The sequence below is a fragment of the Erythrolamprus reginae genome, chromosome 2, assembly GCF_031021105.1.
Source record: "Erythrolamprus reginae isolate rEryReg1 chromosome 2, rEryReg1.hap1, whole genome shotgun sequence".
Classification (NCBI taxonomy): Eukaryota; Metazoa; Chordata; class Lepidosauria; order Squamata; family Dipsadidae; genus Erythrolamprus; species Erythrolamprus reginae.
In genome coordinates, this window is record NC_091951.1 from 291,281,596 (window position 1) to 291,569,953 (window position 288,358).

Sequence of the window (288,358 nt, forward strand, 5' to 3'; positions counted from 1 at the left end):
GCAAGTTAAATATCATTCAAATCCAAAATTAATGTATCATTAATGTAAGCATTTAAGAAATCAGTTGAAAATATAGTTTGTAATTTTACTTAGAATTCCAAAACATTTTGTGCAGGTTTTAAGAACTTTAGCAAACTAAAAAATATATAGATTTCCCAATATATAATAATATGTTAAGAAATATACATGAGAAACAACATATTTCCCACAGCAATATAAGATATATAGAGTACAAGCAAAAATCTGGCAGCAATATAAGCTTTAAGCAAGCTCTAAATATCTGTGAACCATGTTGATCCAGAGCTCGCACAAATGAAAGATGTGTGGTTATTTCTTTTACCTTGTGTTATTCACTTAGCTACATGCAGCCTTTTCATAAGAAAGAATAGCTCTCAATCCAGGAAATGATGGTTTTTCAAGACATAATGGGAGTTTCATGTCCAGACCATATTAACTGCAAATTATTTTTAATATAAGCATTGCATATCTGAATTTTCTGCATCAATAATCTTGATTTTATACTAGCAGAAGGATATGAACACTACATAAATCTTTGCTGAAAAAGGAAAAGCCAGATTAGGCTGTTTCCCTACAGTGAACAGTTGCAAGAAAGCAGGGCACTCTGCCCATTCAGCAATTAAGTTGGAAGAGTAAGCACATCTGGCTTATTTCAAATATGCCTCTATATATTTATATGTCTCAAAACTCAAAAATGGCATTTAACTTATGGTACGTAAGCATAATCTTTAATGGCTTCCAATGCATCATGATGAGAACATTGAAGTCACTGCCAATAACTGGAATAATAGTGGATATTTGATTAGTCCAAGCAATGATTGAAGGATTACTATCCTCCTGAGTCCAACTATGTTTTAAGCTCTCCCTTCAAAAGAGTGAGTTACTTAATAATAGGCTCATTTTACAATCTAGTGTTCAAGCGTATCCATAAGAGTTGAAAACCTGTCTTGGAAATGAGTAAAAATAACTGCAGTTGCATTATTATTTGGAGATTTCAGATTATATCTCAATTTTATTGCCAATGGAAGAATAATTTAGCGCTAAAGTTCCATGACTAGACTTCTGGTTGATGTTGTAGTGAGAATGAATGGAAAACAGTGGGCTCGTGTGAGCCTTGCGAAATACACTTGGTAACCGCTGTCTGGGGACTCTACGGGATCATAGCCACCTTGTAGGGGATGTGAAGGAAGGAGATGTGTGCTTTACTGACCATGAAGAACTTGCAATTTCTTAGGTCAAAAGCAAGCTCTCCCAAATGGCAGCAGGGACGATGGCCATTTTTGGCAGTCACAAAGTTGGGACAACATGGACTGTAAGATTGTGCTGGAGCAGATCATGGACAGAGCATTGAAACTGGATGAGATAAGTGCCAACTTTTACTTTAAAGTCCTGATTTAAGTCTAAGAATTTTAAAAGAGAACTTCCAAGCCTAAGAAAGTGGTGATTATATACACAGACGGGGGGGGGGACCCCTGAAAATCAGGAGGTGAAATAAGGTCAAGGGAAGATTTAAAACACAGAAAGCCTGAAAAAAGCTTAAATAATTGGAAAGATGGCTTTCAGGAGAAACTGTCTTGCTTATTTGTGTCTCTAAACCCCTGGCTTTATCGAATAATCAGCTGTGTTTGGCAGATTGTTTAACTGGATTTGGGAACAAGAGCGTCACCACTAGAAGAAGAGAAGTACTACAACACTATAGCTGCAGTATACTCAGTGAAAGTGAACCCAATATACAGTCTAATACACAGAATAGAAGTAACAACATCTGGAAGATTGCCTCACCTTAACTTTATGTTAAAAGATGACTTGGATAATTTGATAATTTTCCCCCTTCTGAAGATTTTTAAAAGGAACTAACTTTCAAATAACCAAATTTTATTAAAATTATCTATTGGATTATGGATCTGAAAGATTGGTGGATTAATTTGGATTTGGATTATTAATGTTATTTAACAGAACATTTTACAAGACAAAAGAAGAAAGGTGATAGAAGAAAAGAAAAAAGGAGGAGGGTTAAATAAGTCTTTAAAATTTGGACAATTGGGAAGATAGATAATTAAAAAACTATAAGGTTGTAAATTACAAAATTTTAAAGATCATAAATTTAGAGGTTTGGGGATTGAAGAAATTATGGGATTGAAGAAATCTTATTAAGCAGTTTTTAGATATTGAGACATTGTATACTGAGTATTTTTATTAAATAGTTATAAAATGTATTTACAGGCGATGATAGAGACATGATGAAATATTCTTGATGTTCAAAAGTGTTCATGAAACTATAAAAACAATGAGGAAAAAGGGGATTGTTTAAAGACATAGAAATGAATGTAGAAGTTATTCAAAAATTGGTGGTGGGGGGGAGAGCAACATGATATTCAGAAAATAGATGAGAAATTAGAAGAAGCAGTGGAAGGGAAAAATTAAAATGAGATGCAAGAAGGTAAAAAATAAAGAAATGAAAGGATTAATAAGTAGGAATCAATTAGATTACTCCTTAAAAGTGCATAAATAGAACAGAGAGATAAAAGAAAAATATCTTCAAAAAAAGAGAAAGATTTAAAGGGCGAAAAAAGGAAGTTGTATGGGTGGATGTTCAAATAAAATAGCAGAAAGAGACAAAGGGCATTTAGAAGGGAATATTCAGTAGGCACAAATATATCAAAAAGAGCTACAAGATTCCAAGAGAGAGATATAAAAGGCTGACTAAAAAGTCAATAAATGATCAAATTTCAAAAAGGTTAACAGATGATGGATAATGAGAAAATATATTAATAAAATGGAAAAATACAAATAGGGAAAATAGTAATATATATATTAACAGATAATACAATTTATTATAACTAAAAATAAATTAAGTTTAATAGATAGAAATTTAAGATTAGGTAATTTAATTGTATTATCAACATTAATAGTGTGTTAAAATATATTATGAATTTTAAAATATTAAGGATTAGAATATGTGGAGGTTTTCATCTTGGGATTGATTAAATATTGTTAATATTTGGCTTTATTAGTAATCCTACACATATAGAATATTGAAATTATGGTGGAATAATGAGTAATCTAAAAAATATTAATAATTTAGTAGATGGCACAAAGAAATGTTATTTATGTTTAAATGAATGAATGGGAAAATGATGAATTATAAAGAGAGAATAGTATTGCTGAAGCTGGAAGATTAGTATACTTATTTGTATTATTGTTGCTAGTGCTGTTTAAAAGATTTGACCCAGTCAATACACTGTCCACAAAATATGAATGGTGTAAAAAAAATCCTGCAAATAAAACATGTTGTAATGAATGAATGAATGAATGAATGAATGAATGAATGAATGAAGTTTCGTGATTGGTTAAACCAGATCAAATCTTAATTATATGAGGAAAGTACCATGAATTGAAGCGGAAATGATTGTGATATAGTAAATTACTTAAATATATGAAATAATAAAGGTTAAAAAAGGATAAAATATACAACATATACAACATTATTATTCCTTAATAGTGTATCTTCATCACCTACCAAGCACCATTTACTCAATAAGTATATTTTATTATTGATTTATTTGTAGTCCTTTATTATTTTTATAAATAAGTCAAGGTGGCAAACATATCCAACACAACTTACTTTTCCTATTTTATCCACAACAATCCAGCAACCGGGCAGATTGCTGGGTAGGCATGGTCCTGGTGGGTGTGTCCTAGCTCTCCTCCTACACCATGGCGAAAGGGTGGTGTTTTTGTCCTCCCCAGGCTCTGGAGGCATCCTTTGCACCTCTGGGAGGGCGAAAACAGCCTCCACAGGTTCCGGAGGCCCTCTGGAAGTTGGAAAGTAGACTTTCCAAATTTCTGGTGGGCCTGTTTTTCACCCTTCCTGAGTCTCCATGCATGCCCTGCCCTTACCAGCAGCTGAAATGGACCACGTGGGGACTCCTGGGAGGGGAGGGGAGGGGAGGAGTGGGCAAACTCCCAGCAACCCATCCCTGTCCACACCAACCCCTTATTCAGTGTATATGATTAAAGTCACAACATAATACAGTTCCTCTGAGTTCCAAATTTGACTTGCTTTAGTTCTGACTGTTCTTAGCATAGGCTAAATCCATCTCTTATCTACACACTCAAAACTCAGATATTTCGTAGACAAACATTTTTCTACTTATCTTATTTGAAGTAGGGTGACTGTTTAGTTTGGGTTCTGATCCCAAAACCTAGTACTGTATATGTAAATGAAATGAAAAGTTCCCATATCAGTCCCATGATGTGGGAATAACATATGATTTCTCCATCTGATACGGTTCTATTTAATCACACGTTATCAGAATATAAACAAAATGTGAATGATTAAATTATGCATTATGTGATTAGTCTATTTTCCACCAGTGCATATTTCTCAGTACCATGTTTTTCAGAAGACCTTTATTGCCCAAAATTAAAATAAATATTTGTGGTTAATAATTATTTCAGTCACTAATAGTGGGAGATTTTCATGCTAGCAGTTCTACAGATCAAATTAAAAATGAATAAAATGTAGCACTTTATCTGGCATAATAGCATTTCTGCAACTCTTTATATTTGTTTCTATTCAATTAACATGGCCCATTTGTAAAAGAAACTTTATCTATTAAACATTGAAAAAAAATCCTACATTCCCTTGTTCCTTTCTGTTTTCAAGTTCAGAATGCAAACGAGAAATGTTCCCTGGGGTTTTGATAGCCTTCAGCAGATGGACTTTGGGTCTTTGTGTACCTTAAGGCATTTGGTTGCCTTCATGTTTCTTTCTTTCAGCAGGTGCATTTACCATTTAAAACTTCTTCTTTTTTTCTATTCTATTGCCAGGGGCAACTTCTACAACTCCTGAGATCTCGTTCTTTGGAAATCAGAATCAATCTATCAGAAAACCTAAAACCAAATGTTTTAAAAAATACTGTATATCCATGAATCCAAACTATTCCTACTTGTGAGAACTGAAGGTTCAAATTAATGGTGGTGGTGGTGAGGAGAGAACACAATGCAGCTTCTATTATTTCAACTACCTTTGTAAGGTATATTTTCATAATAGCATTTGGAATGACAAAAAAAAAGCTTCATCAAGAGTCATCTTTGACGAGATGCTTGGCATACAGGTTTAATGAATGAATGAATGAATACATTTGTATATTAAATTATTACAAATTTAAAGCATGCCTTAAAACTGGTATGCTCTGTGAAACAATTATAGCATAACAAAATATGAATGATCCTTATCCAAACTATAATAAAGATTCTGGGAGAAGAATTCTAGGTCAAGAAGTTACAAGATCAGGACAAATCTATTTAATATGTCACTAGAGTCTGTATTTTTTGCTCCAACTAATTAACATTACTTCATATCAGGACTTGGCATTAGACAGACTGTATCACTACTTCATAAAAAAAGGAAATTTCAATTCATTGCATGCAAAGAAAATAAAAATCATCACTTAACATTTCTGCCTTTGCTATCAATATCTCAAATAAGGAGACAGAGTAAATCTGACTTAATTTTAGACTCATTATTCATACAGCTGAACTGGATTGCATTGGCTTCTACTTTGTTTTTCCATTCATTGCTTTTCAATAAATCTTTACTTTGATGACATAAGCATATAATTCTAGTATATTGTTTTCAAGTGATTGGTATTAATTTAAACAATGAGATAGAATAATGAGGTTGTATCTCATTATTATTCCAAAAATGCTGGACATCTTTAGGAACAGACTCTTATGGGGAATTATGTATGAAATATAATATTGGCGCGCACAGTCAATTTGTGTACAAAAATTACTATTATAAGAAGATGCAGTTTACATTTTTAAGAGAGGAATTAAAGAGGTAACATTTTGAAGATAGTCAAAAAGCTGCACAGATGAGGAAGAGTATAAAGGACATGAAAGGGAATTCCTTAACTCTGGAGTCATCCCTGCAAACGATCAGTTTCTTGAGCTCACCAATTTAATCCACTTTAACATCAAGTGCGTAGTATGGATTTTAGCATATGTGTTTCAAATGGATGAAGATGGTCCATAAGAAAATCTGTCCCAAATCATTTACAGCAGTATAGACAGGCTTTTGATAATCAGAAGTATCCAGGGAAAAATTAGGGCTGGTTCAGATGTATTTGTGCTTTTTTTTAAAGGAAAGAATGTGTGTGTGTGAGAGAGTGTGTGTGTGTGTGTGTGTGTGTGTTTAACATATCTAGAGTCATTTTATTTGCATACCTTATTCACTTTTCTGCCCAAATTAATCATAAATCCTCTTTTTTGTTCTTAAGCAATGTTATCATAATAAGAAATTTGGAGGTCCAGGTTACGCATCCCTATTTTAAAAGGTATTATTTTATATAGCCTTCCAGAAGAGCCTTAAAACCTGGTTTTACCAGTTGGCTTGGGGCCCCAATGGAAATGCTCCAGTCTGGAGATGGTTTTTGTAGTGACAGAAAAGGGACCAGCTCAGTGAAGGGCTACCAAAATTTTTACTACCACCCTGCATTTTCTTTCAACATCTTTCAGTTCAAATTGAGTGCTCTGGGCTGGAGCTCCATTTTCGCTACCCCACTGCGTCCCCCCCCCAATCCGGGCAGTAGCCCAACCCTGGACCAGCTCCCCTCTTCCAGAGCACTTGGTTTTTAGTCCACATTTCAATGTTTTAATTTTAAAATTGTTTTATGCTTGAATTGTTCTTATATTTATAATTTTATTGTCTTGTAAGCCAGTAGCTCTGGAGAGTAAGATGGGTGGCATATATAGTAAATTACGTATGAATCTAATAAATCATAACATTGGCTCTGAAACACAATCTAACCAATCTAACAAGCAAAGACAATACTTTCAATACCTTTTACTCCTTACAGATTTGTCCATATGTCATAGTATTCTGAGTCTTTTTGTCCTTTCAATTCAATTGTTAATCTGTACATCTCGGCATAATCATATATCTTTTTCATTATCGAGGTGACTGGGGCCCGTACTTGTCCATCTGTCTGAGAAGAGTTTGATCTGGTGACACCTGATGAAGTGGACAAGGCCACTGGAGCTGTGAGTTCCGCCACAAAGTTTACTGGATCCGTGTCCCTCCTGGCTGGTTTTGGCCATCAGGGAGGTGACACGGAGCTGGGTCCAGGAGATTGTCAACGCTTCTTTGGGGAGGGAGTCCTTTCTGGCCTTGTCCAGGGAAGGCTTCTTGAGGAGGGGGTGCACAAGTGCCTCCTTGTAGGGATACAAGGAGGCACTTGTGCGCCCCCTCCTCAAGAAGGCTTCCCTGGACCCAGCCATTCTTAATAACTATCATCTAGTCTCCAACCTTACCTTTATGGGGAAGATTGTTGAGAAGGTGGTGGTGCTCCAGCTCCAATGGTCCTTGGAAGAAACCAATTATCTAGGTCCCCAGCAGTCAGGATTCAGGCCCGGCTACAGCACGGAAACTGCTTTGGTTGCATTGATGGATGATCTCTGGCGGGCCCGGGACAGGGGTTTGTCCCCTGTCCTGATGCTTCTCGACATCTCCGCGGCTTTTGATACCATCGACCATGGTATCCTTCTGCGCCGGCTGGAGGGGTTGGGAGTGGGAGGCACTGTTGCAGTGGTTCTCCTCCTACCTCTCCGGTTGGTCGCAGTAGGTGTTAGTGGAGGGTCAGAGGTCGACCTCTAGGCTTCTCCCTTGCAGGGTGCCTCAGGGGTCTGTCATCTCCCCCCTGCTATTTAATATCTACATGAAACCGTTGGGGGAGATCATCCAAGGGCATGGGGTGAGGTATCATCAGTACGCTGATGATACCCAGTTGTACATCTTCACCCAGTGTCCAGTCAACGAAGCAGTTGAAGTGATGTGCTGGTGCCTGGTGGCTGTTGGGGTCTGGATGGGTGTCAACAGACTCAAACTCAACCCTGATAAGATGGAATGGCTGTGTGTTTTGTCTCCCAAGGACAATTCCATCTGTCCATCCATCACCCTGGGGGGGGGAATTGTTGACCCCCTCAGAGAGGGTACGTAACTTGGGCATCCTCCTTGATCCACAGCTTACATTAGAGAACCGTCTTTCAGCTGTGGCGAGGGGGGCATTTGCCCAGGTTCGCGTGGTGCACCAGTTGCGGCCCTACCTGGACCTGGGAGATATAAATTGTTTGTACCATTTTGTACCAATTTGTCACCAAATTTCATTCTTTCTATTAATCCGATCATATAGTATTAATTTATGTTTCAAACTCCTTTTGCTGCCTGCTTTTCTGGATGTACTTCATAATACTCTAATATATCCAGTACTGTTCTTGTGTTGTTTCTGATTTGCTGCATTGGTAGACATCTGCTTTGGTCCACATGTATAATTTTATTTAATATTCTTTTATTTCTTTCTGCCATTATTGTCATGAAAATTCTATAATTGGTGTTCAACAATGAAATTGCCCTATAGTTTTGTATTTGGTTTGTCCTGGCACTTTCTTTTGTGATCATAATGATGTATGTCTCCCTCCATGAATCAGGTATTCTAGCTCTCAGGAGAGCTAGAATATAACAAGTGTTCTATTATGTTTATAAAATTATCCTGGGAAGCCATCTGTTCCTGATGATTTGTTGTTGTTGTGGTTTTTTTGACTGCATTTTGGATTTCCACTAATGTGATTTCTTTGTTCAGTATTACTCTTTATTATCTTTCTGTTCTATTTGTGGCATATTTACATCCATTCATTTTAATCTCACCGTTGTTTGAGTCTAATTTTCAAATGAATGACACTATAATGTTTTTCTTATTTTATTTATTTGATGGCGATGACAAATGTTTACCTTTCTTAAGGACACTGGTTTCTTAAGACATAAACATATCACCAGGAAGTTTGTGAAGTGATTGGCAATTAGAGCTCCAAAAGTTATTCTTTTAAGTCTGTGTATTAGTACCGCAAACAAAACTTGGGCCTTCACATATTGCATCAGCTTGATTTTATGATTTTCCCTTCTCATAACAATCGTGAAACAGACTGGTTTCTCCTACCAAAGACAGATATAAAGCTGTCATTTGGCTGCTAATGTCCAAAGTTAGTAAATCTTGACAAAGAACATCACCTAGTCGGAGAAAGGATTGGATTGTCTTCAAAAGAACAGTGAATCAGAATCCAAGCCAAAGAGGGCAGAGGAGTAATTGACTAGTTTACTTAACAGTTCATCATAACCTTCTTGTCTCAGAAGCACGCAGGACTGGCAATCTTAAGAATGAATTTTTTTTCTCACTTGTCAACTTGATGGAGGAAAAAATCTTAAAGGAAGAACTTGGTAAAAAGCTAATCTGCTAGAAGCCTGCTCATGTAATTGGTGCAGTATAAATGATTAGAATGTTAATGTTTAACAAAGCTTGAATGGTTTGAAACACAGTGCAATATGGACTTTATCAAGCTGATGTTTTAATGAGAAGAAGAATGCCACCAGTTGTCTTGCCAAGCCAATCTTTCTGCTTCTAAGGATATCATTGACATCTTCCTACATAATCAAAGAAACATCTGCATGGCTTTCAGGCTGTGATTGCTGCTGCTAGAAACCAGGGATGTATTCAGACATATGCAGGAATGGATTTGAATAAATCATGCACAGGTAGACATTTAAAACCTGTGTTTGAATACCCAAAGCTATATTTTGAAAGGGGAAAAAAGAATTGTAAGACATCAGAGAAGGATAGTTCTTCTAAGCAGATTTGATATGGCCATTATTCCTTAATGCTATAATAAATGTAAGGCTTTCACAGTAAAATAAAATTCAAGTATTTTTTTCAAGCCTCCAACTTGTTGTAATTCATTAATTGCTAAAGGGAAGAATGTTTCCGGGTTGTTAGAATTTAGTACAATTTATAGACAAGGTTAGCCATTTGTGAACTGCAACAGATAATTTTTACACAAGTCTTTGCAGTGTATTAAATGCATAGCCCAGTAATGGTGAACATTTTAGACGCTGAGTATCCAAATTGCATGCATGTGTATGCCCAAACTGAAAGGTGTGTGTGTAAATGTGTGCATGCGTGGACACAAAAGTGTGTGGACATGCACAAGTGCATGTGAGGACATGCACATGCATATTCATGGACATGCATGCATGGACATGTGTGAACATGCATGTGCATATTCATGGACATGCATGAATGCACAGCAGAGACCTGAAGACCAGCTGGCCAGTGGGAGGTGGGGCATTTATTTATTTATTTATTCAATTTTTATGCTGCCCTTCTCCTTAGACTCAGGACGGCTTACAACATGTTAGCAATAGTACTTTTGTAACAGAGCTAGGCTATTGCCCCCACAATCCGGGTCCTCATTTTACCCACCTCGGAAGGATGGAAGGCTGAGTCAACCTTGAGCCGGTGATGAGATTTGAACCGCTGACCTTCAGATCTACAAGTCAGCTTCAGTGGCCTGCAGTACAGCACTCTACCTGCTGCACCACCCCGGTTCTTTATATCCCAATACTGGCAGCGGGGCAAGAGGTAACATCTTTTTCTTTCATGAGCTTCTGTTTCATCCTTTGCAGGGAAACAGAAGCTCATGGAGATCTGACCAGAGGTGGGTTCCTCCCATTTTGTACCGGTTCTAGAGAACCGGTAGTAACTTGGCTGCCTGGGTCACTAGAACCAGCAGCAACCCAGGCCTGCCACATCCCCGAGCCGGTTCTCACAGTGGCGCCATAGGAACTGCCATCTTGGTTTTAGTTTCTGTGCATACGCAGAAGCTTTTTAAAGGTACTGTGCATGTGTGTGTGCCACGCAACATGCTCTCCCGCTCTCCCTGAGCAAACTGGCAGCAAAGAAAACTGGAACACACCCCTGGATTTGATGACGGGTGATGCCAGCAGAGAGAGCTCTGCGGGCCACCTCTGGCCCATGTGCCATAGGTTTCCAAAACAAGTATAGCCTGTTCAGAAAAAAATGGAATTGTATCAATCTCTCTAACGTTTAAGTTTTCATTTTAATACATATCCTCTGAAAAATTAATCTAGAAAAAAATCTAATATTTCATTATGCCTCAGATGGTTATTACTATATATAATTATTGGAGACATAATGAAATATGAGATTTTTTTCTAGATTAATTTTTCAGAGGATATGTATTATTATTGGAGCTTCAAAACAAACATTTATACTGAGTTGCAAAACACATAATTTTCTAATAATCTTTTCAGAATCACTAACAGAATTATCCCATGGCTCTACATGAATTTCATCTACAATAGAGTAAATATTGGAAAACATGTGATGCAATAAATAAAATTGGGATGGTAAGACAAATCTGAAAAACAGGTCAAACGTATTTTTTAAAGAATAGAACCATCTTTCCAGCTGGTGTTGCTCAAAAATCAAAAAATCCTAATGTGAAGGGGTTAATTTTATTAACAGCTGTTTGACATTATAACTAATCTCCATGTTCAGAGGCATTTGAACCCAAGCTTGCCCTGAATTACTCTGACACTGAGTAATTAGTGCAATTATTTATTTGTTGAATTTACATCCTGGCACGCAATTGAGCTAACAATCAAATTGTTAAAAAACAACTAAAACACAAATAAAAACATATTGAACTTTTAAAATGCATCAATAAAAGTAGCAACAACCGAACAATTGCAATCAATTTCAGCACCCGGCCTTGTTTATATACTTAAAGTCTGTCTAGGTCAGTATTTCTCAACCTTGGCAATTTTAAGATAGGTAGACTAACTCCCAGAATTCCCCAGCCAGCATTGCAGGCCATTCAGTTGAAGTCCAACTATCTTAAGGTTGGGAAATGCTGGTCTCAATAAAATGTTGATGAAGGAGTGTGATAGAGGCAGCTAAACTAAACTCTCTTGGCAGAATCTTTAAGAATCTGAGAACAGCAGCCAAAAGAATTTGTTTATGCTCATAACAAAGATTTTTCTATTGATAGCGGGATAGTGAAAGTCTGAACAGATTCATAGCAGAGAATCATTCTCTTTCACATATCTGATCTGAATAAACTGATAGGCTTATATAAAGCAACAAAAAAATGAAATATGTAAATATAGCATCGTGCAACCCATCCGCTGGCCATATGAAAAGAATCATATGTCCATTGAAGCCAATGTTTTCATCAAGATGAAAGCAGCTCTTTCATTCATGTGTGTGTGCATGTGTGTGTGTGTGTGAAAAATCACAATGCAAATACAAAAAAAGCTTATTTTATTATTTGTCACCCACCCAACCCCACTCTATAGATATCTCTGGGCAGAAGGGCAATTACAGTATATACCATCGCATCAGTAGTCGGTTCCACTTACCTTTGTTACTGGTTAGGGAACAGGAGCATGTATGTGCAATGCTTCTATGTCTGTACAGAGCATTTTTGTTGGAGTGGAGTCTGGGTGGAGTCTCCTGCCACCGCCACCACAGGTTCGCTAAACCTGTAGCAATCCACGACTGCATTTCATGTATATAAGATAGTGTTGGGGCGAACCGAACCCATACAATTCGGGTCTGCACCGAATTTTGTGGTGTTCGGCACGCCGGACCCAAACCCGTTTTTTTTTTTTTAAAAAAATGTGCTTTAGTTCGGCGTTTGTGCCGAACACAGCGAAAGCCACCGCCCGACTGTCATCTGCTGAGAAGAGGAGGAGGAGCCGGGCGCCGGTGGCGGTGGAGGAAGGCGAACACCGGGGATCTGGCGGCCGGTTGGGAGGCACAAAAGGAGCTGGGGAATCCCACGAAGAGATTCCGGGGGCAGAGCTTTGACGTCACATATACCGGCAGGTTGCTAAGGATGCCAAGGTGATCACTTCCTGGATTCCATGGAATCCAGGAAGTGATCACTTTGGCATTCTTAGCAACCTGCCGGTATATGTGACGTCAAAGCTCTGCCCCCAGAATCTCTTCGTGGGAGGGATTCCCCAGCTCCTTCAAAGGGAGGTCTTTTCATGTAAAAAATAAATAATTTTTACAAAAATAACACAGCAGCGGCGCTGGAAGCAAAGGGAGGTCTTTTCATGTAAAAATAAAAGTTTTTATTTTCATGTGAAAGGACCTCCCTTTGCTTGTGGCGCTGCTGCAGCGTCCTTTTTCGTAAAAGTAAAAATAAATAAAAATGAAAAATCCATAAAAATAAAAAACGATGGGATTCCGGGGGTGGAGCTTTGGCGCCACAAACCGTTCGGGTTCGGGTTTGGCCAAATTTTGTGCGAAGTTTGTCCGAACTTGAAGAACCCGAACACTGTTGGGTTCGCCCATCACTAAAGATAAACAGTAGTGAGACCCACTTGCCTTCCATGAAGGAAAGTTGACTTACTCTAAAATTCCATTGTCCTTTACTTAACCCATTATAGCTTTATGAATGCCTGCTGAATAAGGATAAATAAAAGTTTTTTCTAAGAAGATTTACAGCTTAACATTCTGTTGGCAATAGTGGTGGCTGAAAAGAGTTAGAGAAGTTGAACAGAATTACTGTGTCACAGCCATGGTATTTTTATGGGAAGGATATAATATATTACTGGAGTTTGCCGTTGAAATATTTCTTTATCTGTAAGATAAATTGTGGCACACAGACATGTTTAAAGGGTTTAATGGAAATACTGTTTATTTCACACAAAGCAGAACATAGTATCATTATATGGTAAAACATGCCCTTTCTTTGTACTACATTCAATTTAAAAATCTTACAAAATCAATCAGTGTCATCTGTTAAAATAGCAACTGTCAATAAATAATTATGATTTATTTATTTATTTATGTCAAACTGATAAAAATTGCAGCAAAAAAGAGAAAAAAGGTTTAAGAAAAAGATGTCAGGAAAATATCTGCAAAGAATTTTAATGTTTATATTAAACTTTTCAGGGTTTATATGCTAATATTTTATATCAGTCTTGAATAACAACAACTGTGTTAAGTTTACTTGTAACTTTATTGTTTGCCTGCTCTGGCCTGTAAGTAAAGGGTCAACTCCTGTGAATCTATGATAGCTAACAAAAACAAAATCTGGGTTAAAATGATGGGCTGTCAGTGATTTAGAAGTAACCATCTGGTTGACATTGATTTGTTTCAACATTTCCTGTTTCTAAAACATCACTCCAGTCATCCTGGTAATCATCCTTTTGATCATTTAGGTCTTGCAATATTCTATAGTCCAATTTATATGATATAAATTGGGCAAAAATCCCAATCAGAGACATTTATTTCATAATGCTTCAAGTCTCTCTCTAATAAATTCAGGGGGTGAATTTTAACTAGGAAGCCGGAATTGTATTATCAATAAACAGAAAATGATTTTCTAAAAGAAGTTTTCAGTTTTACCTTGCCTTTACTGGATTTAACAGACTAATAATATAAAGAGAGACAGTTTGCTGTAGTAGTTAAAGCATCAGGTTAGAAACCAAGACAGTATGAATCCTGCCTTGGGTGCAAAGACAGCTGGGTGATCTTGACCCAGTCATTTTCTCTCAGCCCTAGAAAGGAGGCAATAACAAACCACTTCTAAAAACCATGCCAAGAAATGGATAAATAGAAGAAATATATAGACACATACACACATGTGTGCACGCAAACACACACAAAGTTTGCAGGAGAAAGCTGTGTGCTAAAAATAAAATGCCAGAATCAATTCCAGAGGTTTGGAATCTGTCCTTGGCATGCTGAGGATCTTTTATGATGAGCTGAGCAAACTAAAGCACTATTCTGAAATAAGATAGGATTGCCTCCCTAGGCTGGATAGGAATAGTACACCCTGTAACATAAGCAGCAGTAGGTTTTACACAAACCTAAACATATTATGTTATATTAAAAATATACTGCTCAAAAAAATAAAGGGAGCACTCAAAGAACACATCCTAGATCTGACTGAATGAAATATTCTCATTGAATACTTTGCTGTGTACAAAGTTGAATGTGCACAACAGCATGTGAAATTGATTGTCAGTGTTGCTTCCTAAGTGGACAGTTTTATTTCACAGAAGTTTGATTTACTTGGAGTTATATTGTGTTGTTTAAGTGTTCCATTTATTTTTTTGAGCAGTGTATTTTAAGTTATAGGAGAAATTCACTACAGTATATTTTTCTTGCATCAACATTCCAGCTGGCTATCAACCTGTACTACTATTTAGGGGAAAACACAATACATAATTGCCTCTAAATAACATCTAATTTGTTTTGGGCAAAAGGGGAAAAAAAGCAATAATGAGACCCATTTATTTTATTTCCAAATCGGGAGGTTAGGACCATCCTAGAAGTTCTCCATCTTTTTGAACGGCCTTCATTTAGAAATCCATGGGTGCTCCATCACTGGAGACCTTTAAGAAGAGACTAGTCCAAGGGTAGGCAAAATTGGCTCTTCTATGTCTTGTGGACTTCAACTCCCAGAATCCCTGAGCCAATCGTGCTACCTCAAGAATTTTGGGAGTTGAAGTCCACATGTCATAAAAGAGCCAACTTTGCCTATTCCTGGCACTGGTCCGAAATAGTAGAGGTTGAGCAGGGGGCTGGACTAGAAGATCTCCAAGGTCCCTTCTAACTCTGTTCTAATTCTAACGCCCACGAGAGCCTTCCTCAAGCGAACGTGGGATTTGAATGGAACGCCGGAGCTCCGCGCGCCCACCCGCAACCGGGAGCCCCTCCAGGCTAGGCGAAGGCGAGCCCCCGCGGACCGAAAACACGCGAACCGGTCCCTTCGTGACTGGAAGCGCCGCCCGCGCTTTTTCCCCTCCGCGCCGCTCCGCCCCTGCCACAGTGTCAGCCGCCAGGGAGAGCCGCGCAGGCGCCGGACCTTCGGCGGAGAAGGACTGGAGGATGGGCCGCCCGGCGCCGCTCTTGCTGTTGTTGCTCCTCTGCCTTTTCTGGGGCGCCTGGGAGCGCCTTCCGGGGGCCGAGGCCGTCCGAAAGCGAGGACCCACCGTGACCGCTAAGGTGACTATCGCCCTGAAGCGAAGAACCAGAGTACAGGAGGGATGAGAGATCCCTCCCCTTCCCTCTTCCCCACCCGCTGCAGAGGCTGAAAAGTTAACTTTTGGGAGCTTAACGCTTTTCCTGCCGTGCGTTGTTGCTACGCCTCGAGGCGGTTTTTCTCGCCTGCCTGGTTTCTTCCTCCCCACCCAGACCCGTTTTTTCCTCATTCATAATCTGTAGAGTTTGATAGCGTCGTCTGCAAACCCCCGCTTGAATTGCAGAAACCTGGACGGAACCAGGCAGTGTCCCCCCCCCCCTCGAATGCAGTATCAAACCTTATGAACTCTCTCAAAGCTTTCTTTCCGCTGTGCATTCAAGATGGACAGGGGTTTATATGGATTTATATGTGTAGGGGTGTAGGTATATATAGGTATGTCTGAATAGAGCATGTCTATGTAGTGTGTTGTGTAGGTGTGAGCGTTTTGAGAGAGGCAACAGAATTTCACTTTTAATGGGTGCCGGGTGCCCACATTAAAGAACGGCGATAAAAGTGATCTTACCTGCACCAATTTTTCCCCTCTGCTCTGCCAGTAATGGGCCCCCACGGGGTGTGTGTGGTACAGTGGAGGTAGTAAGTTTAGAAACAGAAACACAGAAGATTGATGGCAGAAAAAGACCTCATGGTCCATCTAGTCTGCCCTTATGCTATTTCCTGTATGTTATCTTAGGATGGATATATGTTTATCCCAGGCATGTTTATTCAATATTGGCCTGGGCAAAGTACCCCCTTTTGCCTTTCCGCGCCCAGACACTCTGGGAGACAACCTTGCACCAGGTATATGGCAGGCAGCGTGAGGGAGTCACCACAGCGAAGTGGTTTATTCCCTCTCCAAGCGCCCAAAGAAAAATGCTCCGTTTGCTTGGGGCTGCCAAAACCTCCTTAAGCGGCACTGAAAGGCTCGTCTGGCAGCCCAGAAAAGCCCGAAATGGTTGGGATTAAAGGGGGAATGACAGTTGAAGTGTCCTGGGGTCATGTGTTCAGCTTCTGCAAACTTCTGACAAGCAATATCAATGGGGAATCCAGATTCACTCAACAACCAGGTTTAACTTAACAAATGCAAAGATTTACTTAACTGTGGCAAAAATAATCATAAAACAGGGCAAACTCACTTAACAAATGTTTCACTTAGCAACATAAATTTTGGGTTCAGTTGTGGTCATAACTCGAGGACCACCTGTACTCTGTTCTTGTAACAGTCACATAATTTTGTAGTTTGCCAGGTTTTCTTTGTTTTCTCTTACATAAAACAGAATAAGGATTATTTTGAATTTATTATGCTTTCCTCCCTGTCGGAACCAAATTATCTTTTTTTTCTTAACAGTTCCTGCATACCTTTGGTACCTGGGCTATTTCTGCATACTGGAATGACAGTATAGATGTGTCCAAAAATGGTATAGCTGACCAGGCCAGTGGAGCAGAGTGAGAAGGACTGTGCTAAGATAACACCTTCCTGCTTCATTCCAGAGTGTGTTCTCCATCTCACTAACCTATAGGATGGACTGTTTATGTACACAGGTCTACTGATCTTCCTTTTACTAGGGCTAGAATGGGAAATTGGCAAACCTCTTGCTAATTTCACACATACTTCCAAATAATATCTATTGCAAGGGAAGGACAGTTGGCAGGAACAAGCTATGGCAATCAGTACCCAAAGTAACCCACGGAGTACTCAAAATAACTTTACCCCAAAAGTAATAAATGGAGTCATCTGATGCTTGTTGTTAGCAGGAACAGCAAAAAGAACTATAGACACTGATTCGTGTCAGAACCACTAATAGACAGTTGGTGTAACATCTTTTGCCCAGTTTAATTCAATCTTCCATGCAGAAAGAGCTATTTCCAAAACAAAGGTCTACAACTTGGCCAGTAAGAGCTGGAAAGAGTAGAGTCCAAAATTTTGTCATAATCTGTTTTATTAATGATATGTTGTAGAATGTTCATACATAAAGACTTACATCCAGAGAAAACACACCTTTAAACCCAAAATAGCTAAAAATAAATGTTGGCAACATCTGTAGTATTTTGCAGTTAGTAGATATAGAGAATGAGCTTCAGCATATTCTAGAGGCATTGAAGTATTGTTCCACTGAAATTATACTAATGAGGGCAGGCTTTACATTGCTTCAGTAATGGGTGATATAAGACACTTGAAGTCAGTAGTGAGGATCCTGTGTGAATATGTTTGTGGATGAAAGAAGGAAGAATCAGGTTTCTATAGTTAGGGGAAGATGCCATTACTGTTAGATACATATTGATCTGTGAAAGCATCAATCTTCTGAAGGCATGTAGCAGTTGGACTGTGGCCTTACAGTTGAATTTGGGTTAAAGTTTGTAGAGTTTCTTGGGGCAATACAACCTTGAAAACTGACTGGAAGATTTATCCCTTAAATAGACACCTCTTAAAATTTAAACAAGGCAATATAATTATGAATGTATGAAAAGTAGTAGAGAAGAAAAATGGTAAATGTAAGGTCAACAATTTTAAATTTACTTGTCTCCTATTATTCTTTCAGTATTTATGTGTGTATATGAACAGAACCCACACCAAGATTTATCAATATAATTTGTGTGTTAACATTGTTTAGTGAGACCTCATAAGAAGGCGAGAGGAAAAAGATCTTTGTTTTCAAATTATTTCTTAAGCTGTTAAGAACAAGAATCAAGAAAAAATCTTGTGCAGCCCAAAAAATATATATAGATGGGTAAGGATTTTCTCAACCTTACAGATTAAAAAAAAAGGTTTTTCTTAAAATTTGATTGTTATGAAAGAATAGTTTCCCTTCAATTTGTTTTTACTTTATGAAATGTCATGGTATGACATGAAAAGTATCTTTGATCCTGCAAGGATTGTAGAATTATTACCTACTTCTCTAGAAATATATAGTATTTGAAAAAAAAACCCATTTGCAATGAAGCAAGGTAATATTAGCTATTTTTCTCTTAGCTGATCTTGCCTTGCATTTTAGTAGATTGGTTAGAGCACGGGTGTCAAACTTGTGGCATAACATTGCTGTCATGCGATATTTCATGACGTTTTTCCCTTCATGGAGCTGGAATGGGCGTGCCTACACAAGATGCATCTGGCCCACAGGCTGCCAGTTTGACACCTCTGACTAGAGTATGAAAGAAGTACCAAAAAGAATACACAAATACAGTGGTATCTCTACCTAAGAATGCCTCTACTTAAGAACTTTTCTAGAAAAGAACCGGGTGTTCAAGATATTTTGCCTCTTCTTAAGAACCATTTTCTACTTAAGAACCCGAGCCTGGAAAAATTTCCCAGGAAATTTGAAAGTAGCATGAAGGCCTGGCCAGTTTCCTGCCATTCCCCCTTTAATCCCAACCATCTCTGGTTTTTCTGGGCTGCCAGAGCAGCCTTTCAGTGCCGCTTAAGGAGGTTTTGGCAGTCCAGAGCGAAGAAAGCATTTTCCTTTCTCTGAGTGCTTGGAGAGGGACTAAACCACTTCGCTGTGGTGTCTCCCTCATGCTGCCTGCCATACACCTGGTGCAAGGTTGCCTCCCAGAGCGTCTGGGCGCGGAAAGGCAAAAGCGGGTACTTCGCCCAGGCCAAATCAACTTGGCTTCAGCCAAACCAAGGAGTCACCACAGTGAAGGAAAGGTGCCAGCTACAAAGTGAGCGAGAGGAGAACCCTTCAGCATGGGAATAAATAGGAAGCAGATAGCAGCAGCAAGCAGCAGCCTTTTGGTCGCCCGCCTGGGTTTCTCTCTCTGGCGCAGTGTATGGCAGCTTCGCACCAGGTTTATGGGAGGCCCGTGCTCCTCCCTGCCTCCTCAGAGTCCCTCTTTTTTTTTAAGCCTTAAAGTTTTGAATTGTTTTGATTCCCCATCTCATCTTCTTCCTTCAGCAGCCGCCTGCCCTCCTCGTCCTCCTCCCATCCAAATTCTGAGCTTTTATTTCTTTCCTAATGGATTTGCACACATTATTTCCTTTTACATTGATTCCTATGGGAAAAATTGCTTCTACTTACAAACTTTTCTATTTAAGAACCTGGTCTCAGAACGAATTAAGTTCTTAAGTAGAGGTACCACTATATTTGTTCCTGTTTACCTGTAATCACGAAGCCAGTAACAATGTTTTACTGCTTGGTGTGACCATTTTGTGACACAATGCTGTTGAATTAATTATTCAGAAAAATTAAACCAGTGGTTTTCTGAATTAAAAAGGAAATTACACAAACATAATGCAAGCAATCCCGAGTCACTTAATTGAGTTGGGATGCTACAGAAATAGAATAAATATACTTTTGTTGTCATTAACAAATCTTGGTAAAGAGGACTGAAGTAGCACTTTCTTTTTATATCTAAATATTTATATTCTCAAATATTGAGGCACTTAATTAGACCATTGGGAAATGGTTTTATTCCATGTAGAAATATGGGATATCGCTATGCCTTGGTTATTTAGCTGGAGCAAGAAAGAACAAAAGCCAGGTGTGTTCTAACATTTGACAATCTGCAGAACTTGGGGGGATTTGTAATTCCCTTACTATGTAGAGGTAGACACTATAATAAATAGCACTCTTCAATAGATATCAGATCAGGACCAATTGATGAGGAATCCCGATTTTTCTTGAAATAGACATTTAAAAGAAAAGCATAAAAATGATTGATGTATTTATGCATCCTTCTAATATCACTCAATACCTGTTTTGCAGCATATGCAGATAATGTAATCATATAACCATCTGTGCTTCCAAACTCAAGAGCCCCTACCTTTAACCCCAGGTTCTAATTCTGGAATCCTGAAATCTGGATCATTTCTTTGCTTTGCCAGCCCTCCCTCCTATTCTTCTTTCCTAACATATTTATGAAAGAGAGCTTTGGACAGACATTATGAGATCATAGCCCAGTGGAAACTGTGATCTTAAGAAGATTGTCATTCTGGTATCAATTAACAAAGCTCATCCATCATGGCTTAATATTCTTTTGTGTATTGCTTTCGAGCCAATGGACAGTTAGTGAAGCTTGAATCTTAATTTTATACATATTTTAAAACACAGCCAGTCTCATCCTCCAAGTGACTCTGGGCAGTTTGCAAACAGAATCCATAAAACTACAAAAGAGACATACAGTAATTAAAAGCTAAATTAAAACAAAGTGAAGATGAACAGATGAAAAACAGTCAAGTTAAAAAATGGCAAGAGTGCCTTTCAGCCTCCCAGGAGTGAGTCCCCATGACGCCTGCCTCCGATCCTTATCGAATTGGCAGAGCCAAGTCTTCATGCTGTTCCAGAAGATCTAAAGAATGAGTGCCAACCGCACTTCTGGGGGCAAGATATTGCATTAAGGAGGGGCAGTGGCAGAGACCCCACTAGTAAAAATTCTTTAATTCATATGGTCCCTAAATACTCCTGTCTGATGGCATACACTGGGACAAGACAATCCCTTAGGTAACTTCTCAGCTTTCACCAGGACCATGATGTGTAGCAGGGGTAGGTTCTAACTTACCTCGCTGCCGTTTCTCTTTTTCCTGTGCTGCGTGGGCACGCACACGCATGCACAGTGCCGAAAAATAAAATAAAAATAAAAGCCAAAAACAAGATAGTGTTGCAGTTCCGGAAACCCGGCTTCTGCACATGGTCAGAAGAAAAAATAAATTCAAAAAAAGAGTTGGTGATGCCCATGGATCAGCACTGACCGAACCGGTTCTGTAACGTCATCGTGATATCACCAGCAGGTTGCTACTGGTTCTAGCAAACAGGTCTGAACCCATCCCCAATGTGTAGGGAAGGCAGGCAGTTTTGAGAAATTGGGAAGCATATGTATTCACTAGGTAACAGCATGTTTTTTATTGACATTTTAATTTTTTTTTTAAAGAGAAAGCTTATAGTGTTTTTCCTCTCTAAATCATAACAGTTAAGTAGTTGTGTATTAAGTGAAAAATCATTACCATTTAATACAGGTAGTTCTCAACTTACAACAGTTTCTTTCAAAGGTACACCAGCATTGAAAAAAGTGACATGACTATTTTTCACCCTTGGTCATGTGATCAGAATTTGGATGCTTGGCAATTGGTTCACATTTATGAGAATTGCAATGACCTGGTGTCATATGATCAGCTTTTGCAAACTTCTGACAAAGTCAATGGGGAAGCCAGAGTTATTTAACATCAGTTGTTACTAACAGCTGAAATGATTCACTTACCAACTGTAGCAAGAAAGATAGTCAGACTCACTTAACAAATGTCTCACTTAACAGTATAAATTTTGGGTTAAATTGTGATCATTAATAACTGCAATAACTGAATATTGCGTTCTTTAATACCATAGTGAACTCGGATAGTTTGACTATTGATACTATTGAACCAAAATGGAACCACTGAGAACGATTGAAAAATAGCAACTTTTGATACAAATGAAGTTTGAAAAAGTTTGTTCAACTCTGTTGAGTATATAAACCCAATACCCCTTTACTAGTCAAATGCAGCCCAATGAGAGCTGAACATTCCGAATAAACGCATAGTTTTGAATCTTGATTAGAAACTTTAAAAATAATAAAGGGAAGGATTTACAGCTTAGAGTATTGTGAAGCGTGGCTAAATATTGAGGAATATTTATGTTAGGGAGTGAGGAATTGTTACATTTGGCTCTATGGCTTACTTGCAGATATATTTCTTAACTTGTAAACTACCTGATACAGCCCTGAGATTCTAATATAGGAAAGTTATAAAAGTATAAGCCTTGGTTTCCATAGTTAGTGGTGTAAAACAAGTGTAGTTAATATTTCTCTACATTCAAAAATAGGTAGCGTGAGACTGATAAAGTGGGTATTTCCATCTCCGTGCTATAAATATAGTCCAGAAAAGTGGGAGAAAACATTGAGAAATGATTGGTCAAGAGGCTTTTTCCTGCTCAAAGATCTTGTTAGAAAAATTCCTTCTACAACTTGAAAAGCCCATCACAACTGTTTATCTTCTAGTTAGCTAATTAATAGCCTAGCCTAATGATAATATATCATATTGACACTGATTCCTTTTTCCACTTTCAAACATTTCCAGGTTTTCTTCGATATACAGATTGGTGATAGAAATGCTGGCAGAATTGTAATTGGCTTGTTTGGAAAAGTAGTACCCAAGACAACAGAAAACTTCCTTAAACTTGCAACTGGAGAGGTAAGAGCTTTTTAAAAAAGCTTTGTTTTTATATTTAAGATAAAAGAAATACTGCATATGTACTTACTAGTAATAATTTTACCACATGTCCTTATTTACCTAATGTCAATAGTGACTGATTCATTATTTCCTATTATTTTCCATTATTTTGATAAGCAAAAGTTCAAGTTTTCAGTTTCAGTTTAATGTTGATGTCTTGAAGATCTTCCTCCAGCCCTGGCTGGTTTCAGTGGGTGTAGGTATGGCTATCACTGATAGGATTTTCTCACACACACACCCCGCTCATTTAAATTAAATGAACACACACACAATAGTTGTCTTGTTAAATATTTAATTGCATCCATTGTTAATTGTATTAATTTTACTGAACTGCAACTGTGTCATTTTAAATTTTAGAAAGGATTTGGTTATAAAGGAAGCAAATTTCATCGCGTAATCAAGGATTTTATGATCCAAGGTGGTGACTTTACAGCTGGAGATGGTACTGGAGGTAACACTACTTTCTTTAGAGAATATTCATGTTGCAAGGTTTAAATACTAGAAGGTGTGCCTTGGCTCTTTTAGCCCCTGCCGTTGGACCATCCTTCAGTGATTAGACTGGCCTCAACTTTATTGGCCTGTCATGAAGCTTTAAAAACCTTCACTGACAATTATTATGGCACTTCTCTTGGTTGCTGTATATGTTTATTTTTGAGTTTTAATTGTTTTAGCATTGTTTGCTATGAGAGTTACTTGATTGAGATGGAAGATTACAGAAATTAAATATAAATAAATGAATAAACAAGCCACATTAAAGCTATTTATTTATTTATTTATTTATTTATTTATTTATTTATTTGATTTTTATGCCGCCCTTCTCCTTAGACTCAGGGTGGCTTACAACATGTTAGCAATAGCACTTTTTTAACAGGGCTAGGCTATATCATATCACATGTACCATTGTTAAACAATATATATATATATATATATATATATATATATATATATATATATATATATATATATATATATATATAAAAACATTATTCTTTAACACTAAAAAGGTTGAACTGTGCACCATATATGATGTGATGTACAGATTGAAACAAATATCCACACAGATTTCTGTTCATACTTTTTCTTACTTTTAAACGTTTGCATGGCAGCAACTTCCCTTAAACTAGTCTGACTCTATACCCTTGAAGATATTTTGCATAGCTCTACCAGCGAGTGTCCTGTATTGTAAAACTTTCTAAACAATGCTTTTGTAAACTTACTTCTGATGAAAACCATTATTTTGTTATCTAGGAAGAAGCATCTATGGAGATCGGTTTCCTGATGAAAACTTCAAGCTGAAACACTATGGCATTGGTTGGGTCAGCATGGCTAATTCTGGACCAGACACTAATGGCTCCCAGTTCTTCATTGCTGTAACAAAGCCTGGCTGGTTAGATGGAAAACATGTAGTATTTGGAAAAGTCATTGATGGAATGGTAGGTGAAATCTGCAATACTTTTATTTATTAGAAATATTGTTCTGAGTGTACATTTCTTTGGTTCTAAAAGTGTATCAGTTGCATACTTCCAGGGAAAGGTTAATGAGGCTTAGAAAAAGCATTCTCTTATTGATGGAATAAGAGCTGTGCAATTATCTAGCTGATGAGAATTACCTTTTGTTTTATTTTTAGCATCAAGCAAGAATTTTTTTACCCTTGTTCACTTTGCAAAATACAGTGGTACCTCGAGATACGAGTTTAATTCGTTCCGGACCTGGGCTTTTAAGTCGAGCAGCTCTTATCTCGAACGACTTTTCCCCATAGGAATTAATGTAAATAATTTTAATTGGTTCCAGCCCTCAAAAAACTCACAAAGTTAGTCTAAATTATGCAGAAAGACATGTTTTTAATGAAGAAATGTACATGTACATATAAATGAATAATGAAGTTTCTTTCACTTAACTTGTAAACTTTCTTAAACTTTTAAATTTACATATGTTCAACTTCTCTGCCACCCAATCCTGTAGGACAGAGGTCCCCAACCCTTTTTGCACCAGGGACCGGCTTTAAGCGATCAAGAGAGGAATGGGTGAATGAATGGACGGAGAGTGGGAAGGAAGGAAAGAGGGAAGGGACAGGAACAGAGGAAGGAAGCAAGGAAACTTATGAAAGGGGAGAGTAAGAGAGGAATGAGTGAAGGGAGGGAGGGAGGGAAGAAGGTGGGAAGGAGAAAGAAAAGAAGAAATAGAGGAAGGGAAGGTAAAAGAGAAAGAAAAAGAGCAAGAAAGAAAGAAAGAAAGAAAGAAAGGGGGAAGGGACAGGAACAGAGGAAGGAAGCAAGGAAACTTATGAAAGGGGAGAGTAAGAGGAATGAGTGAAAGGAGGGAGGGAGGGAAGAAGGTGGGAAGGAGAAAGAAAAGAAGAAATAGAGGAAGGGAAGGTAAAAGAGAGAAAGAAAAAGAGCAAGAAAGAAAGCTGCAAGGCCCCCCCCCGAGCCCCCCAGGCCGGCTGCAACCTTTTAAAACGCGCGCCGCTTCGCAGCTGTCTCCTGAAGCCGAACGCGGAAGTTAGCGTTTGGCTTCAGGAGACAGCTCCTTGGCGCTTGTATCTCGAATTTGGGCTTGTAAGTAGAACAAAAATATCTCTCCCCTCCCAGCTCTTATCTCGAGTTGCTCTTAAGTAGAGCAGCTCTTATGTCGGGGTTCCACTGTATAAGGAGGGGTTTTAATTTTGTTATTTGTCAATACGGTTGTGGAGAGTTCATATTCTTTTGATGTTTAGCAGTTTTACACAATTACAGCAAAGAAGACAGCTTTCTCTCACATTAAGTTTCTTCTTGAAGGCAAGCCGTACCTTTACATCTGATCATAGCTGTGATGCGAAGTTGATTTTTTGACTGAAAGGCCATTTATGTAAACAACTTTCAAATGAGCACTTCTTGTAAAGGAGTTGTTTTATTTTTCTTTTCTACTCCTTTTCCTTCTATGTACTTTGCTAGAGAAATCACTAGGACAGAGAAATAGATTGCATCCATGGTGATGAGCATGTAAAACCACAAAATTTAGACTACAGCACGTGTCTTATTTGTTGTGTGTTTTGTACCTGTTTTTTTCTTTTCATCAAAAGCCATTCTCTCTTTAGTCCGTAGTACATGATATTGAACTTCAGGCAACAGATGACTATGACCAGCCTCTTCAGGACTGTGTGATCATTAACAGTGGAAAAATAGATGTGAAAGAACCTTTTGTGGTTGAAGTAGATGATTGGAAAAGTTGACAGAAATAGGAGCAACTGAACTGCAATCACGTCTGGTTAACACTATGTGAGGCTTCTATCAGAAAATACATTGCTGAGACTATATAACTTGACCTTGCAGGTAACAGAAAATACCTGGGCATTAAATGAAGAAATGCTATGATATTGCCTTTCTAGGGTAAAACATTTCATAGTGGTGATTTAAAGATTGATACAGAGATATCTTTACAGTATACACTACAAATGTTTATAGCCCCTAGTTCTTTGTTTATTAGTATCTATCATATGAATATTTTTAATGCCTTTACCTAGTAATTTTAATCATTTAAACAAAACCCTCCTTATTCAACTTGCATTTGAACAAAACATTTCGACAAAAGAATATGAACTCTTATTCAACTTGCACTTCTATGGTGCATATTGTGTGTATTTCTTAATTTATGAATCTGAAAAAAGACAAGGAAGAAATTACTATATAATTGAATAAATTACTGGCATAACAATACCTTGCATCATACTTTCAACAATACATACAGTATATATCATTTATTAAAAGACTTCACTTCCAACTTTGAATTTGAATTTTGAATTTGTCAAAATGCAAAATATGTCATTTTTATAGTCTGTTTTCTCCAAAATAAGACATTCACTGATAATAAGCCCAATTGGGCTTTTGAGTGCAAGGTAATAAGGCCAAGTGCTTATTTCAGGTTTCAAAAAATATAAGATAGGTCTTATTTTTGGCAAAAGACAGTAGTTACATATTATTTTTATAATTGTATCATTTAAATCTTGTTTTTTTTACTTTGTGTACAAATATTAAACCACTGGTGAAAACCATCTGTTTTAAAGCAATTCTCTATTTTTCATGCATAGTTTTTATCCAGACCAATTAGTTTTAAAATATGTAAATTTCCTATACCTAACACAATGGTAATAATGTACAGGGAGACAACAGTATCATTTATTGTCATCAGTTATTTATTTTCTATCTTTCTGCCCATATTTGCTACAGCTAACAATAAAAAGAAAAACATGAACACATCACTCACTATTAAACCAATTCAAAGTGAAAACGCTTGACCATAAAAGTCCAGACTTATTTCAAGACAATGGAAAAATGTTGGGGCTGAATGAAACCGGAAATTGAATTTTGTTCAGCATTGGAGAAAGTTCTCTCCTGGGTGACAGGCAAACGGACTTCAAAAATGAAGGTATTTTTAAGAAGTCTCTTCTTGACAGGTTCACAGTATTTGGATCCAAGGCAGGAAAGCTGCTTTGAAGAGGATGTGAATGTACTCTCTGCACCTGCTGTTGCCTCTTTGAGCAATATTATCTACTGCTTGATAAGGTTTGACAGTATAGCTGACAAAGAAGATGGAAAATTCCCAATGGCATTCAGGAAGTCATTTTAACATTGGTTAAAGTTTATACCAGAGGCCAACCTAAAGCTGCCCAGGGAATGATCTGCCAGGACAGATAGGAAAACACCTTTGACTGCAAATGTATTTGAAGAGCATAACTAGAACATGCTCTGCTGTGCCAAGTACCCATTGGCATACAGTTATAATTGTTATGGTAGACATGAATCCCCCATGTTGAGCATATGTATGTTACAGCTCTATCCTCAATATTATCCAGCTATGGCACCTTTACTCAAAACTGACAAAATAATAGATGGACTTATGACCAACAAGTAAGTATTTTTACACACATTCATTATTTCACTGTGGTTAGCTATAATTTTGAATTTCACATGTTGAGAAACAATGTTCATTTGCACAGTTAATAGGATAGACAAACTTTTGGGAATGAGGTCAAAATGGGCAGATTTTTACCAAACATTTGGGTGGAAGCATCATTTTAATTTTTTTCTGGACCTGATAATGGTTTCTTACTTTAAAATTATGTTAATACATACAGTATTTGTATAGTTTTCAGTACATTTTTTAATGTGCTTCCATCCCAAATCTTTGGGTAACTGCTCAATTTTAGCAGATTAAATTAGGGGAAGTTCCAGGAGCTGCAACAGGATAGCCAAGTTGAACTGCCTGTGGACTGGTTAATTATTTTTATTAATCATGTTCATTATTATTTCTATTACAAAAGGTGAAAAATCAACAAAAAAAATTAAAATGACATTCAACATACGCTAATAAAAGCATTGCAGCCCAGTTTATGACATAAATTAAAACAACCAAACTGTTAGCATTATACCAGTGGTAAAATTCAGAGGTTTTCCCTACAGGTTCTGTGGGCATAGCTTGGTGGGGAGTATGTGACTGAGTGGGTGTGGCCAACTTTAAAAAAAACCTTTCAAAGCATTTTTTTAAAAGTTAAAAATGCTTTTAAAACAGTGGTTCCCAACCTTTCTAATGCCATGACACTTTAATACAGGTCCTCATGTTGTAATGACCAATAACCATGCCTAACACCAATTCTCCCAACAGAGCTTTAAGCTGATTGGCAGCAAGGTCAGAGGGACACCCCCACTGTAAATGCATAATTGGTTGGATTGTAAAAAAATGTTCCAAGGTGCTAAAATAGAAGCTTTAGTTTCTAACACCATAGGAAATTTGTATTTTCACAGGCGACCCTGTGAAACGGTCATTTGACCCCCAAAGGGTCCCGACCCCCAGGTTGAGAACCATTGTTTTAAAAGTTTTTTTAAAAGTTATGATGATTATCTGTGACAATCAGCTGTGCCTGCAATCATAAGAACATTTTTTAGAATTTTGTAAAAAGCATTTTTAAACTACCCATTTGCCAGAACTGGTAGTGAAAAATGCTTTTAAAAAGTTTATTTTTAAAAAGGTTCTGAGATTCGCACAGCTCATCTGATTTTCACAGCTGATCATCAACCTTTTTTTGGCTTTTAAAATCATTTTAAACTAACTATTCACTGGAACAAGTAGTAAAAAATGCTTTTTAAAAAAGATTCCAATGATCAGCTGTGACAATCAGCTGTGCCATGCGATAGTTGGAATCTTTTTTTTTAAAGAGAAAAAAAACTTTTTTAAAGCATTTTTTTTCTACCAGTTCGGGCGAACTGGCCCAAACCGGTAGCATTTCACCCCGACATATACCCATCCCTGTTGCTAAAATAATACTTACATGATATAACATCAGAAATACTGATACAGTGAGCTTATTATTGCATCTCCAGTTTTGGTAGTTATTTTTTAACATTTACATTTTTTAGTCATGCATGCTATATTTTATGTATCCGCTGCCAGCAGTGGATTCAATGCTGAGACAAAAGAATTAGAATAATGATTTATCATAGACATAAAAATTATAAATACATGATGAAAGTTAGTGTAATTTTGCATTTTGTCAGCTGTTTTAAAGTTTAAGCATTTAGAGTTTAACATGCAGGTTCAACCTAGTGACGTTTTCCCCCCCATTCATAATCCTGAAAAGCAGCAATTTTTAGTGATACAGTTAAAAAAAATCCCAAAAGTTCCATCTTCGAACAAAAAAGCCTCCAGAAAACCTTGCATCAAGGAACACAACTTGAATGTACTCTGATTATTTTCTGTCGAAATCCATTTTCTACCTGGGTTGTAGGTGAGAATAAAACAATCCATGGAGAATGCCTTCAATAACTACATTTGGAAAGTCATCTGGGGGAAAAAAGAGAGAAGAAAAACTGCTTTCTTACATATGTCAATACAATATAAATGTTTTTGTAGAACCTAACAAGGCAAAGCCTGGTATAATTTAGGATATTGCATCACCACCCTGTTTATCTGTGCTCAGAATTTGTTATTAGTAATGCTGTTTCAGCAGGAACCCACTTTAGTGTAGCACTGGGCATTGCTTGAATGCACTGCCAGATTTGCAGCTTATTGATTTAAAGGGATGTTCTAATACTTAATGCTGCTAGGCTCCAGCTCTTTATCTGAATCTTTTCTCACAAGGAAGATGGATTACACTGGCAATTCAATTTCTAACAAAATCTCAATACACTTGAAGGAATTCCAAGATTTCTACTGGGAATAGTCTGCGGCAGTTTTTCCACTATAGTTTACAGCACAGTTTTGTCCAAGTTGACTGGAAGAGGCTTAATACTGTCTCACAAACATCTCTAGAGCAGAGAAACAACAAAGTTTTTAGGTTTTTTTCCTTTAAAAAAAAAAGGGTTCTTAAGAACTTTTGGAAGAAGTCCTAGAAATAAATTAAGCAAAGTAAATCACTACATCAGATATAGGAATTAAAAAAACTATTAAGGAAAATTTCAGTTAAAAAAAAAAGTGACTGAGATAATATTTTTCAACGCATGTATACATTCTTAATTTTTATGGCTAGAATGAAGAAATGCCCCCTATATTTAATATTAGTCCAACATTCAGTTGTTCATTGTCTTCTGCATTTTAAATCCAATGACATGAATTAAATTTAGTAAGGTCTTGCCTGAAATTAATGCTACCATTCCATTCACTAATACTAAATATTTTTCAAGGTAAAATTTTTTAAATTGTTAAATGGTGGCTTGAAGAGTAATTTCTAATTTCTTCACTTCTGGACTGGAAAGTAAAAGTATAAATATGGCTTTTAGAAAGCAAAGAAAGTTGGCTTTATTGTACCAAAATTTTCATACTGTACTAGTGTTTTGTTTTCTGTTTAGTGTAATCTTAACTTTACAAAAAGCACTCAAAATAGCGTAATTTGATAAGGGCAGTGATTTTAGATGAGCCAAGGAATCAATTATTTCATGCTAATAATTCCAATTTCTATTTCTTTTCCAAAACCCCTTTTCTGTGGGCTTAACTTTCCACAGTTAACAGTAACTGGTAAGATTAATTTAACCAAAGAAACTATTACAAAAGTGAATAATTAAATACCCTTTCCTTTGTACTATATCCCAGCCCATATCAATCACAACAGCAAGTACATTTCATACCTTAAAGAGGAAGGGAGTTTAAGACTTAGTTTGAACATAAGCTGTATTCGAGATATCTGATTTTGCTCACGACACTGTCTAAAATAATAATATTAGTGGATATTGGGAATATTTTTTTTGGGGGGGGGGAGGAAGAACTAGCAAAGGTTATGTGAAACATCATAAGCTAAAATAAAAAGACAACACAGATAAGAACACAAAAAAGATTTTTCATCCAACTATTTGCTGTTATAATCCTTATCAAAATATTAGCAGTACTACAAGATCCCATTCCATTTGAAATTCACTTCCAAGAGCTTTGCTATTGATGTAGGAGAGAGCCAAGATAACAATATCTTTTTAATTTTTATTTTTAGGAGGGTTGTCTGCAATTTTTTTTTTCATTTTTCAGCAATTACTTTAAACAGCATTAAAATAACTCCTGATGTATCGCCAAATTATTCGAATTTGAGCTCCACATACATTTATAACAATGTGGTTTTTGTGGTATGGGGCAGATCAGTAAAGAGCTGTTAATAGATGACAGGTCTGATTACCATTGGCTGTAGGCAAGACATATGGATCCCTTAGGAACAGCAACACAGGCTGGTGGGACAGTTTGCTGTAAAGGTCAAGAACAGGAATATCAGCATCTAGGGACTCTAAACCAAACACATTACAAACTATCTTTGATAAAGTAAGGCAGTAGAACTGGTTAGGGATACAGCTTATATATATAAATCAGTTTTATGGGAAAGGAAAAAAAATCAATCATCAAGGAATAATGCTTACATATAGAAGATGTAGACCTATAATACGAAGAATAGGTATGTATTTACTCAGAACCTAATCCAGCTGAGTCCAGAGAAGTTTAATTTCTCACAAGAGGACCAATGACTGGTACTAAAACTGGTTCGGTTGTTACACAGCTTGCCTGGAAATAATCTCAGGATAAAGCAAGTAGTTCAAGATTGCAGTTGTCAGCAACTTCAATTCCTTTTTTTTCTTAAGGCTTCAATATTAATTTATTTCAGATGCTAGACCTTGTGTGAATTTAAGACACTTAAAGAAAGTATCATAATTTTCCTTCTCAGCTGTTTCATAAAATATGTAAATAAAGAAGAAAAACCTGTAACTGTGGGCAGGAAAATGGTACCAAAACCTCATTTAACTGCATGTAAATTTAATTTCTAGGCATCAAAACAAGAATTGCTATAACAGTAAACAGTGTATAGGGAAGTCTAAGATTTTTCTGGTTCAGAAATACCAACAGAAAAAATATGGAAAAAGGAAATCTAAATGTAATGCAAAACTGTTAAATCACATAAGATAAAGAAACTGCGAGATAAGAGCCAATGAGGTTATAACACATAAATCCTCTTTAAAATACCCTGCTAGGCTCCCTTTCAAAATTAACTGGGAATGAGTACTTTTAACCATGCAATGTTAAATGTCTGATTAACTTCAATATAAGCAGTTTAAGATAATTTTCAATTCAAAAGAACAATACAAAATAGTGCTTCCTAAAATCTTTGTCTGCATACTGCTTCTTGTTAAAATGGGGAAGGAAACGGTATGCGTTCATATCTGTTGCAATGCACAGATGTTTTCTTAATTATCTTTCATTAATTATATAATACAGTGGTACCTCTACTTATGAATTTAATTCGTTCCGTGACAGGGTTCTTAAATAGAAAAGTTTGTAAGAAGAAACTATTTTTCCCATAGGAATCAATGTAAAAGCAAAGAATGCGTGCAATTGGGGAAACCACAAGGAGGATGGAGGCCCTGTTTCCACCCAGGAGATTCCTAGAGAGGTCCCATGGAGGCTTCTCCCTGCCTTTTCCGGCCCTGTTTCCTTCCTGTGAGGGGGGGGGGAAGAGACACTCTGGCCCCTCCTTCCTTTTTTCCTCCAGGAGCAGTTACAGTTTCAGAGGCTTGGGTTTGTAAGTGGAAAATGGTTTGTGTGAAGAGGCAGAAAAATCTTGGACGCCCGGTTTGTATCTAGAAAAGTTCATAAGTATAGGTGTTTGTAGGTAGAAGTACCACTGTACGTATAAAAAGGCTATAATAACCTACATCTTACCTTGATTCTTCAGACTCTGTTTCTTCAAAAGAACTGGAATATAATTCGTTAAAATATTAGAATTTAAAATATATATTCCACAAAAGGAATGGCAAAAACTTTAACTCTTTAAAACAGGTTTTAGCACAGCCTTATACCTTTTTGTAGCCAGCTGTCCAAGGGTGTCCAAAATCCACTTTAAAAGGGGCTCAATTGCATGTTACAACTGCCATCTGAACTTTTATGATCCTTTCCCTACAGACATCTCAGCAGCTATTCAAATTATTTTTAAATTATTCTAATGAACATTTTTTAAAAATAACTTCTAATTTAAAGCGAACTGTTTTCCATTTTTATGATAGTGACTATTTAACCCTGCACACCCAATTTCTTTAGTGTCATTTCAGAGGTCACATATGTTCAAACGTCCCAAAGGAATTTTTAATACGTACAATAAAATTGTATTTTTCCCAAAGAATATAGACATGCATAAGCTCATTTTATTAAATAAATCAGAGCTTTCTAAAGAAGGGACCTGCATTGTCAGCAAAGGTTCTAAACCTGGAGCAATTACTGAATCACGCTAATGCAAAATTATACCAAATACTTAGATATGAAATCAAATTCTTTGTCTCAGCGTGATAATGTCAAAACACATTAAATAAGAATTTCCTTGTTTTATATGCAAAATAGAATCAGTAAAGAATTCCTTGAACATTTTTAAGTGCCGAATTTAAGGAAATAATCTGATATTTTGAGACAAATTGTGAATTAAATTTTAATTAATAAATGGAAATTGGAATTGTATAGGTATTGTATTTTGTTGCATTTTGAACTGTTTGGATAAAATTCTTACCCACAACTTTCTGCTTTTGGGAGAGAAGGAAAATGACGAACGTTGAGAAAATCAAGAAACATCTTGGGAAGTTCTTCATTTTCGAAAACAATACTCTATAATAAAATAATAAAAATAAAAATAATGCAGTTAGTCTAACTTGATCATATCCAGTAGTCATTTTTCTAGTGGAATCTGAAAGACACTCGTCCATCACATCAGCTAGGGAAAATCTTTTGATTATCTGGGAGTTTAGCTGGCTTCATTAATGAAAGATTTAGTGTGTCTTAACAAGGACAGGGAAGTGTTTGATTTGATAGATCACCATACAACACACAGATTCATCTCAAACAACTTGACTTACTGCAAGATCACCGGTCCAAGTGACAATGCAAAGTTCAATGGAGATTAAGTCCATATATTTCAAAAGAAATAATTGATGATATAACGCATAATCATTTTATAAGGAAGCAATTAGTAATATATTTAAACCTGTCTATAATGGTTAAATACTCATTTATCAAACATTTTCTAACAGATTTCTAATTTGGGAATGTTACATTCAAAAGTTATCCTTTCTTACTACGGTATTATTAACAAGGCCACAATGAGAAAAAATACTCTAGAAAAAATACACAATCTGATTGACAGGTTTGAGTTAAGATTCTGATAGGCAAAAAAAAATCAGCTCAACTTAATTCAAGGACTGCAAATAGACAATAGAAAAAAGGCCTGGCATAAAGAAGATATTGAAAAGACAGGGAAAAAAGCCTTTTATTAGGGGGATCAGACCAAGTTTATATGTTTGACTGTTTCCACAAAATATATGTACAGTATTTACTAGATTTATATCCTGCCTTCTCTTCAGAAGTTCAAAATGGCAGTTACAACATTCCTTTCTCCCATCCCTCCCCCCCCCCCCCGCCCAGCAATCTTATAAGAAAGATTGCCCAGTGAAAAACAGTTGGCCCAGTCATTCAGTGACTTTCCATCACTAAGAAGGAACTTCATGCTGGATCTCTGATTATAATCCAGCATTTTAATCACAGCAGCAAGTTTGTCTATAGTAGCTAAATACTCATTTATCAAAATACTCATTTATCATTTATCTGTTTTAAGATCCATGCAAGTTATTTCCCTCCCCAAAAATATTACAATTTTTTAAAATAAAAAAACAAATGATTTTTAAAAATATTTTACAAGTTCACAGAAAGGAAATCATATAATGAAAAATATTTATCCTGAAACATATTATATTGATTTTGGATGGGAAAACAAAGTCAAGAGCAATAGTAGTGAAGTAGTAGAAGGCAGTCTTGATCAATGCAGTTAAATTATACTGCTGCTTATAGGATAAGCGCCTTGTAGGGCTGGCTGAAAAGTTCATTTGCTTACACTGCCTGTAATAGGTTGTAACTCTATTACAAAGATCCATAACACTATTATTTGGTTGGGTGTCACAACAAAAAAAAGTGAAGAAAATATGCCCAGAATAGAAAATATACTTCAATTCAGTATGTTTTGCTTTGTAATGTCTTAACACTTGTGTAGATCTAAATCCAATTTCTTTTTTTAAAAAACAAGACCAGGTAATTGTATCAAAATGATGAATTGGAAAGAAAAGTATTTTTTAGAGTATAAGATCCACCTGAGTATAAGATGAACCTTAGATTTGGGGGAGGAAAATAGGGAAAAGAATCTGCTTACCAGATATTCATCTGGTTAGCATTCTTAATCTGGTCAGATTCAGCAAATTATTTGGTTAGGGCTTTTAAAAAACCTTATTCAGACAGTGTAACAATGAAAGAGCTTGCAAGCCAGTAAGAGCTGAGAACATCATTAGCACCTGGTCGCAAAGAATAACAATATAAAAGCTTGCAAGCCAGGAAGAGTTGGGAATATTGTTAGCACCTGGTTCAGGCTGGGAAAAACATTTGGATCAAAGTTAGAGCAATGGAAAAAAACTGAAAAAGACTTAGGGTTTGAAAAACATTCTTTGCAAAGAGTAACAATGAAAGAACCTGCAAGGTAAGAGTTGGAAAGACCGTTAGCACCTAGTTACGGTTGGGGGGAAAAAGCTTTGAAAAAAGTTACATTCAGAGTATAAGATGCACCTGAAATGTCAGCCTCGTTTAGGGAGGAAAACTTATACTCCGAAAAATACGGTATATATTTTTCCCCAACCTGAAATCTTCCAGATCTATTGGGTATACAGTTCCTTTCCCATTGGCCAATCTGATGCTAATCTGGTAGGTTTGCCAAAGAAAAGTAAAATTTCAAAAGCCAGCATACAATTTTGAAATATTTTTCCATGATTACCATCCGTTCCCAGTCTTGTTCTTAAAATACACACTGAATTGCTCCAGATTGTTGGCTTGATGGCTTCTTCCAAGCCAGCAGGTATTGGTAGGCTGAGTTGCATCTCATATTATATGCTGACCACCCTAGCTTAAACTCTTACTTTCTGGTATTTAGAAAGCCTTTCAGTTCACCTTTACATGAGAATTCTACATTAAATGTCTTTTTAATTTGCATTTTGTAAAATCAGCACTCTACTGCTACAAAATTCATCTTGCTTTGCATTTTAGTTATTCACAGAAGGAGGGGTAATGGGGGATGTAAGTTAAAGGATATGTGAACTGAATAACAATACAGACTGTTAACCCAAGTAAAACAAAGTCCTAATAGTCACTAATCTAGGTATTGAGAGAAAATATTGAAAAAGCTCTGCAGGCAATTAAATACACTTTTAGTACAGTGAGAGAAAAGCTTTTCTTTGTAGGTCATTTAAATCTATTGGAGTGTATCTGGGCTACAAAGTCACTATTAATATCTTTTTATTGGCTGGCTTCAAAGCTAAACCTAAATTGTACTTCAACATTCTATGAATGGACTTGAAGCTTGTGAACTTTCCTTTCTTGTCTTCCAAAGGTGGCTTAAAAGCATCAAGCAGGTGGCACGCAGAGCCATATCTGCTGGCACGTGAGCCGTTGCCTAGCTCAGCTCTAACATGCATGTGTGTGCTGAACAGCTGATTTTTGGCTCGCACAGAGGCTTTGCGAGGGTGTTTTTGGCTTCTAGAAAGCCTTTAAGGGGATGGGGCAGGGCATTTTTACCCTCCCTCAAATCCATGGAAGCCTTTGGAGCCTGGAGAGGGCGAAACACGACTCTACTGGGCCCACCAGAAGTTGGGAAACAGGCCATTTCCAGCCTCCAGAGAGCCTCTTGGGGAAGGGGAGCGGTTTTTGCCCTTCCCAGGCATTGAATTATGGGTATGGACACTCGCGCATCCAGGATAGCTCTTTCGGCACCTGAGGGAAAAAAAGGTTCACCATCACTGGTATAGCCTATAGATCCATGGTTAAAGTTTATGGTAACTCAGGGCAGGGAAAGGGAGATCGTGACATGCCAAGGGTCATACCAAGAAGATTCAGGAATAAATAATTATACAAGACCAGGAGCAAAATTAAATTGATGAAATATAATTGAACTAAATAAATAAAATGAACACGATTGCTACCTATGTATATTAATAATGACTTTTTAATTTTATATTCAAAGATGTGATTTTGCAGCTGCAGTAGGAGGACTAGGGAAGCTATGATGAAACCTTTAAAGAGCTGTAGGATTTGAAAGTTTGGAATACAGTGGTACCTCGTGATGCGAACCCCTCGTCATACGAACTTTCCAAGATACGAACCCGGGGTTCGGAAATTTTTTGCCTCTTCTTCTGAACTTTTTCCATCTTACGAACCCGCCGCCCAAACGCCAAACCCAGAAGTTCAGCAAAAGTTCGGGTTCGGGTGGCCGCCGAAAAGCCCTGCTGCCCAGCTGTCGCCTTTTGAAACAGCCGGGGGGGCTTCTCGGCATCCTCCCGAACCCAAACGCCAAACCCGAACTTTTGCCGAACTTCCGGGTTCGGTGTTCGGGAGGCCTCTGAGAAGCCCCGCCGCCCGGCTGTCGCCTTTTGAAACAGCTGGGGGGCTTCTCGGCGTTCTCCTGAACGCCGAACCCGGAAGTTCGGCAAAAGTTCGGTTCCGGCGTTCATGTTCAGGAGAACACTGAGAAGCCCCACTGCCCGGCTGTCAGCTTTGCAAAAGAGCCGCGGAGCTGTTGTCCGGTCGGGAGGCTCAAATGGAGGTGGCGAATCCCAATAGGGAATTCCATGGGCGGAGCTTTGACGTCACGGAGATGTCCTTCCTGGCCGGCCGAAACGTGGACTCCAGGAAGGACGTCTTGTGGCTGGCCTCCCACCTGTTCTACTACTTGTAACCCCGGGCCTACCACTAATTCATAAACACTATCTGTATCAGAGTCCTCAAGTTCATCATCATCCTCCAACTGACCAGGAGTATGTACAACAATTCCTAATATTGGTTCCTCATCTTATTTTCTTCACAACAATAATGTTATTAGTTGAGTTGGGATGAGAGAGTGACTGGTCCAACATCATCCAATCAGTAATAAAGCACTAACTAGTCTAGATTTTAAAACAAAATGTAATGATACTTAAATAATCCTCAGAAATTGAAAAAATAGTGTTAAAATTATAATACTATGGATAAAATCTGGCAGAAAAGTGGGAATGAATTTGTTATGGTACTAAAGAAAAGCAAATAAGAAAGCCATACTTTCCTAAATACTTCTAAAATTCAAGATATTTCAAATAAAGGTTTGGGTGAGGGGACGAGAATGGGATTGCAAATACTGTACTATCATGGAAACACTCTTTAGAAAATGTCTGGTTTCGGTAAGTCCAGATTCAACTTAAAAGATACATGTAAAAATGAAGTAATTACATAAACCTGAAGATAATACATAAACTAGAAAGACATCAAAATATCATTGTTTATGTGTGCTTTCATTGCTTTCTTTATATTAATTATAATTAATTAACTATACCGAGGAATTTTTTTTAAAAAATTACTAGAAGTGCTACAGCCTTAAGAAAGGATATTATATAACCAAACCACAATATCCCAATTTTTCTATCTTCTTAGGTTCATAAAAAGCATCCTCCCGGAGGATTTGTTGGGCAGCTGAACATGTTTCCTAGTGACATTCTGAATTCTTAATTGTCAGTTATCCTTTCTCCTTCAGTAAGTGAAATATAGTCACAAAATTGCAAAGGGACTTGTTCTGCCTTAACCTTCGCTAGATACCATCATGCACTAGAAAACAGCGCTAAAATATCATAGGATAATGCTCTCCAGGATGGGAGACGTATAAACAGCATAATGATTTCCCATGAGTTTCCTTTAAAAAAAAAAAAATGTCACTAAAGCTAGGATTAAATGATGACACATCTTCACAGAGGACGCCATGAAATCGAACTCTGGCATTCTAGTTAGGTCCAAACCTACTCATCAGCCAATTATAACAGTAACTGAACAGCTTGCTGAGAACTTGGACGAGACCATTGCGCTAACCTGAGAACGCACCAGAGGACTGCATTGTTTTCATTAATTGATTTTCTTCTTAACGCACAAAACAGCTTTAAAAATGCACGCCGCCCTCCCCCAACCTGCCATCCTATTTCCTCCAGATCTACAGCTATCTTTTGGGCAGAACAGTCAGTGTGGGATACATTAAGAAGCTTTGTTTTTGAAGGCATCAATCGTTATTGCAATCTTTTAGTCTGAAATGCCCTATTGTTAGGGTGAAAAAGTTCATGACAGTTTTTCCTGTCTTCACAAGGAAAGAGGCTTCACAATATCTAATTCAGTGGTGCAGCTAAAATGGGGGGGGGGGGAGAGAGAAAAAATCAATACATTCTAGCTACAGTAAGAAAGCAGGAGCATCAGCCTCCACTGGGACTTCAACCTGCAGTCTTTATAGAGCATTTTGTAGTATATATTCCTATTTGCCTTGTCTATGGCAGTCGCTTAAAGGGCTCTAACAATGATAAAAGAAAAAGTTAGCAAAAAGAATATCACCCATTGGAAAATCAAGAAGCAGTCTGGAATGTTTTTCCCCAACCCAAGAATGAACCTTCTGCTTTGTGTGAGGTTTTTTTTTAAAGAAAAAGAAAAAATAGATGTGCCTTCCTAATTCATACCAGTTTTGTTCTTTCTCAGAATCGGACTGTATTTTTTTTTTAAAAACAACTTTATTCTCATTTCTTCAACAGTGTTTTAAGATTCTGTTAGTGGTTAGCTGTATCCTTATTTTCTTCACATTTTAAGAAAACAATCAAAATGCTCATTTAGAAAACATGCTACTGGCCGTGTTTGTACTGATGGAAGGAGGGAGAGAAGGATTAAAATATCCCTTTAAAACTGCCCAATATTTCAGTTTATATTTCTCTTCTTCTCTTCCTGAGTCAGTTCTTTTAGACCACCTCCTGATAAAATAGAAGGTGGAGCCTGTGAAATTGATCTTTTAAGAAAATTCCATCTGCAGGTACCTGGAATCAGTTTTTCACTTCTAGCTACTTTTATTTGTACCAGGATCATCTGGCAAATTAGATTAATTTATTCCCTACTAACATGCTGGAAAGCCATTAAAGCCCTAGCTATTGCAAAGAAGCTGCAAGTGGGAAAGTATAATGACATATTTTGTTTGGTTAACTTGATGTACCATGTTTAATCTTTATACTGAAGAGTTTTGTAAACTACTCTAAATCTCCATGGATTAGAGGAGTGTACAAACCTAAGTAAATAAATAAATTGAAATTTATCTATAGCAGGAATAATTTTTTTAAAAACCGCACAGAATCATTGAATGGGCACAACTTTCTGCCTGAAATCTGATGATCACTGATGTTTTCTATTTTTTATTGTTGTTCATGTTTGCTTTTTGCCTCTTGGTATATATCCCAGCCTATATTTTCTGCGATAAAGGGGGAAATAAACCTTTATGGTCAGAATAATAATCATACAGTTGTCCAAAGATGTATGCAAGCTTTTGTACCATTGGATTTAAAGTGTACATGCAATTAAAATATTATAAATATGTAACACATATAGATTTTTTAAAAATTTAAAACTGGATTCAGGAAGACGATTCTGCATCACCTTTTGATTTTCCCTAAATTACTAGTTTGTTCTGAATGTAATTTAACTTTATAATTATTAGTATATCTGCTATTAAATGGTCTTAGTTTTAATGATGGTTTTAGAAATGAATTATTTCCTTGACTTCTTTGTATTATTGTTGTTAATTGTAATTTTTATACTTTTATCCTTTGGGATTAGGCGGCATAGAAGTCAAATTAAATAAATAAATAAATAAATAAATAAACAAATAAATAAATATTTTTTTGGGGGGGAAATTAAGCAAATGCTAAGAATTAAAAGTCAGTTCATAGTATTATCTTCATGCCAATGGACACTAAGATCTGGAATCATTTTCTTCTGCAAGAACGAACCATAGAAGATTAAATCTACAGAACTTGGTTAATATAGCTTACAAGTATCATGTCTGCAGTTGTGGCTTTTCAGAAGGAGGATTCTAAATCCCATTGGCCTGTCCAATATGGTCAATGGTCATGGATAATAAGAAGTCAACTTCGATGATCAACAATTTCATGATATCTGTTACCTGGGGACAGAAAATCATTGCCAATTCTATTGCTTGCCATTCACAACACTGGAGAAATGAAGTTAGAAGAACCTAAGAAACAGCCACAGATCCCAAACATTTATCAAGAATTTGATGGACTGAAATACATATCTGGAAGCCATGTAAAGTTTGGTTGTTGCATTCCATATGGGAGTATCCTAATTGAGTAGATCTGTCAAATGACACTCCAGAAGAACAAAGGTATATAGCAATATGCTCCCAGCCGCATCAGCACACATATCTTGAGAATTATAGAAAACTAGCAAACCTAGGATTGTAAAGAAATCCATCATATACACAAGACAAGGAAGTATGTGTATGTGTGTGTGTAATAAATTACAAAGGAGTATTTTATTGTCTTTAAGTAATTTATCGTTAAATTTATAGATGTGATCACGTAGCAATTAATGTTTGTATTCCTTGACCAAAAGAATGGACACCTTTCATCTGCTTTATTTTTATATTTAAGCTAATTTTCCTTGCACAGTTAGTGAATTAATTTTCAAGTTAAATTTGTCTCCCCTTTTTAAAACAACGACACCATCTCTGTTTATAAATGGGACAAAAATTGTGGAGGGAACAGCGCACAACAACACACCAAAACCACCTGAAACAAGCATACTTAGTTACGTGCTGTTCTGTAACTATAGGAGCCAATCAATAGCAGCTGAATGCCATCTGCTTTGGGCAGCAGATCAGCACCAAAAGTGTGAGCAATGCATCTTCCCTTATTGAAAGGTTATTTTATGCAAGTAAACAATTCATCGTCTTCTTGCACGCTTGATGCTCATTTACCACTTTTGATCAATAAAATATGCAAAACAACAACAAAAAATTGAATCCTAAGAGTAGTTCTGATGCCAGTGTGATAGCTAATCAATATTCAGGTCTTCACACTTAAGAAGGCAAATGGTGAGAGGACTTCCTTTATACAAATCCATGAATTTAGGATGTGACTACTGCTGTTTTTAAAGCAAGATGGACCCCGCTGTTTATTTACATTCAACAAAAGAAAAAGAATTAGGATCCACCATATTGTTTCCTGTTCTTTGAATGATCAAGCATGTATTTTTTGGGCTGGCTTTCAGGTTCCTGCTAAAACACATATCTGATGGTATTTTTTTTTACATTGCATTAAAAAAAATACTCTACAAATTGCTTTATTATGTAACAAAACTTTTATATATTTTATTCAAATAAAATAATTCTTACCTAATAATGAAAAAGGTATCTTCTATACTGTATATTTTGGAAAAACACATTCCAAAGGTTAAAACTTTCCTAAAATAAAGTTAAACATATCCAGAGAATATAGATATTCAAACAGAATCCAGAGTGACCTTGACTGACTCAAACACTGTGCCCAAACCAATAAAATGAAATTCAACATGGAGAAAAGTAAAATCCTACACCTAGGTAAGAAGAATCAAAAACTGCACTCAACAGCAGCGACTGCGAGAGGGATCTTGGAGTCTTGGAAGATAGCCAACTAAATATGAGCCAGCAGTGTGCAGCAGCAGCAAAAAAGGCCAACACAGTCTTGAGCTGCATGAATAGAGGAATACAATCAATGACCAGAGAGGTACTAGTACCACTCTATAGATCCTTGGTCAGACCACACCTAGAGTACTGCATCCAGTTTTGGTCACCACACTACAAAAAAGACATTGAATTTCTAGAGAAAGTGCAGAAGAAAGAAAGCAGGATGATAAAAGGTCTGGAAAATAAAACATACAAAGAGTGGTTGCAGGAATTGAGATTGGCCAGTCTGGCGAAGAAAGTGACTGGGGTTAACATGATAGCAGTGTTCCAATAATTGGTAGGGGCTGCCACAGAGAGGAGGGGGTCAGGCTGTTTTCCAAGACACTAGAAGGCCAAACAATAATGGATGGAAGCTGACCAAGGAGAGATTCAGCCTGGAAGGGAGGAAAAACTTTCTGACGGTGAGAGCAATCAACCAGTGGAATAGCTTGCCAGCAGAGGTTGTGAGAGCCACAACACTTGCGACCTTGAAGGACAGATTGAGATCTGTCTCAAATGGTATAGGAACTCTTGCTTGAGCGGGGAATTAGATGACCTGCAAGGTCCCTTCCAATTCTAATAAATAAAATCAATAAATATAAAAATTATTTTCAAAGATAGTGTTTTCCAAAATAACAAGTTAAGAAACATGAAGTTCATTTATTGCTTAGAGCAGGGGTCTCCAAATATTTGGACATCAGGGGCCACCAAGATCATAATTTTAAATCCCGTGGACCATCAAATTCATAATTTTAAATCCCAAGGACACTAATTCATAATTTTAAGTCCCGCAGACCGCTAATATGAATTTTTTAAAAGGATAAATACATTTGTAAAATAATGATCAAAGAACTTCCATTTTATTAATATGAAATGCATCTATTTAACATAGCAAAAATATAAATGCTTTTTTAATTATAACAAAATTGTAAATCTTTAAAGGTAACAAAATTATTAAATATGGTGTAATTATTACAAAATAATTGAATCTTACTTGACAGTGGCTTGCGGATGTTGTTGGGAAAGTCAGTCCCATATTCCAGAGCTGTAGCTGTAGTCCCTTCCCTCCCCTTCTTTCGTTTTGTTTCCTTTCCTCTCTTTCCTTTCCTTCTTTCCTTTACTCTTCCTTTTCTTTCCTCTTCTTCTTTTCCTTTCCTTTCTTCTTCCTGGCCTGGATTAATTGCTCTCGGCCATATCTGGCCCAGAGGCCAAGATGACTTGTTGCTTAAAGGACATTAGCATGATTTCAACTATTGTGGAAATCATGCTAATATGATACATAATCACAGTCAATATGTTTTTATCAGGATTGAAATCCAGCAGGTTCTGACAGGTTCTGGAGAATCAGTAGTGGCAATTTCAAGCAGTTTGGAGAACCAGCAAATACCAGCTTGGCTGATCCCAGAATCAGACCGGAATTGGGATTTCACAATATCCTTCTCCTAGAAGTGGGGAGGGAATGGGGATTTTGCAGTATCCTTCCCCTGCCACATCCACAAGCTACGCCCATCAAGCCATGCCCACAGAACCAGATGTAAAAAAAAAATGTATTTCACCAGTGGTTTTTATGTTAAACTGAACTTACTTATGTAAGTCTAGTTGCTTGGAATTCACACTTATTCAGTTTCAACATCCTCGAAGGACATAATGTTTAAAAGCACAATCATAAATTGGAAATAATTGAAAAAGAAAAACAATCCACAGTGATTAGAAGATAAATATTAAATATATTAGACATCCTAGATCTCAAATAGTCTTGGAATTTATAACAAATATTGCACTATTTAAAAATGAATATAGGACACTGTTAACTAGCCATGACTGGTAATAAAATAAAATAAAATTCTACATAAAGAAATGGATGGGAATGTCTAACATCAGCCTTGAATATGTCCAATTCTATAGTTTAATAAACCTGGAGAATATTCAGATGAGTAAAGGATGATATTCCTATCTCGAACCTGATAAACCTCGAACCTGATCCCCTGATTCTTTACATGAATAATATACTAAGAAGCATGAATTAATTTGTTCTAGACAATATATAAAGTCAGTTTGTTTTATAACTTTTATTATTCTATTTCAAAAATTTGAGTAATGCTCTCACACATTATTCAAGTTAGCCTTTCAATTTCCAATTTCCAATTGTATAGTGTAGTGTAGTGTAGTTTAGTAGTATAGTATAGTATAGTATAGTATAGGATAGGATAGGATAGGATAGGATAGTACAGGATAGCATAGCATAGCATAGCACAATACAGTATAGTACAGCATAGCTTAGCATGGCATCAGGGGTAGGCTACTGCCTGGATGGGGGCGGGGGGGGGAGGGAACACAGTGGGGTAGCGAAAATGGAGCTCCAGCCCAGAGCACCCAATTTGCCCTGAAAGATGTTGAAAGAAGCTATGCCCACAGTGTGGTAGTAAAAATTTTGGTAGCCCTTCACTGCATAGCATAATTCAGTGATGTTGAACCTTTTTTGGTTTGCGTTACAAAAAAGGGATGGGGGGGCATTATGTTCATGTGTGCCCACACCAATAATCCCATGCACGCCCCCAGCACATGCAAATGTGACCCTATCCTCCCAGAAAGTGATGGCATGTCTGTTTTTCGCTGTCCCCAGGCTTCAGAGTGTTCCTGGGTGCCTGGAGAGGGCAAAACCTGCATTCTCCACCTTCCTGGAGGCCCTCCAGAGCCAAAAAGGGCCCATTTGCCAATTCCAGTTGAACCAGAAGACCGTTTTTTTGCTCTCCCCAAGCTCCAGAACCTTTCTAGGAGCCTGGGTAGGGCAAAAATGGCCTTGCCCATCTCCCCAGAGGTCCTCCGGAAGCCTAAATGGCCCATTTGTCAAGTTCCGGTTGAAGTGAAAAGGCCGTTTTTTTTAACTCTCCGCAAGCCCCCTAGGAGAGTGGAGTGGGGGGAAACAGCCTTCCCCACCCCTAGCAGTCCTCCGGAGACTGGAAGCATTCCGTTTTCTGACTTCCGGTTGAACAGAAAGTCCATTGTTTTTACTCTCCCCAGGTTTCAGAGCCTTTATGGGACATAGAAAATGTCCTTCCCCAAGCCGTCTGGAGGCTGAAAACAGGCTGTTTCCTGACTCCCACTGGGCCCAGAAGGCCCGAAAATCAGCTGGCTCACATGCCGGACCTAAGCTCGCATGTCCCCAGATATGGCTCCGCATGCAATTTGTGTCACACGTTCCATCGTTTCGCCATCAATGGTATAGTATATATAGTATATATAGTATAGTGTAATACTATAATAGTATAATGTTACAATACAATGCAAAGTTACATACCCCAATATACATAGAAACATAGAAGACTGACGGCAGAAAAAGACCTCATGGTCCATCTAGTCTGCCCTTATACTATTTCCTGTATTTTATCTTAGGATGGATATATGTTTATCCCAGGCATGTTTAAATTCAGTTACTGTGGATTTACCAACCACGTCTGCTGGAAGTTTGTTCCAAGGATCTACTACTCTTTCAGTGAAATAATATTTCCTCACTTTGCTTTTGATCTTTCCCCCAACTAACTTCAGATTGTGTCCCCTTGTTCTTGTGTTCACTTTCCTCCTGAACCTTATTTAACCCTTTAACATATTTAAATGTTTCAATCATGTCCCCCCTTTTCCTTCTGTCCTCCAGACTATACAGATTGAGTTCATTAAGTCTTTCCTGATACGTTTTATGCTTAAGACCTTCCACCATTCTTGTAGCCTGTCTTTGGACCCGTTCAATTTTGTCAATATCTTTTTGTAGGTGAGGTCTCCAGAACTGAACACAGTACCTGTATTCCAAATGTGGTCTCACCAGCGCTCTATATAAGGGGATCACAATCTCCCTCTTCCAGCTTGTTATACCTCTAGCTATGCAGCCAAGCATCCTACTTGCTTTTCCTACTGCCCGACCACATTGCTCACCCATTTTGAGACTGTCAGAAATCACTACCCCTAAATCCTTCTCTTCTGAAGTTTTTGCTAACACAGAACTGCCAATGCAATACTCAGATTGAGGATTCCTTTTCCCCAAGTGCATGCATTTTACACATCAATGCTGATCAAATATATGAAAAGCGTTTCTTTTTAAAACGTGTGTAATATCTACTGCACATGCTGATTTACATCGTTCTCTGTTAATGTTCCTTGTGATTATTTGGGAATTGTTCAAGCTTCAAAAAATTAGGCAGCCGGCTTTTATGTAGCAAAGGACAGCAAACTTGAATAGGATATTTTTAACTACCAATTATTGCTACTTAAATTCCAGAGCTAACTTCAGTGTAACCGTAGCTCTATAAACCACATGATTTTGATCAAATAAATAATATGGAACATGGTTCACGGGAAATGCAGTAGCTTCAAGTCAATGACCCAACTAGCAGAAAGAGTATAATTTAAAGGCAGAAATTTCCAGTGCATGCACCGTTAGGCACAGTGAACCTGTTACTACTCTAAGGGGAATTGTTTGCCTCTTATTAGATTTTCTACAGCACAGCCATAAGTGATAAATGTACTGCTGTACTCACTGTCAAGTTAATCAATGCTGCCAAAGTTTTGTTGACCTAACAGTAATCCATAAAGTGAGCGGCATTTTCTCTATCTATATGACATCTCAGTCCACAGTGGGATAGGAATCTTCCAGCAGCTTTGTAAAAAGAAAATCAGACTGAAATAAGAAATAGGGGGGGGGAAAATAAAGTGGACACTTTCAAAATGTTGCTTTTGTTTTTAAAGAAGCAAGATTTGTTCCCTAATTGATGAAAAAGCAACACCTAAAAAGAGCCCCTCTTTGTGGGTTCAACTTCTCACAAACTGATAACTTCACTGAAGAGGAAGTTCAAAAGTCTTTCTTTCTTTGCCAAAGCTGCAGAAATCTCGGGCATTATAAATAAGCCTGAAATATTTTTAACTAAGCTCAAATACAGGATGATGAACAGCATAAGAAAATCTGACTTCGTTGTTTATGTAATAAGGCAGACTATAAGAATCCTCAACCCCATGACTATTGTAAATAGGAATTATCTATAATAACGAAGTATTTTAATTTTTTTAAATGTGATCTGTTCCACCAACAATTATAGACCCATGATATATGAACTTCAATTGATTTTCTTCTAGGGGTCACCCGGCTTCACATTTTATGTTCTCTAGTCATTTATTTGGGTGACAAACTGATTAATTTTTTACAGAATCAATTGAACAGTGTAATTCTTTCTCAATCAAAAGTATTTCATATTAACTCTTGTTCTACAAAACTTGTGCTTCCTAATTTTATATATGAAGGGTTTCGTGCTAAATACAAGAAAATGAAAGTACGAATTTAAGAGATCCATACAATATGGTATGTTTTTTTTTTTTAAAAAATGTCAAGATGATAGTCTTGATGGTGTGATTGAAGCTATTTGAGTCTTTCTGTAGACTGACAAACCATTGATTACAAAGACAAACAACATTTTCCTCCTGATGCCATGTAAATTCTTTCCTTTTCCCCTTCCTTAGAATAAGACTAGTGAACTATTCCCTAAAACTGGCTGAATAACATACTGTCCCCAACATTGTATTGAGGAAGTACTGGAGTGGATGGGTGGGGGTGGAAGAATGAGAATTTACATGAAATAGCTCCCAGTTTTATATAATATTTTCTTTTTTGCTACTGAATTCATTGTTATTTCCTTAAATTTAATATTGGGAATGATTTAATTACCAAATCAGCAGTCTTACAGAACTATTACCTTTAATAATATTTCTAGAAATGTGTCAGAAATGTCCACACACCATGTTCCTAATTATGAAAAAGCTACCAATCAGAATGTATTGAATTTCATATGTTCTACTACCAAGACTTTCCATAGCTTTTTTCCCCAACTAGATATAAATAGCCTGGAATTCAAGCTAAATGTTCATTCCCAATCAATTTTGGTTAAAAAAACCTTGCTATCTCAAATAGGCCAAGTTTTGAATGAGACTAATGCCTTTACAGACACTTGATTTAAATCTTGAGACAATCAACCTAAAAACCTCCTTCCTAGGAAACAACCTTGTTTTGAAATATTTATATTACATGAAAGGAATTACAGTACTAGGAAAGTAATTGAAAATAAAACTATCAATATTAAAATGGCATTGTAGAAATATGTTGGACTTCTGCATCTGGAATATTGTGCATGGTTCTGATTGGCACCTTTAAAAAATCATACAATAGGCCCTAAGGAAAAAAGCAGAAGATGACAATTACAATCATTCATTCATTCATTCATTCATTCATTCATTCATTCATTCATTCATTCATTCATTCATTCTCTCTCTCTCTCTCTCCGCATGCAATAGTGGGCTGCTACCAGTATGGTTGAGGACAGCGCACTGGTAGCAAAAGTTGCGCTGCACAGCCAGCCTCTGTTCTCCTATGTGTGCGGGCACATGAATCACTGAAATCTCACACACATGCACGCCCCTCTTCCTTGGAACTTGCATCCAGAAAGGGGTCCAGGAGGAGATCCAAGACAGGTACACATAGAGATTAATGAAATATGGGTATCTTAATTAAAGATAAAAGTACTATTCCAGGAAAACCAAAATCCACTGGATTTTTGTAAGATAACATATTTAAAGTTGAATATATGTCTAGGAAAGCACTTCTGTATATGATGCATTGCATCTTTTAGAACAGCCAACTTACACAGAAAGCTGGAAAACCTGGAGACTGTCATTCCAACATAGGTATCTAGTGTCAACAATTTAGGAAATTCACTATTGGGTTACAAGAAATATTTTATGAAATATTCAAAGCTAAGTGTCTCTCAAAAGTATCTATGCCTGCCCATCTGTCTACAGAATATGTGCATGTATCTAATTCTAGGTATACACAATAATACATACAGAGAAATCGTCAATGGTTTTTGTTTTGCCTCCTTGCCTATTATTCATCACCAAAAAACCGCCAGATAAAGTTTTCAAACTATTCCTGTTGCCCCATTGTCAATGAAAGCAACTATAAAGAGTTTGGTGAAAATCAAAGGTACAGAACCTACACTGGAACAGCAGAAAATTGACCTGTGTTTCTCTTGTGTGTTTTGCTGAGTAGGGTAATGAGATGGTAAGGGCTAAAATGTTTCTAATCCAAGAAATAATTTATTTTATGTCACATTTGTAGTCATTGACAGCATTGGTTTTGTCTGACTTTTATACTAAGCCTTGAATTAATTGCTCTCAATTAATCTGTTCCAGTCTTTGATAGCTTATTTATCAGACAGGGAAAGATAGATTTAATGGTACTTGCTCGAAACAGATTCTTTAATTGGAAACACCAGAGTGTTTAGCTCACTTTGTGTTCTAGCAATTAAGGACAATTTGGAGAAGGGGTTCTCCCCCCACTTGCACTATTGTCTCCTTGATTAGATTTCCAAAGAAGTAGACAAAACAAATGACAATACTATCTGGCAATATTGGTTCAAATAAAAGCCCAACAGCCGAATTACTTACTATGAGAAATGTGAGCCATCCCCATCCATTTTCAGCATTGTCTTATATTTATTTCATTTTATCTTTGTCTCCTGAGCAAAGCACCTGGCTACATTTCTTGCAAAATGCATGTCCACCACCTTCTTTCCCACAATTATGCATCACTCCAAATAAGCCAAATCAACAGGAGAAATTATTTTTCTTGATTAAGGGCCCACATTTCTCTGGGGATGAAATGAAACAAACAATTAATCTTTCCTTATTTGTTCTCAGAAAGAGCAACATTCTTTATGTGTACAATAGCCAGGTACCTGTGGCAGCTAGTCGGCAGCAATTAGGCTTGAGCTGAAAATGAATGGACTTAAGTCAGAGAGCCTAATCTGCTGAGAGTTTCTACTAGAGGGCAAGGTTACGCTGGGAAAATTCCCCTGTTGTGGAAATACTGTTAAAAAATTACTTCTTGACTTCGGCATAATTAACCAGGCTTGGGAATTTATATGAACTAGGTAATTGGAAAGAATTAGCAAGAGATATGTACATTAATCTTCACCAGTTACAAGGTGTTTAATGAAATTAAAGTGCCAGATCTACTTCATGCTTGTTTTAGTTTATGCAAACTTTAGGAATTTCACCTGTAGATCAAGTATATGCAAGGAGGCAATGAGAATGGCACACATGCAAGAGAATAAAATAAAAGCATCTTTCTTATTGGCACTCATTCACACTATTCCTTGTTTCTCCTTCCATGTCAACAACAGAATCAAAGGACCTTCTGTGAGTTACAATGAAATTCTAACATGCCTTCAGACTGCCTGCGAAAGTTGAATTTCCGTGAAGTAGAGATGCGGAAGTAAATACACCATTTAAACCCCTAAATTACCATTTCCCATTCCCTTAACAACGATTTACTCATCATTATTACTGGTGCTCACCATTGAATAAGACACTTAGTGATCCTGATATTTATAAAAATAATTATTTATTAACAATAATTTTTTTTGTTATTTATTTGCAAAAATTATTGGTTTGGTGATGACGTATGATGTCATCAGGCAGGAAAAACCATGGTATAGAAAAAAACCCGCGAAGTATTTTTTAATTAATATTTTCTGAAAAACCGTGGTATAGGCTATTCGCAAAGTTCGTTCCCGCGAAAATCGAGGGAACACTGTATTTGCATAATTTAGCATTGATAATAACATTTTTGTATAATTTAGCATTGATATTAACATAAACGACATTTAAGAAAGACAACTATGACTGATTTTTTTCCCCTCAATACATGCAGATTGCGTATCCACCTTTTAAAATAATTGTTCTATATTTTTGGCTAATGTCGTGTGAAGTCTAACAATTGAATTTTGGTTCTGCTTATCTAATTTGTATAACAAGAATAAGACAATACAATACTATTTTGAAATATAAGTTAATCGTATAGATGTACCTAATCATTTTCTGACTCAAAGTGCAACAATGACATCAATCATTTCAATAAAGTAGTTTTCAATTTAGTTTTCAATTTAGCTTTAGAACTTAAACTACTTCAGTCTAACCTCTTCTGAGTGAGACACACAGAAAATACCACTTTATTCCTGTTTTGCAGATCTCAGATCATTTATTTCACTGACAATATTCTAGACAGGATTTATGAAATCAAAGTTATGTACCAAATAGCAATACCACTTACTTATAAACCACTTCATTGTGCTTTATAGCACTTTCTAAGGGGTTTACAAAGTCAGCATATTGCCCCCAACAATCTGGGTCCTCGTTTTACTGATCTTGGAAGGCTGAGTCAATATTGAGCCTGTCAGGATCTAAATTGGGCAGTGAGAAAAGTTAGCCTGCAATACTACATTCTAATCACTGCACCAGCACAGCTCCAAATATTGAAGGCATCGTAGTTTTGAGTGGCAAAGTTCTAGCTTTTCTCAAATATTAATTTTGTTTAAAAATGAAGTATTTTTTCATGAAAAGTATTTTCATTTTTATGCTAATTTCTGATGGGTTTAATACTCATGTTATTTTTACATGTTCAATAAATAAATATTCTATGAATACATTAATTTTAATCTTTTATATGGTAATTACCAATCAGAGCCAGTTGGTGTAGTAGTTAAGGCATTAGAAACCAGGAGACTGGTTCCATCTTGGGGACAATGCAGCTGGGCAACTGTGTCCCCATTGCTATTCATCATCGTTATAATCCCACTGCCACTCATCCTACAAAAAACAAACCTAGGCTACCAAACTGCTAGGAATTCACCAAAAATTTCACACCTGCTTTATATGGATGACCTGAAGTTGTACGGAAAATCAGAAACTGAGATACAGTCACTAACCAACACTGTGCAAATCTTCAGCAAAGACATCAGCATGGAGTTTGGCCTGGATAGCACTGAAAAAGGGGGAAATCACTGAAAGTGAGGGCATGGAAATGCCAAAAGGTCAAACCATCAAGTGCCACCAGCCAGAAGCCTACAGATCTTGCAACTGGATAATATCAAGCATGGCCATGTGAAAACTGTGATCAGCAAAGAGTACATCCAGAGGACCAGAAAAATTTTGAAGAGCAAAACTGAATGGTGGCAACACTATCAAGGCTATAAATACGTGGGTCATACCTATCATTAGATACACAGCTGGCATAGTGAACTGGACTCAAGCAGAGCAGGACAACCTGGATAGGAAAACTAGAAAATTAATGATGATCCATCATGCACTACAACCCCGCAGTGATGTTGACAGACTGTATTTACCAAGGAAAATAGGCGGCAGAGGACTTTTGCAAGTGAAGCAGACAGTGGAAGAAGAGAAGCATGCATTATCTGACTATGTGAAGGAGAGCAAAGAGTCAGCGTTGATGGAGGTCAACAATAGGAAGCTTCTCAAGGTGAAGCAAACTAAGGACCAGTACAGAAAAACTGTAACTCAATGTCGTATGGACAGTTGACGGAACAAAGCATTGCATGGACAGTTCTTGGAGAAGATTGAAGGCAAAGTGGATAAAGAAAAGACCTGGTCATGGCTTACAAGTAGAACACTCAAAAAGGAGACAGAAGGACTAATACTGGTGGCACAAGAACAGGCCATTAAAACAAATGCTGTCAAAGCCAGAATTGAAAAATCAACAGACGATCCAAAGTGCAGACTCTGTAAAGAAACAGATGAAACAATCAATCACATACTCAGCTGCTGCAAAAAAATTGCACAGCCTGACTACAAGCATAGACATGATGTTGTGGCACAGATGATCCACTGGAACTTGTGCCGGAATTACCATTTACCAGTGGCAACGAACTGGTGGGATCATAAGCCCGAAAAAGTGGTCGAAAATGAGCAAGCAAAACTACTGTGGGACTTCCGACTTCAGACTGACCGAATTCTGAAGCATAACACACCAGACATCCTGACTGTGGAGAAAAAGAAAGTATGGATCATCGACATCGCAATCCAGGGGACAGCAGAATTGAGGAGAAGCAGCTAGAGAAATTAGTGAAATACGAAGATCTAAAAATCGAGCTGCAACGAGTCTGGCATAAGCCAGTGAAAGTGATCCCAGTCAATTGCAAAAGGCCGCTTTACTGGGATCGGCAAACATAATTCGCAGCTACATCACGCAGTCCTAGGTGCTTGGGAAGTGCCCGACTGGTGATGAAATACGAAACCCAGCATAGTGATCTCATTTGCTGTGTTGTATTGACATAATAATAATAATAATAATAATAATAATAATAATAATAATTAGTAATAATAATTAATAATAATAATAATAATAATTATTATTATTATTATTATTATTATTTATTAGATTTGTATGCCGCCCTTCTCCAAAGACTCGGGACGGCTCACAACAATGATAAACAATGTATTTATTTATTTATTTCTATTGATTTTATAATATAAAACACACACATAACATATAACAAGTGCACAGTGATTGTGCCCACTACCAGACAATCATTCGTACACCACCACCAATCGGCGGTGTTTCTTGTATAAACCATTTTAACCCAAGAGCAAAATGATAAACAATGTACAAATCCAATATTTTAAAACACAATTTAAAAACCCTTGTAATAAAATAATCACACAACTCAATCAAACCATACATATATTAAGATAGTTAGGGGGAATGTCAATTTCCCCATGCCTGGCGACAAAGGTGAGTTTTCAACAACATGCGAAAGGCAAGGAGGGTGGGGGCAGTTCTGATCTCCAGGGGGAGTTGGTACCAGAGGGCCGGGGCCACCACAGAGAAGGCTCTTCTCCTGGGCCCCGCCAGACGACATTGCTTAGTCGACGGGACCTGGAGAAGGCCAACTCTGTTAAGATTTACATAAGAATAGAAAATTAAAACTCAGCCAATTAAGAAGTGGGAAACATATTCCTACAACTAGTCATTAATTGTTGAATTTCATTCATTTGAATTCGTGGGCAGACAAATGAAAAATGAAAGACCACTCTTTTTTCCACCCATTTGTCTTTTTCGTGCTCCACCTGATTATATTTGAATAAGATTTATAGAGAAAAAAATAAATTATCTCTGACTGAAGAAGTTTTCTTTAAATGATACAAAAGACTGAAGGTGAGTTGCCTGCAAAGAAAATTAAAAAAAAATCGGAGGCAAGAAGAAATTTCAACAAAATGACAAAACATGCATTCCCAGTACAGTTTGCATCCACAATACATTGCAATATTTTCCCTTTTGACCACTTATAGGCAATGGTCCAAATGTGAATGTATTGAGAATTGGTTGCTAATTGAATATTTCATCCAGCTACCGCCAAAGTATAGATTGGGGCCAAAGGACTTATTGGCTTCCAACATATGCCCCAAAATTAGGGAAAACCCCCTTCCAATTATGCTAAGTCTGAAGCAAAAGTAGTTCATTATCTCATTTTCAAATATCCTTCATTTTATAGTCCCTTCAGCCAGTATTCCATGCTTGCTGCAAAGCCCACTATTTAATCTTTAATACCTAGACTTCTTGTGAGCTGTATATTGTTTCAAAGGCTATTTAAAAGAAATTAAAATAATGAAAGATTTGAGCTTGATTTTGCTCAGAGTTAAGTAAAAATTATTGATATTTCTATTATTAGCAGAATTTACAGTTTCTCCTGTTGAAAAAGCATTGTTATATGTAACCAGGTAGCTAAAATAAATACTTAATAAAACTTTGTTGATGTGTTTGGGAGATATCCACACACACACACATAAAAACACACATAAAGAGACAGGCACTCCACAGAATCCGAAAACAGCTCTGACCAACAATGATGGATTTAAGTTATTAACAGATCAAAAAAAGATGGATGGTCTTCTGCTTTTCTTAATCTTCATCATCATCTAGATCTATTTAAAGATATGTGGTACACTAACAAAGTTAGTTAAGGTTTCAATAAAATCAGTAAAATAATCTGCCCTGTAACATTGAGTCTGCATTGATCAATAAAATCACTTGTACTAGGAAAGTACTGTTAACCACTGACAATCCTAGCCATTAATATTATTTAACACACTCCTCACAATCTTTAATGAGTATAAAGAACATTTTGGTTCTTCACACTTATCATACTGCTCTTTCCAGAAAGCTGTATAAACACAACACAAAAGTGATCATTTAAAACTAATCAGGGTTTCACAGGAATAAGGACAAGGACACTGAATAATTTCTGCTAAGTTTTCTGTATGATTAATAGAAGTCCTCAGTGGCATTCTTTTAAAAAAAGAGGTAAAACTGGAGTGAAATATATTTGCATATATTCTAGGTAAATTTCTATAGTTTACATAATCAGAAAATCCATTTCCAGATACTGTATTTATTTCCCAATACAACAAATAAAAACCCTCAAAAGCTTTTACCATAAGTCTACCACATTTGTAAAATATTAGGTTGAGAAAGACTGATATATTGTCAGTTGCAACAGTATTCCTAAATTCTAGCTTTGGTGACATAAAAAAAAATATGACTATAATATCTATTGGAGATAAAAATATATATCACAGTTCATTAAGTTTGAAAATATATGTATTAATAACTGTACAAAATAATTGGGAATCAGAAAAATAAGGTGTCTAACAATGAATTATAACTCTTCCTCTTAAACCGAGGAAGGTAATTTCTGAATAGTTTATTTTATTTAGGTTAATACTAAACAGGATTAAGATAAAATGAAAATAAAGACTTTCTTCAGATCCTTAAAGCACTGACCATGACTGATAAGATTATTCCCCCACTCCAGGAATAAGAAAATTCTGGAATAAATTTTGAACACAAGTGAAAAAATGGAAAGTGTGAATTTTAGTATTTATCCAAAACAGTGCTACACTAGATGAACCTCCTAGTAGCTTTCTAAGATATGAATCTGCAACCTGTGGTCAATATGTGCCACTCTGATGCCAACAGACTACTCTGCATTGCTTTACCAACTGTATTGTTAAAACTGGGAAGACAGTGGAAGACTGAATTTGTCTTTAATTTATTTCCCTTTTCATCCCTTTCCTTGTTCCTATGAAAAGTGTAATGAAATTGAAGTGTGTTCTCCTAAAATATGATGGATTTAAATCTCAATATTCTGGTTTCCATATGTATTTTGAAATCAAATTCTTTCAGTAAGAAACATGATTTCAAAAACGATGTTCTTGTCCACTGGTTCCCAACATGGGGCCCATGCTCCACAAAGGGGCAATTTGATTTTTAATGGGAGCAATTGGAACCTTGTTTAAACCAATTTAATGGCCTTTTAGGCTTTCTCTGAGTGAGTAGGAGTTCATTTTTTGAATAGTAAGAATTATATGTCATGGGGGGGGGGTTGCGTCAGGATTTTAGAAATGCTTAGTTGGGACATGGCCAAAAAAAGAGGTTGGGAACCACTGTTCTAGCCCGTAAACAAATAATAATAATAATAATAATAATAATAATAAATAATAATAATAATAATAATTATTATTATTATTAATAATAATTTATTAGATTTCTATGCTGCCCCTCTCCGAAGACTCAGTTGCAACAGTGATAATCCAATATTTAAAAAGACATCTAAAAACCCATATCGTTAAAATAACCATACAACTCAGTCATACCATACATAAAGCATAATAGCTAGGGGGTATCTCAATTATCCCATGCCAGGCGACATAGGTGGGTTTCAGTAACTTACGAAAGGCAAGGAGGGTGGGGGCAGTTCTAATCTTCAGGGAAAGTTGATTCCAGAGGGCCGGGACCACCACAGAGAAGGCTGTTCCCCTGGGGCCTGCCAGACGACATTGTTTAGTTGACAGGACCCGGAGAAGGCCAACTCTGTGGGACCTTATCGGCCGCTGGGATTCGTGCGGCAGAAGGTGGTCCTGAAGATATTCTGGTCCGATGCCATGTATAGGTCATTACCAACACATTGAATTGTGACCGGAAACTAATCAGCAGCCAATGCAGGCGGCGGAGTGTTGACGAGATGTTGGCGAATCTAGGAAGCCCCACAATTGCTCTCGCACGAACATTCTGCACAATCTGAAGTTTCCGAGCACTCTTCAGAGTTAGTCCCATGTCATAGTTCCCTCTAAGCTGAGCAGTGAGCAATCGCTCACTTAAAAATCATCATCAACTCAGAGTTTTCCAAACCTGCCCAGAAGCCAAGAGGGAAAGAGTGAGAGGGAAGGAGAGAGAGAGAGGAAGAGAGAGAAACAGATAGAAAAAAGAGAGGAAGGAAAAGAGAAAGAAAAAGAATGGGAGTAAGGAAGAGAGAAAGAAAATCAAAATCTAGTTTGAAACTAGCTCAACTATTTAAGTGGCATTTTGATATTGATAGAGTTGCCCTATTATGAGCTCACTGTTATAGACACACAGTATTTATTTATTTATTTATTTATTTATTTATTTATTTATTTATTATTTCTGTGCCGCCCAGTCCCGAAGGGACTGCCACTCAGACACTATACTTTTCCGCCCACCCCCCAAAAAAATTAGAGGGAACACTGTCCCATGTGGAGAGCATTGCAGTAGTTGAACCTCGATGTGATGAGGGCATGAGTGACTGTGAGTAGTGACTCCCTGTCCAAATAGGGTCGCAACTGGTGCACCAGGCGGACCTGTGCAAATGCCCTCTTTGCCACAGCTGAAAGGTGGTGCTCTAATGTTAGCTGTGGATCGAGGAGGACGCCCAAGTTGCAAACCTTCTCTGAGGGGGTCAGTGATTCCCCTCCAAGGGTAGTGGACGGACAGATGGAATTGTCCTTGGGAGGCAAAACCCACAGCCACTCTGTATTGTCAGGGTTGAGTTTGAGCCTGTTGACACCCATCCAGACCCTAACAGCCACCAGGCACAAGCACATGACTTCCACTGCTTCACCGACTGGACACGGGGTGGAGATGTATAACTGGGTATTATCAGCATATTGATGATACCTCACCCTATGCCTTTGGATGATCTCACCCAGCGGTTTCGTGTAGATGTTAAATAGTAAGGGGGAGAGGACCGACCCCTGAGTCTGCGGAAAGAGGCGGCATACAAATCTAAAAAATACAAATACAAATACACCCTGCAAGGGAGAAACCTAGGGGTCAACCTCTGCCCCCCCACTAACACCGACTGCGACTGACCAGAGAGGTAGGAGAACCACTGCAGAACAGTGCCTCCCACTCCCAACCCCTCCAGCCAGCGCAGAAGGATACCATGGTCGATGGTATCGAAAGCTGCTGAGAGGCCAAGCATCAGGACAGAGGATAAATCCCTGTCCTGGACCCGCCAGAGATCATTCATCAGCACGACCAAAGCAGTTTCCGTGCTGTAGCCGGGCCTGAATCCTGACTGCTGAGGGTCTAGATAATTGGTTCTTCCAAGGACTGTTGGAGCTGGAGCGACACCACCTTCCCGACAACCTTCCCCATAAAGAGAAGGTTGGAGACTGGACGATAGTTGTTAAGTATGGTTGGATAAGGGGAAGGCTTCTTGAGGAGAGGGCGCACAATGCCTCCTTATAGGGAGCCGGAAAGGACCCCCTCCTCAAAGAAGCATTGACAATCTCCTGGATCCAGCTCCATGTCACCTCTCTGCTGGCCGAAACCAGCCAAGAAGGATACGGATCCAGTAAACAGGTGGCGGAACTCACAGCTCCAATGGCATTGTCCACTTCATTAGGTGTCACCAGGTCAAACTCCTCCCAGACAGATGAACCTAGGTACGCCCATGATTGCTCAATCATCCGGCTCTGTAGCCTCTCAGCAGCACCGCACAACCTCCACGCAGTCTCCATACAGCCTCGGCACAGCCCACCGGCCTTCTCTCTCTCTCGTCGGCCTCCTCCTCCATGACAATGGCCAGTCCAGCTTCTTCGTACAGGCCTTCCACCTGACTGACCGTCTAACGCCAAGACCATAGGGACACTTAGCAAAGTCATAAGCTCCCAATAGGGTTTTTGTGGCTCCTGTTCTCAAGTAAACATCTGCAGAATATTAACCTTGCCAGACTTTGAATCATCGTGAGCATGCCATAATTAATATTTGTCACAATCTCAATTAAATCTAAATGCACTTATTTTTATACTGTTGACCTGAAACACAGGATTGCTCCTGGAAATACATTTTTCAAAAGCTAATCAAAAACCTTTTTTTATTCAGGGAAATAACTTTTATAACATATATTTTACTAACTGACTATTATTTTGCTAAGGACAGAAAATAATAATTGTGAGATGTTTTTGCTAATTGAATTGGTTAGTATCTATTATGTTGAGAGAATCTAAACACAATTTAATATTTTGTTATATAAACATTTATCTCTCCCAGTATTCAAATTATTGTATGATGTAATTAGAAAAGTCATATCATTTAAATGACTGGCATTCAAACTCCTAATATTGCTTGGAGAAAAGATTATTCTCTGTTCAATTGTTAAAAACAACTTACCTGTAAATAAAATTCTAATCCCTGCCGACGCTGTTCCAAAACTTTGGGCACCCAATTCCTCACATGCTTTGAAGGGATTTCTGGAGTTCTTATGAATTTTTTAAGCTAAAAAATAGGAACAAAGAAATAAACTCTCCGATCAATATAACAGATTCTTTAAAAATAAAAACTTACAAAAAGAGAAATAAACAAATTGGGAAAGAAGACCAAAAATCAATAAACTAAGTGTTGTTATGAAAAACCTCTATGACCGTAAATGGGCTTATTCAATTACAAAAGGTATTGGTACTGCAAATTTGAAATAACACTTGTAACAGCTAACAGACTAGGCAATTTCTTAAGTTGGGAACTAAACATTTTGATTTGTCAGCTAAATACTAATATACAACTCTAATAAATCCAAAAGAATGGAGTTTAACTGTTATTTTAGATGTACTCTTGAGCATTAAGTTTAAAAACAAACCTTAAAAACTGTACAATATGATCAAAATGCAATTTGTTGTTTTTTTCCTTGCTGGACGGGCAATTTAGAAAATAGTGATTAAAGACAAATGAAATATCTATGAAGATACAAATGGTTTGGTTTTGAGAGGATATCTTAGGGCAAGAATTTCAAAATCTGAAAAATGACACAGAACAAAAAAAGTATGAATGAATTAAGTCTCAAAGATGACAGGAAAGGCAGACTGAGTTAAAGCAATGTATATGAGTATATGTATTATTATTTCTCTCCCTTTTTGGCAGTGGAAATTATTCCAAAGAAACAATTGTGATTTTCCTTTCAATCTTCTTAATTTGACAGAATTCAAAAAGTATCTGACAAGAATATGAAAGTTAAAAAAAATCAAGCAAGTTCCTTTATTGTATGGATTATGTTCGCAGATTTCAGATTCAAACGATAGTCAAAACCAATAGCCAATAGGCAGAGTGCGCATTTCCATAAGATTCACACAGATTACAGAGACAAAGCCGGGGTGGCGCAGCAGGTAGAGTACTGTACTGCAGGCCACTGAAGCTGACTTGTAGATATGAAGGTCAGCGGTTCAAATCTCATCACCGGCTCAAGGTTGACTCAGCCTTCCATCCTTCCGAGGTGGGTAAAATGAGGACCCGGATTGTGGGGACAATAGCCTTGCTCTGTTAAAAAGTGCTATTGCTAACACGTTGTAAGCTGCCCTGAGTCTAAGGAGAAGGGTGGCATAAAAATCAAATAGATAGATAGATAGATAGATAGATAGATAGATAGATAGATAGATAGATAAATAATCTCGAAACAAATGTAAGAAACTTTTAAAGAACATGCTACATATTCCTACTTTCCAACTTTTTGGGTAGTATTCAAATTTATATTTTTGTAACAAAGGATAAGCAAAGAATCTGCTTATTCTCCAAGATCTAATAGCACAGGGATGGAAAATCTATGATGTGTGTCAATGGTAACACAATACTACATCTTGGGTGACATGCCAGTGTTCACCAATACGCAATTATTTCTTAAAAGCACATCCCATTCTTGTGTGATTTTCAGAGGCTGTGGATGAGTTGTGATCTTGTGCAACCACTGGGTCTCAAGCAAGAGGACCATGTTCTTGCATGACCTCTGGAGCTTGTGTAAATCCTGCAATAATGGGATGTGCTTCCATGCAGTTTTGGAGGCCGAGGAGGCTGTGAAAAGGCATTCTACAAAGCCATTTCAAAAACAAAGGCCTTGTGTCCTGGAGCAGCCTTACGTAGGTTGCGGGGGGCCTATTAACAAAAAGAGAATACCACTTGGAGATAAGAAGCAAGCAGCAGATCCTGGGGAACAGTGGACTGCAAGATAATCACACACAATTGGGGAATGACACAAGGTGGGCTTTTCGAGTGGCACCAATGGTGCTAGGCTGAAGTTGGCGCCTGAGATGCTGAAGCCATGGAAGAAGTTGAGGTCTCCTCTACTTTAGGCTCAGCCTTGCCATTGCCACATAGTGCCACCGTTCAATTAGATCTTGATGACTGTGGGATGTCTGTGTGTGTGTTTGACTTGTAAACGGAATAAAATTGGGTATTTTCTGAATTTTTAACATGCTAAGCCCAAAAGGTTTGCCATCACTGGGCTAAAACCATCAGATCTGGCCTGCAAAAATCTAGAGGGCTGGAAGACAAAGAAATAAAGAAAATATTAATTCTTTGTTGCCATCTAGTGGGTGTCCATATTTTTATAATACTTATATAGTAGTCCTGTGCATCTCAAAGTGGAGATGTTATGAGTGACTTAAGTATGAAAGAATCTTCTACAACTACAAAATTATGGCTTTGTTTTGGCTGATTTATAGCCAGATTGATGTGAATATGAATCAATTCCTGTCCACAGTTTATGTTTTTAAAATGGGAAAGCGGGATATACATATTGGCAAAATCAATTCCTCTCCAAAAATCTGTAAGAAATCTGGTGATTGTGAAATATCTGGACAGTTGTGGCTTTTACATGTCCTTGGATAAGTTACTTTTCTAACTGTATCTGAGATACCTATACTTCCTTTGTCTCATTAGCAAGAATAATACCTAGCTATATGGATTGCAATAAACTGTATGATTAATTTATCTGACATACAAAATTAAAAATATAACAAATGTAGTAGTTTACCTATAGTTGAAATAAGGAAAAATGGAACCCTCCAGTTCAAAAATTGTGTGAAGGGGTGTAGAGTGAAAGTCAAAAGGACATTCAAACTCAAATTTGACTTTGACATGTAATGCCCACAGGAGTAATTTACATTTCATCTTTCGTCTTGAGGATATGTCATCTGAACTAAAAGCTGTATCAACAAATGTTTCAAGTCATGAGATTTGGATATCAGAGAAAAGAAAGTCTACTATTCAGGAAGGAGTTCACAGATGTCGATTTACAGTTGCTTGTTTAAACCAGACTTCCATAATCTGGTGTTGCTCTACAACTTCTATTTCTTATTAATATCGCCAGTAGTAATTACTATTAGGCATGTAGAAAGGTCCAATATGATCCAGTGTTCTGATAACGTTAAGCAGATTTGAATTTGTAAAAGATCACAATCATAGCATAGTCAACCTATGGCTCTCTTTAAATATGAAAATTGGGTGATTCATATAGGGAAAGCCTAGAATTCCCTGGCATGGGTTTTAGTTCTCCTGGATTTGCGCTTTAAATGGGAGTAAATCATCAATGTATTTCTCAAACTATAATGCTACAAATGCTGACAAATTCAACATCATATACAACAATAATTAAAATGTAAGTTTAAATACGAGTTAAATATAGTTAACCTCACAACTTTATTATGCTTCCCTGCCATCCTGATAGGGAATCACATGGCCTTAAATCTTGCTGCCCTTAAATGCATCTTTGCTGATTTTTCAGAATGGGTCTGTAATGTGCTATTACTCATACTATTTTAATGTACAACTTTCTAAAGGACAAAATTTAAGGGTGCCCATGTTACAGAAGTCAACCAGTTGACCAACTGACATAAAAAAGAAAGAAAAGATGCAAAAATTATAGTTGTGTTCTTCTTGGCAGCCAAGACAGAAATGTGGAACAGATAAAAACAAGATCAAAGGGGGGAATTCCACAGGAAACCTGCAGAAACAACTAGAGGCAAGAGACTGCTGGTATGGAACACCTAATTCAGACATATCAGCATGCCCTTAATTTGATGATTACATAATCTTGACTATGGAATACAGTGATACCTCATCTTACAAATGCCTCGTCATACAAACTTTTCGAGATACAAACCTGGGGTTTAAGATTTTTTTGCCTCTTCTTACAAACTATTTTCACCTTACAAACCCGCCGCCGCTGCTGGGATGCCCCGCCTCCGGACTTCCGTTGCCAGCGAAGCACCCATTTTTGCGCTGCCGGGATTCCCCTGAGGCTCCCCTCCATGGAAAACCCCACCTCTGGACTTCTGTGTTTTTGTGATGCTGCAGGGGAATCCCAGCAGGGGAATCCCAGCGGCGCAAAAACAGGTGCTTCACTGGCAACGGAAGTCCGGAGGTGGGGTTTCCCAGCGAGGGGAGCCTCAGTGAAATCGCAGCATCACAAAAACACAGAGCTCCAGAGGTGGGGTTTTCCATGGAGGGGAGCCTCAGGGAAATCCCAGCAGCGCAAAATCGGGCGCTTTGGCTGGCAAAACGGGTGAATTTTGGGCTTGCACGCATTAATCGCTTTTCCATTGATTCCTATGGGAAACATTGTTTAATTTTACAAACTTTTCACCTTAAGAACCTCATCCCGGAACCAATTAAGTTTGTAAGACAAGGTATCACTGTATTAGGAAAAACACTTCTTCTGGTATGTAAAACTTTAAGCTGTGTCAGCTGCTAAAGAACACTGTAACATAGGGAAAGGCATGTAGACATGTCCTTGGAAATCAGGTAGTGAGCTATCTTTGCATCAAGGCAAGCAGGCAGCGTGGATTTTCCCTCAGGTTAAGATAAAACACGGTTCAAAAAGGAATTAGCAGCAAGCCAAATTAGATAAGCACAATTAAATTCTGATGGGGAGAACTTTCATACAGCCTAGAAAAACTGGTTATGATCAGTCAGCATAAAATAGTGGTTGCTGAAGAAGAAAGAAGGGGACTAAAAGGAAGTAAACCTAAACCACACTATCTCGCTGCACATCCCACTTCATAAAGCAATTCCTGAAAAACTCTGAGGTTGCCTTGTTGGCTAAAAGAAGGAACTTCAAGTGGCTTGCCCAAGATCATTGGCTCTTTCCGATACAGTTTGGAAAAGTGGCACGGCATCTGAGAGTAACTCTTACTCTTAACTAGACTTTCCCTATGGAAAAAAAGGTAAATAATCTTTCTGTCACTTGGATTTTTGTTCAAAAAGAGTGGATAGAAGGAATTACCAACTCCTGCTTACTGAAATTTGTGTTTTTCTTTTCTGGTTGTCTGTTTGCCTCTTTAGTTATCTAGTATAACAAGCAGGAAGAGGGAGATTATTATCCCGTTACATAGAGTGCTGGTGAGACCACATTTGGAATACTGTGTTCAGTTCTGGAGACCTCACCTACAAAAAGATACTGAAAAAATGGAACAGGTCCAAAGACGGGCTACAAGAATGGTGGAAGGTCTTTAGCATAAAACGTATCAGGAAAGACTTAATGAACTCAATCTGTATAGTCTGGAGGACAGAAGGAAAAGGGGGGACATGATCGAAACATTTAAATATGTTAAAGGGTTAAATAAGGTCCAGGAGGGAAGTGTTTTTAATAGTAAAGCGAACACAAAAACAAGGGGACACAATCTGAAGTTAGTTAGGAGAAAGATCAAAAGCAACATGAGAAAATATTATTTTACTGAAGGAGTAGTAGATCCTTGGAACATACTTCCAGCAGACGTGGTAGATAAATCCACAGCAACTGAATTTAAACATATTTGGCATAAACATATATCCATCCTAAGATAAAAGTACAGGAAATAGTATAAGGGCAGACTAGATGGATCATGAGATCTTTTTCTGCTGTCAGTCTTCTATATTTCTAGTAGTAATGAACACAGAGAGAACTAAACTCAAAAAGAAAGATGGTAAAAAAGACAAAGTAAAAAAAAATATTCCTTTGTCTACATCTAACCCATCATCCACCTTTGGCTGAGGACCTGGACTGAATTTTATCTGGATCGGTAGGCCAGTATATTAAAATAGTAGTAGTATTAGTGCTTGATCAGAAGAGAACATAATGCCTTACTTTTTTTTTTGTCTAGAAAGGGTATTTCTATACCCCACCTACCCACCTACCTACTTACCTTTAATTTTTTAAAAGTGGACAGATAAAGTAAAACCTTCCTTATTATATTCAGAAATCAAGTGGTCATTACATGGGAATGAATGGAAATTGGCTACAGACAGTATTACCTGAACAATTTACACAGTATACTTACTTTTTTATGGAGAGCATGAAATTCACTATATCTTTTTTCAACAAAATGCTTTCTTCCATTCATTAGCACTTCGATCTTAAAGACCTGTGAAAATAAAAGATTACTTTTATGTATTTCCTGATATGTTTGTTTTGTGATCGATTCCTTTGCTTTAATTACTGTAGCCAATCTTTTCTACCGCTCAAAACCCCACGACACTCAGGAGATACCAGGATGCAACATTGATTAACGAGCACTCCGATGCCTTTAACCAAGTGTTTCTTTAAATCCATCTAAGGATTAAAATGTCTAGTGCCTAAAAAGTCTATTTTATTGCACTACTCTTATTCCTAGACATTATATGCATTTTGCAACTGAATATTTTATCCCGCAGACAATGTGGTGATGACATTTTATTTGAAAAGCATGCAAAATAAGTGAGAAACATTTGTACTTTTTCTGATCATGTATTATACACAGTACGTTCACAAAGTGCAGTGATAAGTATCCTGCAGGCTACCCTACTTTTTTGTATCTTTATTGCATGAGATATAAATACAAAGACCACATTATAGGTTAATTTCTGCCCTAACCTATATACTCTTGCTTAGTCTCAGCTGGACCCTTTTTGTGTGTTTAAACTACTTTAAAAAATGTGGTGCTGACTTGTTTTCTTAGCATGATGAGTATGACAGCTTTGGATACTGTCTGTACAAGGTTGAAAGGCCAGATGAAGCAGCTCTGTAGATCCACTAATTAGTAGCCACTAACATGACATTTTCTTGATTTCCAGGTCACTAGGTCAAATCTTTAGGGCAGGTGACAAGGAATATCTCACAATGCTCATGAAAACACAACCTAGTGAAACCAAGATCAGAAAATTGCATAATAAGACAATCTATTTACAATGATTGTATAATCTTACCTTCAGGGGAAAAAATAAATTGAGAGAATAATACATATAGGAGATTTCTAAGTCTAAAACTGTGTTAAGCATACTTTTTTTGGTGTGAAAATGAATTTATGGAATAATGTTAGATAGGAAATTTTCCCAAAAGAGAACGATGTAACTTTGTTAAAGTTATCTAGGTATTTTGTGGATAAAAATCACATTTACTTGGAAATAGAAGCCATCTGAAAGATTGACAGCCAATAACCTGGAACGTTCCTTGGAAGCTTGTTGTCTCAAGACTCTCCTTAAGGTTGCCTCCATCATTTGTGGATTTGATCCTTGTTCTGCATGACTAATATTTCTAGCACAATTTCTATGAGGGAGAGAACAATTACAGAAAATATCTACTGTATATTTCAAAGGAATGGTAGGATTCTATTTTTTTACTACCCATAGGCATGGCTTGGTGGCTGTGGTGTGGCTTGTTAGGTGTAGCAGGGCAAGGATACTGTACAATCTCAATTCCCTCCCCATTCCTGAGGAAGGTAACTGCAAAATCCCCCCTCCAGGGGAAGGATACTGTAAAATCTTAATTCCCTTTTTAGACTCTCATTTTTTGGACAAAAAAGATAATGTATGGATATGCATCCTCATTTAAAGTAATAACTTGAGATTTGGGACTATAAAGATTTGGTTCACACAATGCACCAAGTTCTTATAGAATAAACTACATTTGGTTAAGTTCTCAGAACGCCCTAAGCCAAAATTTAAAGAAGCCATTTTATAATGTATATGTATCTTATGTTATTTTCAATCTAAGCAGTATGTTAGGAAGGAGTGAAATATTTTCCCACTGTACCAAAGCTATTTTTTCCCCCTTAAATCTGCTTTTCATAATTTTTCTTCCCAAGGAAAAAAAAATCACAGGTTTTGGCAGAACTTTCATACAGATCATGGCAAAGAAAATCTATTAACAACAAACACATACAACTGTATCTTTCAAGCCACATTCATTTCCTTCTCCATCAATGTGTGTAACTTTAAAGTTGGGGGAAGGGAGATTGACGATGGGTATGCACACATTTAACTCATATAATTTGGCTCTTTTAGCAAGGAATATAAAATTTCAATTACTACATTCTGCCTTTCAAAGGTATAATTCATAAATGCAACAGATAGTACAGATTATATTTATAACTGTTTGGCAGTCAAAATGAATGTTCTTTTTCTTTCACCACAATAAAAGTGCATTCAGTTCTCAACAATTTTCTCCTACATTGAGCCAATAGTTGATAGGGAAAACAATTATCCATTTAACTCATATAAATGAAGAACAGAGAATGTGTGAAGATTTATACACTTTTCTCAGATTAACGTGCCTAAAAGAGGGCATTTTATCTCATAACTATCAAAAGATTGAGAAGAAATACTGAGTCCTATTAAATTAAAGTCCTATTTGAAAAATTATTTCTGAGAAATTATGGTAAAGTTATTTATAGATTTCAATAAATATATTTAACAGATGTCTTCATTTAAAGTGAATATTTAACACAAAATAGTAAATCATTGTCTGATTATCCACTATAATAAATGGATTACAAAATATTATGATAAAGACACTATAAACCATAGCAAATTTGGAAAGCAATCTATCTCCCAATACTCTAGTACAAAGCAACATTCTCAATTGTTAAGGTATTATTTGGAGTTACGGCCAAGGAAAGAAGATGATCATCCTAACTAGGATTTAGTGCTAAATGGATGAACTCCTATAACCTGGGACAAACCATAGGCCAGTGATGGCGAACCTTTTTTTCCTCAGGTGCCAAAAGAGTATGGGCACACACTATCGCACATGCCCAAGTGCCCACACCCATAATTCAATGTCTGGTGAGGGTTAAAATAGTTTTCCCCTGCTTCCCAGAGACCCTCTGGAGGCTGAAAATGGTCTGTTTCCCAACTTCTGGTGGGCCCAGTAGGCTCGTGTTTTGTCCTCCCTAGGCTCCAAAGGCTTGCCTGGAGCTGGAAGGGGGGGGGGGGTAAAATAATAATAATAATTTATTAGATTTGCATGCCGCCCCTCTCAGCAGACTCGAAATGGCTCATAAAAAGAATAGTAACAATATAACAATGTAACAAATCTAATATTTAAAAAACATCTAAAAAACCCATTGTTAAAACTATACAATACAAGCATACCATACATAAACTATATAAGCCTGGGGGAGGTGTCTCAATTCCTCCATTCCTTAAGCAATTTACGAAAGACAAAGAGGGTGATGGCAGTTCTGATCTCTGGGGGGGAGTTGATTCCAGAGGGCTGGAATCGCCAAGAGAAGGCTCTTCCCCTGGGGCTCGCCAGACAACATTGTTTAGTCAACGAGACCCAGAGAAGGCCAGCTCTGTGGGACCTTATCGGCTGCTGTGATTCGCCCTCTCCCATCTTCTTAGAGGCTCTCTGGAAGCCATAAATGCCCTCCAGAGCCTCTGTGCAAGCCAAAAATCAGCTGGCTGGCACACACATGCACGTTGCAGGTGAGCTAGGGCAACAGCTCACATGCCAGCAGATAGGGCTCCATGTGCCACCTGTGGCACCCATGCCATAAGTTCACCATCACTGCCATAGGCTGTTATTAAAAGATGTCTATGTGTGGGGATTCTAGAATGTCAAAATAATGAGGACTGAAGGGAAATACTACTATAAGTGTACATTTTTTGGAAGTATGCTGAAATTCTTCAATATATATTTGTGTTCCATATGCGGTAAAAATATACTGAAAAATTTAAAAACCAAAAAAAATATCTGTATTTCAGATTCAAATAAAAAGAACAAAAAGTTATCAGTAGAGGTGTACCAAGCAATTAGTTCTTTGCAAATGAACTTTACTCAACTTTACTACATCTTGGCTGAATACTAATGAAGTTAATTTGCATTTTTATTGGCCACCTGTATCCATTGCCTAACATCAGAACTAATTTCTTTTAGACCAAAATTTCTCATGGACACTTAAGACAGTATTCTTGGCCAACACATTTTAGGTAATTAAAACTGAAGAAACATAGCACAGTGTAGCTAAGTTATTGGAAGCATGCATACCTGTATTTTTTGGAATATAAGACACACATTTTGTACCATAAAAGGGCATTGGCCTTACCTGAAACACTTTTTCTCTGGGTGATGGAGAAATTGATTAACTCCATATTCTTCTCATTAGACTAGCCTGAAAGTTTAATGACATGCTCCTCTGGTTGTACTCCCTGCTTGCGATGAAGAGATTACTGCAGACTGACATGAAGCCTTGATGTTGTGGTCTCTAAGGTCCCCAGGACCAGACCAAAATCCAGGTGGGGCTATGTCCACTATCCAGAGAAAAGGCATCTCAGGTAAGACCAACACCCTTTCTCCTTGATGTGTTGCTCTTTTGGGACTGGATGGATTGCCTGGATGTCCAGGAGATGACTTATGGCCCAGACAATGAGCAACTGTTTTGCAGATATTTCGATAGCGGGCACCTGGTGAATGACCTTGGGGGAATTGAGATGATTTACAGGGAGAGGCCGAATTTTATGGTCTCACTGACCATAAGATGGAAGTTCACCTTGTCACACAATGGGCTATCAGCTTTCCAGCTGACAAGTCCAGCATTTTAATTGCTGAGCCTTGGTGCCTGCCCCTGTGAAGTGGGTGGCCATATAAATTATTTGAAATAAAGTTTTAAAACTTTTTATTTACAGTTTTCCTATACTTTAATGCTCCAAATTTATACCATTTATTCATATAAGGTACCCATACAACACAACTTCACCATGTGCTAAATACTTTTGGATTCAATGAAATAGGAGACACATGAGAAACATGACAATATTTATACATTTTGTCCAATTGGCCTGATATTCTAATGATCATTCAATCAGCTAGAGATTCATTCTATACTGTTTCTGTTTTTCACATATTTAGTCATTTCAAGTTTAGATGTTGTAAAATGTCCTCCCATTGCAGTTCTCCAATTTAGCTACTGTTTTGGAAGAAAACAAAGAAGTAATGATACATATTGAAGGATTTGCCCTGCTAAAACTAAACAGATATATTTGTCCCCATTTCATGCTAATTCAACCTAAAGAGGGCTTTGGGGGGGGGGTGTTTACTACATGTTTATTTGCAAAACAATATTACTACTCTATTGAATATAATATATATTATGTAATACCAAGTACAGATTTTATAATGTAATTAAGCAATATAGACAAATATTTTTAAAACTACAACATATGAATTGTATGTATTAAGTATTTAATTAATGGTAATTAATTTATATTACTTCATTTTTTTTCTGCAAGTTTTTTAAAATCAATTTCCATAAAAGGGAAAGGAAAAAACATAAATTAAATATTTAAAAGGGTCTTCCAAACAGAATCCATAGTAGCAAAAAGCTTATTCAAATATACAAAGAGATGTTATTTTTCAGATCACCTTAAACTGATGAAGAGAGTCCATCTGTAACTCTATAGCGTTAATCTTTTCTAGCATGTAATATCCATTTTTATTGTCCTCATAATACTTTCCAAACTGTTGGCATATCATGGAAAGCAACACAAGCATCCCCAAATATCAATGGAAGTTCAAGAACAAAATTAATATATGAAACAAAATTAATATGTGAAACAACTTTTATCCAGAAAAGGAATTATTATAGTACAAAATCTGCATTTTGAGGACTACCTCTCCAACTCTTAGGTGGACCAGTGGTGGGTTTCCACTGGTGCGGTAGCTGACTCCGCACCAGTAGCAGTCGCCAGATTGCACAATTTGCATGCGACCCTTCTGGTGTCAGTCCATTGGGCGGCACCATCTTTTTTTCTTGAATATTTTGGGTTTTTTTTCTTTCTGCACATGTGCAGAAGCAAAATCTTGTGAGGGGATGTTCATGCATGTGAGTTTTTGCATGCACGGAAGCAAAAACACACCAAAATGATGAGTACAAGAGCATCCCCTCGTGAGATTTTGGCGTGTTTTTGCTTCCTGCGCATGTGCTAAAACAAAATCATACAAGGGACACATGCGCACACCCGAATGAAGAGGATGCGCGTGCAACACACTGGTTTGCAAGTAAGTGCAACCTGCTGCCGAGGGGACCCATCAATAACTCTAAAAGACCCATGTAATGTCCCATGCATACAAAACAATATTCTTTGAATTGATTAGCAAAATGACACAGATGTTCAAATGGCATTCCATTAATTCATATACAGCATTCTAATTCTTTATCCCATGCCTCTCTCCTTACTTTTGAATATATAATTTTTCATTTCTAATTTAAAGACACCGTCACTTCATTAACACAATTTCTTGTTTCGTGACATTTCAAACAGAAAACCCTGCAATAATTCCCACCTCACAAAGATTTAAATGACTTCATCCAAATTGGAATTGTATCAGCTTTTCAAGGCAGCAATTTACATGAAATCTTGTATAGTTTCTCTGTTGGTATAAAATGTAGATGCCACTGCACATCAGGCCTGTATTTGACTCTTTGCGTGGACAGTCCAAAACAGTTTTCCTGATCTGTTTCAACTTGAAATGTTGTCAATATATGGATTGTCTTGCTTTCTAATTCAGTGAAAAATCTAGTTTTCCATTAGTCTCTGCCTTTCTAATTTTCAATACAGCTTTACTAAATGTAATTATTAAAGGCAGATTCAAGAAAGCAATTACTGAGCTACTGGTTTGTATCTCTGAAGTCTTAATAAGAAGTAAACCACCTAAGTGCCAGGAATGCTTAAAATCAAATTCCTTCCCATCATCATCCTCATAATCAGACCTTTTACAAAATAGTTCTAAGTTCAGAGCTGCTTCTGAAACTTCCATTTCTCTTTTGAGCTACTTTATGGGATAGAATGATTCTTGTTGGTGAAAAAGAAGGTCATAAGCAGGCACAACTATACAATGCTCTGAATGAGGCCTTTAATTTTTGTGTATCTTCAAATAGACAGTCGGGTTATTAGTGGCAATGCATTTATTTACAGTTGTGCTCATAGGTTTACATATCCTGGCAGAATTTATGATTTCCTGGCTATTTTTCAGAGAATATTAATGATAACACAAAAACTTTTCTGTCACTCATAGTTATTGTTAGGGATATGGGATCCCTATGTTGCCTGACACACCAGTCTGAAAGGATCGCCAGGTCACCTCGTAAATACAGATTGTGGCTGGCCGCTTGAATAGTATAGATGACCGCCCCAAGAAAGATTCTCCCCCCCTTAGCAATTTGAGCTCAACCTCCACATGGTGAGTTGGAGTCATTGCAGCTTGGGATGAAAAATGAGCCGCTGGGACAGAACAACCTTCTCTGGGGAAATATAGAAAAGAAAAGAAAATAGAAAAGAATTTTATTGGCCAAGTGTGATTGGACACACAAGGAATTTGTCTTGGTGCATATGCTCTCAGCGTACATAAAATAAAATATACATTTGTCAAGAATCATGTGGTACAACACTTAATGATTGGCATAGGGGTCAAATAAGCAATGAAGAAGCAATATTAATAAAAATCTTAGGATATAAGCAACAAGTTACAGTCATACAGTCAACATGGGAGGAAATGGGTGATAGGAATGATGAGAAAAACTAGTAGAAGTGCAGATTTAGTAGAAAGTCTGACAGTGTTGAGGGAATTATTTGTTTAGTAGAGTGATAGCGTTCGGAAAAAACTGTTCTTGTGTCTAGTTGTCTTGGTGTGCAGTGCTCTGTAGCAACGTTTTGAGGGTAGGACTTGAAACAATTTGTGTCCAGGATGTGAGGGGTCAGTAAATATTTTCCCCGCCCTCTTTTTGACTTGTGCAGTATACAGGTCCTCAATGGAAGGCAGGTTGGCAACAATTGTTTTTTCTGCAGTTCTGATTATCCTCTGAAGTCTGTGTTGGTCCTGTTGGGTTGCAGCACCAAACCAGACAGTTATAGAGTGCAGATGACAGACTCAATGATTCCTCTGTAGAACTGTATCAGCAGCTCCTTGGGCAGTTTGAGCTTCCTGAGCTGGCGCAGAAAGAACATTCTTTGTTGTGCTTTTTTGATTATGTTTTTGATGTTAGGTGACCATTTTAGGTCTTGAGATATGATAGAACCTAGACATTTGAAGGTCTCTACTGTTGATACTGTGTTGTCTAGTATTGTGAGAGGTGGAAGGGTGGAAGGGTTTTTCCTAAAGTCTACCACCATTTCTGCCATGGATGTTCGACCAATAGACCTACGGGATCAGTGAACCATGGCCACTGGGGCCAAAAAGAGCCACCAAAATGATCTCCACCCTCTCTGACAGAATATTCCTGATCACAGCTAGGTTGAGGGGCAGGGGAGGGAATGCGTACAATAGCTCCTTGGGCCATGGTCATTGAAGGGCACCCGCCCCCTCTGCCCATGAACTGCAAATCAGGAAAAGAACTGCAGGAGATGTGAGTTTGTTGGGGAGGCAAACATGCCCAAAGCTTGATGAGAGAACCGGAACAATGATAGTTCCAAGAATAGACTGGGCAACAGACACCATTCTGACCAGTCTATCATGGTCCTGCTCAGCCAGTCTGCCTGGATGTTTGATACCCCCACAATGTGGTCCACTTTCAGGGATATCACGTGGGCCCCTGCCCATTTGCATAGGACCGATGATTCCGCCATAAGTAGGAAGGACTGAGTTTCCCCCTGCCAATTTATGTGGGCCTTTCTGGATACATTGTCTATCATGAGGAAAACATGGTAACTCAAGATGTCTTGCTGGAAGGTCAGGACCTGGAGGCTTTTTGCCAGGAAGAATGGGCAGCTTTACCATCTGAGGGGATAAAGAGCCTCATTCACGCATGCCAAAAAAGATTTCAAGCTGTCATTGATGTTAAAGGGGGAAACACACCGCATTAATACCTGGGATATGTAAACTGTTGATTTGGGTAGTTTCTGTTGTCATTATGATTGAAAAAGAGTAAACACAATGGATTGATAATAAATAGCTTCAGCCAAATGCTAACAATGAGTGACATAAAGGTGTTTGTTTTATCATTCATATTTTTTGAAAAATGGCCAGGAAATGTAAACTTACAAGCACAAATGTACATGGGATTACATGGGATTCCAAGAACTAGACAATTAGTTTATGCATGTGTTAATGTAAAGTAGCTTTTTATATCTACATGGTAATCTACCTTTTAGGTTAATTTGATTTTGAAAGTGGAAGATCTCTGAAAAGTAATGATTTCATGATTTAATGTGAAAATTTGATTCTACAGGAGGAGGAAGATGTAGGCTGTGATTTACATATTCTACAATAACATAAACTTAACACAATTTTCAAAAAACCTTTCTTCAAGACAGACTAGAGAAATCAGATAAATTTTAGTGGACTAAGATGAGACAATAGTATATGTTTTTACAGTTTTAAACTTTCCCCCTTTAAGTAGATTTTGAAGTTATTTAAAAAGTTTTGCAACACTGCACATCAACAGTTATCTTACTCCAGATACAATGTTGGAAAAAATAGCTGTCAAGGATATTTAAAACACACAAAACAGATTGGAGAACTTTAAGAAGATATTGCCTTCTCTGTTTCTACTTTAAAATGCATATTCTTTGCCATAAAGTTAACAAACATTTTCTCCCCCAGCCTGCTGTTTCTACAGACATGTTGAATATGTACTCCTGAGAATATTTGACCTTTTTTTTTGGCAGATCTAAAGTAATTTTCTAGACCACATTTATATCACAAAGTCATTTTGTTATAAATTTCTGCAAATGTATATGATCTCAATATATATAAGTAAAACACTTGGGTTTTTTGCCACACTATTTGCCCTCATTGCAATCTCTGCATACTTTAACATGCTCTTTAAGAGCCACAATCCTATTTGAAATTCTATGAGAGCGGATGCGATGTGTGAAAATTAGCTAAATTAAAATTAGCTAAATTAATACCTAACATATGCAAAATATTGAAAATAACTTGGTTAAGATAACTGCAGTTAAGCATGAATAACAATTGTGTCCAATTAGTGGTAATTAGTGATACTATTACTGTTATTTTCCCCAAAATTGTTCTTTTTGTTTATATAAACATCAAAAATTGATAAGTAATATAAAATCTGGATGACTGTTTGTAAAACTGATATTCTGAACTATTTTCTATAGGCTGGTAGAAACTCAATTCTGTAGCCCAGTGATGGCTAACCTTTTTTCCTATGAGTGCCGAAAGTGGGCGAGTGTGCGCTATCACGAATGCACAAGTGCCCACACCTATAATTCAATGCCTGGGGAGAGTGAAAATGGTCTCCCCCTCCCCCTGGAGGCCAGAAATGGCCCGTTTCCCAACTTCTGATGGGCCTGGTATGCCTGGTTTTTGTTTTGTTTTTAATTTATTGGATTTGTATGCCGGCCCTCTCCGTGGACTCGGGGCGGCTAACAACAATGGTAAAAACAGCATGTAACAATCCAGTACTAAAACAACTAAAAAACCCTTATTATAAAACCAAACATACATACATACAAACATACCATGCATAAATTGTAAAGGCCTAGGGGGAAAGAATATCTCAGTTCCCCCATGCCTGACGGCAGAGGTGGGTTTTAAGGAGCTTACGAAAGGTGAGGAGGGAGGGGGCACTTCTAATCTCTGGGGGGAGTTGGTTCCAGAGGGCGGGGGCCACCACAGGGAAGGCTCTTCCCCTGGGTCCCGCCAAACGACATTGTTTAGTTGATGGGACTTGGAGAAGGCCCACTCTGTGGGACCTAACTGGTCGCTGGGATTCGTGCGGCAGAAGGTGGTCCCCGAGATAATCTGGTCTGGTGCCATGAAGGGCTTTATAGGTCATGACTAACACTTTAAATTTTTACCCTCCCCAGGCTCTAGAAGCTTCCATGGAGAGGGCAAAAATTCCCTCTCCCATTCCCCTGGAAACCCCCTCGAAGCAAACAATGTCCTCCCATAGCCTCCATGTGAGCCAAAAATCAACTGGCCAGCACTCACATACACCTCAGAGCTGAGCTAGGGCAATGGCTTGTGTGCCAGCAGATATGGCTCCGCATGCCACCTGTGGCACCCGTGCCATAGGTTCACCATCACTGCTGTAGCCTGATCTTTTGTTAGCTAAGCAAGAAATCTGTACACAATAAACATTTTTCTCACTTTAGCCCACTAAGTTACCCAGTTCCCTCAGTTTATTAAAATATAATATTTGTGGAAAGGAATTCTAAAAACATGTAGTGGTCTAGTGTGAGTTCAAGATAGAATCCTGGTTTTTAAATTTATCATTGGTCTATAATCCCAAAGAATGATAAAACTGAGATAAATAAAAGGCAAAAATGGAACAAGGTTCCCTACATATTCATCTCAAACTTATCCTTTATATTTTCCCCCTAAAATAATTTTTGCTTTAGCGACTGAAGTTTGAATCTGTCTTTTACCTGAAGTTATTTCTCCAGTGACTTTAACAAAATAAAATGTCTATGGTTCTCCCCCCCCCCCCTGTTTTTTTGGACACTGAACAGATTTTGACAAAAATCCCTTAAAGCCCTTTCTACTTCTTTTTAATAACCAACAATTTAGAAAAGCCCCTCAACCATCCTGGACAAAAACTTTTAGAAAATTTGCATTTTTGAATATTTTTAACAACCTTGTAATTTATTAACAAAAGTTAAGGTACACAGATCTAACAAACTTCCCCAGGCCTATATTGTTTATGTATGGTATGTTGTGTGCATGTTTTTTAAATTATGGGTTTTTAGTTTTAATTATTAGATTTGTATTCTACATTGTTTTTTCTATTACTGTTGTGAGCCACCCCGAGTCTACGGAGAGGGGCAGCATACAAATTTAATAAATAAACAAACAAACAAACAAACAAACAAGCATTATTTTACTGAACAAGCATTCAGTACAAAGAGTAGATAATAGTAATGAAACTACTAGATATGGTAGTAGAGGTAGAGGTTCCCTTTGCACATATATGCTAGTCATTCGTGACTCTAGGGGGCGATGATCATCTCCTTTTCTAAGCCGAAGACCCAGCATTGTCTGATGATGATTCCATTGTCATGTGGCCAGCATAACTAAATGCCAAAGCTGCATGGAACTCTGTTACTTTCCTCATCAAGGTGGTTCCTATTTTTCTATTTGAGTTTTTACATGCTTTTGAATTGCTAGGTTGGCAAAGCTAGAGTAAGTAACTTACACACCTACATGGCACTAGGGATTCAAACCCCGCCAAACCGCTGATCTTTCTGATCGATAAGCTCAGCGTCTTAGCCATTGAATCCCCATAGACATTTCACCTAGATATGGTAGGTATGGATTATAATCCATTTGAATAGGCAAGACTATGCTTCTTTCCATCATGGCTATGATGCCCAGAATGATTTCTACATACTTGTATAACTTTCTGGCCTTAGCTTCTTCTAAACAAAAATACTCCACTCAAGGCAGTATGAACTGCTTTGAAGATTAACTAGAAATCAATGTTTTTGACTCACAATGCAGTCACCAGAATTCTGTGCTATTCATAAATCAGACCAAACCGCTTCAGCTGCCAAGTTGTTTCCAAATTCATTTCACTTTTTAAAAATCTAGAACAGCTGGGTGGGGGGAGGGGAAAATTGCACTGCTTCGTGTAAGTCTGCCTGACAGTTTTTCTCCTCTTTAGACAATCTATTTTGCTGCTGTTGTCTTCAGAAAAAGGGTGAGTGAGAAGCAAATAATAAAATTTGTTCTTCTAGGAAGGAGGAATTCCAGTTTTTCAGTTACTATTACTATGTATGCCATCTTAACTTAAAAAAAAAAAGGAGGAGGAAGAAGAGAAAATCACAGTGGATATCCCATTGCAGTATCCTATCCTATCACTTATATAAATATAAGCCTGCAGTGTGCAGGAACAGCCAAAATAGCCAATACAATCCTTAGTTGTATAAACAGAGAAAAAGAATCAAAATCATGTAAAGTATTAGTACTTCTTTATAAAATCTTAGTAAGATCATATCTGGAATACTGCATCCAGTTTTGTTCATATTACAAAAAAGATGTTGAGGCTTTTGAAAAAGCACAAGGAAGATTATCTGATGAAAGGCCTAGACACTAAGTCATATCAAGAATGGTTGCAGGAATTGGGTGTGACTGGTTCAGAGGAAAGAAGGACTAGGGATGCTCCAGTATTTGAGGAGCTTTCCCCAAAAGAGAAGGTCAACTTATTTTACAAAGCAAGACAATGAACTCCACAATGAGAATGGGATTGCGCATGCATCAAAGGTTTTTCTAGACACCCTACCTTGAGCTCCAATGTGATTTATTATGTAAAGGGAAATTTCTCTCTCAAAATACTATAAATCCTTCTTGAAGAAAAACAGAGGGGTAGAGTATTCACAGACATTCAAAAAGAATCTAAAAATTTATGGTTTTAAACAAAGACGGAGATTCTTTCACTATAACGAGTGAGTACAATAAATTTTAAAATGGCGGAAGGTGGCGAGTTGAGTCTCGGGAAAATCGAATCAAAGTTAGATAAACTGTTAGAAATTGTTTCAAGATTTGAGCAAAGATTTATTAAAGTGGAGTCAGCGCTAGGAAATCTGGCTTCAGATGTAAAATTAGTTAAGAAAGAGGCTGACGTAGCTACCGAAAGAATTCAGAAGGTTGAAAAACAAGCTAAGGATCAGGAAGAGATTATTAAACAAATGAATTACAGAATTGCTAATCTGAAGGATTGTCAAAGGAGAAGAAATTTACGTCTGCGTGGGTTTAGATCAGACTTTGCTTCAGGCTCAAATTTAAATAAAACAATAACTGGTTGGATGAATAAGCAAGGTGCTCAAGTTGGTTCTGATGATATTATACAGGTCCATTGGGCTGCCCCACGTCGAAACAGGGAGAGGCAAAGAGACATTGTTACGGCTTTGGCCAGTGAGAAAAAAGCGGAGATCGTCTACAAGTTTTTGAAAAGTTGTACCAGCCTTAAACAAGATGGGAATGAGATAAGAGTTCTGAGAGATCTCTCTTGGGAAACTTTGAGAGCGAGAGCTGCTGTACGCCCAATTTCAAGCTGTTTATATCAAAGTGGAAAAAGGTTTACTTGGGGGTTTCCAGCTGCTATTTTGGTGTTCCATGAAAATAAGATGTACAGGGCACATTCATTGGAAGAGGGAAAGGCATTATTGGATTAACTGAGGATCGTGTTTGAAGAAAGCGAAGCACAAGGAGCATTGGGTGAGACAAAAGAAGCAGAAGGAGGAGAAGATCTTTTCAGCGGTCGTAGTACTCCAGACGAGGAGGAAAGACAAAGAGAGGAGCAGCTGAATGAGTTAACCAGACAGGTGGAGGCCATCAGAAGGGAGCAGAGGAAAACAAGAGCTCAGCATGAGAAGAAAGCGAAAAAGTGACTTTGTTGCGGGGGGGGGGGCTTTTCGGAGGTGTTTTTGGAATGTAGTGTATCCATTATTCTTGTTGGGGGGAGAAGGGAAAATGGTAAAGGAAGTTAAAAAAAAGTTAAAGAAGTTAAAGAAGGAATTATCTAAATGGATAAGGGAGGGTGGGAGGGTAATATTTCTCTTTAATTACATTTAAAAGTGGTTGAAAGTGGAGCTCAGTAGTGTGGGAACGCAATCAAGAGAATGTGCCTCCTGACTGGACAAGGGTTTTTCTTGTCCTTCCCCCTTTTGGTGGGGGGGAGCATGGGGGGAGGCACGTTTGGAGTGTGACAGGGGTAAGGAAGGGGGAAAAGTTAAACTAAGGGCAAAACAAGAAGGTGAAAGGGTTATTTTGGTATATTATGATTGAGTGTAATATAATGGTTTTAAATTTGAATGGTTTGGGATCAAATCTGAAATGTTTCAGGATATTGAGGATGGCTAAGCATTATGGATGGTGGACATTATGATTTTGACAGAAAAACATAAAAGAAGGGGAGGAAGGGATAAATTGATTAATGATAGATAAACCAAGGCACGCTAGTTTTGAGGCCTAGCCAGGGAGAAATAGCCTGAGGGTCTCACAGCCTACTCCAGGGCCACATGGTAAACTTAATGGCGTCAAGCGGATTGTGCATGGGCGATCTGCAAGTGCCGGAATTACTGGGAACTAAGGGCCTTTGCGCCAAGAAAAACCGCTCCACTGAATTTACAGAAATGGAGGGGCAACTAAAATCCAGGAGACGAACAGGAGTACTTGTTAAAGTGTCCCACACCACTGGAGGAAAAAAAGCCCTTTTTCTTTATTTAACTTTCCAGTAATAACCTCCTAGCTGAGTAGATTTATATAGAAATACAATCTGGCAGCAGCGTGAGCAGGGCGATTTCGAAATTCACAGCTGTAGCCGCGCTGCGTCTTCTCCCCTTGGCGCCGAGCCCAGTAGAGCTGGCGCGAGAAGGCAAGCTTCTAAATAAAGGCAATTGAAATATTTACTTATCTGCAAGTGAAGAAGAATGAAGAGGGAAGGTGTTATTGAGAGGAGCTGAGCCACCACATGTCCTTCCGGTACCAGGACCGAACGAATTCTGGGGAAGGGGCGGATCCAACAATCTTTTTAAAGACAAGGCTCGGTCCTATGCGGATTTGACAGCAAGCAACCCATGTGACTGCTGGACTCGCTCTTTCAGTACGGAGAAACATTATGTTGCATTTTTTTAAAAACAAAGAGATGACTATTCTATTTATGGAACTCTGCACTCTTTGTCCAAATGTTGCAGTTCTTTCTGGGAGGATTTCCACAATGTAACTACAAATCAGGTAATACACTTTTTCAAATAAATATTGCATAATGTTTTGGGGTTTGTTTGTTTTTTGCAGAATGTGATTCATGAATTTGAAGAACTTAAGTGCTAACATCTCAAATCATTGTTAATTTATAACTGAGGTATATCTAGGGAGAATCGCTATAGACTATTTTTTGTTTCATAACAATTGCTAGAATTCCCCAAATATCATATTCCCAAATGTTCTTTATTTTAAAAAAAATGAATCAAGTTTTGCAGTACAATTATCATTTGCTTGGGCTTTTCTCAGATAATAAGGAGTTAGTGGAATGTTCACAGACCATGGGGCTCTTCTGTGTGGCAACAACAAATAATTTATACACAGCAGATGTCAACTGTCATCTCTGTCAATTGCCCTGTTCTTCCTCTCCCTCTTAGTCTGGGTGAGCTGTCAAGTTTCTAGTTTCTGATGTGTATTTACATCATTCAATGATAACTGACAGTAGTGAAAGGCCACAGAAAACTGCTTATTGATCAGAGCAAAACTAGTTGATGGAACAGATGATGTTGTATTACTGAATTGCAGCTACACTCAGGTGATGACATTTGGTTCCCCATATACAAGTGTTTAATAGCATACAACTTCATTATATCATGCCACTAGTGCTTAAAACATTGCCTAGATTTCCTGATTGCATTGTCTACGTAGAGTTGAGGACAATCTCTTTGTGCTGATATCAATGTGCTACTAACTGCATTTGCTCATAAACCTTTGCAAATGGCTGGCTAACTTGCCAAGACGAATATATCAGACATGTACTGACACTGCAATCGTGCCAAAGGCTTATTGAGCTGACCTTTTCCACTCCCCATTTTAAAAAAAATGCTGGTAACTTACTATAGTGAGGCACAATCTTTCAGGAAGATACTTTTAAAAACTTTCCCACTGCTTTGTACATACGTTAGTGTACCATTATCACCAGGCAGTAGCATCACTAGGGATAATTCTATCTTTCATTCCACTCTGTTTTTCCAGTCCTTTCATCTTGTGTTCAAGAATACAAACAAGACTTAGAAACACACAAACACACACACAAACACGCACAAACATACAATATTATATTATATATAAAACTGCATTTTGAATAATTTATGCACAGCAGGCTGTGGAATCTTGGAGCAAAGTCTCATAAGCTTTAGAAGCAACACTATTAGCAGGAGAAAAGAAGGAATAATATACTTTCAGAGCTCAGACAAAATGTAAATAGAATAAGTACTGTTATCTCCTAAGATATTTCCACTTTCAGAATTGCCCTTTGAATAGACTGCAACTGCCAATGATTGTCATATTTACAACAAAAAAGACAACATGACTAAATACGTAGATTTCATTAAAATTAATGACCTAATGAGACAAGGATACATTCAATACGAGCCTTGCCTCCCTGTTTTATTAATCAATCAATCAATCAATCAATCAATTAATTAATTAATTAATTAATTGGATTTGTATGCCACCCCTCTCCGTGGAATTAGGCACAAATAATAGTTTCAATAACTGACAACATAGAAATGCTTATTAACTGTATCCCCTAAAATGCCTTTCTACAGATAGCAAGGAGCGTTATGCATTTTGATTATTTTAAAAAGTTACATACATACAGTGCAGTTTTTGTGTACAACGGTTTTAATTTGCAGTTGTCAGGGTTCAGGTTTTGTCAATTCTTTTTAAGCAGAAAGCAGTTTTTTTGTTTTGGATGAAGTCTTAACAATAATTTATTTTGGACAGATTTTACGGTTTGAAACAGATAAGCAGTTCCACCTCTATTTTGCAGGGATGCCCCCTGGAAAAGTATACAAGAGGAGTTGGATGCTGCAGATGTAAAATGGGCATTTTTTTTCTTCCAGTCCACCTGTCTCTTCATATGTTGCCTTTTTCCAATTGTAAAGAAAATCTCCCATTGACATGTTGCATTTTCTAGGATCCAACTACTGTACTGTATTTTTCAGAGTGTAAGACACACCAGTGTATAAGACACACCTTGTTTTGGGGGAGGAAATTGGGGAAAAAATAATCTCCCTAACAGGTATTCATCTGGCTAGTCCTTAATCCTAGTCAGCTTCATCACATTAGTTTGCTGGTTTTAAGCACAGGTGCTTGCTTTTTATGCCCTGGTTGGGGATAAAAAAACAGTTTCTAAAACACTTTTAATTCTCTCTCTCTTCAGAGAGAGAAACAATAAGAAAAGGAGGCAAAGGGAAGATTGCTTGCTAGCAAAGCATGGAAGATCATCATTTCACTGGCGTTAGGGCTGAAAGAAGGCTTCTAAAGCCCAGAAGCCCAGATGATTGTCAGAGAGAAAACTGTGGAAAAAGCAGGCAAAGGGAAGATGCTTAGTTTGCAAAGCAGCGAAGATCTCTTCACTTGTGAGCACCTATTAAGGGTGAAAAAAAGCTTAGTAAAAGCTACATTTTGGAGTATAAGACATGCCTAAATTTTTGTGCTTCTTTTAGGGTGGGAAATGTCTTATACTCCGAAAAATAGAGTAATTTTAAATTCATTTCCTCCCCTCTAAATAAGCATTAATGAAAGGTAATCCAAATGTCTGTCTTGTATTTAAGACTATTCCTGGTTAATTATTAATCAGCAATAAAAATATAAATATTTATTGCTTTGGCTGAGAAAAATACAATACATTTCAAGATTTACAAGGTAATATCTCAGGTTTCAGAAGAGCAGAAACTGAGTATTTTTGACAGGAATATGTGAACTGGGCAAATAACTGAGACACTGCTCTAAGCATGCCGGTAGCACTACTATTATTTCTTGGGGGAATAAAATCAGTAACTGGAAAAACCAAGTTTTTCTGAGATCCAAATGAGTGAAAATAATACTATCATGCTTACTATTACACCCATCAAACAAAAATGCCCTATTACTAGTTACTTAATAGAAAAGTTAGTTTTGTGGAGTTTCCAAATGAGCGCAAATAATACCATGTTTACTACTACACCCATCCACAAAAATGTAATTATTATAAGTTACTTAATAGAAGAGTTAGTTTTGTGGAGTTTTATATTTGGAAAAGGCCAGTCGATCTCCAAATCTGTATGTCAGAGAAAAATGCCTTAACACATTGGCATGGTACAACATTCCCATCTGTTGCTACTGTAGCAAAAAGCTAATGAGACAGAATATGGAGTTTTTGAGAACTATGGCACAAATGTATTTTGGAAACATTTTCTCATGTGTGTTCATTTTATCCCCAACCAGGGGGAGTCTTCGGAGAGGGGCGGCATACAAATCTAAGTAATAAATAAATAAATAAATAAATAAATAAACCAATGAACAGCTGACAGCAGCACTAAAATATTCTTATCATGTGTAGGTGCCTAGACAATCTATCTCAGGGACCGCCATCTGCTGCACGAATCCCAGCGACCAGTTAGGTCCCACAGAGTGGGTCTTCTCCGGGTCCCGTCAACTACACAATGCTGCTTGGCGGGACCCAGGGGAAGAGCCTTCTCTGTGGCGGCCACGGCCCTCTGGAACCAACTCTCCCCAGAGATTAGAATTGCCCCCACCCTCCTTGCCTTTCGTAAGCTACTTAAAACCCACCTCTGCCGACAGGCATGGGGGAATTGAGATTCCCTTTCCCCCTAGGCCTTTACAATTTTATGCATGGTATGTCTGTATGTATGTTTGGTTTTTTATATTAATGGGTTTTTAATCATATTTTAGTATTGTATTATTATTGTACGCTGTTTTATGATTGCTGTTAGCCGCCCCGAGTCTTCGGAGAGGGGCGGCACATAAATCCAATAAATAATAATAATAATAATAATAATAATAATAATAATAACAACAACAACAACAACAAGTGTTTCTTGACTTCAGTCTATATCAGGGGTCTCCAACCTTGGCAATTTTAAGCCTGGTGGACTTTAACTCCCAGAATTCCAAAGCCAGCTTTGCTGGCTGGGAAATTCTGGGAGTTGAAGTCCACCAGGCTTAACGTTGCCGAAGTTGGAGACTCTTGGTCTATACTGAAAGCCCAGGAAAGGCTAAAAAGTGGAGTATACTTTCCTTTTCTGTCCCAACTCAGTTTTCCTTGTCATACGAGGCAGGTGAAGTGGGAAAAGACACCAGGGAAGAGGGGGCTTTTCATGCATCTTCTTTTGATGCAGAGTTGCTTTGCCTAGCTCTCCTTCCCACTGCAAAATGACTGCTGTGGAGGCTGTACATTGCTCTCCTTACTAGTTCGAGGAGGACAAGTTGTAACTTCAGTAGAAGACTCGGCTCTATATATGCTACATTCCCCCAACATGAGAATTGTTAACTCCCCTCCTCCAAGGTTTGGCGTTACAGCTAGGATGGGGCATTTTAAACACATGCCAAGAGTCTCCCATGTTATCAAGATGATATGTGTCCAGCAGACATTTTGAAAGCCTCCAGGATGCCCTGGTTAAGGTGCTCAACACCTAAGCTACGAGGGAGTGGAGAAATAAGGATGCTGAGAGAGAAAATGCACTGCAACTGCACCACTGCCACAATGCTGGATGAAACAGCGCTCAAAGGACGTGTTTTTCTTCCTCCTCTTCTGCCACAAAGGGAAAAAAAAGACTCTCATCTAGAATTGCTGTGGCTTAGACTCTATTTTGTACCATCTCAGAACAAAATGTTTACAAAAGCTAAGAGAATGGGGAAAATTGCTGAGAATTATTTTGAGTAGGTTCTAAAGTTTTTGCCAATACACCAATTGATGGAAAAAAGAGGTGAGCATCTAATGTTTTGAAAATTAGTTATTTCAGTTTTAGAGCATATAAAATTGATGTGTTTTTTTTAAAAAAAAGAAACTGCACATTTCAAAGGCCATTGTCTAAATGGAAATAAAATCACCATTCTAACTATGCTATAATGGAAAAAACTGCTCACAGTGAGTTATTAAAGTGGAATTGAAGTCTGCTTCCACTTGCCTATACCCGGTAATTAATTCTCTAATTAAATGATAGGCATTATTAACTACAGTTATTTGATTTTGCCCTCCTACCACATTTCAAGCTGGCCCTTAATTTCTTCTTTATTATTTTTTCAAAACATTGCCTCCAGGTTTGTACATTTACCCATTCAATAAACAATCGAAAATTTAACTCTTCTAAAAATGCAGCACTGCTCTAGAGATCTGTCATGTTTTTGATAGCATTGTTGGGTGGAATTATCAATCACTGCTCTGAACTGGGATTGATCTTTTGAAGTTACACATTTATTTATTTTTTTAAGAATTCCAGGAAAGAAGGAACATATTTGAACACAACAGATAGAAAACTTAGAAGGTAATGTATTGCAATTTTCATCTTTCTCCTAAAATAAAACATTTTTTTTCAGCCTTGTTTAATTATATTTATCTGCATAATATATTTATCTGCATAATAACCTTAATCTAAGGAATATTTTCTGAACATTGCAGAAGTACTCCCTGTTAAATTCAGAATACATAATATTTGGGAATTGTTTCTATTGCTCAATGCACTCTGGGTTTTATGAAGAAAAACGTTTGCATATCTTTTCTAGCAATCTTAAGGTACTTTAATGTTTGAAGTAAGCTAATCAGTAAGGCTTGATCATATAGATTAAGGAGAATGAGCGTATTTGTATTTAAACATAAATGTCTTCAAGTGTGAGTTTCACCAAAAGTGACAAAAGATCTACCTTCAATTTCACGAGTGTTAATTTTAGCAAAAGGATGGGGCCAAACTGTGGTTGCCATTATCTTAAATAAGAAGCCATTTATTTGAATGAAAATGTAATAAGTCCAACAATGAACAATACAAAAAAAATTAGCAATGATTTCCAGGGATAGAAACATAGAAACATAGAAAACTGACGGCAGAAAAAGACCTCATGGTCCATCTAGTCTGCCCTTATACTATTTCCTGTATTTTATCTTACAATGGATATATGTTTATCCCAGGCATGTTTAAATTCGGTTACTGTGGATTTACCAACCACGTCTTCTGGAAGTTTGTTCCAAGGATCTACTACTCTTTCAGTAAAATAATATTTTCTCATGTTGCCTTTGATCTTTCCCCCAACTAACTTCAGATTGTGTCCCCTTGTTCTTGTGTTCACTTTCCTATTAAAAACACTTCCCTCCTGAACCCTATTTAACCCTTTAACATATTTAAATGTTTCGATCATGTCCCCCCTTTTCCTTCTGTCTTCCAGACTATACAGATTGAGTTCATTAAGTCTTTCCTGATACGTTTTATGCTTAAGACCTTCCACCATTCTTGTAGCCCGGCTTTGGACCCGTTCAATTTTGTCAATATCTTTTTGTAGGTGAGGTCTCCAGAACTGAACACAGTACTCCAAATGTGGTCTCACCAGCGCTCTATATAAGGGGATCACAATCTCCCTCTTCCTGCTTGTTATACCTCTAGCTATGCAGCCAAGCATCCTACTTGCCTTTCCTACCGCCCGACCACACTGCTCACCCATTTTGAGACTGTCAGAAATCACTACCCCTAAATCCTTCTCTTCTGAAGTTTTTGCTAACACAGAACTGCCAATGCAATACTCAGATTGAGGATTCCTTTTCCCCAAGTGCATTATTTTACATTTGGAAACATTAAACTGAAATGTTCCTGGTTGGGCGTGCCTGCCAGTGGATGGAGAGCTGGTAGCGACGGCAGTGCAAGGCTTCGCCCATGTGCCAGGACACCGCCATTTGGGTTATTTTACCATCTGCGCATATGCAAAGCATTGTGCATACGTGCAGAAGGTAAAAGAATCCAAATGGTGGCATCCAAGTAGGTGGGGGATGCCTTGTGCTGCTGTTGCTACCAGTTCTCCAACCACCAGCAGGCATACCCAAACTGGGAGTATTTCACCCCAATGATTTCCCATCCTTGATGCCATGAGATGTAGTGAAATCCACTAAACATGGATTGCTTTGTAAAGAGACTAAATCAATGAAAAGAAGAAAAAGCTAGCAGGAGTAATTCTTCCCTTTGAATACAAGGATAAAGTAGATGCTTTTAACTCAAGCTCAACTTCCAATATGATTCTCCAACTTCTTGGCAGTGTTACAAAGGAGCTTCTTTTCTCCAAGTACATTTGTAACTCCCCCGTTTAGTCAAGAACTGTGGCATTTCCAGTTGGTCTACCACCTAAGGACTAACCACAACTAATTCTGTTTAAATACTAAGATTGGCCAAGTTCAGCTAAGTGCTGCCCTCTGCTGAGGAATGATTGTATCCTACTTCTTATTTGCAAATTCGGTGTGAAAACAAGAAACAATTAGAAAAACTAGTTTGGCTTGAGAGAATGATTAGGCCTAATGATTTCAGTGGTTAAGAAAACATTTGAATCTGGATCTCTGCTGATTTAACCAGAATTAATTGGCTTTTAGAAGGAACAGAACAGCAGACTGTAGAGCTCTAGACTGATTAGCATGCCTTTTTTTGTTCTAATATATATAAAAAATATATATACATGAATCCATTTTATGCACTATTTGCTTTAATACTACAGTATGTAATTCAGCACGAATCAAAATATGGAGATTTTGGACCTGTTTTCGTTCTTTAGCACACTGTCAGGGAGATTAATGCAACCATGTCAAGAAAAGGGAAGATTTAAATTTTTCAAAAGACTATAACAAAAGAAACTGGAAGGCCCTGAGGGAAAGGGGAGGGGGAAAACTGAGATTCAGCTAGAGTACTGGAGATCTAGAATAAGTGCAGATACCAAGCACAGTGTCAAAAAGATACTGAAAAATATAGTATAAGAAATTTGTAAACTAATGTCAAAAGTTACTTATTAACTAATGTCTACATCACTTGCAAAATGTGAATAATTTGTTACATATAAAAAAGTTACAATTATGTTCTTGTCAAAAATCTAAAGTACTGTACTGTCAAAAAGTTAAACTATTGAATATCTAGAATAAATGCAGATACCAAGCACAGTCAAGAAAATAATCAATAATATAAGGTACAGTGGTACCTCTGTGTAAGAACGCCTCTACTTAAGAACTTTTCTAGATAAGAACCAGGTGTTCAAGATTTTTTTGCCTCTTCTTAAGAACCATTTTCTAATTAAGAACCTGAGCCTGGAAAAATTTCCCAGGAAATTTGAGAGCAGCACGAAGGCCCGGACAGTTTCCTGCCATTCCCCCTTTAATCCTGGCCATCTCAGGCTTTTCTGGGCTGCCAGAGGAGCCTTTCGGTGGCACTTAAGGAGGCTTTGGCAGTCCAGAGCGAATGAAGCATTTTCCTTTCTTTGGGCGCTTGGAGAGGGAATAAATCTCTGCCAGCGCCCAGAGAAAAGAAACGCTCCCTTCACTCTGGGCAGCGACTGTCCTCCTCCTCTTCTTCTTCCTCCTCCTCCCACCCAAATTCCAAACTTGTATTTCTTTCCTAATGTGTTTGCACACATTATTTGCTTTTACATTGATTCCTATGGGAAAAATTGTTTCTACTTACAAACTTTTCTACTTAAGAACCTGGTCAGGAAACGAATTAAGCTCTTAAGTAGAGGTACCACTATATTTGTTAATGTTAAAAGATACTTGTTAACTAATATCTAAATCATTTGCAAAATGAGAATATTTTGTTGGACATATAACAGTTATAATTATATTCCTATCAAAAAATCTTCCACTTATTGGGAAGCTAAGAATGGCATAAATAATAATAATAATAATAATAATAATAATAATAATAATAATAATAATATAAAACAACTAAATTTTCAGAGTGAGAATTACTAACACCAAAACATTACATTAAAATTCAAAATATTTGGCCTTTGATTAAGCCATAGTTAATTTTTTAATCTGTTGTACAACTTTCTTACTTTCCCATTATTTGTGAATGTTGCATCTTCTTTCTAGTAACTTTTTGCATATCCTTCATAGCTAAAATTATCAGTGCCAACTTATTTTTTAAAAAATTTCCTTTTTGGTAAGAAAGTTGTTGTGGATGAGTCAGACAGTTGCGTTGGATATCAACGAGGTCATACAGGAAAAAAACCATTCATTTTGATACAATGTGGGCATCGTTATCTTATTTATTAAAACTAATTTGGGATAATAAGTTTTCTTTGGTTTTTCTTTATTTTTTTTTAAACAAGTCTTCTTCCTGGCCATGCAAGTCTTTAAAGTTAATTTTAAAATGACATCTCATATCAAATGCATAGAGTGACCCCTACTGTTATACACATTGGATATCCAAATAAAAGCAATGACAACCCCACCTGATAATTGATTCACTGTAGTGTAAAACTAATTAACCAGGTCAATCTTAAAGTACATTTATTAAGCTTTTGGGGAGAGGGGGAGAAGGGAATTGATAAGTGGAAATGTGAGCTTTTGCAGTTCATAATGAAGTTGACAGTAATTACCCAGTTCTTTCACTCTTAATTGCATAACTTTGAATTAGGATTCAAAATAATAGTTGGAACATAAATTATACAAAATTGTAGAATTAATTTTTCATTGCATTGCAGGATCACCAGTCAAATAACTGTAACAAAATATAAAATGACTAATAAATCATTCTTTAAAAATAATATTTCCCAAGAAATTAACATGTATAAAAGACATAGGTTCTTGGGGAATTTCAAACAAACACATTACATTTAGATGAAATGTTTTTCTTAAATATATTTGTATATTCATTAGCATTTTTGTTGGCACTGATTTTTATGATTCAGTCTTGATTAACATTTAATAAGAAATTATACATTAACATAAAAGTACCCTCCCAACACACGTAGTTAGGAATATTCTGTCTACCTAATACCAACTGGGATATATCACAAAATGGATATGAAGTTAAGCCACTCCTGAAAGCATAAATTGTATAAGTTTCCACACAGTTGATCTTGTTAATTACTTTCAAAAGAGCAGAGACTTATGGAACCATACAGAGGAATAGACTTACATATTTAGAATAGAAATAATCTTTCTAGGTAATAAATGGCAACATTGTTTTAAAATATATTGTGTTGTCAATTATTGGCTGAGCTCTTAAAACTATATGGGTTTGAATTTCTAAAAGCAAATCAGATGCCGGTATGTGATGCTGAATTAACTGTGCATTTTTAAAAATTCTAATAGAAATCTCATCTTTTAACTGCTACATGACAGCCAAATACAACATGGAGCCTTTTCCAATCCCAAGAATCCTGTAGATACAGGAATATGTTCAGGAATAATGGGGCAAGGTTATTTTGGATGCTGAATTATCCCTTTAATTCTTAAAAATTCAATATATTTCTTGCATTCCCCATGCAAAGTCTTAAAAATTAAAAAAAATCCCTAAATTATGTCTGACTGCAACATTTTCTTGTACTGTATATAGTAAAGTCTATGCTACTCTGAATTTGCCAGGGTACATGTTTGTATTAAAGAAAAGATACTCCAAAGCAAATAGCTCCAAAGTCCAGTAAAAAGAAATTCAGTAATCTTTTTGTGCAAACTCCATAGTGATTAAATATTAAAAGATAGTTTTTTAAAAAATAAAATAAAATAAAACTGCAATTAAAATATTAAAATCCACACCAGTTCAATATTTAATGATTAGTTGCTTCCCCAAAAACTCATTAACACATCCCTAAAATACTTCTTGAGAAATCAACAGTACAGTAATTCAAAATATGATGAGTTTTCTGCTCTGACAGCTTTTATCTATAATTTTGAATGTTTCTTAGATGAAAGAGCAAACATTAACACCTTTATGGTAATCGATTAATGTCAGCAGAATTTTAGAGAGCTATGCTACAGGCTCTAATATCACAGAAGTAATCAATTAAGGGAGTCAGTTAAAAATGATGCAAAGATCAGAGATGTCAATAGTAAAACAATCTCATTTTATGGTGTCAAAAGCAGAGTAAAATATGGCATTTATCTCATAACATAACTGAATTATTTTGCTAAAGTAGCCACACACACTCATTTTTCTAGACAGTAACATCTATTTACCAACTATTAAATTACTTATTACATAAGATGAATATTTGTTTTGAAAGATATTTAAATGACACTGGGATAATATCTGTAATAAGCTATTAAATATGTATTTTGCTCAAAATGTCTGAAAACCTTTTGATCTATTAATAGCAGAATTCTACACATTTTAAGAGACAATTTACATTGAGGTTTATGGAACTTCTTTTATATAACTGTATTTAAGAAAATAATGAAGCTTAAAGATCACAATGTAGACAGTTAATCAGAAAAAAAATGAAATGTAACTAAACTCATGTGATTCTAACAAGCTTTCCTCCTTTTTAATAAGTAGGAACTACTATCTCATGTTCATTATTACATTACAGCAGAAAATGACAAAACTATTTAAAAGAAATGCTGAATTTAGAAATGGGAATAAAGGAAGTCTTGAAATTTCCTCAAGATTCGTCACAGCTGACATTGCATTTGTCAATGCAAGCTTTTAGCAAAAGTACACACACAATGGTTTCATTTCCTTCACAATTATTTAAATAAGTACCACTAAGACGAGGCCTTTGTTACACAACATAGTAAGAGACACAAAGTAAAGCAAGCTATATACATTCTTTACTCCCAGAAGCAAACCATCAGAACCTATTAAAATTACCTCAAACTGATAGTACTAGAGACATGACAAATCACAGGCCAAGAGTCAGATACCAAGGAATGTGTATCAGAGCTTTGGGGCCAGCCCGATTTGCAAGCAAATGATATTGTATAGAGTTGGCATGCTCAGTGCATGACAAACTGATGCAATTTCAGCACTGTCGAAGAAATGGGGTGAGATTTCTGAGATGCTGGCCAGGCTTAGCTTAGTGAATTGTGCAGAGTTCCCAGATTTGAATCACTTGGGGCTTGAAAGGGCGTCCCTTGACAAGCCACAAATAATTACACTGCACTCTTTCCATTGTACCCTATTATTTTGTCCTTCTTATCTCTAGACTTTGAACACTTGTGAACAAGCAAGGTCGCCTCTTATTTTGACCACAGGATAGCAAAACATTGTTCTTTTCTAATATGATAAATAAAACAAAGGCCAAGAGACTAGCCATTTTTATCGGATCTATTTTTTACTTCTATAAGCACAAGTAACTGGTGACCTGGGAAGAAGAGCTGAGACTAGAAATATTCATGGAAGTGGGTTCATGAGCTCTTCACTTAAAAGGGTTATTGAGCTATCTAGTAAACTGGGGGGGAGGGGGGAAGGAAGATTTTAGAAACAGGGCATTGAGTTCACAACCCCCAACAGATAAAGCTATCGGGAGATTGTTTTAGTAGAATTCCCTTTTTAAACCAGCCAGTTTAGACAATTCAGATTACAAGTAATTCAAAAAAGTTGAGAATCTTGCTGTCAGTTTTTCTTAGGAAACCAGTAAATCTATCTACTGAACACTGTGAAACATTTCTAGGAACTAAAGGTGATCTCTAAAGGCAAGATATACCATACTGAAATTATTAACACAGAGTTTAAAGTAATTTTCTGATAATTCCTGCAGTTCAGAGTAACAAAAAGTCAAAGCAAACTCAATAATCTTATTTTTCACGTTTCCAAACAGAAACTCTATTTTCCCGCTATTTTTGCTTTATAATCTATTTCTGATTTACTCCTAGTACGTTATGTTAAGATTACAACTCTCAGAATTATGGGAACTGTAATACCAATGCATACCAATGCTTACCAAAAGATAAGATAATGAAAAGTTGGTTTGTTCTTTTGCTTACAACCAACTGGTAAGCAAATTAACTGTTTTAATCAACTCTAAGATTTGATGATACATTTTATGTAAAATATTTCTCATTCTATTCTACGTTCACTGATAATTTTGGGGGGGTCCAACTAAATAGGCCAACTTTACTTACAATGCATTCAGTCTATAAAAAAAAGATCCTTCTTTTAATATTTTAAAACTAAACCAATATTTTGAAAGATTCAGTATACAGTGATCCCTCGAGTTTCGCGATCTCGATCTTCGCGAAACGCTACATCGCGATTTTTCCACCGATGACGTCACTCTCTTCCTTCCTTTCTCATCTTTCTTTCTCTCTCTCTCTCTTTCTCTATCTTGCTTCTTCCTCTCTCACACTCTCTTCCTCCCTCTCTCATCTCTTTCTTTCCTTCTCTCTCTTTCTCTATCTCTCCCCCTCTTGCTGGCGGGCGGCGGGCGGGCTAGCGGGGGCATCAGCGAGGAGCCGGGGTTTCCCCTTTGCGTGGGCGGCTGGGAAACCCCGATCTTCGTCTGCTCGCTGCTGCTGCGCCGAGCAGATCAGCTGCTGGGCGGCCGAAGGAACCTTCCCTGGGTCTTCCCCCTCTTGCTGGCGGGCGGGCGAGCGGCGGGCATCAGCGAGGAGCCAGGGTTTCCCCTTTGCGTGGGCAGCCGGGAAGACCCAGGGAAGGTTCCTTCGGCTGCCCAGCAGCTGATCTGCTCGGTAGCGCAGCAGCAGCGAGGAGCCGAATCGGGTTTCCCCTTTGCGTGGGCGGCGGGGAACGCAAACTCCACCATCTACACATGCGCGGCCATAGAAAAAAAGGGCGCGCATGCGCAGATGGTGTTTTTACTTCCGCAACCCTACATCGCAAAAAATCGATTATCGCGAGGGGTCTTGGAACGGAACCCTCGCGATAATAGAGGGATCACTGTATTATAAAATATAAGTCTTTATTCCTATAAGGAAAATGTACGTACTGATATGCAAGGGTACACAATATGAGAAGTCTATTGTGTACCCATACCTGGATCCTTTCCCCACTTCTGTAAATAGAACTACTTCACTATTGCCTTATGAGTAATTACCTGAATGAATGTAGAACAATGATGAGTTTATTTTGCTTGTAAGCCAACAATTCCTGACCATTCATACATGACCATTATCTCTGTTGGGTCGGTTTAAAAGATAAGTGTGGTATTTAGATTGCATGATTAATCACACCTTAGTTTTGAAGTCAAATTCCAAAGAATTGAACAAATAGTGTGCCCTGAAATATTTTTTATGTTTTGCAAATAGTTTTGAAAGCAACTGTACATTACTATATCATGGAAAAATAAGCTATATAAATCATTTATACATCGTTTTTATCTGTCTTCAGGACTCAAGTTTCAGTTTCCACTGAAATTTATTTATATACAGAAGCACTAAGATTTGGAATTATTCTGTTTTACAAAATTTTTGTTTCATTTATTAAGTCAGCAGAAAAACACTGTATAAAAATAAAACTTGCACCACCACCCACCCAACCAAGTAACATGAAAAAGTTAATCTACTTCATTTGTTACAGAGACTAGCTAATATAAATCATTATTAACAGAATTAGCACCCTGAAACGAAAACCTATGAAAAACAAATGTGTTCATTTAGCACTACAATTGCCAGTATAAGAGTGTGATCATTTATATACATTAAATATTTCTAAGACCTTCTGGTAGAAAGTACAGATAGTTAAGGATGTTCTAATGAAATTATCTTTAAAGGGGAGGAGTTTCTACAAAAGTTTATGCCACCAATGTGTACAAAATTTTCACCATTTATAATTAGCTTGAATTCAGGCAGAATCTAAATCGAATTGCATGAAATAACGCAGAGCATCTTTTCCAGGAAAACAAATAGTCAGCTCATCTAATGTTTTTGAATTAGCTACCATAAATATGTTAAACACATTAGTGCTTCTAACAGAATGTTTGTATAGCTTCAACATGAATTTTTTATAGATGAAATTCCAGCCTAATGTTTTCAATTAAATATTCTGCTGCTGCTGAATCAAGCTGATGCTTTTCCAGGATTAGAAAAATCTTCTGCTTGTCCTTGTAACTAAAAAAATGAAATCTTCAGGATAATTTTTACTTTCTCTTTAAACACACCAAAAGCAAAAGTTAAAGCTAAAGCAAGTTGCTAAATTATTTGCTTTAATGTTCACTCAATAATACTTTGAATTCACAGTTGTATAGTACTAAAAATAATTTTAGCTTCACTGTAGCAACTGAGGCAGATGGAATGAGATAGGAGCCTGAGGTTCATTAACACTTCTGCAGCTTGCAACTTTTAAAATGTAGAAAGTTTATTTTCCCAATACACAGGCAATCCTCGACTTATGACTATAACTGAGCCTGGAATTACTGTAGTCATAAGGTGTTGCAGTCCTACATCAAAGCATTACATCACCTGGAAAGTGACAAAATGTGTCACAAATCATAGTCCTGTAATTGCAGAATCCTGCAAATGGCCATAAAGATGAGTTGGTTTCCAAGTACCCAAAATGCAATGTGAACTCCGCGATAGTGGAGGATATATGTATGACCACTATAGTGTGAGACTGTTAGTCATAACTTCAAATGGTCATTAAATGACGGACAATAAGTTGAGGACTTGAGTCACTTGAGTTTGAAAATACTTTGGATAGAGAGCTCTTAAGTGATGCTAGTTGAACCAACCAATTATGTCTCTCATTGAGGAACTGCATGAATCAGAAAGAGCCCCTCACATCCTGAACATAAACTGTTTCAGTTTCTACCCTCAAAACAACACTATGGGGCACTGCACACCAGAACAGATACACACAAGGACAATGTCATCACACATGACTATCCATGGCTATCACTAAGTGTTGATTTAATATTTCATTATGTATATCTTTTTACAATAATTATGTTATAATAATGATTCTATCACCCTTGTTGTATGTACACTGAGAGCTTATGCACCAGAGAAAAATTGCCTGGATGTGTAATCATACTTGGCCAATAATGAATTCTAATTCTTTGCTATCTTATATTATCTCAGTGGCACCAAAAGAATCAGTTTAGTCATTATTGGCTCAAATGAAGTCTACCAAATAAACATTTTCTGACCCATTATGAAGATTTTTCACAGCTTTCTAGTTCAGATTTGGACAAAACTTTCATTTCATATAAAAAGAATAAATGGTAATATAAATTATTATTATTATTATTATAATTATTATTATAATTATAATTATAATAATTATTATTATTATTATTATTTATTGGATTTGTATGCCGCCCCTCTCCGCAGACTCGGGGCGGCTAACAACAGCAGTAAAACAGTACAACAAAATCCAATACTAAAAAAACAGTTAAAAACCCATTATATAAAAACCAATCATACATACAAACATACCATGTGAAGGCCTAGGGGGAAAGTGTATCTTAGTTCCCCCATGCCTGGTGGCAGAGGTGGGTTTTAAGCAGCTTACGAAAGGAACGGAGGGTGGGGGAAATTCTAATCTCTGGGGGGAGTTGGTTGCAGAGGGTCGGGGCCGCCACAGAGAAGGCTCTTCCTCTGGGTCCCGCCAAGCGACATTGTTTGGTTGATGGGACCCGGAGAAGACCCACTCTGTGGGACCCAACTGGTCGCTGGGATTCGTGCAGCAGAAGGCGGTCCCTGAGATATTCATAGAAGCTATGTTCTTATGTAGAAACTGATTGACCTTACTAGTCCACCAATTCCTTTAAATACTGTAATTCATATAATGTCTCCACTGTATTGAACATTACTAATTCTGTTGACTTCATTTGTTAGCAATAGACCACATTTCTTGCTAACTCTGTTCATGTTCTTACTCTGACAATATGCAGAATAAAAAAACATTTTTATTCAGAAATAAGTGGTAAAAACAGGAAGCTTACAGAACTATGAGTAATATAAGAAGCATTAATGCCATTGCTATGCATTTTTACAAGGATTGAGCTATCCTGGTCTTTTTCCTGCCCTAAAAGTACTGACTCTGCTTTTGTGTGGTTCACAATTATTATTTAAATGATAAATGCTTGTTTTTCCCTAAAAGATATGGAGGCTTTGGAAAGAGTTCTAGAAGAACAACAAACATGGTCCATAATTGGAGGCTTTTAAGAAGAGACCAGACAGCCATTTTTCAGAAATAGTGTAGGTCTCCTGCGAAAGAAGGGGTTGGACTAGATGGCCTCCAAGGTCCCTTACAATGTCACTGTTATAATTACTGTTACTGTTATGAAGCTTCTAAGTATTAAATCTAAAAACTTATAACTGTTACTATTTGGAAAATTTGCTATAAATGTATTATAAAAAATGTGCTGGAAAAGAAATATCAATCAATTGATCATTGTTTGAAATGTCCATGAATATATTATGATGCAGATGGATAGTAAAACATACTGTATAAATAGATACCAAGAATTACAAGACCTAATAGCATCTAACAGTATTAGAGGATGCTTAGATACTATGTAAAGCACATGTAGGTTACATAACTAAAGCACTAAAATTGATATATTGTGATCCTAAACACCATTAAAAGTATATTCTACTCATCTTAATGGATTTCTCAATCACAGAACCTAACAAAATTCATTGGAATGCAAGAAGGAAGAAAAATCCAAGTCAGCTGGAGTGAAATTTGTTTACATGATATAAAAACAATTTTCCTAATCAATATATACTTACAGCTATCTTATTGATTATTTCACAATATAGCTCCTTACTTTAAGATTATGAATTGAATGATGAGGAGACATTGGATCTTATTTTTTTTGAGTTTGAAGCCCTATTATAGCATTTGAATATTTGTCTGCATGACTTTTAAACTGTGTTTTTAAATAATACTTTGTTTGTTTGTTTGTTTGTTTACTCACTCACTCACTCACTCACTCACTCACTCACTTATTTATTTATTAGATTTGTATGCCGCCCCTCTCCAAAGACTCGGAGTGGCTCACAACAAGAAAACAATACAAATCCAATAGTTAAAAACAATTAAAAACCCCTTAATATAAAAAACAGTCATACATCTCAGACAAACCATACATAAAACAGAAACAGCCCAGGGGAATCAATTTCCCCATGCCTGACGGCAGAGGTGGGTTACCGTAACAGGAACAATTAATGTTTTAATATTGTACATTTTATTTAAAGACAGCTACATATTTTCAAAATATATTGTGATCTATCTTTTTCTACCAATATCAAACCTGTATTTTTATAATCTGTTCTATGCATTGCGTCATTCACAGAAGAACTTAATGAACTAGATCAAGTACAGTATTTCAAAATTAAAAGCGAAAGAAAGTAACTTCTATTATCACTTCTATATTGACAATGCAGAGGAGTGCACCAAAAGAAAAAGGAACATTCTAAATAAAGATATTTTGTTATTAATCTGTACATAATGTTTCATTAAACTGTGAAGAGCTACACTTACTTTATAATTAAATATAATTAATTAACTTAACTTTATGGGACAAAACAAGTGGCAAGACTCAGCCTAAGCATGGGTAAACTTATCTTTCTAAAAAGTGTTTTAAGAAAGCATTGTATGAAGGCAATTAAAAGCTAGCAGGATGGGGAGGGGCGACTTAATTAAGAACACTCTAAGCCTGTCAGTCAAATATGCCCTTTGCACTTTGATCTACTTAAACACATGTCACCTTGACCTATAACATACCAATAAATGTTTCTGATCAATATGAATCAAGCACAAATTAATTTATTCAGGTGGTTTCCTCATACTGGAATCAACATTAGAAATCTAACTAGTATTTGCTCTTCTGTCATTGGCAAAAGAATCATACTTAAATGATAACAAGTGCTCATGGGTGTCATTTTAAAGTTAAATTGTTCCCCAAGGATATGTTCACAAAATGTCTACATTTAAAGGTTATTCACTACCAAATTATGAACAACTGTTGCATTTTTAAGCAGAGAAATCAATAGTTTGGAGATCCACTCATCAATTTAAAGTGTTAGTAAAATGTTTAAATGTTGACTAGCAATGAATTGAAGAAAATGTATCACTGAGCAATCTTTCCACATACAATAGATATTTAATTTCCTTAGAAAGTCTGAATAGAATCCCACTGACAAATGAAAAGGCACCAAAACCATTTCTCTAAATGTTATATTGCTGTAACGATACTGAAAATGCCCAGAATTAGTGAGATTTTTGTTGAATAAAAATGGTAGAAAGTAATGCACTCAAATTATATATTAATCTTGGTTTAAATCTCATTATCAGTCAATGATAGACTGATAAAGAATAGTATGAAATGGATGAAGATTTAAAAGGGCACCAGGCTAGCTAGCAATCAGGGATCTCTATAAGTTCCAGGTCTGCCTTAGACATGCCAGACAGTTGGCTTGGGCCAGTAATTCTGTATCAGCCCAACTCACATCACAGAGTTGTGTCGAAATTACAAGGAGTACTAGAAGTTCTAATCTAGAGCTACTATTGGTAGATATGTTTCCCACCTTGAATTATTTATAAAAACAAAGGTAGGATAAAAAATAAGTCCACTAGTAAAAATAATATGATGACAGAGTTGACACTTAAATTTGGAAAATATGTAACTAATTTTTCTGTGAAGTTAGTTTCTACTCAAGGAAATCAGCCAATAGTTCTCACAAGTCCTCTATTTGGGAATTCAGATCTACCATTCCCAGAAATATTAATGTCATGAAATAAAGAAAAGACTAGTTCGTTTTATTATATTTTAATGAAAATTTGTGCTATCCTTCTATCACAAAAACTAACAACTGAAACTAGTGCAAAATTTAAAATGTGTAGGAAAAAAGTGCAGTAAGATTTTCTTAGGGTATAAAATAGACATTGTTCTGCCGGGCTCTCTGGTAGGAGCCTCCTGAAAATTCAGGGGTACAAATTTCAGACACACACACACACACACACGTCTGAAAATTCAAAACAATGTTCTTTATCCCAAAAGTCAAAATAAACTAAGCACTCTTTTTGTATTGCAAAGAGCACTCATCCCAAAACAACTGGGTAGTCTGTACAATTAACCTTAAGCAGTCATTAAGTACTTAGCTAGCAGCTCTTCCAACAAGTGAGACACACACACACACACACACACACACACATTGCTCTGCTTTGTTTTCAAAGCCGTGAAAAATCAACAAGCAAAGTCCAGAAACCAGCAATCCAGGATTCCTGACGAACTGCGATCAGATACACTTCCACAATGGCCAAACCCACATGCTGCTATTTATAGCAGCAGCCCTAATTACTGGAGCCCCACCCAAACACAGGTGGCCGCTCTTATCTCCTGTAGTATGTCCTTAGTTGGTCTCTTCTACGCATAATTCTGAGCTTGCGTGGATCCAAAACATCTTCATCTGAATCAATGGAAGATAAGGGAGATTGACTGCCTGGGCTGTGTGCCAAGCCCTCCTCTGCCGAGTCACTCCCACCTTCTTCTTCCTCCGAGGAAACTAAACTCTGAACTGACTCGGTCGGCAATAACACAGGCCTGTGACATGTTGAAGTTTCCCCTGCATCCACCTCCACATTCCCTGGGGCAGGAGCTCGGCCAGAGCCAACCACAACAGACATGTACAGAGGAAATTATCAAATGAAATTTACACTTATGTAAGAAACAAACATTTAACTAAATAATATGACTACTAAGTCTATGACCAGAGATGGCAGTCAAAAAGGCTTTTGGCTTTTTTAATGCCACTTATGGTTTTCTAGCCTAAATCTGGTAGTTATATAAATAGGAAGTTTTTAACCAACTGGTGAAACTACTGGAGAAAGAGCTGGTTTGGCTTCCTGAGACTTCCTGAGGCACAGAGATCCAGAGTTTAAATGTAGCCACTGAGTACCTCTTTCTATTGTCTTCATCAGTCATGCCTCTGCCAAGAGAACAGACTGTTCATCAGATTTTAGGTTAGAGAATACTGTACTATAATAAATACATATTTGAGGATCATAATATGAAAAGATCTCAAGCTATCCTAGAACTGAAGCATTCAAGGTAACTAGAAATAGTCCGCAACTTACGGCCACAGTTGAACCTAACATTTCTGTTGCTAAGTGAAACATTTGCTAAGTGAATTTTGCCCCATTTTACGACCTGTCTTGCCATAGATGTTAAGTGAATCAATGTGGTTGTTAAGTTAGTAACATGGTTGTTAAGTGAAGATGGCTTCCCCATTGACTTTGGTTGTCAGAAGGTTGCAAAACTGATCACTTGACCCCGGGATACTATAATCATCAGAAATGTGAGTCAAAATTATCAACTGTTCACCTTTTGATCATGTGACCAAGGGTAATGCTTCAACGTTTTTAAGCATTAAAAAATTGTAATGTTACTTTTTTCAGTGCCATTGTAACTTTGAACTTAAACGAACTGTTGTAAATCAAGGATTATCTGTACTGTAACTTTGAACTGTGTCCCAAGTCAAGCAAAATGAACTAGAGCAGGAGCCATAGTAATCTGTGGAGTTGTATATTATGGTTCCATCACAAACCCATCAGCATTCTTCTAGACCAGTGATGGCGAACCTATGGCATGGATGCCACAGGTGGCATGCAGAGCCATATCTGCTGGCACATGAGCTGTTGCTCTAGCTCAGCTCCAACGTGCATGTATGTGCTGGCCAGCTGATTTTTGACTTGCACAGAAGCTATAGAGAGCCTCTAAGGGGATGGGGGAGTGTGCTTTTACCCTATCCCAGCTCCAGGGAAGCCTTTGGAGCCTGGGGAGGGCGAAACACGACCCTACTGGGCCCACCAGAAGTTGAGAAACAGGCCATCTGGGGGAATGAGGAAGCTGTTTTTGCTCTCCCGAGACATTGAATTATTGGTGTGGGCATTCACGCATGCACAATTGCCCATGCCCACGCTCTTTGGCACCCAAGGAAAAGAAGGTTCACCATCACTGTTCTAGACCAACTATATTTTCCAAATAGTTTTTTCCCCCATAAATGCAGTTTGTATCTGCTTTGGTACCCACTGCCTTTTGTGTTGCATAATATTATCTCTAACATTTCACACATGCTTCAAGATCAATTGTCCCAAGACCAGAAAATGTTGAATCAAGAGTAAAATCTGATCCAAATCTTCCATCCAGCACACTTAGAATATCCTCAGGTCTTCAGGTAGCAATGATATAGATTGGAAGGGGCGTGCATAAGCGCACCATTGTGCCTACCGTCCCTGTCTTACTGTTCTATTGTCTTTTATCATTACTTTTTATCATTACTTTTCTAATGTTTTATTGATACAAATTACCATCCTATAATTGTTTGACAAATATATAAAAATAGATGGATGGATGGACAGATAGACAGATAGATTCTGTAGATCAGGGGTCTCCAAACTTGGGAACTTTAAGACTTGTGGACTTCAACTCCCAGAATTCTCCAGCCAGTATAGCTGAGTTGAAGTCCACAATTTTTAAAGTTCCCAGGTTTGGAGACCTCTGCTCTAGATAGATAGATGGATGGGTTCAAATGGCAAGCCAACCATTCACTAGATTTACACTATAATCAAAACATCTTTATGAATGAAGTCGAATAATGTGTCCCAGGATAATGTTGCAGGACCCAATCTGGGTCGGGTTTTGTCTTCAGAACTGGTGCTGGAGCACCGTCAAAGAACTCCTGTCGGGACGTATGTGTGTGTGTTTGTGTGTGCACTTTGGGCTCTTTGGTATGTGCGGTGTGTGTCGAAACACACAACCGGGCACCAATCTGAATACCACACACAAAATAATCCAGAGCGCACACTCTGCCAAGACGGTGGGCTCCAGCACGAGTCCCAAAAGCAAGAGTTAAACACCGGACCCAGGGACCGACCCCGACTGGATCCTGCAAAATAAATTTAGCCCTTCAAAGCCTTTCGCCTTCTCGTCGCCGACCTGGCTGCCAGCCCGACGCACGAATCCCTTCTATTTAGGAGCCCGCTGCCTGCGCGCGCTTTCTCCGAGAGAAGGCGAGCAAATGCCCGGCCCCCCGAGCTGTACCATCCCATCCTCTACATGGGGGGGGAGTCATTAGCTCCTTCGCCTTGCCCACCACTCACCGTGTAGCCCCTTTCCAATTCGCTCTCCTCATAGCGGAACGAAGGAATGAAAACCTCCATGGTACGGCCGGTGCGCGAGCGCAGCCCCTGGACGGATTCGCCGCGGTGGGCGGGAGGGAGGGGCATTGGGGGAAAGGACAGGCAAGGGAAGGGAAGGGGGGTTCTACGTCCCCCACCTCTCCGGGCAGCGCAAAGCCTGGCGGAAGGAGCCGTGGGGCCAGTGAAAATCACGTGACTGGCAAGGGCAACCCCCCCCCCATCTCTATAGGAACAGCAGTCTCCGCTCTTCCCTCACGTGATTCCTGGTGCAAGATGGACTGGGAAAGGGAGGAGGAGGAGGAGGAGGCGGGAGTACCTTTTCTAGTCCCAGCTCTCCTGGTCTTGGCCGATAGGGAGGGCGTTCTGGACACCAGGGGAAATGTTATCTTTCCTCCTGGCTGGAGGCTGCGATAGTTTCGGCAGCGGTTTGCCGCGGGCATATTCATACTTGTTGTTGTTGTTGTTATTATTATTATTAAAGCGGTCGCAGCAGTGAGGGAGAAGGGCAAGCCCTTTAGGTGCCTCCGCCCCGGCTTTAATTGTCAATTGACGCATTAGGCATTACTGGAGCGAGGGGAACGCCTTTTTTGGAATGCGCAATCTGAAATGTCATCCAATGGTAATGTTAATAGATAGGCTGGCTAGCTAGACCGTAAACGGGAGGAAGAAAGGGAAATTAAAAAAAAATCCAGCGGCCGCGAGTTTGCAAAATAAAACACATTTTTTTCCTACTTAAAGAACAGATTGCAAAAGAGGCGCGCTTGACGTGCTGAAAAAATGCAGACTCACTTCTTTGCGCTCATATTCTTTTCTGCCTTCCGTTTATTTGAAGTCGAATAAACTCCCCCCCCTCTCCTTTCCCCCCATAAATGATTAATTTATATGAGGTTAACTACATATGAAATAGGATTGTTGGTACAATCTGTTGTTCATAAAATCATACATCGCAATGTACTCCCTGTTGGCGACTACTTCACCTTTAACAACAACAACACAAGAGCATGCAATAGATACAAACTAAATGGAAATGGCTCCAAACTAGACTGCAGGAATAGAGTGGTCAATGCCTGGAATTCACTACCGGACTTTGTTGTTTCTTCCCCCAATCCCAAAATCTTCAACCTTATATTATCTACAATAGACCTCTCCCTTTTTCTAAGAGATCTGTAAGGGGCGTGCATAAGTGCACCTTTGTGCCTTCCGTTCCTGTCCTAATGTCTTTTTTATCTTTTCTATCTCTACTTTATCCTTATATTATGTTAAACATACTACAATGCAATACTATATTTGTGTGACAAACAAACAAACAAACAAACAAACAAACAAAATAAATTATGTTTTTGCTGCTCCAGACAGTACGGTGCTATTGTGGGAGAAAATGAAACTCAAAGATTTTAAATTTCATGGCATTACAGTAAATCTTTACAGATTACAGTAGGTCTTTACAGATTAAGATATCCATATCTTAAGACAATTCAAAAATGTATTTAGAAGCTACATTTATAATATTTATAACACACTATCTTTCAAGGAAATTTTGATGGAATTTTAATGCCTTGACTGGATTCAGCCTTTGTGCTGATCAAATCCTAAGCAGAGCAAGACACCCGGACAAACTTGCCTGGCTAAGCAAGATTGAATGGACTACTCCCCAAACTAACCATTGTGTAGGCTGGACTGAGAAGTAGAAATAGTATTTGAGAAGAAGAGGGTGGCAAATCATTCCAGCATTGATGCCAGGGGTATTAGGACTTGAACTTAGTCAGAGATTTTTCTCCCCCTTTGATGTTGATCATGTTAGCGTTAAAAAAAACCCTTTCAGAAAAGATGTTAATGATCAACTTTCAGTGACCAAATGTATCCATTTATATTTTCCTGTCAAATAGGTATTTCGTGTGAAATGAACCATTCTTCTTAAAACTATTCTATTAAAACAAAAGCTGCTAAATACAGCTCTATGAAAATATGTTCCTTTTTAAATTTTCTGAATGTTGCATTATCTTCACTACTGAATATTGTCACTCCTGTATTTTACTTCTGTTGATACAGAAGATTCTCAAGGAGTAAATGCCCGAGTTTAATGCTTATTTTGATAAATAAGGTTTCAAACATTGATTTAATCATAGACAAGATGACTGATCTGGCATCACTGATCTGGTATTACTGAGATCTGGGTCAAGAGGTTGGGGTGGCTCTTTCAAACATGTGCTCAGCTGGGTTTCGGTATTGCTTTAGCGGAGATTTCAGGGCCAGGGGTGTTTTTATGGTCATCTGAGTCTTAAAAATTTCAGGGGAGCTACTCCTCAGGTTGATGAATATGGACCCCTTTCAGTCAAGATTAAAAACTTGTTATGGACTGGAAATGGCATTGGTTGCACTTTTAATTTGTCAGGGCGAAGTCTTCATGTGGAGTTAGAGAGTTCAGCCTGACACAACACAAGGGGGGATGGGAGGGGTAGTGAGTAGTCAGAGGGGAAAGTTACTAGACACAACCAAAGATTCCTTTCTCCAAGCCAAGGCCACTGTTCGTTCTGCTTCAACTGAAGAGAAGAGGAAGTTGATAAGACCCTGCACACAGACTGGCTCTCGTGATGAACTTGTGGGTGTGGGGGATGTAAGATGAACCTTAACCTAGGTGGGATTCTGGGAAGTACTCAGAATCAGAATGACAATGGCGTAGCTAACATGGTTCTGTTAATAAATCAAGCTCTGATTGAGAAAATTGGACTGGGACTTGTTTTATTTCTCAGATGCTATTTAGAACTCTGACATTAATTTAATTTCTTTGACTTCTATGTGCCCCATCCCATGGGACTCAGGGTGGCTTACACAGTGTTACAAAAGTCAATAATACTGCTCAAAAAAATAAATAAAGGGAACACTCAAATAACACATCCTAGATCTGAATGATTGAAATATTCCCATCAAATACTTTGTTCTGTACAAAGTTGAATGTACACAACAGCATGTGAAATTGATTGTCAATCAGTGTTGCTTCTTGATTTCACAGAAGTTTGATTTACTTGGAGTTATATTGTGTTGTTTAGGTGTTCCCTTTATTTTTTTGAGCAGTGTATAAATAATAAAAACAGTAAAAACCTCATTATACTAACAATAAATCCCCAGCGAACTATCCAAACACACATACATTCTAAGTCAATCCCAGTTCATCCATGCCTAGATGTTAACACCCACTGTCCCCAGGCCTGCCGGCAGAGCCAGGTCTTCATGGCCTTTCGGAAGGACAGTAGGGTGGGAGCAGTATGGACATTGGGGGGTAGTTGGTTCCATAGGCAGCCATAGAAAATGCCCTCCCCCGTGGGCCTGCCAACCTGAATTGCTTAGTTGATGGGTTCTCAAGACCAACCTTGTATGATCTAATTGGTTTCAGGGAGGTATGCAGCAGGAGACAGTCCTGTAGATAGTCTGGTCCTAAGCTTTATAGGTAGTAACCAACACTTTGAAGTGTGACCGGAGACTAATTGGCATAGATACACCCATGACAGTTTGTACGGCTGCATTCTGGACTATCTACAGTCTCCAAACACTCTTCAAGGGTAGAGCATGTTGCAATAATCGAGACTGTTTCACTGAATTGGCACAGGGTGGAGATGTATAACTGGGTATCATCAGCTTACTGATGAGATACCTCACCCCGTGTCATCAGATGATCTCACCCAATGGCTTCACATAAATATTAAATAGTAAGAGGGAGAGGACAGACCCCCTACAGAGTAGGGGCCTAGGGATGGATCTCTGCCCCCCACTAACACTGACTGCAAACAACCAGAGAGGTAGGAGAACCACCGTAAAAATGCCTCCCACTCCCAAGCCCTCCAGCCGTCAAAGGATACTACGGTCAATGGTATCAAAGGCCGCTGAGAAGTCAAGAAGCACCAGAATAGAGAAATAATCCCTACCCTGGTCCCGCCAAACATCATCCGTCAGCGTGACCAAAGAAGTTTCTGTGCTGTGACCAGGCCTGAAACTAGATTCAAAAGGGCCATGTTTTGAATGATCTATAGTGGGAGCACGGTGGAGATTATGGATCCATTGTTCTGCTTGACCTCTTAATGCCCTTCAGTATATTGATCATGATATGAAAAGTTCAACTTTTGAATCACCTTTTGTAAAGAGTTAGATCAGTCAAAATCAACCCATTTATTTAATTAAATTCTCACAAATTTGGCTCTAGTTTTTCCTTTAAGTTGATTGAAAGCAGGGTGGGATGGACATTACTTTTACACATGAACATACCACATATTTGATGGCTTTATTTATGAATAAGCTCCAAATTTTATTTTTTTACTTAGATTCCCTTTATACAGTATATTAGTATGACTTTCATGAAACTCTGGTAAATGAGTAATGGAGATATTCAAAAGTCCCTTGCTGCATTGGATTCATTGAGTTCAGAGTCTATTCTCTGAATTGGTCTAACCATTTTTAAACAAGCTAAGCTGCTAGCCAGCCCTGTATTTTGTGGTAGTAAATTCCAAGTTTGATTACATGTAGTGTAACTCTGATTGAATAGGTAGGCTTTTTGGCAACGATTTACATCATTTTACACTTGTTCATATTGAATGACATCTGTTATTTTGATATACAATCGCCTAATGTGTGGCAATCCCTTTTGGAGTTCTTTGTAGTCCCTTATTGTTTTACCATACCAAACAATTTAATGCCACCAACAATCTTGGCTATTCCACTAGTTCATTCAAAAAGGGGAAATTGCTGCAAATTGCAGTAGTAAAATCAAGCAGGTAATTACTGCCTTTGAAAGATAACATTAGGGAAAAAAGCTGTCATGTAACACCAGAATCATTACTTTAATACTTTTTCAAAGAACAAGCATGTAAATTCTCTACCCATTAATAGGAAAATGCAACCAAATTATAGAATATAGAGCTTAGTGGGATGTTTTGTTATCTTCTATGTCGCATGTGGGATTTCCACTTTAGGACTGATTCATAAAATATTCAAGCAATTGTTACATGCAGGTGTGAATCTATCTCATGATAAGCCTTATCAGATAAGGAGTTAAAACATTGCAACTTTAGAAATAATACAACTAAAGTTGCCAAAATACCTGCCAGCTAGAACAGCTAGAACCACTAGAACTAGAGGAAGTAGAAATGGCAAAATTCTTGTTTCAACTGGGACAAATATTCCAACCTTAGAATTTAAATATCTTTCAGGAACATACAAAATTCAAAGAATCATTAAAAAAATGATATGCCATTTTCCAAATTGTATAGTGACTTTAAAAAAATCTAAAATTAGATATCTGGATGTTATCTGATTGAACAATTGGCTCTACAGCATTTCAGCACTGTCTTCTATTTTTCATTGTGTAAATGTGCTAAGGAAACTCCTTAGAATATCATAAGAATTTAAGTAGAAGAATGTTGAATCTTTAGTTTATTCTCTGACAGAAGTATTCATTGACTCAAGGAGCCTTGTTACTAGAACAATATCAATTTGAAACAATCCAAACAAAGTAATTAGTAAATTGTAATTTTCATGATTTAGTATCCAACATGAATCCCAGCAACTGGTTAGGTCCCACAGGGCTGGCCTTCTTCAGGTCCCATAAACTAGACCAGCGTTTCCCAACCGGTGTGCCACGGCACAGTAGTGTGCCGTGAGACATGGCCAGGTGTGCCGCAAGAAGCTCTAGCTGGGCGGGGCGCTGCCGGCACCCCTGCCTGAGTGTCGTCCTGTGGATGGTCTTGGGCTTCACAGTCGCTTCCTAGTTCCCTCTCCTCCCACCGCCTGTGTCTCCCGCCGTCGCCTCCCACCAAGCCGTCGCCCGTTGCCGTGGGTTCCTCGAGTGGGAGCTGCCGCTTCCCTCCGTCCAGCTCAGCCATGCTGCCATAGAAAGCAGAGGTTATTGCCACCACTTCTGCCTCCACTCAGGGAGCCACCGTGGTCACCGTGCCTTTTCCTCTCGCTCAGCTCAACCACGATGGCTGCCTGAGTGGAGACAGAGGCGGCGGCAATAACCTCTTGGCGGAGAGGAAGCGCTGACAGGCTCTCCTCCTTCCCCACCCCCGCGCTTCTCTCCCGCCCTGGCTTTTGCTTCGCCCCATGATTTCCCCGCAATTTCATCCAGGCCACCTCTTGCCTCCTTTTGAACTGCGGGGAAATCTGCGGGCGAAGCAAAAGCCAGGGCGGGAGAGAAGCGCGGGGGTGGGGAAGGAGGAGAGCCCGTCAGCGCTTCCCCTCCGCCAAGCTGCCTGCTTGTCCTCGCGCCTCGTTGCTACCTCCTGCCTTTTTCCAGGGGCCTTTGGAAGGTACCCAGGGAAGGGGGGGATTGGGGGTGGCTGCAGCGGCTTCTCGTCCTTCTCATTGGGCTGCTAACGCCCGCCCGGCCCCTCTTGCATGCAGTCCCTTCACCGAGCGCTTTTTTCTTCTCACAGCTGAGGCAGGATTTGGAATGTCGGGGGTGTGTGCGTGCGTGCTCCACATCCCCCTGCCACCCGGAACATTTAAAATAAGAAAAGCCTTCGCCGGCCTCCGCAGAGAAGAAAGGAAGAGAGAGAAAGAGAGAGAGAGCAAGAGAGACATAGCAAGAGAGGCAGAGAGAGAGAGAGAGAGCAAGAGAGACATAGCAAGAGAGGCAGAGAGAGAGAGAGACAGAGAAAGAGAGAGAAAGAAAGAGAGCTAGCAAGAGAGAGAGAGAGACAGAGAAAAAGAAAGAGAGACAGAGAGAGAGAGAAAGAGATAGCAAGAGAGAGAGAAAGAAAGAGAGAGAATGAAAGAGAGATAGCAAGAGAGAGAGAAAGACATATAGGGAGGGAAGGAGGGAGAGAGAAAGAGAGCAAAAGAGAGAGGAAGAAAGAAAGAGGGATGGAGAAAGAGAAAGAAGGGAAGGAAGAGAGAGAAAGAGTGAGGGAGAAATAGAGCGAAATGGAGGAAGATTTTTTTTTTGTCAAAACTTTTCTTTAGCCACCCCCCCCTCCCCGTTCAGTGTTCCCCAGGATTTTGAAAATGTGAATAATGTGCCGCGGCTCAAAAAAGGTTGGGAAACACTGAACTAGACAATGTCACTTGGCGGGATCTAGGGGAAGAGCCTTTTCCGTGAGAGCCCCGGCCCTCTGGAATTAACTCTCCCCAGGGATTCGTGTTGCCCCCACCTTGCGTAAGAGTCTAAAGACTCATCTATACCGCCAGGCTTGGGGTCACTAGATTCTACCCCCTGGCCAATGAATGTATAGTAGGTTTGTTTGAATGGGATGTGTGCATGTTAATAGGTTTTTTAGTTTCTTTTTAAATGTAATTCTTAATTTTAACTTTAATTATTATCTTGATGTATACTGCTTTTATGTTATAAGCCTCCCCGAGACCTGGAAGATATAATTATATAATTATATATATATATATTTGTTTTCGTAGATATATTTACAGCAGCACGAAGCTTATAACTTCAGCCTGATGATGGTGAATGTGATTTCACCGAAACGTCGCATAGACACTCAAAATATTACACAGGGCAAAACCCGAACTCAGAACAATCTACATACGTACGTACGTACGTACGTATGTATGTATGTATGTATGTATGTACAGTAATACTTCATGATACGAACTTAATTGGTGCAAGGAGGAGGTTCGTATGACGAAAGGTTCGTAAGACGAAACATTGTTTCCCATAGGAAACAATGTAAAGTCAATTAATCCGTGCAACCAAAAAACCCCCGCAAAAAAACGGCTTTCGGCGACTGCTGGGAAGCCGCACGGCTGTTTTAAAAGGTGACAGCCGGCCTGGGGGGCTTCCCAGCATCCCCCAAACCCGGGTTCGGGGGGGTGGTGCTGGGAAGCCCCCCCAGGCCGGCTGCGACCTTTTAAAACAGCCGCGCCACTTCCCAGCTGTCTCCTGAAGCCGAACGCCAAAGCCGAACTTCCGTGTTCGGCTTCGGGAGACAGCTGGGAAGCGGCGCGGCTGTTTTAAAAGGTGACAGCCGGGCTGGGGGGCTTCCCAGCAACCTCCCGAACCGAACCCGGGGTTCAGAAAAATTTTGCCTCTTCTTACGAACTTTGTTCGAGTTACGAACCGGCGTTCGGGAGGCTTCTGGGAAGCCCCGCCGCCCGGCTGTCACCTTTTAAAACAGCCGCACGGCTTCCCAGCAGTCTCCGAACGCCGGTTCGTAACTCGAAAAAAGTTCGTAAGAAGAGGCAAAATTTTGCTGAACCCCGGGTTCGTATCACGAATTGTTCGTAAGACGAGGGGTTTGTATCTTGAGGTACCACTGTATGTATGTATGTATGTACTGTATATATTCGGAGATATATAATAATAATAATAATAATAATAATAATAATAATAATAATAATAATAATAATAATAAAAAACTTTTGTCAAGGCCAAATAAAAGGCATTTAAGTGCAATGGTTTAATTTTTAAAATACTTTTTCATATGCATAAACCTGTAGAACTACTAAATATCAATTATTTCATCAGGGTTTAGAATTTATAATCAATTAATGAAGAACACAATTAACACAGGTGATGATTAATGTTCCACAAGATACATCCCTTTATTACTGTAATCACAAAATCTTGATTATTTACAGGAATGTGTATGTGAACATTAATAAATGCAATTTGTTTCATAAAGATCAAGTAGACAGAACTTATAGTAAAGAACAAAAATAACGTTCTGGCCTTGCATTGCACATTTTAGTGCAAATATTAAGACATAATAGTGTTCAATTCGCAAGTATTGCAGAATGTCATGCCACAGTCCAAAGAGGGTCAGGACATGCAGCTGTTAATAAGATGCTATAGTATATAAAAAGCCACATGTTAAATTCATAAAATATATAGTGGTTTATTTGGATGATTTTAAAGTGATTTCATTGTGGAATTTAATTCAACTGGGACAACATCCAAAGAATCTCCATATTGAAAGGCGTCTTTTCTAGGCAATGGCTTTGGCTTCAGGTAGGAATGCTTCCCAGTATTTTATCAGCTGGGGAGAAAAAAAAGAAATAGTAGTAAACAGCATTTCATGTACACACATACATACATACATACATATATATACATACACACACACATGAACGACTACTCAAAATTCTCTTAATGTAAACGTCTAATGAACTGCATTGAATAAAACTCTAAAATGTATTATGATTATTTGAAAATAATCTTACCTGCTGTTGTGTTTGCACTAATGATTCCAAGTACTTGATTATAACGGTTTTGAAGTCTCTCACACGTTCTTTCTGACAGTAAAAGAGAATTAAGGTATTTACTCACTGAACAACCTTGCCAAGGTTTATTTCATTAAGATCCATTTAATAATATTTTTTTCCACAACAGCCTTTATACATGCCTCGAATCTTCCTACTTCTTTGCGTATTGTTTTGGAGATTTGTTCAAAATCCCTCTCTCCTTGTTGAACTTTTGTTTCCCACTAAAAGTTAAAACATGCATATCATTTAACCACATATAATTAAGCATATAACAATTTTTTAAAAGAGTGTATGTAAGATAATGAATAGGAATGTAATTAAACAAATTAAAACGTTTGTTACTCAATGTAAACTTTCTATTATACATATCACCTTAGGGATTATAATTATGATTGCAATTATTCTTTATTTTTCAGTAGAAAATAATAGTATATATATATCTTCCAACAATATAATATGAAGACTTTCACACATTTTCCCTCACAAAATTGGGTTTTAATTTTTCAGTTCTAATGACTGTTCCAGAATATATTGTTCAATTTCCTGTAAAGTAACAGCTAATAAAAATAGACCTATAACATGGATTACTAACTCCACTATGTGGCCCATTGCCGGCCTACTGAGAACCAGGCCGTGCCAAGTGGCGGGTGAGTGTGCGAGGGTGCACCTTTGCAGGAAGCATGCCTTGCCTTCTTCTGCCATGCTACTGATTCGCAGAGCTGGAAAGGTTGGAAACCACTGACCTATAGCATAATTCTATGTCCAGATATACTTAAAAGCATGAATTACTCTTAGATTTAGGAATGCTTAATATTTAAGGCAGCCATTCATTTATCTGTTATACTTGACATATAGTATGAAATACTCTACAGAAACTACAAGTCTTGGAGTTAGATATCCTAGACCTGTATTTACATTCTATTTTAATAACTTTTATAGGAATCAACATACAGTCACATATTTGGAACAATCCCTAAAAAGGCTCCTTTCACTATATAGAATTTCTATGTAAAATTAAGGATCAATTAAAGAATATAGTGATTGCAATGAATATATCAAATTGTAATTATGGAAAAGTGTTCAAAGGAAACTAGGACAATGTATAGGAAAAAATTGATATTAGAAAACCTGACAAAAACAGTTTAAATCCAAAATCATTAAAAAAAAGAAATTAATCTGTAACGTTTCAATATTATGCTCTGAATAATAGCCTGCAGTTATTTATTAAATTTATAGATTTTGTTAATAAAGAACCGACTCTGAAGAATTAAAATTTTAGGCACCAGAGATACTTAATTCCACAGTAGCTGAATCACTTAAGAAAAGCAACAAATATTTTTACATATGTTGGTTTTTTGTGCCATGCATAAATCTAAAACTACAAACAGCAGCCAATTATATGAAATCACGTGTAAAATGTTTTCAGTAAACTGTTCTGTTCTTATACACCTTTTAACTACAAATCTATATTACTCTAAACAATTAATAGGCAAAGCCCACTATCCATTCTGTCATTTAATCCTTATCATACCATTGGAATACTGTATGCTCTCCTGATTATTGAGCACTTTCATAAAAGTATAAAATCTTCACTGAAGACAATATGCTAATTGTTAAAAAAAAGTAGGTCTAGTATTTAAGAAAAATGTAGAGGTGGATTTCCTTTTTAATGAATATTAACAACTCTTATTCAGTGTAAGAAATAAGAACAGGAAGTATATGTTATCCTACCTCTTCGATTTCCTTGATGAAGCGTAACAAAAAAAAGTATAGAGATTATGATTATAATACCCTCTGGCTCTTTTAACATTCTATTGAGGATAGATTATACTATACAAGTGAAAATATGTATATGCAATTGTAAAGCTGAGAGTCAGAAATTTATATCTTGGAAATGAGTATTTCATATAGCAGAATATAAATTGCCTCAGTCTAAATGTGATAACTTTTTATTCTAAAAAGTGGCATTCAGTTTGTAAAACACAAATATGAATATACATTTAAGAAAATGTATGAGATTACTATTATTATAATAATAATAATAATAATAATAATAATAACAACTGAACTAATGATGATTAAAACCATATTTGAAATGCACTAAAGAGAAAAAGAATATGAAGAAGAAAAGGGTTTTTTTTTAAATTAAAAAGGCACTGCATTATAAAATTTACCTCTCTGATTTCATCTTTAGCTTGCTGTAATTTGTCAGGTTTGTTGGCAAGCTGAAGTTTAGCTTCAGCCTCTCGTTTCTTCTGCAACATGACTTGTGCATCTTGCCATTTCTGCCAACATTTCATTCGATGATCAAATACACCCTATAAACAATGTGGTTTAAAAAAACGAAAGTAAGCTTATTCAAAATCTGACATTTCAAGAAAAAAGTTTTGCATCTTCATTAAAAAGAGTTCTGATCATTATTAAATATTTAGCTTAAATGTCTATAGTTATCCATCTACAAAATAACTTGAATCTAAAGAAGTATTTAACTTGGGAAACTGCTGCCCGTAATGTATAAGATTTGTGCTTGGGCCTGGGAGCCCAGGATGACCCACATGTGTCTCCTTACTCTCTTGTAATCTCTTCCTGTCCAATCACTCCACTCTGTGAGTGGAAGGAAAAAAGGAGGGAGAGGGTGATGGCGAGAAACCTAAATAATCTATGGGGTCAATGTTTCCTGTGCCTTTTTTAAAATGCTTACTCTCCTGTTACTTGTTCATTGATCATTCTGTTTTTGGTGGTTTGTGTTAGGGAGGAAGGATAACAAGACAGTCACAGGACAACATGTACTGACTATAATGTTTGAATGATTCTGTGAAGGTTGTAAATGTGGGCACTGCCCATAAAGTTATTTTTCTTCAGTGCTATTGTAATTTGAATGGTCCTGAAAGAGGAAGTTGGCAAGAAAGGTTTACCTGTATCATTGACTCCATGGGAATTTTCATTTATGCAATTTTCATGGCAACAACACATTTTCTTTGACGTTCTGTTTTTCCAGGATTTTATTTTTTGACAGCTTAGTTTAGTCTTCAGTAAAATTGTCTAATGTTGCCCTACCCAGACCTCATCCTGATTAGTTTTCAAAGCCCAAATTCAGAAAGATTCCAAGAACTTGTATAAGAGTCTCCTTGGTATAATGATTAAGAAACAGGGACATTTTGAGCTCTAGCCCTCCCTTTTGCATGAGATCTACCTTGGTTTCATGAAATACAAGGGATATAAATCAAATATGTCATGGCACTGAATATAAATTCTGCATCACAAGTAGTCCTCATGACCCTAAATGGGATCAGCAATTCCACTGATAAGCAAAGCAGTGATTAACTGAAACATGACATTATACCACCATGCTTAGTAATGGCAGTTCTATTGTAGTTGTTAAGTGAGACATTAAATGACTGCAGTTTGTGACTGCCTGCCAGATTCCTCATCTATCTTGCTTGTTGGAAGTTGGATGTTAAGTTTGCAAATGCTGATCACATGATTGTGGAGACACTGCAATAGTTGTGTGAGGACCAATCAGAAGTCATTTTTTTAGCTACATAATAATTTCAAACAATCGCTAAACAAAGGTCATTAAGTGAGAAGTACCTATATATGAACATTTGTATAGATTTAAATGTGAGCTTACTTTTACAGCACCAATAAGCCGGATGTAATCACTGAGTAGCTCAGAGAATACATAGAAATCAGCAAAAGCTTGTTCTTGATACAACTGGTCTATTTTTTCTTCAACTTCAGCAAGCTGAGACAAGGCTCTTGATAAAGCAGTATGGTCTTCTGAGTTCCCTAACATGGCAGCACTTTTAGCAAAGGCAGCTGTATTGATGGACAGTTCTGAAATAAACAAACAAATTCAAAGTGTTGGTTATGACCTTTATAGGGACTGGACCAGGTTACCTCAGGGACCCCTTCTGCTGCACGAATCCCAGCGACCAGTTAGGTCCCACAGAGTGGGTCTTCTCCGGGTCCCGTCAACTAAACAATGTCGCTTGGCGGGGCCCAGGGTAAGAGCCTTCTCTGTGGCGGCCCCAGCCCTCTGGAACCAACTCCCCCCAGAGATTAGAATTGCCCCCACCCTCCTTGCCTTTCGCAAGCTGCTTAAAACCCACCTCTGCCGCCAGGCATGGGGGAATTGAGATACACTTACCCCCTAGGCCTTTACAATTTTATGCATGGTATGTCTGTATGTATGATTGGTTTTTATAATAATGGGTTTTTAACTGTTTTTAGTATTGGATTATTGTTATATGCTGTTTTGTTAGCCGCCCCGAGTCTGCAGAGAGGGGCGGCATACAAATCCAATAAATAAATAAATAAAATAAAATAAAAAAACTCATACACCAGGGCTGTTAAACTCACGGCCCACGGCTGGCCACACCAACAGCTGGTTTAGTGAAAGGGGGATCATGATATGTCATGTGATGCTGCTGTGACGCCACAAGTTTGATACCCCTGTTCCACATCAATACTCAATTCTATTTTATCTATTATTTCAACCACTTTTAAGATATTACAAAGTAAGCAGATGCTAAAAATCACAAGATCTTTGTATGTTATTCCTAAAATGATGTCTATGATATGTGTGTATGATATGAAAAAATCTTGTGTATCAATAAAACCATTTAAGAGTAAAAACATGTCATATTATTACAATCTCTGCTAAAAACAGATTCTACTAAAGTTTACATAGCAAAGTGTTGGAAAATTGCTACCAATGAAGTAAATGCCAGTAAAATAAATTTAGTTGTGTGTATTGTAATGCAAAACATGTAAAGATTTAGATGCTTGTGTAATTTACTATCTCCTTGTAAAAAGATTATATCCTGCACTATAGATTAGATATGGATCTTCAATATCCAGTTAGGGCATTAAAAAAAACCCTGAACATTGTATTGATTTAATACAAAACGAGGACAAATGTCAAGAAGAACTCTATTCTCTATCTTACACATATCCCATTGATTGCACTGGAAGATTTATGTACCTGATTTAGGGACCTGATTAGCTCCAACCTTGATTCACCCCTTTCTATCCATTTCTATAAAATTAGGAAACACTCTTGCAACTGACAAATTTCCAATTAACTATGGTTAGTTTTCTTTCTTAAATCTCCCATTTTAATGGTGCCATACATTGGGATTTATATAATGGGAAAGGATACTATATCATACTTCAATCACAGATATTAAGATTTTGCTACTTGATACATGGATATCATCTTTTACTCTCTAGCATTGTTCATCCAGTTCCTCTTATAAAAAAATCACTTTCCTTATTAGTAGGTTGCAAAAGAAGATATTCAACTAATCAATTTAATGCAAGATTTATGTATTTATAAACAGAACAGTCTAAGAATCCCAAGTGTTCAGTTACTTTACAAACTGAAATTATTTGGTAAAAAATATCCATTTAAAAAATAGTTTTCCAGTTTCTAAAAATCATCAACATTTTTGCATGAGATGTATTATACACTTAGTTAAGCATTTAGCTCATTTCTTGTCCTGAAAGTTCTAAGATTTCTGATCAGAAGAGATTTTAGAAACAATAATTCATGTTTAACTTTTTAAAAAGTAAAAATCTAATAGCATATCTACCTTTTCTGTGACAGACCAAGGCTTCTACACTACCATGAAGTTTCCGAAGTTGCTGATCGAGATTCTCAAATTGTTGTTGCTTTTCCTCAAACCACTGGCAAAATGAAAAACAAACGAACAAACAAACCTTTACAATTTATGCTATATTGCAAACTACAATTCTCTTCTTAAGGCAAGAAATTAACTCAGTATAAACAGGTGGTCAACTGATGCAATTGAGAATCCAAGCCAATAAGTAAATTAATATCCCATTTTCTACTCCTATGGTTTTAAAATGCAACTGTTGAACCTCATTAATTCATCTCATTATTCAAGTCGAAAAATCAGCTCTTACTGCATCCGATTCATTCATCTTGATCGTCATTTTGTTGACAGCGTCGGCAGCCTTGTTTACCATCCTCAATATTCCTGCTCCACTCAGAGCCTGGGTGTTAACTGCTCTCGGCAGCTGGAATTGAATGACAAATAAGGGCAAACAAACTGGTTAAAAGGCTGGAGGTTTAACTGGGCACCAAAGGGACTGAAAAGGATGTAGTGTTTTCTTCCCCCTCATACATTTCAATATAGTGGAACCTAATTTCTTAAATTTACTACTTTTACATCCTCAGAGGAAAACTTAAAAAAATAGACTTTCAATTTGCTTTTCTTCTGCACCTTTACATTTAGATGGAACACAGAGACCATTTGTCAAAAGTTGTTACACTGCCGCCAAATGCTTTAACTGGCTATTCGTATGCCAACAGCAGTGGGGCTTTTAAGGGCAATACTATACTACTGCTTCCACATAACAAATGCACTGACAACTTTTTTGTTGTTCAAGATATTTCAAGCACTAACAGATAACTAGGATATAATGTATTTTATGTTAACAGAGAGAGACAGGGGCAGAAAGAGAGCTTACAAGTCAGTGTATTTAATTACCATATTTTTTGCACTATTAAGATCCCGCTCCCCCCCCCCCCCAAAAAAAAAAAAGTGGGTGGAAATGTTTGTGCGTCTTATGGAGCAAATATTGCCTATCACTGCAACTTGCTCCCGTTGCCTACTGGCAATTGGATCAGTCTCCTGGAATACCGCTGATCAGCTATTCCAGGTGGTGGGGATTGCTGCTGTTAGCCAACAAATGGCAGCAACAGGCAGCAATGGAGATCCCTGCCATCTGGGACAGCTGATTGGCAGTATTCTGGGAAGCTGATCCAACCGCTGATAAGCGGTGGCAGTTATAGCCGGGGAACAATGAAGAAGGCTCCCGTGTTCCCTGGCGGAGGCAGCAGACACAGAGGAGACAGCAATAGCGCTGTTTCTGGTCGGCTAGCCTGCTAATACGCGGGGTTGTGGGAGGCCGGCATCCAGCTGTAGCTCAGCTGACAGGCACAATGAAACAGAGCTCTGACGAGCCATGTGTGGGACTTTAAACCTTCATTATGCACATGCACCTTTCCACAGAACTATTTTTCCCTGCACTCACAGACACGCACACACAAAAAAAGAGAAAGAAGAGAGATAGTTGTCTACAGCAGTGATTTTCAACCTTTTTTGAGCCACGGCACATTTTTTACATTTATAAAATCCTGGGGCACATTGAGCCGGGGGGGGGGGGGGGCTAAAAAAAGTTTGGACAAAAAAATTATCTCTCTCTTCCTCCCCTTCGCTCTATTTCTTTCTCCCTCCCTCCCTCTTTCTCTCCCTTCCTTCCTCTTTCTTTCTCTCTCTCTCCATCCCTATTTCTTTCTCTTCCTCCCTTCCTCTCTTTTTTTCTCCCTCCCTATGTCCCTCTATGTCTTTCTCTCTCTCTCTTGCTTTCTTTCTATCTTTTTCTCTCTCTCGCTTTCTCTCCCTCTTTCTTTCTCTTGTTCTCTTTCTCTCTCTCTCTCTCTCTTTCTTTCTCTCTCTTTTGCTTTCTTTCTCTCTGAGCTTCGCGGCACACCTGTCCATGTCTCGCGGCACACTAGTGTGCCACGGCACACTGGTTGAAAAACACTGGTCTACAGAACTATTAAAACCTCTCTAGGTAGAAAAAAGTCACAATAGATGATTTCGTTGAACAGCAAGAAAAAAGGTTTGGGAACCTGAATCAATTTTCTACGATTAGCATGAAAGCTAAAGTTCCAGCATTTTCTTTCACCAAACAGCATCTTGTTAGGCTTTACAGTACCATCTTAAAACACACTGAATAATTTGGAAATTTATCACCAGGAAAGTTACACCAGCTGTATACAGGGGTGGGCTACTGCCCAGACTTTGGGGGGGGGGAACGCAGTTGGGTAGCGAAAGTGGAGCTCCGTCCCAGAGCACCCAATTTACACTGAAAGATGTTGAAAGAAAATGCAGGGCATCCTGCATAAGCCACGCCCACAGTATGGGTAGTAAAAATTTTGGTAGCCCTTCACTGGCTGTATAGTAATCCAGCTAGAATTTTTTCTGAAGATAATTTTCCATTTTTAAATGAAATGTCAAATTGGCAGCACTAGTGACTGAAGTTCTCTACCAGGGAATTAACTGATGACAAGCTCTTTTGTTCTTGTAATACAAAGATGTAATCCGATATCAACTATCACATTTTGAAACAGAGACACAATACTATTTGCAGAGTTAATCAGATTACTTATCAAATGCCAGCAAGAAAAGAGGATTTCACTTGCCCCAGGTTTAAATAAATGAAGTTTCTTAACAGCACTGTAGCTGTGCACAAAACCAGCTGTCAACATATAATTGTTTGGCATGTAATATGTAAACCTAAATAAATGGAAAAATAGAATAAATACCTCCGAACATTCCAAGAACTGTCTTAAATCAGGATCTTGTAATAAGGTTGGATGTTTTACTGTTCGCTGTAGGTACCTACAATTTTAAAAGTTAGAGAACAATTAGTGTTCTTGATAATATTAAAAATTGCCATACATAGAATGAACATATGCTAAAACAGCCAAAAAAGGACAGTGTATTTTAAAATTTGCATTAAAATAGGTAATTCCAAAATATATAGGACAGTTTAGTCTCAATAACAGCTTTCAAGCTTTTTTATTTTTACTAAAAAACCAATTAAATGTCAATGTTTATGGAATGGAAACGGTGTAAACTAGCTTGTTGATTTGATAAAAGCTAGAGTTTCCAGTTTACATGAAAAAAATAACCAAAGAGCAGAACTATCCAAATGTGTGAAGCTGTTCCTCCCGGAAAGAGTGTAATAATTATAATTTTCATTAGAAATGGAAAATCAATGGATATAAACTGATCAATAATGTCATACACTATCCTATCACCCATTTCCTCCCATGTTGACTGTATGACTATAACTTGTTGCGTATATCCTAAGATTTTTATTAATATTGCTTCTTTATTGCTTATTTGACCCCTATGACAATCATTAAGTGTTGTACCACATGATTCTTGACAAATGTATATTTTATTTTATGTACGTTGAGAGCATATGCACCAAGACAAATTCCTTGTGTGTCCAATCACACTTGGCCAATAAAATTCTATTCTATTCTATTCTATTATATATCAGTAATCACTCCTACATTATAACTCTTTATGGCAGGAGCAACTATATAATATTCACTATTTACTATTATTCTCCCTTTCTGCTAAACATTAGCTCCAATTCACAAGAATCTGCATGATCCAAGAGTTTAGTGAGAATCATAGATAAGAAAATGCCACGAAGACAAATTACTATACACTTTAGGAAACAAAGCCTACCATACCAGCTCTTTTAGATTTCCAAGTAGAATGCATTTTACTGCCAACATTTATTTATTTAAAAGATTCATATGGCCACCTGTCTTAAGAAACATAACTCTGGATGACAAATGGCAATAGTATAGAATTAAATATAATAAAACAAAAAATAAAACAGAAAAATCCCAGGAACTACAACCATTTTCCAACAATGCAAACTAACACTACCATCTTAAGTCTCCAAACTCACTCTATACCTACACTTGGGAGAAGAGTCAATTGTTTATGGCCTTCTGGGAGGTAGGGGATGCCTAACAATTCTCTAAGGAAAAGCACATTCCACAGGGCTGCTATGGAAAAAGCATACTTCCTAGGTTCCACTAAAAGGTAACATAGAAAGGGTGGGAGTGGGAGGGGGGAACCTGGGGCTTACCTACTCTATCCGATATGGTAGATTAGGCAAATATCCATTTCATGTTCTCTTCCGAAGACACCTGGATACCATCAAGTTTTATGTTTTATTATTGCTTTATCACTTAATTAAAATAATGGCTTCCATTATAGAACAATCCAATAATCAAGAAAATGTTTATAATCAATTTATATATTTATATAAAAATGTATGCAGATTCAGTATGATCTCACAAATTTAGTAAAGATTTTAACTGATAAAGCACTATCTTATTGTATGCTTAGTAGCAAGCAATTTAGTAGAATATAACAAGAATCATCTCTACATTATATAGATATGTAGGCAGACCCACCCATCCACTAAAGCTGGCCTAGCAAATATACAAAATAGAATCCATCTTTGAATAACAGTTCCTAAGTTACTAAGGAATATTTTCATGAAGATATCAACAATCCATTTATTATTCAAAAATCAGTCTTATCCACTCACAAAAACAGCCCCCCCCCTCACCGGTAATGCAATTTTAAGAAGTAAAAACATCTCCTGTTTATTCTTTAGCTTTTATTATTTTTAGGATCATAATCATGGAGAACCTCCATCCTCTTGCCCTAAAAATGAACACCAACACCACTATCATCATATCTACAAAGCTAAACTGTTGGAAAGTTGCTCCACGTCAAAGGAGGAATTGCCAGTTGTTTAGCTATGTCAATTTTGAATAGCTTTATTGTACAACAAGATCAGGGCATATAAAAGTTTGTTTCTAATATAGGAGAGAAAAATCACTCATGTACCAGATGGGCATGAGATAAAGTGGATTTTTCTAGTAATGTTCTAAAAACATTTAATGGTATTACTGTACTGTGAAGTATCTGATGCTATTTGATCTTGGCTGTCTGCCTGCAGACATTTTGTTACCCAACATTTTGTTAACCTTAGTTTGGTAATTATCCTAGGAAGGTAACAAAGCATCTGCCAACAAACAACCAAGCTCAAAGAGCACCAAGAACTCCACAGTTCAATCCGGGCTACATATATTCATTCTATTCTATTGGTGGGAAAAAGTTTTTAAAATGATTTAGTCTGGAATGTGATATTCAGGAGAAGTCAAATGTTACTTTGAGAAGTTACAATGATACTAGATAATTTCTCAAACAAAAGATCAGTCCTAGAATTCTGATATGTTGGTGACAAATCTTGGGGGGAAAAGAAAGCTTCCCTTAAGCAACTGCTACATAGAAACATTTTGACACATTATGATTTTTCATACATAGTAATAAAGAAGGATCGCATACAAAGCCCTGTCTTTCATGAATAAATAACAAATACTTTCATAGTATTGATGTCACCTGCAGAAGCACTCAAGAATGAAATCTGCAGATGTCACCTGCAGAAGCACTCAAGAATGAAATCTAGAAATTGAAATCTAAACTAACTTTTGAAGTCCTTCCAAATACTACATTAAACTCTAAGCAATATTTAAAAGACAATGTTTAAACACAGGATTTCGAATTATATTTGATTCTGAGCAGATGCAACTATCTTTAGCATGCCAAATAACCATTTTGAGAGAAAAAATATTTTCTGTCTCACATATCAATAGACACATACAAATAAACACATATATTTCTACATGATATTGATACTGAAATATGCCATCATTATATAAACAATTTAATATTAACTTCAGATTTTATTCTGAACAGTTTATTTTAAAGTTTAGCCTGTAAAATTAAATACTCTGAGAAGCAAATAAAATTGTATAGTTCACTGCACATTTGTTTAATAATACTACAGATAATCAATTACCTTTCTAACGCTGCTCTTCTTTTTTCTACAAATTCTGTAGATGAGGAATCTTCCTTGCCTACTTTTACCTTCGTCATGCCTTTGAAGAAAACAACATAAATTCATTTTTAACCTGATGAAATTTTGAACTTTATCAAGTTCATACCTAAATGTACGGTATATTAATCCAATAAGATCACATACATGGTAACTGCTGCAAGGTTATTATATGTACAAAGATGGAAAACTATAGAAAAACCAATAATAGAAGAATACTTTGGGAAAAAGACAGAAACAGCTAAACTGACTTGTTGATTATATCCACTTTTTATAGGTTTTTGCTGAAAATGGACAAAAATTAATCAATTTGGGAATTTATTGATTTAAAAGGTTTGCTTATGGAAAAAACTATGATATGTAATACGGAAGGGTGGAGATAATGATCGCTATATTTGTGATTACTTCAAAGATGATTTGATTGCTCTTATGATCTTTTTCTTTCTTTTTTGTTATTCATTTTTTCTTTTATCCTTTTATAAATGTTTTCTTTTTGACTTTTTTCTAAGTTTCTTTAGTTTTTAAAATCTTTACAAAATCTTATTTTAATAAAAATTATTCATAAAATACCTGGTTACAAAAATACATTTGAAATTTGCTATACCGTATATACTCGAGTATAAGCCGAGTTTTTCAGTCCAAAAAATGGGCTGAAAAACACAACCTCGGCTTATACTCGGGTCATTGACAAAGTCACCACAAGAGGGCGCCATTGCTTGAGCCACAGCGAGGAGGCACCAGCTTTCCCCCCCTCTCACTTGCCGTAGGAGCTGTGGGAGGGGCTGGTTCTTCCTCTTCCTGGCTCAAGCAAAGGAGCCAGCCATGTGCTCCAACCGAGAGGGGAAAAAAGCAATGGAAAGCCGGTGAGGTCGTGTGTGTGTGTGTGTGTGTATGCCCCCTCTCCCCCCCACCATGAAAAAAGCCAGCTACCTCTTGCTGAAACCCGGAGGCTTTTTTTTTTTTACTCCCTGTGTGTATTTGTCAACAGGTTTACAGTAACTATTCCTTGCTCTCTCTGCATTGCCCTTAGTTGGATTAAAAAGGCTCCCTGCTGTCAGATTCTCCTCCCCTCCTTTGAAAGGATTTAAACTGTTTAAAAAATGGTATTTTGTGGTAGTTGCTATCCTTGCTTGGATAGGAACTAATAAGGCAAGAGCTAGACAGGAATTCCTAAAGTGTGTTTATGGATCTTTAAAAGTTGCCTTTTATAAAGTGGGTTTGAGAGCAAGTTTGATTCTTAATAGGACCTGCATATTTAGGATACAAAACCACAAGAGCTGTCTGTGTTTTGCAAGTTTTGCTTGTCTCACTAGTCTGTCTGTCTGTCTGTCTCTCTATCTATCATCTATCTATCTATCTATCTATCTATCTATCTATCTATCTATCTATCTATCTATCATCTACCTACCTACCTACCTACCTGGTTTTCTATGCTGATAACCTCACAGCAGCTAATGCTGAAGCTCTGTTTGGATATACAGATTTATTTATTTATTTATTTATTTATTTATTTATTTATTTGTTTAATTAAATAAATGGATCTGTATGCTGCCCCTCTCCAAGGACTCAGGGTGGCTCACAGCATATATAAAAACAGAACAATAATGTAAATCCAATTAATGATGAGATGATGAGAAGGAATCCTGTTTTAAATTTACAGAGCTAGTTTACTGGTTTTCTTTAAAATAAATATTCTAAAACATGTAATCTTCTGATATTTCAATTAATGTAATTTTATTGGTTTCCATTTTTATAAGTTACCAGTAGCCACTGCATTTTCTAACCTCGGGTCAATAAGTTTTCCCAGTTTTTTTGTGGCAAAACTGGTGCCTCGGCTTATACTCGGGTTGGCTTATACTCGAGTATATACGGTAATTTGAACATCATACATTTCTCTTCTATAAATATGAACTTACTTATATGAACTATACTATGGTAATGTGAAGACAGGCCAGTTGTCAAACATCATTGTTCAGATGGAAGTGTGATACAAATATTTTCACTTTAATTTTTAAGACTTATTTTTAAGACTTTAATTTTTAAGACTTAAGTGTCCAGTGCAGAAATTAATGTGCTCAATAACTATATTCCTTGAGATCTAGCAGGTTCCATGCTTCATCTGATTTTATTCTTTTAATTAAAAAAAATAAAAAGTTAACACACTGCAAAACAAAACTTCCTCAAAAATATAAATGGTATTCTTAGGCTTTATTTAGAAATTATTTCATTTGCCCTCCCAAAAGAAAAAAAAAGATAAGCTGAGGTGGGAGGAGCCACACAGAGCCTTCTCTGTTGTGGCTCCGGTCCTCTGGAACCAACTCCCCTCAGAGATTCCTACCGCCCCCACTCTCCTTGCCTTCCATAAGGCTTTGAAAACACACCTATGTTGGGAAGGCCTGGGGCCATTAAGCGATAGTTTTCCAGTAGTTTTTATTCTATGTAATTGGGGTATCTTAATTTTGTAATCATTTTATTGTTGTACGCCACCCTGAGTCCACTGGGAGAAGGATGGCCTACCAATTTGAAAAATAAAAATAAATAAAATAAAGATTGGGAGATTTAAAAGATAACTGACAATTTATTCAAATACTAGGCTTCTGGAAAATGGGTGCATTTTCATTGCCTGATTTACACACTGCAGACATTTGAAGAGAATATCAGTGGTATTCTTCCAAATTTCCAAATGGGCTCACTGATTTAAAAAGAACAGGGTTTTGGTTATTTTTTAAGAAGCCTACAGAAAGGAGGAGGGACTACGGTGAAACAAAACAAGTTATTTTTGTCGTCTTCCATTCATACATAGAACCCGAAGAAAATCATTTCAGAAACATAAACACTAGGATCAAAGAGACCACGCAAAGTAAGTCAACCATCATATTTGCAAATCAGCTGGATAAGTAGTACCAATGAGTTTTTCTGTTATCCAAGACATGCTACCTGACCCTAGCAGTCTTAAGTCTAGATTAATGTCTGCTTATCTAGTATAAACATTATATAAACTTTAACCATGAATAGGCTTTTCCATAGATGAAAGCTTCATTCAGCTATTGCTGGATTAGCACAAACATTTAGATTTACATATAATATAGCATGTTCATCTTTTGTGTATGAAATGGGAAATAGAAGTATTTCAAGAACAGTCCTGAAATCCAAAGGAGAAAAGCAGTCAGCCACAGTCTAGGGCTGTGCATATTGCAAAAACAAATTGGAAAGTGTGCTCTTGACCCTGGTAGAAGTATAGCACTTCTCAAAAATCAATGTGACTCTTAAAATAGCAGCAGCTCTTTCTTCAGACTCAACTTACATTGAAGCTTGAAAATAAAAATCAGACAGCTTAGCGAATAACAGAAAGTGCTGTATTTTTGCAAAGTCAAAAAAACTTCTTTCAAATTATTTTTGAAATATGCAACTATCAGCCTGAAACAATGAAATAACCAAACAATAAAACCAATCAGTCAGAATTCTTCTCAAGTTTTTTTCAAACCAGTATCAGCATTGTTGTCCTCTGTGAGCTGATGAAGGGGAGGGGGAGCAGGGGGGAGACAGGTCGGACACCTTCCTACTTCCTGCCGCTACCGGTGCAATGCACGCACAGTTCTGCATCACCAGTGTGTACATGTGCGTGTCCCAGAAAATTTTTGCTTCTGCACATGCGCAGGGAGCAAAATCTCATGAGAGGACGTACACACGTGTGAGATTTCAGCAATTTTTTTGCTTCCACGCATGCGCGGAAGCAAAAAAATACCAAAATCTCTCTTACATGTGCATCCCCTTGCAAGGTTTTGCTTGCTGGGACGCATGCACATGTACACTGGTGACACAAAGATGTGCACGCAGCTCCATTTTTGCTACCAATGCGCAGTATAGTGTGTACCGGGTAGCAACCTGATTCTGCTTCTGCAGAGCTATGCCAGCCAAAATAGGGCACGGGGGTGCCTTGTTTTTGGCCTCCCTGGCCTCCTGCAGCACTTACACATACACAGAGTGTTGCAGGAAGCTAGGGAGGACAAAACCACACCATGTAGAGGCCTCACAGGACCTCTGTGTGGCCCATTTTTGGTTGGCAGAGTGCTGCAGGAAGTTAGGGAGGTATCATGGGCCAATCCTTTGATATTTCCAGCCTGGCCCTGCAGACCAGATTTAAACACCCCATAGGCCAGAGTCAGCCCACAGGCCTTGAACTAGACATGCCTGGAAAAGAATTAATGTTCTTGGGAAAATAACATTTCTCTTAGGAAAGAACCCATGTTCATTTTTAGAGATATTAATTCCCTTGATTAATTTGAACACCCTATCAAATGTTGAAAGTGCTGTTTCTACAACTTTACATGCCTCATTATCATATACAAAAATGAGTAAGCTTCCTTCAATTAAGAACAGTTGAACAAATTTAACAATGCTGTGAATATACAAAAAATAACTTGAGATATGCACCCACTTTATCTCTAAATGTATAGAGAGCCAGTTTGGTCAAATGGCTGAGGAATCTGTGCATTCTAATCCCATATTATCTATGAAAAGCGGCTGAGTGACCTGGGGCCAATCACTTTCTTTCCCACCAACCCACTTCACAGGGTTGTTGTGTGATGAAAATAAGAAGAAGGTATTTTGGATATCTTTATCGCCTTGAATTTGTAAAAATAACAAAGGAGGATATAAATAAATAATACCAGGTGTGAGTCTGCCACCTCTGTAATAACTCTAAAGTGCTTATAAATAAAAAATTAACATAAAATCTATCTAGAAAAAAACAACTGAATGGAAGACAATAAACAAAGAGTAAACAACAACAAATTGTAAGTGCAAGAAATGCAAACATTCATAACAATGTGATCCAGCAAAATACAGACATAAAATATGCAAATGAGTCTCAAATACCATCTGGAAGAGCTTCAACTGCTTGCATATGGTCGCTAATCTAACTTTTTGATTATGGTTTCTAACTTCTAATCAAGCAGGAACTGTGAGTCTAGGATGATACTCAAAGCATAGACCTACTTATTCAGGGGTATTGATCCCTCCCCCCTCATTGACATACACCACTGGAGCATCTGAACCTCCTGATGACAAACATGAATTGTATCCTGCTAAGATTCAATCTGGATCTGCACAATCTCTGGACACTATTTCCCTCCCCCAAGTTCATAGACCTCTAAAGTAAAAGCAATTTGTCAAATAGATATTAAAATAGATTTATGGGATGCAACATAATTTTTACTGTCAGACTAATAGTTTCACTATGGAAGATAAATGCAATTATTCATTAGTCACACTTACCTACAATACTCTTTTCTGGAGCTGGTGGCACAATGTAACCAACATGAAGATATTTTGATGCTAACTTGCCATACAAACCAAGAAAATCACTGAATCTTCTTTTAACAGAGAATTCATTTTTGTGAAAAATATTTAGGGAAGTCTAAAAAAAACATAAACAGGCATTTGTAATATATACCACATTTATATAGTGTGTAACACTAAACATTTGATTAGTTATCATATAATAGGTACCTTTGTAGTGACTCTGTATGCCATGTAAGCATTCATGCCATCCCCTGTATAGTACATGAATAAATACACACATTTATTAACATTCAGATCTATCTGTTTATATAATTTACTAACATTAGAGTTTTTATACATGTGACTTAAATAGTTATATCAAACTTTAGTTATAAAATTAAGTAATATTTTTTTAAATTAATACAGCAATTTTCAGACTCACCAACTTTTTCTGGATCTGACACATTAATGTCAATATCAAATGCATCTCCATTTGCTTCTTCTTCAATCTAAAAAAACAGCATTAAACAGTAAGTAATTTTTCAAAAAAATCTAAATTTAACGTCTAATCACAAATTCTAAAGATTAAACAACACACTTACATCTCTGTAATTCAAGAAATATCCAAAGCCCAACCATAGGCAATCATCTGGACAATTAAGATTAGACAACATAAAGCACAATCCTTACTAATTCTGAAGAATCTTATGAATACAATTAATGTTGAATAACTATGATTGAAATGTTTTCAGGATTCGGGATTCAGGAAAAGGATTATCATTTATCAGCATTAAGACACTTTTTTTAGCACTGAAAATAAAGGCTACGGTACTTGTATTTTGATTAAAATAATTCCATCAAATTATCCCAATAAAGAAAAATTATTTATGACAAGAATTGCAAAAAAATTCCTATAAATATTTTTCTCATCACCACTAAGGATTAGAATTACTTCCGCAACCCAATCTGATAAAGCAGATTTAGGAATACTAAAGCAGATACATGGTAGGAACAAATGCAAGTCAGAATAAAATCAAATTGATTTCCCCACAAAGCTCTGTGGTCACGTACAGACACGATTCATCCCTTTTTTAAAAAAAAATCTAGGCAAATTAATTAAAATAGAACAAACCCTCAAAAAGGCTGAGAGACAGAATTGCAGAGCTCTTTGATAAGATCTTGTGGTATAGGGGATAAACATTAAAAATGTAAAAGCAACCAGGCCACGGACACTATACTTCTTTCTCCTTAGATCTATAACTCAGTTTACAGCCTTTGTTTTTGAACAATTCTTTTTATTAGGACCATTACTTTTTACCATTTATATTTTCTCCTTTAGAATGCAAATGGGAATGAGAATGCAGCATTCAAGATTTTTTAAAAGCCTGTCAAATGTTTAACATCGAGAGACAAATACCATTTTTCCACTTTTATTAAGGCTTTTCTTTTTCCTCAACTGCCATTACTGTAAACTTTAGCTAGTTTAATGCCCCCACCTTGCTCATATTTTAATAGATTATTAAAATTCCATTCTACTCAGAAAAATCAAGTTGCCTCTGAAGAAAAATCAGTTTTCAAGGCATAGCATTTTAAAACACATGTAGAAGTTTAAAGGCAACTGGAGATTCATAACATCATGTTTGCAAAAGTCAAGTCATTGAATTGAATACAACTATGTATATGTTTACCCTATTAAACAACTCAAACAAACAATAAATAGTACCTAATCAAGAATACTCCAGCAACACTGACAGGACAGCATAGAGAGAGAGAAAACTCCACTCCCTTCTAGCACTGATGAACATCTATAAGAATACAACCAAACTCAAGAGAGCACTAAGGACCTCACAGAATTTCTCCTAAAATAATCTCTTGATATAAATGAAGATGGACAAGATATGGACCAAAGATGTTGCATGCTGCAAAGAACCCCAAATCCTGATTGTGTTTGATCTAGGAAATTTATGATCAAATTAAGCTAGATGTTCCAATCCAATGAGTTCTTAATAGAAAATTTTAGTGGTTTAAATATATTCTGACTTCAGCACGCTTACTTAATGATAAATATAAGGCTAGAGAGAATATACAACATTTGCATGGGTCTAGGCTATTTGAGGAATCTTCTCACCCCAATGGGACTGGTCTGCTCCACCCGTGCCAACAGAGAAAGAATACTGCAGATCCCATCAGTCAAGGAATTTCAGCTGTCCTCTGGAACATTTTATCCCCTCAGGCGAGATTAGTTCCCACTCTCCAGATGTTTCAAAAGAGCCTCAAGATCTGGCTCTTTCAGATGGTTTGGGAACCCAATCAAGGAACTTAATATTGGAGGTGATGGACTAGTTAAAACTCAATGCTACCTCTTGGCTACTTGATTTTATCTGTTAATGTTTTTACTTGCTGAGTTTTTATTTGCTGAGCTTTTAGATTGGATGACTTTCATGTTTTTCAATGTTTTTATGTTGTAAGCCACCCAGGATCATTGGCTACAAGATAGGCAGTAAATAAATTTGATAAATTAATAAATGCTATGTCTCTGCCAACTTAGAAATCAGAGGTATCCAACAGGCTGAGACATAGTATTTATTTATTAAATTTATTTGCTGCCCATCTTGTAGTCAATGACTCTGGGTAGCTTACAACATAAAAATTGAAAACATTAAGATCCTCCCTCATTCTGAGGAATATTGTGAATACGATTAATGGTAACTATGACTGTAATGTTGAGTAACTATCACTGAAAAAATAAAGTCAGGATATTAAGTATATAATTGCAAAATCATTCAAAGCTTTCCAAGTTTTCTTAATTGGCAATAGCCACTGTGTTAAAATATGTATTCCAATATTCATTCAAAAGGGCTCCAACTACTTTTATACAATTAATATAAAATAAGACAGCATTCCCTGCAGAAGTGACCATAATTGTAGGAATTATAAAACCATAAATGCATACATTTAACATAAGAATAAATACCAATTTCTAAAGCAAGTTAACTATTTCATTGCTAAATAATTTTATTATGGACACTGCTAATATATTCCCATTTACTTTGATTATAAACTGTGTACCCATCTTGAAAATTGCCTTATTAACTTCATTAATACCTCTTCTCTGCATCTATCAAAATCCACAGGAGCCACTACTGTTTTTGTTTCCATTCTTGGTGCTATTAGTGTTGTTGGAGTAACAGGAGTTATAGCTGGAGTAGAGTCTGAAGAAAGTATTGGTTCTCTTTCTGGACTATCCAAAGAAACTTCTTCTGTTGCTTCTGGGCAAAAAAGAAAACCATTCATGCTTTAGCATGCATATTTTCATACACGTGTATACAATGAGATTTATCTTCTGAAAGTATGTTTCATTTATTCCTGCACAGATCACTGATCCTCAGTATAATTGTGAAAAGTTTAGCATTCAAAGCAAGCTAATTTAAATTATGTATTGCATGATTTATATTTGTATTATATTCTGTACTGCATAGTTACAGGTAACAGAAATATATCTATTAATGCAAATTAAGATCAATTGCAAAAGTAATTAGTATCATATTAAAAGGAATGGAAACAATACTGAAAACACATTTTAGTATCATCCATCATTTAAATACAAATATGACCCTTGTTCTTAGCCCAAGTACTGCCTGTAAACTTGCTAGGCTTCAAGGTCCAAGCAGATGGCACACAGGCAGTTTAATAACTTGTTCTTTCTTGCTGCCCTCTTAGCAAAGGTTAAACCATAATTTCAGCCATTATGACCTGAGGTGGCGCAGTGGGTAGAGTGCAGTACTGCAGGCCACTAAAGCTGACTGCTAGATCTGCAGGTCAGTGGTTCAAATCTCTTCACTGGCTCAAGGTTTACTAGCCTTCCATCCTTCCGAGGTAGGTAAAATGAGGACCTGGATTGTGCTGGCTCTATTAAAAAGTGCTATTGCTAACATGTTGTAAGCCGCCCTGAGTCTAAGAAGGGTGGCATAAAAAATTGAATAAATTATGAATGTACGGTATTTATCTGTTTTAATATATGCCTCTAAATCAGTGGTAATCAGTAAAAAGGGTAAACCATTAGGTATGTACATGAAATACCAATGAAACAGACCTAATCATAATACCATTGACCCTAAATGGGATTCCCAAAGAGTTGAAAATCCTTCATGGATAATACAGTTCCTCGTGTTATGGTGACCCCCCCAATCACAGGTCTAGCACCAATTCTCCCAACAGAGCTTTAAGCTGATTGGCAGGAAGGTCAGAGGGACACCCCACTGTAAATGCCTGATTGGTCAGATTGTAAAAATATGTTCCAATGTGCCAGAATAGAAGCTTTAGTTCCCAACACCATGGGAAATTTGTCTTTTTCCATTGTCTTAGGTGATCCCTGTGAAATAGTTGTTCGACCCGCAAAGGGGTCCCGACCCCCCAGGTTGAGACCCACTACTCTAAATTATGAAGAGATCAGATAGAGAAATGAAGTAAAACAATATATTTCAAAGTACATTTCTTCACTTAAAATGTATATAACCAAATAATTATAGTTGTCAACTGACTAAATATTTTAACTTACAATTGAACATAACATAGTATTTTAGTGAGAGTGGATATATTCTACATGTCCTTGGATTCAGGGCATTCCAAGTATCTTATGAATAGTGAGCTGCTTGGATGGTGTGCAAGAGAAAAGCTGATGATGCAATATATTTTTATATCACTATGATTGATACAATTCATCACAAAACTGTCTAAATAAATTAGTATTAAGCCACTAATCCAGGAATGTAACATCATAATAATTAGAAGTACAAGCAGTCCTTGTCTAGCGACTACTTTCGTAACTTCTCTGAGTCGCCTTGAGAAGGGTGGCATAGAAATCAAATAAATAAATAAATAAAATTGTTCAGTTATAATGGTGATTAAAGAAGTAACTTTAATGACCAATGCTTGCATTTAGAACTTTCACTAGGCCGAGCAAATAAAAAACTGAAGTAACATTATAAGCACAGAAAGAGTTTTTCTTAGCAATCACTTGACTTTAACAACTGAGATGCAGGTCCTCATTGGGGTTGCTATACCAGTAAGGGTGAAGCAATCTTAGATTCTAACAATGAGTTACTCTTTCTTAAAGACAGGTTTTAATTATTTAGAATTCAGGAAATATAACATTCTTTTGGCTTGCAATGATAATCTCTGCCAAAGTTTCTTTAGATTAGCTTCTGGTAACTTTATTACTCATTGGTAGATAAGAATCAGAAGTGCTTTGCCACTGCCTTTTCCTAGCTTTTTTTAAAAAACCAATCTAGTCCATAGTTCTAGCATTTCTTGTCCATCCCACAAATACAAACAACAACATTAGCTTTTCAAAATCAATCAAGACTATATAGAATTTGATTTTTACTTAGTCACAGATTTTTATTTTTCAATGAAAAACTGATACTTTATGAAAAAGCACTAATGGGGTGTAGCTAGGACAAACATTTTAAACAATCAATGTTTATACAGTATTTTTAAGTAGCTGTTCTCAACTCTCAAGAAATTCTATATTAGTTCTTGAAATACTTGCAGTTATTTACTCTGCTAGAAGTCACAATCCAAGCAAAATAATCAATGTAACCAGAAGTGGGCTGCTAAGGTAGAACAGTGACGTGTGCTCGCCCCCGTGGCTCTGAGTGCTAGCGGAATCCAGCACAATTCTGTTACTGCACCTGGGCAGATAGCAAAACCGCGCATGGACACGCAGGGGAGCACGGACCCGCAGCACTCAGAGCCATGGGGGCGAGCACACATCACCATTCCACCTTAGCAGCCCACCTGTGAATGTAACCTATCCTAGACCAGGGATCGGCAACCTTATAAACTCTAAGAGCCATTTGGACCTGTTTCCCAGAGAAAACAAAACACCCAGAGCCACAAAACATGGGTGGGCACGGTCAACTTGACGTCACTCCCAAATCACATGATCCACCCAGGTACACCTACCCAGATTTTGTGTGATGTGATGGCACTACAGGCCGCGTTTCTCCTATCCTAAGTATCTGTCCATCGCCTTGATGTGTGTTTGCCCCCCTCCCCCCGGATGAGAGGAAAAAGAGGGGGAAAAGAGGATTGCCTGACCAAAGGCAGCCTTCGCTTCTTGTGGCTTCAGGCTGGAGCTTATGACTACCCCCTCCGCTGAAGAGCTGTGGGGGAGTGGACGAGATGGGGCAGGACATGGAAAGGCAATGGCCAGGCCTTAGGTCAGGAGAGAAGGTGTGTCCAACAGCCCTCCTTCAGAGAGCAGCTGCCCAGCCTCTGAGCACAACGTTGCTGCATTTTGGCGCTTGCTCGAGGGTCTCCCCACGCACACATACACTCTTGGCCCTGCCACAGGCAGCCAGAGAGTTGCAAGACGGGGAGCAAGGTTGCCCAAAGAGAAGTCTCAGCCAGGGATGGCTATGTGTCTCAATTAGTGCCAGAGAACCAGCCCTGGCTGCTGCTCCATTCAACCGTCACCTATACCTTCTCAGACCAGGAGGGAGGGGAGGGCAAGGCCAGCAAGTAATGGGACAGGGAGCCAAAAGAACTTCATGCAGCTCTGGAGCCGCAAAACCTCCCATAAAAGTAACTGAATAGAAATAGCAAATAAAAATATTAAAAGCAACTGAGCAGAAATACTCATTTAATTGTATAAGCAGCCACATGGATAAGCTTCTTATACTGTGTATAACCTTGATTATATTCTTCCTTAAAGAACAAAATGTCATAAAGATGGAATATATCAGTTGTTTGATCTTGGAAAGCAATTGCTGCATAATTGTATAGCAAAGGATTCTCAGAAATGTGCTGTCATTGGTTGCATTTTCTTCCAAAGCAATCCAGTACATGATAAAGAAAAAAGGGAAGTCCAAAAGTTGTAACTTCCGTTCTAAGGAGAACTGAAGTAGGACAACTGAATTAATGACATGCAACTGAATCACCCTTTCTTGAACGTCATTTACAAAACCATGCCTGTCAGTACATATGCACAAATGAAGCAAATTTAATTCAACTATCTCCTTCATGCTTCAGTTACCAAAACAGTTTCAATAAAACATGTTCTGTGTTATAGTTTAAGCCAATAGAGTCCGAATATAAGAATTATGGCTTGCCTTGTTAAACTTAGGTCAAAGCATGATTTCCCAAGATGAAACATAATAGGAAGCTGTTAATATGCAAAAAGAGAAAGAGAAGAATGGACTTTTAATCTTTCGATCTCTACTCCGTAAATACAAAGAGAACAGTATGTATTAAGACTGACAAAGGCCTGATCTTTTAATATGTCATACTTTTACATATGAGGTATTTGCTTGTTACCCACTGCAATGCTATAGTTGCAATGTTATAGTTATTCAGACACGTTTTGTTTAAATGTTAAAAGTTGTTCTGATGTACTTAATACTAACTAAATAATGATAAAGGATGCAAAACAAGCCACTAAAATTATACATTAAAAAAACATATATGAAGTTTTTCCAGTAAATAACTTATCTAAAAATGGGAAAGAAATTACCAGCAAAAAGATCTTCCCTGTCATCATCTAATAAGATTTCTGCAGGCTTAGGACCATTTGAATTTGTACTGATGTCTTCTGCTGGAAGACTGGCTGGTTCTGGAGATGAAGGGCTTGACTAGAGAAGGGAATGAAGAATTGAGAAACAGTCAGTATTTACACTATGATTTTGGGGGGGGGTTAACTTTCACAAGCAGAGAATATATTTACTCATGTCAGCACTTTCCATTTCCTCAAAGCTGTAGAATAACACACTAAGAATCCATTAATAATTGTTTAGCAGGATACCTTAGCTAATGTTTTCACTCTGTGATATTCACTGTACTGTTCATTTGTATGCACTCAAATGACAGTCTAAAATTTAATTCGTATTTGTTAATCCAATACAAATGTGGTAAGCAGGTTGATGTAAGTATATCCAAACTTTAAAAGCTTTTAAAATTATAAAATTATGAAATCATAATTGTATTAAATATCACTTAACATCATTGAACTTCTGAATTCATTTATATAGATTTACCAGTAAATGTTTTTTTTAAATATTTGTAAGTTGTATTAGCTTAAAGTCTCAAAACTTTAAAAAAGACAATAGTTTCTAATGCAATAAGTGCAATAAGGCTAATACTGATTACCACAAACAAAATTTAAAACATCAAAATATACATTGCTAAATGAAGCAAATAAATTAAGAAATGGGCTGCCAACAAATGAAATATAATAGGCTACTGATGTAATTTCCTATGGAGCTAGCCTAGGACAACTTTAGAGCAGTCTAGCTATTTTGGTCAACTTTTTAAATACTAATTGGACAATATTCATGGATATAAAAACAGATCAGGCTTATTTATTCAACAAATTTCTAGGAGGATAAGTGACTAGAAGCTGAAGCAACGTAGCAATACTTCTGAACAAATGGTTCTATTTTTAATTATTACATATACAATACAAAAGGAGTAAAATATCCCAGACTCTGGAAGCGTCACTCTTTTGTTCACTCACTCCAACAAGGAGTGTCTAAGTGAAGTTGGAAATTAAATGGGTAGGAGAGTAAAAACTTATCTTCAATATGTTTGTCAGCAAGTCATAATTATTTACTTGTTTAAGGTTAAAAACTTTTCAACTGCAAACTAGAGTTACCAAATTAGAAGCCATTAACATTTTGTGGTTGTGAATTCCATTACTGCCCATTCATTTTAGTATGTGAAGCCATATTCTACCGGTACAGCACTCAGTACTCAGGTTTTGAATATACAATAATGGCACATATAATCAGAAAAAGAAATATAAACCAAACTTTGGGTACCAAACATAAACTATTCAGATAAAAGACATGCCAAAGCAGCAGTCGGGTACGAGCCGGAATGCTAAATTGCACTCACCGCCACAACTCGTAAGTTCTTGCGGGACCAGCGAGATTTTGCTGCTGTGGCGGTAGAAAAATCACACACAGAACCGCAGGTAAAACCTCGCTGAAACACGGGCACAATTTTGCTACTTTCACAGATGCAGCAGCAAAATCTTGCTGGTCCCTCAAGAACTTACGAGTCATGGCGGCAAGCACAATTTAGCGTTCCAGCTCATAACCCACTGCTGTGCCAATGCTACCTATGCTTCTGGAGGTATGCAAGACAAAGCTACCTATCCTTCTGGAGGTGTGCAGGATGTATTGATCACCTATAGCTCAAAACAAGAAATTCTCAAGTCAAAATATTTTCCACACCTGTACTAATTTCCCTGGGTGATAACATATAATAGGTAGATTCCCTGGAGAGATTAGTGTTGATTTAAATTATATGCAAGTCTTTGTATTTAGATTGTGGATTATGCATCTAAGCATTTATGCATTTATCTGACAGAGGAAACAATGCTGAGGCAAGAGAAACTGATAAGATACTTTCAAAGCAACTCTAATGTAGCTCTTTAAGATATTAATACTTTCATAACCCTTATGACTGTTAATACTGCAGATACAGGTATGCTGCCTTAATTGTTAAATGAAGCCAAATCCAGGGGAAATGGTTACTAAAAAAAGTAACAAAAGCTGCTATAATTCTGTACCTATTTGAACACTAAACTTTCAATAACTCAATGAAATAAAATAGGACTTAGTTGTATCAGAATATTGTACAAGATACTCTGATAAACAACAGTGTCCCATAGTTCTAGAGATAAAACTTTTCTGCAAATATCAAATCTTTCAATTATCACTATTAATTTCACATTAATGAGTCAACTCAACATACATTGATTTTATACCTGCACCTACAATTTCTGTTGTTTCAGTCTTTGTTCCTGTAAAAGCTACTCTGGATGCTAGTTTCATCCACAATACATGAATCCTAGGGATCAAACTCCAATGTATGGGAAATATGAATATCTATATAATTAATCTACCGGTAATTAAAACCAACACATTATTTCTAATTGTCTTGTTTATAGTATTATGTATTTAAATTGAGCAGTTTAGAAAGGCAAGAGTACTGTCTTCAATTTTTATGTAAGCATATTTCCTTCACATATTTTGTCCATTTCTTTCACAAGGAGGAAAAATGCTGACTTAGCATAAAAAGTAAGTTTAGGAAACAACAGGCAGCAAAGCTTCACTACTTCCGTCTTGTGAGAGAAGCTCACTAAATGCTTTATCTGTCATATAAGACAAACAAATACTAAATGTGTTTGTTACAAATTAGATTTGTTACAATTTTGATTTGTAACTATTTTGTGTTAGACATATAAAATGACAAGCCACTATCAAGCTTTTTTAATTAAATCTAATAGTTGCATTCAAGTTATACAAACCAGTGCCTATGCTAATTAAATTTTCATCAATGGTGCAGGTCATGAGTACCCAATCAGAAAAAAAAATCCACCCTGTTGAAAAATATACACTGTGTACTACTTCAATTTATCAGTAAGATTATAGCACAATCATCTGCATGCCAACTGAAAAGTTAACCCATTGATTTCACTGGATGAAGCTCCCAGCAAAACTTCAAAAGTATTTGAACATCTTCCAGTAACACTTTATTCCCCAATTAGCAGTTCCCCATTAACAGTTATGACAGTAAGAGCCAATAAATATTTGAAACAGCAACAATAGCTCAGGAATATTCAAACACAGATAGTCCTTGACGCAACACCACAGTTGAGCCCAAATATTGTGAAGTGAGAAATTTGTTAGGTGAGTTTTGTCCCATTTTATAACTTGCCACATTTATTAAGTGAATCTGCTATCCCCATTGATTTTTGCTTATCAGAAGGTTACACAAAAGGTGATCCCATGATCCCAGGACATTGCAAGTGTTATAAATACAAGTTAGTTGTCAATGGTATCTGAATGTCAATCATGTGACTGTGGAGATGCTGCAATGGTTTTTAAGTGTGGAAAAAATGGTCACAAGTCACTTTTTACAGCACAGTTGTAAACTTCAAATGGTCACTGAATGAACTGTTGTTAAGTCGAGGACTAACTGTACATGCTTCATCCACAGAAAGTCATTTTTAACAGCTGTTTTCTTTATGCAGCACAGCAAGGAACATTCTCAATGGTTAGAGTGCAGCACTCTAGAGTGCAGGCTACTTCAGCTAGCTGCTAGGTGCTACTTCAGCTAGCAGCACATTGCAAGTGTTATAAATACAAGTTAGTTGTCAATGGTATCTGAATGTCAATCATGTGACTGTGGAGATGCTGCAATGGTTTTTAAGTGTGGAAAAAATGGTCACAAGTCACTTTTTACAGCACAGTTGTAAACTTCAAATGGTCACTGAATGAACTGTTGTTAAGTCGAGGACTAACTGTACATGCTTCATCCACAGAAAGTCATTTTTAACAGCTGTTTTCTTTATGCAGCACAGCAAGGAACATTCTCAATGGTTAGAGTGCAGCACTCTAGAGTGCAGGCTACTTCAGCTAGCTGCTAGGTGCTACTTCAGCTAGCAGCAGTTCAAATCTCACCACTAACTGAAGGTTGACTCAGACTTCCAATTATTTTTACCATGGGTAAAAATGAGGACCCAGATTGTTGGGGATAATATGCTGATTCTGTAAACCGCTTAGGGATGTAAAAGCACTATGAAGCGGTATGTAAGTCTAAGTGTTAAAATGTCATTGCTTTCTCTCAAAGAGTTGGCACTTTTGGACGTCCTTCTCCAGAAGTAGACCACTAGAACCTACAGGAGGAAATCCACACAGTGGCTCTATATGTCCTTGCCCAAAGTCTGGAAAATTAAATTGCTTGGTGTTTTTGTTTTTAGAAAAGTGTCACCCCTGAGAATAACCCAGAGCTGGCTGCTGCAATTCGGGTTTGCCAGCCCCAGCCCAGAGAATAGCAAGGGAAAGAGGAGAGGCAGGTGCCACTCGCAGGAGTAAACCAAGGTTTGAGGACCCCCTCCCCATTCCCTTAATCCTTCCCCCCCATTAAATCATATTCAGACGAAGGGAGGGACATGATAAACCCACCAGCAACTGCCCTGGGAGAAGAAATAAGGAGTCCCAAGAGGAGAGAAAAGTGGAGAAACCGCGACTCCTTCCTCTTTTACCTCCATGGTAGAAACGGTGCTGATGAAGAGGTCTTCGCCGTCCTCCATCTCCTCGAACTCTGTCGGCTTGCCGTCCCCAAACGGAGGGGGCTCCCTTTCTGTCGCCATCTTTCCCCGCTCAAGCTCCCCCCGCCCACCCCGCTCTTCTCAGAGGCGCGAGATTTCCGGCAGCTGCAGCCAGTCAGATGACGACGATAAACCACGCCCCCTTCACTTTCCCTCCCCTCTCTCTCACGTGACAGCCGCTCTGACCCGATGCGCGAGATCCGCCTTCACTACACGAGGGCCGGGAGGGGGGCGGAGCTAGAGGGAACGGTGAAGGAGGAGCCGTAGAGGGAGGCGTGGAGCTGTGGGCGGAGAGAAGGTGCTTGTTGTGGAAGTCGGAGAGTTAGCAACGCGGAGGCTGGAGAAGAAAAAGTCGCCGTTGCTCTTCTGGGTGCGGGGAACTTGGTTTCTGGCGTGTAAAATCTCCTGTTGTCCCAAATGTGCTTTTTCAGGAGGCAAGAGCCCTCCACTCGCAATAGAATACCCTACGCAACTAGACTAACAATACTGGGTTTAGAATGCTTAGAGCTACGTCGCCTTAAACACGACCTAAGCATAACCCATAAAATCATCCGCTACAACGTCCTTTCTGACGACTACTTGAGCTTCAGCCACACTAACACACGAGCATACAACAGATATAAACTTAAAGTAAACCGCTCTAAACTCAACGGCAGGAAATATGGCTTTAGTAACCCGGTAGTTGATGCATTGAACTCACTACCTGACTCTAGTATGTCATCATCCAACCCCTCAAATTTTACACTTAGACTATCCACTGTTGACCTCCCGATTTCTAAGAGGTCAGTAAGGGGCGTGCATAAGTGCACCAGAGTGCCTTCCACCCCCTGTCCTAATGTTTTTTACTAGTATAATGTATATAAACATTGTTATATCTTTGTATACCACCAATACATACTTGATAAAACAAACAAATATTAAATAAATAAATTCGACTTCCTTTTTTGTTTAATTAAAAAGTTTTTTATTTATAAAACATTTAAAAAATAACAATGTAACACAATACAGATGGATAACAAAAAGAAAAGGGATCTGACTGTCCATTCAGTATACACATTGGTCATTTCCTTTTCCCTCCCTTTATTTGCTTTCCAATCTAAGTTTCAATTGATTTACAACTTCTCCATCATGCTTTCTAGCCTTTAATCTTGTTTTTTCTCTTTATCCAATTATATAATTTATTACGGGTTTCAAAGTAATCTGTATCTAATTTTGTTTGGCTTTTTTGTTTTTGTTGAAGATGTTTCACTTCTCATCCAAGAAGCTTCTTCAGCTCTGGTCTGAATTGAATGGATCCTTACATTTCCGCCATCCAGTCACAGCTGAAGAAGCTGTTTGGATGAGAAGTGAAACATGTTCAAAGAAAAACAAGAAGAAAGTCCAGTTGCATCCTGAAAAAGCACCTTTGGGACAACCATGACCTGGGTGACCAAGAATCTCTACAGACTAAATCTCCTGTTGTTTCTTATTCCCAAAAAGTAGCCCTGGGCAATATATGCTGCTTTCTTTTGAAAAGGCAACTTTTTTTGCACTTTTTATTATTTCTATTCCTTTTTTTAATTTCCCAGTTTAGTGTGTTTATTTGCTTTTACTATTGTAATTAAAATCTTTTTTTAAAAAACCCAACACCTCAATTTCAGTGGGAGAGAAACTTAATCACTGCAATTGGTAAGCAGATGCAATAGCGTTAGCAATAGCATTTAGACTTATATACTGCTTCACAGTGCTTTACAGCCTTCTCTAAGCAGTTTACAGAGAATAAGCATCTTGCCCCCAACAATCTGGGTCCTCATTTTACCAAGAATGGAAGGCTGAGTCAACTGTGAGCCTACCGAGATTTGATCTGCTGGCAGCTAGTAATCAGCAGAAGTAGCTTGCAGTACTGCACTTTAACCCAGCGTTTCCCAACCGGTGTGCCGCGGCACAGTAGTGTGCCGCGAGACACGGTCAGGTGTGCCGCAGGAAGCTCCAGGTGGGCGGGGCACTGCCAGTGCCGGACCGCCAGTGCCTCCGACCTGGAGCTTCCACTCGCAGCTGTCCCCCGGCTGCTGCCCGATGCAGCTGTTTCCGGCTGGGCCCCAAAGAAGGAAGGCGGGAAAAAGGAGGCAGGGGCGGGGAGGTCCGGCAGTAGGAGTAAAGGGAGCCGCGGCCGCCCCTGCCTCCCCACGGTGCCTCTGGCCAAACGCGCCCCTGGCTTCTCTGCCCTGCCCCATTGCCCGCCCTATCCGCCCACTCTCCTCCTCCCCCGCCGCCGCCTCCTGTCTTGGGGCGTGATCCGCCCCCTCTCCTTCGCTGCCGGAGAGAGAATGGAAGGCGCCGTTGTCTTCGCCTCCGCTCGCCGGCTCCCCTCGCCCTCCCAGACGTCCCCAGCACCCGGCCACGCGCCGCCTCCCATTAGCCCAGCCGACCTTTCCCTGCTGCCGTTTTCTCTTCATGGCGCAAAGCCACACAGTCCCGGACTCCCGGATCGCTCGCTTCTCCGGTCAGCAAAGCCATCTGCCCAGGAAAGCGCCGCGCCACGCTTGCTGGCCGGAAAAGCGAGCGATCCGGGAGTCCGGGACTGTGTGGCTTTGCGCCATGAAGAGAAAACGGCAGCAGGGAAAGGTCAGCCGGGCTAACGGGTTGCGGCGCGTGGCCAGGCGCTGGGAACGTCTGGGAGGGCAAGGAGGCTGATGGCTGCTGTTGCCTCTTAGCTGCAGAGCCGGCGGGCGGAGGCGAAGACAACGGCGCCCTCCATTCTCTCTCCAGCTCTCTCTCTCTCTTTCTTTTTCTCTCTGTTGCCGGCATGGTGAACGAGAGAGAAAGAGAGAGAGAGAGAAAGGAGGGGAGAGAGAATGAGAGAGAAAGAAAGCAAGAGAAAGAGAGGGAAAGAAAGCAAGAGAGAGAAAGAGAGGGGGGAAGGAGGGAGAGGGAAAGACATGGAGGGAGAGAAGGAGGGAGAGAGAAAGAGCAAAAAAGAGGAAGAAAGAAAGGGACGGAGAGAGAGAAAGAAGGGAAGGAAGAGAGAGAAAGAGGGAGGGAGAAATAGAGTGAAATGGAGGAAGAGATTTTTTTTTGTCCAAACTTTTCTTTAGCCCCGCCCCCCCTTCAGTGTTCCCCAGAATTTTGAAAATATTAATAATGTGCCGCGGCTCAAAAAAGGTTGGGAAACACTGCTTTAACCACTGCACCTCCAAGGTTCTTGCAGCCAAGCTTCTTACCTATATCAAAGATTGAAGTAGAGCAGGAAGGAGCTTCCTCCCTGTGAAAGTTTTCTAAGCTACTCCTTATTCTTTAAGGACCGAACTGCACCTCTTTGGACAAATCTATACCCTATTATGATGGGTCCTTAACGCTTACTGAACTTGCTTATTTTGCTGACATTTTATTACCCTAACTAGGTAACATCATCAGTGCTAGTAAGGAGTGCTGTCAGTTTATCACTCTGCTGGCAAACCAACCAGTAAGCAATCAAGAAATGCCCAAAAGCCATCAGTAAACAGCCCAACTAAAGACTGCCCCCACCCACATAAGCAGACACCAGAATATAAACTAACAGCAAATGGCACTCTTTACTAGCACTGATGATGTTACCTAATTAGGATAATGAAACAGCAGGCAAACAAGTTTAGAGCACCAAAGACATTTCATTTTAACCCTGAGCTACAAATGTTCTTCACTGATACCCTATTATCATTATTTTTATTTATTTTTCCAGCAGGCCTGGAATTAGGAATGATTATTGTATGCATGGCTTTTTATAAGGGTTGTTTATGTATTTATGCTATTTGCTGTTTTTATTGTTGTTACACTTTATTTATTTATTTATTTATCAGATTTGTATGCCGCCCCTCTCCGCAGACTCGGGGTGGCTCACAGCAATAATAATACAATGTAAACAAATCTAATATTTAAGTTTAAGTTAATTTAAAACCCCAATTTAAAAACCAATCATACATACTAACATACCATGCATAAATTTTATAAGCCTAGGGTGAGGGAAAGTCTCAATTCCCCCATGCCTGACGACAGAGGTGGGTTTTAAGGAGCTTACGAAAATCAAGGAGGGTGGGGGCAACTCTGATATCTGGGGGGAGTTGGTTCCAAAGGGTCGGGGCCGCCAGAGAGAAGGCTCTTCCCCTTGGTCCCGCCAAACGATATTGTTTAGTTGACAGGACCCGGAGAAGGCCAACTCTGTGGGACCTAACTGGTCGCTGGTTATATTAGTTATATTGTAACTAATTAACTAATTAACTAACTAACTAACTAACTAACTAACTAACTAACTAAATAAATAAATAAATAAATAAATTTCCCCCTCTTCCCAAATCAGCACTGAGTCTAGTTTCTGCAGCTTTTAAATTGCAGATCAAATTGCCTTAGATGTCTTTGGTACACCTCCAGGCCCTTGCTACAATCCTATCTTGGCTACACATTTGAAGTCTCCTGGCTGAAGCTTTCTGGCTTTTACAACTATGGCTCCTAAGTCTGGTTAAAGAACCAGGTTAGAAACCAGGAGACTTGAGTTCTAGTCCTGCCTTAAACAGGTGTCCTTGGGCCAGGCACTCTTACAGCTAGGAAAGGGCCCATGGGAAACTCCTCTGCAATCTTGTCGTGAAAACTGCAGGGACTTGTCCAGACAGTTGCCAAGAAGGTAATACAAACCCAGAAGGAAACTCTGAAAAACATTTAAGATTTTGTTACTGGACATTGTATCTATGTTCCAGAGGCTTCATTTTCTCCATTTATCTCTTAATACATTATTGTGCAGCAGCCTAAATCACAAGTGATGGCGGATTTCCTGCTGGCAGAAGATTTATGCAAGCTAAAGAATGTGTTTGGGTGGAGGGGAGCACATAGCATTTCTGCTGAATCACATTTCCCCTTGCTTAGGAAGAACCATTCCTCGAAGTTTGCACAGCACTTTTGGTATTAGCAGTAGTTGTACGCATGGATGATAGTCCTTCTCTAAAGAGCATTTATGTGTTTGTTTGTTTGTTTGTTTGTTTGTTTAATTATGAGAGTTATATTACTACTGGCTCATAATAACACTGAGAAGGATAGGTAGGTAGGTAGGTAGGTAGATAGATAGATAGATAATATTTTTTTAAAAAACCAGAGACTCCTGGAAAAACACTCCCAGAGACATAAAAACCCATTATCACAGGCTTCAGCCTCATCCTTTCCTAGTACCCCATGCTCACCCCTTCCAAAGGACATGCAGAAATGACTGGAAAAGGATTTGCCTTTTCAAGTAGACCAATCATCATCATGTGTTGTTCTCTAGGAGCAATACATTCAATAATTTTTGCCTTTCCACTAGGTCACTCCACTTGTGTGCAGGATTGTACTTATGGGTGATTACAGATACAGATGTGCAGAGAAGAGAGGACCAAAACACTTTTCCTTATAGTAGTGCTTCCTGTAGTACCACTCAGTGAAATAAACATGACAATGACAGGCACTACTCTAATACCAGAATAGGCACTCTAATGGTTTCCTTTAGATTCAATAACACACGACGTGGTAAAAGTTGATAGGAGTACACTGACTGGCAAAGCATTCTGTATGAATATAGTAATGATTGAATACAATTCATCCCTCATGCATTCTTCAAAATCTCCATGAGTCGGCTGAGCCATGAATTGCTATTCGGTTGTAGAACCATGATTTTATTCTGAAACTAACACCTACTTAGTTTTGTCTATACAAATGTGATAACTAACTAAAATATATAGTAATATTGAATCATGCAATGTGATGGAATGTTGTTTTTCTGGTGAACACAGTGATAGAGTAGTGTTTTGGGCATTTTCATGGATAAGCCACTGTGAACATTGAACAAATAGGACTGGTTTATGCAGACTACAATGCCCTGGCTCAGGAGTATCTCTTCTGCCATAAACTCCAGGTGTTTTTCGAAGTCATCATAGGAAGAGAGAACAAACTACTAGTCTTTGAGTATTGATACATATTATCCGGTCCTGTGGTGGTATATAGTCTGGATTCCCAGAAAAGTAAGACAGCTTTCCACAGGACAAAAAGAATCCCAGCGACCAATAAGGTCCCACAGAGTTGGCCTTCTCCGGGTCCCGTCAACTAAACAATGTCGTTTGGCGGGGCCCAGGGGAAGAGCCTTCTCTGTGGCGGCCCCGGCCCTCTGGTACCAACTCCCCCCAGAGATTAGAACTGTCCCCACCTTCCCTGTAAACTACTCAAGACTCATTTATACCACCAGGCATGGGGGAGTTGAGATAGCTCTTCCCCCTAGGCCATTACAAGTTATGCATGGTATGTTTGTGTGTATGTTTGGTTTTATAATAGGGGTTTTTAGTTGTTTTTATTATTGGATTGTACATGTTGTGTTTATTATTGTTGTTAGCCGCCTCGAGTCTGCGGAGAAGGGCGGCATACAAATCCAATAAATTATTATTAATTATTATTAAATGGAGTTTGGGAAGTTTGATTGACAGAAAGAGAGTTAAGATTTAAGATTTAATTGGATTTGTATGCCACCCCACTCCAAGGACTTGGGGCGGCTTAAGATGGCTTCCCCCTTGCTTTTCCCAGAATATATTTGTAATTATTATTATTATTATTATTATTATTATTATTATTATTATTATTATTATTATTTGTTAGATTTGTATGCCGCCCCTCTCCGTAGACTCCGTAGTTATACAAATAGTCGCTTTGGTTTGGCAACATTCTATGTATAGATGAAGAAAATAAAGTAAACTGTTTTAAGTAACTCTGTGTGTTGTTCTTGGGGCCTATCTCTATGCTGCCATAAATCCCCAACATTGATGAGTCAGGAATATAACTTTGGTTGGAGGGATATGTCAAGCCTTTTTAGCAGTTCCTTTCCAATGCAGATGTCTAAAAGTAGGAAAGTCAAGGTGGAATCCTCTGGCTCTATAGCAATTCACTATGCAAACTGTTTTCCTCTATGTGACTTGCTGGTTGGAAGGAAATGCAACATGCCAGCAGTTGGTTGCGTAGAAGAGATGGAAGATAGTGTGGCTTGGCTAAATTCTTCATCCATGTTGTAGTCCATATTTCTGTCTTAGTTATGGGCACAGTACCTATATCTGCTGCCACAAGGAAACCCAATAGATTGTTTCTTTCCTCAGTTGTCATTGCTTGACATTTGGGAGCAGCCTCCCTCAGTTGTGTTTGCCTCTTCTCTGAGCAGTGAATGAGAGATTCTATGACTCAGCCCAGTGTTGCTGCCTTCTTTGAGATCACAACATAGCCAAACTCAATGTAGTGGACTTTGTTGCAAGGTCCCATGGTGATTCTGTGTGGAAAAGTAAGAAGGTCAAAGCTGCAGGAGAAACAGAAGCAATGTGACCCAAGGGGAGCTGGTATTGTCCAGTCAGAGAAGACAGAGCCACCAACTCACCACAATGGTTTAAACCCCAGGTGGAAAGTGGAAGGTGATATTGTGCAGATTGCAGACCTATCTCTTAGTGACCTGCGTCTGGCAAAGATTGCTCAATATCCTGCAGCTGAGACTGATCCCAAGGAGGCAATGGTAACATTAGCAGCACTCCAACCAGTTCTTGTCCTCATCATCAATCTGTGTCCTATTCTATGGTCTTTGTATTTTGACTTCCTTCCAAGCTAATAGATGATACAATCTGAATTGATTTTAGATACCTTGAGGCTGCCCTTGGATGATGCTGGTATAAGCAGGAATGTATAATACGTCTTAGGACAGGTTGAGCCTGTCTCAGTTATGTGCTGAGATGAAGGCAATATTCTAAGGACTTTGTTGTCAGGGCTTGTTTTTGGCTTGGTTTAGTGCAATTGAAGATATGTTTTAAGAAATGAATACTAGAAGAAGGGCATTCAGATAACTCTTCTCAAAGGTTCAGAAACGGTGGCTATATTTTGAGAGCATATAGAATTTCCCAAGTAACATAAATATAAACTAATTGTATGATCCATATTTACATAACTCAACCATTTTCTAAACATATGATTGGTTAACTTATGTGGTTCATTGGTTTATGTAAAGAAGCTATACTATGTCACCTTTTGTCTATTATTTGTTGTCTGATCTAGTTCACATATCATGCTAAAGGATAGTGTAGCTTGAGTTTGAATCAATCAATCAATTAATTGGACTTATATACTGTACTGCCCCACTCTCAGAGGACTCTGGGTGGCTCACAGCCAAATACAGATAAAAATAACATAAAAGCTCCTAAAAACAATGAAACAATCTAAAAACAGCTCTCAAACAATTAAACAATTAAGAACTACCATTCATACCCCAAGCCTGCCAGAAGAGCCAGGTCTTTTTGGCCAGTAGACTGGGGGCAGTCCAGATCTTGGGAGGAAGCTGGTTCCAAAGAGCTGGAGCTGCCACAAAGAAGGCCTTCCTCCATGGGCCCGCCAGCCAACATTATTTAGCTGACAAGACCTGGAGAAGAGCAACCCTGTGGGCCCTTATCAGTTGCTGGGAGTATGGGGTAGGACGTGGTCTCTCAAATAGTCTAGCCCTAAGCAATGTAGGGCTGTGATAACCAACACTTTGACTTGCACCTGGAAACCAATTGGGAGCCACTACAGTCCATGAGACTTGGTGTGGTGTCGGTGTACCTAGGTGCATTCATGACAGCTCACACGGGTGCATTATGGACCACTTGCAATCTCTAAATGCTCTTCAGGGGTAACCATATGTAGAGCGTGTTACAATAGTCTACCTGTGAGGTGATAAGGGCATAAGTTTGGCCTTATGCCCTTATCAACTCACAGGTAGACTCGGATCCCAGGGGAAGAGCCTGCTCTGTGGTGGCCCCAACTCTCTGGAACCAGCTTCCCCCAGAGATTTGTACTGCTCCCACCCTCCTTGCCTTCCGTAAACTCCCTAAAACCCACTTTTGCTGCCAGGCATGGGGGAATTGAGATATCTCCCCCAGGCCTATACAATTTATGTATGGTATGTTTGTATATATGTCTGATTAATAATGGGGTTTTTAATTTTTTTAAAAAATTATTAGATTTGTTATGAATTGTTCTATTGCTGTTGTGAGCCGCCCCAAGTCTATGGAGAGGGGTGGCATACAAATCTAATAAATAAATAAATAAAAATAAATGAGTGATTGTGAGAAGAGCTTCCTGATCCAAATATGGTTGCAATTGGTGCACTAGATGAATCTGTGCAAACATCCCTCTAGCCATGGCTGTCAGATATGGATCTAATCCTAGCTATGAATCAGGAGGATGCCCAAATTGTGAACCTATTTTGAGGGGGGCAATCCCCCCCCCAAAACAACCAAAGTTGGATAGTTGATGTGATCTTTTGGAAGCAGTTCCCCCAGTCATTTGGTTTTGTCAGGATTAAGTTTGAGCCTGTTAACTCCCATCCAGACCAACCCAGCCTCCAGGCACTGGCACTTCACATTGACCACTTCACTGAACTGACACGGGGTGGAGATATATAGTTGGGTATCATCAGCGTATTGCTGATACCTCACCCCATGTCATCGGATGATCTCACCCAGTGGTTTCATGTAGTTGTTAAATAAAAGGGGAGAAAGGACCGAACTCTGAGGCACCCCACAAAGGAGGGGCCTAGGGGTCCACCTCTGTCCTCTCACCAACACCAACTGCAATCGACCAGAGAGATAGGAGGAGAACCACCATATTCTACACAATTCTACAAAATCTCTCCAGATTTTGTTCTATTAACAAAATTTGTGTCATGAACAACAATCTGGATGCTTCATATTAATTCTATGACATCTTTATTTTCCTTTCAAGTTTTCCTTCAATCTTAAATTGATTTTCATCTAAAAAATCTATTTTCCATACCATTGTAAGTTTTGAGTGTTCGGGTAGAATAAATGACTCAATTTTAACTCACGGGTATCTGTTCCTATGCTCGCATGGTAAAATGTTTGCAAAATTTCTCTTTCCTGCGTAAACCAAATTAATGGCCTTTTAGGTTTCCTCTGCATGAGTAGGAATTCACTTTTTGAATAGTAAGAATTATATGTGATGGGCTGGGGGTGGGGCTCAGGATTTTAGAGATGCTTATGTGGAGCATGGCCAAAAAAAGGGTTGGAACCATGGATTTAATAATTTAATATATCTTTCTTCTATATCTTTCTTCTATTCTCTCATTGATTATTTTATCCCATACTCTCTCTTTTATTCTTTCTCTAATTCTATTTCCTCGAAGGTGTCCTCTATTACCTTCATTGTGTATTATTGTGTATCGGACAAAACAAACAAATAAATAAATAAATAAACAAATAAATAAATAAATAAATAAATAAATAAATAAATAAAAACAAATAAACAAATAAACAAATAAACAAATAAACAAATAAACAAATAAACAAATAAACAAATAAACAAACAAATAAAATATATACAACTGTCTTCTGCTGATCCGCAAGAGTTTCATCTTTAGTTTCTTAAGTCTGCATCTGAGCCATTAGGAATCATTGTTGTGAATTTGGTTGTGGCTTTTTATGTGGGCTTGTTTCTTGCTTGGCAAAACATCAAGAGATACAGAATCTCCAAAGGGAAGCTTCAGGTTATTTTCCCTGCTTTCCTGCCTTCCTGTGCAAAACTGAGCACAAGTTCATGCTAATAGAAACAGGATATAAGAGGTTCCCTGCAAAGGACATTAAGTAGAAACATGCACCAAGGATCCACTTTTCACACTAACACAAAACGTGGTACATAAAAGAGTAAAACTATTGCCAATTTCAATTTTTTTCTCAAACATTCTTTAATCTGACTGCCAGAAGGAAGCTAATTAGCAGAGATTGGCGCAGTATCGTTATATCCCTTTTAGAGAAAGGATTCAGTTTATTTTTTAACAACTTACGTACATTTCATAAACAGATCAAAATTGACTGATTGAAATACTATAGAAGCCTGAGAAAGAAAGAACTACATTATCAAGTTTCTAAAAACTTGCTAATTCTAGAGAAAGCATACCAGGTTACAAATTAGTCCCAGTGGGAGATATAAATGGCTATAGTAATTTATTAATCATTTGTAGCACATACATTATATGAACGAGAGAGGTGAATTAGCAAAATCACTGACAATACATCAGTGAATGCTAGAAGAGCATTTGTTTTTAGTACTCTTTTGCTTGTTAAAATGTTGAATGATTGAATATAGTAAAATCAGTCCATACAAAGACAGACTTGCAAGTTCTATGATGAACTCCCTGCTTAATTAAGAAAAAATATTTCCAGGGATGTGCATTTGCTAACTTCATTTAAGCTTTATTTTCTCTCTGTTCCTGTGCAAACTCCAGATTAAGCTAAGGTAGAAGAAGAAGAAAGAAAATCATTTTCCATAGTATGGAAACTGGCAATATGTCAGAACAACAGTGAACCTTATAATTCTTGACAAACCTATCTTTTCTTTTATGTACACTGAGAGCATATACACGAAGACAAATTCCTTGTGTGCCCAATCACACTTGGCCAATGAAATTCTATTCTATTCAAATCTATTCTGTTCTGTTCTATTCTATTCTATTCTATTCATTTAGTTTCTACAACTGCCCATTTCAATCAAATCAATTTTTGGGAATTATTAAGAAGAAAAAAGACGCCAAAGTAAAAAATCTCAAGAAGGAACTGAAAAAGGAATTTTAGAAAACTGTTATAAAAGACAAGAAGAGTATTACAGTGATGTCTGTAAATATATGAAGGTATAAATAGATAGAAAAAAATAAAATCTTCCAAAAGATTTTTGAACTCAGAGGTTCCAACTATGAATTAATATGATAAAGGACATTAATAGTCAAGTAATTGAATCAGAGAAAATCAAAGAAAGGTTTAAAGAATAAATTGAAATAGAGTATGGTAGAGGTATCAACATGCAAGGTGCTTTATAAGATATTCTATATTTATAAGAATATCCAGAACCAGAAGATTAAGTTAGATCAGCATTCCTGTCTGCACCAAGTTAAAATGCTACCCCAAGAAATATGGTGAGCCACAGAAGTATCAGCAAATGTTCTAATGAAGCTATACCAGCACATCTGTAAAATTACTGTTATCACCAAGGCTTCCTGATCAAATAATACAGCACAAATGGCATCCCAAAATTAAATGAATAAAATATAAACAAGGAACATGAAGCAAATCTCCAATTTTCTGCCCCCTCCCCAAAGTTCTTGTGATCTATATTGAAGAGTCAAGTGCTGTTGGTACCATACTCCCAACATTTAGACTGCTATTCATATATGCATCACTTAAGCATAACACAATGAATGAATGACAACCATTATTGTGGACTGATTGCATTCAAATGCATAGCATTGCCATGATATGAAGGTTAATGAAATGTTGAGAGACCTAGCTCTGATATTATTTATGCTCTTATACTTTTTATATTTAATCTTATAGTGCTGCTTTAATACAATTTCCAGGAAAGGTTTTTAAAGACCAAGAATATATTCCATTTAAAAAAACAGAAAATCTTATGAAAGGGCTTCTGCTAACTTTATAGTTATTATTTCAACTGAAGTTCAATTTCATCTAGCACATAATGAATATCGCCCCCTTAAGGAGATAAACCATTTCTCTATGGTATCTTCATCTTGTCTGGATTAATTAATTTGTTTTAATGGTGCTCATTTTTGTAGCCAGATTCTGACTGAGTACTCCAACTTTTCAGCTAAATTCTATGAAGTGGAGAAATTGATCTGGCCATAAGCCTTATATGTACTTCATCCCAATACATACAATACATGGAGACAAAATGCCCAAGAGATGAGCACTAATAAACCACACTTAGCTAGAATACTAGGCTAACCAGTCCATAAAAATATGATACTCATTAGTACTGTTCACAGAGAAGTTTAGGAAAATCAATATTCATACAGTTCTAATCTTTCTTTAGGAATAGATGATCAACCAGAGAGACCAAATTATGTCTGTTGACTAAGCCTGTTGAAATTGAATTAGACAGTAAAGATGCTACCTAGTAGACAACCACAGGGGCTACCCATAAAAAGGAACTACTTTATCCTTCCTGTTCTAATTCATTGTTTTCTGATGAGAAGATGTGGAAGAAATTATAAATGGAATACAATATCACCTGGATCCTCTCATTACCTGGAAATGCACAGAAGTCTAGCTATTATAGCGACTGCCCACTTTAAAATTGCATGGTTGCGGTAATAAAAACCAGCCAATGATTTATAGTATTTGCCTTTTTAAAAAAAAAAGTATTTTGTTTCCTTAGCTACTCTTTTTCTGCCTTATTCTTGGGGGCTGTCCAAATATCAGGTGAGCCTCCCCGAGTCTTCGGAGAGGGGCAGCATACAAATCCAATTAAATCTTAATATTCTTTATCAGCTACCTGTTATTTGTTTAATTGTAGATATGGAGGCTGGCTGGGCTGGGCTGCTACAGTGTCTGGCCTTTCTAAGACACTAGACATCGCTCTAAGCAAGACTGAAGCAAAATATGCAACAGCAGGGAAACAGAACTAAAAAGGAAACAGATTTCAGATCTAGGTTTCCTGCTAGGAATAAAAACAGATAAGGCATATACTTTAGGAACAAAAGGTCATGATAAAAAAAGACATGTGCATAGAAATATATTTTAAAAACAACGGCAGAAGAGTTCATATAAGGTTATGGGTCTCCAAATTTAAGGATGAAAAAAAAAAAGCTTTCAACATTATATAGTGTATCTCAGGACTTGACTGCTTCAAAACTCATTGACTTTGGTGTTGGACACATTTTGACATGAAATGTACTACTATTCATTGTTTGTTTGGCACCCAATGTGTTGTGATAGGAAAAGGGGTGTGTGGCCATGGAAGGAAGTTGACTATGCCAGGAAGATTGCTGCAAAAGAAAGAACCGGACAGCTGCAGAAAGCGGACAGAAAGTTGGCTATGCTGATAAGGTCATTGACATAGGCATGGACAGATAGGAGGTCCTTATCAGCTGAAATAAAGAGTCACTTGGTAAATCATGTGGTTTATTTGGCAGTTGTTAATTTTAGTGCTTGTTGAGGCTCCCGGAACCAATTAATGACAAATACGAGGTACCACTGTATGCACATGACATAACCTGTTCTAAATTGGTATCCTTCACACTTACGGATCAATAATCCTGTAAATCTCTGCTAGCATGGCTAAACACTGTGACCAGATACCCAGCCTTGTTGGTCTTTAGAAATGCAATGAAGACCAGGCACTGAAGCCAGAATGTTGATAAAGCTGGCATGGGGTGGTTGCTTGATAGATGGATTTGAAAATATCACAGCCAATGTTACTTCATTTGCCATTTTCTAATACTGTATATAAAGAAGTCTATTAAACACCAGCAAACTTGAGAAAGCTGGCATAAAGTGACAGATCAAAGAGAACAGGGGAGGCAAAGAAAACAAAGAGGGGGAAAATATATATTAATTACAATGGTGCTCTCTGAGTTTGATTGTCTCTTGCAGACATTTAATTATTCAAACTAGGTAACAACATCAGTGTTGATAATGAGAGATGTTTGCTCTCATTTTATATTGATGGGGCAAATGGCAAGAATATAAACTGAGATCAAATCCATCCTAACTACAATTGATGTTGTTATCTAATCTGAGTGATAAAACATCTGCAAGAAAACAGCCACCTCAAAGAGTACCAAGGACCCCTCATTTCACCCCTGAACCACAAGTATTCTCCTTTAAATTATAGCCAATTTGCCACTAAATTAGTTCAGGTACCCTAATATATATGTAATGGTTGGAGTGCCCCTGAGCACTGTAGGATTCATCTTAATGCTTCTGCTTTCTTCAATATGTAACTAGCAACACCTCTGGGTTTTATATCAGCTCAGCAGGCTATGCAGTGGCACCTAGTGGCTTCAATGGTTACTGTAACTCTGGTTGATTGAAAAGTTTCAAAAATGTTCAGGAACACAAAGCACCAAATAATGTGTTTTTATATAACACACACCCTGCCTAGATTTTGTATCTATCACTCTTCCCTTTGAATAAAAAATAAAAAATGAAAAGAATGTTGAAATAAAATATACTTTAACATACTCTTTATTTTTTTTATATTTAATCAATTATAAATCTTAGTGATATATATGCTTGGATATGATATTTATTCATGATTACAATGAGACTTGTTAAAGAAAACATTTAAACATCCAGCCTATTTCAATATATGGCCTTGGTTGTTGAAGTGTTGGAAATCCCCTCATAAAAATATGTTGGGAGAAAGGGAACAAGGACCTTTGATCCCTTCTCATTTTGAAAGCTACTGTTTTCTTAGTTTATTTGATTTATTTATTACATTTATATGGCACTCCTGACACTGATAAGTGGGGATTCTTCCAGTGAGCCCTCTTTTCTCTAAAATCCCATTGATTCAACCTTCTTGCTTTACTTGGAAGACATCCCATTTATCTTTTTTCTAAGGGCAAGTTCTTACAATGGAACCTCTATCTAATAGCCAACCCATTGTTTAAATAGATTGAAACTGATTTAAAGCTTTCCAACTTAAAAGTAGTATTTGCTATGGAAAAATAAAACAAAGCCTTCCATGTGAAAATTCTAAGATGGGAGGAAAGGTTTTTGATAATCAACCATTTGCTGGACTTCAGTTGCCCCACTGTAGGTCTTCTCCACCACATCTGGGTGCTAGGCTCAAGGCTTTTGTGGCTATTTTTACTCTTACTATCAGAGCCGGAATCTTATTCAGCAACTATCCCTTCCTTTTCCCTACCATTCCCACCTTCCTGAGAAGGAAAATATTATTTTCATTGCTGAGACATGGTAAGTTTGGTAGTGGGCAACATTTTTTTCTATGATATACTCTTCACAATAATGTTGCTGCAAGGATGGGCCCCAACTTCTTTTAATTTGATATAGATCTATTGACATTTCTTGTTCATTTGAGGATAAGGTTCTTTTGGGGAAATAGAATCAAAACTTTTATCTCTAAGCTTTGATAATTCCCTTCTAAGGATTCTTGTCTTTTTCGCAGCATATGGATTTCCAGCATATTCCATATTCTAGGAATATGACTTTTATGCTAGGATTAAGTTGTCAGGGAATTACAGGGAATGTGTTTGTTTTTCATGGCATTTTCCTTGGAAATGAAAAATGAGAAAGGAAAAGGAAAGTAAGAAGGGAAGGGAAGGGAAGTCATCTACTTTCACAATTGTAAAAAACCACCAGTGAATAATTTGGGCTTGATGAATTAGAGTTGACCAACATATTTGTCAGTCTACCCACCAATTTAAGAGAATAATATTTTTTAAAACCTACTTTATATTGCTCTCATAAGATGAAAAGTCTACATGTCCCGTTGCTTCATCCCCTCACAGTAAGAATAAGAAAGAAGATGGATTTAAAAAATCACTTTTTTGAGGTGTAGTGGTAGTTTCACTCCTTCATATCTTTATGGCAATTTGTATTTTAAATATTACTGGATGACAGCTAGCCAAAAAAATAAGAACTAGCCCCAAAAGCTCTTTAAAAACACATCAAAGAACAACAACAATGACAGTAATCCCTAAATGGCCAATGTTGAAATCTAAAAATAAATCAAAGCAAGTTCTTGCCTTCCAGGGGAAGATTAATACAGAGGAAACTAGCTTAATCCTTCCATATTAGGAAATCCTGCATGATCATCCAAACATACCTCTGATTATGGGAGGAGGCAAGCAACATTTCTCCTCCTGAGAATGCTCATATTGTAAATATTATCAAGGAATTTTGGATGCCACTACAGTATATTGCTGATTATTTCTGGCCATAGCTCTGAACACATCCTCATATTGCAAACATTATAGCATTTATATATGTCTTTAATATAAACCCATTGCTGAGCCATCCTATAATTAGGACCTATAAAGCCTTACATCAAACTTAGTTTCAGGTTGTTTGAAAGGTAATTGTTTCCTTTTATTAAGATACGATGATGATGATGATAATATTTGCAATATACTGTAAGCATCCTTGGGGAAAATGGAATGGAATACTGTCTATTGTTTTTTTTTTCAACTTTGGATGGCAAAATATGCTTTGTAGGAAAACACTGAACCATATAGATGCTTGTATACCTGTATGATGCTGTGACCATGTTTCCTATCTGATTATCTTTTAAAGGGGCTAGATAGTCATTATTCCTAATCAACAAGAGTCCTTGCAAACATTTCTCTACAACTTTACACAGAAGAAGTCAGGAGGGGTTATTCAGAGGAAGTGGCTGTATCATGATTCGATATTATAGTTCTGTAGCAGTTCTATAACAGAGATGACTGCATCTCAATAGATTTTAAGATCAAGGCAAAGAAGCAATAAAACAGTATTCTAATTATATTAGCAGCTTCACAATACAGTTTAGATGGTCTTGATAAGCATGTTGTATTAACTGGTAGACTTTGAGCAATTTTGTTTTCTGGAGGGAAAAAAAGAAAGCTCACAAAACTGCAGACTTCTGAGTGCAGCCCCCTGAGCAAAGAAACATTGGCTTGATCAGCAGATAAGGTTAATAAAGCTTTTTGTGGCACAGTCCAATTTGAAGTAATGACATCTACAGTCTAGTGTGCAGCATATGGATCTCTCTTCAATAAATGAATTTCTCCTAATTACTCTTTCTAAAAACCTTAGGGCAAGAAGAGAAATAATGTTATGCTACCTGAAATCAGATAAGTACTTGAGTTTACTGACAGAGCAGCTTGGAGAAGTCATATCAAAGAGTAATGAATTGCCAGCTCATTGCACTTTGCTATATCTTTTGATCTGCATATGCAATAAATGATGTGTGATTTTAGAAAGCAGTTAACATTTGGGGAGTACAGATTATACACCTCTGCCCACATACCCTTTCTAAGTCATTGTCAAAATCTTATTTTAGATCTGCAGCTGCTACCAAGGACAAAATAAACCAGGTTGAAATATTTGTGTCTGGAAAATATCTTGTGACAGCAAAGGAATTAAGGAGCTGAAGCAATTTTTTTCCCTCTGATGAATTTGCATGAAGAATGTGGGTTCCATTCTTGGATGAAAAATCAGTTCTGAGGACAGAGAATGATACTGAACTCATAAGCATTACTATTGGCTAGCCACCATTCATTTGCAACAGACATGAATGGAATCTCTATCCAAGGTCCTGGAGAAAATGATGGAGGTTGTGTAACCACAATCTCCAGGCAATCACTTCTTTGCATGATTCTAATTTTACCTGGGTAATAACCATGCAACTTTTCTTTCCAGAAGAAATATCAAAAATTTTCTTATTATTATTGCACATTTTTTATTTTTTATTGATTCAGTCCCCATGGAAACACTGTTGACTTTTTTAATTTTGTGGATAGCATAAATGGAAGACAGATTTTATATTTGCTCTCGTTACTGAGCTTCTCTCATTAAAAATGACTGATGCTACCTTATAGCCTACTTTGTATGCCTTAAGCATATATCACTTCCCAAAATTTGTAAAAACACAACAGGAAAAAAAAAGTGATACTCACACTGATGGCAGATAGAGCTTATGTTCACATTTGTTTTTATTTCAGTATTGTCAGATGCATCCACATAGCATAGCTGCACATTAGCATCCACATAGCATAGCTGTACAGGTTTAGCAAGATCGTCATCTCATTTTAATTTTTTATTTCGAAGTACATACTATGCATAAGAAAATAATTAGTGTGGTTTTGGTGTTAACTGCTGATAAATTATATGAGCAATCATGAATTCTCTAATTCATTGTTAGAGATGTTACTAAATTGTTTTGAAATGGAAACTACAAGCAGATCTATAAATCACAGTAAGTAATCCATATTTGAAATGCTCTGGAACAAATTAGTAATATTTTTTCCCTAGTTTCTTGAAAACCCTCTGGAATGAAGGAAGGAGATCCTAGTTCCACCCCAACTGACAATATAGTATTACAATTGAGAATTAAGGAGATATATTAATCTATGGAAGGTCATTTAATAACTTAAGGAGTGGTTATTATTTTTCTTGTAGCTCAACCTACCTAATAGGGTTGTTGTGGGCATAAAATGAATGGAGACACCCATTTAAGAGATCTTAATATCTTGGAGAAAAAGCCTATAAATCTACCCATTCTGCTTCTGCCAAATAAGCATTGATTTGCTTCACCCCCCTTTCCCAGTGAAAAGATAAAAAGGCCAATATTTTAAAATAGACTTGAAGCTGACAAATATAAAAACGAAATCCCTCACCTGGATCTTTTAGAATTTAGAAATTGTATTGGCTTTAATGATAACCAAGAATGAACAGGAGAGAGCAATTAAAGATAATTCTTAACTAATACTTTTCTGTAGCTAGCTTCATACAACACAGGGTTTATGCAATTATCCAAGTCTTCATATGACATAATGAAATATAAATTAACCACATGGGCTAAGTTTAAAGAATAAACCAGTCCAAAATATGAATGGTGGTATGTCATAGTAACACACATAAAATTAAGAACCTAATTCTTAAAAACCAAAGCCAAAACAAAAGTGACAAAGTGAGTCTTTGGAGAGGGGCGGCATACAAATCTAAATAAACTAAACTAAACTAAATTAAAAGAGGACAGCATCACAAAAGTTGAAAAAATGAATAATATGTCTTCAGTTTATTGCCTTTTCCTCTTTCTTTACAGAATCTGTAGCCTATCACTTTGCTGAATCTACTAAAAACCTATTAGGCTCTTTTCATATAAGAGGATATTTAAAGTACTCAGGCTAACTGCATTTTTTCACTTGTACTTAACCAAGTACAAGCATACACAGCAATGTTTTTCTGCGGTGTCCCCTCTGGCATTTATTTTATTTATCAAATTTATATGGCCACCCACCTCTCAGATGACGATTCCAGGTGTGTACAATACAACCAATCAATAAAACCGAGTATAAAGCCAGTTTAAATGGTTAAAATCAAATAATATGAGTAAATAATTAATATGAATAAAAACAAGATTGCAAGGGGGTTAAATTAAGACATTTAACTGGTGCAACACATATGTTAGTTCTTTGCTGCCAGGGGTTCTGTAGGCAGAATGGAAAAACATGTTTTAAGGGCTTTTTCAACAACCCGTAAGGGTTGGGACCAACCTAACTTTAGGGGAAGTTGAAATGGTGTTCCAGAAGGTGTGTGCCACAGCAGAAAAGGCTCATCTTCTAGGTTCCATCAGAAATAACTCCTTAACATATCTCTCCTGCTGGACATGGGCAATTGTAATGGGGAAAGATAATCTGGCATCATATCATGAAGAACTTAAAAGGTGAAAGCCAACAGCTCTAAAGTGTGTTCAAATAATTTAGCAGAAAGAATGCCCCCAAAGACAATCAATAGTACTTAATAATAATAATAATTTATTAGATTTGTATGCCGCCCCTCTCCAAAGATTCGGGCGGCTTGGGAAGTAGCAGTGAGGACTCGATAATAATCATCAACAACTATTCTGTAGACTTTCACCTGTCTTAACTGAGCTATAGATATATCATTTTCACTGGAAAAAAAATTAAGAAAGATAAAAATGAACAGAAACGAATATAAATTAGGAAAAACAAAAACAACAAAATTAAAAAAGGGATAAAAGTGCAAAAGCCAGGGATACAAAGAAGCTTCCAATTTTTTTTTACAGCAGATATAAAGACAATGATACATTTATCTTTTGCTCTATAGTTACAAATAGCTTGCTTCCTTTGGTTTATTCTTTCTAATCAAAACCATAAATCATAAGTTCTTTTTTTGTTTTGTTTCAAGCAATACAGGGTTTTATAAGCATTTCCAGTCAAAAATAAATAAAGATAATTGTTTTTTATCCTCTGATCAAAGAAGTTGATTTGGTAAATTCCATCATTTTCACCATCATTTTTTTACTTCATTGTGGGAAATACCAAATCTTCCCATCTTCGTGCATACAGTAAACTTTTTGAAGTTTTTTATGTATAAAAATAAAATTCCATGATTTTTTTCCCAGCTGTTTGTCTTTTAGTCCCAAAAGAAAAGACTCTAGCTTAAATTTTATATTAAACTTTATGAATTTGAATTCAACACTTTCTGGCCTTTTTACACACCTATAAAACACGAAAACATGAAAAATATGAAATATGTTCATATTTCCAACATAATTTTGAAATAATTTTAAACGTTCTAGACAGTTTCTCTCATGAGAAATATCAATATCATTTTATTAAAAATCATTTAGGATTAATAACATAGCATATATTTCAATCCTTTCAGACATATTTCCCATGGTTCCATTTGTATATTGAAATAAAAAATTGGAGCCCTCTTTATCATACATTCTTTCACTTGTTTTTCATTTTTTAAATATCAGTAAGAGTTTATATATTTTACAATAACAATAACAATAAAATGTTCATTCGATTTTATTTCAAATTCAAACTTACAATCTCAAAACCATACATTTCTTTGTCTACTTTAAATCTTTCTAATAATTGTAAATAAGACAACTAAAGGACAACCAAGTATACCCTTCTGTTATCAGATTTTCTCTTGCTTTTGTTTTACATTTTTCTTGACAAAATTATAGTATCTCACAAAAGGTTAGTCATTTGTGTTTTCCTATTGTATTTCTTATCCAATGCAAGTGTTTTCAAACACAACCTGGATTTATATCTTTTTGATATAGCAGATATAACTTAATAGTTTTTAAAATCTACAATAACCTTAACTTTATCATATTACAAAGATTGCATCCTTCTAGTTCCAAAAGCTTTCTGTTTTTCACAATACTCACTATTTCATTTAAGCAATAGAGAGCTGCAAATACAGTCTTAAATCAGGTAAATGCCTATTGTATCTTGTAATCCTTTATATTTAATTCCTGTCATACAAATTTTGATACAGCATACCCTTCTATCATTGTTGGTACATCAGTTGTCAAAACAGGTATTGTCTGAAACAAAAGCAACACATTAGTTGAAACATTCATTTTAGTCACAGAAATTCTCCCCAGCAATAACAGTTGAATTTTCTCCTATTTTATTTTTTAAAACTCCATTCCATGTGTCCACACAGTTAACTTGAAATAGCATACAGTTAATATTTGTCAGAGTGATATCCAAATATTTTACCTTTTTCTCAATCTTGAAAACAATTTTATGAATTAATTCTGTTTGATCTTGTATCTTTACATCTTTTGTTAACATCTTTATCTCCTGTTTCATCCTTTTTAAGCCTGCTAATGCACCAAATTCTTTTAATTTGCTGAATAATGTTTCAATTCTCTTTAAAGAATCTTCCAAAACCAGTATCAAATCAGGTGTTTTGGCTTTTCTCATTTCACTCTCTTTCCTTCCTATGGTTGAACTGTGTCCAAATACCTGTCCCTGTGACTTCATGGACTCATTCATGCCATTATCTTGGGAACAATATGGCAGTAGTTTTTCATTGCCTCATTTGTATATGGCAGAAGATACAGAACAATTAAATCACACGTTTTCTGAACAGTTTTTATACCAGGGCTATAACGGTACTTACCAATGTACTAGGACAGTGATGGCAAACCTATGGCAGGGGTGCCACAGGTGGCACGCAGAGCCATATCTGCTGGCACTAGAGCCATTTCCCTAGCTCAGCTCCAACGTGTATGTGTGTGACAGCTAGCTGATTTTTGGCTCACTTAGAGGCTCTGGGAAGGTGTTTTTGGCTTCCAGATAGCTGCAAGGGATATGGGGGAGGGTGTTTTTACCCTCCCCCAGCTCCAGGGAAGCCTTTGGAGCCTGGGAGGGGCGAAACATGAGCCTACTGGGTTCACCAGAATTTTGGAAACAGGCCATTTCCATCCTCCAGAGGGCCTCTGGGTGGGGGGGGGGAAAGCTGTTTTCACCCTCCCCAGGCATTGAATTATGGGTATGGGCACTAGCACATGGGCGATAGCATGCACACACGCTGTTTTGGCACCCAAGGAAAAAAAGGTTCGCCATCACTGTACTAGGGGGTCACTATCAGTGAATTGCTGCACAATACTACTTGGTCTGTTGTGTGGATATTGGATGGTTCAGGTGGGAAATTGTGGCGGGTTGAGCATGTTCTTTCGGATTATTATGTATGCTGGGATTGGTCTTCGGTGTCATACGAATTTCCTTGCGTGGGTATATTGTGCATATACATACAATGACAATAAAGTATGTATGTATGTATGTATGTATGTATGTATGTATGTATGTATGTATGTATGTATGTATGTATGTATTTCAAGATGTTTGTTTGGCAGAGTTAAACAAATGCTCACTGTTATCAATATGTCAAATATTTAACAGGGAAATCATCAGGAAACTTCCACACTATAAATTAGAATGGAAGGGGGGGGGAGCTAGAGAATTGGCAACCGCAAAACACTTTTGAAGAGTGATGCTTTAAATCCTACTAAAATGAAAATCTTTACACACATATATTAAATTATTCTTCTGAAACTGTTCATCATTTCTTCTTCCATGCTACATGTGAAACTTTGTTGGAACTGTCAGAATAAACCTTTCACATGTTTGAATATCAGAAAGAGCAAATGGAATAAATGTATTTTGCATAAATATGTTTCAAACTTTTTTCTTTTTAAACAGTAAAGAAAAAAATTTGGGACATTTCCATTTTGAACTTGTGTCATATCAAACATTTTTCCCATACTCCAACCCAACCAGGATGAAACTGTAGCATAGTAGAATACAGGATTGTGTACTTCAAAATGGTTTTAAAAGAGCACCTTTGCTATTCATTAAAGCCACACACACCCCGACCTGAAGAAAAGATCCTGCTCAAGAGTCACTTTAATAAGATGAATCCAGAAATAAGAGTCATGGAAGTCTAAAAAAGAAAATGCTACCTTAATTAGTAGCAGATAGGCCCCAAAAAATTCTTCTGAATCATTTGCACGGTTCCAGTAGAAAGTTTATTCATGATTTCACGTGTCTCTGTGTTTATAATATTAACAATGCATGATACATTTCTATTACTTTTCTACAGTTGATTTGCTTGCTTGCTTATTTATATTCTAGTTATCATTCTTGCTGTTATATGAGCCACAATGACTTGAAGTACTTGCTGTCTCTTGGGATGAAAAATGAAGTTTGAAAGAATGCTCATTATTTCCATGGTATGTGTTGACTCCATGGATTCTTCATCTGCCAAAGTAAGAACTCTGGATTGTGTTCATCCAGAGACTTCTGGTAAGAAAAGTAATTGATCAAATCAACTCACTCTAATCCCACACAGACTGCTTGCCACCACAGCTTGTTAACCTTCTACACAAACAGTTTATTTAGCTTTCAGAATGACATCATGGAAATCACCTCTAATACATCAAATGGATATGAGAAGAAACTCAAATGCAATCTGTCTCAAAGCTCTTGTTATTTTAATGATTAAAACTTGGGGCTTTTAGTGCATAGTGATTTTAATTTATACAAAGTAGGCTCTTATCATTAAAAAAAGTGTTGCAAAAATAATTTAATTTTTTTTTAAAAAAAGTGTTGCACTTTCTGTAGGATTGATTTGATATTAAGAACCTTTTGAACAAATACAAATTGTGAGAAAAATATTCAGTTTAAAAGCTAAATAATATATTTATTTTAAGCAAACGTATTACTGTTTAATAGCAATACATTTACTGTATTTCCCAAATTTATCTTTCATTGCTTATTTGGAAGTGTTTGGAATGAATTACTGTAGATAGGTTGAATGCTATAAGGCCTCTTTTGGCTTTATTAAACCTAGAAATACCATGATAGTTAGCCACTAGTCCTACCTCATCATCTGATATTAATTGCGGTCAGTTACGGTATTTAATATTGAAGCAAAAAAATGGGCACATCTATGCATACAAAAGACACTGTATTTTAAATACCTGCATGAGTCCAATGGAGTTTTATTTCAGTAACATCATAGTCTGACTTGTAAGGAGACAGACAGGTTCAGAATTTTTGCATTTTCATTATGTCTCAGTTGGTTGTTTTAATAATTTACTTTATGATTATCAGAATGAAAATTTCAATCTTTTATACAGTCAAACATGCCTTGGTCATATCCCAATTAGATTAATATTTATTAATCTGTCCGTAGACTCAGGGCAGCTAACAACAATAATAAAACAGCATATGACAAATCTAATATTTAAAATAACTAAAAACCCTTATTAAAAGCCAAACATACATACAAACATACCACACATAAATTGTATAGGCCTAGGGGGAAGGAATATCTTATTTCCCCCATGCCTGACGACAGAGGTGGGATTTAAGGAGCTTACGAAAGGCGAGGTGGGTGGGGGCAATTCTGATCTCTGGGGGGAGCTGGTTCCAGAGGGTCAGGGCTGCCACAGAGAAGGCTCTTCCCCTGGGTCCCGCCAAATGACATTGTTTAGTCAATGGGACCCAGAGAAAGCCAACTCTGTGGGACCTAACTGGTCACTGGGATTCGTGCGGCAGAAGGCGATCCCGGAGATATTCTGGTCCGATGCCATGAAGGGCTTTATAGGTCATAACCAACACTTTGAATTGTGACCGGAAACTGATCAGCAACCAATGCAGACTGCAGAGTGCTGGTGTAACATGGGCATACTTAGGGAAACCCATGATTGCTTTTGTAGCTGCATTCTGCACAATCTGAAGTTTCTGAACACTTCTCATGTAGAAAGCATTACAGTAGTCGAGCCTCGAGGTGATGAGGGCATGGGTGACTGTGAGCAGAGATTCCCGGTCCAAATAGGGCTGCAACTGGTGCACCAGGCGAACCTGGGCAAACGCCCCCCTCAGCACAGCTGAAAGATGTTTCTCTAATGTGAGCTGTGGATCGAGGAGGATGCCCAAGTTGCAGACCCTCTCTGAGGGGGTCAATGATCCCCCCCCAGGGTAATGGACAGACAGATGGAATTGTCCCTGGGAGGCAAAATCCACTCCGTCTTATCAGGGTTGAGTTTGAGTCTGTTGACACCCATCCAGACCCCAACAGCCTCCAGGCACCGGCACATCACATCCACTGCTTCGTTCTGAACATGGGGTGGAGATGTACAACTGGGTATCATCCGCGTACTGATGATACCTCACCCCATGCCCTTGGATAATACTTTATTCCATGCTATGCATGATACTTTTCATTTGTGCAAAATGTGATATTCATTGATATAGGTATATAATTCTTTAACTGCATGGAGGAAATATACAGTAGATATATATTCCTGAAGGATATAGATTCAAGAAGGATATCTCTGCAGACATAGAATGAAAGGGGCAAAATGCATAGTGTTGTATACGTGGACAATGAAATAATTTGTTCAGGTTAAACTGACTTGGGCTGTTTTGAGCTGAAAGACCAATGGTACACAATTTCTAAATGTACATTGACTGCTGATTGTTTATAGACCCACATTATCATTAAAAGGTTGAAGGATTGGCTACATGAGAAATTATATCTGTCTCGATGAACCTGTAAGAAACCTGAGATTTGGTTTTCTGAAAACGTTCTCATAAAGGGCCCTTTTACATTCATAAGACAGAACAACAAGAAATAAGATATAAATGTAAGAAGAAAAATTAATCCCTATGCCCTAGTTAAAAGTGTCACAATAGGTGAAGTCTGAAGATCTGAAAGCATATGAATTCTAAATTTATCACTGTCATTAAATTAATAAAAGATCTTAATTGTACATAATGACAGATCCATTATCTCTCAACGATTAAGAAAGTGCATTCATATGTGAAAGGGGAGTGCTCATCTTTCTTATTTTATCATGCTAATTCACATAAGAAAAAGATATCAGTTAAAGATGCCCATGGGCAGAGCAGGGAACAAAGAGGTCAAATGATGACATATACATCATGACAAATCAAGACAAACAATGCCACATATATTTATATACAACATCCTGATGCAAGTATGAAAGGCTGGTGTATTCTTGTGACAAAGTTTTATCAGTTGTTCATGGTTGTGAATTGTAGCAGCCTGTTAAAGGCTGCACCACTAGAACAAAACCAAGCATGCTTTCTAAGAACCATCTTGGGGACCGACAGAAATACATCTGCAGCAGCAGTAAGAGCTGAAACTGGCATCTATTCCATCTACAGTTTAACAATTATTAAAGTCTTCAACTATTGGTGGAGGATTCTCCCAATGGAACCTGACAGACTCCCAAAAACGTGCTTAGAAGAACAGATGGGCACACCGAAACCCACTACATGGGTCAACCAACTTTCTCAAACCACCCTATATTTCGGTTTCTCAATGCAACACCTGCTTTCAGCTGGACATCAGGCCAAATAAATATTGAAACAGAGAGTTTTGGATGTTAATGCACAAACTGATATTGAGGCACTTTCTAAGTGCAGATCACTGAAATGGTTAGCCAAGAACAAAACAGCCTTTCAACTAGAAAAATACCTGACAATGGGTCTGACCCAATACCATAGAACAGCACTCACTAGGGCAAGATTTGAGCAATTAGATTCTATGGTCAAATATGGACGATTCCACCAAGTACCATATTTCGAGAGAACATGCATTTGCGGTGCACCAGAAATAGAAGACATTGCACATGTGCTACTCAATTGTAAACTATACTCCTCAGTAAGACCTCAGTATTTACAGCCCCTACTTGACAAAATCATACACTGGGACTGTAATAAACAATTATCATATTTTCTTCAGGGTACAAATATATATGTAGTTTCTAGAACCGCTAAGTTTATAGTCAGGGCTGTTCAGATGAGAATACGTTTTATAAAACATATTGGGGTGGCATGCAAAGGAGACGAACTTACTTAAGAATATTTTATATCAGTATCTTAGATTTGTTTAATATAATCCTTTGTACGAGTTATATTCTCATGTTTTACTACTCAATTTTAGCATATTATACTGAATTTTAACTTATTATTTATTCAAATTCCCTCTATTTTAGCCAATTTTATTGTATTTTAACCAGTCACAGTTTTATGATGACCGATGTGGTCCTTTTTCTCGCTATGATATGGTCGATTGACTAATCAAATAAAGTTGATAGGTGCTAGGAATTGTAGCAGGAACCTGTGATAAATACATACAATTGTATTATCAACTTCAAAACTAATTTTTAAAATCATAATAAAAAAAGAAAAACATGTGCTTGGAGAAAGGACCTTGAAAGTTATGGGATAAAAATTGCAGTCAATCAGGTGCAGAGTTTGCCTTCTACCGTGTTTCCCCGAAAGTAAGACAGCGTCTTACTTTCTTTTTATCCCCAAAAGCCCCACTATGTCTTACTTTCGGGGTATGTCTTATATTGTCCCGGGCACCGGGGCCGGCTCGTTTTCGGCCCGACCCCCCGCCGCCATTCCCGCTCCCCGATCTCGCTGACCGCTCCGGAGATTGCCATCCAATCTGCAAAATGGAGAAGAGTCCTCCACTGCACAGGAAATGTGAGAGAGAAGGATTTATTTCCCTCCGTTCTAGTTTTTCTCTGTGGTTCTTCCGCAGATCTTAAACGTCACCTCCGATTGGTTCCTCGCCTCCCACCTCCTAAAGGCCCTGGAGCCAATCGCGGCCTCCTCTGGCCCGAATTCTCCACCCCTCCCTTTTCCCCCAACCAGTACAGAGTTGCAGTCCTGAGGTGAAAGAAGGGTCAGCTCGCTCACTCCCTCCTTCGGATCGTAAAAGAAGCCACGGTGGGAAGAGCGCGAGGCACCCGTAAGGTTAACGCGACGTCGCGAGCTGTAAACCGTCCTCTCCCAGCCCTTAAAGGAATCTCCCTCACGCAGCCTGGTGCCAGCTGGTGGTGGCGCGCTGCATAAGGGAGATTCTCCTGGCCGCACAGCTCCCTCGCCAGCACCGCGAACTGCTCCGCCGCTTTGGCCAGGGCCGCTGTCTCGCCCGCCGGGTGGCCCAAGCTCTGGGCGCAGCGTGCCACCGCCAGCTTGGGCCACCCGGCGGGCGAGGCGGCGGCCCTGGCTGAAACAACGGAGCAGTTCGCGGCGCTGGCGAGGGAGCTGCCGCCCAGGAGAATCTCCCTTACGCAGCCTGGTGCCAGCTGGCAGTGGCGTGCTGCATAAGGGAGATTCTCCTGGGCGTGCAGTTCCCTCGCCAGCACCGCAAACTGCTCTGCCGCTTCGGCCAGGGCCGCCGCCTCGCCCGCCGGGTGGCCCAAGCTCTGGGCGCAGCGCGCCACCGCCAGCTTGGGCCACCCGGCGGGTGAGGCGGCGGCCCTGGCCGAAGCGGCGGAGCAGTTCGCAGCGCTGGCGAGGGAGCTGTGTGCCCAGGAGAATCTCCCTTACGCAGCCTGGTGCCAGCTGGCGGTGGTGCGCTGCGTAAGGGAAACTCAAGCGAAGGACGGCGCTGGTCCGAAGCGAGCCGAGCGAACTCCCTTTCCCTGCCCCTGCCGTCCCGAGGCCATGTCCACGGGCTCTCTGAGCAATGCCGAAGACCTCCCCGAGGCGGAGATCCTGGGCAGCCTGAAAATGGACTGTTGCCGCTCGGCGGCCACTGCACGCCACAGCCCCGCGCAAGGCTCGGCCGGCGAGCGGGGCTCCCCGGGCAAAGGCCGGGGCGCGGTGGCGGGCAAGGCGCGTAACAAAACCCCGGGCAAGAAGAGCCCTCCGGGAACGGCTCCCCCCCTGGCAATACCCCCTGTGTTTCCCTGAAAGTAAGACACATGTCTTACTTTCGGGGTACGGCTTATATTAGCCGACCCCCCTGAAACCCCCGATACGTCTTACAATCGGGGGTGTCTTACTATCGGGGAAACACGGTAATTTTCTATAATAATTTTCTGCAATCATATTGACTGTTCATACAATATTGTGGCTGAACATAACATAAGAATTCAATCTATATGTTATATCAAACAGTTCTTCATGTGACTTAATTTAGATACTGAATAGTAAGCCAAGCTTCTTTTAGATCACTTTGGGGAAGTGGTTCACTTCAGACAAAGATTTGGTTAGCTACAAATTTGTTTATCCCTGTACAACATCTAGGATTTCCAAAATAAGAAAATAACAGAATTGGAAGGATCCTTAGAGGTTCAATCCCTGCTCAAGCAGCAGACCCAGTACCCACAATGGTTAATTTATAGCACACGTGCCACAGGTGGCACGCAGAGCCATATCTGTCGGCACACAAGCCGTTGCCCTAGTTCAGCTCCAGCTGATTTTTGGCTTGCCATGGGAGACCATTTTTGTCCTCTGGAGGACCTCTAGAGGTGTGGGGAAGGCTATTTTATCCCTTCCCAGACTACAAGAAAGCTTACTTACCAGGCCTGCTGGAAGTCAGGAAACAGGAGAGCAAGGGGTTTCATGTGTGGGGGGGAGGGGGGATCAGTTTGTGGGGGTTCATGTGCACAGTGTGGGGGGAGGGGAGCAGGGGCACTGAATTATGGGTGTGGGCACTCACACGTGTGAAATAGTGAATGTTTATGAGTTTTAGGCTAAACTAATACCAATATTTCTTTCCCAAAACAAACATAATTGTGCCTTGCTGAAAAAATTGAAATATCATTATCTTCCTTATGGTCTTAGATCTCATGGAAATTTAATGGAAGATGGTTAAAAATAAAAGTAGCCTTTTAAAGGTTTGTTATGCTTTATTTATTACTTAATCTTTTTTGGATTCCAGTCCCTTACATAAAATCCTATGAGAGAATATTGACTATAAAAAGCAAAGGTGCCTCTAGTCTAGTTTGACTTTTAAGGACTATATGGACAGTTGATATTATAATGTTGATCTTAAGGGTGGCAGAAAGCTGTTGTTTTTGCTGCAAAATATTAACTTAGTTATTACCACTGTAAACAGCACTCACTTGAAACCAAATCCAAACCCAAAGACAAAGTCAAAGTCAAAAACAAAAACAAAGAATCCATCCTCCAAACATCATAAAATTTAAGTCAATTCCACTATTGAATAATTGGAAAGAAGTTGTTAGTGGATTTATTGAAAAAAACTACACTGAATACAATAATATTTTCATTTTTAAAAAAATGATAATTATTCTATTCTATTCCATGCCATGCCATGCCATGCCATTTTATTCTATTCTCTCATTTAACAAATTCTAATTTTTATAGCATAAATACATACTAATAGTTTTGCTCTTTTGGATGTAGTATGGATTCCACCAGTTTTAAGTTACCTCCAAATTGTATAATAACAGCCAACATGATTCTTTTCTATTTTGTCTGTATATTATTAATTTATTTTAAATCTACCATAGTATGAAGTGATAACTATTATGTCCTAAGAAACATTTCTTGAAATTAAATGAGGAATTATAGATATCTTAGTTTTCTACAGTGTGCTGTTTTAAGTACCTTTTTAGTTAATAACTTATTCTAGGTATTAAATCTGTCACATTCCTTTTACTTTGAGCAGTGCTGAAGAATTTATTGGAAAAGACCTAGATATAATCTAACAATTTGAAAACTTGTCAAAGATATGAATCCAATTAGTTTCTGTACAATGTTGACACATATACTTTGTGTCAAAGTGTGACATCTGAACAAGTCATATTTAATAACAAACTCAAAGTGATGGCAAAAATTACAAAACTCTCAGTCTCTGATCACAAGCCATTTTTTTGAGAGTGTCACCTTATTTTGTTTAGTTGGATAAAATATTTCCAAAAACTTCTAAACAAAGAACAGAAATTTTGGTCAGAAATATTTTGCTTTGATTTCCTCTCCCCCAACTTCAATCTTTACCTATATATTTAGGAACAGAATTGCTTCTTGGATTAAACACATTAAAACCTAAAACCTATTCTTGCAATAGAAAATGATTTATTATTTTAAAATTTCAGATAGATACTACATCTCTGCATATGAAAAAAGCTATCTATTCCTTAGTGGAGTATATTTATGGTGGAAATGGTCTTTTTGTGGCTTCTAAAAAACATTTTTATGTTTAAAAAACATAAATTTAGTTAAACATAAACTACTGACAACATGATTGTTGATATAAATAAAAGTGTGCTGCAGTATTGTTGAAGAGACGGAGTAACGACACGGACACAAGAGCTGGATTTAAACTGGGTCATTTTTATTAACATAAATTAGCATAATTTAATTTAAATAAATTAGCATAACACATGACTAACTATGACCCAAACAATGGACCTGCAGGGTCAAACAATTACTTCCGGGGCGGAAATGACGTAGCAATAACATTCCTGGGCAACATATGGGCGTATCTCGATGCTAATCCAGGTGAGGGACCACTCCCTCACCTGAGACCCTGCCATGCACTTGCATGAGGGGGGTCCCGTGGGCTAACCCCTCCCAGGGGACTTCCAGGTGCGGGACCCAAAGACAGGTTCCCCCCAACTGCTCAGGTAGCCCCCACCACGAGCTTGGAGAGAACCTGTCAATCATCCCCAAAGATGCCCAAGGGAGAACGCGCAGTTGCTAAACCACCACCCAGTTTTCCGCCCCTAACCTGCCTACCCAAATGACCAAAGGTAAGCCAATCAGCCTAACAGGTGCAAGCACCCCCTAACCGCACATCCATCTCCCCAGTGTGGAATGGGCGAAAAAACAGCCTGGCCTAAGGGGCAAAGCCGCAAAAAATTCCCATTCGGCCCCCCTAGGGGCGACCCTTGAAAGCACACTGCAAAATAGGGAGGGCGGGTGGGTGTCTGCTCTCAGGCAGCAGGTCCGGGCGAAAAGGCTGAGCCCGGGCCTGCAAGCCCTTTTATAGGGCCAGCAAGCCTCGCCCGGACCCAGCACCCAATCAGGCCTTGCAGGCCTGCATCTCGGCCGAAATCCAAGATGGCGGCCGCCATGAGGAGTCCGGTGCCTGCCCGACCCTCCAACAAACGCCGCCGGCAGGGTGAGTCCGCTGGCGCTATTGTTGAAGAGACGGAGTAACGACACGGACACAAGAGCTGGATTTAAACTGGGTCATTTTTATTAACATAAATTAGCATAATTTAATTTAAATAAATTAGCATAACACATGACTAACTATGACCCAAACAATGGACCTTCAGGGTCAAACAATTACTTCCGGGCGGAAATGACGTAGCAATAACATTCCTGGGCAACATATGGGCGTATCTCGATGCTAATCCAGGTGAGGGACCACTCCCTCACCTGAGACCCTGCCATGGACTTGCATGAGGGGGGTCCCGTGGGCTAACCCCTCCCAGGGGACTTCCAGGTGCGGGACCCAAAGACAGGTTCCCCCCAACTGCTCAGGTAGCCCCCACCACGAGCTTGGAGAGAACCTGTCAATCATCCCCAAAGATGCCCAAGGGAGAACGCGCAGTTGCTAAACCACCACCCAGTTTTCCGCCCCTAACCTGCCACGGAGCGGGGGTCAGATCTCTATCTTGGCCCCCCGACTCCCCCCTCTAGCTGCGCCAGCTCACGCAGAGACCGCTGCAGGTCCTGTAAGAAAATGGCGTTCCCCTGTTCTGACAGGTGAACGCCATCGGCCCGGTAAAGCCACGGCCAATCTACAGTGATGAGGGGATGGGCCACTACAACCCCACCTAATTCCCTAACTGTTTTGCCCAGGGCCCTATTCACTCTACGCCTGACCCGGTGAATGGCCCTAAGGGAAATGGCGTCCCTCCACACGATCCTTGGAAGGATCTCCGACCACACCACTTGCTTGGTTGGCCACACCGTGCGAAGCCACCGCAGGTCTTTGCGCGCCTGGATGATCAAAGGGAGACCACCAAGCAGGCATAGGTCATTGCCACCGAGGTGCAAGACCAGCCATCTGGGTGCAGCAATGGGATGCTGCCCACCCAGGCCCAGCTGGGCACGACCCTGGGTAGCCGCCCGCCCAGCACCGCCGGGTGCAGCCGTGGGAAGCTGCCCGCCCAGCAACGTCGGTAGGAGACCCTCCCACCGCATACCTCTTCGGCCCATCCAAACAACATTGACCCACCGTCCCAATGACAACTGGGTCCCGATGGCACTTCTGGCTGCTGAGCGGCCGGCCCAAAATACCATGCTGTGGCCACACAGCAGCGCCGTCGGTTTCTGATTGGCATGGGGACCTAAAAGAGGACACACACAGAGAGGTTACCTAGCCTAAGCCCTGCCTAGAATCCTCAGCGGGCCTAACATAACCCAAATATGCCGCTGACCACCAGCGGCCGATCTCCCGAATCCGATGGGCCGGAAAACCGGAAAGTGCCACGCTAGTGGCGCCGCCGATACGGAACGAGTACGTTCCATAGCCGGCGGGATCCATGCCTACCTGGGCCATAGCTCTAGACACTAATGCCCAGAATTGATAACGGGTCAGAGGGGTACCATCCTGATGGTTAAAAAGGTACCCTTGCCCCGACCCCCTCAAGCTACAAAAATGCTGTAAAGCAGCGACCGGGCACACGGACTGGTCGGTGGCCGCACTGAGCTGTATTCTAACCCCTCTGTGTAACTGATCTGTCTTGGAATGTCTCACCAAGAGGGAGACACCCCCCTGCCTAAAGGCTAGATCAGTGTACTGGAAGGCGTAGTGTACCCGGAGTGACATGTCAGCCTGCGAGGAGGCCATCACCTCGCTAACCCTAAGGGGCCCAAAAAACATGACACAACCCGCTGCCCTAAAAAGACGGGCCTCGTACAGTGAGGCACACAGACTGTCCAAGGCCTGATTAATCAGGGACAGCTGTTGAACCGTCAGGGCCTGGCGAGTGTCAGAAGGGATCCCCTGTTGCTCCCTCACCCAGCCTTCCAGCATCTTCCGAATGCGGAAGTCACCAGAAAAATCACTAAACCCCCCCGCCTTGGACAGAAAGGCGAGGCCAGCTAACCTGGATCGATTAGTCCTAACTGAAAGGCCACTCTGCCTAAGTTGGACACAAAATTCTGCCAGGTGCTCATCTGGGGCAGGCCAACTATGGGGGTAACCCCTACCCTGCCTAAAATCCCCAAACTCCTTACCTGCACGCTGATAAGCCCGCAGGGTGCTCGGTGCTACAGAGAGGGCGATAGCCCTGGAGGCCTCGTCTCTTCACCGGTCGGGAGCCCACCCAGGCCCCAGAGATGGCTGGGGAATACTTCTGGCGACTCTCGGGCCCACGGGGCCAAGGTCCGAAACCTGGACAACTGACCATGGGACAAGGCGTCAGCAACCCCGTTATCTAACCCAGGGACATGCCTAGCCAACAACAATGTGTTTAGGGACAAGGACCTGTGCACAAAATGGCGGACAAGCCGCATGACCCTGTCACTCTTAGAGGACAGGGCATTCACAACATGGACAACTGCTAGGTTGTCGCACCAAAAATGCACAGTCTTGTCCCTAAACTGCTCCCCCCACAGCTCAAGGGCCACTATCAGAGGGAAGAGCTCCAAAAACGTTAAATCCTTAACCAATGGAGAGGCACTCCATTCCGGAGGCCAAGCCGACCAGCACCACTGGTCACCTAAAACTACCCCAAAACCACAAGTCCCTGCTGCATCGGAGCAAAGCTGCAACTCGGCTTCCAAAAGAAGCTTGTGTCTCCAAAAAGACAGCCCATTAAATTGGTCTAAAAACTCCCGCCACACACAGAGGTCAGCCCTGACCCCTGCGCACAAGCGGGTACGATGATGGGGCAAATGGAGCCCCTTCATCGCATCATACAGCCTCCTAGAAAAGGCCCTGCCCGGCACCACGACCCGGCAGGCAAAATTAAGTACCCCAGCTAGTTCCTGGAGCTGCCGAAGAGTGACCTTCCTGCAGCCCAGAACCGCATCCAGCTTACCCCTGATTTTAACCAACTTATCCAGGGGCAATCGAGAAGATTGCTCCTCTGAGTCCAATTCAATACTGAGGAAGGTGATCTTGGTAGCGGGGCCTTCGGTCTTCTCGGAGGCTAAGGGCACCCCCAACTGAGCACAAAGGGCTTCGAAGTCCCGCATCAGAGCAAAGCATTGCTCAGACTGCGCAGGCCCCGCCATCAAGAAGTCATCAAGGTAGTGAATGACCGAGCCCAGACCACTGCGTCTCCTGAGCGCCCACTCCAAGAAGGTGCTAAAGCTCTCAAAAAGAGAGCAGGAAACAGAGCAACCCATGGGTAAAGACCTGTCCACGTAAAAGCCGCCTTCGAAGCGGAAGCCCAACAGCTCGAAGTCGTCTGGGTGTATGGGCAGGAGCCGGAAGGCCGACTTAATGTCGCATTTACCCATAAGGGCTCCAACCCCACACTTCCTAACCATGGCCACGGCCGCATCAAAGGATGCGTACCGGACTGAACAAAGCTCGTCAGGAATGTAGTCATTCACTGACTCCCCTGTTGGAAAAGACAAATGGTGAATCAACCTAAATTCACCACTCGCCTTTTTGGGGACCACCCGCAATGGGGACACCCGAAGATTCGGGAAGGGCGGCTCCGGGAAAGGCCCGAGGACCCTGCCCTCGGCCACCTCCTTCCGAATCTTCTCCCTAACAATGTCTTCATGTCCCACAACCGATCTGAGGTTGTCGGACATGAAGGCCTTCCTAATCCCCATGTAAGGGATCCGGAATCCCTTAGAAAAGCCTAGCAAGAGAGTAGCCGCTCTCGTGCGAGGGTGGTAGTCAGCCAACCAACCCTTAAGTGCAACTAAATTAACTGGGCTGGGCCCCTTTTCCCCCAGCAGGTGGGGGAGGTTTGGTTGGACCCCCACCCCTTTTTTCCGCCCCCTTCTTGGGGCGGGGGCACACGGAAGAGGCATGGGACCCCCCACAGTTCCCGCACGCATGGTTGAACCTACAAAAGGGACGAAAACACGCCCCCTTTGAAGCAAACTCATGACACGCAGCGGAGGCTCCCTTCCCCGCTCCCCCCGTAGCCGCCTTGGCTGGTGTGGAAGCCGCGGGCTCCTCCTCCATAAAATGACCGCTATCGGTCCTGTCGCACCCTTCCTTGCCAGACATATACGTGGCCTGGAACCATAGATCCGGCACCACCATATCCCAGGGGAGGGAGGGGTCGTGCACTATCCGCATCCTAAAGCCCTTGTCATAGTGACGCCAAATAGTCCCCTTGTACTCAAAATGAGCCCTAGCAATCAGGTCAATGTACTTGAGCATTGAAGAGGCCCTAGTCGGCTGCCGTTGAATGACCACTGACGCATAAGTCAAGAAAGTGTACAGCCATGAGCTGAAACACTTGGTGACTTTGGTCTTTTTGGGCTTTTCCCCTGGGACTAAATCCTTTTCTTGCTTAGGGACCTCTCTATTCAGTAGAGAGAAGAGGTCCACGTACTCCCCCCTCCAAATCGCCTCCTTCACCGACGGGTGGAGGTGATACCCTAAGGGAGTGGCCGGTAACCCGCATGGAATGGCCCCTGGCTTAATAGTCACAAAGGGGTCCCACACGGTGTTGGCCCCCATACCTAAAACACCTAACCCTTGGGGATAGGCCATCAAAGGAGGCGGGGGCATAATGGCGGGCACCGGAGGGGTCCAACCCCCCGCCCCGGGCACCCCGGGAACCCCCAATACCCCAGGCCCTAGAAAAGGGGCTGCACCGGGGGGCGGCGCCGTCAAGGAAACCGGCGGGGACCACACCTGACCGCATGCGCCCGCGGGTGACCCCATGAAACTAGCCCCACTCCCCAAATCCGGCGGGTAAAGGCCCGCAGTGGGCAAGGGGAGAAGAGAAGGAGATGTGGCGTGTGGTGCAGCCTCACCTGCCCCGTACGGGGTGGAAGACATCCAGGGGGGCCCCATCACCGTGGGGCCTGGGAACGACGCCATCTGCCCGGACTGGGCCATCTGCCCGGTTTGGGCCATCCGCCCGGTCTGGGCCATCTGCCCGGCCTGGGCTGCCGCTTCCGCCGGATCTCTTCCTAAAGCAGCCGCTGTCGGCACGAGGGGCCCACCTGGGCCCGAACCCGACCGCCACTGCTCCAGCTCATCAAGCCTCTCCAGGACCCTAGCCCAGGAGAGAGAGGGAGAAACATCAGGTGGAGGAGCGGTGGGCAGAAACCCCACCACCCCTTCAGGTGGAACCACCCCAGGGGGCCCTTCCATGTGAGCCCGAGCCCGGGCTGAAGGCCTCAACGCCCTCCTAGGCCGCCCTGTAGGTTGGGCAGGAGGGGCCTGAGCTCGCCTCTTCTTAGGGCCCATTCCCCGACTTAGATTCTATTTGGGACTGAAAATGTGCTCCCAAAAGAGCAGGCAGGGCAGCAAGGCCCCAAACACCAAGCCCCGGGCCCTAACAGGGGAGGCCCAGCAGCAGGCCTAAAGCCACAGGCCCTACCCAGAGATGCCCACGTGGCAACTGGGCGAGCAACACCCAGGTAGCACCAGAAGCAGGGCACCCCTCCCCCCGGACTGAGCCCCAGAAGAGGACACTAGCAATCACCACTCCCCCTCGGGCCCGAGGGGGAGAATCCAAGGCCTTCTCGCCGGACAGAGCACAAAATGGCGGCCGCAACACGAGGCTGCTCCAAAATGGCGCCCAAGAACGGAACTCAGCCGAGTGTCTGCTCTCAGGCAGCAGGTCCGGGCGAAAAGGCTGAGCCCGGGCCTGCAAGCCCTTTTATACGGCCAGCAAGCCTCACCCGGACCCAGCAGCCAATCAGGCCTTGCAGGCCTGCATCTCGGCCGAAATCCAAGATGGCGGCCGCCATGAGGAGTCCGGTGCCTGCCCGACCCTCCAACAAACGCCGCCGGTGGGGTGAGTCCGCTGGCGCTATTTTAAGAGGAGATTGCTGGAAATGGAAGTTGAAATAATGGCACCTAGAACTAAAGAATAGTATAACTTTTTCAAAACAGAGATCAAAAGTAAGAGTTATTAAAATCCCTTCAGAAGGCAAATCAACTTGCTAATAGTTTGACTTCTGTCTCCCTTGTGTTTCCAGATTTTAGTGTGCTATCTGAATCTGTTCCAGAAAGTTGTAGCCTAGACTACATCCCCAACAAAGAATGGAAAGAAAGTTTACTTTCAGGGTGGAAGTTGTAGCAATAAATGATCCCACTCCAGAGACTTCCAAAGAGATAATATGGGTAAAATGGTGGATAATGTGGTAATATGTTAATATATGGCTGCGGAAGTGATTGGCAAGCCTGCATGCAAAGTTGCATTTGTGAAAGCAGTGTGCTCACACCTGAGGTGGGTTCCTATCAGATCAGATTGGTTCTATAGAATAATCAGTACCTTGGCATCTGGGTTGCTGAAACCCAGGCCTTCCATACCCCCAAGCTGGTCCTCTCAATGGCACTGTAGGTGCCGCCATCTTGGTTTTTTGCTTTTAATTTTGCTCATGTATAGAAGCTTTTATTGTACTGCGTACGCACATGTGTGCAAAGCCCTCTCTCCCTCATGGTGCAGCCCTGAGGAAACTGGCAGTAGAATCCGGAAACCACTCCTGGCTCACAAGGGGGAAACCACCTTCTCTCCCCGCATGTGGGCATGGCAGTTTGGATGAATTATGGATATGCATCCAAAATATACTGAAATCGTATTTACAGATAATGACCTGCTTTCCCTGCTCACCTATTCCTATTGCACATAACAACAACACCACATGCAATTGCAGAGAAGTATTTTGAATGAGCAATGTGTATACTGTACATATCTTCCCTTAATGTTTTGGCATCAGCTCTTCACTGGTTTCTATTTCCTAAAGGTAGCATGTATGCCAAATTTTAAACATCTGCAGGTGTTTACGAGAAAAAGAAACAAAGTCCTCATATAAGCAATGGTCAACATTCATTGCAAAAATCATAACATTGCAATTCCTGGGACAGATGCTCAATAAATGTTTTGATCATTTATGAACTGCTAGTTATATCTTAGAAAAGGCCTCTAATGGTATCAAGATGTTATTATTTTTAAAAATAATTGACTTGACATGTCTTTTGCTCTATACTATTAAGTCAAACAGTGAGGAAATTGTGACTTTTAGTCAGAGGTGTGTTTCTCCTGGTTTGGACAAACTGGTAGTAAACTGCTGGTGACATCACAATGATGTCACTGAACCGGTTTGGTCAATGCCTGTCTATGGATGCTGCTACCTTAAAAAAAAAATTAAAAAAGAAAATTGGGGGATTTTTAAAAATAATTTTTCCTGGGTTTTTTTCTTCTGAGCATGCACAGAAGCCAAATTTCTGGCACAGTGCGTGCGTTGCCATCTTGTTTTTGTCTTTTTTCTGGCACTGCACATGCACATGCATGCGGGTGCAAAGTGTGCACAAGACTGGGCACGCGGCATGGGAGAAAGCAAACTGGTAGTAAGATAGGTAGGTTTCTTTATTTCATATTTCAAATCATGAAGGACTCTGGGTGGCTCACAACAAAAATAAACATCTAAAAAGGAACAGTATAAAAAGATAATTTAAAACTCATTAATAAAATCATGCATATCTTTTATGGCCGGTGTGGCGCAGCAGGTAGAGTGCTGTACTGCAGGCCACTGAAGCTGACTGTAGATCTGTAGGTCAGCAGTTCAAATCTCATCACCAGTTCAAGGTTGACTCAGCCTTCCATCCTTCCGAGGTGGGTAAAATGAGAACCTGGATTGTGGGAGAAATATTTGAATTTGAATTTATTTGATTTGTATGCTGCCCCTCTCTGGAGACTTGGTGCAGTTCACAACAAAGCAGCAATAGGGTACAATGCAAATCTAACATTAAAATTTAAAACTAAATTAAAATACATTGTCAAAAAACCCATTTACACAATCATACACACTTGGTCCAGCTAATCAATATAGAGGTCGGTGAAGAATGTGGGAGGTTAATCGCCCCACACCTGGTGGCAGAGATTTTGCGGAAGGCGAGGAGGGTAGGGGCAGTTTGAATCTCTGGGGGGAGTTGATTCCAGAGGGCCAGGGCCACCACAGAGAATGCTCTTCCTCTGGGTCCCACCACATGGCATTGTTTAGTCGATGGAACCAGGAGAAGCCAACTCTGTGGGACCTAATCGGCCGCTGGGATTCATGTGGCAGCAGGCGGTCTCATAGGTATTCTGGTCCGATGCCATGTAGGGCTATATAGGTCATTACCAACACTTTAAATTGTGACTGGAAACTGATCGGCAGCCAGTGAAAGCCGCGGAGTGTTGACAAAACATGGGCATATATGGGGAAGCCCATGATAGCTCTCGCGGCCGCATTTTGCATGATCTGAAGTTTTTGAACACTCTTCAAAGGTAGCCCCATGTAGAGAGCATTGCAGTAGTTGAACCTCGAGGTGATGGGGGCATGATTGACTGTGAGCAGAGACACCCTGTCCAAATAGGGCCGCAACTGGTACACCAGGCGAACCTGTGCAAACGCCCTCCTCACCACAGCTGAGAGATGGTGTTCTAATGTTAGCTGTGGATCAAGGAAGAAGCCCAAGTTGCAGACCCTCTCCGAGGGGGTCAGTAATCCCCCCAGGGTAATGGACAGACAGATGGAATTGTCCTTGGGAGGCAAAACCCACAAGCCTCCCCATCTTGCCAGGGTTGAGTTTGAGCCTGTTGACACCCATCCAGACCCTCACAGCCTCCAGGCACCAGCAAATCACTTCCACTGCTTCACAGTGGAATGTGTAACTGGGTATCATCAGCATACAGATGATACCTCACCCCACGCCCTTGGATGATCTCACCCAATGGTTTCATGTAGATATTAAATAGCAGGGGAGAGAGGATCGACCCCTGAGGCACCCCACAAAAGAGAGACCTAGAGGTTGACCTCTGACCCCCCACTGACACCGACTGTGACTGACTGGAGAGGTAGAAGGAGAACCACTGTGCCTCCCACTCCCAACCCCTCCAGTCAGTGCAGAAGGATACCATGGTTGATGGTACCGAAAGCTGCTGAGTGGTCAAGAAGCACCAGGACAGAGGATAAACCCCTGTCCCGGGCCCACCAGAGATCATCCATCAACGCGACCAAAGCAGTTTCTCTGCTGTAGCCAGGCCTGAATCCTGACTGCTGAGGGCCTAGATAATTGGCTTCTTCCAAGGACTGCTGGAGCTGGAACGACACCACCTTCTCAACAAACTTCCCCATAAAGGGGAGGTTGGAGACTGGATTACAGTTGTTAAGTACGGCTGGGTCCAGGGAAAGCTTCTTGAGGAGAGGGCGCACAAGTACTTCCTTGTAGGGAGCCAAGAAGGAACCCTTCCCTTGGAGAAGCATTGACAATCTACTGGACCCAGCTCCGTGTCACCTCTCTTCTTGCCGAAACCAACCATGAGGGACACGGATCCAGTAAACAGGTGGCAGAACTCACAGCTCCAATGGCCTTGTCCACTTCATCAGGTGTCACCAGGTCAAACTCCTCCCAGACAGATGGACAAGGACGGGCCCCAGTTACCTCGACTGACTCATTAGCTGACACTACTATCCAATCAGAGTCGAGGTCTATCCAGATCTGAGTGACTTTATCAGTGATTAATGAGTTAAAGTCCTCGGCAATGCTCTGCAAGGGCTTCCCAGCCCCCTCCCCCCGGTTAAGAAGGGAGCGGGCCACCCTGAACAGAGCTGCCAGGCGGGATTCTGCTGATGAAATCAAGGCCGCATGTTATGCACATCTTGCCACCTTGAGCGCCACTTTGTAAGTCTTAATGTGAGCTCTTACAAGTGTTCGATCAGAATCAGATTTATTCTGCCTCCATCGCTTCTCTAGACGTCTCTTCTGGCGTTTCAACACCCAGAGTTCCTCGGTGAACCAAGGAGCTCTCTGGGGTCTAGTTCCACAGAGAGGTCACAACGGCGCAATCCGGTCAAGAGCCCACGCTGCAGCCTTATTCCATGCCACAGCAAGAGACTCTGCCGAACTGTGCATGAATGTATCCAGTAAATATGCTGGTCCTGTTAAAAAAAAATTGCTATTGCTAACATGTTGTAAGCATCCTGAGTCTAAGGAGTAGGGCGGCATAAAAATCAAATAAATAAATAAAGAAGAATACCTACCTACCTACCTACCTACCTACCTACATACATACATACATACATACTTATTTCCCCTGCAGTTGTGTCCTTAAAATGGCCTTTTGGCTCTGCTGCAGAGAATTTTTATCTTTGACTTGATTTTTATGATAGCAGTATGGATTGACAACAAGGTAAACTGTTAAAAGAGATTGTTCTCACAGTCACAGGAAAACAATATTTACACACTTCTGAAAAGGGAGGAAAGGCTGTAACACTATTAATGGAATAACACCAGCAAGCAGCAATAGCGGAAAAACCTGCTGTGAAGTATTTCATTTTTGTGAAACTTTTAACAATTTAAAGAAGAAATAGTATATAATGGAAGCTTGGCTTTCTTAAGGGAGTCATAAATAAAATAGTGATATAATCAAAAGGACAGAAGGAGAAAGACATGTCTGATATTTAATTCTTATTTATGTTTCCCTCCATAATTTATGACTTGCAGGCAAACATGGAGGGTTACAAAATACAATAATTCAACCTTTGGTGTGTTTTCCTGCTGCACCCTGCCTGTTAAAGCCTTCCAGAGGTTGAACCTGCTGCTTTAATTTACTGCTTTCTCTTCAGTGATTAAAGTGGGGTTTAAAAAGATCTTCAGAAAAAGTGGCAAGCTCTTGGTAGGATTTGTTACCAGAGTGTGGATCAATAGTGTGTTGCAGTTTAGGTCTCAAGAGTGGCCTCCTGAGGTGGCATGCTTGAGCTCAGAGAAATTTTCAATTATATCTTCCCAGAAGCAGAGAGAGAAGTGGAACAGGGTGCATTTGATATGTATGTGCGGATATGTGCATGATTGTCGGATACACTGCACCGAAGCACAATTATCTTGCCAGCCATGGATTTTGTACAGTGTCTTACTTTAATAATCCAAATATAAAGGATAACTGCTTTATGAATTCAGAGCCTTAATCCACTTAGCTACAATTCAGGGATGGCAGGAAGGGATTAAAAAAAGTCAAAGTAGTGATCAACATACACAATAAAGCCCTTTTTGAACATATTAACACCAAATACAAGCTGAATAGACAAGACCTTGCAGACAATCCTCACTCTGTAAAAGACCTTGGAAAACTGATATTAAATAACCTAAATGCCAAAGCCCACTGCAACAACTTCGCCAAAAAGGCTTCAAGAGTTGTTAACCTAATCTTACGTAGCTTCTTCTCCGATAATATCCTACTAGCCAGAGCATACAAACCTTTTGTCAGACCAATCCTTGAATACAACTCATCTGTCCAGAACCTACACTGCATTTCAGACATACAATACGACTTCAACAACCAAGTAGTTAATGTCTAGAACTCACTTCCTGGCTCTGTAGTTTTATCATCAAACCCCCAAAACTTTACCCTTAGACCAGTGATGGGCTGCCAAAAATTTTACTGCCACACTATGGGTGAGGCTTGTTTTGTGGATGTGGCTTGATGGTCATGTGACCGAGTAGGGGTGGCTGATTTAATTATCTGGAGAAGAAAATAGCATTAAAACTAAAATATTTTTCTACTTTTTTAATGGCATTTTTCTTCTCCAGATAATTTTTTGTGGGGGCTTGAAGTGAAGATGCTACAAGATCATTGTAAAAAAAGATACCTCCTAAATTTAATTTGTTTAAAAATGTTGAACATGTCACCAGCTTTCACAAACTAGAAAAACAAATCTTCAAAATGTATTTTTTTCTTGAAGGCAATAAAAAAGATTATTTTTACTTGCTGATATGGTTCAATCTATTTTGCCTTTTTTCCTCCCTATAGAAATATTTGTGCCAACTTTCATTTTGTAGTTCAGTCACCCAATAGATCACTCCTTAGCCAGAGAAATACCCCCCTCCTTGCTAACAGTTGGCTCTTGCTGTTATAAATTCTTAAGAAAACAATAAATATAGTATTCATACCTACAATCCTAACACCTAATTTTTCCTAGAAAAGTTAGACTAATTTCAGATAGAAAACTAAACAGGACAGGTAATGGTAAATAGCTGATGCCATTCACTTAAAAAGTCCTAGAATGTAAAGTTGCCAATAGAAAACACATCCATCTATAAGTATTTTTCAATGTTCCTAATGTATACTTTAGGAAGTCTAATACAGGAACATATATTGTTTGGTGAACTATATTGTATGTTTGGCTCCTCAAAATATTCTGTATTTCAACCAAATGTATATTTACACTTAAAAAAACCAGTGAGTGCCAAAATTCTAATAGCTGGTTTCATACAAGGATCCCCATTCTTAAACTAGAGCCCATGATATGGTATTTAATACATTGATTTCATGAAGGAAGACTGGAGTTTTGGTTTAAAGCTGAATAGCATGGAACAAACTTTTCTGACGTTGTTTCTGAGATGTAGTCCAGTTTCTTGTTGTATTCATTACTACTGAAGTTCTGGGGTGTCCTGAAGAAGCTTCCAGAATGTACTACATTTTCATAATAGCCTAGCAGTTTCTGATGTGGAAAATATTAACTGGAAACTAGAAATTAAAAAAGCCAAGAAACTGTTATACTCCAGCTTCGAGAGATGACAGCTCCTATAATTCATTGTATCCTGACCATTAATTACAGGATCCATAAAGAAACATATCTTGAACGGACCAATTGGAGAAGCTGGGATAGTCTGTGTTATAGGTACAATTTAGGCCTGAAATAATGTTCTAAAACGAATATACTTCAACTAGAACATTTTGGTAGATCACTTAATGACACTCTATTTAACAAATCAATACATAACTTTAGCAAATGGAAAACATATTTTAAAACTTTTTTTCTGGACAATTTGATCAGTAATAGACATGCACAACATAGAGAGATGTAGGATGTTACAGAAAAGGAATTATTCTTTAATACTGCTCTGCTTGCTTTGATCTTTTGGTATGAAAGACACCATAGTTTTATTTATTTACATTTATTTTCTCTTTTGAAAGACAGGCCTGGAAACAAAATAATATGAGAGCCTACTCAAATGCCTGCTAAATTCCCCCTTAAATTGAATTTCTCATTTTATCACAGAGCAATACTTGCACTGATGTTAGACAGGCAGCTAAAAGGTCAACAAGTTCCCTTGGTTTCCTTTTGTCAAGGGTTTTTGACTTGCCTGTGAATAAAGATCTCCCAGAGGGAGGCAAACCTGAATTTCCTGTCATCCTGAAGACAGCAATGAATTTGAAAATGTTACAAAAAGCATAAGGGACTTCCAACCCACCTTCAAATGCTCTGTTGATGCCAATAGCTTCTCATGTAAACATGCATACTGAGTTGTTTTGGATTTGTTCTGTCAACTTTTGGTTGTGAAACAAATTGTACAGCTGCCCAACATGAATGCAGAATGAACCTTGAATGTTTTTCATTACTGTGCAGAGATGGATAAAAACATGGGGCACAGCTGTAGAGGGCCAAAAGTAATGGTACTGTACTTTTAGTGTGATGCTTTTCTGTACCCTAAGGCAAGCTAAGTCACTGATGGACTATGCTTGATTTATTTTCAGCTGGTAGGTATCTATGACTAAAAATGTTTCAGAAGACAATATTACAACTACACCCCTCATCATACAAACTTTTTGAGATACAAACCCTGGGTTTAAGATGTTTTTACCTCTTCTTCAAAACTATTTTCACCTTACAAACCCAAGCCGCCACCACTGGGATGCCCCGCCTCTGGACTTCTGTTGCCAGCGAAGCGCCTGTTTTTGCACTGCTGGGATTCCCCTGAGGCTCCCCTCCATGGGAAACACCACCTCTGGACTTCTGTGTTTTTGCAATGCTGCAGGGGAATCCCAGCAGTGCAAAAATGGGCGCTTCGCTGGCAATGGAAATCCGGAGGTGGGGTTTCCCAGCGAGGGGAGCCTCAGCGAAATTGCAGCATTGCAAAAACACAAAAGTCCAGAGGTGGGGTTTCCCAAGGAGGGGAGCCTCAGGGGAATCCAAGCAGCACAAAAATGGGCGCTTCAGCTGACAAAAGGAGTGAGTTTTGGACTTGCACGCATTAATCGCTTTTCCATTGATTCCTATGGGAAATATCGTTCCGTCTTACAAACTTTTCACTTTACAATTCTCATCCCGGAACTAATTAAGTTTGTAAGACGAGGTATCACTGTATTTGTTGTTGTTTTCTTTAATTTCGTGGGTCTGCAGGAGAAGCAGAGGGAGAGCCTAGGTGTGGAGTCAAGAAAGGAATCAGCCTCAAATTATTACATTGCCACAAGTGATCCAAGTCCACCCCCTTGAATTCCATCAATTGTTATCTAGCACCAGTTTAGTACTAACTGTTAGTTGGTTAGATTCTTGTGAATAGGCATGAGCAGAAGTGGATTCCTCCCGGTTCAGACCAGTTTGCCCGAATCAATAGTCACTTGCTGGCAATATCACAGTGTCATCACCAGGGAACCAGATCTGTCGGTGCTGATCCGTGGGCACCGCCATCTTTTTTTTTTTTAAAGATTTAGGGAGGGGGGGGCTCCTGGGGTTTTTCTGCACAAACACAAAAGCGAAGCTTCTGGCACTTTCTTGCCATCCCTCCCCAGGCTCGCATAGATGGAGAAGCCCGCCGGCGCTCTCGGTAGTTTTTCCCACAGTATTTTCTGGACTGGGAGGACCCAAAGTGGCAACTGGAACCAACTCCCCCCAGAGATTAGAATGGCCCCCACCCTCCTTGTCTTTCGCAAATTACTTAAGACCCATCTTTGTCGCCAGGCATGGGGGAGTTAAGTTATCCTTTCCCCCTAGGCTATTACAAGTTATGCATGGTATGTTTGTGTGTATGTTTGGTTTTTTTATAATAAGGGGTTTTTAGTTGTTTTTATTAATTGGATTGTTCATGTTGTTTTACCACTGTTGTTAGCCACCCCGAGTCCGCAGAAAGGGGCGGCATACAAATCCAATAAATAATAATAATAAAATAATAATAACTCCTTACTGTGCAATTTCCCAAGGCCCTAAGGAATGCCCTCCTGGAGTGCAGCTACTGCTGCTCTGCAACTTTTCTTCTGCTACCACTGCGGCTGTATCTTCCATCAGGATCAAAGACAGTCAAGAATGTTGGGACTGCCCGGCTATGAGAAAGGGGTTTAGTAGCCCTCGCATTGATTGGAGACACAGCTCTTGCACTGGGGCTCAGAGGGGCAACGGTGAGGCATCATGGAACTCTTGGGAAGTTTCCCTGCAGGGGTTTGGGTGGCAGTGTGTGTGTGTGTGTGTGTGTGTGTGTGTGTGTGTGAAAAGCAAGCTACAGATTGTGGTTGGCAGCCACCCAAAAGGCCAGGCAGTGCCACGTACCACTGCCTGGAGCTTGCTTTTCATCCCATGCTGACAAAAGCCCTATAGGAAAAAATTCTGGAGTTCGGAGTGTCTTGGAACTTCAGAGAAGTTACCCTACATGGATTTGGGTGGCAGTGGGGTTTTTGAAAAGTGAGCTCCAGGCGGCTCGCTTCACCCTCAGCAAAAGCCATGGAGGAAAAATCTCCAAAGTTCGGGGCATCTTGGAACTCTGGGGAATGTTCCCTTCATGGATTTGGATGGCAGTGTGTGTGTGTGAAAAGTGAGCTCTAGGCAGTGGTGGGTGGTACTGTCCTGGGACATCTGCCCGGCCTCTCAGACCGCCGCTTGTCATTTCCTAGAGCTTGCTTTTCACACAAACACCGGCAAAAGTGCAAGACACACTGGAGATTGCCAGTTAGCCATCATCTTACGGTGTGGTGGGTTGAAAGAGGAAAAAAATTAAGGAAGAAGCATAGTTATGAGGGGAGGAGCTATTAGAAATCTAACAAACAAACAAACAAACAAATATTTGTAGATTGCTAAGAGGGAGTTTTTGGCGGGGAAAGAGGATGTCAGAGGAGAAAACGGGACAAATCTTCTAGGGAATTTCTGATTGAGAGCAGACATTGTCTGACACAAAGATAAACATTGCCCCAAATCATTTGGGCTGAAAACAGCCCATCCCCTTATCCACCGGAGTTTTCCTTCTGATTTGTTTGTTTGTTTAGTCAAGTATGTATTGGTAGTATACAAAGATATAACAATGTTTGTATACATCAGGGGTCCCCAAACTTTTTACACAGGGGGCCAGTTCACTGTCCCTCGGACTGTTGGAGGGCCGGACTATAAAAAAAACCTATGAACAAATCCCTATGCCCAAACAAAATGGGAACAAATACAATATTTAAAATAAAGAAGTAATTAAATAATTAAGTAATAAAGTAATTTATACTTCTTTATTAACAAGTAAATTTAAACTTAAATCAACAAACTCCCTCCATTTCTCCTTCTTTCCTTCCTTCCTTCCCTCCCTCCCTCATCTCCATTTCTCTTCCCTCTCTCTTTTCTTCCTTCTCTCTCATTTGTTTCATTTTCCTCTCCCTCGTTTCCTCTCCATCATTTTCTCATTTTTCTCTTTTCTCTCTCTCACTCTTTCCATCTATCCCCCTTTCTCTCTTCCTCTCTATCTCTCCCTCTTTCTCTCTCTCTTTCTTTCTCTGTCCCTCTCTCTCTTTCTCTCTTTCTTTCTCTCACTCATTCTCTTTCTCTCTCCCTCTTTGTATCTCTCCCTCTCTCTCTATCTCCCTCCTATCCTCCCCGCCCCTTGCCTCTGTACCGCCTCCTCGCTCAGCAGCAGACCGCGGTGAGTTGACAGGAGATTCGGGAGCTTATTATATCTATTGATAAAATCTCGTGGGCTGCCGCGGGCCAGATAAATTGCCTCAGCGGGCCGCATCCGGCCCCCGGGCCGTAGTTTGGGGACCACTGGTATACATGATACTAGTAAGAGAGAAACATAAGGACAGGAGGCGGTAGGCATGCTGGTTGCTACCCTGATTCCTGCGCTAGGACTCTGCAGAGCCCATTTATTTATTTATTTATTTATTTATTTTATTGGATTTATAGGCTGCCCCTCTCCGAGGACTCTAAGGTAACCAGCAGTTACTGAAGCCATGGCAGGGCAAAACACTCTCCAAATGTGAACGCCTTTAGGTGAGGACAAGTGCTGCTATGGCTGCTATCCAGAATTGTCTCCCCCCCCCCACTGCTTAGTCCAACCCCAGAGATCAACCCCAGAGATCAACCCCAGAGACCAAACCCAGAGTCATTTTTGCTGGCCCACATATTATTAACTATATAGTTAACAGCCTGAAGATGACGAGTGGGACCTTGTCAAAACGTTGCCATGAATCTCTGAAACATACACAGGAAGAAACCCGAATATGCCAAGACCTTCATATATATATGAAGGTCTTGGCATATGGGTAGAGTTAATATAATATGATATGATATGATATAATATAGTATAATATATATTATATAATATATATATAATGTAATATAATAAAATATTATATTATATTAACTCTACCCATGTGATTAATAGTCAAGAGTTTTTAAAAATGTCAATTTCCTCCTGTGATTTTGACTGCTGGCAAAATCTACTCTGAATATTTGCTGCTGTTCTTCTGAGTCCTACTGTTTGGATTGGTGGGGAAGAGGGGAGAGAGAGAGCTGTGGTTCTTGCTTGATGCCTTTGAATCAGGTTCTTTATAGCTGCATTCAGGCATAGCCTTGCTTAAATATAGTTTAACTGCTCCAGACAGCCATTCCTCCCCTCGCCCTGCCTGAACATACAGCCACCACAGCCGTTGCAGCAGCCTCTTGCCTGCCCCATTATCTCACAATCAGGGGCAGCAGGGAGAAGCTGCAGGGGAGCAACTCCAGATGAGCCCACATCTCCCAAAGCTGCTGCCTTTGGAGCCATGACAGGTGAGAGGCAGGCACGGCAGCTGTATGTTCAGACTATTCTGACCCAGAGACTGGTTAAAGGAGCAAAGCACAAACAGTGTCTGAACAAACCTTATTTTAATAGTAACAGCTACTAATTATCTTAGCAGTTGCTTTAAAGTCAACAAAAGAATAAATCAGTCTTTTTGGTGCAGCAGCTGTTAATTAACCTTCTTAACAGACCGCAATAGTCCAAACAAAAAGAATAGAAGTCTGATGAAGAGTCTTTCTGGAACAGCAGATAATCCACAGAATCTTACTGTTGCTGGCAAAATGCCCAGGAAGAATTTGCAGGAAACTTGATGATTTTCAAACAGGAGCCAAACAGAAGTTTTGGAGTTAATGTGGAATGAACAAAGTTGTTTCCTGCAAATTTCTCCTGTTTTCCTCACTTAAATAGGCTATGGGAGTGGCCAATTATCCCCAAGATTTACTCCCGAGTAGTCCCTCACCTCAAGAGCCATTCCTGCCTTTTGGCAGCCTCTGTACACAAGCACATTGAGAACAGGCTGCTCCTCTTCTTCTTCTTCACTCATGGCAGCCTCTGGAGGTTCTGATAGCCCTGGCTGAATCCCAGCCTCTGGCATCAAGTGTGCCCCAGCCTCTTTGCTTTCTGACACTGGTACCAGCTACACAGGCCTCTGGCAAATCACAACACCAACCTCATTGACTGAATCAGCTACCAGCTGCACAGGCCACTCGTGGGCCACACCACAGGCAGGATAAAGGGGGAGAAAGGCCCTGGCCCTACTCAAAGGGCCAGCAAAGAAGCACGGATGTTCCAACCCACCTGCCCCATGAATGAACTGGGCAGCCTGAAGGAGAGTGCTCAGCAGCAGCACGTTGCTCGGAGGAGGGGCAGTGGGGGATCCCCTGCCCTCCCCTGCCCTCCATGCACAAAGACAAATTACTGCTTGCCCTGAGCTTCTCACTGCTCTCACACTAATGCCATGGCCCCGCTCAATCACACTTCTTTGATGGTCTGGGAGCCAAAAGCAGGAAGACAAGAGGCAGTGGCGGCAACAAAGGGCAGCACATGACAGGAAATGCACCACTGCCCGACTGGGCCACCCACCCTCCCAGTCCCAGAGTACTTTCTTCCTTCTCTCACCAATGAAAAGAGAGAAAGATAAAGAAAGAAAGAAAGAAAGAAAGAGGGAGGGAGGGAGGGAGAGAGACAAGAAAGAAAAACAGAAAGGAAAGGAAAGAAGGCAAGGAAAGGAAGAAAAAAGGAAAGGAAAGGAAAAGAAAAGAAAGGAAAGGAAAGAAGGCAAGGAAAAGAAGAAAGAAAAAGGGAAAATAAAGAAGGAAAGATAAATAAATAAATAAATAAATAAATAAAGAAAGAAAGAAAGAAAGAAAGAAAGAAAACCTTATGATCCCAATTGAGCCCAACATTTTGGTTGCTAAGCAAGAGCATTGTTATGTGAGTTTCATCACATTTTACAAGTTGATCACACCCACCCGGTCACCTGACCACCAAGCCATACCCACCCAACATCTAAACCACACCCACAGAATAAGCCACGCCCAGAGAATCGGAAGTAATTTTTTTTCAGAACCCACCTCTGGTAACATATTTTAATTTGTGGTGCCTGCAAGGATCTCTATAATAACAAATCAAATTATGCATCATCACATCTCAACATTTTGTTGCTAACGCATCACATCCTCTAGCAAAAATCTTGTTCTGAACATATGAACACTCCATGACATGGATTCCCGAGAGAATCTGTTTTCCATCTATGCATACATTTAAAATTTACACTGTATATGTATTATACAACTTTAAAACTTGCAAATTGGGAGCAAGCTTCTTCATCAACATTGTCCCTTCCAAGTGTCATTTCTAGCCCCTTGCACTGCCAGAAGAAGCTTTTGGTAGCATTAGGGATAGCACAACACTATGGCCCTTTCTCTGCTCTTAAGTGAAAGAGCGACATTGATTCATAAACCATTTTTTAAAGGTTGCTTTGCTTGTACCTTTGAAGATTTGCACAGCCATAGTAAGTAGTAAGGTGATTTATATTCCAGTATGCTAACTTCACTAATGTAAATCAGAGCCTGATATCCTGTACTTGCAATGCCTATGCAGCTATTATGGAAATGTATGGAGGCAGGAATGCTCTATAGGATATTTTTCCATTGCCTGCTCAGTAAATGTCAATTTTTTTGGTCAAACTATCCTTAGATTGCCTGCATTTTCTGCTCAAAACTGCCCCTGCTCACATTAGCTGTTTTCTTAAACGCATCTTACGGCAGGAATGAAGAACAAGAAGAAAAAGCTGTTTCATCCATTCAGTGTGTTAATCTTCCCAAGCAGCTCATGAATTACATTCACCCAAAAAGAGACAGGACAAGATTTATTGGTTTCCTTAATGCCCAGAGGGAAGTTATATCTTTCTGAGAGAAAATTAGGGATGATTTTCTAATAATTCATTTTCATTTCAAAATGTATAGTAGTCAGTTTTGTTAATTAAATGAATTATACAGAGGTGAACTAACGTGATATAGGGTTCATCTGAAGTAGAAAAATAAAGACTGCAGATAAAAAGAAGAAGAGGGAGGGATTGAAGTCTCCAACAGCCACATGCAGCTTTGTTCAAAAATACTTTAGAAATCCAATCTGATATCTGGGTAAAATTTGTCTATATTAAATGGACATGGGAGAGAGGGAGGGACAATGGTTTGTTTTCCTTATGTAGGCCTAGAAAAATGTGAAATTAGTGACGTGTGTCCTGATCAGCTTTTAGATGGAATAAAGCCTTACTGTTTTCTTCCAAGTGAGGGAGTGGTGCTTGCAGTCATAGACGAATGACATAATTGCTAAAATTAAGATGGCAATATGTTCCAATAGCTAATGAAAACAACTATTCTCATTTTTTTCTAGGCTCTCATAGTGAGTGAATCTCAGTATCTTCTATGTGAGCCTGGATCATGGGATGAGGCTTTTATAGATAAGTAATTTAAAACAGCCTTGGCTATGTAGCTGAGAAATGCACGACCGGCGGCTTAAACCGCCGGCCGAAATTGCCTCCGGAGCAGGGGGACGCTGCCGGCAGCTCTTTGGAGCTCCGAACTTCCGGGTTCCTTTGGAACCCGGAAGTTCGGCTACTGGCAGCGTGCCAGGGTGGCGGGTCGCCTGCTGGTCAGGGGGAGGTCCTAGATCGCCCTATTTAAGGGCGATCCGAATAGGACCTCCTCCTCTGGTTCCTGGCTCTGGGAGCTAACACCCGCCCACCCTCCGCTATTAACAGTGTGTCCTACAGAGGTCGCCTCAGGGCCGAATAGGAATTTTTTGCGGCCTCCCCTTTAGAGGTGGCCGTTTTTTCGCCTATTCCACACTGACGGTGTGGACTGGATTGGTTAGGGGGTGCAGCCCACTTAGATGTCAGTATAGGCCTCCCTTTGGTCACTGGGGTTTGGCAGGTTAGGAGCGGAAATGGGCAATTAGAAGTGACTGTGCATGCTCCTTTGGGCATCCTTTAAAGGATGATGGACCGCCTCTCTCCAGGAACTAGAGGTTGGAACAACATCGGGGATTGGAGAGATGATGTCCATGGGAATCACCGGATCCAATTTCCCACAGGGATTGGAGGGTGAACTCCTCCCACATGACGAAGAGGCGTGGCTTGGATCCAGGTGAAGGTGGGTACCTTCACCTGGTTCAGCAAGGAGTTTTTGCCCAATGTTGCCAAGGAATTTTCTGGTAGGAATTTCCGCCCCATTAGTTTTGGCCTCTGCAGGTCCTTAGTTCATGTTTGAATTTTAATATTTAAATTTACGTATTCACATTTATTTAAATTTATGTTAATTTAATAAAATGACCCTTATTTAATCCACAATAGGTCTCAGCATCTTTACTCTGCTTCCGGGGGCAATTCTGGGTGTGTAAGCTAATATATGTCAAGGATCTTAAGTTCAGGGAATTTGGTATAAAGAATGCATGCAGAGTTTCTGGTGAGCATATAGAATGATTCATATAACTATAGAATGTTTCTAAGGACCTTGTCTCTTAATTGTAAAAATGCAGGGAATACTTGCAATCATTAACTGGTAATCATATCTTAATATATTGTCTGAAGTTTTTATTTGACAGGAAGTTAACAATATATTTGTTTGTTTGTTTTTTTTAAAAAAAATCACCGTGTAGTCAAGAATTAAAACCAGAAGAAGATTTGGGAAAGCAGTTCTGACAATATTTACTTCCAAAATTCAAACATGAATATTTTTGAAAATTCTGCAACTTTTGGGGAATTATTATAGTCTTTAATTAAAACAATGAGAAGTTAGGGGCCAGGATGCCCTATTTTGAAACTCCATGTTTCAGGATAACCTGAAATAACCAGCCATGCAAAACTATGTAATTACTTGTGGCTTTAATACTCTTATTTCTCTAAGGAGCCTTTTGACTGAATCAATACTCAGTATAGGCAAGCCCTGGGGCTGGATCAGGAGAATGATAGTGCAGGTTTCACTTAACATTTAGCTTACAAAAGCAGAACGCTGATTCTTTCTGAGATCATTCTTATATTTGAAGTGCACTGATTAGTTTTTATGCATAAAAATCAAGACAATGTAATTGTTCTGCATTAAATGCAACTGGCTCCAATTGCACACACAACTGGGTAGGCATTCTATATTTGTATTTATGAAGGTAATATAATAGATAAAATGATAATTGCCCCATTTGGCTTTTGGCAGAGTACAAATAGTCTTCCACTTACAATCCTAACTGAAATTAGAATTAAGATGGAAAGTTGTGCTGATTATAAGTGGGTCATAATATGACTGATCCAATTTTATGACATTTTTCTCTGGCAGTTGTATGCAAAGGCAGCCTTTGTAAAGCTAACACCGTATAAATAAATGGTCTTGGAATTTTGATAGTTAGAAAAATTGAAATTGTATTTGCTACAGAAAAAAATCAGAAGCTTCTTCCTTTTAATTGTTGCTTTATGCATCTTTTCTTTATTTTTTCTTTGCTTTTTGTGTTATTTTTATTTTTTTAAGTAAAATTTGTATACATATACAGTATACACATGCATATTCAATAAAATGACAGAGATGATAGATAGATGACTGATAGATGATAGAAGGAAGGGAGGAAGAAAGAAAAGAAGGAAGGAAGGAAGGAAGGAAGGAAGGAAGGAAGGAAGGATGAGAAAGGCTAAGTTGAAGGGCAAAGTAGTTATATCCCCATGAATACAACTTTCACCTGATCTGGGAATGAATCCAGGATAAATGATAGATTATCCAAAAGAAAACCCTTTTGATAGCAATCCCTCAGGGTTTTATTTTCAAGGGAATAGATATTCATTGATTAATCTATTTATTTATTATTTCTTTCATTGCAGTTATGCTGTTCCCTTTTAAAAAGCCAATTCCTGGAACTCAAGGTTCTATCTCTATATATAATCTCATTTTCTCTCTCTCTCATACTCACACACGTACACACACAATATTGAAAACTATAAATTGCAGAGTGTCATCCAAAGAATTTTATATTAACAATGAACTATTTTTGCATATGTATGAAAAGTAGGATTTAATTTTAATTTAAGGTATACTGTTTCAATGTAGTGTCAACTAAAAAGGCATTTCTACTATTGAAAATATAGTACACCTCATTGACTGTAGTGCAAATATTAGAATAAGTAAAGAGGATTGTATTCATAAGCCAAAATTTTCCACATGTCATTTGAGATATTCCATTACTGTATGTCAAAAAGTGTTCTAGGAAAGAGCATCTTGAGTTCTTTAGTTTAATTATAGCAACTGTGTATATAACAATATGGTAGAAGAAACTTCTAAAAATTATCTTGTAATTTTTGCAGACAACAACAACAAAAAGATCTTTATCTAGTGTATAATTTGATTCTGGAGTGCTAGATTTATTGTATTAATATGTACCCTGACTTTTAAAAATTGTGATCTCCTGTAAGCTAACCAAACCAAATCTGATTTTATCAACATTTTGCTGTAAAGCGAAGTAAAAATGTGACTCTGAAAAATGCCCTGATCCTGTTCAGACAGGAACCTATACAGCAGAGATGCTATCGGGCAGGAGATTGATAGAAACATTAGTTACAACTTTTTTTTTTTTTTTAAAGCAAACTCTATAAGGCAAAACAAACCTGATATTATCTTTAAAGAACCCTGTCTTTTCAGGTCTTTCTGGTTTGCTTTGTTTGAGAGGCAAACTCCTGGATCATTACGGACTGGGAGATTTGATAGGCTAGGTCAGAAGAACATGTTCTGTGGTTTGGAGGAAGTTCTTAAAAAAGCATTCTAAAACGTAACCCATAGAAAATCCTGTAATCAATGACTTCCATGAAGAGGGATCAAGTGTGTCTTATAGCAATGTGATCACACCTGTGTCTTTTTGGATCTCTGGGCAATATCAATGCATGCATTAAAGGAGCAGGGCTTCAAATGCATGGTCCTGCCCCCATCCCTTTGTTTTTCTAACATTGCATTGCATTGATTAACACAGTGTTTCCCAACCTTTTTTGAGCCGCGGCACATTATTCATGTTTTCAAAATTCTGGGGAACACTGAAGGGGGGGGTGGGGGGGCTAAAGAAAAGTTTGGACAAAAAAAATATCTCTTCCTCCATTTCACTCTATTTCTCCCTCCCTCTTTCTCTCTCTTCCTTCCTTCCCTTCTTTCTCTCCATCCCTCTTTCTTTCTTTCTTCCTCTCTTTTTTGCTCTCTTTCTCTCTCCCTCCTTCCCTCCCTCTATGTCTTTCCCTCTCCCTCCTTCCCCCCTTTCTTTCTCTCTCTCTCTTGCTTTCTTTCCCTCTCTTTCTCTTGCTTTCTTTCTCTCATTCTCTCTCCCCTCCTTTTTCTCTCTCTCTCTTTCTCTCTCGTTCACCACGCCAGCAACAGAGAGAAAAAGAAAGAGCGAGAGAGAGCCGGAGAGAGAGTGGAGTGCGCAGCAGCCATCAGCCTCCTTGCCCTCCCAGACGTCCCCAGCGCCCGGCCTCACGCCGCCTCCCGTTAGCCCGGCCGAAAGCCACACAGTCCCGGACTCCCGGATCGCTTGCTTCTCCGGCCAGCGCGGCGCTTTCCTGGGCAGATGGCTTTGCTGACCGGAGAAGCGAGCGATCCGGGAGTCCGGGACTGTGTGGCTTTGCGCCATGAAGAGAAAACGGCAGCAGGGAAAAGTCGGCCGTTTTCTCTTCATGGCGCAAAGCCACACAGTCCCGGACTCCCGGATCGCTCGCTTCTCCGGTCAGCAAAGCCATCTGCCCAGGAAAGCGCCGCGCTGGCCGGAGAAGCAAGCGATCCGGGAGTCCGGGACTGTGTGGCTTTGCGCCATGAAGAGAAAACGGCCGACTTTTCCCTGCTGCCATTTTCTCTTCATGGTGCAAAGCCACACAGTCCCGGACTCCCGGATCGCTCGCTTCTCCGGCCAGCGCGGCGCTTTCCTGGGCAGATGGCTTTGCTGACTGGAGAAGCGAGCGATCCGGGAATCTGGGACTGTGTGGCTTTGCGCCATGAAGAGAAAACGGCAGCAGGGAAAAGTCGGCCATTTTCTCTTCATGGCGCAAAGCCACACAGTCCCAGACTCCCGGATTGCTCGCCCCAAGGCAGGAGGCGGCGGCGGAGGAGAGTGGGCAGATCGGGCGGGCAATGGGGCAGGGCGGAGAAGCCAGGGGCGCGTTTGGCCGGAGGCACCGTGGGGAGGCAGGGGCAGGGAGGTGTGGCAGTAGGTGCCTCCGGCCAAACGCGCCCCTGGCTTCTCCGCCCTGCCCCATTGCCCGCCCGATCCGCCCACTCTCCTCCGCCGCCTCTCGCCGCGGCACACCTGACGATGTCTCGTGGCACACTAGTGTGCTGCGGCACACCGGTTGGGAAACGCTGGATTAACATACAATCACTGGTGGGCTACGAGCCGGAATGCTAAATTGCGCTTGCCGCCAAGAAAACTGCAGGGAGTTTTTTTCCCAGGAATCTTTTGAGAACCGGACATGATTGAAGGGATGGAAAAATAATATAAAGCAAACCTCACTGAAGTCCATTTACAAAGGTCAAGGTAGAGTTAACTATATACTTACAATTCTGAACTTCAGTTGCTTGGAAGAGGCAGGCAAATCTGCTTTGCCAAAGAGGTTATTGTGCTCATGAGGTTATTCTCTCAGTTTATTTTATTGATTGATTGATTAAAAACATTTATATAGCTTTCCAACTTAGATTGAACTCTGGGAGGCTCTCAGTCAGCAAATTAAGATATAGGGATAGAGGAAATTCCATTTTACATTTCAGATTTCAGTTTCCTTCTCCATCCTGCATCATGATTCATCATAATGTCTTTAGAAGGCTCCAGTTGTTCAGTGTAGCTTATTCTCAGGTGAAATGATGGAGAAGTGCAATGTACGATTTCTTAAGAAACCAAGCAAATCATGCCAAGAGATGAATGATCTTGTTCCATAAGTTAACAATGTAAACAAGGGTTCTTTGTTTACTTTTCTGCTGTTAAGTTTTTATTACATTTTCATATTTTCTGCAACAAATCCTAAATGTAGCCCTGGTAATAACTATAGTGGCTGTGATTTTATAATGGTATCTTGTGAATTACATTTTCTTTGATTTTATAGTGTGTTGTTATGTTATGTTCCAAAGTCAGCTCGATCCACAGCTGACTTTGGAACATTATCTTGTGGCTGTGGTGAGGGGGGCGTTTGCCCAGGTCCGTCTGGTACACCAGTTGCAGCCCTATTTGGACAGAGGTCTGGATGGGTGTCAACAGACTCAAACTCAACCGTGATAAGACGGAGTGGCTGTGGGTTTTGCCTCCCAAGGACAATTCCATCTGTCTGTCCATCAATTCCATCTGTCTGTCCATCACCCTGGGGGGGGATTATTGACCCCCTCAGAGAGGGTCCGCAACTTGGGTGTCCTCCTCGATCCACACCTTACATTAGAGCACCATCTTTCAGCTGTGGCGAGGGGGGCGTTTGCCCAGGTTCACCTGGTGTACCAGTTGCAGCCCTATCTGGACCGGGAGTCACTGCTCACAGTCACTCATGCCCTCATCACCTCGAGGTTTGACTACTGTAATGCTCTCTACATGGGGCTACCTTTGAAAAGTGTTCAGAAACTTCAGATTGTGCAAAATGCAGCTGCGAGAGCAGTCATGGGCTTCCCTAGGTATGCTCATGTTACACCAACACTCTGCTGTCTGCATTGGTTGCAGATCATTTTCCGGTCATAATTCAAAGTGTTGGTTATGACCTATAAAGCCCTTCACGGCATCGGACCAGAATATCTTCGATACCGCCTTCTGCCACACGAAACCCAGCGACCGGTTAGGTCCCACAGAGTTGGCGTTCTCCGGGTTCCCGTCAACTAAACAATGTTGTTTGGCGGGACCCAGGGGAAGAGCCTTCTCTGTGGTGGCCCTGACCCTCTGGATCCAGCTCCCCCCAGATATTAGGATTTCCCCCACCCTCCTTGCCTTTCGCAAACTTCTTAAAACTCACCTGTGCAATCAGGCATGGGGGAATTGAGACATTTCCCCCAGGCTTATATAGTTTTATGTATGGTATGCTTGCATTGAATGGTTTTTAAATTAATGGGTTTTTAGACACTTTTTAAATATTAGATTTGTTTATTGTATACTGTTTTATTATTGTTGTGAGCCACCCTGAGTCTGTAGAGAGGGGCGGCATACAAATCTAATAAATAAATAAATAAATAAATAAATAAATAAATAAATAAATAAATAAATAAATGATAGATAGATAGATAGATAGACAGACAGACAGACAGACAGACAGACAGACAGACAGACAAACAAACAAACAAACAAACAAATAAATACAGTCACTCATGCCTCTCATGCCACCTCCAGATTTGACTACTGCAATACTCTTTACATGGGGCTATCTTTGAAAAGTGTTCGGAAACTTCAAATTGTGCAAAATGCAGCTGCGAGAGCAATCATGGGCCTTCCAAGGCATGCCCATGTTTCACCAACACTTTGCGGACTGCATTGCTGCCAATTGATTTCCAGATATGATTCAAAGTGTTGGTAATGACCTATATAACGCCCTACATGACATCAGGTCAGATTACCTGTGGGACCACCTTCTGCTGGCCAGTTAGATACCAAAGAATCGGCTTTCTCCAGGTCCTCTCAACTAGACAATGCTGCTGGGTGGAGCCTAGGAGAAGAGTTTTCTCTTTGGGGGCCCCAGACCTCTGGAATCAGCTCCCCCTAGAGATTTGCCCTGCCCCCACCCTCCTTGCCTTCTGCAAGAGTTTTAAGACTCATTTATGCTGCCAGGCTTGGGGCGATTAGACCATAGCCCCCTGGTTGATGAATCTTATCTATGGTTGTTGTCTGATTGATTTTTAATATAATTGGGGATTTTAGACCAGTTTACTTAGTTTTAATTAATTGGATTTAGCCTACTGTATTCTATTGTTTCTTTTTATATGTTGTAAGCTGCCCTGAGTCCTCGGAGAGGGGCAGTGTATAAATTTATTTATTAGATTTGTATGCTGCCCCTCTTCGTTGACTCCAGTTAAATCCAGTTAAATAAATAAATGAATAAATGAATAAATAAATAAATATGAGGCACCTAGTGTTATCCCATCTAGACCTATAAAATAGGCCACCATATAATTTTTGTGGATGGATGGATGGATGAATAAATAAATAAATAAATAAATAAATAAATAAATAAACAAAGGTAACTCAAAATAAAAGATTATATTATGGCCACCATCCCAAATCTACCATCTTCCAGACTCCAAAAAAACTATTTATGAAGTCACAGATTTGATCATACTGCACTGTGCAGTACCTTAATGGGACAGCATGTTAAAGGGCTTATAGTAATCGCCTGCTTTCCCTACCCTCTTCTTTGTTGGATTGTTAGCACTCTTGTTTACCTTTGAGGGATGGAGGAAATAAATTTTGGAGATGTTCATTGTCTTCATAAATTAGCAAGGGGTTGGTTGCCACTGATATCAATGGGTCCTATTTTAAATACACTCCTCCTCCAATAAATGTGTTGTTACCATATGTACTTCATGAACTGTCATTTGTATTCTAACCATATTTCTTAAATATATATTCCATGGGGAAAGGTGCTCATTAAACACCTTTAATATATTACTGTGGTTTGGTCTTAAGATTCAAGAAGTTTTGTTTCTATGTTTATAAATTTTGGATGCATTTCATTTTACTAGTCAAGTAATTATCTTTCATAGCCATAAATCAAGTTTCTGGAAGGTGGCACAAGGGCAGCCAAGCAATTGTTGTCCAATAAAATATTCATGAAGCAGGTGAAAAAATACAATTTAAACAGACCTGTAGTTATTTTTCACACCATAGAGAGAAATGAGGGAAATAACATCTGAATGAAATCTAGGATATCTCAACTATACTGAAGGCTCTTTGTCAAATTAGTGCTTGAATGAATCTGATCACACCAGTTGGGTTTGTAGTCTAGGATGGGACTTTAAGGTGGAGAACATGTCCTTCTCTAAAGGATCTCAAGTGTTCCAAACTGTATGCTTTTGCTATCCATAAATAAAGAAGAGATACTGGCAGTTCTCCCATCAGAAATCATATTCAAATAATAGAAGAAAGCCAAATCCAGATGCTTTGTGGGTGAAAAATCCCCTTTTGTCAATCCTTCTAAGGTAGAATAGATCAGGAAATTAATTCCATAGAAAGGCCAAAAGCTGTTTTTAATGAGATAGGCTTTGATAACAGAATCATGCAAGTTTGATTATGTTGTAGTACTTATTTTCAGTGATTTAATGAAATGGTCATTTTTAACTGTTATGTGTCTGTTCTGAACTTAAAATATATTTTACACCTTGGTGCCTTGGCAGCAGACATTGTAAAATGTCATCAAGATCATTTCCCATACTCTGTAGAGCTTTAAAATGATAGGGCCCTGAAGGACCTTTAACCTTTTCATTTCAATATATATTTGCAAAAAGATAATTTTTCAGATTTGCAGACATAGAAATCACAATTACAAATGCTATTTTTTAATTATTATAATGTTACAATAACTCCCAGGTTTGAAAGCATCTTTCCTCTCCCTGTCTTTATCTACAAGAGAACTAGAGAGCATCAAGTCTGAGATGTTTTCTGAAATCACATTTCAGCTTTGGATTTAGATTTCTTTTATTTGACCATTTTCACAGTTATTCTTTTTCATGTTCCTCAAGGTTATTTTCATATCCATTTACAATGCTACAGCATGGTTGTTTCCAAGCCCAGAATTTTTCTAAACTGGCTAACATTTAGTTACCATAAAGTGGTGTTAGATTGATTGTGTGCTTGTTTTTTTAATATTCTGGGGTTGTTTTTTATGAATTTTTTAGCTTAAATTGTAATTGGATTGGTGGGTATTGGATTTGTTATTATGTATTGTTTTTACCTTGTTGTGAGCCGCCCCGAGTTTGCAGAGAGGGGCAGCATATAAATCCAATAAATCAAATCAAATCAATCAAACTTCAAGATACTGCCATTAGTTTATAAGGCTCTTAACAGTTCAGAATCACCTGAACTGGAAAAATGGCTATTTTGAAGTTCTGTGGATATTCTTTTAGCTGTAGTGTGCATATAGGCATTCTGCTTTGTGATATCCACTGGAAGTCCCTAAACAGAGGATAAGTGGGCATTTATTAATCAGATCACTGTTAATAGGGGACTCAGATAAAATTCTAACTTTGTGTCACTGTTGTTCAGTGATAGGCTGCCAAAATTTTTACTGCCACATTGCCACATGGCTTATTTTGTGGATGTGGCTTGATGGTCATGTGACTGGGTAGGAGTGGCTTGCCGGCCATGTGGCCAGGTGGGAGTGGCTTGACAATGCAACTGGGGGTGGCTTAAAGGTCATGTAACTGGATGGGAGTGGCTTACCAAGCAAGATAAGTTTTCAAATAGGTGCTTGGACTCTTTTTCAGTTGATTACCGGTAAGTCACATTATTTGAAAAGTCACAAAAAGGACAAATGATAGACAGCATTATTTGTTGAGGAGCACAGTAACATTTTAAGGTTTTGTATTGAACCTACAAGGTTCAGTATGATAGCAGATTAGGCAAGTAGCTCAATTTTCTTGAATTGCTATAAAGGTTAAGTTCTAGATAATGATTAAAATGATTAAAGCATTTATGGATAAAAACATACTATTTAATTATTTCCTATTTTAAAAATAATCAAGGATCATACTAAGGTACTAGAGAAGGACAATAAAAAACTATTAAGTATTCATTAAATAGTCTATAAACTTACTACCCCCACTGTGTCTCCCCCACCCCAATGGGGGCAGCAACCCATTACTGCTGTTGTTGAACAGCTATATTAATGCATTATAGGTACTTGCTGCAATGAATGCCCTTTCTGATCACCAACAAAATGAGCAGAGAAACATAGCTCAATCCTATTTTATGTAGACGATGCAGGTGCTACTTTTCCAGCTTTGATTGGTTGAAGAGAACACAGTGAACATTGGCCAATATTGTATTTCTGAAGCTCTAGAAATAAACTATAACAAGTGATGATCTTTGTGAAATGCAGAAAGAGACATGTTTGGAGTTTAACCAATCAATCCGTTAAGCCTGTTTAATCATTTAAATACTGTACTTAGGCATCGGGTGGGGTTGGGGTTTTTTTGAGGTGGGGGGTGTAGTTTGCTCTCCAAGCTTGTTTCCATTTGGTTTCTGAACATTGGGACACTAATATTCATCATCATCAGGATTTTCTTGTCCTGTTGTCCTTAGTTTATAAATGTCTTATGTGTCAGTGTGGTCAGTTGGTTGTTTGGTTGTTCATTTGGAGTTATATTTAAATTTTTAATTGCTGATGGTTCTCTTGTTGATTGGTGGTTTGAGTGGTCTGGTTTCTTATTACTATGTTGGATCTACCTCAATATGCTTGTTAATTGCTCCTTTGCTAGAATACCATCAACCAATCAACAATACTTCAATACTTCTTCATGTATTGGTCTCAAAAATATGTTTTTCTCCTGTAGATCTGAGAGCTTGGATTCCCACCAACATTTTGCTTTCATCCTGACACAAAGCAGTAAGAGCAGAATTGGAGCTCCTTGGTTTTTCATTAATCTAATTACACATATTTGCATAATTCCACACCTAGTTCTTCCCTAGTATATACCCTTGACCAGCTCGTTTACGTATCTTAGACCTGCTACATGCACAAGTCAAATTATAACCCCTAAATACAAGAGAGCTTTTCCATTGCCTGGATTTGATCCCCCTCCTACTGAATACTTAGAAGGGAGATACAAAGGTATCTAATTTGGGTTAAGATTTTGCTCATGTAACCAAGGAACTGTCAAAACTGTTAAACACATTTTATTTATATTGCCCATTTTATGCTAACATATGGTCAGAGTTGATAACTTCCCATTTTTTTCTGCCCCCTACATAACCACGTAGATACATAACAAATGTGTTTCATATCATAGACAGCTGGGAATAATCAGCCTTTATGATTGCAGAAGTTAGAAAGCCATTTCTTTTTTACAATCTCTACCATGATACTGAACTGAAAATGTAAACAAAACTATAACTTAAAAAAATTATATTCTTGTTTGATTTTCTGTTATCACCTACATTTCATTGTTAGATCAATGAAAAAATTAACAATAACAGTAACAGTAATGAGCCGGGATGGCCAAGTAGAGTGCTGTACTGCAGGCCACTGAAGCTGACTTGTAGATCTGAAGGTCAGCAGTTCAAATCTCATCACCGGCTCAAGGTTGACTCAGCCTTCCATCCTTCCAAGGTGGGTAAAATGAGGACCCGGATTGTGGGGGGCAATAGGCTGGCTCTGTTAAAAAGTGCTATTGCTAACATGTTGTAAGCCACCCTGAGTCTAAGGAGAAGGGCGGCATAAAAATTAAATAAATAAATAAATAAATAAATAAATAAATACATAAACAAACAAACAAACAAACAATAACAATAACAATTTATTAGATTTCTATGCCACTCCTCTCCAAAGACTTGGGGCGGCTCACAACAACAACTTTTGGAAAACTCAAAAACTTGCATAATTTTATGGCTCAGGTTGGCCCAAATATGGCCATTGCCAAAGTAAGGAGTGGTAAGAAAATCATTACATACAAGAGCAGAGTTCTCTTATCCTCACATTGGTTTCATTCTCATATCACCTCCTGTGATAATCTGAATGAATTTCATTTGTACATAAAGAGGGCCAGAAGACATAATCAGATCTGGAATGTGAGCAGGATATGAGCAAGAGTGCAAGCATAGCACTAAGAATGAAGGAGATTGCTTTAGATTTCATTTCAGCCTTTAAGAGTAGGAAGAACTGTATTTCATGTATTGCACCATGTGGAATTACTGCAAACATTAAAAAAACTTACCCAGTATCTGTCTTCTTTCAAGTAAATTGTCAACAAAGAAAAAGGAGAGAGGAAACTTTAGGAGGAAGGTGGTGGGGTGGGCTGTTAAAATATCTATGATTCTAAACCGTTGCTTAGAATCTTGACAGTTCCAGAATTTGACACTCTTCTGTGCTTGGCAAGCTGATCACGGCTACAAAGCTGTGATGCCACAGCTGCCTGCCTGACCTGACATAATGGGCAGCTATTTACTGCAAACAAGGTAGATGGGAAAATGTAGACATAAATGATGTTCTCGTGCAAGAAGGAACACTTCGAGACAGTGATTTCTCCCTGCCTTTGGGGTTGCATGTAATGTCATCCATCACACAATGTTGTCTCTGCAAATTTCCCAAACTTGTGATTCCTCACCCTCTTGGAAGGGCTGCTTAAATTTTTTCTTCGCTTCAGTGGCAGATGAAACTTGTATTCCAACAACTTTATCCTTGTTTTTCCTTTGGAGCGATTGTCTATGGAAGAAAGGGAGAGAAAGTACTTTCAGAGGGTCAGATTTTAAAATGTTAATCAATTTAGCCAGTGGGCAGAAGAAACTAAAACTCTCTGCAACACATCAGGATCAGAAAGGTGTTCCCTTTCTCAGGTGACCTCGTAAAAGACAGGAGAGCAGCTATTGTGCCTTTCTTCTTTATCTATCTTTTATCAGGGCAGGAACCAATTTTTCTCAGCTGGTGTCTGCCTGGGAAAGATCAACCACCCCGATCCTGGAATGACACTTGATGAATGAGTAGAAAGTAGCCATCTACAGAAAACATGGAGTTAGGTGCCATTGGAATTGTTTCCTTAGTTTATATTGTGGACCGATCTAAAACGTGTTTTGTATGATCTTGCTATCATTTTTTTCTCTCTGTGTGTATGTGAATGAGCAAGCAGATATGAATGGATTGGTCCTTGGAATCCCAATTTCCTTTTTCCACTCCCCGTTGTCATCTTAATGCTAAATTTGTCTCCTAACTGTTGATACAGATTAATAAATGATGATCTATCCTTTGATACTGGTATAGTTCACCGTGCATTCTGTCTGAAACCATCTACTACCTGCACTTACCCGTCAACCCATTAGAAGCACAAGTATGCCTACATTCATTTGCGGGCAAATCTAAAATCAAACTTAACTCTTAAGTAACATCTTGTTTAATCCAGCTAAGTAAAGCATCTCAGAATGTGGTTTTATTTCTATGCTATTCTCACATTGCCCTACAATGCATTCAGGATTTGCTAGGATAACAAATTTTGGAGGACTTGCTAGAATACAGCCTGTAAGACTGATCTCATGCCAAGTAAACCGAAGGCCTTTGAGGCTTCTCAATGAGTTTGTTAATAGTTTCAAAAATTATTCTTCCCTGACAAATTCATTAACGATATGTTGTGTGTAAGTGGTAATGCTGGAAACATATTTACTGTTCTTTCTGTGGAGAGAAAACAGCTGTTCATTAATTCACAAAGCACCATAAAGTTTTTTTATAGTAAAGAAAGCAATTGGCTAAAATCAGCAATGATTGGCTCTCTCCATACTCTGCTTTTGCATAATGTACTAAAATAGCTGCAAGATGGGGTGTTTTTTTTGCCAGGTTCATGGAAGAGCCTGGGGTAGTGGGGGTGGGGTAGTGGGGGTGGGGAATCAGCAATGTGCCTTTTAATGAGCAGTAGAGAAGTGATTTGCTCATGGATGATCTGAAGCATATCCTTTCACTCATTTTCAATATAAACACATACCTAAGTACCTAAAAAAGAAAATATTTTGGTATGCAGGCAGAATTGTATGCCATCGTTTATTTAACTAATTTATAAGTTACCATGACCCTTGATGATATACAATAAGTTAATAAACACATTTTATAGACATTAGAGAAAATTCTGGAGGAGATGGCTGCAGAGAAAGCCCATATTTTGCCTCACACAATCAGTTTTATCATTATTATCTGGAGCATGCCAATTTACCTAGTCTTATAGTATAGGTAGTTGTTCTGCCCCAGCACCAAGCGACAAATAGTTACACACACATAAACATCCAAACATAGTTTGTTTTAGAAAGTAAAGCAAAATCTCATAATAACTTCTCAGTGTACACAGCACAAGGTAGGCATAAGTTATTTGGTTCAAAATCCCCAGCTGTTAATACACTATCTTAGCAGCTGGCTGAAGTCTAAGAGATAATTGGAAAGTCTTACTGTACTTTGCATAAGTCCCAAAACTAGAAAATAGAAGAAATAAGATCCAGGCTGGAATGCACACTGGAACAGAGGAAATTAAGATTCAGAAGCAAAATATATACTGCAAAATATCTATTCTCGCTCCACTCCAGAGGAAGGTTACTGCAAAATCTGCATTTCCTCCCAGTCAGCTAAGACTCAGGAGGCAAAGAATAGATGGGAGCAGGATCAGTCAGAGGTGGTATTTACCGGTTCTCTGAACTACTCAAAATTTCCACTATTGGTTCTCTAGAACTGGTCAGAACCTGCTGAAACCCACCTTTATGGTAAAACACATTGCAGTAGATCAAACACAAGATGACTACAGCATAACTGGCTAGAAGAAGGATTTTTTCATGGAATAAGAGCCATGACTCCAGTTAGACCAGTAGATAACCCCCCATTGCATGCCAGATCTATTATAGAAAGTACAGGTAGTCCTTGTCTTACAACAGTTCATTTAATGACCATTCAAAATTATGATAACACTGAAAAATGTGACTGAGGGCCATTTTTCACACTTACAACCACTGCAGCATTTTATCCTCTTGATCATATGATAAAAGTTTGGATGCTTGGTAACTGGTTCCTATTTACGACTGTTGCAGTGTCCTGGAATCCTATAATCAACTTTTGTGAGCTTCTGACAAGCAAAGTCAATGTTACTAACTTAACAACTGCAATAGTAACAACTGTAGCAAGAAAGGTCATAAAATGGGGCAAATTTTTCACTTATCAACCTAAATTTTGGGTTCAATTGTGGTTATAAATTGCGTAATACCTGTATAACTCTATTAAGAATCAAATTTACTAGCAGAGAGATCATAAAGTCATAGCCATTTGATCTTATTAGGATTGAATCTAGGCTGTTCTGTCCCATCCAAATCTGACCACCTCCAGCTACGTATATATCATCCAACTACTTATATATCATCTTCTGAGTAGGCTTCACCAAACCAAGGGGGACATGGGTTAAGAATACAGATTATTGTGATCTTGAAATTCACATCCTCAGCCTGAAAACTTATTTTCCTTTCCAAAAAGGATAATGTTCCCACTAAAAAGAGCTTGTTGACCACCCACAAAAGTGATAAAGTGGAGAAAATGATTTTTGCCATTCATATTGCCACCATTTACAAATTGATAAAATTTGTATTTGGTTAGAGTTCGTTTTTTATGTGCATTGGTTTAGTCCTCTCTTTGGATGTTTCATTTCCCAAATATCTTATATGCACACAGAAAATGCCCTAATACAGCAGTCCCCAACCCTTTGTCCCCATCAGGGACCAGTTCTGTAGAGAGAGGTTTTTCCATGGACCAGAGGGACCATGGTTTCATATACTTCGTATATCCTGCAGATGGGGTTTTGCTTATTTGTGCATGCTGCGGCCATGGACTGGGTATTGGAGATCCCTGTCTTAATAAATGCTGACCTATTTTTCACACATGTCAGTGAACCTTAATGTAGAAAAGTTCAACAGTCATATGATATAAAGTCTCCCAAAAATCTGGCTCCCAAACCTTTTGAATGAAACATACATGTCTACATAGCAGGTATTTGAAGAACATAGTAGAAAAAAAAGTTTTAGAAAAGGATATGGTTGATAAGCCAAATGCATTCTGTAGATTAACATTCCGCAAACCTCCAGTATAATTTTTATATAGCATTTTTATATAGCATTAATCAGCTTCATGATTATCCTCTAGCTAAGAAGCTAACAGTGTAAGGTTCTCTACAAGTCCAACCTACAAAAAGATTATTTTTCTTTGCAATAAACCAGAAAAAGGAATATCTAAAAATAATTTAATTCTATGAATATACTGTGTTTTCCCAAAAAAACGACTCACTCAGAAAGTAAGTCCTACCTTTATTTTTACATATGTGGCCAATTAAAGGCTTACCCCTAAAATAAGCCCTAATTAAGACCCCACCCATCCAGGGTGCACAGCTAAAAATTAAGGGTGGAGATTGGGGTGATGGAGCTGCCCTACTACTTACCTTCAGACAGTTGCAGCCAGGTCTTACAGACCTGGGTCCATTCCTTATGCAGCCAGCAATGTTTTCCTGAAGGGCTCTCAGCTGATAACAGTTCTGGATTGATTCGGAGCTCTGTTATTGGCTGCAGAAGTCTTCAGGAAAGCCTTGCTTGTCTTGCTTGCCTTGCCAGATGAAGAAGTTCCTGAAGGCTTCTAATACTGAAAAACAGGTCACGCAAGTGAGGTAAGTCAGTGGATGACATCCCCTCCCCCTGAAAGTATGACCTAGTGCCTTTTTTGGTGGCAAAAAAAAAATAAAAAAATAAGACAGGGTCTTATTTTGGGGAAAATACTGGTATTGAAACCATCTCTGGGCTAGAGATCTAATGAATGGCAAAATAATGAGATTCAGCAGGATATAAATTTTTAAGGATATAAAACAGCTAAACTTTAAAACAATTTAAAAAGCACCTCACATACCAAAAAGGGGCCATGATTTTACTCTGCCTGTATCCCTGAACTCTAATCCGCAAAGCTAGTTAAAAACAAAAAGTACAATTCTTGGTTGCCAAAATTTTTATTCCTCTATAGTAATGCCAATAAATAGGCTCCAAATGTATATTTGAGACCACTTTCCTATTTGTCTATCTGCAGAGAGATAGAAAGCTTTTAGTTCTGCATTTCAATGCACCAAATGTTCCAAAACTGGAGGTATTTACAGTTTGACAGATTGCATTTTGCTTAAAATCTATATCATTCTGTGACTCAGGTTTTTACAGTGAGGAACTTTGTTTTATTTAAAAGCAACATAAACACGTTGCTTTATTTAAAAACAACGTAAACACAAAGATTAAGAAAAGTGGCCCATGAACCAATAGTGTTGCCGATACAGGCTTGAGTCACATGATACGCTAAGCCAGGAGTGTCAAACAGCCAAATTCATCATGTGTTGGCCACACCTGTTTTAGCGAAGGGAAAAAACTCACGATATGTCAGGCGATGACAATGTGATGACGCAAGTTTGATGCCCCTGCGCGTTAAGCCATTCCTAGTTAGGTATTCCATATCCACAGAAAAATCTAAAACAAATGAATGTTGATTGATAATAACGTAATTTTTAAATAGGATGATAGAATGGGGAGTACATCTTGTGACATGCAAATGTTATAATATCAAAAGCAAACTAAAATCACAATGGCAAGTGGGTTGGCTAAGTTGCAATGTTTGGCTGGAGATTCTGGGAATTGAAGCCCACAAGTCTTAGAGTTGCCAAAGTTGGGAAACACGGGTGTAGATGTTATAAACAATGTTGGACTATTTATGTTAAAGTACTGAGTGAAGTATTTTTAAGATGAATTTGCTTCAATACATACTGAAGGAAAACTGTCTAATCTAATAATTGTCTCATAACATATATTTTAAAAATTTAATAGAATCTCATCGTTCCTATCACCCATCTCCTCCCACTTATGACTGTATGACTAACTTGTTGCTTGTATCCTTATGATTTATATTAATATTGATTGTTTCCTGATTGCTTATTTGTACTCTATGATCATCATTAAGTATTATACCTCATTATTCTTGACAAATGTATCTTTTCTTTTATGTACACCGTGAGCATATGCACCAAAGACAAATTCCTTGTGTGTCTAATCACACTTGGCCAATAAAGAATTCTATTCTATTTCTAGCTTTTTAATTTTAATTTAATATTTCCTTAACCATATTGAGAATAAAACTTCACTCTGAATGCATCCTGGTGCATTTCTTCATAAATTATAACAGCAAGCCAAAATTGGGATGCAATTTTGTTCCAAACTCTAACTGAAGCAAATCCTTATGTGTTTATTAACACAAAAATCCAATTGTTTATAAAATTAAAGATGCAATTGCAAGTAAGGAAAAGTAATAAATAAATGAATATGCACATATGTTTAATAATTACATTTAGTTCATATAACAAATAAAATGATGTAATGTTGCAAATTCAAAAAATAAAATATTTATTGGAAATAAAAAATAAAACAAATTTTAAACCACGTTTTTAATAGAAACAATATCCTTGGTTAGTTATCCCTATTCCTGAAACCTGGATTTTATTTTTGGAACAACCATTGTCAATATTTTTTTTTTAAAAAAAAACACCCAAACTGACTACTGACTTGTCCAGACATATTGGAAGTGATTTTAACAATGACACAATACTGGACTGTTGTCAGAACTTGCTCTGGGTTTTCTTTTGGCCAAATAATGTCCTGGTTTGAAATCTAGAGGGAATTGAAGATTTTGTTGGGTTGGATTGCACATATGCAGTTCTCTGGATGAGAATTTAGCGAGTTGAGCTGCTAACATTTCTACACAGAACAGGAACAAGTTCTTGCCAAATTATGATTCCCACCCCTCCCCAGTTGCTCACAACCCTCTAAGGGCAGATAACTCAAAATCTGAGAAATTCTGGAACATGTGAGCTATTTCTACGTATATTAGTTTAGTGAATTGCTGAATCGTTATGAATACAGTATATGAAAAAGACACCATTAATGTAATCACTCGTATATTTCAAAGGCTTTCAGAAATGAAATTAATTTAATGGAAGCAAAGATCTTTATATTTAAATTTGATGCCTAATAATTTTATGAACATATATAGCTTTCCCGGCAATAGTGCAAAAGGCTATGCCTTCTAATTTTCTCCCCTTTTCCAATCCAGCCTATAGCCTGGTAATCTCTTCTGCAAAAACTGATACCCGATGCTTTTTAATTTTTCAAGATCAGCCCATCCTGACTAGGTTCTGCCACCTAGTTAGCGATTCAGTTTTATCCGGCTGCATATATTTTTAAAAACGTTCACAGAAAGGTCAAGTTCTTTTGCTGGAGAGACGGAGTAACGACACGGACACCAGAGCTGGATTTAAATTGGGTCATTTTTATTAACATAAATTTGCATAATTTATTCAAATACTTTGCATAAATTAGCATAAACAACTATGACCCGGAAATGGACCTGCAGGGTCAAACAACTACTTCCGGGGCGGAAATGACGTTATGCCAACAAACATTCCTGGGCAACTCATGGGCGTATCTCGATGCAAGTCCAGGTGAGGGCCAGGCCGTCACCTGCGACCTTTTTCTGCCATGCTGTGCATGAGGGGGGTCCCACCGGCTAACCCGAATCGGGGAATTAAAGGTGCAGGACCCAAAGACAGGTTCCCCCCAGCTGCTCAGGCAGAAACTCCCTCCATGAGCTTGCGGAGAACCTGTCAATCATCCCCAAAGATGCCCAAGGGAGAACGCGCGGTTGCTAAACCACCCCAGTTTTCCGCCCCTAACCTGCCACAGGAGTGGGGGTCAGATCTCTATCTTGGCCCCCCGACTCCCCCCTCTAGCTGCGCCAGCTCACGCAGAGACCGCTGCAGGTCCTGTAAGAAAATGGCGTTCCCCCGCTCAGACAGGTGAACGCCATCGGCCCGGTAAAGCCATGGCCGGTCTATTGTGATAAGGGGAAGGGGCACTACCACTCCACCTAATTCCCTAACTGTTTTACCCATAGCCCTATTCACCCGTCGCCTAGCCCGGTGAATGGCCCTAAGGGAAGAGGCGTCCCTCCACCCAAGCCTAGGTAAAATTTCTGACCACACCACTTGCGTGGTGGGCCATACCTCCGAAGCCCTCACAGGTCTTCGCGTGCCTGGATGATCAGCGCCAGGCCTCCCAGTGTGCACAGGTCATTGCCACCTAAGTGCAATACCAGCCACCTGGGTGCGGCCACAGGACGCTGCCCAGCCAAACCCACGACCCACAAAGATCCCCAGGGGATCGAAGACCGCACCACATACGTGGCGAGCCACACAGCGTGAAGCCACCGCAGGCTTCCGCAAGCCTGGTGGGTCCCCAACCGACCCCCAAGCCGTACCGGTCCTTGCTCCAATAGCAAGACCAGCGACCTGGGCGCAGCAACAGGATGCCGCCCTCCCAGCACCACCTGGGCGCAGCAATGGGATGCCGCCCTCCCAGGACCAACTGGGCGCAGCAATGGGATGCCGCCCTCCCAGGACCAACTGGGCGCAGCAATGGGATGCCGCCCTCCCAGGACCAACTGGGCGCAGCAATGGGATGCCGCCCTCCCAGGACCAACTGGGCGCAGCAATGGGATGCCGCCCCCCAGGACCAACTGGGCGCAGCAATGGGATGCCGCCCTCCCAGCACCACCTGGGCGCAGCAATGGGATGCCGCCCTCCCAGGACCAACTGGGCGCAGCAATGGGATGCCGCCCTCCCAGCACACATCCAAAGCGCAGCAATGGAATGCCGCCCCTGGCACCACCTGGGCGCAGCAATGGGATGCCGCCCTCCCAGGACCAACTGGGCGCAGCAATGGGATGCCACCCCCCAGGACCAACTGGGCGCAGCAATGGGATGCTGCCCTCCCAGCACCACCTGGGCGCAGCAATGGGATGCCGCCCCCCAGGACCAACTGGGCGCAGCAATGGGATGCCGCCCTCCCAGCACCACCTGGGCGCGGCAATGGGATGCCGCCCTCCCAGGACCAACTGGGCGCAGCAATGGGATGCCGCCCTCCCAGGACAAACTGGGCGCAGCAATGGGATGCCGCCCTCCCAGGACAAACTGGGCGCAGCAATGGGATGCCGCCCTCCCAGCACCACCTGGGCGCGGCAATGGGATGCCGCCCTCCCAGGACCAACTGGGCGCAGCAATGGGATGCCGCCCACCCAGCATAGTGGTAGAAACGCCTGTCCCCACCGCACGCCCCGTCTCCCCCGCCAGACAATAAGGACCCGGCCGCCACGACGGCAGGGTCCCCACCCCCGACGGTACCGTGTTGCTGAGTGGTCTCGGAGCACTCATGACCCAAAGCAACACCGTCGGTCCGTCCCAGCGGGGTTGAATAGAAGGGGCCAAAAAGGGAGCCCTGACCTAAGACCTCACCCCGGACCCTCAACTGGCCGTTCGTAGCCTAAAACAGGCCGTCGACCGCCAGCGGTTGGCATCCCCGAATCCTCAGTATCGAGAACGCCGTCACCGCACTAGAGGCGGCGCCACTGCGGAACGAGCGTTCCCACAAGTGGCGGGATCCACGCTTAGCCTGCCAAACCCTGCACTCCAAAACCCGCCCAACTAAGGCAATGAGATGGAAGGCCAAAAAGGACCTAGCAACCAGCGATAAGGCCCTGGCCAGCCGTCCCGCATCTTACTATGCGGAACTCACCATAAATCCACAAACCAGCCCCGCCTTAGACAAAAGGCGAGGCCGGCCACCTGGACCTCAAAGTCCTAACTGAAAGGCCACACTGCCCAAACTGGACACAATATGGCCAGGTACACAACTGGGGCAGGCCAGCTATAGGGTTAACCCGTATCCTGCCTGAACTCCCCGAACTTTGCACCCGTCTGCTGGGAATCCCCCAGAGTGCGAGGCACCACGGAGAGGGCCATAGCCCAGCAGACCCTTACTCTCCTACGCCCGGGAGCCCCCCCCAGACTACAAAGGTGGCCGGGGAACGCATCTGACGACTCCCGGGCCCACGGGCCAGGGTCCGAAACCTGGACACTGACCACGGGACAAGGCATCAACGACCCCGTTATCCACCCCGGGGACATGCCTAGCCAAAAACAAACGCGTTTAGGGACAAGGACCTGTGCACACAATGGCGGACAAGCCGCAGGACCCTGTCACTCGTCGAGGACAGGGCATTCACCACATGGACAACCGCTAGGTTGTCACCAAAAGTGCACGGTCTTGTCCCTAAACTGCTCCCCCCAAAGCTCTAAGGCCACTACTAAGGGGAAGAGCTCTAAAAAACGTAAGGTCCTGAACCAACGAAGAGGCACTCCATTCCGGAGGCCATGCCTATTAAACCTGACCCAGAAAGCCCACCACACGCCGAGGTCAGCCCTGACCCCAGCGCAAAGGCGGGTATGATGATGGGGCAAACGGAGCCCCTTCATCGCATCGAACAACCTCCTGGAAAGAACCCTACCCGGAACAGCCACCCGACAGGCAAAATTAAGAATGCCTGCCAATTCCTGAAGCTGCCGTAGGGTAACCTTCCGGCAGCCCAGCACCTCACCAACTTTCTTCTGCTCTTAAACAACTTCTCTAGGGGCAATCTGGAAGATTGCACCTCCGAGTCCAATTCAGTACCGAGGAAGGTAATCTTGGTGGTGGGGCCCACGGTCCCCTCAGAGGCTAAAGGCCCCCCCAACAGAGCGCAAAGGGCTCCGAAGTCCAGCATTAGAGCAAAGCATTGCTCTAAACGCGCAGGCCCCGCCAACAAGAATCCATCAAGGTAGTGAACGACCGATCCCAGACCGCTGTGCCTCCTGAGCGACCACTCCAAGGTGGTGCTAAAACTCCCAAAGAGAGCATGAGACAGAGCAGCCAATTGGCAGTGCCCTGTCCACAAAAAACCCACCTTCGCAATGGAAGCCCAGAAGCCCGAATCCGTCTGGGTGTATGGGGAGGAGCCGGAATGCCGACGCAATGTCGCATTTTCCCATAAGGGCTCCAACCCCACACTTCCTAACCATGATCACGGCCGCATCAAAGGATGCGTACCGCACCGAACAAAGTTCGTCAGGAATGAAATCATTCACTGACTCCCCTTAAGAAAAAGACAAGTGGTGAATCAACCTAAATTCACCACTCGCCTTTCAGGGGACCACCCCTAAAGGGGACCCCTCCCATGAAAGGGATCCTGAATCCCTGTAAGAAACCTAGCAAGAGAGCAGCCGCTCTCGAGCGAGGGTGGTAGTCACTCAACCAACCCTCGAGCGTGCTTACATACTTGGGCAGGGCCCATTTTCCCCCAGTAGGTGGGGTTTGTTCCCTGGACCACCTCCCCGCGCAACCGCCCCCCATTAGGGGCGGGCAAAAGGGGCGGAGGCACTACAGCCTGCGTTGGCGGGGTCTGAACCCCCCGCCCCCGACACCAGGCCGCAGCAAAAGGCTGCCCCAGAGGCCCATGCCCCCGCAGTAGGGGCCGGCGGGGGGGGCAAACCCAATTACAGGTGCCCCCCCCCCCGAAAAAACCAGGACCAGGTGGCCACAACCGTAATCCCCCCCAGTAGGACCCACGGGGGGGGAGCCTTCCTAGCCACCCTGGCCAAGGGCCTCACCAAATATCAAAATTAATGTTTGGCTCTAACTGTTGTACTGAAGTTTGACCACGACTTTACTGAAAAAGTAGTAGATCCTGAACAAACTTCCAGCAGACTTGGCATATAAATCCCCAGGAACAGAACTTAAACATGTTTGGGATAAACATATAGCCATCCTGAGAGAAAATACAGGAAATATTATAAGGGCAGACTAGAGGGACCAATAGGCCTTTTCCTGACTTCTCTGTTTTTATAAATAATTAAATAACATTAACTATAATATCAGTATTATTGTTATTATGTATGTTTTGTTTCACCATGTTCTTATTTTAACAACAATGAACCGGGGCCGCCCAGGCCCCAAAAGAGGGCAGCAACCGGCCTCTGCCCAAACAGGCAGCGCAGCAGCAAGAAGCTGCCGCCAAGGGCCTAACTGTCCTCCGAACAGGGCCAACGAATGGGGGGGGGGAGGCACACACGCGAGCCCTCCGCCCGATCCCCCGTTCCCGAGGGGGCGACTGGAACGATCCCCCCCGGACAGAATAGAGGGGCCGACAGCCGAAAACGGCACAGGCCCAGCCTCCCCGTCGGACCCGAAGTCCCGTACCGCTCCACGAGCCTCCGATGAGGCTCTCAAGATGGCGGCCGCAACACGCAGCCGCCTTTTACGAAGCGGGGGGGGGGCTCACGCCGGACTCCTGAAAAGAAGACCGCAGGCCTCGAAAGGGCTGAGCTGTAGCCTCCTCAAGCCTCCGACGAGGCTTCCACAAGCAGCGGCCGCCCACGCGGCTGCCAAGAGGACTCCACGAGCAGACAACCATGTGTCTGCTCAGATCTGCAGTCCGGGCGAAGGGAGAGCCCCGGGCCTGCTCGCCCTTATATAGGGCAAGCAGGCCCCGCCCGGACCAATCAGGAGCCTGGCCAATCAGGCCCTGATCTCCCGAGCGAAGTCTCGCATCGCGAGACTTCGCCCGGGATCCAAGATGGCGGCCGCCATGAGGGACCGTGTCTCCCGGTCCCTCCAGCAAAGCCTGCCAGCCGGGTAAGTCCGGCGCTGCCCTTAAAAATGTATAGGATTTGTTTCTGGATAAAAATACTGATAGTTGCTGCTTTAATTTTGCTTTGGTATTTCTGTTACATTCCAAGCTTTAACAAAAATAGAGATTGTGCTAATACCGAGCTATAATTTGCTAGGTTTAATTTTTTTAAAAAATGTCTGTATTCTTGGTGGGTGGGGTGAGGTCTAGCGATCAGTATCCATCATCTTTCCAACTGTCTTGTCACAACATCAATTAATAAAATTGAGTAAAAAATGTCACAGGCCTGGTGGAAAAACCTTTTCACAGCCTTTCAAGAGGTAGTTTAGTTCCCGCTTTTTCTCCTTGCATTAGCTGCTGTCATCCACCAAACAACAGAACCCAGTGGTGTCAATTATATTTGATTGACTGAGTAAAGCACACACACAAATAAGCGAAAACAATGGACACAAAAATCTATACATGACTCCCCTTGTCAGGGAGAACGCTTGCCTTCTCCATTTTCATGCTGCACGGTGTCCTGCTGCTATGGGCTTAAATGTTTCTTTCAGCCCCCAAACTATCACCAATTAAGTTAGCAGGTTCTTCAAAGGTGTCAAACGGCTCCCTGGGCAATTGGCTGTAACTGCTGTTCAATAAATGAGGTCTAATTTATCAGTTTAACTTCAGTTTTAAAAACCTAATGTCTCAAGGTTCCATATGCCATTTGCCAAGAAGGTGAAGAGAGGCCTGCCAGCGTGTGGCTTGAAAGTTGGAGGAGGCTCTTGTTAGCAGCCTTCACTTTCCCTCCCTTTTCCTGTCATGCCTTTTTGCTTCTTACTGAAAGATGTATCTGAATAAAATATACTCATGCAGCTCATAGTTATACATCATTGGATCTTACTGAAGCCTTCAGGTAGAAAGAAGACAAATAAAAAACAAAGGTGAATTGTTGCAGTCTCGGGCTGCCTTTAGAACAGATTATATCCTCAAGACAAGGGAATGGCATATAAAGTGATTCAGGTAGGGAGTTTAGCACCCCAATCCCAACTAAGATTGCCTCCTATTTAAATATTTAAATTTTGTGAATATGTTGTTAAATATAAATGGTAGTACGGTAGCACATATTAAGTCGAGACCAGAACGGAGCGAGTATTAACAGTCTTTTATTAGTCGGAAGCAACACAGACAGGAACAGCACTATGACAGCTGACAGGGTATTTATACCCGGCACAAATCTTACATAACCAATGAGGAGCGAGTATTCCTCCCGCCAACCAGAACGACCAATGGCAAGACAGTGGCTAACTCTAAGCAAATACATTACACTCCTTTCCCCTTACTGTGGAAACTACATAATCCCGTAAATAAGCGGGGGGGCGCCGCTCCCGCTCGGATCTCCGCAGGGAAGGTTCCCCTTCTGCCGGATGAAGGTTGTCGGAGATGTCTTTCCGGCCCTCGGGGCTTGGGACACTAATTCCCACCGGATCTAAACCAATGGGAGGGGCCACTTCCCGGGGAAAAGGAGGAAAATCGATGTTCTTCCCACTAGGGCTTGTGTTCTCCTCCTGGTTACAAGGAGGGACTGAGCAACTTCGACGTCTGAGTTGATCCACATGGCGGTGCCATAAACGCCCATCACTAAGCCCCACCACATAAGACCTTGGTCCCTTAATACCAGTAACCTTTGCCGCCACCCAGGGGGGCCCCCCATCATACGAGCGAGCAAACACCGGTTCATCTAAACTAAAAGAGCGGTCGGGCTCCGGCCAAGTCGGACTATGAGCATAAGCTGGGTTTAACCTATCCAACGTAATTCGCAATTTCCGACCCATAAGGAGCTCAGCCGGGGATTTGTTTGTCGGGATAGTCGGAGTAGAATGCTGTGCAAACAGAAAGTCTGCAAGTTTCTCCTTCCAAGTGCCCCGGGACATCTTCTTCAATGCATCCTTAGTGGTCCGGACCATTCGTTCTGCTTGTCCGTTAGACGCAGGGTGCCAAGGGGCTATAAGTCCGTGGCGAATACCCGCCCCCGCTAAAAACCCCTCGAATTGGGAGGACGTAAATTGCGGCCCATTGTCGGATATTACCACATCTGGGAAACCATGGGTTGCGAAAAGGGAGTTTAGGACCTGAATAACTGCCATAGATGTGGTTGAGTGTAATATGTTAACTTCCAACCATTTTGAATACGCGTCAACTGTCACTAGAAACATCTGCCCCATAAAGGGCCCCGCCAAGTCCATATGAATTCTGGTCCACGGGCCGGCTGGCGGTTCCCAGGCCAACGGGACCCCCAGCGGGGGTGACGGTCTATGCTCTTGGCAGGGCCAACATTGAGCTACCTGATGCTCAACGTCTTTGTCGATGCCAGGCCACCACACATACCCCCTTGCCAAAGCCTTCGATCTCACCACTCCCGGATGCCCCTTATGCAAGAGAGAGAGCACTTTTCCTCTTAATTGTGGGGGAATGCAAACCCGACACCCCCTTAGCAGACAACCCTGTACGACTGACAGCTCATCTTTGCAGCGAAAGAACGGGATATATTCTTCGGAAGGGGCGACCCTGGGCCATCCTCGTAAAACCCATTGTAAGACAGTAGATAAACACAGATCATGTTTGGATTCCTCGGCGACTACAACTGCGGATAAAGCTAAAGGCTGGTCGGAGATGGCTAACACAACAGAAGCTGGGGCCGGGTCCTGGAGTACCTGAGGCGAGGGACAGCGGCTAAGCGCGTCCGCATGGGCAATATGTTTACCCGGCCGGTAAAGTAAGTGGTAAGAATAATTGGCCAAGAAGACGATCCACCTGGACATCCTTGGCGACAAAATAAGGGGGCTCTGGCGATCCCCGGACAATAGGCCCAGTAAGGGCTGGTGATCTGTTACAATATCAAAGGGGCGGCCGTACAAGTAGTCATGAAATCGTCTGACTCCGGCTATGATAGCCAGAGCCTCCCTGTCGATATGGCCAAAATTCCTCTCCGCCCTGGCCAGTGTCCTTGAAAAAAAAGCCAGCGGTACTTCAGTCCCATTTGGGAGTCTGTGACTGAGTACCGCGCCCACCCCATACGGGGATGCATCACAGGTCAAAATTAGAGGTAAGTATGGGGAATACTGTGCTAGAACAGTGTTGGACGTAAGAACTTCTTTGACGGCCACAAAAGCCTCTGCCTCCCTGGGTCCCCAAAACCATTTCTTATTCCTATCAAGTAGTCTGTGTAGGGTCTCAGCCAAGGTCGCCTTATGGGGGACGAAAACTGCGTAGAAATTTAATAACCCCAGAAAAGCTTGAAGCTCCGCCCTAGAGTTCGGGGTAGGGGCTTCCCATATTGCCTTGGTCTTTTCAGGAGTGGGGTGGATTCCCTGCTTATCAATGATGAACCCTAAAAATTCCACTTGCGGCACTCCGAATACGCACTTATGGGCTTTGAGTTTCAACCCCGCTACCTTAAATTTGGACAGCACCATTTTGACTCTATCCAGGAGATCCGCCTCGGACTGGGCGGAGACCAAGACATCATCGAAATATGGAACCGTGCCAGGAATCCCATACAACAAACGCTCCATGAGTGCTTGGAAAATCCCGGGGGCCGTGGACACCCCAAACTGTAAACGTTTACACCTAAACACTCCCCTGTGAGTTGATATGGCCTGTGCATCGGCCGCCTGAGAGTCCACGGGCAGCTGTAGGTACGCCTGGGAGAGGTCTAGTTTAGCAAATACATTACCCTCCCCCAACGAATGTAAAAGATGTTGCACTACCGGAACAGGGTATGAATGGTGTGCCAGTGCCCTATTGATGGTGCACTTATAGTCCCCACAAATTCTAATTCCACCCCCCGCTTTAACAGCCACAACAATTGGGGTCTGCCACGTGGATTGGTCAATTGGTTCCAAAACGCCCTGGGCCACAAGGCGATCTAATTCAGCGTCTACTTTGGGGCGTAAGGCTAACGGTACCCTGCGTGGTTTAATCCTTACCGGTGGGACCAGGGGGTCTAACCCAAAAGATATAGGGGAACCCTTATAGCACCCCAGGCTGCTATCAAACACATCCGGAAATTGTAATGCAAGTTCAGAAAATGCCTTACCCCCAGACACAAAACTGACCCCCGAAACAGAGAGACCCAGGGAATCAAACCAATTCAGGCCCAGTAAATTAGCAAAAGGGCCATCCACGACAATAAGAGGTAATAACCCGGAAAACTGCTTGAAATGTACAAGAAAACGGCCCTGCCCCACAACTGGAATCAGGGACCCCTGATAGTCTCGAAGATTCAGGGGGCACGCAGATAAAGACCTCTTCGTTACGCGTGGAAAGCAACTCTTGACGGTTGTCCAAGGTACAAGCGAATGGGCAGACCCGGTGTCTATCAGCATCGAGCAAGGGCTCTTCCCTAAAATTACAGTGATGGAAATCTTCTCAGTAGGCGGGCCGGTAGCGGCGATCCTGACGGTAGTTCGAGGGCGGAGACAGCGGCTGGAAGAAGAAACTGAAGAATAAATGGCATTACAATTAGACCGACGATATGATGAATCTCTTGGAGGCGGACGGAATCCTCCGGCCATGGAATCCTTATAGCCTGTAGACTGATTTGAAAACGGGCGGCGGACATTACAGGCGCGGGCGATATGTCCCCGACCCCCGCAGCGACGGCACGTCAAATCCTTGAAGGGACAAACAGCCCGGAAGTGATCGCCGCCACACCCTCGACACGGAGAGGGAGGAGGAGGGTGGGGCCGGGTGGTAGGAGGGGCCTCCCGCGGCCTGGACGCAGCCAGGCGACAAACTTCCTCCTCAGAAACCAAGGTGTTCTCCACATCCTGAGGTAATTGTGAAATCAGCTTGACCGGGGCTGGCGAAGTCGCGTTGACTGACACATCCATAGCAGCCAGGGACTGACTAGACATCTCGAAAGCTCTCGCCTCCACGAGAGCGACTTTAAAGGAGAGCCCCTGGATAGCCAGAAGACGGCACTTCAGGCGCCCGTCTCTCACACCAAAGACTAAACAATCAAGGAGGTAATCTTCCAAATCCACAAATTCACAGTACAGGGCAGCTCTCCTGAGAGCGGCCACATAATCATTTATTGACTCAGCCTCCTGTTGATTCCGGTGAAAAAAAACATAGCGTCGAGCACAGCGGGAGGGGGAGGGGGCGTAATGGTCCTGGAGGGTTGAAAGAAACAGTTCCCAAGGCACGTCATGGATCAGAGTCGGAGCGAAAATAGCCCTGGCGGTCTCGAACATTTCGGCACCGCAAAAACTAAGGAAGTATGCCCTCTTTCTGTCCCCCGAAATCTCGGTAAACCCATTAGAAATGAGGAAACATTCGAACCTTGCAACGTATGAGTCCCAAGTTTCCACTCGCGGGTCGAAGGGAGCGAAAGTCAGTTGTGTAGACATGCTGTAGACAGGGATAAATAAGCATATGCTCTGCACGCGTGGAACAATTCCTCATCGCCACTATTAAGTCGAGACCAGAACGGAGCGAGTATTAACAGTCTTTTATTAGTCGGAAGCAACACAGACAGGAACAGCACTATGACAGCTGACAGGGTATTTATACCCGGCACAAATCTTACATAACCAATGAGGAGCGAGTATTCCTCCCGCCAACCAGAACGACCAATGGCAAGACAGTGGCTAACTCTAAGCAAATACATTACAGCACAGAGGTTAGAATGCAGAATTGAAGAATAATTCTGCTGACTGCCGGCAGTTCAATTCTCACTGGCTCAAGGTTGGCCCAGCTTTTCATCCTTCCGAGATCAGTAAAATGAGGACCAGATTGTTGGGGTCAACATGCTGACTCTGTAAACCGCTTAGAGAGATCTGTAGAGCACTGAAGCAGTATATAAATTTAAGTGCCATTTTATCTTGGTGTATAATGGCACAAGATAATAGTGGGGTTTCATAAAAAATAAATCTAGGTGAAGATATCACAGAAGTTCAAGAACCTAATAGCAGCCTTCATCCTAGCAATGGTGACCTCCACTTGAGTTAAAAGTCCTGCTTTCCAATATAGCACAGTGGATTAGAGAATCTGGGCCATTGAGGAATATTAACTTTCTCTAGAGTAGTCCATTATTCCCAAGAACTCTTCAGAGGTATCTTTAATATTCTGGCTTTTGGCTTCCAAATACAGTGATACCTCGTCTTACAAACGCCTCGTCATACAAACTTTTCAAGATACAAACCCGGGGTTTAAGATTTTTTTGCCTCTTCTTACAAAATATTTTCACCTTACAAACCCATCACCACCGCTGGGATACCCCGCCTCCGGACTTCCGTTGCCAGCGAAGCACCTGTTTTTGCACTGCTGGGATTCCCCTGAGGCTCCCCTCCATGGGAAACCCCACCTCTGGACTTCCGTGTTTTTGTGATGCTGAAGGGAAATCCCAGCAGTGCAAAAATGGGCGCTTCGCTGGCAATGGAAGTCCAGAGGTGGGGTTTCCCAGCAAGGGGAGCCTCAGTGAAATCGCAGCATCACAAAAACACAGAGGTCCAGAGGTGGGGTTTCGAGGACTTCAGTGTTTTTGCGATGCTGTGATTTCACTGATGCTCCCTTCGCTGGGAAACTCCACCTCCGGACTTCTGTTGCCAGCGAAGCGCTCATTTTTGCACTGCTAGGATTTCCCTGCAGCATCGCAAAAACACAAAAGTCCAGAAAAGTCCAAAAAATAAAGGGAACACTCAAATAACACATCCTAGATCTGAATGAATGAAATATTCTCTTTGAATGCTTTGTTCTGTACAAAATTGAATGTGCACAACAGCATGTGAAATTGATTGTCAATTAGTGTTGCTTCCTAAGTGGACAGTTTGATTACACAGAAGTTTGATTTACTCGGAGTTATATTGTGTTGTTTAAGTGTTCCCTTTATTTTTTTTGAGCAGTGTATTTTTCCTATACCGATCCCATCTAATTATATTTAGCTGGGATTCAGAATGGAGCCAAGACTCTGGCAAATCTCACCTCTGGTCAATTTTCTGGGTTAGATTATTCTCACAGTTTCACTACAATTTCTGCACTCTAATTATACATCTTCCTTGTCCTTCAAACCTCTACTTGGCCTTTCCTACTTTTTTCCTCATCTTCTGTTTCTTAAGGAAATCTGAAGAAACTTCTGTTAAAATTTGCCTTTCCTAGCTTGCAGGGTTTAAATTCTGTGCCCTCTGCCTTCATTTATGATCCTCCTTGTTAAACAATGACCCTGAAAGTTAAACAATTCCTTTTAATAGATAAACTGACCCGTATAAACTGAGGTTTGATATGGACATAGTTCGGAAACGGCTGTCCTTATTTTAGCTATCCAAATAGGTCTCAGAGCAACTCTCAATAGAGAGTTTAAATGTCCATGCCTGAGTTAAACATTTAACATGATCAATTATGGTTGAATGGATCATTGGAAATATCAGCTTGCACTTTTTCATCACCTTCAGGCCTCCTGTCCTTTGGGGACTACTGCCCTCTAGAGCCTTGAGACAAGTTTGCGAGTTCAAAAGAAGCTCCCTTTCAGTCACCAGTTTGTATTTTGGATGTGTTGGGGGAAGGAGAGAGATAAATGTTTTGCTTACGAAAGCGCCAGAAAACTTGGCTATCTTCCAACCCTTTCTCCACCTGCTTTTATCCTGTACAAGAGTCGCTTTGCAGTTTTTGTTTTGGCCTTCCATATAGATTGCCTTTTTCCAGTCCTCTATATAACAAAAGCTGCAGTACTTTAAATCTCAAGCACTAATTTGTGCTTTGGTACTGAGCCAGAAACCAAGCTAATCTCAGTCCATTAAACTGCTAATGCTTATCTTGACCTTAGGACTATTTCAAATACTCTAAGAAGTCATTAGCACTTATGGGTACCAGTGACTTCTCATTCTCACATTCTTCTAGTAATTGTTTTTGCAATTCAAGTGAGGAATTGCAGGTACAAAATATGTCTGACCCATTTTTTAAAAAAATAAGGGGGGGGGGGGGACTTAGTAGACTACTAAATTTGGTAAGTGTTTTAGCATAAAATTAAACCTCACAGCAAACCAGGATGAAATAAAAATATAAAGGGAGAACTAGTAAGCAAACATTCAACAGAAAAAAAAAATCAGTATTTAATCTGGCTAAGGATACTATAACTGCTTTATATTGCATAGGAATATATGATATATTACACAAGAAACTACATAACCATTCATTTAAATACCTGCAATTATAACTTAGGAAAGCAATAGGTAACCACAATTTTTGTAACAAAATAATTCCCAAATGGAATATGCTCAACTATTGTAGCATCTTGGAGGAAAGTCAAAGAGGCCAAACAATCAAATGAACATAGCTGGCTAATAACACTTTGAACTGGGAAAAGTAATTATCTGATAAGGATCAATTTGAATTCAAATAAATTTCCAGAATTCAGAAAAAAGAATTTGAAGAAAGAGGGGGGGGGGGGGGAGAGAACGAAATAGCATTGATGCTTTTGAAGTTCAGTGTTGGAACTCTTGAAAATGCTATGGAAAAAAGCCCAAATCAATGGATAGAACAAATCAATCTAGGCACAAATGGCCAAACTTATCACTTTTCCCCACATGCAAATGCTTAGCTTTCTAGAAATATGTATACATATGGGGGAAAGGGAGGAAAGAAAGACAAGCAAGGTGGATAGACTGAATTAGTATGGTAATTGATGCACTACTAAAAGACCTGAAGGATCAGGCTGTGGACAGATCATCCTGGACTAATGTATTCACGTGTTTGCTAAGAATCTACACCAACTTGATGGCATATAATCAATCAGGGATTGCCAATTGTTTCAGCCCTGTGCTCAAAATTGCTATTTCAAAAGGCAACTGGACGGCTTTTTCCATGAGGAACAAAAATAAAACGTTTTATTTCTCATCCAAGAAACTTCATCAGTTGTGATGGTGTTTGTGTGGTGGTGGAAGGATAGGCTCTGACCAGATGGTGGTGGCGGAGGGAGAATGGAATGGATTGTATTTCTTTGCAGTCATCTGGTCACTTGACACTTTCTGTGAGAGTTCTTGAGGCCATTTTGGTGTGTGTGTGTGTGTGTGTGTGTGAATCTTTGCTCCCAGAGTGCAGTTGGTTGTAGAACAAGCAGGAGGGCTGAACAGGAGGGCCGGGAGGGTGCGGGGTGATTTCAGTAATGGTCAGCCAAAATTTTTACTGCCACACTGTGGGTGTGGCTTATTTTGTGGGTGTGGCTTAATGGGTAGGAGTGACTTGCCGGCCAGGTGACCAGGTGGGAGTGGCTTGAACAATCATCTTCTTTCAAGTGAACTGTTAAGTCCTCAACTTACAACCTTACCAATGTTGCTTGATGGGGTGACAATTAGCTTCCTGTTTCCCACGCTCTCCTTCCTGGGTCACCCTCCTGCCTCAAGCTGGGTAGCTACGCAAATGCATGCTGCTAGAAGCATAAATGCTGCCAGCGCCACTTCCACCCATGCCTTCTGCTTGCACCTCAGGCAGGAGGTGGTCCCGGGAGGCTGGAGGGGAGCCGGGCAGGAGAGAGGGAAGCTTGTCCGAGGCCAGGAATACTGTACTGCGATTAGACAATTTATAACTATGTTGCCTCCAATCTGATCCAACAGTAGTTCATAAAATCATATACCAAAATGTTCTTCCTGTTAGTGACTACTTCACCTTCAACTGAAACAACACACAAGCACATAATAGATTCAAACTTAACGTAAACCTCTCCAAACTAGATTGCAGAAAATGTGAATGATCAATGCCTGGAATACACTATCTGACTCTGGTTTCTTTCCCAAACCCCAGAATCTTTAACCACAGATTGTCTACAGTTGACCTCTCCCCTTTTCTAAGAGGTTTGTAAGGGGTGTGCATAAATGCACCATTGTGCCTACCATCCCTGTCCTACTGTCCTATTGTCTTCTTTTATCATTGCTTACTACTTATGTTATGTTATTCTTGGCTCCGTTGCAAGAGCTGCATTGTAGCCTGGAAATAGATGGTGTTTTATATTTCCACCTCTATTGAGAGAGGGCTGCTCAGAGTTAACATGTCTCTTTTACATCTCTTTCAAACCAATGATCCTCTTTATCCAAAACGTGAACTTTGCTGTCTTCAAAAGAGTGTCCTTTGTTTTTCAAATGTACATTGACTGCTGAATCTTGTCCCAAAAGATTTGATCTCCTATATTGTGATGAGTCCTGTTTTGTTTCCCAAAAGTACTGATCTGCACATGTCTCACTGGATTGTATTGCATATATCACATTTCTTAGTCCTCCAGAAGCTGGAAATGCTCCGTTTACCAACTTCCGGTTGAACCAGATGTTCCACTGTTTTGCTTTCCTCAGGTTTCAGAGCCTTTCTAGGAACCTGGGGATGGTGAAAATGGCCTTTCCTACACCCCCCCCCCCGGATGCCTTCCAGAGGTCAGAAATGGTCTATTTCATCCTGCCCAAGCTCCTAGAAAGGCTCTGAAGCTTGAGGAGAGCAAAAAATGGACCTTCCCCATCCACTCCGGAGGCTGAAAACAGGCTGTTTCCCAACTCCCATGGGCCCAGAAGGCCCCAAAATCAGCTGGTCAGTGTGTGCATGCGTGCCGGATCTGAGCTCACCTGCCCACCGATATGGCTCCATGTGCCCCTTGTGCCATGTGTGCCATAGGTTCACCATCACAGTACTTGACTATGTATAATAGTCATACATTGAACATCCATGAAGAGGGTATTTTTTAAAAAAAGTCTCTATCTCTGTCCAGCACTCTTGATGCAGCAAGAGTACTGGACAGAGATACATCTTACTTCTTATGAAGGTGTTAGAACACACCATAAACATAGATGCCATCTATCAGATACTGCATGTTGAAGAAATAGGATTTTTTTTTAAATTAGGAAAATTACAACATTGTTCAATCAGATGGGCTGGTAAGTTAGTAGTCACAAGGGAATTTTAGGTACTTGAAGAGAACTGCATCCCAAACTCTGAAGTATTACATCAGTGAAGGCGAACCTATGGCACAGGTGCCACACGTGGCACATGAAGCCATATCTGCTGGCATGCGAGCCGTTGCCCTAGCTCAACATCAATGTGGATGTGTGTGTTGGCCAGCTGATTTTTGGCTTGCACAGAGGCTCTGGGATGGTGTTTTTGGCTTCTAGAGAGTCTCTGTGGGGGGATGAGGGACAGCATTTTTACCCTCCCCCAGCTCCAGGGAAGCCTTTGGAACCTGGGAAGGGTGAAAAACAAGCCTACTGCGCCACCAAAAGTTGGGAAATAGGCCGTTTCTGACCTCCTGAGGGCCTCTAGGGGTGGGTGGGTAAGGAAAGCTGTTTTTGCCCTTCCCAGGCCTGGGCACTTGCGTAATAATAATAATAATAATAATAATAATAATAATAATAATAATAATAATAATAATGTTCCAGTTGTGCAGTGACTCCAGATCTCTGGAGCTTTTGCTGGTGCCAGATCAGATTTTGGTATTTCTATTTTGCAAATTTTCTGTATTTCTTCTAATTCGACTTCACTGAACATTTGGTTCCTGATTATGAGTCGTCGCTGATCGGCCAGTTGAAGTTCCGTTATTTTTGAGTCTGCATATTCTTGTTTCCATATTTGGAACATCCGTCTTTGATATCCATGTTTTTCAGGCTCTGAGTTGTAATAACACATCATGATTGTGTGATTCTCTGACATTGAGAATTTCTGCCGCTTTTTGATTTTTAAGCTTTGTTTGTTTTGTTGCTGTAGCTCATTTGTCGATGGCTGCCCAGGTTCCACAGCAGCCACCGCAGTCCTTTTTATCCTGGGCGACAGCCGAGTCAGTATGGACTTCTTTTTGTTTTTTTCTCTCCATTAGTTTAAATGGGTTAAGTACGTTTAGTCTGGCTCCTCTGCTTTGACCACTCCGGCAAGGTTAGACCTCCCAGTAGTTTACACTACCATCGGCACAGCTCTCAGCTTCATTGAAGCACACAAGCCCCACTACCACGACAAGGTGTAACCACTGGAACTTGTGCCGGAACTACCATTTACCAATGGCAAAGAACTGGTGGGATCATAAGCCCGAAATAGTGGTCGAAAATGAGCAAGCAAAACTACTGTGGGACTTCCGACTTCAGACTGACCGAATTCTGAAGCATAACACACCAGACATTGTGATTGTGGAAAAAAGAATGTATGGATCATCGACATCGCAATCCCAGGAGACAGCAGAATTGAGGAGAAGCAGCTAGAGAAATTAGTGAAATACGAAGATCTAAAAATCGAGCTGCAACGACTCTGGCATAAGCCCATGAAAGTGGTCCCAGTGGTACTTGGCACGCTGGGCGCAGTACCAAAGGATCTCAGTGGACATTTGAAAACCATTGGAATTGACAAATTCTCCATCTGTCAATTGCAAAAGTCCGCTTTACTGGGATCGGTAAACATGATTCGCCGCTACATCACGCAGTCCTAGGTGCTTGGGAAGCGCCCGACTGGTGATGAAATATGAAATCCAGCATAGTGATCTCGTTTGCTGTGTTGCACTGACATAATAATAATTAATAATAATAATAATAATAATAATAATAATAATAATAATAATAATAATAATAATTTATTAGATTTGTATGCTGCCCCTCTCCGCATGCTGTTTTGGCACCGAGAGGGAAAAAAGATTTGCCATCACTGTACTATATGCTGCCAGGCATCCATGTAAGATAAACAGTTCCTAAATTTCATAAATATTTTTTTAATAAATAAAGTTAACTACTTTCTTAGAAAGATAATGAGCAAATATAAGAACTGTCTGTAACAGCTACAGCCCTGTGCAAACAGTCAGGTGAGTCTCTTGCCTGAAATGCTGTGTGAAGCCAGTTATGGTCTGTAAGTCCATAATTATTGGACCAGCCTTGTTTTACTCAGTAAATCATAATTATGTGAATCCTATCATAGTGTTGTAGGCTGACTGCTTTCTCAAAATATGCTTAAACATCTCGCCAAGAGGCATTCTTTGTCTCTCCTAGAAACACTTTCCCAATAATTGATTATTAAATTGTCTAGGAACTTTTTTTCCTTACTCTTTCCCCTTTTCATATCGCTCTTTTTGCCCCACATATCATCTCATGTTCCCTCTTTCACCTGAAAAACCCAATTCATTTAGTAATTTGAAACCCACGAACAATAAGCCCAAATCAGACTTTTATCTGCAAAAAATAATGATCTCTTCTGCATATTTGCAGTTTAAATCTAGACATAAACCTACAGTTCATGTAGCGAGAAATAACCCAGGCTTTTCTTTGCACTGAGCATTTAAAGGTACATGTCTGCCAAAGTTCAAATCCCCAATAAATCATAAATTGTTCATATCTAGATGTTTTATACCCATTTGTCCCTATAGTCTATGTCTCAACATCTGAATCAATGTGTGGTTTGATTAGACTTTGCCACTAGCACTTGAGGGATTATTGTTGCTGGATTGCGATTTTTACCAATTAGGGAAGTACCAGATGTTTGATTATTTTCCCCTCATATTTTTGTCATGTTGACATACCATGTCATAAGTATCCTATGATATTTTTATGCTGTCAGATTTGGTATTGGTTTACTATATCCAACAAGAAATGTTTGATGGCATGCTCGGATTCTCTTGTCATTTGTCTATTTTTTTTTGTTTTTGTTTTGGTGGTTCTTTAAAAACTGGGGTATCTTTTTTCTATTGCTGTAGAACAATTTACAACAATGACAACTAATACAAATGTAAAAAAATATAAAAATATAATAGCAAAATAAAAATTAAAAAATTAAAATTAAGAACCTAGTGAAGAAAAAGTGGCTTCCCCTTGCATCACAAAAAATATAAACATTTTAGTAACTTATAACTTTATCTTAAAATATAGCAATTGATATAACAATCTCATTTCAGTCCTGATCTGAATATACGTCCATTAAGGGTTATGGGAGATTTCAAACAAACAAACTGTAATGGCATTAGAGTGCAGTATTGTAGGCTACTTCTGCTTACCACATTGGTTGCCAGCAGTTTGGCAGTTCAAATCTCACCAGACTCAAGGTTGACTTAGCCTTCCATCCTTCTGAGGTGGGTAAAATGAGGACATATGTTGTTGGGGGCAACATGCTGACTCTGTAAACTGTTTAGAGGGATCTGTAAAAGCACTATGAAGCGGTATATAAGTGCTTGCTATTTATATTCTTTAATTTTACTTCTGACAATCTTGTTCTTTAGACTCTTTACATAATGTCCTAGAACTTGATTTCTTTTCATTCTTTTCTTTGTTTTCACAAACAAAGCCAATGCAATAAATAAATACAATACAGTATAAGGAAATTATCTAGGTCACTTTGTCAATATAAATTATTATTTATATATCTATTTTAATTATTAACATTTCAGCTAATTTATTTTGTATGTCCAACATAATATCTTTTCCCCTATCAGTTTTATAGCCTATCATTTTCAAAATCACTTTATTTGTTTGTTTGTTTGTTTGTTTGTTTGTTTGTTTGTTTGTTCGTTCGTTCGTTCGTTCGTTCGTTCGTTCGTTCGTTCGTTCATTCATTCATTCATTCATTCATTCATTCATTCATTGGATTTTTATGCCACCCCTCTCCGAGGACTTGGAGCAGCTCACAGCATATCAAAAAGTACAAAACAGTATACATCTCAAGAAATCCAATTAATGTAACAAAAAGAACTTCAAAACTCAAATATAATTAAAAAAAAGATTCATCACCATTAAAATCAGCTTCAGTCATGTCAGATAATATTTATTCTTCTTCCACAGCATCTTTAATATTTATTCTTCTTCCACAGCATCTTTAAACATAGAGACAGACAATTAACTTTAACTTCTGTGTCTATGTCCCAAAGGTTCTTGGATAAGAAGCAAAATGTCTTCAAAGAAATACCAACCCTAACCCTAACCCTAAAATCTGAATAAAAATCTAAAATCCATGAAAACTACAATATCATAAAAAGAAAACCATACATACTCACAATCAATCCTAATTCCAGGCCTGCCAAAAAAGCCAGGTCTTAATGGCTTTTGGGAAAACCAATAGGGAGGAAGTGATGTGAATCTCTGGGGGCAGTTGATTCCACAGGATTGGAGCCACCACACAAAAGACTCTTCCCAGAGGTCCCACCAGCCGACACTGTTTGGCAGACTGGATCTGGAGAAGGCCAACTCTGTGGGCCATTACTGGCTGCAGCGAAGTATGAGGGAGGAGGCGGTTCCGTAAATAGTATTAGTCAAGTTTGAGCATTGATCTCCTTTAACAATAGTCTTTAGCTCCTTCTTGTTCTCACTAATGTCCCATTTTTAGTCTTATGATTTTTTTTAAAAAAATCAAAACAAAATCATTTTCCAATATGAACATTCTTTATAATTAATTCCAAAATATTATTTCAAATTTAGATGGACATTTGGAGTGTGGCTTTAAACTACATTTTTGCTGTTTATTACCATTTTAAAAATTTTATATGTTTTAAACTTGTATTTTGCTAAGGATTGCCGAAAATTCACTCAGTGTTACAAGACTTGTGAAGATCCTCATAACCAAAAAGCATTTATCAGCAATTTCTGAAAGCAATTAGAAAAGGAGGTATGTCAGCTCTGTGTCCTTTTAAGGGCACCAAATTTGATCTGAGTCAAATGGCTATTCCCTTGCCAGTCCTTCCTATTCCCTTCCCAGAGCAATAAACCCATTTGCTCATCCCATTTGTGTCAGAAGCACCAAAGCACTTCTGGGTTGAAATGACATCATCATTGCTGGGGGGGGGGGAGATGCCCAACCGGGGAGTCCTTTCATGTTCCCGTTAATATGTCCCTCAAAGTGTTACCTATTTATCTGCTTGCATTTGCATGCTTTCAAACTGCTAGGTGAACAGGAGCTGAAGTAAATGATGGGAGCACAGCAGCTTTCGGGACTTGAATTTGGGCTTGCTGATTGTCAACCCAGCATTCTAACACATGAACCATTATGCTCCACCTGGTCTTCTCAAGAAGAGGAAATGTCTGGAGCAATTATAGGTGATCTCAAGTTGTCTCCTTGCCCAGGGAGGAACTTCTTTGCAATTGCTGTCTCTTCTTTTCACTGTGGTGGTCAACTCCAGTTTTTATAGAACTGTCTTCAGTTCACCATTTCTCCTTTGGAAGACATTTAGCATTTAGACTTATATACCACTTCACAGTGTTTTACAGCCCTCTCCAAGTGGTTTACAAGAGAGTAAGCATATTGCCCCCAACAATCTGGGTCCTCATTTTACCAACCTTGGAAGGATGGAAAGCTGAGTCAACCTGAGATTTGATCTGCCAAACTGCTGGCAGCTGGTGATCAGCAGAAATAGCTTGCGGTACTGCACTCTAACCACTGCACCACCGAGACATCACATTTTGTTGAGTTTTTGACCAGAAAAGATAAGCAATTTCAGAGCTTTCTTGGTTAAATGGTTGAGTCTGAGAAATCACCCTATGGGGTGTTAATTTAGTTATTGTAGTAGCACTATATAGATTCTTATAAAATTATTACTTTTCTTTTTATAAGACATGGAAACATTTTTTTAATAAAATAACTAGCTTAGAAAGCGAGCTAGGAATGTTTGTTGACTTATTACCAAAATCTGCTCTGAAGAAGCTTAAATACCAATCAATGGTTCATTGGGGTTTGTATTTTCATGTATTAAAAAAGTTCAGTCTAAATGCTTTAATCTCCTAAGGCTGCAAGGGAAAAAATGAAATCTTTGTCTCCCAGCCCATCACGTGGAGAAATAAATTAGTATAATGATTTATGTTTACGGTTTTAGTCAATTCTGATAGAGATTATAGAGACAAAATGACAAACTGCCTTTGCAGTAAACTTAAATCATGTCAGCCAATCTTTAGTTTTTCCTTACTCTAATTGCTCACCCTGATCATTTATCTTCCTAGGCAATCTTTAGAAGAAATACCACTTCAATCAGGGCATGAGCAAACCACCAGAGATAAAAAGTTTAGCCTAATTTGTCTCACTAAATTGTAATGCCTCTAGTAAACAAATCGTAACTTGAAATGGATCAAGCTAAGCTAAATGGAAGAACAAGGTACAAAATATTTTTCTTTCCTTAGAGGTACACAATGTTATTTTAATGAATTTTTCATTACCTTGCCCCAATGAAATGATAAAACAATTTTATATTCCAGTAGAGAGTACAGCCTGTCTCATAAAGAATGTAGATTTCAGTGTTTTAAAGCCTTCTGGCTAAAGAAATGCATTTCCATATTCGCTGCAACATATATATGCTATGTTCATTCTGGTTAAGAGAACCAAGTAGAAGAGATTAAATTTATAATATTATAGTTTATGATATATGCTATTGCTGTTCAGTCTGTATGCTCTGTACATGTGCAGTTTTAATGGAACTCACTTTAAATCTATATGGGCTGCATAGTAGACATGCTTAGCAAATTGCCTCATTAATAGATGTAGGACAAAGGACTATAAAATATATAAAAAGTAAGAACCAAAGAGGGAGCAATGAAAATGGCATCACATCGTTCCAATTTATAGCACCTTTTTTCGTGTTTTCTAAAAATGTAAAAAAATGAAAATAGCAGAAAGCTGTGAACATCTGCTGGATTAGGAATACAATTGCCAACCAAGAGATGACAATTATAGGTGCTGATACCTAGTTACGGTATGTTCCAATAGAAGGGGATAAATACAGAGATGGGTTTGGGAGAAGGCAGATAATAATAATAATGATGATGATGATGATGATAATAATAATAATAATAATAATAATAATAATAATAATAATAAGTGAAATACGAAGATCTAAAAATCGAGCTGCAACGACTCTGGCATGAGCCAGTGAAAGTGGTCCCAGTGGTACTTGGCATGCTGGGCGCAGTGCCAAAGGATCTCAGAGGACATTTGGAAACCATCGGAATTGACAAAATCTCCATCTGTCAATTGCAAAAGACCACTTTACTGGGATCGGCAAACATAATTTGCCGCTAAATCACGCAGTCCTAGGTGCTTGGGAAGCACCCATCTGGTGATGAAATACGAAATCCAGCATAGCGATCTCGTTTGCTGAGTTGTATTGACATAATAATAATAATAATAATAATAATAATAATAATAATAATAATTTATTAGATTTGTATGCTGCCCCTCTCCAAGGACTTGGGGTGGAAGGACAGGTTTGCAGAAAGGTCAGACTGCTTCTGCCCATCAGGAAGATGGAATTGGACATAATTTAGGACTGTTGTAGGGTCACTTTGACTAGATATTGATAATTTAAAGAAGTGGCTAAACCTGTATGAAAAAAACCCTTCTTTTATACCGACAATTGCTAATTGATTCACTGACAACATTTACTTCCTGAAGTGTCTGCTGATGTGAACAACAGCAAAAACAATGACGAAAATCAACATGGCAGCCATAAAGATGTGATTGAAACTTTGGCTTTTTAAAAGTGTGGATTTCCATTGAAGAACAGCCAATAGACTAGTGAAAGGCCACACTTAGCTTTCCCTACTGGATCAGGCTCGGAGACTGGCGCAGGCATGCACGTGGGCACAGTGGGCATGGGCACTCCCATGCGAGAATTTGCTTCTGCGCATGCGCAGAAGCAAGGAAGATTTTTGGTGATTTCTTTGCTTCTGTGCATGCGCAGAAGCAAATTATTGCGTGGGGACCCACAGAGATGTGGTGGGGCCGCTCTGTTTAGGGTGACCCGCTCCCTTCTTAACCAGGGGGGAGTTGGGGAGCCCTTGCAGAGTAGTGCCGAGGAGTTTAACACGTTTTTCGCTGATAAAGTCGCTCAGATCCGGGCCGACCTCGACTCCAATTGTAAAACAGAGTCGACTGACAACGAGTCAGTCGAGGTGACTGGGGCACGTACTTGTCCACCTGTCTGGGAAGAGTTTGATCTGGTGACACCTGATGAAGTGGACAAGGCCATTGGAGCTGTGAGTTCCGCCACCTGTTTACTGGATCCGTGTCCCTCCTGGTTGGTCTCGGCCAGCAGGGAGGTGACACGGAGCTGGGCCCAGGAGATTACCAACGCTTCCTTGGGGAGGGGAGTTTTTCCATCACTCTATAAAGAAGCGCTTGTGCGCCCCCTCCTCAAGAAGCCTTCCCTGGACCCAGCAGTACTTAACAACTATCGTCCAGTCTCCAACCTTCCCTTCATGGGGAAGGTTGTCGAGAAGGTGGTGGCACTCCAGCTCCAGCGGTCCTTGGAAGAAGCCGATTATCTAGGTCCCTAGCAGTCGGGTTTCAGGCCCGGTTACAGCACGGAAACCGCTTTGGTCGCGTTGATGGATGATCTCTGGCGGGCCCGGGACAGGGGTTTATCCTCTGTCCTGGTGCTCCTCGATCTCTCAGCGGCTTTCGATACCATCGACCATGGTATCCTTCTGCACCGGTTGGAGGGGTTGGGGGTGGGAGGCACTGTGCTTCAGTGGTTCTCCTCCTACCTCTCTGGCCGGTCGCAGTCGGTGTTAGTGGGGGGTCAGAGGTCGACTCCGAGGTCTCTCCCTTGTGGAGTACCCCAGGGGTCGGTCCTCTCCCCCTTGCTATTTAACATCTACATGAAACCGCTGGGTGAGATCATCCAAGGACATGGGGTGAGGTATCATCAATATGCCGATGATACCCAGCTTTACATCTCCACCCCATGCCCAGTCAACGAAGCGGTGGAAGTGATGTGCCGGTGCCTGGAGGCTGTTGGGGCCTGGATGGGTGTCAACAGACTCAAGCTCAACCCGGATAAGACGGAGTGGCTGTGGGTTTTGCCTCCCAAGGACAATCCCATCTGTCCGTCCATTACCCTGGGGGGGGAATCATTGACCCCCTCAGAGAGGGTCCGCAACTTGGGCATCCTCCTCGATCCACAGCTCACATTAGAGAACCACCTTTCAGCTGTGGCGAGGGGGGCGTTTGCCCAGGTTCGCCTGGTGCACCAGTTGCGGCCCTATCTGGACCGGGACTCATTACTCACAGTCACTCATGCCCTCATCACCTCGAGGTTCGACTACTGTAATGCTCTCTACATGGGGCTACCTTTGAAAAGTGTTCGGAAACTTCAGATCGTGCAGAATGCAGCTGCGAGAGCAGTCATGGGCTTACCCAGGTATGCCCATGTTTCACCATCACTCCGCAGTCTGCATTGGCTGCCGATCAGTTTCCGGTCACAATTCAAAGTGTTGGTTATGACCTTTAAAGCCCTTCATGGCACTGGACCAGAATATCTCCAAGACCGCCTTCTGCCGCACGAATCCCAGCGACTGATTCGGTCCCACAGAGTGGGCCTCCTCCGGGTCCCGTCAACTAAACAATGCCGGTTGGCGGGCCCCAGGGGGAGAGCCTTCTCTGTGGCGGCACCGGCCCTCTGGAACCAACTCCCCCCGGAGATCAGAACTGCCCCTACTCTTCCTGCCTTCCGTAAACTCCTCAAAACCCACCTTTGCCGTCAGGCATGGGGAAACTAAACATCTCCCCCTGGGCACGTTGAAGTTATATATGGTATGCCTGTATGTGTGTATGTTAGTATAGGGGATTTTCTTAAATTTATAATATTTTAATTAATTGGATTGTATTGGATTGTTTTTCACTTGTTGTGAGCCGCCCCGAGTCTTCGGAGAGGGGCGGCATACAAATCCAAATAATAAATAAAAAATGCGCAGATGTGCATGCATTGCTGTTTCCGCTAATGGATCGGCGATCCCAGGCATACCAGGGCCAGCCCAACACTGTACCAGAAATCCCTGATTATCTTAGAAATTATTTGATATTTTTTGAAGTCTTTCTTACTTACCAGTTTTTAATATAATACATAGAATCTCTACCCTAAGCCCACATTTTGTAGATCTAGGAGAAGAATAGGTTGAGCTGGAAGGCAAGGTTAGAGTCATTGTGTTCTCAAGAAATGCTCCTGGTTATTTGGACCACAAGTATGCTATGGGAGTTATTTCTTGCTGTACAGGTAGTCCTCGATATACAATAATTCATTTAATGGCTGTTCAAAGTTAAAAGGGGACTGAAAAAAGTGACACAAACATTTTTCACACTTATGACCATTGCAGCATCCCTGTGGTCACATGACTTATATTCAGAACTTGACAACTGATTCACATTTATGATGGTTGTGGTGTCCTGGAGGCCTGTGATCCCTTTTTACAATCTTCTGACAGCGAAGAGAATGGGGAAACCAGATGCACTTAACAACTATGTTACTAATTTAAGAAATGCAGTGATTCGCTTAACAAATGGGGTGAGAAAAATGCAGCAAACTTAACAAATTTCTCACTTAACTGTTCTGGACCTGGACTGGGATTTGGCTGGCTGCTCCAATAATATGAGATTTACAGGCTTGTAATTTTCAACATTTCTTTTATTTTTCCTTCCACATTGGATTTGAATGAAATGCATTCCAATGTCACAGACTAAACTACAAAGTTATAATTCTTCCTAAAACAACAGGCTGTCTACTTCAAAACATCTTCTTATCTCTGGTTCAGGTTCATGCTATTAAAAAACAGTTTATCATGCAATAGAAATACACACTTATCCAGAGAAACGGCATACGCCTCCATATTGTTTCTAGCACTTTGAAGAAAGCATTTATATCTTTTGGTCAATTCCGGATGTGATGTAATTAATTAATTCACACACTCTGAATAGCATATTAAAACCTCTTCACCCCAAGTGTGTCTTTTCTTTTCTCTAATCTTTGGAATTTTGCATTTAACCAAGGACTATTCTCAACGCCCCCACTTTCTGAAGAATTATTATTTTCCATACTTTTGTCAGATAAATGTTCTATCAATTATTCACCACCACTAGCCTCCTCCTCCACATCTCTTAAATCAGGATAATTTATAGCTTCTACATCAACTTTGTCTTCTGAATCTGACAATTCCAAAGGCTGACAGGGAACACACACAACATTAACAACATAATTTTGGGGCTCAATTGTGGTTGTCAGTTGAGGATTACCTGTACTGCTTTCACTTTTGACAGTTTAGAAATTCTTTCTAAGGTGACATAAATGGCTGAAATTTTGGGAAGTTACAGGAGAATGCAGACATTTGATTAACAAAACACAACAAAGAATGAACTTTTATTAAATAACTAATTCTTAACCTTATTGCTCTAACAGAGGGAGATATTTCCAAACTCTGAACTTCCTTAAAACCTGTCCTTACCCCAGAGGTATTCAGCCAGTTCATACTGATTTGGATGGTAGTGGGTAGGCCATTCTATTTAGGCATGTTTTGAACTTGTGCAAGTGGTGCACGTGATAAAAGTGCATGCGCAGAAGGCTACGCACATGCACAGAAGGGGCATATTCAAGTGACGCTAGCATGTGCGTGCACGCATTTGCAAATCAGTAGGGAAAGTAAGTAAACACCACCTCTGAATATAACCTACCCATAAAATAACCCACATTGCCAAAGTTTCATTGCAGCTTCCTCACCCAATTTTAGGACATCCATAATAATGCATTATGGAACTTCTCTCAACAAGGTGTGCATAAGGCTATGACTTAATTTAAAATATATTGATTTTAGTGTGATTCATATACTGAATTTTTAAGCTTAAAATAGATTATTTGCTATAGGTTTGTATTAAGAAACCTAAAATCATATATTTTTATTCACCAAGGCTTAACAGCTTTTGTCTACATGATTAACCTTTAAAAACATATACCACACAGTTAATAGGGGGGCCCCTAACTCTGATATTAATCATGAAGGGTTCCTTTTACTTATATCCTATTAAACTTAGATAGATGCATATGGCAATGGAGTAAAAGACAGTGGAAAGAGTAGATCATTTTTAATTAAACCAGCTAATTAGATTCTTAATGTGATTGATTTTGTGCCATGAAGTTGGTGTCAACAACCACATAGATAGATTTTTCTCCATGACAATCTGTCCCCAACTTGGTCTTTCGTATCTTCCAGCAATGCTCCTATGGCTAATTAAGTCCATTTTTCTTTGGTAGTCGTCTTCTCTTTCCTTCCACTTTCTCAGCATTGTAGATTTCACTAGAGAGCTATGACTTTACATAATGTGTCTGAGCTGGGATAATTGGAACCTAGTCATTTCTGCCTCAGGGGAAAACTGTGATTTGATTTGTTCAATGATCAAATTGTTTGTTTTCTTAGCTGTTTGTGGTATTCTCAGGAGTCTGCCCAAAAACAGAGTTCAAAAGCATCAATATTCTTTCTATTTCTTAAGGTAACCTTACAATGAAGATAGAGTTAGCATTCACTGTTGTGCTTCTTGTCTGGACTACAAGAGTCAAATCATTTCCCTTTCTTCTCTTTTACTCTCAGGACAGTTTGAAATGCTCCCTCCTTCTATGGACTGAGATATCTTTCACATGCTGCATGCCCAGTCTGTGGCTTTTCCTCCTGTCTCTCAAGGTTATTGATGGTGGTTCAGAAGTTAAGCAGTTAAGATGCTAGGCTTGTCTGCTGGAAAGTTGGCAGCACAGGTTAGAGAACTTATTTATTTATTTATTTTATTTATTGGATTTGTATGCCGCCCCTCTCCGCAGACTCGGGGCGGCTAACAACAATGGTAAAACAACATGTAACAATCCAATTTAATAAAGCAACTAAAAACCCTTATTATAAAAAACCAAACATACACACAGACATACCATGCATAACTTGTAATGGCCTAGGGGAAGGAATATCTTAACTCCCCCATGCCTGGCAACAAAGGTGGGTCTTGAGTAATTTGCGAAAGACAAGGAGGGTGGGGGCCGTTCTAATCTCTGGGGGGAGTTGATTCCAGAGGGCCGGGGCTGCCACAGAGAAGGCTCTTCCCCTGGGGCCCGCCAAATGACATCGTTTAGTCAATGGGACTCGGAGAAGGCCAACTCTGTGGGACCTTATCGGCCGCTGGGATTCGTGCGGTAGAAGGCGGTTCCGGATGTATTCTGGCCCAATGCCATGTAGGGCTTTAAAGGTCACTACCAACACTTTGAATTGTGACCGGAAACCAATCGGCAGCCAGAACTGAGCACCATGATGGGGTGAGCTTCCATCCTTGCCCCAGCTCCTGCCAATCCAACAGTCCAATTCATGCAAATGTGAGTAGATAAATAGGTACCACTTCGATGGGAGGGTAATAATGCTCTGTGACATCATACTGGCCACATGACCTCAGAAATGTCTTTGGACAAGATCAATGGCTTTCAAATAGGCATGTGCACTGCCCCCTGCAGTCAGCAATGACTAGCGGAGTAAACTCCGCAAGGACTCTTTTACCTTTTTTTAACCTCAAGATCATTCCCACATACTATTACATCCCCTTAGATATTTCCAGATACCGTCTATGAGATATGATAGTAAAATATCTTTTTCATGAAACTTTTTTAAAGTAATAGTCATTATGCATTTCCAATATGACAAGAAAAGGAAAGTTTTGAGAAATTAATAATTAAGATAAAAGTGAGGGCATTGGACCTTTTGGATGAGAAACACATAAGTCATGCCAGTTGCCTAAATTCTTATCATTTTCTCATTAGGCCCATCTATCATGGTCATTCATCTACTTATCAGATCTGTAAAACAGTGCTAACATCAAAAGGCACATCGCAGAAATGTTCTCTGAAGGGATTACCAGGTGCCTAATCTTTCAAAACAATTCAGCAAGAAGTCGGGTTCTTATCATTACTCTGTTGTGATTAAAATTACACATAGTAAAGGCAGCACCAAAAATGGAAATAACCAAACAGGATTTTTTTTCTTGTAGCCTTGTCAGAGTTTTCATTTATTACTCTAAAGATATTAAAGGTATGAAAGTTCTTTTTCCTTTTGATAAATGTTAACTCTTCACTTCTATTCTTGCACTGGTTTGCTGTAATGCAAACTAATTGCATACGATCAAGTTGAGTCAGAATTAAATTCTAATATTAAGAATTAATTAATAAGCCTGGAAATAATATTCTGTCTTTCTAATGAACATAGACACACGTTTAGGAAAGGAAAATATTCTATTCATGGGAATTACTTTTTTACAGGATAATTATTTTAAAATACTTTGGGGGGAAAAACTAAAGTATTAATTAGATTAATAAAAATATTAACCTTTATTAATCAAAGCAAAATACTTTGACTATACATTTACATTTTTACTATAGCCCTGGCATTTGTACCATTGTAATTAGAGTAAAAAAAATACTAAGATCTCTGGAAGTTGATTCAAAATACTTAATTTCTGCTTATTATAATAACTTATCTTTGTAGGTGATCAATTAAATACACTGCAGTTTTAAAGTAATCACTTCCATAACTTTGAAGCTGCAGGAGAGACTGATAAGCAACAGCTACACAGCTGGAAGAAAGTGATGTTGTATGGTGAAATTAAGAAAGTCATCACTAAGAGATTGTTATAGAAGATTAGTGCTGAAAATGGCTGGTGAAGGATATATTTATTCCTTCTCCTGACTATAATTTGTTTCTTCCATAGAGCTCTTCTCCATGATCTTTTTCTGTTTTGAGAAAAGAAAAATAGAAGGAAGAGAAAAAAAATAGTTGTTTCTTCCACTTTACTTCTCCACTACGCATTGTTTTGTCCCAAACTGAAGTTCATTCAAAACAGTTGAATTCCTTACTAGTTTGTTTCCAGATGGACAGCAGCATGCATTGCCAAGAGAAAGATGCTGTATCTTTTCCTTCTTGCAGCTATCCTCATCAGAAACATGCCCTACCAATATTATTTTTCTTACCAGTTCCTCTTAATTTTTATTATTAATTGTTAGATTTGTACCCAGTCTTTCATTTGGAGTTCAAGATTGTGTATATAGAGAGGAAGCAATGGTTTGTTGTTGTTGTTGTTGTTGTTGTTGTTATTATTATTATTATTATTATTATTATTATTATTAATTAGATTTGTATGCCGCCCCTCTCCGTAGACTCGGGGTGGCTTACAGCAATGCTAAAAACAATATATAATGACAAATTTAATAGTTAGAATCTAAAATAACAATAATATATTTAAAAAGTCTAAAAAACAAGAAACCCCAATATATAAAAACATACATATAGTCATATCATACACAAAAAACTATATAGGCAGGGGGAGATGTTTCAGTTCCCCCACGCTTGACGACAGAGGTGGGTTTTAAGGAGTTTACGAAAGGCAAGGAGGGTGGGGGCAGTTCTAATCTCTGGAGGGAGCTGATTCCAGAGGGTCGGAGCCGCCACAGAGAAGGATCTTCCCCTGGGTCCCGCCAAATGACATTGTTTAGTTGACGGGACCCGGAGGAGACCAACTCTGTGGGACCTAACCGGTCGCTGGGATTCGTGCAGCAGAAGGCGGTCTCATAGGTCTCATTGATCATGTCTTCACTTATAAAATCAGGACAGCATCATGTGGCAGTGAGTCAGAGTAGAAAGATTTTTTTTAAAAAAAGCTAATGGTGTCCCTATGGATCTTACTCCACTAGTCGTTGCTGATTATCATCTTGGTTTCAAGACCATTGAGCCAGCGCTACCCGAAGACATTTTTGCAGGCATGTGGCCAGAATGACATCATGGAGTGCTGTTACCTTTCCACTGAAGTGGTATTTCTTTATCTACTCCCACTTGCATGCTTTAGAACTGCTAGATTGGCAGGAGCTGGGGTGAAGATGGGAGTTTATCCCGTTGCATAGTTTTCGGGTCTCAAATCTGGGCTGCAGGTTTTCCAGCTGACAAGACCAGTGTTTTAACTGCTAAGCCATCATGCTGCCCAGAGGCAATAATAAAAAATAGCCAAGGGAATGCAAATATGCTGACAGTTGTCTGCACTTTGAGGATAAATGAGGCTGTTGTTTTATAACTTATTTACACTATCACTCAAAGCCTACTTCCATGATGTTGACTCTGTCTCATCTCCAGACCAAAAATTTATATAGCATTTATCCTGCTCTTTCCCAAACCACAAGATACTTGACAGACAAACCAAGGATAGTGAAGAAAGGCAAGCCAACACATCATTGTTCTGACACCACATCAAGATTTGTCAACAAGAGTTGCTTCAGTTCATGTTATGCCAGTTAGCAAAGTTACTGCTAAGTTAATGCATTAAAGCATTATACAGTGGTACCTCTATCTACAAATGCCTCTACTTATGAACTTTTCTTGATAAAAATCAGGTGTTCATGATTTTTTTGCCTCTTCTCAGGAACCATTTTCCACTTACAAACCTGAGCCTCCAAAACTGTAACCGGAAAAGGCAGGGAGAAGCCTTTGTGGGGCCTCTCTAGGAATCTCCTGTGAGGAAACAGGGCTGGAAAAGCGGGGAGACGCCTCCGTGGGGCCTCTCTAGGAATCTCCTGGGAGGAAACAGGGCCTCCACCCTCCCTGTGGTTTCCCCAAACGCACACATATTTGCTTTTACATTGATTCCTATGGGAAAAATTGCTTTTTCTTACAAACATTTCTACTTAAGAACCTGGTCACGGAACAAATTAAGTTCGTAAGAAGAGGTACCACTGTACTTATCTTCTATGGAAGTTGTCTCAGTAATTGTGTCCATCCTCATGATTTCTCCCTTACAAAAGAAATGGCAGATCATTTGCATATTATTGCTCATTAGGTTGCATACATATGATTCTGAAATCACCAGAAATCGAACTCAGTTTGGGAGAGTCCTTATTTATACATTAAGACAGCTCCATGCTCATACTTAGCTCCACTGCATATGGGGTTTTCAAAACACAGAATTCTTTGAAAATGTATGAAATCCCTGTGATCTATAAAAAGCATAATATTTTTGGATATGGCATTTTAAATACTAGATTCATGCCTGGAGAGTGTTTTGGGAATATAGGAAGTAAGGAAATTAAAAATAAATGTTATTTTGGCTGATGATTAAGGCTCTTGGTTATTACTAGAAGCTGGATGGAATTCGAGTATAGACAAAGCATCATGGGGCAACAGATCACAGTAATAACATTTACAATAAACAATAACAGAACAAAGCCGGCTTCTATAAAAATCCCATAAGGAATTTGCTTTATCCATAATTTTTCTGTACATTTGAGGAACTGTGTCAGAAAAGACCATTATGTTCAATGGCACCAATTAATTTCTTCAACTTTTAATGGCATCTTCCTGTGTAAAAACCTCAGCTAATATCCCAGGCACATGATTGATGACAGCTTATGTTTGATTTCTACTGGATTCCTGATTTTTTTTAGTATTTTTAAAGAGTCCCACTGCAGCCAATCAAGCAATCAACATGAAATACTCAGATCCTTTCTTGAAAAACAGAAGAAAACCAAACACCAATGTGCCTCCTTTAGCTCAGCTGACAAAGTAGGGACGATTTTCTTTAAGCAATTTTCTGGAAGATGGATTACAAGAATTTTTAGTCCAAGAGAGAATGATAGCCAAGGGGAAATCTTCCATGTGCTTTCCAAATAAAGTATTGCAGTGTTCTTTATATAGTTGTTGCAATGCCGACATGAATATAATTGTTTCTGAAACACATAATAACAGATTAATCTGTTATTTTTTTCTGGTCCAAATATTAGTCCACAATATTTATTTTAAAAAGAGTATTTTGTCTTTAACAAGCTTTTAAACATGCAGACATTAGAAACGGAACATTAATTCTGAGAAAACTAATTGAATGTTTCATATTAGTTTTGGGTTCAACACAAAATGGCTGAGTTAAGAATGATATAATTATTTTGCCTATATATCTCTGTCTCCGGCTCTCTAGCAATACCAGTTCTGCAAATATATACCCTATTTATGTATTTATATCTGAGATTTACCAGCAGCAGACTGAATCCAAGAGGCCTTGAACCTTCAGTTGCCCTGCCCCGGTTTTGGGGGCCCTGTATTAAAAGAAGGGAACTGGGGCAGTTTGTGGAGCCCAGTCTGCATGTAATGGCCCCCCTGGTGTTCCTTCATAGATTTTCATTCCAGTCCCTACTTTAAAAAAAGGAAATTTCTTAATGTTCCACTCCTTCACCCTGCATAAGATTCTATTTCAACACTTACCTTGTATCCACCAGCTGCATTGTGTAGGACTTTTCTTCAAGACTGGCCCAGCTTCTCACATATCAGTAGTCACATCAAGGTCACAACCTAACACCTGTCCCTGCAACTACCATACAGCTACTCTGTTTTCCCCCAAATAAGACATACCCTGATAATAAGCCCAATCATGCTTTTGAATGCATGGCAATAAAGCCAAGTGCTTATTTCAGGATTCAAATATATATATATATAAGACAGGGTCTTATTTTTGGGAAAACACAGTATCAACACATGAAAAGTTTTCCCCAAGCCCACAACTTACTGCATACAAGTCCTTTACCCAGTCAAGTCTTCTCTTACCAGAATTCAGTGCTGGGGCCACATCCCATCTGTTCTATCTCTCTAGGGAGCTCTTTTCTCACAAGGTTCAGTCTAACAACTCTAGACAATTGCACCTTCTGTTGCACTTGGAATCCTCAGTCACTTGCATCTCATCCCCCTCCCCCCTACTGTTCTGGTCTAGTTGATGCAAATCCACAAATCTCTTCTCAAAACTTTGATTTTTCAAACAAGTAAATCTTTTATTGTCTCTTACACTGAATAGATAGTAACAGTTACATGCAGCATTGCGAGATCATGCACAATAAATCTTACAATGTACAGTCACATTCCAAGTTAACGAGCTGAAGCTATAAGTTTAAGTTTAAGTTTAATCAGATTTGTATGACGCCCCTCTCTGCAGACTCGGGGCGGCTCACAGCAATAACAATACAATGTAAAACAAATCTAATATTTAAGTTAATTTAAAAAACACCACAAATTATAAATCTCTCCAACAAGCATAGGGGTATCTCAGTATTATAGGTTTTGTTCAGAGTTCTTTCTAATCTAAATTAACACAGTTTGTCATGCTTTATCAAAAGCCTACTTTTCCGGAAATAGGAATTCAGGCCATATTTCAACTATGCAGTTTGTCAGAAAGCAAGCATCTCTCCCGATCATCTTTGGAAATTACGTCTCACCTTTTACACAATTCTAACCTACAGATTCAAATTTCCCCCCCAGTAATTTCGTCTCTTCTTTTAGCGAACCTCCTGAACCTAGCATTAACCCATGGGCTGTCAGCTATCTCCCCATTATCTGAAGATGAACTACTTTCCATTCTAACTTCTAAATCATTGTCTCCTATGCCCACTGCCTTCTGATAACCTTCTTAAGTCAGGGTAAACTAAAGTCTCTGTTTCTTAGACTTCAGAATCTGATATTTCCCGAGGCTGACACGGGACACTCACAACACCTACCAGTTCTAATTCTGAAGCTTTTTCTAATGTGATTAATTAAGAATTGAAATGTTATTGAAGTGATTGAAAAAAAATCTGATTTAATAATTTGAATTATATTTCCAAGTACTGTGAGGAAAAGAGCGAAAGTGGCTTGCTTTCTCTTCCTATTGTAGACTTGCAACTTCTGTCACCTTGAGGACTATCCTGAATTTTTTCCATTATATCATGGAGGTGGGAGTTTGTTCTCTGAGTTTGTGGGATGGTTTATGAATGCTTTGTTACCAGGCTAGGTCTTCAGCAGAATTTAGGGGATGTCAGTGTTGCTTTTTTGACGGACCAAGTCTCCTTCTGTCCTTCTTCTCTGGGCTAATAGAACAGTGATATCCCCCAAATTCCACTGAAAATGTTACCTAGCCTGGTAACAAAAAATTAGAAAACCAACTCACAAGCTTGGAGAACAAACCTTCAACCCCACCGTATACCAGAGCTACAGATATTTGCCACTACAGTGTTCCCTCAATTTTCACGGGTTTGAACTTCGTGGAAAGTCTATACCACGTTTTTTCAAAAATATTAATTAAAAAATACTTTGTGGGTTTTCCCCCTATACCACGGTTTTTCCCACCCGATGACATCATACGTCATCGCCAAACTTTCATCTGCCTTTAATAAATATTTTTTTTAATAAACTTTAATAATAATCTGATTATTATTGGTTGCTAAGGGAATGGAAAATTGCAATTTAGGGGTTTAAAGTATTAAGGGAAGGCTTGTGATACTTTTCATAGCCAAAAATAGTGTATTTACTTCCGCATCTTTACTTCGCGGAAATTCGACTTTCATGGGCGGTCTCGGACCGCATCCCCTGCGAAAAGTGAGGGAACACTGTATTGCAAAACACCTTACTCCAACAGACTTGAAATACTGAGATTAGACAAGTTACAACTACATCACCTCCGATCCAATATAACAGTAGTTCATAAAATCATATACCAAAATGTCCTTCCTGTTAGTGACTACTTCACCTTCAACCGCAATAACACACGAGCATGTATTAGATTCAAACTTAACGTAAACCATTCCAAAGTAGATTGAAGAAAATACAATTTCTGCAAGAGTGATCAAAACCTAGAACGCATTACCTGACCCTGTGTTTTCTTCCCCAAACGCCAAAATCTTTAACTTCAGATTGCCTACAGTTGACCCCCTCCCCTTTTCTTAGAGGTTTGTAAGGAGCGTTCATAAGTGAACCATTGTGCCTGTCGTCCCTGTCCTGCTGTCCTATTGTCTTCTTTTATCATTTTTCTTTTATCATTATTTACTACTTATGTTATAGAAACATAGAAACATAGAAGACTGATGGCAGAAAAAGACCTCATGGTCCATCTAGTCTGCCCTCATACTATTTCCTGTATTTTATCTTACAATGGATATATGTTTATCCCAGGCATGTTTAAATTCAGTTACTGTGGATTTACCAACCATGTCTGCTGGAAGTTTGTTCCAAGGATCTACTACTCTTTCAGTGAAATAATATTTTCTCACGTTGCTTTTGATCTTTCCCCCAACTAACTTCAGATTTTGTCCCCTTGTTCTTGTGTTCACTTTCCTATTAAAAACACTTCCCTCCTCAACCTTATTTAACCCTTTAACATATTTAAATGTTTCGATCATGTCCCCCCTTTTCCTTCTGTCCTCCAGACTATACAGATTGAGTTCATTAAGTCTTTTCTGATACGTTTTATGCTTAAGACCTTCCACCATTCTTGTAGCCCGTCTTTGGACCCGTTCAATTTTGTCAATATCTTTTTGTAGGTGAGGTCTCCAGAACTGAACACAGTACTCCAAATGTACTCACTAGTGCTCTATATTAGGGGATTTCCTTATGCTTATACAAACTACAATTCTAAAGACAGACAGACAGACAGACAGACAGACAGACAGACAGACAGACAGACAGACAGATAAATAGTATTCATGTGTGACTCCTGCTTTGGAGAGGGGCTGTCAGGAGTGCTAAGGAGTGAAGTGGAACCTTAAAAATCTTCAAGGCCAAAACCACAGTTTCACTTCTTAAAATGACCGTTTCTCCAATGCATAAGGAAAGTTTTATGGTTTTGGTGCTATGATGCAAAAAGGATGTTCAGACTCTAGAAAGAGCACAGAGAAAAGCAGCAAAGATGATTAGGGGACTGGAGATTAAAATATATGAAGAACGGTTGCAGGAACTCGGTATGTCTAGTATAATTAAAAGAAGGACTAGGGAAAACATGAGAGCAGTGTTCCAATATCTCAGGGGTTGCCACTAAGAAGAGGGAATCAAACTATTCACCCAAGAAGCAATGGATGGAAACTAATTAAAGAGAGAAACAACTTAGAACTAAGGAGAAATTTCCTGACAGAACAATTAATCAGTGGAACAGCTTGCCTCCAGAAGTTGTGAATGCTCCAACACTAGTAGTTTTTAAGAAGTTGGATAACCGTTTTTCTGAAATAGTGATGGCAAACCTTTTTTTCCTCGTGTGCCGAAAGAACGTGCTTGTGCACTATCGCGCACATGTCAGTGCCCACACCCCTAATTCAATGCCTGGGGAGGGTGAAAACAGCATCCCTGCCCCCCAGGGGCCTCTGGAGGCTAGAAACGGCCTGTTTCTGAACTTCTGGTGGGCCCAGGAGGCTCATGTTTCACCTTCCCCAGGCTCCAAAGGCTCCCCTAGAAATGGGGGAGGGTAAAAATGCCCTCCCCCATCCCTCAGAGGGCTCTCTGGAAGCCAAAAACTCCCTTCCAGAGCCTCTGTTCGAGCCAAAAATCAGCTGGCCAGCACACACATGCACATTGGAGCTGAGCTAGGTCAACGGCTCACATGCCAGCAGATATGGCTCCGCGTGCCACCTGTGGCACCCGTGCCATAGGTTCGCCATCACTGGTGTAGGGTGTCCTGCCTAAGCAGGGGGTTAAATTAGAAGACCTCCAAGATCCATTCCAACTCTGTTATTCTATTCTATTAGCCCACAGAAGAAGACCAGAAGTGGTCTGGGGCCACAGTTTTTACATGTTACAGAGATTATTCACATAATAGTACCTTTTTGCACTATTGAGGTAGATTTTCAATTGTCAGCTGTTAAAGGAAATTAACATTTTGTTTCCAAATATTATACAGAGTGCTGTACTTTAAATAATGCTCATTGCAGAAGTCAAGATCTTTCATCCTCACTCAGGAAAAGCCCTGTGAAAATTAAATAGAATTTTCATTCTCATAGTTTCAACTTTTGATCAGTCAACACAGCAGCATTAGGGATGAATTACCATTTAATTGTCCTGTAATTAGTTTCTGTTTTCTGGAAGCTTTGCTGTGAAGCAGTGTAATTTTTAGGAGAGACAGCAAGAGGAAGAATGAATTATGGAAACCAAAGGAGAATTTAAATACATACCAGCAGAGAACAGGAACTGCTAATTAAGGACCAATTCAGTAGTCTTGAATCTTCACAGAAAATGAAGCAATTAAATACTCAAGACAAAAAGAAGTTTCTAATTAAAAGAACAGCAGGCCTGAAAATGTTCTGCAGAACACTGCACAAGTTGATGCTATAGGAGGAAAAATACTAGAAATCAAACTATTAAAAAGATGAGACGAACAGTTCAGAAAAATGTAGAAGCAACTAGTTAATAGTAGGAGTGTTTCAGTCAGGATTTTATGGTTAAAGTTGATAGGAAAAGGATGGAAATACTAGACTAAGTGTCTTCTGTAGAAGCAGTTATTTTTCTACATCACAGAAACCTCTACTGTGCTTGTAAATATCTGTAAAACAAAAAGGGGGGAAAGGCAGTCATACATGCAATCCCACACTAATCAAAGGGAGATCCACATCTAATTTCAGAGAACTGCTGTCTCTGATTCACTGAACCTGGCCACAGTCAATGCATACTTCCATTAGGTTGCTTCTGTAATTTTTTTTCTGCAAGCAAAATGCAAAGCTTCATCCAAAGATTATACTGTATTAACTGATCTTCTTGCCAATTTCAATAATATAAAAAATAAAATCATCCCCAAACTAAAAATGGGAAGACATACTGACAGATAATTCTCTCTCTCTCCCTCTCTCTCTTTCTCTCTCTCTCTGGAGAGAGAGATGACTGGATAAATGAAACCTGTCACTTAATGAATTTTACAACAAAGCACCTTCAGCTAAATTCCAGAGGGAGGAGATGAAGAATGGAGAGCCGTCCAAACATCTCCAACTGTCATGAAGAAGAGAAGGAATTGAGGTTTGGGTAGAAGGACATGTCAGAGAGAACTTTATTTGTCAACGGAGAAAATGACTTCTTTAAATAACCATCACTTCAGTTAAAAGGAGCAAAGAGGTACATTGACAAAGATACATTGCCTTGTTAACAGCAAGCCTATCTTATCCAATGCAATTTTTCAAGCAAACTTTTAAAATTGAACCATAAAAGGTATTTTGATTCCTGTTTAAACTGGACTTATTTATACCATCTCTACATTTCACTTGTAAAAGTAACAGACAGTTGCAAACTGGGAAAATATTTGGTGGTAATAGCAATACCAGGGGAATGTTACAACTTAGAGCAATGTTCCCAATGTTTCTGGCTTTGTGGACTGGTGGGAGGAGAGAGAGGAGATGGTGCAAGTAGCTGACGTGCGTGAATACACATGCAGCTTCATTTGTGCAAGTGGCATGTATACGCACCTTCTACTCACACAAATGGAGCATGTGTGCATACGCTCATCCACTGCTTGTGCAAGTGAAGATGCGTATGTGTGCAGGCATGCTTGCTGGTCAATTCTGTGGCTTCATTACAATCACTTCCCAGCCCACTAGTGGCCCATGGCCCACAGGATGGACCTAGAGCAGTGATGACGAACCTATGGCACGGGTGCCAAAGGTGGCACGCGGAGCCATATCTGCTGGCACATGAGCTGTTACCCTAGCTCAGCTCCAACGTGCATGTGTGTGCCGGCTGGCTGATTTTTGGCTTGTACAGAGGCTCTGGAAGGGCGTTTTGGACTTCCAGGGAGCCTCCAGGGGGATGGAGGAAGGAATTTTTACCTTCCCCTGGCTCCAGGGAAGCCTTTGGAGCCTGGGGAGGGCGAAATACAAACCTACTGAGCCCACCAGAAGTTTGGAAACAGGCCATTTCTGGCCTCCAGGGGGTGGTGGGGAAGCTGTTTCCGCCCTCCCTGGGCATTGAATTATGGGTGTTGTTGTGGTTAGCTCTGCCCCAGCTCCTGCCCCAAGGAATGTGGGAGGTGAATGTGGGGGAGACATCCACATGCCGCAGGGCTGTTTTGCTCCCAGTAGAATCTCCCAATGAAGTCTCCTCTGACCAAGGAAGTGTGAGTGACAGGGAAGAGGGGAGTTTGGCAGACAGCCCAGGAGGAGATCAGTCATCTGTATCATCCCTGGATTCTGAACAAGAATTAATGACACATCCACGCATGTATAGAGTGATGCATAGGAGACAACAACTGAAGGATTATTACAAGAGAAAATGAGGCCACCTGTGGTTGGGTGGGGCTGCTGTAATTAATGCTACAGATAAAAGTGCAGCATGGTGTTTTAGCCTCATGGCAGTTTATCTGATTCATTGTTTCGTCAAGATCGTGGTTTTTGCTGTTCAGGATTGTGTGTGTGGACTCTCTGAACTTTAGAATTGGACTCAATTTCCCAGTTATTGGGTGAGCAATTGGACTGCATTTAACCTGTGCCTTGTGTGTACCAGAAAATCCCTTTGACATTTAAAAAGGGAGCTGTTTCTGTTTTTCTGTTTATAAAAACTTTTGGGTTTTCCTTTTATCGTGTGGTGTGTCTTCCTGGACTAATTACCCTGTAATTATGGGCAGTTGAGACACGCCGGCAGAACAGGTGTGGGCACTCTTGCATTCACGATAGCGTGCATGCACACTCTTTCGGCACCCGAGGCAAAAAAGGTTTGCCATCACTGACCTAGAGGGACATATTTCCTAGTATTGGTTAAGGAATATCAAAACAGCTGTTGGCTTCCACAGGGAGCAGTCAAAAAACGTCAAGATGTTGTCTGAGGATGCATCAGTAAAAAATAATTTTAAGCATTCCCTTTGCAATCATTGGGCAATAATCCCACCACTCATTGGATAAGGATCATGGAAAAGAAATTGTATTCACAAGGGGGTATATTAAGTAGCCTTCCCAATGTTGACTTATGACTAGGCAGCCAAATAAAAATATATTGGACACATAAACATATATTGGACACAGAATGGCAAACTAATTCTTCCTCTATACCTAAATACCATTTTAAATAACTCTGTTCCTGTGTGGAAATTAGCAAGATAACCGAGACATAGAAGAATATTTCATTGTCTTTCAGGATGTAAAGACCATCCAAACTACAGCTGGCTTTTTTGTATGAATCCATATCCTTTACTGTGATCAAATGTGTCATGTCCTTGGCTAACAGCAGGGGGGGACATTTGGCGGGATTGTTCTAGTGATCTCATTGGTTAATTAGGGGAGGATGATAGAGGCAGGGCTCAAGAGTCTCCACCCTCAACCGTCGGTTACAAGAGGTCGCCCCATTGTTCAGGACGCATCAGACGAAGGCCGGCGTATCTGGAGGATTTTGTGTGCACCCCCTAGGGGAAAGGGGTGTCATGTCCTTGACTAACAGCAGGGGGAGACATTTGGTGGGATTGTTCTAGTGATCTCATTGGTTAATTAGGGGAGTATAAATATCCTGTCAATGATGCTAGTTACCTCAGTTCTGTAGTTAAATAAAGTTGTGTTGTATTTGCTGTGGCTGTCCGATGTCTTCACTACAAAATGCAGTTACTCTGCTTTCATGATCAGAACTCAATTTTCTTTCGAGCAATTTAAATAAGTTGCTCCTGGATAAGAATTTAATCTTTTATTTTTGCCTGGTTTTAAAACTATACTTCACCAAGAGGTACATTTTTTCCCTTTTATGTGATTTAGCCTATGACTGTGATGGCACTGGCCAGCTCATCTTCAGCCTTGGGAAAGGCCATTTTGCCCTCCTGATGGTTCAGGGAAGCTTCCCTGAAGCCCTGGAAGCAAAAAAATTGCCCAATGGACAAACCAGAAGTTCAGAAAAATGAACTTCCGGTTTGCCTGTGGTGCTGTTTTTTGCACTCTGGAGCTTCAGAAAGCTTCCCTGAACCCTCCAGAGTACAAAAAATCGCACAACCCCAAATGGGAAGTATGTTTTCCTGAATTTCCGGTTTGCCCGTTTGGGCATTTTTTCATGTACCAGGCTTAGAAACAAAGAAACATAGAAGACTGACGGCAGAAAAAGACCTCATGGTCCATCTAGTCTGCCCTTATACTATTTCCTGTATTTTATGTTAGGATGGATATATGTTTATCCCAGGCATGTTTAAATTCAGTTACTGTGGATTTACCAACTACGTCTGCTGGAAGTTTGTTCCAAGGATCTACTACTCTTTCAGTAAAATAATATTTTCTCATGTTGCTTTTGATCTTTCCCCCAACTAACTTCAGATTGTGTCCCCTTGTTCTTGTGTTCACTTTCCTATTAAAAACACTTCCTTCCTGAACCTTATTTAACTTTAACATATTTAAATGTTTCGATTTTTCCTTCTGTCCTCCAGACTATACAGGCTTCAATAAGGCCTGTGCACATGTGGGGGGGGGGGCAATTCTGGAGTGGTGTGTACATGAATGGGGAGGAGGAAGGGGAGTGGGCATGTGTACACATGTTAACAAACCCATGCACCCCCTTTTGGCTCATAAATCAAAACAAGTTTGCCATCACTGGCCCACGACTGTAAATTAAACAAGCAACAAATGATTGATAAATGCAGAACTTCTCAAAGTTTCTTAGTTCGTGGCACCCATGGTATCTTGGCAATTTTTTTCCCCAGTGTTCACAGCCAAAAGATTGTCAATAACCCAGCTTGAGAAATCAACATAGCAAAAATATAAAATACCTTGCAATGCCTTTGTAAATATTGTTATCCATAAACTCTCCCATTTATTCTTACTGATGAGAAATGATCAACTTGGGCAATATCTATATGGCTACGAAGAGTTTTGACCATGTTATGTGGGAACCTTCACTAGAGAAAGCAATTATTTTGTAAACGGAAACCGGGCCACCAAAGAACAGGATGGATAGACACCATCAAAACTGACCCCAGCCAGAGCATAGAGCAATTCAGAGAAGTAGTACAAGATTGGAAGATTGGAGAGACCTGGCCCATAGAATCATCAAGAGTTAGACAGAACTGTATGGATAACATCATCATCATCATCATCATCATCATCATCATCATCATCATCATCATCTAATAGTGACTTGATGGTGTATCATCATTGGGGTGAAATGTTCCCAGTTTGCTCGTGCCTGTCAGTTGTTGGAGAGCCGGTCGGAAGAGAGTGTGAGGCTCCACCCAACCACATGTCACCATTTGGGTTCTTTTATCCTCTGTGCATGCATAGAATGCTTTGCACATTTACAAAGGGTAAAAGAACCTAAATGACGGCATCAGGGAAGATGGGTGGAGCCTAGCACTCCCTTCACAACCGGCTCCCTGATGACTGACAGGCGTGAGCAAATCGGGAGCATTTCACCCTGATTATCATTATGTAGAAGGGCCTACAGTCTAAATGTCATCCAACCAGCAACCTTTTCTTTTTCTGGTGAAGGAATATCTGTGGGATATCCTAGTGACCACTCAACAAACTTTAAGATTGCAGTCAAATATAATGTATTTATCTCAGGCCCTTCCCTTCAAAACTGAACAATTAAGAAAAAAATACCATGTCCTGTGGGCTTCTATTTGAGTTAAGCTTGTATTGACAGTTCTGTGTTAGCAAAAACTTCAGAAGAGAAGGATTTAGGGGTAGTGATTTCTGACAGTCTCAAAATGGGCAAACAGTGCAGTCAGGCAGTAGGGAAAGCAAGTAGAATGCTTGGCTGCATAGCTGGAGGTATAACAAGCAGGAAGAGGGAGATTGTGATCCCACTGTATAGGGTGCTGGGTGAGACTACACTTGGAATACTGTATTCAGTTCTGGAGACCTCACCTACAAAAAGATATTGATAAAATTGAACGGGCCCAAAGACAGACTACAAAAAGGTTGGAAGGTCTTAAGCATAAAACCTCTCAGGAAAGACTTAATGAACTCAATCTGTCTAGTCAGGAGGACAGAAGGGAAAGGGGTGACATGATCGAAACATTTAAATATGTGAAATGGTTAAATAAGGTTCAGGAGGGAAGTGTTTTTAATAGGAAAGTGAACACAAGAACAAGGGGGCACAATCTGAGATTAGTTGAGGAAAAGATCAGAAGCAACGTAAGAAAATATTATTTTACTGAAAGAGTAGTATATGCTTGGAACAAACTTCCAGCAGACATGGTTGGTAAATCCACAGTAACTGAATTTAAATGTGCCTGGGACAAACATATCCATCCTAAGATAAAATACAGGAAACAGTATAAGGGTAGACTAGACGGACCATGAAGTCTTTTTCTGCCGTCAATCTTCTATGTTTCTATGTTTCTAAGCTTTCTCCATCCACAGAGCTCTATTAAAATGAAACTAGGAAACCAAATTTCTTATGATACTGTGAAACAAGCAAACCACTACTGTTCTTCCAACAGCAATTCCTCTTTTTTTCCTGCCTGCATCATTTTTTTAAAAAAAATTAAAATAAACAAATAACCAGAACCTGAAAATTCAAATAAGATAATTGTCCCAAGACTGTTACACTTTGCCAACATCTATGTATCTTCAGAAAGATGAGTGGCTTCTTCCTGGGGTCTAATTCAGTAGATTTATCGACTACAATTACCGGGCTTTGATCACACCAGAATCGGTGGTGTACTGCATGGGGTGTAGCTGTCCTTTTCCAATTCACTCTCCTTATCAGGATACATGTCTGTTGATTTGTGGGAAGCTGGCTGTTTTTCGTTCCTGACAAACTCCAGTGATTAAAATGTAGTGGCTTGCTCTAGTTTCCCTGATAAAGGTGACAGCTGCCGAGTTTCCAGTGTTAGTGGATATGGTCCATGCAGATTGCTTTTTAATGAAAGCAATACATTATCTTACCCATAGACCTTGCCGCCTTACCACCTTAATGTATTCTAGCTTGGCACCACATTAATCTATAAATTAGGGATATTAAAGATACTTCTTAGTATTTAGCCTAACTTTAAACAGGTTTTTAACACTGATCTTTAACTTTTTCCCTCAGCAATTCCACAACGAATGCCCTGTAACCAAACTTTTTACTTATTTTCCTTTATGATACTATCTCTTCACATGCACTGCTTTTTAGAGCATGACAATTTTTTCAAGGAGGCTACTCAAATATTATTTATTAAATGCATAGGCTGCCCTCTTGCAAATAAGTGACTCTGGGCAGCTTACAGACATAAAAACTGAAAAAATAGACCCAATTAAAATTAGTTCTAAAAATTAGAACCAAAGAGAAACAAACATTATACCTGATATGCTCATCCGAATATTGAAAAATAATGCACTGGCAAATATGAAAAGAGATTTTGAGTTACACTGTAGAGGAAACAATTTAAAACAAGGTACTTTGTGGAGCCTAAATCTTTCACATCCAAATGGTCAGGGTGACATCATCTCCTGCCTATGTCCAACCCACCTCTTCACTAGTATGCAAGCCACATAATCTATATATTTTACATTCTGAGCTATTTCAAGCACAGCTTTCCATCATTCATTCGCAATGCTAGTTTAAAATGTCATTTTTAAATGATACATTGCAGCTGATAAGGGAAACAATTGTTGAGCTTTTATCTGATAAAATAATATCTAATAAATCTCCTGCTAATGTCTAAGAGAGAAGCTTCCCACAATGGATTCCATGTATAAATACTTCCAAACTAACAGTGCCATCTGCACATGATTTTTTAAAATAGAAAGCTAGCTGCATGGTTGTTAATGATCATAACCTGCCAATCTGTTAATGATTTTATGAGAATAATTACCCGCATGATGCTGTACATTATAAAAATGAAATAAAATGAATTTAGGCAATTCATTCACTTGAAAACTAATCTTGTAAGTTTTTGTTGCTATGGTCAATGAAACAAAGGAAGGTATAAAAGCAAGCATATCTATATCTATCTATCCATCTATCCATCTATCCATCTATCCATCTATCCATCTATCCATCTATCCATCTATCCATCTATCCATCTATCCATCCGTCCATCCATCAATCTAATTAATTAAAAACAACAGTACTTTTTGTTATACTGAGTGGAAAATTTATGTCATTATTCTGTTGGATACAGCTTGAAAAAGAGTGATGAAAAACAAAATAAATTGTATTATATAGCATGTTTCCTACCCTAAAAGAAGCAGATCTTCTAAATTAAAGCATCTAAAAAATTTTGCACCAATATTTAAATCCTTTACAAAGATAAGATACCAGACCTATTGATTCTGCTCCAAGTTGGAACTTGGAACTGCAGTTTACTTTAAAGATTAGTAGGCAAGAACATTCCACAAAGCTGATCACATTGCACATATCAAAATTTCCTACACTTTTATCATCTCAAGTAAGTGCAGGAAAAAGAATCAATTTAAATTATCTGTCTGTATTTAATATTTATAGGGCATTTTAACTTATCCCCAAAATTTAATAATGCAAACTTAATCATATTTTTTCAAAGTGTTTCTTATCAATGGATTTGAAAAGTAAAATGATTTTAAAAGTAGAACAGTTTTTAGAACCTAAAGTATTTCACAATATTGTGCTCATATTAAAAATATGCAAACCAGGGTCCAGAAAATCTAAGTATCCCATTTACATTTCTTTTTATCCTTTCCAATTATATCCTAAGAAAGCCTGCCCAAATATTTTGAAGATGAATGGTACATCATTTTCAGTGATAGCTGTTCTTAACATTATTAGCATACCACAGTGCCTTTTGCAGATGATTTTTCTTATCTCATTCTACTGGCATTGACAAAACAGAAATATAAGATTCAGCATATTTTGCTGACAATTACGGAAATTCAGTTTGGGGTAAGGATTGGGGATAACCAGTGCTGATTTTACTCGCATAACAACAGCTCCCTCTACTGGTTTTTTTGGTAGAAATTTATAAGAGGATTTATTTTTTATTTTTTACTGTTTCACACATCAAGCATTTGTTTGAAGGACTCCTTTGTTTCGGAACCATCTGTCTAAAACTTGAATAGCTTCAATTACACATCTGAAATAAATTTTATTTCATCCACTTTGTCTCCTTAAGGGCCAGGATGACTTTTTCACAATCCTTATCTGGCATCTTCCAAATATGCTGGGACTGGATCTTCAACATTGCGAGCTCCTAAAATTTTGGCCAGGGAGTCTGGAAGCTGCAGTCTAAATACATCTGGGGCACCCTAGTTGAGAGAGGCTGAGTTAGGAAAAAATACGTTTTCTGCATTGCTGAGTTCCTTTCTTTGACCTTTTTTTTTGCTGGAGGATTCTTTTATCCATTCCAGTGTTCTAAAACAGAAGATATTCCGGCTGCAAAAAAAGACAGCTTCAGGATGGGGGAAGCAGGTTAGAATTACAGGTAGTAACAGATGGCAGCTTCCACCAGGAAGACTTGTGAAAATATCAAAAAAGAATATCACCAATGTTCTGCCAGCGTGTCTCAACCGCCCGTAATTACAGGGTAATTAGTCCAGGAAGACACACACCACACGATAAAAGGAAAACCCAAAAGTTTTTATAAACAGAAAAACAGAAACAGCTCCCTTTTTAAATGTCAAAGGGATTTTCTGGTACACACAAGGCACAGGTTAAATGCCGTCCAATTGCTCACCCAATAACTGGGAAATTGAGTCCAATTCTAAAGTCCAGAGAGTCCACACAAACAATCCTGAAGAGCAAAAACCACGATCTTGACGAAACAATGAATAAGATAAACTGCCATGAGGCTAAAACACCAGGCTGCACTTTTATCTGTAGCACTAATTACAGCAGCCCCACCCAACCACAGGTGGCCTCATTTTCTCTTGTAATAATCCTTCAGTTGTTGTCTCCTATGCATCACTCTACACATGCCCCACCCAACCACAGGTGGCCTCATTTTCTCTTGTAATAATCTTTCAGTTGTCTCCTATGCATCACTCTACACATGCGTAGATGTGTCATTAACTCTTGTTCTGAATCCAGGGATGATACAGATGACTGATCTCCTCCTGGGCTGTCTGCCAAACTCCCCTCTTCCCTGTCACTCACACTTCCTTGGTCAGAGGAGACTTCATATGCAGATTCTACTGGGAGCAAAACATGTCTGCGGCATGTGGATGTCTCCCCCACATCCACCTCCACATTCCTTGGGGCAGGAGCTGGGCCAGAGCTAACCACAACAACCAATATGTTGGAAATGCCCAAATGCATACAGCACATATTATCATCAGGGGTGACATGTGAAAAAGCAGGGGACAAAATTTGGAATAAAGTTAGAAAAATAATAGAAGAAATCATAAATGATCATATTGATTGGAAGCCAGGAATCTTTTTTATTAGGAATTATATCAGGAAGTTATGTAAAAGAAATATAATATTTAATAATCCACATAATGATGCCAGGATTGTATATGCAGCAAAATGGAAGAATAACAATGTACCAAATGATGCTGAAATAATAAGGAAAATGCACTCCTGTCTTCTTCCCCTTTCCTTTTTCCTTTTTTGTATATAATCTTCAAATTTCCTTAATCCCTTTCCACTGCTAACTTGCCTAGCTAATACATGTATCCTCGCCTTATTCTTTTCCCCCCACTTTAAATCCAAGTGTAATAAAATTCAATATAATCATAAAGTTCAAAGTAAACATTAGTCTGTCCATCTTCAAAGTCCTCTTCCCTTTTATCTTTATCATTTTCCAGCTCTTCATCCACCTGCTCCTCTTCTTCTTTCAAGTCCTCTTTATTTTCTTGTTCTTTGTTCCTTGCAATCATATTTTCAAGATACTTGTGCTTAAGAGCTTTCTCCACATTTTTTTCCTATTTTTTTCTTCATACTCCAAAAGGGATCTCTGTAAATCTGTAAAATAATCCTTAAAGAACACTCTAATTCCATATTGCCAAAGCCACTGTTTTTTTTCTTTCAAGTTTAAAATAAATAGAAGTTCATTCCAAGTTCACAGCCTGAACAGATAGGATGTCAATTTTATTTTATTTTTTCAAAGTCCAAGGCAGCAGCTTTATAAGAATTCACAAAAACCTTCCACTGTAGCAATTCCTCCAAGCAGCAGGTGGCACTCCTCACTAATTCCACAATTCTATTTTCTCTTAATTAATGTTAATGTTTAATTAAATCAATTTTATTAGATCAAATAATTTCGTTCAAAGTTAATTCAATGATCAAAAGTTATCAAACATTGGGCTTTTACAGCCTTCTTTAATATTTTTCCACTGTAACATTCAGTGCTAAGTAGCTGCTTTGTCTTAATTTTTTTTTCAAATCTTTTTGTTCCCATTTGAAATCAGCAAAAAAAAAAGGTCTCAAACTTCAATTCAGCTAAATAATTCACCAGCACAACTTTTAGCCTTCTTTATTTCTCCAGCCCTTTTTTTTTTGTTACTCTTTCCAGGTGTCTTCTGATCTTCAACAACAAATCAATCTTACCATTTGCAGTTGCCATCCCTTGGACGGCTTTTGCATGCTAATTTCCACTGCCGCCAGTCAAGGGTCCTAAGCCAGTCCTCTGTGGGGTTTGCTGACCCCAAACAGATTGCTGATAATGTCCCTCTTCTTCACCGCCCCTCCAGGCAGTTCTGACCTGGTCCAGACTGAATCAGGTCCCCAGGTGACAGGGATTCGGCATAGCGTTTGGCTATGCCTCTTCTCATGGATGATGAGTAAGGCCACAAATGATGAGTAAGAAAGTAACAGAATGAATGAAGCACAAAGGCTTAGATTTATTAAGCAAGAGAAAACAACCAGCATTACAATATCATTAAACAATATCATTAATATTTAATTGAAAAATGAAACAATTAGTGTAATCCAGGTGACAAAATTAGATAAAGAAGGTAACATGAGATTAATGGATATGAAATTAAGGATTATTAATGATTATATTTAGTAGATGATACATGTTTATTAAGCTGTATTGAAGTATATAGTAGGCGATGTATATTTTTAGTGGGAAGAGAAATAACAACAACAACAACAACAATAACAACAACAACAATAATAACAACAACAACAACAATTTTTTATATATAATCCAACAGAAAAAACCATATAACATTTCCCTGGTGCAAAGCTGAAGGGTTTGGATACTGTAGCCTAGAGGTTAATTCTCTGCCTAACAAGGCAAAAGCTGCTAGTTCAAATCCCAGTGAGGGTATGGCTAGGTGATGAGGCCAGAACAAGGCCGAAATAGATCTATCCTAGTCTCCCTTAATTTTCAAATTCAGCTAAAACATGTCACACACACACATACACACACTCGTGCACACACATATATTTAGACTGGGACACACACACACACAATTATCTACTCGGGGAAGGGTGTAAGAGGAAGTAGGAGAGAAGGAGAGAAAGGAGAGAGAGTAGAAGAGATGTAGAAAAGCAAGAAGGAAGGCAGAGAAGATGGTAATAGGAAAGGGGAAAGAAGATATAAGGTAGTAGGAAGGAGAGAAAGGACAGAGCGTAGAAGGGGAGGTGGAGAAGGAGGAAGGAGCAGGAGATTGTAGTAGGAAAGGGGAGAGAAGGTGCAAGAAAGTAGGTATTACATGTGGAATATCCACCTGAGATAGAAAGAGGGGAGTGGAGAGTGACAAGATTGAGATAGATTGAATAATAAAATTAAAATTAAAATTGAAAGGTAGCTTAGGTTTTTGTATTACTGTTTTTAAGTGATAATATATGCATATTAAGTAATATGTGACGTTATGTATGTTTTTGATGTGGAAAAAAAATAAAAAAATTGTTACAAAGGTTTCTTATATCTGATCATTGTCTTCATTCTTCTCTGTTGTTGCAGCTCTTCCTCCTGTTATTATAACAAGTTATTGTTTCTACCCATTATACCTTTTGATTTTTTTCCTCATCTGTGTGCTTAATAATCGTGTAGCAGTTGCACAAAAAATAATTCTTATTCACTGAATTCTGTTTTTCTTGATACTTAAATGCTTCCCCCCTCCTCACCTTCTCAGACAATATATTTGGTTTTAGCCAGCATAAAAATATGAACAGGTTTTAGGAATAAATTATACATTCTCTTTGGCAACTGGTCTTTGGCAGTTCCAAACGATTAAAAATACTTTACGAAATGACTGCAGAGAGTAAAAAGTGTGGATTTATGCAGTAGGGCCAAAAATATTTCTTGGCAGACCGAGCTGCAAGCCTTTTCCATTCAGATACATTATTCTGATTTCATAAAATGTTTGCAGTAGTGGTGGGTTCCTATCAGTATGGGCTGATGTGCTGCTCACGCAATTCTGGCGTGACAGCTTCAGTCTGTTTTTGCTGGTCTGTGCATGCCACCACCTTTTAAAAATATTTTTTTTGTGTGATTTTCAGCTCTCTGAGCATGCACAGAAGGAAAATTGTCCCCTGTGCATGTGCAGAAGCAAAATCACACTGGGGACACGTATGCGCACGAAAATATCACAATGCACCACAGTGCACCATAGGAAATGGTGAGCACCTGCCCCTGGTTTGCAGGAATAAACCCCGCTTGCTTTCCTTAGTAACCTGGTTATACAGGAATAGACTGAGTGAATAATTTCTGTAATACACTGTTCCCATTATCACCAGTGAACTCAGCTTTCAGGATTTCATTAAAGGTTTTTGGATATCCAAGTCTGCAGAGCCCTTTCCCAAAGTCCCAACTAGACAAAATTGGCCAATTTTAAGACTCAAGTTCAAACATTGGTCCCAAAGATTTGTCATTTTTGAGTGACTAACCACTTCTGGCTGATAAATCTCCCTTATTAAATGGTCACTGCTTGCCTGTAGCCACTATGTTCCTGGAATAAAATGGAGGCACTCTTTTAGCAGGTCTGTTGGAGCGCGGTGGAACTATTAAACAGTAATATTAGGAAAGAAAAAAGAAAAAAAGTTTGTTTTTTGCCTCCAGGTCCAATTATTTATAAACTATTTAGTAATTTATAGCTAATTTTCAGCATCAGACTTTCTGGGAATGAATTATAAGGGCTAAAAAATGTAGCTGGAGAAGCCTGCAGGCTGTGGACCAGATTTTCTGCTATATACTTTAGAACAGTGATGGTGAACCTTTTTTTCCTTGGGTGCCGAAAGGGTATGCATGTGTGTTATCGCACCTGTGTGAGTACCTACACCCATAATTCAATGCCCGGGAAGGGAGAAAACAGCTTCCCCCACGCCACAGAAGCCCTCTGGAGGCCAGAAACGGCCTGCTTCTCAGCTTCTGGTGGGCCCAGTAGGCTTGTGTTTCGCCCTCACCAGGCTCCAAAGGCTTCCCTCCATCCCCCTGGAGGCTCTCTGGAAGCCAGAATTACCCTCCCAGAGCCTCTGTGCAAGCCAAAAATCAAATGGCCGACACATATATGTGCATTGGAACTGAATTAGGGCAATGGCTCATGTGCCACCAGATAGGGCTCCGCATGCCACTGTTCGCTATCACTGCTTCAGAAATTGTAATGGATAGAAGAAAGGACCTTGAGGAATAAGAGGAACAGCCCCTACTAAAACACAGTCAACTCTTTTATGTACGCTGAGAGCATATGCACCAAGACAAATTCCTTGTGTGTCCAATCACAGTTGGCCAACAAAATTCTATTCTATTCTATTCTAAAGAAACCTAGCTCTTTTCACTGACTAAACATCTCAGTCAAGACACTCCTTAGTTTTCACAGATATAAAGGAAAGTGGCAGTGGGAGGGGTTGCATTTATATTGGGTATTCTTCTTTGATACCTTATGATTTATCAATTGTTATAACTTATTATTAACAATTGTTATGATTAACTATGATTTAAGATCTATGACTTATTACTTGCTGTTTATAAGTACACTATGAAATAATGCACTACTCACTCTACTCGTAATATCAGCCTGTATGATTTTGGTTCCCTAGTCTGGACTATCTTGAAGGACTGACAGAAATAGGCAAAAGTACTCCTACACTTCAAAGCATTTTTGGGCTGATTCCCACATGAACCTTTTTTGTCCTTAGCAAATAGAAACAGCAACACACACACACACTTTAATACTCAGAATCCACCCTATTCTTATAGTAGACCAATAGCTGCAGTAAATACATTGGGAAAAAAGTCATAAAATAAGTGTGAAAGTAAAGAAATAACCTGAGATTAAAAAACCTGAATATAAACTGCCCCACTGAAAACTAGAATATGGCACTTACCAAAGTTAGCTTAGAACTATAGTTTTTAAGGTAGACGGGGAAATTACTAAATGCATAATGAATAGTTATTACTTGCATTTCTTTCACTTAATTTAAATTAGCATTTAAATTAGTTTTTAAAATATATTTAAATTATATTAAATCAAAATTAATTGTGGCTGGCTTTAGGCACTACTCAATCCTCCCACTTCTCACTTCTTAAAATGCAGTTTTTCTGTTCTTAGACATTTTTCAAAACCCAAATATTGCCATACCTCCCACATATTGTGTCTTTCTATTTTACTGGCTTGTGAATGGTACCAGAAGAGAAGATCAAATGTAAGGAAAGCATATGTTAACCAACAAATCAGATATATTATGTTACACAAGGGGGGGCGACGCAGTGGGAATAGCAAAAATGGAGCGTACATATAGTAGATAATGTATATTTTTGAGTGCCTGTGTACAATATGTATGTACACATATGCCATATATACTGTACATATATGATTAAATAGTATATTTTTGATGTTCAGTAATAGTAAATATCTTGTATATCTTTGAGGCGAGGAGAGGCCAGGTACCCTAACCCAAACCCTTGGCGTGAGTGACGTCAATTTGGCCACTTTTAAGCCAGTCACATGAACTTTAAACCACCCCTCAGTCACATGATCATCAAGCCACTCCCACCTGGTCGCATGGCTGGCAAGCCTTCCTACACTGTCACATAGTTGACAAGCCACTCCCATCTGGTCACATGATCATCAAGCCACACCCACAAAATAAGTCATGCCCACAGTGTGGTAGTAAAACTTTTTGTGGCCCTTCACTGGATATATTTTTAATTACATCACATTTTTCTGTAAAGCAGGAATTTAAAATTTTTAATCTATAAGTGAAGGCAATACCAGCCCTGAATTTTATTCATACTTCCCAGGGTCCCAATTACCAGAATATGGATCAACCATCTGGAGGACAGAAATAGACCCAGCTTTCTGTTAACCGTCCTTTTTCTGTCAAGGAACCTTGGGGTACATTAATCTGATTCACTTCCAAGAAACAGTTTTCCACATTTAAATTACTTTTCTGTATTCGTGTCTGTTTAGGATAGTGAATTTCAGTTTATTTCAGGCTAATCCCAGAGTTAATTGGCTAATTTTCAAATGAAGAAAACGCAAGAGAGTCAATGTTTATCAATCATAGCTTTGTAATTCCTTTTAATAGCAATGTTGAAAAGGTAAGGGGATTATAATCTTTGCCCAGCATCTACAAGATGGCTAGTTTCAAAATAATGCAAAAATGCTTTAAAACGCTATTCTCATTTTCCCGGGCAAGCTAGTTTCCCCCATTTTTTAAATAAAAAAGTCCATTTAACCAATTTTCCCAGAATTTGACATATGAAGAGTCCATTCTCAAATCTCAAACAGCCCAGAGGGCAAATTGCTTTCTTGGGTTGTTTTTTTTTAAAGGAAGTGGGTTTTGAATCCCTTGCCAAATCCTGTTTTGGTTGATTTGCTGTAAGGTCTAAAAAAAATACAGTGAAAAACCTAGCAAATCCTGCAACCATGTAGCACGAATGCTAAGAATAACAAAAACTACTGGATTTTGAACAAGAATCCTCTATTTTGTATGCAATAATCCTAGTCCCTTGTTACTTTAGAATTGCTATTATGAGGAGATTTAGAACCTATTAGGATGCAACAAAGAAGGGGATTTTCATTTTAAATATATGTATAAAACCCGAACTCAGAACAATCTACATACATCCATACATGCATGGATGCATACATACATACACACACATATATATTTGTTTTCATAGATTTTCACGTGCATAGCTATGTAGGTCTAGGGATATTTGGGTCTTTTCCCGTGTAAAGTTGATAGACTCCTGGCAATGTTTCGACAGGGTTCCACTCGTCATCTTCAGGTTCGCCCATCATCTTTTGTTCACCCAAGCACAAAGCTGAAGACAACAGCCTGAAGATGACGAGTGGGACCTCGTCGAAATGTCGCGAGGAGTCTCTCTCTATATATGGATATTCATAGATTTTCATGGGTATAGGAATATAGGTTTTGGTGTATTTGGGCTCTTTTCCTGTGTAAGATTGATACTATCAATCTTTCATGGGGAAAGACCTGAATACACACATACACACACACATACACACACACACATACATACATACTGTACATACATACATAAACACAGGAAAGAAAATGATTCACAATTGTTTTCCTGGAATGAAAGTTGAAAAAATCATAACAATAGGAGAAAGTGGTAGCCAGAAATATAGAAATTTGTATATTCTGCAAATTGTCACTACAGTAATAACAGAATAGGGTTTTCTTAAACAGTTTGGAGCCAAATTGGCATATGGGCAAGTTAGGGCCTTATTAAATGTAATTGTGCCTTGTTTCACTTTCACAAATCAGACCAGTCCCTGGTTTTTTTTTATTACCACATAGTGGAGGCTGAATTACACCTTTACTACTTATTACTCTTTATGTATTTATTTCTTTTTAATATGGAAAATTCTTTGTGTTCATTATATAGTTCATTTTGGGTAACTTATAGAGAGAAATCTCTTGCCCATATAAAGTGTTGTGGTTGGCTCTGGGCCAGCTCCTGCTCCGAGAACTGTAGATGTTGGTTTGGGAGAATTCTCACGTTCTCAGAGACCGGTTTTACTGCCAACAGCTTCGGACAATGAAGATTATGTGTCAAGGGCAGACTCTGGGAGTGAAGCAGGATCGGATGGTGCAGGCAGCCCATTAGCTAATGACCCCATTAGTGAGTCATCATCAGAATCAGAGGAAGATGGATTAATAGATGCTCGCAGGCGCAGGTTTATGACAAGAAGGGAACATCTGTGCAAGTATTATAGATGATAAGGGAGAACACATGTGGTTGGGGCAATTAGGCTAATGGGACTGCTGATAAATTGCCAGCATTGCTAAGAGCATGTGTGGGAGATTATCCGTTTGGAGAAGGACGAGTGTTGTTTGATTTTGGATGGTTCCAGGATTTACAAAGACTTTTTGGATATTTCACAGTTAAGTACAGTTTGTTGACTCTTGAAGGGGGGTGGCTGTGATGCCTTCAAAGCTGCTTTTATCTGCTCTGTTTTTGTTTTTGCTTTTCACAGCATTCCAGGCTTGTGGTTTGTTGGAGAGCATTTTGGCTATTTAAAGTGCGTGTGTACAATACTTTTGTTTTGATAAACTGAATCTCTGTTTACTTTACAACAGCACGTGTGTTTGAATTTATTTATTTGTTTTATTTATTTATTTATTGGATTCGTATGCTGCCCCTCTCCGTGGACTCGGGGCGGCTATCAACAGTGATAAAACAACATGTGACAATCCAATAGTAAAACAATTAAAAACCCTTATTATAAAACCAAACATACATACAAAACATACCATGCATAAATTGTAAAGGCCTAAGGGGGAAAGAATCTCAATTCCCTCATGCCTGACGGCAGAGGTGGGTTTTAAGAAGCTTACGAAAGGTGAGGAGGGTGGAGGCAATTCTAATCTCTGGGGGAAGTTGGTTCCAGAGGGCCGGGGCCACTACAGAGAAGGGTCTTCCTCTGGGTCCTGCCAAATGACATTGTTTAGTTGACGGGACCCGGAGAAGGCCCACTCTGTGGGACCTAACTGGTCGCTGGGATTTGTGCAGCAGAAGGCGGTCCCTGAGATCATCTGGTCTGGTACCATGAAGGGCTTTATAGGTCATAACCAACACTTTACATTTTACATTTCTGACTTAATTGGGGCTCATAACATGAAGCCCGGCATAACATATATGAAATAAGAAATTACAAGAGACTGGATGAAAACAACCCTGTTTACTGCTGTTACAATTTTGTCTTTTAATTATTTAGAATCAAATAGAATATCTATTAATGACAGCCTAGCTTGTGTGAAATAGCAAGTAATTTCTATAAACACCTCTCATGATTAATTTTTTTACACTATGAAACAATGTAAAGCTACTTGATGTAAATAACAATAATTTATTACAAGATTGTTTGTATCTTCCTGCTCTGATTTAATGGCTGAATTCCAGCCAGAGCTATTATTCCTGAATTTCCTTTGCCTGTGAAAACAGGATGTGACAACCTCCTAATATTATTAAGCAAACATTTTATCTGCTTGTTACTGTAATATTGCGTGAATGGATTGAAATACTCCAGCCAATTAGCTGATTCTAGTCAAAGGTTAGAGAACAAGTAACCAGGGACTACAGTAGCCAAGCGTGAAATAACACGTTCCAGTGCCAACAGTTTGATTGCATCTGAAAGGAGAAGGGAAACAATGCAGTTTATGGAACAAAATCCTTTGTATTTGGCATTGTTTTTCATACTTCTCTATCAAGAGAATGGTCTGCCTGCTTCAAAAGGTCTTCCAAGTAGAGATTACTGTAGTGAGGAAATCTTCTGCAAGTCTGAAAACTCAATCCACAGAAGGCTGCTTAGTTGAATTATCTGCTTCCCCTCAGGACCACCTAGCCATCTGCCCTGCCTTGGTATGCTTATTGGTTTTTAAATAACATTTAAGCTCTTTGCATTTCACATAGAAGACCGTTTGAGAGAATAGACAGCCCAAAAAGCAGAATATAAATAATGATAATAAAGAGGGATAAATAAATGTTAAACAAGTGTGGATGCCATTAGCATGTTTTATGGACACATCCAAACAGAGAAAACATTAAGGCAACACCTTTTAAATAGCAATTGCAGCTTTTCAGTTCATCAGTCAAATCTACTTTCATCAGTGGAAGATGCAGGGGTCAGGGTGCCTCTCCTCCCATGGTTGCACTGGATTAACCTAGCTCTGTGCAACAGACTGGAAAAGCAGAGAGAGATTCTACTGGGGGGAAGCCAAATGGGCTCTTCCCTTTCCTTCCTAGGATGCAGGTACAGTGGTACCTCTACTTAAGAACTTAATTCATTCCGTGACCCGGTTCTTAAGTAGAAAAGTTTGTAAGTAGAAGCAATTTTTCACATAGGAATCAATGTAAAAGCAAATAATGCGTGCAAACCTATTAGGAAAGAAATAAAAGCTTGGAATTTGGGTGGGAGGAGGAGGAGGAAGAGGAGGAGGAGGACAGTCGCTGCCGAAGGAAGAAGGGGAGGGGAGGGGAATTTTAAAAAATCCAAAAATTTAAGGCTTTTTTAAAAAAAGCGAAGTGGTTTATTCCCTCTCCAAGTCCCCAGAGAAAGGAAAATGCTTTGTTTGCTCTGGACTGCCAAAGCCTCCTTAAACGCCACTGAAAGGCTCCTCTGGCAGCCCAGAAAAGCCTGAGATGGCGAGGATTAAATGGGCAATGGCAGGAAACTGGCCGGGCCTTTGTGCTGCTCTCAAATTTCCTGGGAAATTTTTCCAGGCTCAGGTTCTTAAATAAAAAATGGTTCTTAAGAAGAGGCAAAAAAATATTGAATGCCTGGTTCTTATCTAGAAAAGCTCTTAAGTAGAAGCGTTCTTAAATAGAGGTACCACTGTAATTTTGTGGCTGGCTGGCAGAAAACCTGACTGCAATGTAGAAAGAAACAACCACTCCCTTATAGGGAAATGCTGATCTTCTCTCATGTTAAGCATAATATTTTGTGTTAGGGGATTGAGTATATTGACCACCCTTGTAGTGATTTAGAATACGTAGTTGCTAATTGAGAAATAATTGAAGCATTGCAGGTACTGTATAAAGCAAGGCCTTTACTAGATGTTCCAGGGCATTGATTACTCATCTGTCTTTTTTTCTTTGAAGGGCTGTGGAAATGTGGAGATTTTATGTCAAGCTCTGTGCATGCTTGAGATACATGAACTAGAACACACAAACACAAACACACAGAGAGAGAGAGAGAGAGAGAGAGAGAGAGAGAGAGAGAGAGAGAGAGAAACAGAGAGAGAGGGAGAAACAGAGAGAGAGAGAGAGAGAGAGACAGACACACACACAGAGAGAATGAAAATGCTCCACGAAAGTCCTAGCACTGGTAATTTATTTATTTATTTATTTATTTATTTATTCGATTTGTATGCCGCCCCTCTCTGAAGGGGTTAGTTGTAGAGCCCCCTACCAACCCTACAAATTCTGCAGGCACTTCTAGAATTGTGGACACATCTTACTTAGTTTTATGCGGCAAAATGAATGACGATCTCTGTGGCCTCTTGAAATTAACAGAAGTTAATTTGGTAACAGAAGCCTCTCAGACTGTGGGGGTCCAGGAAAACACCTGCCCTGATAACACTTTAATTTTAAGATGCAAGACAGATATTCCTTAGATCTGTAACAGACTACAGCAGCATAGAAGGCAATATTCTGCTACATACATGCATTGACTCTTGTCTTGAGGGTAGATAATTGATTTCTCCTCCCTACAGTGGGGTTGGGGGGGGGGCAGGTGGAAGCATAACCCAGCCTTTTTCCTTGCCATGGATTAGTACTACCATATTCTAGCAGAAATGTTTCCCAGAACAATATGGACAAGAGTAATCTGTATGTATGGAACCCTTTCATGCAAGGGGAAACATTACACGAGCATATAATAGATACAAACGTATGGTAGACTGTGCCAAACGTAATTGCAGAAAATTTGACTTCAGTAACAGAGTTTTTAACACTGGTTTCTTCCCCAAACCCCCAAAACTTTACCCTTAGACTGTCTACTGTTGACCTCACCCCATTCCTAAGAGGTCTTTAAGGGGTGTGCATAAGCCCACCAGGATGCCTACTGTCCCCATCCTAATGTTCCCTTTTATTTGTATCCATTTCATATATTCATAGTTATGTGTATATTTATATCTGTTATCTAATACATACTTGATCAACTAAAATATTATTTTTTTAAATCCTGTGAATTCTTTATCCCATAAATTGTGATGGAAACTACCCATAGCTTCTCCTTTCTTTCTGTCTACCAATGACAGCAGACAGAAAATAATCATATGATGCTAAGTCTACACTCAAGCGGTAGTAGTATTGGGTTGGAAAGAGTCTATAAAATGGACATTACAGAATTGGTACTGGTACATGGTAGATCATATTCACTTTGAAATTATGGAAATAAGACTAAACAACTTTGACGAAAATAAATTGGAGAAGCTGATGGTACGATGGAATAAGGTGAAAGATTATATGCTGAGTGGAATTTGTGACAAAAAGGTGAAAAATAAACTCCAATCACTCTTTTAATAATGACAAATGCAAAGTAGAGCTAAGAAAATAAAGAATATAAATTAGTAAATATTTGAACCCCCCGCTATTGGTGGTGGTGGTGTTGTCAGTCGGGTGATGGGCACATGCGCTGTGCACTGTTTTATGTTTGTTTATGTAATTCTTATGTGCAAAACCAATAAATATATATATATATATTTAAAAGATGCTAAGTCTACACATTCCCTGCATTCTTTGAACCCATCCAGGAAAACAGTGCATATAATCTTTTTGTGATATTTCAGTGAAAATAAGCTATATCTGAGGAATTTATCTTCTATGATGTAATGATAGAGTAATTTTCTCAAGAACAAAATCAAGGACTTGATAATGAGGTTCTTCACAGTAGGGCTATAGCCTACACTTAAGTTGCTTGGGTATTTGTACAGCTTTTACAAGCAAGAAGATTAGGTTAATGTCATGATTTATATTTCTCTTACCTCTTTACAAATCAGAGCAGATATTCTTTCAAGACTCAATAACACAGTGTTGCTTTCCCCATTACTGGGTTATCTGCAGATCAAAGATTCTGGTCAGGATTCCATCAAATATTATTCTTGTTGAGTTGCAATTGTATGTGGGGATGCTCTTGGAAGACAGGGAGAAGAAATACAGCCAAAGGAACAGTCATAAAAGACAATTTAGTCCTCAGTAGGAATGTGAGCAGGGATTCTCTTTAGCACCATGGGCGCTAGAAGGGAGTGGGGTGAGGAAGAAATGTATTTTCAGAGTTGCCGATTCTGTTAATATAACCTAACAATAAAGTGGAATTAGACCCACTGTCTATGTTTCTTGTCTGATGTACCCCAAAAGGTGTTAACAGTCAAGGAATCAAAAGCAAAAGAAGGACTCTGCAGATACAGCATTAAGCAGCACATCCTATTTGTGTTAATTGCTGATATTTTCTCAGTTATAAACAACAGTTCGGATGCCATTAAATGCCTGTCTCCTGAGGCTATATCATGGGTGTGAAATATAAAGCTTTACCTCTATTTAAAAAGTTCCATATTTTTTTATCATATCCCAGTAAATAATGAATAGTCAAAGTTTTCCTTCATGCCCACTTAATAAGATTTTGTTTGGAAAACAGGGAAGGGATTATTGACGCCTGGGCCCTTGTATCTGCCTGGGATTTACTCCCCAATTGTTGTTCAGAAAATTAAAAGGTTTATTATATAGATGAATTTTTCTAACCATCTAGCAGATCCTTTCAAAATACAAGATGAACATCAGATGGAAAATTGTTCAGTGCAGTTCTGATTGTTTGTTTGTTTATTTATTTATTGATTGATTGATTGATTGATTGTTAGGGTTGAAGGGACCCCAAAGGTCATTGAGTCCAACCCCCTGCTCAAGCAGGAAACCTAAGATGGCAGTCCAATCTTTTCTTGAAAATGTTCAGAGTTAGGGCATTCACAACCTCCGCTGGCAGGTCATTCCACTGGTTGATCACTCTGACTGTCAGGAAGTTCTTCCTTATTTCCAAGCTGAATCTCTCTTTGCTCAGCTTCCAACCGTTGTTTCTCATTTGGCCCTCTGGTGCCCTGGAGAATAGTATGAACCCCTCCTCTCTATGGCAACCCCTCATGTACTGCTATCATGTCCCCCCCCCCCCCCCCGGCCCTTCTTTTCTCTAAGCTATCCATGCCTAGTACTAGCAATCTCTCATCGTAAGTCTTGGTTTCTAATCCCCTGATTATTTTGGTCTGCACCTTCTCTAGAGTTTCTATGTCTCTTTTGAAGTGTGGTGACCAGAACTGGATGCAATACACCAGGTGTGGTCTGACCAGGGCATTATAGAGTGGCATTAATACCTCCCTAGTCTTGGAGTGTATTCCCCATCTTAAGATTGTATTGGCTTTTTTAGCCACTGCTGCACATTGCTGGCTCTCCATCAAGACTCCGAGATCTCTCTCACAGTCACTATTGCTAAGAAGAGTTCCTCCCAGTCTGTATGCATGTCTAGGTTTTTTTTTTAAACCTAGGTGAAGGACTTTGCTTTTCTCAACGTTGAACATCATTTTGTTGTATGTTTGGCTTACCAAAATGCAAGCACGATTTTTACAATTGCCTCAGTAGCCCTTTGCAATCTGGTGGGAAATCTTGAACTATTTCCCCTTTCCTGCTCTTTTGAAAGGCTGGATATGCAAATTTCATGGAAAAATCATAAGCATGCCTTTCAGTACAATGTATGAGAGCTGGCACAAGACAAACTAGCATTTCCTTGGCAGTTGATTACTTGCAAAGCCCGTAGGCATTTTAATTCTTATTTGACAGTGTACTATCTTATTTCCTCTTTTCCACAGCATTGAGGAAATGTTTGTGTGCTTTATCCAGCTCCTATTAAAGCTTCACTAAACACCCACTTGCTTTCTTGCTCAAGAAATATAAGGGTCTCATTTACCTTTTACAGAAACAAAAACTGAAATTATTGATTAGCTGTTTCCTCTAGGGCGGCATTGTTAAACTGCCTCACTTCCAAGCTGGATAAACTGCGCAAAGCAGAAAATCCCCCTGAAAATGTAAAAAGGTCAATGGTGCATTTGATGACATGTGTGCTTATGAAGCCACATAATTCATCATTTGTTGTGACAGAGCATGTTCCTGAGGGGCTTTACATTTGCCAATAAATATACCATATGGTTGATTTTGTATGGAGATCTTTTTTCAAGAGTTACCTTTTGTAATCATTATAGGAATCTTAGGTATGAGTAAAATAGATCAAATCCACCAGGACTCTCTGGACCAGTGAGTTAGAGGATGACATCATGTTTTCCTCAAAGTCTAGGAGTTCATTAAAACCATGTACTCTCAAAATATATTGCTTGTGCTTTTGGTCTGCAGCCAAATCTCCAAACCCAAGGAACTCAGTGAAGAGAGGAAACACCCTCTGAATTTCTCCTCAGAAACAAACCTGAGGTAAGAGAAAATGGATGGCTGTTTTCTGGTGTTTTCTTTCCGTTCCTGGTTAGAAAAGCTAGCAGTTAACAGAATAAATGCTGTTATTTTCTATGGATGTCCTAAAGTAATCTAGTACAGTGTTCCCTCGATTTTCACGGGTTCAAACTTCGCGAATAGCCTATACCATGGTTTTTCAAAAAAATATTAATTAAAAAATACTTCATGGATTTTTTCCTATACCATGGTTTTTCCCACCCGATTATGTCATACATCATTGCCAAACTAATAATTTTTGCAAATAAATAACAAAAAAAGTAATTATTGTTAATAAATAATTATGTTTATAAATATCAGGATCACTAAGTGTCTTATTCAATGGTGAGTAGCAGTAATAGTGATGAGTAAATGGTTGTTAAGGGAATGGGGAATGGTAATTTAGGGGTTTAAAGTGTTAAGGAATGGCTTGTGATACTGTCCATAGCCAAAAATGGTGTATTTACTTCCGCATCTCTACTTCACGGAAATTTGACTTTCGCGGGCAGTCTTGGAATGCATCCTCCGCGGAAATTGAGGGAACACTGTATTGTAATCACAATTAGAGGTAAACTGGACCTTATACCAGGTCACTGAGATAAAGAACATGGATTGGACACATAAATCTTTCCCTATTCTTCTACTTTCCATCCAGGAATCACTCTCCTACTATTATTCCTGAAGGTATTGAAAAAACTGTAAGTAATTATTGTGTCTGCAAACTGCTGTCTCCAGCCCTGTTTTTCTGGGTTTCATTGCCTTTTTAGGTAAATGGGGTTTGGAGGATTTGATGACTCCTGTTGTGACTATGGAGGTCTTTGCAGAGCTTCAGGTTGGGCAATCCTGTTCTTGGATTGGCAGACTCTGCTCAGTCAGTCATGTCCTGGTCACCCCCCAATTGTAGTCTAAATGGGGCTGCCTTTGAAAAGTATCCAGAAACTTCAGTTGGTGCAAAATACAAAAACACTGACAGGTATTAGAACAGCACACATTATACCTCTGCAAAATGCATTCCTTACCATTGTGCTTCTGGGTCCAATTCAAGATGTTGGTTTTGAACTTTAAAGCCCTTCATTGAGGAACTACTTTTCTCAATTACATCTGCCGATCCCATCAGATCTGGTAAGAGAGGCATGATTCTGGGTCCCGTCTGACAGGGAATTACACTTCAGGTAGTCAAAGAGGTGGACCTTCTCTGCCATGGTGCCTGCCTCATGGAACATTCTACCTTCCAAAGTGAGGTCATCTCCATCCATACTTATTTTCTGTCTATGTCATCAGACTTGAATGTCTCAGGAGATGGGTGAGATCTTAAGATGGCTCCCTTGCAAATCTAATCACTTGTGTGTTTTATGCTTTTAAAACTTTTTAATATTGCTGTTTTTTGACATGCTTATGGTTTTATATTTTTTGTTGTACACCACCTAGAGTCATTTCTTATGATATGGGCAGCGGTATAAAATCAACCAACCAACCAATCAACCCACCCACCCACTCATCCACCCATCCACCAGCCACACACTTGTGTCTGTTTGTAACTTTGAGACACTCGTGTCTCAAGTTTTCAGTTGAGAAAATTTGAAAGATGTAGGGCTAAAATTATTGAAGTGAGGAAATTAATATGGGCTAGCTTACAAAACAGAATCCATGACTCCAAAGGAAATTTGAAAAAGTAGTGGTTGCTTCAACACCACAGAACCTTCTGACTAAACTTTCCAGAAATCCATAGATTTTATGGCATGTGGGAAGATGGGACAATCATATCCCTTCCTTCTCTCGGATGCCTTCACTCAATTGGCTGGCAGCAATTCTTTGTTTCCTATTCTAATATCACATGATATTGCCCCATCAATATATTCATTTCTTCTTTTCAACCACAGTTTAAACCTGCACACCAAATATCAGTTATCGGACTACTTTTTGAACTATATATTCTCACCAATTTCCATTACTGATGCATGATAATTTTTAAAGATGTTGCAGTGAATTATGTGCTATGATTATATTTTATTCATATACAGTATTTATATTTCACATTTCTGGATTCCTCACCTGCCTCAAACAACAACATTGTAATGAACAACATTACTATGCATGGGCATGGAATTATTATTATTATCATTATTATTATTATTATTATTATTATTATTATTAATAATTGGATTTGTATGCCGCCCCTCTCCGCAGACTCGGGGCAGCTAACAACAGCAGTAAGACAGTACAACAAAATCCAATACTAAAAAACAGTTAAAAACCCATTATATAAAAACCAGTCATACATACAAACATACCATGCATAAAATTGTAAAGGCCTAGGGGGAAAGTGTATCTTAGTTCTCCCATGCCTGGCGGCAGAGGTGGGTTTTAAGCAGCTTACGAAAGGCAAGGAGGGTGGGGGCAATTCTAATCTCTGGGGGGAGTTGGTTCCAGAGGGTCGGGGCCGCCACACAGAAGGCTCTTCCTCTGGGTCCCGCCAAGCGACATTGTTTGGTTGACGGGACCTGTTCTGTCTGGGTGCCCCCAGACTTCAACACCAACTGGAAAAAACAGCCAGACACGCTGGTAAAAGCAAAGGCACTTTATACTTTGAAAAATAAACACAGAGAAAAATCTGTTCTTCCCAACAGGCAGGCTATGAGGCTTCACAGCAGAGTCCTGACGGCCAGACAATACAGCAGACTTCTTGCTGGCACACACACCACTGTAGAGAATAAGACCCACGCCTTTACCCCCAAGGTTTCAGCCGTCAAGGCCACAAGCCAGAAGCAGAGACGCCAAAGATCACAGCCAGGTCCCAGGACTCCCAAAGATAATACTCCACAATACAGGAAGGGTGGGTCTGCCTTTTCAGCCTTTCTGGGGAGAACCACACCCAAACCCAGCTGTTGCCTATTTAGGGCTGGAAATACCTGGCTAATTGTCCCCTTCATTGTGCTGCTCTTCTCTGCCTGAGATCGATGATGGCTTGTGCATTTTCATCTAAGGACTCCAGGCTGCTTACTGGGGAGAGCTCCACTCCGGGGGACTCAGGCTGTTCTCCCTCTCCCTCGGCCTGATATTCCTCCTCCCCGTCTGCCTGGGCCTCCTCCTCCTCATCCTGTTCCTCATCCTCCCCCTCTGAGCATGGAGCCGGCAGAGGTTCAGCCGTTCCCTGAGGAGCCTCAGACGGAATCACAACAGGACCCGGAGAAGATCCACTCTGTGGGACCTAACTAATATGAGCCATTGTTTCTTCTGCTTTTTTGCTCAATCTGCCCTTTGAATCATTTCTCAATTTTTCAGTACTGAACCCGCCTCTTCATTTCTGAGCTACTTATCTATCCCTTCATTGTGACTTGGCTGGTCCTTTTCCTATTTGTGTTCTTTTTTTCTCAAATCTTCACTCCGTTCCTTTTGTGCAAGCTGGTAGGCTTCTTCTACTCTACCCCAGGTGGTTTCTTTAGGGGGCTTTTTGGAACTGTTTGTAATTGTTCCTTTATTATCTCCTATTTTAGGAAGATCCGTCTTGATTATCTTTTCCATTTGGCTCCTCCTGTAATGGAATATTACTTAAAATTGCTGTATTAACATCCATTTTTATGAAGTCAACAGAATGCATTCTCCCATGCAGTCTCATCTCCCAGTCTCATTTTTGCTTTAAACCAAGCAACTGCACAGTGAGTAAGGACAAAGTATTTGAAAGGGGCATCTCATAAAGCACTTGGATACAATTGAAATGCCCTTGCTCAAACTGCTAAGGTGTGACATCCTTGAGAAAGCTTGATGAGATTTCTCTAATGTTTTTTCTTGGCTGCCCTTGGCACGTGCCCAGACAGATATAGACACTAGTTGTGCATGGACACACATTCACCCACTAATCAGGGGCAGCCTTCAGATCAGAGCAGTAGAGTGTTCTGGAAGAACAAGTTTAGGAGGAGGAATGGTTTCTATAGTACTTGCTTTGCAAAAACGGTACTTTGAGATTCTTTGCAGAATCTTTTCACGCAGTCATTTCCCCCTGAATTTCCTATTTCTACTTGCTTAATCACGTCTCCCCTGCTGCTTACAATGACATAGCAGAGGAAAGAGGAAAAAACATTCTCGTATTATTTTCCTGATTATTTGCCACAGGAGAATAATACAAGAATGAAATAGCTGTTCATGTTTTGTTAGTTTTTCCAAACTGTCCATTTAAAAAGCATGGCAGCTGCAAAATTTCTAAAAGAAACGTTTACTTTTTAAAGCTGCACCTGCTTTTTAAAGTTCCTGGAACTTTGCTTAGGAAGAGAACTGGAGGAAAACAAATCTTTTGGTATATTAAGCAAACATATATTACCATAGAATAAAATAATTTATAAAGAGGTGTATAAAGCAAATGGCTTTGCTGTATGGAGGAATGAGTGATGTTCATTTTTATTGTTGATGCCATAAAACAGAACCAGGGCCTAATTTGGATCCTGGAGTTATAGTCGTTTAATGGTAGAGTGCTTTTTCTCAATTTCTGATGAAAAGCCATTATACAAAGATGCTCCAGGCCAGACACAATTTCTTCTTATCAAGCTCTCTGATTTTACTACAGTACTTTTACTGCTAAATATTGTCAAGGAACTTTGCATAATCTCTTCATCAACCAGTTACGGTATCATCTTTCCCAAGAATGCCCGTTGGCGACTTACCCAGATGGTGGTCGTTGCGGCGTGGCTGGGAGAAGGAGGCCGCCATTATGGGTGGAGCCTGTGGCCCCCACGTCATCACCGGGGGCCGCAGTGACGGCTGTTGGGTGCGCTGGGCACCGATTGGTTCCGGGCGAGAGGGAGGCAGCCCTATAAAAGGGGCTGCCTCGTGGCGCAGTTCCTCTTCGCCCGGCGTCATGGGACAAGAACGCAGCAGCACCCGGAGATGGCGATGCGACAAGGGACAGGAATCCAAAGGCCGAAGAGGACGGCGGATGGCGCAGCCGGCTTTCGGCTTCAGGGTTCAGGCTCGTAGTGGGCGGAGGGCTAGCGGTTGGAGCGGAGGCCTTCTCGGTGGCCTGATTTTCAAGGGTGGCTGCTGTTATGGCCCGGGGGGACAAAGGAAAGGCAGGAGCCCGGCGGAGGGCAGCGGGGGAGGTGGATGTCGAGCAGGGCACCCCCCCCATTGAACCCCGCCATACGGGGAGGAAGCGGGCCCCCAAGAGGGCTTGGATAGAGGCCCCTGTGTCCAAACAGGCAAGGAGGCCTGAAAGGGAAGGAGGCTCCAGGGTGGAAGGAGGCCACAGGGGACGGGCGGCAAACCGCAGGGGCCAACTTCGAAGGCAAAAGACCGTCGCCAGGGGCGGGCCCCATCACGTGGGCCACGTGGAAGGGTTGCTGAGGTCTCGGGACCCGAGGAAGGGGAACCCAGCGGCTCAGAGCTCAGCATATCCGACGAGGAGGCCCCTGCTGTGGGGACAGCCAGGAAGGAGGGTGCAGGTGATGATTCACTCTTGGTTTCCTCACAATTGTTATCTGCCTTACTCGAGAAACTGGATAAGAGGCCGAGGAAGAGGAGCAGGCCCCGGCAGGAGGGTGCCATGGGCACCACAAGCGCGGATGGGACGCAGAGCTCCTCAGAATCGGTGGAGCGGTCCCAGAAGGAGCGATCAGAGCGTCGCGCAAAGAAGAAGTGCAAGAGAAAGCGGGTAAGCAGGACAGCTTCCTGTTCTGAGGATGACGACGACGACTCTTCGCATTGGGGTGAGTGCCCCGTGCCTAAGCATCGGTGGTCCCATCCAAGGGGGCCACGAGGCAGGCTGCAGGCCGTTAAACGCAGAACACATAGGGCACACAGGACATGGCGTTCGCGCACGGCAGCACAGGTGTGGGGGAGGGGGCGCAGACCGGAGGTGGCAAAACAGGGCAGGAAGAGAAGGGACACGTCAAAGGATAGCTCCGAGTCGACCACAACAGAGTCCACTGACCCTTACGAGGGTGACAGCGACAACCCTTTCGCCCCTGGCCTCCCAGACACCCCGCTGAGCATGCACATGTCGCAGGCCCTCAAGCGGAAAATTTGGCATGGGGCTTATGTGGATATCTTTAGTATATTACTGCCGGAGAAGTCAAAGAAGGACAAGGACAAGGATAATAAGAAGGGGTCCGATGAACCAAAGGACACTAAGATGGATAAGGGGATATTAGCGTGGTCATATGCCTTTTTGGCTTACCATTCAGTGGTAGTAGAGGATGACGTGCACAAGACCCACGAACTCATACTATATATGAATTTGATTTTGAAGGCGTACCAGGAGTTTGGTGGTGAGGCATGGAAACAGTACGACGAGACATTTCGTAGATTCACCGCACACAATAGGCATTGGCCTTGGGACATGAAACACAACGATCTATGGCTTCAGGCTACGCAGCAAGCAGCTACCCCGACTAGCGGGCAGATGCCCACTGGCCACTTGCTGCTGACACAGGGAAAGGAAGCTACCCTCCCCTGCCCTGCAGTGGGTTCGGGGACCCAGGGCCCTACACAGCATAGTGGGTCGGGTTCGTCCTTTCGGAGCCCGCCGTACTGTTATGAGTACGGTGCAAGGGGGGCCTGCTCAAGGCCAGTTTGCCGCTTTCGCCACGCCTGCGCATTGTGCAACGGTAGGCACCCAACCTCGGCATGTTACAGGGGCAGGGGGGAGGCGGCAACAAGGAAGCAGGGGGCTCCTCCAAACCCCAGCCAGGAGGAGCTCAGAGTAAGGGGCCCAACCCCCGTTAGGTTGGACAGGTTAAAGGACAGACTTACCGGCTATCGACCCAGGAAAGGTGCTGAGTTTTTGATTATAGGTTTTTCCGAGGGCTTTAGGATACCATATGAAGGGCCTAGGAATGCCTACCTAGTGGATAATTTGAAGTCAGTAGCAGGCATGGGGCATGTGGTACGCGAAAAGATTATGAAAGAGGTGCGGGAGGGTCGGGTGGTTGGCCCCTTTACGGAGCCGCCTCTGCCATCCTTGCGAGTATCCCCCTTGGGGGTGGTGCCCAAGAGAGCAGCCGGGGAATTCAGGCTCATTCACCATCTGTCCTTCCCCCCGGGTGAATCGGTAAATGACCACATCCCGGAGGAACTGTGCTCAGTGCGCTACACACCCTTTGAGGCGGCTATATCGATGGTTCGAGAGTGTGGAGTGGGGGCCCTGATGGGCAAATGTGATATTAAGTCGGCCTTTCGACTTTTACCAATTCACCCCGAGGATTTTTACCTCCTGGGTTTTCAGTTTGAGGGTGGCTTCTTCGTGGACAGGACCCTACCGATGGGTTGTTTGGTGTCGTGCTCTTTATTTGAGAAATTTAGTTCGTTTCTCGAGTGGGCCCACGTGAAGGGCACAGGGATTAGGTCAGTGGTACATTATCTCGATGACTTTCTCTTCGCAGGGCCGGCTGGCTCTGACGAATATCGGCGGGGGATGGCAGGATTTCAGGACTTATGCGCAGATCTGGGCGTGCCTCTTGCCCATGAAAAAACCGAGGGGCCCACCACCAGGCTTACCTTTCTAGGCATTGAGGTAGATTCGGTAGCGCAAACGTGCAGGCTACCTGAGGACAAGTTGGCCAGACTTAAGGATACAGTGAAGGTTGTTCGAGCCGCCAGGAGGGTGACCCTCAAGCAGGTTCAGGAGCTAGCCAGACTGTTGAATTTCACTTGTCGCGTGATAGCGCCGGGGAGGGCGTTCATGTATAGACTTTATCAGGCGACGGTCGGCCTGAGCAAGCCGCACCACAGGATTCGGTTAGCGGTTAGCGTTAGGAAGGATCTAGGGGTGTGGCAACAATTTCTGGATACATACAATGGGGTATCTTTTTGGAGACAAGACATGCTGCTGAAAGGGGACTTGCAGGTGAAGTCTGATGCGGCCGGATGGCTGGTTTCGGGCGTCATATGGAAGGATAGATGGTTTCAGGCGGACTGGCCACAGGAGTGGCGGGGTACCGCGGTTTGCAGGGATTTGACATTTCTAGAATTATTCCCGATTGTAGTTGCCATTGAACTTTGGTCCCCTAGTTTCACAGGGAAGACGGTACACTTCTGGTGCGACAACATGGCAGTGGTACATGTGGTCAACACACTCTCCTCCAAGAATGAGCGGGTGATGGGGTTGGTGCGGCATATGGTGATGAAGTGCCTGGCCCATAACATGCTCTTTCGAGCACACCATGTCCCTGGGATCAGAAACGGGGTGGCTGACGCACTATCAAGGGGGCAGTTGGCTAGGTTCTGGCTGCTTGCCCCACAGGCCGAGGAGCACCCGGAGGCAGCCCCCCATCA

General features: G+C 39.7%; 3 protein-coding genes across 5 annotated transcripts; 1 reads left to right on the forward strand and 2 right to left on the reverse strand.

Moving 5' to 3' along the window:
- Window positions 1–15,442: 15,442 nt before the first annotated feature.
- PPIC (peptidylprolyl isomerase C) lies at window positions 15,443–27,158 on the forward strand. The gene is made up of 5 exons (XM_070742858.1): window positions 15,443–15,902; window positions 22,961–23,074; window positions 23,471–23,564; window positions 24,362–24,546; window positions 26,190–27,158. The coding sequence occupies exons 1-5, from the start codon at window positions 15,567–15,569 to the stop codon at window positions 26,322–26,324; spliced, it is 864 nt and encodes a 287-aa protein (XP_070598959.1). The 5' UTR covers window positions 15,443–15,566; the 3' UTR covers window positions 26,325–27,158.
- Window positions 27,159–27,261: 103 nt separating this feature from the next.
- SNX24 (sorting nexin 24) lies at window positions 27,262–105,087 on the reverse strand. Of its 3 annotated transcripts, none has more exons than XM_070742860.1 (8): window positions 104,851–105,087; window positions 67,543–67,690; window positions 66,447–66,530; window positions 60,538–60,642; window positions 34,110–34,204; window positions 33,275–33,307; window positions 31,746–31,810; window positions 27,262–29,929 (listed from the first exon to the last, which is right to left on the reverse strand). In XM_070742860.1, exons 1-8 carry the CDS (start codon window positions 104,880–104,882, stop codon window positions 29,859–29,861), a joined length of 633 nt encoding a protein of 210 aa, XP_070598961.1. In that variant the 5' UTR covers window positions 104,883–105,087; the 3' UTR covers window positions 27,262–29,858. The 3 variants fall into 3 exon arrangements, with proteins under 3 accessions (XP_070598961.1, XP_070598960.1, XP_070598962.1); XM_070742859.1 differs by having other exon boundaries at window positions 67,537–67,690; window positions 104,851–104,965; XM_070742861.1 differs by lacking the exon at window positions 67,543–67,690 and having other exon boundaries at window positions 104,851–105,073.
- An 8,318-nt stretch (window positions 105,088–113,405) lies between these two features.
- Window positions 113,406–143,245, reverse strand: SNX2 (sorting nexin 2). The gene is made up of 15 exons (XM_070742862.1): window positions 142,967–143,245; window positions 138,428–138,545; window positions 134,017–134,180; window positions 131,354–131,420; window positions 131,140–131,183; window positions 130,906–131,047; window positions 125,593–125,671; window positions 122,453–122,528; window positions 120,022–120,135; window positions 119,688–119,781; window positions 117,722–117,927; window positions 116,265–116,408; window positions 114,231–114,311; window positions 114,049–114,120; window positions 113,406–113,864 (listed from the first exon to the last, which is right to left on the reverse strand). Exons 1-15 carry the CDS (start codon window positions 143,072–143,074, stop codon window positions 113,814–113,816), a joined length of 1,560 nt encoding a protein of 519 aa, XP_070598963.1. The 5' UTR covers window positions 143,075–143,245; the 3' UTR covers window positions 113,406–113,813.
- Between the last annotated feature and the right edge of the window lie 145,113 nt (window positions 143,246–288,358).

Coding starts and splice junctions, on each gene's coding strand:
- SNX24 (XM_070742859.1), bottom strand. CDS start 104,882: ATGAGGAGAGCGAATTGGAAAGGGGCTACACG. Junction 33,308..34,109: donor CCAAAAGCAGAAAGTTGTGG/GTAAGAATTTTA, acceptor ATTATATTCCAG/TTCTTTTGAAGAAACAGAGT. Junction 29,930..31,745: donor TGTCTTGCCTACAGCCAATG/GTAATCAGACCT, acceptor TTTTTCCCCCAG/ATGACTTTCCAAATGTAGTT.
- SNX2 (XM_070742862.1), bottom strand. CDS start 143,074: ATGGCGACAGAAAGGGAGCCCCCTCCGTTTGGGGACGGCAAGCCGACA. Junction 117,928..119,687: donor CTTGGTCTGTCACAGAAAAG/GTAGATATGCTA, acceptor TGTTTATTTCAG/AACTGTCCATCAATACAGCT. Junction 116,409..117,721: donor GGCTTATTGGTGCTGTAAAA/GTAAGCTCACAT, acceptor CATTGTTTATAG/GGTGTATTTGATCATCGAAT.
- PPIC (XM_070742858.1), top strand. CDS start 15,567: ATGGAACGCCGGAGCTCCGCGCGCCCACCCGCAACCGGGAGCCCCTCC. Junction 23,075..23,470: donor TTAAACTTGCAACTGGAGAG/GTAAGAGCTTTT, acceptor TTTAAATTTTAG/AAAGGATTTGGTTATAAAGG. Junction 23,565..24,361: donor AGCTGGAGATGGTACTGGAG/GTAACACTACTT, acceptor TTTGTTATCTAG/GAAGAAGCATCTATGGAGAT.